Source organism: Pan paniscus, chromosome 4 (assembly GCF_029289425.2).
Source record: "Pan paniscus chromosome 4, NHGRI_mPanPan1-v2.0_pri, whole genome shotgun sequence".
Classification (NCBI taxonomy): domain Eukaryota; kingdom Metazoa; phylum Chordata; class Mammalia; order Primates; family Hominidae; genus Pan; species Pan paniscus.
In genome coordinates, this window is record NC_073253.2 from 175,515,613 (window position 1) to 175,796,641 (window position 281,029).

The following is a 281,029-nucleotide window of genomic DNA, read 5'->3' on the forward strand; positions in this document are numbered from 1 at the left end:
GAAGTAGATGAAAAACGGAGGAGCGCTAAGGAGAGGAGAAAACAGAAGTGCCAAGGCAGGAAAGGAGCGAGGAGAGCGGGAACAGAAGGAGACGAAGGATGGATGGAGAGGAAGGGATGGAGGGCGGCAGGCAGGGAGGCAGGGCCCGCAGCGCGCCGGGCCGGGCCACCGCTCTCCAGCGCGGGGGTAAGGGGGCGGGGCCTGGGCAGCTGCGTGCCGGGAGCGACCCCCGCACCGAAGGGCGGATGGTTGTGCCCGGCGACGGCGCCCAATGAGCGGCCAGGATGTTGGAGCGCCGGCGGCGGTCCGGGCGCTCGCTGGCTGAGGGACGGCGGCCGCCGCCATGATGCTTGTTTGCTTTCAATGAAAACGAGGGGGGCGCGGAGGAGGAGGCGTCGGCGTCGGTGGCGGCGGCGACGGCGGCGCGGAGGCGAAGGCAGCGGCGGGCGCAGCCAGGAGGGCGAGGCCGGGGGCCGAGAGGGCGGGAGGGCGTAGTGGCGGCCCGTCGGGGCGGCTGAGGCGGGCAGCTGAAGCAGTGGCTCTCGGAGGGGGAACAAAGAGCAGCGACTAAGGCGGCAGAGGAGCGGCGGCGGTGGCGGCGCTGCAGCAGCGGGCGGGACTGGTATGGTGGTTCCACAGGTCAGACCCCGCTGCACTCACAGGGAGGAGGAGGCGGCAGCGGCGGAGGAAGGCGGCGCACCCCGAGAGGTGAGCGAGGCAGGCCGGAGGCCCGGTCGGGGCGCCGCTCCTCTCTCCGGCCGCGCACGGACCGCCCCCCCGTCGGCCGGGCTCGGTCGCGGGCAACTTTAGTTTCGTGGGCAGCGGTCCCGCCGCTCCGCAAGCTGGCGGCTGTTGGGGGCCCCTTCGACGCGCCGCGATCACGCCCCGCCCCGGGCCGCGCCCCCGGGCCGAGTCCCTGGGAGGGGGGCGTTGATTGACGGCGGCGGCGGCGGCGCGCAGAGGGGAGAGGGTCGGCGCTGGGCTCCCGGATCCCGGCCGGTCCCGGCTGCCGTCGGAGGAGGAGGCGAGTCCGTGTCCCGGGACTCGTGGCCAAGATGGGTGGCAACTTTTGAGAAGCGACTCTGTGGGTGGCGCGCTGTGTGGAGTGTGGAACTTCGCGCTCCGTGGCCACAATTACTGTCGAGCGGGAAACCAACTGCTTACCCCCTCCCCTAAAATGTTTTTAAAATTCAGTTTAACGCAGATTTTGAGGGAGAGGACGGGGTGGATTACAGGTTGAAGAAGCACTTGGCATGCAATGAGGATGCTTATTTTACAGTATTGCGAAGGATTCGGAGATTGTACTGGTTTCTACAAGCAGTTTTCTCTGGTAACCCAAATTGCATCCCTCCTTTTTGTTTTTCAGCACTAATCGCTATTTTCTTTGGAAACTTCCTTTGATTCTTTACCTCCTTCACCTTCCCCGAAGAGCCTGCTAACCAACACCTGTAGCCTTCTGTTTTTAACTGTTGTTGCCATTGACAGCATTGTGAATGGTCATCTCGCTTGAGCTCTTTGGATTGGTTGTTACTGTGTAAACTGATGTGTTTTAGATAATCTGCTTCAATCTGAGTTCCCATACTTACCTGTTTTCCAGGTGGATTGTCTCATTGTTAGTGCTGAATCTTCTTGCCTACTTGTATCTGGGAATTTAACTTTGAAGAGGAAGAGAGTGAATATGAATAACTGAAAAATAAAATGGTGTGTAGTAGCACTTTGTATTTTTTACAATATACTAGAATTTCCTACTCTAGAACAGATTAGTAGGCTGTAGGAGTGGACGTGGGCCATTGATCAAAAGGGTTTAAAGGCTTTTTTGGGGAATTGCTGTTAAGACATTTATCACAGTCTTTATTTAATTTATTTATTGTTTTTGAGACAGGATATCACTCTGTCACCCAGGCTGGAGTGCAGTGGCACAGTTCTCGGCTCACTGCAGCCTTCGCCTCCTGGGTTCAAGCGATCCTTTTGCCTCACCCTCCTGACTAGCTGGGACTACCGGCAGACACCACCACGGCTAATTTTTTAATTTTTTGTAGAGTCTTGCTCTGTTGCCCAGGCTGGTCTCCGACTCCAGGGCTCAAGCGATCTTCCTTCCTTGGCCTCCCAAAGTGCTGCAATTACAGGCATGAGCCAACATGCCTGGCCATCACAGTGTTTAGAATGTGATGACTTTTAGAGTAAAATTTAGAAGAAAAATTGCTTAATATCTTTAGATCTGTGATCTACTCCAGGTGTTTTGCTTTAAACAAAATACGTGAACAGCTGCTAATGAGAAGACAGACCTTTCTAGGTGGAGGTGACTTGCCCATGGTACTGTAATGAGGAGGGAAAAGACCGGGTTTGTGTGCGTGTGAGAGCGCGTGAGTGTGCGACCTAATCGCTAGAGGTTTGTTCTTTTGGGAGGAGGGAGGGTATGTTAATGGTTGGAAGTTATTTCAGGTCACTTCTCAGTCGGTGAACGAGATGCTGAACGAAATGATCAAAAACGATGATGCAATTGCCAGGCATGGTGGCTCACCGTGTAATCCCAGCGCTTTGGGAGGTTGAGGAAGGAGGATGGCTTGAGCCCAGGTGTTTGAGACCAGCAAAACCCTGTCTCAGAAAAATATAAAATAACGTATATAAAGTCTGTGATAACTGTCACAACGTAGTGAGACCTTGTCTTGATCACTTTATAAAAACGGTGACAAAAGACAGATTTTCTTGTGAGACTGAAGATTTTCTCTGAAAGTCAATCATTAGGTAATTTCCATAGTGTCTTGATAGTGGTGATGCAGCCCAAGTGGCTCCTCTTGAATGCCTGTTCAATTTGTAGGTATTTTCAGGTTGCTTAAATGTTGTTGGCAAAGTAAAACTACAATTATTGGGAAATTTCAAACTTTTGAGCAGACATAAGGTTGGTTTATAGAACTTGGTCCTAACTACAAATGTGTAAAGGCATTGTAGGAATTTGCCCACTGTACATGTAGTTTAAAAGTATGCATTTTATGCCAGGCGTGGTGGCTCACGCCTGTAATCCCAACACTTTCGGAGGCCGAGATGGGTGGATCACCTGAGGTCAGGAGTTCGAGGCAAGCCTGGCCAATATGATGAAACCCTGTCTCTACTAAAAATACAAAATTAGCCAGGTGTGGTGGCGCATGCCTGTAATCCCAGCTATTCAGTAGGCTGAGGTGGGAGAATGGCTTGAACCTGGGAGGCAGAGATTGCAGTGAGCCAGGATCACGCCACTGCACTTCACCCTGGGCAACGAGTGAAACTCCGTCTCAAAAAAAAAAAAAAAAAAGTATGCATTTTGGTGAATGCTTAGACATTCCAGTACCTATATTTGCCTTCTTATATTCTTTAAATGATAAACCTTTTTCATAGTGCAACAGAAAAGGATAATATATGTAAGACATATTGGAATAAATGGTTAAGGCAGCTCACAGCTGTATTCTTTGGGCCGTTAGGGGTGAGGGATCCGTATGTTCAGCACCTTTAGAACCCATTCCCGTATGCAAGGTCCACTGGCTTGGGAAGCTCTGCTTGAAAGCATTTATTACTTTGGAAAAGTCCTAATAGGCTCAGCTAAAAATGTATGTTTTACTGGGAAAACCAAAGACTTGGCTATGTAGATATCTTTATAGCCATTACTCATGCAGTCATTTTATAACAAAAGTGTGGTTAATAAAACGCTGTGTATGTGAAATTAAGAATTACTGAGACTGGGCGCGGTGGCTCATTCCTTTAATCCCAGCACTTTGGGAGGCCGAGGCGGGCGGATCACCTGAGGTTAGGAGTTCGAGACCAGCCTGACCAAGATGGAGAAACCCTGTCTCTACTAAAAATACAAAATTAGCCAGGCGCAGTGGCACATGCCTGTAATCCCAGCTACTCGGGAGACTGAGGCAGGAGAATCGCTTGAACCTGGGAGGCAGAGCCTGCAGTGAGCCGAGAGCACGCCATTGCACTCCAGCCTGGGCAAAAAGAGTGAAACTCCATCTCAAAAAAAAAAAAAAATGCGGAGTAAACTGTAAACATATACTGTATGCATAGGTGGGGTGCATTAGAGTATAATGGAATGTACTGTATTTTGGTACTTGAATAAGTAATTGGCGAGGTGGGGGGTTATTTGATCCAAGATGAGGACTCATTTAGGCTGTCTCCACTTCAGTCTTCTCTGGCCTTCACCTCTCCTTCATCCATTTATATTTTCTTGGTAACTTCAGTTACACGTTAAGGTATGTACTGGCCATAGTGTTTTAACACTGAGAATTCAAAGACAAATAATACTCCGATTTTGCCTTCTCGTAGTGTATAGGCTTCATAGGTGCACAGAGTGCTGTGGGAGAACACAATAGAGAATGATTAAACTTGTGGAGGGTGTGGGGGCAGTTTACGGAAAATAACGCTGAATAGGAATTTGCCAAACTGGGGAGAGGGAGTCATGTCAAACAGAAGGAAGTGTGGGTGCACTGAGGTGTCAAGTGTTAGGGTAAGGCTAGTGATAAGGTGTTACTGGAACAGTGGGAATGACTCGAGATGAGCCTGCAAAGGTGTGTCTGGTCTAGATTTTGAAGGACCAGGCTTGCTAAGCTAAAAGGGAAGTGTATAGCTTTATCTGACAGCAGAAGAGAGAGCCAAAATATTGTTAGCAGAGGAGCAAGGCGATTTAGAGGTCACTTTGGCATCCCTGTGGAGAATAGAGTGGAGGCCCTACAAGTGTATATTTGAGATAGTATGGAGTTAGTGACTTTGAATCTGTTTTCTTCTTTTTTTCTGAGATGAAGGCTCGCTTGGAGTGCGGTGGCACGATCTCGGCCCACTGCAACCTCCGCCTCCTGGGTTCCAGCCATTCTCCTGCTTCAGCCTCCCGAGTAGCTGGGATTACGGGCTCCTGCCACCACGCCGACTAATTTTTTTGTATTTTTAGTAGAGGCAGGGTTTCACCATGTTGGCCAGGCTGGCTTCAAACTCCTGACCTCAAGTGATCTGCCCACCTTGGCCTCCCAAAGTGCTGGGATTACAGGCGTGAGCCACCATGCCTGGCCTGGATCTATTTTTAACTTGGATATGGTGTCTTCTGAGTCTGTGGTCCCTTAAGGGACTTTAGGGCTATGCGCAGTTGCTCTATAATACAGGGTCATTTAAAATCAAAATGTCAGTATGTTTTGGAAGAAGTTAAAAGCAGTCAAAACAATGAAAGTTATAAAATGTTACTCATGAAAGTTCAGGTGTTGAGAATACTTGTCTTCTGAGTTAGGCTTAGGCAGGCTGTAGACCTTAAGCTGGAAAATTCAACCCTATGTCCACTTGAAATCAAAGCCACCAAGCTTAAAAAGTTACCAGTATCCTGATGGTTTGCTAGGATATGGGTTGTAAACATTTTGTGAAATTTTGGGGGGAAGGCAGTTTTCTCTCTAGTAAATTATTGGAATTGGAATAGTGAGACTAGCTTAAGGTCTAAGAAGTTCTCATACAACTGTTAATTTATACAGTCAGTTCTGCTGTAAAGCAACATACAGGTTCCTAAAAATCACTGCTTTGCAGAATCGTGCAGTAGAAATGACTTACAAATGGGGTTGGGGTACAACACTCTAAAGCTTTATCAGTGACACATTTAAAAAAGGAACCTGGTAAAAATGATAGAACAGTTTTACACGTTGAATGGTTAAGAAATATATAGATACTGTAATAAATGTGGCATTTTCTTTGAAAAAGCCCTGGTTTGCTCGTGGAAAGGGATGTCAGAAAGGTTGCTGCTGGTGAGTTACTGTGAAGTGGTAGAAGAATTACCTATAATCAGATGGAAGGTTGTAACACGAGAAGCAAATAGGTGTGGCTCTTAACCCATAGTAAACTGACTTAGCTGGTGGGTGTTTGAAGTGTGTTTCATGTATTTCTACACAGTTCAGTTTGGCTGGGTGCAAGCTTTCTCCCTTCATCTAGTGTTTATGTGACAGAATAGCACATAAATAAACAGGAAATATGGATTGTGCTCAAATTGTTCTCTAATTTGTGTATCAATCACAGTGGAACAAATTCACCTTTTCTTTTCTTTTTTTTTCCCCCTTTTTCTTTCTTTTGCTTTTCCTTTTCCTTTTCTTTCTTGACAGGGTCTCACTCTGTATCACCCAGGCTGGAGTGATGATGACTTGCTGCAGCCTTGACCTCCCAGGTTCACCCGAGCCTCCTGAGTACCTGGTATCACAGGTGTGTGCCACCACAGCTGGCTGATTTTTCTTATTTTTAGTAGAGATGAGGTCTCTCTACGTTGCCCGGTTTGGTCTCACACTCCTGGGCTCAAGCAGTCCTCTTGCCTCGGCCTCCCAAAGTGCTAGGTTTATAGGTGTGAGCCACTGCACCTGGCCAAATTCACGTTTTCTTTTTCTTTTCTTTTCTTTTTTTTTTTTTTTTTTTTGAGATGGAGTCTCACTCTGTTGCCCAGGCTAGAGTGCAGTGGCGCCATCTAGGCTCACTGCAGGCTCCGCCTCCCGGGTTCACGCCATTCTCCTCTTCAGCCTCCTGAGTAGCTGGGACTACAGGCACCTGCCATCATGCCTGGCTAATTCAAATGCACGTTTTCAAAACAAGTTTTATAGTTGATTATACTTGTTTAATACTAGTTTTAAATAGTACTATAACTCAGTTTCAAAAATACTTGTTGAACAATCTATGTGTCAGGTACCATGCTACCTTTGTGGGGCTTACAGTCTTTTGTCCCAAGTAGGTTTATAGTGTTGTGGAGAAGGACAAATGAACCAATAGAGTACTCATCGGGTTATACAGTAATTAAGAAAGCACAAAGCATTTTGGGCATGCTAAGGAAGGAGAAAGTCATTCTGCTTGGAAAACCCAGGGAGTCATCTCAGAGGTCTTTAAGCTGGATTTTAAAGGATGGATAGGGATTTGTTAGGTTGAGTAGGACAGGGAGAAGGAACAGCCTATTGGGAACAACATGGGCTGTGGAGCATAAGACACAGGGATGAGAGGGACAGGAAGAGTGGTCAGAAACAGCTTGTGAATAGTTATAGGGTTTTTCTTAAAGTGTTGAGATTTCCTGTATGTGATAGAAATCCAGTGAGAGTTTAGGTGGATATGGGTGAGCAAGTGGTTCATGTAACATACTTTTTCAGGAGGCACATAATGAAAATGTAGAAGCTGGATTAAAGGAGTTAGAGTTCATTTACGTCCTGTGAGAGCTCAAGTACATCAGCATAGGGGATAGAAAAGCACAGGATACCAGAATTAGGGACAGACTAGCCATGAGCTATAAAAGTAGGAAAGAGTTGAGTATGATTCAGAACTTGTTTAGCTTAGAGCACTGTTGGTATGATTTAACTTGGGAAATAGAAGAACAGATTTGGACAAGGAAAGTAGAATAGTTTGATTTTTGATCCTGTTAAGTTTGACATACCTCCTGGATACTTAGGTGGATATGTCTAACAGATATCTGGACCAGAGAGCGGTTTGGGGTTTGATAGATTTGGTCATTGTATAGTTGGCATTGGAAGTTAGGGGATTACTCAGGAAGAGTGTGTGAACAAATGTTTTTCACCCTTTTGACAGAGGTAAGATCTCCATTTGAGACTTAGTTAAGAATTATGGACTCTGCTGAAGGGAATGAAAGTATGCATGTATGCAAGTGTGAGACTTACGGACCACAAGAGGAGAGGACTAAGGGAACCCTAAGGAACAGCTAATATTTTGTTTTGGACAGCATTGAAATGGTTGAAGAGACAAGGGCAGAACAGGAGAGAGTAATGCTACAGATGCCAAGAGAGATCATAGTGCCAAGAAAGAAGGAGTTTTCAGTAGTGATCATTGTGCCCAGGTTTAGGGTGGGATGAGATCTGGAAATGGGTTGATAGGATTTGGCAGGTGGGGGAATGAATGCAGGGAAAATTTTTATGGGACCAGGGCATATCTAAGTCAGATAGTAGATTGGGCGGAGGAGCAAATGGGAGGTTAAGATGAAGAAGGCTATAGACTACTATTTGGAAAAATTTAAACTAGAAGAGAAGGAAAGAAGGGTAATAGTTTAAAGAGGAGACAGGGTCGAGAAAAGGTAGGCACCTGTGTTAGTCACCAGCTTTGTTTCCTTAAGTCCAAAACTTTGGAAATAAATTTATAATGTATATTGCGTGTATGTTTCCAAACGTTCCCCTGATCTATTCGTTGAAATTATTGCATTTTTATTTGGTCATACAAAATTGTTTTGCCTGCGGAATTTTATGTGATTTCAAAAACAATAAAAAAAACTCTTTCTCATTAGCGATAGAGATTATCTGATGTAAAATCATAATATTACAATTTTCAGCCTTCAGTTACTAGAAGAAGAAGATTTGTCCTCATTAGCGGTAGAGATTATCTGATGTAAACTCATAATATTACAATTTTCAGCCTTCAGTTACTAGAAGAATAAGATTTGCTTTCATATGCCATATAGTAGGTTTGCACTTATGTTGTGCTCCATTGCCCAAACTTTGGTTAAATATTTGATGCGGTTTTAAGTGTAAAATAGTAGCAAAGAGGAAATCATTAGATAGACATGGTCATTTTCTTTCCAAGTTATTGCTACAAACACATAGAGACTTAATAAATTAGCCAGTGGCTCTGTGTATCCAAATACAGAGTATTACAGGTGATTAGCTAGGTGCATTGAGTGGTTGTATATAGTTTTACTAGGCAGATTTTGATTATACGGAGATAGATGTGTTAGTAATCTCTCCTAATTAAAAACCAAACAGAGATGAAGATATGACTTGACTAAGTTAAATCAAAAATTGTATTGCACTCAGCCTTTTGGGAGGCAAATATTTTTCTTCTGTAAGGTTATGTTGTTGTTAAGTAAACACTTCAGCATCGTAAAACAATATTTGATGAAGCTAACTGCCATGTTTTAGACCAGTATTTCCTTTGTTAATCTAAAATTATGACAATGATAACTATAGTTTATAGACTAAAGAATTGTCATTTGGTTTTTAGTTTTATGGAAACTATAGAAACTCAAAGATTTAGGGGTTCATAACCACTGAAGCAAAAAAATGATATTGAATGCCGGTGGTGCAGTGGGCTCTGCTGCTTTACATGTGTCTCATTTAATCCTCACACCAAAATCGTGACATAGATACCACCAATTTATAAGTGAGGAAATTTAGGCATTAAAGATGATCGTAAACCCATCATTTCAAGCCAGGACTTGATGCAGGTCTGACTCTAGTTTGTATTTTTTTTTTTTTGAGATGAAGTTTTCATTCTTGTAGCCCAGGCTGGAATGCAGTGGAGCAATCTCGGCTCACTGCAACCTCTGCCTCCTGGGTTCAAGCAATTCTCCAGCCTCAGCTTCCCGAGCAGCTGGGATTAGAGGTACGCGCCACCATGCCTGGCTAATTTTTTGCATTTTTGGTAGAGACGGGGTTTTGCCATGTTGGCCAGGCTGGTCTCGAACTCCTGACCTGAAGTGATGTGCCCGCTTCGGCACCCCAAAATGCTGGGATTACAGGTGTGAGCCACTGCCCCCGGACCCAGTTTGTATTCTTACTGACACTGTGCCCTACTTCCTTTTTTTTTTTTTTTTTTTTTTTGAGACAGAGTCTCACTCTGTCATCCAGGCTGCAGTGCAGGGGCGCCATCTTGGCTTACTGTGACCTCTGCATCCCGGGTTCAAGCGATTTCCCCTGCCTCAGCCTCCCGAGTAGCTGGGACTACAGGCGTGCGCCACCACACCCGGCTAATTTTTTGTATTTTAGTAGAGACAGGGTTTCACCATGTTGGTCAGGATGGTCTCGATCTCCTGGACCTTGTGATCTGCCTGCCTCAGCCTCCCAAAGTGCTGGGATTACAGGCGTGAGCCACTGCACCTGGCCCCTTTTTCTTGTTAACACACTCTCATGGTATTATGACTTGGAATGGTCCTTTGAGGTTAATTTGATAATATAGGAAGACCCAACTGTTGGCCCAAATTTATAACCATTTACACTAGTAGTTGATCATGTTGACATAATAGTGCTAAGTGGCAGAATCTTTGTTAATATTTGTGATTCTCTTTTTGGTTATGGATCAAAAACGTCCCAAGAGTCCACATAAGAGTACTTTTCATGCTAGTCAAAAATTCAGTTCTAAAGCATTTCATTATTTTGGAAAAGGCAGTCTGTTATACATCTGTAGTCAGAAAGCAGTGTATAGCTTTCAAATTTTCTGAAACATAATCAGTGGCCTTAGAGTAAGATTCTAGTGTTGTTAAAGGCTTCTTGATGCTTTGTAAGGTCAACATTTTATGAATAATTTTCTTTTGTAGTTTTAAGGGGAAAAGACTAGTGGATCAAAACTGATTGCTCATACATTACAACTTCCCAAGTCATTGTGTATCTGAATTGGCAGCCTAGAGTAAATATTGAATGGCTCAAAAGACCAAGATTCCCACTAGATAGTAGTACTTAGAATATTATGGTTCATTGCAAGAGCGGGGGCAGTAAATAGATTTTGGAAAGTCTGGCAAAAGGTAAGAAAAATGCAAAGATTCACGTTGGCATAAGTATTAAGGTGCTGAAGTGATAAACTAAATAGTGGTTGCTTGTCTCATGGTAAGAGAACAGATTTAGGATTGATGACTTCCCCACTGCTTACCTTTTTAATCTTGGTGAGATTTTATTACACAAATCATGGTTTTGACTTAATACCTTACATTAGTGGGCAGACTTTAAAGAGATTTGCCGAACTGAGACAGTGTCACTCTTCTCACTAAATTTTACTTTGTTTTTTAAAATAGTTTTCATTAAAATGTCATTTAACATGTGATAGGTTTATTACTGTTATAGAGTTCATAAATATTTTTAAAGTTCTCAGTTCTAATTTGATTCTTATTGATAATTGATAGCTATAACCCACATCAATGAAAGTTCTGAGGTACTAGTTAAATTTTTTTTTTTTTTTTTTTGAGACGAAGTCTTGCTCTGTCCCCAGGCTGGAGTGCAGTGGCGCGATCTTGACTCGCTGCAAGCTCTGCCTCCCAGGTTCACGCCATTCTCCTGCCTCAGCCTCCCAAGTAGCTGGGACTACAGGCATCCGCCACCACACCCAGCTAATTTTTTTTTGTATTTTTAGTAGAGACGGGGTTTCACCGTGTTAGCCATCCTGGTCTCGATCTCCTGACCTCGTGATCCGCCCACCTCTGCCTCCTAAAGTACTGGGATTACAGGCGGTACTAGTTAATTTTTTTTTTTTTTTTTGAGACGGAGTCTGGCTCTGTCACCCAGTCTGGAGTGCAGTGGTGTGATCTCGGCTCACTGCAAGCTCCGCCTCCCAGGTTCACGCCATTCTCCTGCCTCAGCCTCCCGCGTAGCTGGGACTACAGGCGCCCACCACCATGCCCGGCTAATTTTTTGTATTTTTTAGTAGAGATGGGGTTTCACTGTGTTAGCCAGGATGGTCTTGATCTCCTGACCTTGTGATCCGCCTGCCTTGGCCTCCCAAAGTGCTGGGATTACAGGCTTGAGCCACTGAGCCCAGCCAAGTACTAGTTAATTTTTAAGACTGCAAAAGGGTCCCGAGATGGTAGTGTTTTGAGATCTGCTGTCTTAGTGTATTGTGGAGGGTTTGGGACTATAAAGTATAGGTGAGGAGGTTAATTTGGGAAAGATGATGCATTTGAGACATAAATGAAGGGCTCATGATCCCAGCAACATATTATTTGGATAATGAACAGAAGATCTTGGTCTTGCAAGTGATAGAATTCTTGAGAATGAGGCTGTGGTAGAATAGAAAGACTAGCTTTGGAGTTAGATTGTCCCTGGTTCAAATCCCAGCTCTACAATTCAGTTACTAAGTGTGCAATCTTGGGCAAATTGCATAAACTGTGGGTCTCAGTTTCCTCTTCTGTAAGATAAAGGTAGAATCTACCTCATGGGTTGCTGTGAGAATTAAATCAAGGTCATACAGGTAAATTATTGCATAGTAGTTGAAAGCACAAACTCGAATCAGACTTGGGTTAAAATAACAGTTGTGTCATTTAGTATCCCTGTGACCTCAGGAACGTTACTTATTCTCAGGACCTTCTTTCTTTTTGTAAGGATTATAATAGTGTCTGCTTACAAGAGTTCTGAGGGTTAAATGAGTTAATGCATGTAAAGTGCTGGATAGACCTGGCAGGTAATGAGTGCTCACAGAATAGTTGGCTACTATATGCCTAGTGCGGTGCATGGCAGATAGGTGCCCAACACACTTTTGCCATTACACCTATCTATTTGATGTTTGCTCTTATTTTGCCATAGCGTGTCACTAAGATAGATTTTTTATAGTTTAACCTTTAAGTTTGTCCTCTTGCTTCTTACCTCAGGCTATCCCAGAACCAGTATTTTTAGTTCTCTTGGATATTAAAGTCCTTTCTGTTTTCTCTAGATTTTGCCTTTTAGGTGATAGTTTTTCTTATTCCTAGTAAGATAGGCACTGCTTTTAAGGCTTCTTTTGCACTCTTACAAAATGTTTGCTTTTATACTATCCTGGCTTCTCCCTTTAAATTCATATAAGCATTACCTGAATATTTGCCAAGCTCTGGAGTTATAAAAATATTTAAGATATGTAAATGGAAGAAGCCTGTGTTACAGAATGTGAGATAAAAAAATACTAAGGCAGGTTTAATGAATACAACAGTAGACATGTTTTCGAGGTTTAGCATAGCTCAAAGCTGGAAACAGTAAACTTCTGTGTTTGGGAGGGATATGGAGGAAGGTTGTAATGGACGTTTTAAAGTTGAATGTCTGAGTTGGCATTTGAAGGATGACTAGGGGCCTTTTGGTGTCTGGGGCGTTTCAGGCAGAAGACATAGCATTGCTAAGGCATGAAGGTTTGTGAGGGGTAAGTGGGAATTAGGGAGATTGAAGATGATACTAAGGAGGTATACAGAGATCAAGTCAAACTCAACTTACTTGTTTTGTAAATGAGCCTGGGTTTCCTGTTTCCAAGGGTATTGAGATGAAGAAGATATAGTTTTAGGGGCCCGGTGTGGTGGCTCACGCCTGTAATCCCAACACATTGGGAGGCCCAGGCGGGCAGATCACCTAAGGTCAGGAGTTCGAGACCAGCCTGGCCAACATGGTGAAACCCCGTCTCTACTAAAAATACAAAAAAATTAGCCAGGCGTGGTGGTGGGTGCCTGTAATCCCAGCTACTCTGGAGGCTGAGTTAGGAGAATCACTTGAACTCGGGAGGCAGAGGTTGCAGTGAACCGTGGTCACGCCATTGCACTCCAGCCTGAGCCACAAGAGCGAGACTCCGTTTTCAAAACAAAAAAAGATAGAGTTTTAGGAACATGATGTACTTGTATTTCTAGGACTGTCACTTTGGACGGTATATTTAGTACATTCTTGCACTGCTATAAAGAAATGCGTGAGATTAGGTAATTTATGAAGAAAAGGGGTTTAATTGGCTCTTGGTTCCACAGGCTGTGCAGGAAACGTGGCTGGGGAGGCCTCAGGAAACTTAAAACCATGGAGGAAGGTGAAGGGGAAGCAGGTAGTCTTCACGTGGCCAGAGCTGGAGGAAGTTGGGGTGGAGATGCTACACACTTTAAACAACCAGATCTTGCGATAACTCACTTTCTGAGACAGCACCGAAGGGGAAAAGCCACCCCTGTAATCCAGTCACCTCCCACTAGGCCCCACCTCCAGCACTGGGGATACAATTTGACATGACATTTGGGTGGGAACACAGACCCAGACCATATCAGACCGTATCTAGGATGGATTAGAGATGGGGAGAGTGGTGGAAGAAAGACTATGGGTGTGAGACTGTTGGAATAGCTCAGATAAGAGCTGAGGGAATTAAGGCAGAGTGGGTGAGAGATTTAGGAAGTAAAATGGGCTAGAGTTGGAGACTGGATATGAAGACTGTGACTAGGTAAGGAAGGGTCAAGGATATGCTCATATTTTTGGTTTGGAAATCTGGGTAGTAAGCATAGGAGAAAGGGCAGGATTGAAGACCAAGATGATAATTTGTTTTTTTAGTATGAGACGGAGTCTCGCTCTCTCACCCAGGCTGGAGTGCAGTGACGCAATCTTGGCTCACTGCAACTTCTGCTACCTGGGCTCAAGCGATTCACCTGCCTCAGCCTCCTGAGTGGCTGGGACTACAGGCGCACGCCACCATGCCCAGCTAATTTTTGTATTTTTATTAGAGATGGGGTTTCACCGTGTTGGCCAGGATGGTCTTGATCTCCTGACCTTGTGATCCACCTGCCTCAGCCTCCCAAAGTGCTGGGATTACAGGTGTGAGCCACCACGCCCAGCCTAGTAAAGTTTTTTATTTTATGTTTTTATTTTTTCAAGGCAAGGTCTCACGGTCACCCAGGCTAGAGCACAGGTGCCATCATGGCTCACTGCAACCTCAATCTCTAGAGCTCAAGCAATCCTTCCACCTCATTCTCCCAGGTAGCTGGGACTGCAGGTGTGTGCCAACATGCCCAGCTAATGTATCTTATTTTAATTAATTAATTAATTTTATTATTATTATTATTTTTTTTTTTTTGAGAGGGAGTCTCACTCTCGCCCAGGCTGGAGTGCAGTGTCGCGATCCTGGCTCGCTGCAACTCTCGCCTTCCGGGTTCAAGCAGTTCTCCTGCCTCAGCCTCCCAAGTAGCTGAGACTATAGGCAAGTACCACCATGCTCAGCTAATTTTTGTATTTTTAGTAGAGACGGGTTTCACCATATTGATCAGACTGGTCTCAAACTCCTGACCTCATGATCCACCTGCGTTCGCCTCCCAAAGTACTGTGATTACAGGCGTGAGCCACTGCGCCTGGCCTATTTTATTTTATTTTTATTTTTTTATTTTGAGACAAGGTCTGGTTCTGTCACCCAGACTGGAATGCAGTGGTGCGATCTTGGCTCACTGCAACCTCCGCCTCCTGGTCTCAAGCCGTCCTCCCACCTCAGGCTCCCAAGTAGCTGGAACTACAGGGGCATGCCACCACACTTGGTTAATTTTGGTATTTTTTTTTCTACAGACCAGGTTTTGCCATGTTACTGGTGTTGAACTCCTGGGCTCAAATGATCTGCCAGCCTTGGCTTCCCAAAGTGCTGAGATTATAGTTGTGAGCCACTACACCCGGCCCTGATTTTTTTTGTTTTTGCTTTTGTCTTTTTGAGTTGGAGTTTTGCTCTTGTTGCCCAGGCTAGAGTGCAATGGCGGATTCTCGTCTCATTGCAACCTCTGCCTCCGGGTTCAAGTAGTTGAGATTACAGGCATGCGCCACCACACCTGGCTAATTTTTTTTTTTTTTTATATTTAGTAGAGATGGGGTTTCTTCATGTTGGTGTAACTCCTGACCTCAGGTGATCCACTTGCCTCGGCCTCCCAAGGTGCCGGGATTACAGGCGTGAGCCACCACACCCAGCCTAATTTTTTATTTTTACCTAGAGACAGGATCTCCCTATGCTGCCCAGTCTGGAACTCCTGGGCTGAAGTGATCCTCCTACCATGGCCTAGTAAGACCTTTTTGATACCTTGGTGTTTTTTTTTTTTTTCCACTAGCTACTCTTTGTTAAATTCCTCCTATGCAATTCATATGGTTTGCTTTGGGAGATTATCACGGGGTTCTGATACCAAGATACCTGCCATAGCATCATCAGCAATTTATAGTAGTCTCAAAATGTGTAGTTATGATTTAAGTTTTGCCTGTTAGTCAAGAGTAGTTATCTTTTGCAGAAGCTTTTTGTTGTTGCTGTTTTTTGTTTGATTTCCTACAAGGAAAGACTAATGATAGACATTTGCCACTAAGGACAGCTCCTAAATGAGGTTTATCGTCTGTAAACCTTTTTTTTTTTTCTTTTTTTTTTTTTTTTAAGAGATGGTGTTTTTCTGTGTTACCCAGGCTGGAGTACAGTGGCTATTCACAGGTGCAATCATAGCACGCTATAGCCTCAAACTCCTGGGCTCAGCCTATCCTCCTACCTCAGCCTTCCAAGTAGCCAGGACTTCTATCCGTAAACTTTTAACTGGCCAATATGTGAAGGAAACCTGACTAGAAAGAGAAAGAAACAAATGTGATGACATTGGGAGGCAGCAGATTTTGGGTTTGAAGTGAGAGTAGAAGTGCCTTAACTGAATTGAGGCTGCGAGAAAGGCTTGTGACTATCGTCTAATGGGGCTAAGTGGGTTTGTTTATACTAGAGGCACAGGCACATATTTTTAATTTGTAGAATTCAAATCATACACTTGGCAAAACAGCAGGTGAATATATTAAAGAATGTGGTAGGCCTGCCATCTCAGTCATAATTGTAATTTGAAATTCCAGAGTATGTGTATTTAAAAATAGCATTTATTAAATTATTGTCTTTATATGACATTTAAATGTTCATTATCTAAAGGTTTTTAATATACCTATAAATGAATTGTCATTTAGATTGTATTCAAAGAGGGACTAATTTTTGGGTGAGTGTCTTTTGAGTAGTGGCTTGGGGCTTTTTGTTTTGTAATAATGGAAAATAGGACAGTTACTTTTTTTTTTTGCGACAGAGTCTCGCTCTCGTCACCCAGGCTGGAGTGCAGTGGTGCCATCTCAGCTTACTGCAACCTCCATCTCCCGGGTTCAAGCTATTCTCTTGCCTCAGCCTTCTGAGTAGCTGGGACTACAGGCACCTGCCACCATTCCCGGCTAATTTTTATACTTTTAGTAGAGATGGGGTTTCGCCATGTTGGCCAGGCTAGTCTGGAACTCCTGACCTCAGGTAATCTGCCTGCCTCGGCCTCCCAAAGTGTTGGGATTACAGGTGTGAGCCACCATGTCCAGACAGGAAGGTTTTTTTTGGCATATGTTTGTAATTTGGTTTCCTTTCTTTGGATAATTCATTTTCCATTTTTAAATATAATTAAATTTTTTGGGGGGCAGGCACAGTGGCTCGCGCCTGTAATCCCACCACTTTGGGAGGCCAGGGTGGGGAAATCGCTTGAATCCAGGAGTTGGAGACCAGCCTGGGCAACATGGCGAAACCTTGTCTCTACAAAATACAAAAAAAAGGCCAGGGGCGGTGGCTCACGCCTGTAATACCAGCACTTTGGGAGGCTGAGGCGGGTGGATCACGAGGTCAGGAGATCGAGACCATCCTGGCTAACACAGTGAAACCCCATCTCTACTAAAAATATAAAATATTAGCCGGGTGTGCTGGCATGCACCTGTAGTTGCAGCTACTCGGGAGGCTGAGACAGGAGAATCACTTGAACCCGGGAGGCAGAGGTTGCAGTGAGCCGAGATCACACCACTGCATTCCAGGCTGAGTGACAGAGCAAGACTCTGTCTCAAAAAAAAAGCTGGGTGTGGTGGCCTGCACCTGTAGTTCAGCTACTTGGGAGGCTGAGATGGGAGGACCGCTTGAGCCTGGGGAGGTTGAGGCTGCAGTGAGCCATGATTGTGCTACTACACTCCAGCCTGGGCAACAGAGTGAGACCCTGTATCTGAAAAAAAAAAAAAATTTTTTTTAAATAAAAAATTTTTTTGAGCGACAGGTTCTCTCTCTGTTGCCCAGGCTGGCCTTGAACTCCTGGGCTCAAGCAATCCTCCCACCTCAGCCTGCTGAGTAACTAGGATTACCGGCATATGCCACTGCTCCTGGCTCCATTTTTAACATATCACTGTTTTCCTTCTTCCCTTTCCATCAAAAGCATGGCTTGGAACTCATTTCTCTTAATCTGTTTTGAAATTTGTAGAGTTTCATTCAGCTGTCTTCTCCTGTAATGTGTGAAAATTATGAACTGCAATAAAGACAGGATCTTTGGAAAGATGAGTTGTATTGTATTTTAGTCTACTTCTGAAAGCTGTGGATTTCAGAATGGTCTTTGAAGAATACTCAGCAAAACTTCATTATTGTTTTGTCTAGTCTTGCTTTGTGTAAGGCATTCATGGTTCTGGTTGTGTGAGAAGACAGCTTGTGAGCAGACCCACTGTGGAGGCTAGGTGGGAAGGAGGTGGGTAACATTTAACTTAACCTTGAATTATAGATAGAATTTCAGTGTGAACATGGTATCACTAAATGCTTGGAGATAGGGAAGAGTGGAGCGTATCTGAAGGATGGCAGTTTGTCTGCCAGTTGCATCAAAAGATATAGAAGGAAGTATTGGGACAGAAGTCTGGAAAGGTGGAATATTTTGAATTCTCAACTGTGGAGTTTGAATTCTTCTCAGCAGTAGAGATCTTAAAGGGGAAGAGAAGGGATGATACAGAATCATCATTTTAAGTGGGTATAGGACCAGAAATCATTACAGCTAAACATTCAAATTTTATTACTATTTTTATTCTTATTTATTTATTTTTGAGACAGAGTCTTGCTCTGTTGCCAGGCTGGAGCGCAGTGGCGCAATCTCTGCTCACTGCAGCCTCCACCTCCCAGGTTCAAGCAATTCTCCTGCCTCAGCCTCCCGAGTAGCTGGGATTACAGGCATGCACCACCATGCCCGGCTAATTTTTGTATTTTTTAGTAGAGACAGGGTTTCTCCATATTGGTCAGGCTAGTCTTGAACTCCCGACCTCAGGTGATCTGCCCACCTTGGCCTCCCAAAGTACTGGGATTACAGGCATAAGCCACTGCACCCGGCCATTTATTTATTTATTTGAGATGGAGTCTTGCTCTGTCGCCCAGGCTGGAGTGCAGTGGTGCGATCTCGGCTCACTGCAAGCTCCGTCTCCTGGGTTCACGCCATTCTTCTGCCTCAGCCCCCCGAGTAGCTGGGACTACAGGTGCCCGCCACCAATGCCCGGCTAATTTTTTTGTGTTTTTAGTAGACACGGGGTTTTGCCGTGTTAGCCAGGATGGTCTCGATCTCCCGACCTCGTGATCCACCCGCCTTGGCCTCCCAAAATGCTGGGATTACAGGCTTGAGCCACCGCACCCGGCGGTTTATTTATTTTTTGAGACAGGATCTCTGTCGCTTAGACTGGAGTGCAGTGGCACAATCAAGGCTCACTGCAGCCTCCACCTCCCAGGCTCCAGCGATTTTCCGGCTTCAGCCTCCTGAGTAGCTGGGACCATAGGCGTGTGCCACCACACCTGACTGATTTTTGTTATTTTGATTTTTTATTTTTTATTATTATTTTGAGACGGAGTCTTGCTCTGTCGCCCAGCCTGGAGTCTGGCACAATCTCACTCCAACCTCCGCCTCCCAGGTTCAAGCGATTCTCCTGCCTCAGCTTCCCTACTCTTAGAGTAGCTGGGATACAGTCGTGTGCCACCACGCCCAGCTAATTTTTGTATTTTTAGTAGAGACAGGGTTTCACCATATTGGCCAGGCTGGTCTTGAACTCCTGACCTCGTGATCTACCCGCCTCCGCCTCCCAAAGTGCTGGGATTACAGGTATGAGCTACCACGCCTGGCCCTTTTATTTATTTATTTATTTATTTTTATGTATTTATTTTTGAGACGGAGTCTCGCTCTGCTGCCCAGGGTGGAGTGCAGTGGTGCGATCTCAGCTCACTGCAAGCTCCGCCTCCTGGGTTCACACCATTCTCCTGCCTCAGCCTCTCCGAGTAGCTGGGACTACAGGCGCCTGCCACCACGCCCGGCTAATTTTTTGTATTTTTGGTAGAGACGGGATTTCACCGTGTTAGCCAGATGGTCTTGATCTCCTGACCTCATGATCCGCCCTCTTCGGCCTCCCAAAGTGCTGGGATTACAGGCGTGAGCCACCGGGCCCAGCCCATTTTTATTTTTTGTAGAGATAGGGTTTTCCCTATGTTGCCCAGGCTGGTTTCGAAATCAAATGGTCCTCCTGCCTCGGCCTCCAAATGTGCTGGGATTACAGGTTTGAGCCACACCATATGGCTGAAACTTCTCGATTTTATAGTCAGAAGTCAGCTTCACCGTAATCCCAGCACTTTGGGAGGCCAAGGCGGGTGGATCATGAGGTCAGGAGTTCGAGACCAGCCTGGCCAACATGGTGAAACCCCGTCTCTACTAAAAATACAAAAATCAGCCACATGTGTTGGGGGGCGCCTGTAATCCCATCTACTTGGGAGGCTGAGGCAGGAGAATTGCTTGAAGCTGGAAGGCAGAGGTTGCGGTGAGCCGAGATAGCGCCACTGCACTCCAGCCTAGGCGAAAGAGCGAAACTCCATCTTCTTCAAGTCTGCTTCACAAAGAGCTTGTTTTACTGAATTTTGCAGTGTAATTAGGACTTGGCTTTAGGAAGAATAATCTAAGTGGTATTTAGGTTAGTTGTAATCCTAAAAGCATAAGTACCAATTAGAAGAGGCCCTTGTAATGGCTGAGGAAATGAGAATTAAAGTCCTAAATTAGAGTGGTGGTAGCAAAAATAAGAGAGTTGTAGTGTGAGTGCATGGTTGTGAGGTTTTTGTTTGCTTTCCAGTTGCTTAAGCTGTAAGATCATGCATTTCTTATTTATTCTTTATTCATAGTGCCTGGCAGAGTGCTTGTCACATTGAAGGTACTCAGTAAATATTTGTTGAATAAATGATTCTGTAAAGAAAACTTCCTTAAGAAAGCATGATTCCACTGTACTGAATTGCTTTTGGATTTTTTTTCATGAAAACCTGATTTTGGTTGTGAAGAAAAAAATAGACCAGTTCATTAGCGTAATTTGCTAGGCATTACACAAGACATTGGGAGATACAAACTGTTTAGAGGTGATATATGTTGTGGTACACGTATGGTGTGCATGCAGAGTGGGGAGTACTGAACTTGTTTCCGTGTTGAGGAGGGCTTACAGAGGCTGTAACATGTCGTCTGAGTTCCTGTGAAGAGAAAGTAGGAGTTTAGGATGAAGGTTGTCTTTGGTAAAGAGATGAGCATGTATTGAAAGACTTATATTTTAGGCTGGACGCAGTGGCTCACATCTGTAAACCCAGCACTTTGGGAGGTCGAGGCAGGAGGATCCCTTGAGGCCAGGAGTTCAAGACCAGCCTGGGCAACATAGTGATGCCTCCCATCTCTACAAAAAAAAAAAAAAGAAAGAGAAAAACAGAAAATATTAGCTGGGTGTGGTGGTGCCTGAGCCCAGGAGCCTATGATTGCACCACTGCACTCTAGCTTAGGTGACAGCGAGACCTTGTCTCAAAGTCTTAGAACTAGGTTTCCTCTAATTAGGACATCGTAGGGTAGCATGTGTCAAAGGGCTGGAGATAAGTGAGAAAATAGTTAGCTAAGTTGAGGTAGTAGAGGACTTTGAGGTTTGGACTTTAGGCAGGCAGGCAGGGCCATCTAAAGTTTTAATAGGAGAGTGGCATGAGCAGGTGCATATGGGGAAGGTAATCGATGGCAGTGTGGGGAGGATGTGTAATAGTTGAAGTTGAGAAATGAGGAGGGTCTGTATGAACTTCAGTGGAAGTAGATTGGCATGAAAGTTAGTGTCACTGCCTTTTCGTATGTGCCCTAACTTACAGTAGCTCTAAGGAGCCTGATTACTAAAAAAAAAAGGGTCTTTCTGCACGTGAGTTTATTTCTTCCTCCTTACCTCCCTTCCTTTCCTCTGTTGCTCTTCGTTTTCTCCTTTATGGTTGGGAAAAGAAGTAAAGCACAAAGAATGGAGAAGAAGAAAATGTGAAAAGCATAGTAAAAGGAGAGAGAGATGTCAAATTCAAGATTAAAAAAAAATTTTTCTTTTTGAGATCAGGGTCTCACCGCGTTACCCAGGTGGTGGAGTGCAGTGGCTTGATCTCATCTCACTGCAACTTCCACTTCCTGGTCTCAAGCCATTCTCCCACCTCAGCCTCTTAAGTAGCTGGGACTACAGGCACACACCACCACGCCTGGCTAATTTTTGTGTAGACGGGATCTTCCATGTTGCCCAGGTTGGTCTTGAACTCTTGGGCTCAAGTGATTGGCCTGCCCAGGCCTCCCAAAGAGCTGGGAAAATTCAGGATTTTTTTTTTTTTTTTTTTTTTTTTTGAGACGGAGACTTGCTCTGTCACCAGGCTGGAGTGCAGTGGTGCCACCTTAGCTCACTGAAACCTCCGCCTCCCAGGTTCAAGCGATTCTCCTGCCTCAGCCTCCCAAGTAGCTGGGACTACAGGCACGCGACACTACACCCAGCTAATTTTTGTATTTTTAATAGAGACGGGGTTTCACCATGTGTTGGCCAGGATGGTCTCGATCTCCCAACCTTGTGATCCACCTGCCTTGGCCTCCCAAAATGCTGGGATTACAGACATGAGCCACCGCGCCCAGCTCCAAAGTGCTGGGAAAATTCAGGATATTATCTTGTCAGTTAAGATTGCCTGTAACTCAGTCTCATTTCCCTTGAAGAAAATCTGGCCCGCTAAAATAAATAGTTTAACGTCTGAGAGCCTTTTAACAAAAAACCACATTTTTATACCTGGTCAGAGTAACATCACACAAATCACTAATGTAAACATGAACTAGGTGTTAAATGTCTTCTCTCATTGTACATAAAAATTTTTTTTTATTGCTGATTTGTGGATCCAACGTAGGGATCATTCATTGCATCTGATTATATTCCTTAATTCTCTTCAAATCTAGAATAGTGCTGACACCAGTTTGTTGAAGGCAACAGGCCAGTTTACTTGCAGAAAGTCCCACATTCTCATTTTATCTGATTGCTCCTTCGATGTCATTTGGCCAGTTCCTCTAGTTTTCAAATCAAGGTGTAAACATTACTGATGTGTATTTCATACTGCACCACATCAAGAGACCCCAATATCTGGTTCTTCCTCCATAGTGTTGGTAAGATTGGTGAAGGGGGTAACAATTTATTCCTCCATTAAACGTTTTCTACCTTATGATCAGAAAGTAATCTATGTAGAATCTGTGTAGTGGTGGCTTTTAGCATTTCATTAATGCCAATATTCATCTAATGCTTTTAACCCAGTATAATCCTTTTTGTTTTTTCTAAGGGTTTCACTGCTTTCGCCCAGGCTGGAGTGCAATGGCGTGATCACTGCCCACTGTAGCCCCGACTTTCCTGGCTCAGGTGATTCTCCCATCTCAGCCTCCCAAGTAGCTGGGATGTACCACCATGCCCAGCTAAGTTTTGTATTTTTAGTACAGACTGAGTTTTGCCATGTTTCCCAGGCTGATCTTGAATTCGTGGGCTCAAGCTATCTGCTCATCTCAGCCTCCTGCAGTGCTGGGATTACAGGCATGAGCCACTGTACCCGGCCGTTTTTATAATCCTTGATTAATGTCGAATGGGAATTATAAAATGATGTTGCTTTAAAAAAATTCTTTCATACTTAATTTATTAGCTATCATTGTTTTTTTTTGAGACAGTCTCTCTCTTTTGCCAGGCTGGAGTGCAGTGGCGCGATCTTGGCTCACTGCAACCTCTGCCTCCCGGGTTCAAGCGATTCCCCTGCCTCAGCCTCCTGAGTAGCTGGGACTACAGACGCCTGCCACAAAGCCCAGCTAGTTTTTGTGTTTTTAGTGGAGATGGGGTTTCACCATGTTGGCTAGGCTGGTCTCAATTTCTTGACCTCGTGATCCGCCCGCCTCGGCCTCCCAGAGTGCTGGGATTACAGGCGTGAGCTACTGCGCCTGGCCGAGTAGACCTTTTCTTAAACGAGGGCTGTTTGATTACTCTGAATCCAGTTCCTGCTGAGGTGTAACCGCTTAAATCTTTCTTTTTAGTTACCTGTCTCCATATTGTAATAGCTGCTTCAGATAGTGACTGACTTGCAGTCCATATGCTGTCTCTTCCCCCGTCTCCCCCTCTCTCCTCGTCTTGATTACTACAGTAGTTTCATCTTTTACATCATTGCCAGCTCTTTTTTTGCAGCACAGAAAGGATTATGTTATCTCTTCTGTTTTGGCTTGATTTTTTGAGGTTCTCATAGATTTGTATTGATTCAGTGTGTTTCATTTCATTGTGATTATGATTCTCACTGCTCAAAAGGTCATAGTTTGTCCTGTGAGGACCCCTTCTAGCTGGCTTCTGTATCATGTTGACATGATGACTCCATTAGACTTAGCTTTTTGGCACTGAAAGATGTCCCAGGCTCATTTTATACATTTCCTGCCCATCTTTTGATTGGCCATTTTACAAAGAACTTTGCTTTCTTGGTATTAGAGCTTGAAATTGAGAGTTTAGGAGTGCCATTATTCCGGAGATAATATTACTTCTGCAACACTTCAGTAGATAGAAATAAATTAAATCATGAGTCTATATTGATATTCTCAAGCCAGTTTTAGTATTTGTGTGTGGTGGGGGGCGGGGGGGTTGATGGGGGAAGGGAGAGACAAGGTCTCACTCTGTCACCCAGGCTGGAGTGCAGTGGTGTGATCGTAGCTCACTGTAGCCTTGACCTCCCAGGCTCAGGTAGTCCTGCCTCTACAGGCATGTGCCACCACACCTGGGTGATTTCTTTTTAGTTTTTGTAGAGATGAGGGAACTCCCTTTGTTGCCCAGGCTGGTCTCGAACTTCTGGGCTTGAGCAGGCCTCCTGCCTTGGCCTCCCAAAGTGCTGGGATTACTGGTATGAGCCTGGCCAGTGTTTCCATTTAATTTCCTTGATTTATAAATGCGCTCTTTCTCTGAAAATCTTGGTTCCTTTTAATTTAACTTAATTTAGTTGTTTAAAACATTTTTTTTGTAGGGACGAGTTCTTGCCATGTTGCCCAGGCTGGTTTCGAACTTCTGGGCTCAAGTGATCTGCCTACCTTGGCCTACGAAGTTCTGGGATTACAGGCGTGAGCCATATTGTCCAGGTTGTCTTGGGTTCCTAAGATGAAGCTAAAATGAGCTACTGAGAGACCAACTTTCCAGAGTTTATTCAGGAATAGCAGGGAATTGTAATCAGGGACACGTGTGCTGTAAGGAATCGTAGGTGCATCCAGAGAGGTTGGCGTAAGGGGAAACTTTTAAAGACAAAGAGGAAGTCCAAGTAAGTTGCTTTGAAACAAAGACTGTTGGTTACAAGGGCTTATTGCAGGAGTTGGTGTTGGTTCATTGGTAGAGACAGCTGTGTCAGGCAATTGTGCAAGCAGGTTATCTGGGACACTGCCATTTTGAGGAATTCCTTGCATAGTGAGGTCTCCATTTGGTTAGAGCTTGACATTAGTCACTCCATTTTGATACTGATAACTTTTGCATTAACGTCATTAACAATGTGATAATGAGTACTTATTTAGCAAAAGTTCGTGGGCTGTATGTTTCCTTAGTAATTGCTCATCTGGAAAAAGTCCTTTCATCTGGCCAAGTGTTAGAATATAGAATATTTTTTAGTTCAGGTAAAATTTACATAAAATGCAATGTACATGTAGACCTTAAATGTATAATTTGAGTCTTGATAAATATGTATATCCATATAAACCATACACCAATTAATATATTGAATATTTCCATCACTATAGGGGCAAAATGTTCTGATTTTTATCGCCACAAATACATATAAATGGAATCTCTTGGGTCTCTTATTTAATGTTTGAGATTCATTCATATTTGTGTGTATCAGTTAATCGATTTTTTTTTTTTATTGTTCAGTAGTATTTAGTGGTGTCAATATGTTAAAATTTGCTTATCCATTTGCTTTTTTTTTTTTTTTCCCTGAAAAGCAATCTCGCTCTATTGCCTAGCCGGAGTACAGTGGCTCAATCTCTGCTCACCACAACCTCTGCCTCCTGGATTCAAGGGAGTCTCCTGCCTTAGCCCCTTGAGTAGCTGGAATTATAGGCATGTGCCACCACATCCAGCTAATTTTTGTATTTTTGGTAGAGACAAGGTTTCACTATGTTGGCCAGGCTGGTCTTGAACTCCTGACCTCAAGTGATCTGCCTGCCAACGTGCTGGGATTATAGGTGTGAGCCACCGCATCCAGCCTATCCATGTACTATTAATGAACATTTAGATTTTCAGTTTTTGGCAATTATGAATCAAGTTGTTATGAACAACTATATTGTCAACCTGAAATAATTGAAATGATCAGAATCCAGTTTCAAAGAGTTTTTAAATAAGAGTTTTTAGATGAACATCTGGGAATGACTAACTGGGGAATATGGACTCCAGAGCACTGGGATCTGGGCTTCAGAGTTAAAAGTTAAGGGCCTGGGCCGGGCGCGGTGGCTCACATCTGTTATCCCAGCACTTTGGGAGGCCAAGGCGGGCAGATCACCAGGTTAGGAGATCAAGACCATCCTGGCCAACATGTTGAAACCCCGTCTCTACTAAAAATACAAAAATCAGCTGGCCATGGTGGCGCCTGCCTGTAATCCCAGCTACTCGGGAGGCTGAGGCAGGAGAATCACTTGAACCAGGGAGTCAGAGGTTGCAGTGAGCCAAGATCACGCCACTGTACTCCAGCCTGGCGACAGAGCGATTCTCCATCTCCAAAAGAAAAAGAAAAGGTGCCGCTTATTTATATAGGCAGGAAACAAAGACATTTAATAGGATTACAACATTTTCTCTGCAAGGTTGGGGTTTATGAGTTATAACAGTTTAGTTACAGATTGTTTTCTTTTCCATATAGCTTGTTTTTTTTTCTTTCCAAGAGTGTGTTTAACATTCCATCTTTTTATTTTTATTTTTTATTTTATTTTATTATTATTATTTTTTTGGAGATGTAGTCTCTTTCTGTTGCCCAGGCTGGAGTGCAGTGGCGCAATCTCAGCTCATTGCAACTTCTGCCTCCTGAGTTCAAGCAATTCTCCTGCCTCAGCCTCCCGAGTAACTGGGACTACGGGCACCCGCCACCACACCCAGATAATTTTTGTATTTTTGGTAGAGACAGGGTTTCATCGTGTTGCTGGTCACGAACTCCCGAGCTCAGACAGTCCGCCTGCCTTGGCCTCCCGAAGTGCTAGGATTACAGGTGTGAGACACCGCGCCTGGCACATGCCATCTTCCAACAATGTGGTAGTCATGAAGTTTTTGTGTGAAAGAGGAGGAAAGAGGGAAATTAATCTGTAATGAATATCAGCAGTTAAGAGGAAGAGGAAGGACATCTTCCCTGGCACTCACTGGTTAGTCATTTACGACATTTTACAGAACAATGTAGGTAAGAAATAAGGTAATTTATAATCAGAGAAGCAAAAGCTGCAGCTGCCTAGGTTACAGTTGCCTGTTTAAGTGACTCAAGTTTCATAATCACATTCTCTTAAGGCTCAAAATATTTAACAAGTTCCAACAGCCTAGATTTTGAATTACTTATTTTTGCAATATACATATCTTTTGGGGTGTGTATATTTTCATTTCTTTTGGGTAAATACTCAAAGGTATATGCGCTGACTTACAGACTGAGTAATTACTTTTTAAAAATAGTTTCAAGTTTTATTTTAGATCCAAGGGGTACATGTGCAGGTTTGTTACATGGGTATATTGTGTGACATTGAGGTTTGGGACATAAATGATCCCATCACACAGGTAGTCAGTACATTCTCAGCCCTTGCACTCCTTTCCCTCTCCTCCCTCTAATAGTCCCTAGTTTTATTGTTCCCATGTTTATGTCCATATGTACCCAGTGTTTAGCTCCCACTTACACAGTATTTGGTTTTCTTTTCCTACGTTAATTCACTGAGGATAATAGCCTCCAGCTATATCCATGTTGCTGCAAAGGATATGATTTCATTCTTTTCTTGTGGCCATGTAGTATTCCATGATGTATATATGCCACATTTTCTTTCTCCAGCCCACCGTTGATGGCAGCTAGGTTGATTCCATGTTTTTGCTATTGTGAATAGTGCTGCAGTGAATATACCAGTGCATGTACCTTTTTTGTAGAAAGATTTATTTTTCTTTGGGTATAGAACCAGTAATGGAATTGCTGGGCTAAACGAGTAGTTCTGGTTATTTATTTATTTATTTATTTTTATCTGTCTGTCTATGTATCTATCTGTCTATTGAGACAGAGTTTCACTCTTATCACCGAGGCTGGAGTGCAGTGGTGTGATCTCAGCTCACTGCAAACTCCATGTCCTAGGCTCAGACGATCCTCCCAAGTAGCTGGGACCACAGGTACATGCCACCATGCTGGCTAATTTTTGTATTTTTTTTTTGTAGAGATGGGGTTTTTGCCTTGTTGCCCAGGCTGGTCTTGAATTCTTGGCTCACGTGATCCGCCCTCGTAGGCCCCCCAAAATGCTGGGATTGTAAGTGTGAGCCACTGGGCCTGGCTTAGTTCTATTTTTAGTTCTTTGAGAAATCTCCAAACTGTTTTTTCACAATGGCTAAACTAATTACATTCCCACCAGCAGTGTATAAGTGTTCCCTTTTTTGGGCAGCCTCGCCAGCATCTGTTAGTTTTTATCTTTTTAGTAATAGCCATTCTGACTGGTGTGAGATAGTATCTCATTGTGGTTTTGATTTGCATTTTTCTGTTTAGTTATGTTGAGCATTTTTTCATGTTTGTTGGCTGCTTGTATGTCTTGTTTTTTGAGACAGAGTCTCACTCTTGCCCACGCTGGAGTGCAGTGGTGTTATCTCTGCTCACTATGGCCTGGACCTCCTAGGCTCAAGTGATCCTTCTACCTTAGCTCCCAAAGTAGGCTGAGGTGGGAGAGGGCATGGAAGCTCTGCACCCCTGCGCTGTTCCTCACCCTGTATACAACTTCATCTGTCTGTTCATCTGTATGCTTTACCATATCCTTATAACGAACCAGTGAATGTGTTTGCCCGCGTTCTGTGAGCCGTTCTAACAAATTAATCCAACTCCAGGAGGGAGTGTTGGGAACCCAGCTTTATAGCCGGTCATCAGAAGTGTGGGTGATGACCTTACTTGTGTCTGAAGAAGAGAGGGGCAGTATTGTGGGACTCACCCCATAATCTCAGTGGGATCTAACTCCGGGTAGATACTGTCAGGATTGAATTGAGCTATAGGACACTCAGGTGTGTGGTATCTGCTGGAGAATTGCTTGGTGTGTGGGGAAAAACCTTCACACATCTGGTCACAAGCGTTTGTGTTAAGTGTGAGCATAGAGGAAAAACGGTTTGTCTTTTACAGTTGCTTCTCAGGTACCCCTTTTCTTTTCCCCTTAGATGTTCATTTTGAAGGTTAAGTAGAGATGGCTTTTCTTTTGCTTACTGGGGTGGGGGCAGGGGGTTGTGGTATATCTGCTGGCTAGGGGCTGTTAGGATGGGTGGATTTCAGTTCTGGTTTTTATTATTTTGTAACTACCAATCCTTTTCCCAGGGGAGCACTCAAATGTTTGATTGTCCCTAATTTTCACTGAACATGTTTGATTCCTGACTGAAAAATAGACCAGGGGCTCTCCCCCTTTCTTAGGGTTCTCTTTTCAACAACTGTTTCTTTTCACCTCTCTCCTAACCAGAGGAGGTTCAAATATATTTAAGTGCTTTAAATGTAACTTTTTCTGCTTGGTCTTTGTGGGTATCTTCATTCCAGTTGGTTTTCTTAACTTTCATTTCTTTTCACTTTACTTCATATTCTGCTAAGTCTCTTATAACCCCTCACTGTGATTCCTATCCCCAGCTCCCGCTAACCCCTAGCATTTCTGCAAGTGTGAAGTAGACTGGATTCCTGAAGGTTTTTTTTCTCCCTCTAGATTCTGGCAGACATTCAAAGTTTATGGTATACGTGTAGGCCGCTCTTTAAATGTTCCTGGATAGTCTTTTCATGGTTTGTAATTCTGCTTTGCACCACTAACTTTCCCAGGATGGCCGTAGGTTTTGAATGTTTAAGCTGTCTCATAAGCAGATCTGAAAGCATATCTTTCTAATAAATACAAGGAATGTTTTGTGTTTCTTTAAGTGAAATAATTATTCTAAGATCATGAAAAAGTGCTCTGAGATCTGAAACAGGTAGAGATTTTTGTTTGATTGTGCCAGGATCAGTAGTGATGTCTGGCATTTGATTGGTAAGATGTTAACTAGTTAGGTGCTATATGCCTGCTGACTCTTGACTCTGGCCTAGCTATTTAAAAAAAAATTCTTTTGTAATTCTTGAAAGTTTTCAGGTGCTTTTTGGAATACTTTTATTATTTTAGGTAGTAATCTTCAGTGACATACGATACTTTTTAGAGAGCAAGAACTACTTGTTGATTTCACAGCCTTGGGAAAGATCCTAAACTGCATGTATTCCTATATCCTTTCCTTTACCTAATCTTTAGTGCTATACTTTGTTAGACTCCCAGAAAAATGGATTGCGTTTTTCAGTGGGCATATGTCCAATTTGCTGTGGTTCTTTTATTCTAGCCTTTTTTTTTTTACTTCCTAATTCTCAATCTCAGAGATTTGGAAAATAGAGAAGCACTGAAGAGATCTTCAGTGCCTTGGGGCTTAAAATGATGAGTACCTTAAATTTTAAGACAGCCAGCCTCACAATACGAAAAACCAAGAAAGGGAGTGGTTGGCTGCCTAGGTGGAAATCAAGACTGTTTGATAGAATGACCACAGGTACAGGGCATGGTTTTCAGATTTCTGAGTCCAGTAACACTTCCTGAAGTATGATCAGACTGAACATTGATTCACACTAAGCTTACATGAGATTGATAAATCAGACTTCTGAACTTTCATCAATAATTCAAATGATTAATAGGACTAAAATACTAATCTCAGCTGGTCAGAGCAATTTCTTACCGTTATTAAATTCTATTTGGGAAAGCTAATGAAGATCAGATAGTTACTTTGTAAGTGGAGTCTGGTCAGAACAGTGGCATTTAGGTGATCTTAAGGGATGCTGTCATCAAGCTCTGGTAGCATAGAACAGAGCATTTTATATTTTCTAGGTTATTACTGATACATGCGTGTCATTCAGAAAGAGCACTTTTCCTTACCATATTGTTCTCTAGACAGAAGGAGCACTTCTTTGTGTTTGTTCTTTTGTATTGAATATTTTTTTATCCATCTAAAAACAGCAGTTATTATATTTCTGTATTGAAGAAACTAACATATAAGACCAGTTTGTTTTATCTCACCATTTATATTCTTAAGCAGCTTTTTAGGATTACTTACTTCCTTCTGTGCTTTGATTAAACAGTCAAAACCCATTTCTATGTTTGAAAAGTAGGCCGGGTGCGGTGGCTCATGCCTCTGATCTTAACACTTTGGGAGGCTGAGGCAGGTGGATCGCATGAGCCCAGGAGTTTGAGACCAGCTTGGGCAACATGGCGAAAACCAATCTCTACAAAAAAATACAAAGATTAGCCTGGTGTGGTGGCGCATGCCTGTAGTCCCAACTACACGGGAGGCTGAGGGGAGGATGGCTTTTGAGCCTGGGAGGTGAAGGCTGCAGTGAGCAGAGATCGCATCATCGCACTCCAGCCTGGGTGACAAAGTGTGACCCTGTCTCAAAAAAAAAAAAAAAGTAGTTCTATTTCCTGTCAGTAGGGAGGCAGCATAGCATAATTAAAGTAGCTTTAACTTTTAATCAGACTCATTTAAAGCCTGACTCTGCTGTTTCCCAGCCTTGTAACAGTGGGCAAATTGCTTAAACCATTTTGAGTTTTTGTTTTCTGGTAAAATGGAGATAATTGCAATTCTGCAGGAAGAACTAGAAAAAACTAAATCTAAAGAGATAGGAGGAAAACCAAGAAAACCGATATCCTGGAAGCCAAGCAGTGTGTTTCTAGGCGGGGGTGATCATCTATATCAAATGCTGATCATAAGCAAAAAGAGGTCAGAGAAGTGACCATTGGAAATAAGAATATAAGATCACTGGGTTTCTTCTTTTAAAAAAATTTTTAAAAAAATATTTTTAGAGACAGGGTTGTGCTTTGTTACCCAGAGTGGAGTGCAGTGGCATGATCATGGCTCACTGCAGCTTTGAACTCCTGGACTCAAGTGTTCCTCCCTCCGCAGCATCTCAAAGCCGTTGGGGTTATAGGCGTGAGCCATTGTGCCTGGCTACTGGGTTTCTTCTTGATAGTTTTTGGTGAAAGATTGAAAACACTTACTAACTTGAATGGGTTTAACTGGGAGGAGGAGAAGGCAGAGAACATACACAATTCCTGAGGATTGTTTTTGCTATAGAGAGAATGAGAGAAGCAAAGTAGCTGGAGCGAGAAAGGAACTTAAGACTTTTTAATAGAGGAAAGAATAGCACATATATGTGTGCTGAAGGTAAAGATCCAGGAGGGAGGCATAATGTGATGAGAGGAAGGAAGGGATTGCCAGAGTAATGTCCTTGAATAGGCAGAATGAGGGGGTGGATCGAATTGCACAAATGGCTTACGTGCTAAGGGCAGGGATAGATGGGCATAGGTGGGAGTTCGTAGAAAGGGCCCTTCTGGCATTCTGTTTCACTGCGAAAGTCAGGTCATCAGCTGAGAGGGAGGATGGAGGAGTAGGTGTTAGAGGTTTGAAGACAGAAGTCATCTAGGAGAAGGGGATAGACTAGGAATTTACAGTATTATTTCTGGGCAGTATACAGAATCTGAGGAATGATTGCTGACTGGCTCACTTTAAACTTACATGGTCATAGGCTTTTCTCCAGCTATGTTTAGCTGCATGGGTATACAGAGTAGGTAGACAATTGGTTAAACCAGGATTATGATTTATCCAAAAGAATAAAAGCGAGACAAGAACAAGGGCTTTGAGGGAATATGCATGGGAGTGATGTTTTATTTCACCTAAATATTTTAGAATGTATCTATAATGGACAAGAATTTTTAAAAAATCACATACAACCGTAAAACTTTTTTTTTCTTTTGAGACAGGATTCACTGTTGCCCAGGCTGGAGCGCAGGGACACAGTCACATCTTACTGCAGCCTCAACCTCCTGGGTTCAAGCGATCCTCCCGCCTCAGCCTCCTGAGTTGCTGGGACTACGGGTGTATACCGCCATGCTTGGCTAATTTTTAATTTTTTTGGTAAGAGATGGGGCCCAGGGTGGTGCTGGTCTCAAACTCCTGGGCCCAAGCCTCACAAAAGTGCTGGGATTACAGGCATGAGCCACTGTGCCTGAATCACAATACTTGTTTAATATTAACTGATATTTAGTCTATCTTCAGGTTTCTCTCATTTTCAAAATCAGAAAAACCAGATTTGTTTAAGTTGGAATTAAACAAGGTCTGTACATTGCATTTGATTGCTGTGCCTCTTAAGTCATTTATTCCATATGTTTCATTTTACTCCTCTTTTTCAGACCATTGATTTGTTCAAGATATTTGGTCTTTTGTCATCTAGAACTTCTGTATTCTGCGTCTCGATGTCTGTATTCTTGTATTATTTTTACTTAAAAAAATTTTTTAATTGTGGTAAAATTCACAACATGAGAGTTACTACATAACCAACTGTAACGTTCTGTAGTATTAAATACGTTCACATGGTTGTGTCCTGTGGTGTTATTTTAAACACGTTCCTCTAGATCCCTTACTTAGTGTAAACTAGTATCAGATCTAGAGAGGCTGGATTTGATTCAGGTTCAGTTTTTAACTTTGTTGGTGAGGGGTCAAGGACATAGGTGGTTTATGTGTACTTCTCATGGTGTCTTATTGGGAAGCACATAATGTCTGGTTGTCCTAACGATGAGACTGATCATTGGGTTTAGGTCTTGTAGCCCAAGGGTTCTCAACCCTGGTACTCGTCCATGGCCTGTTAGGAACTGGGCCGCACAGCAGGAGGTGAGCGGCACAGGAGCAAGCATTACTGCCCAAGGTCCACCCCCTGTCAGATCAGCAGCAGCAATAGATTCTCATAGCAACACGAACCCTCTTGTGAGCTGCGCATGCGAGGGACCTAGGCTGTGCGCTCTTAATGATGCGATCTAACTAATGCTTGATGATCTGAGATGGTACGGTTTCATCCCGAAACCACCCCACCCTCCCCAAATCTGTGGAAAATTGTCTTCCACGAAACTGGTCCGTGGTGCCAAAAAGGTTGGGAACCACTGTTGTAGCCTGATCTATCCATTTAAAAATTTTCCACTGATTTTTTTTCACACTTAATGGTTTTATTAACTGTTGATCATTGCCTAGATCCATTATTTTCTTAGAGATTGTAAACTGATTATTTTCTAATTATGTAACTCTTTTTGGATTTATTAACTAGAATTCTGTTAAAAACAGTCACTCACCTAGTTTCTGCCAGAAATGCAGGATAAATGTTTGATTCTTTTATTATTTATTTATTTATTTGTTTGTTTATTTTTTGAGACGGAGTCTCACTCTGTTGCCCAGGCTGGAGTGCAGTGGCGTGATCTTGGCTCACTGCAAGCTCCGCCTCCCGGGTTCACGCCATTCTCCTGCCTCAGCCTTCCGAGTAACTGGGACTACAGGCGCCCGCCACCATGCCCAGCTAATTTTTTTTTTTTTTGTATTTTTAGTAGAGATGGAGTTTCACCACATTAGCCAGGATGGTCTTAATCTCCTGACCTCGTGATCCACCCGCCTCGGCCTCCCAAAGTGCTGGGATTATAGGCGTGAGCCACCATGCCTGGCCGATTCTTTTATTTTCTAATTTTCAGGTGACTGAGTTTTTTGATTTTTAGATAAAATTATGAATTCATGAAGTTCATAATGGCTCAGTTGCAGTCATTTTTCTGATGTTCAGATTGTCTCATAGTTGGTCAGTGGAAGCTTCTTCAAGCTGGCTTCTGTGTCCCCCACAGCTGCTGCACCCTTGTTAGCTTCACAGCTTGTTTGTATCTGTCTTGTCCTGTGCTTGAAATAATCAATTTCTGCAAGAAGCTCCTAGTTTCTTTCAGTGGGAAATGGTAGAGATTGTAATATGGGTGTCCACTTTTAAAAGATGTGGGTCGGGCATGCTGGCTCACTCCTGTAATCCCAGCACTTTGGGAGGCCGAGGCGGGCGGATCATGAGGTCAGGAGTTCGAGACCAGCCTGGCCAATATGGTGAAACCCCGTCTCTATTAAAAATACAAAAATGAGCCCGGCATGGTGGTGCACGCCTATAGTCCCAGCTACTTGGGAGGCTGAGGCAGAAGAATTGCTTGAAGAGGTTGGAGTGAGCCAAAATCGTGCCACTGCACTCCAGCCTGGGTGACAGAGTCAGACTTCGTCTCAAAAAAAAAAAAAAAAAAGAGGTGTTGTGGCTTTTGTTTATTTGATTTTTTAGAATACTGATTGGTTTCTTTTCTTAACAGGCATGCCCAAAGAAAAATACGAGCCCCCTGACCCTCGGAGGATGTATACAATTATGTCTTCTGAGGAAGCAGCAAATGGAAAGAAATCCCACTGGGCAGAGCTTGAAATAAGTGGTAAGACATGGAAGCATGAATTTATGGTATGGAAATTAAGATATGGTAGTAAACTGAGTTTTCTAATGCCAATACAGGAAAGAAACATTGATTTTATATTTTACAAATGTAATGTATTTATAAATGATTGTATTTTAGTAACTTATCTTAGAAGCAGGAAGTTTCAATGAAAAGAATATGATTTGAGTCAAAGTTCAAAAGCCATTCATTGAATATTTTCTCAGTATCAGTGTCCTCTTACAAAATACATAAATGTAAAATAATAACAAGGATGAAATGAAAATAACACATGTGAAATGCTAGTGCCCAGTCACGTATTTGTTCTGGTATTTGATTCTCTGATAAAGTAGGATTGAGCTTTTGCATTGTCAATGATAGATTTCTAGTGGGGTAGGAATGGCTGATCTGTATAGGTTTGGGGTAGGTTTGTTTCTCCTTATTTTCTTCATTGGCTTCTGAGTCTGAGTCACTGAGGACAGCCTTATTCAGAAACACAAAATCTTAAGAGTTTAAAGCAGATCTCAAATTTCCCTTCCCCTTTTAATGCAATCTGGACATATTCAAAGAAATATATGAGCCCTCAGATGTGAAGGATATCTTTTCCCCAGCATCTCTGCCGGTGGGCACACAGTCTCTTTTTAAATATTTCGAAGATGGTGAAGGGACATTACTTCTCAGGGCAACCAGTGCTAATGAAGTTTTGTGTTACTGTTGGCCTATTATGCTTCCCCTTACTTTCCTTTCAGTTTGTTCTGATTTTTGCCTTCTAAAATAGTACAGAACAAATTTTGTCTTCTTTCACCTGACCGCCCTTGATTTTTTAAAATTTAATGCAGCAGACATACTGAGCATATGCTGTGTGTAAAACATTTTACCTGGCGCTGGCCCACGTGCGTGGAAGATCTATAAAGTCCCGCTTTTTATGGAGCTTATGACATTAGGGAGTGAGAGGGAGTGCACAAGTATAAATAACTAATAGACAAAACATAACAAATCTAGGTATAAAAGTGCTATATAACAGGAAGCAAAAAGGAAATAAGGATAATAGCATTCCTCCTTTGTCAGCTCAAAATTTCTGGTTAACCTATTGAGTAAACTTAAATGCCTGCCTTTGCAGCCGTAGTAGAGGTCATTACACACATGGGTCTCTCCTGTTTTCCCTCTTCTGATTTCTTTTTTTTTGTTTTTAGTATTTATTGATCATTCTTGAGTGTTTCTCGGAGAGGGGGATTTGGCAGGGCCATAGGACAATAGTGGAGGGAATGTCAGCAGCTAAACATGTGAACAGGGGTCTCTGGTTTTCCTAGGCAGAGGACCCTGCGGCCTTCCGCAGTGTTTGTGTCCCTGGGTACTTGAGATTAGGGAGTGGTGATGACTCTTAACGAGCATGCTGCCTTCAAGCATCTGTTTAACAAAGCACATCTTGCACTGCCCTTAATCCATTTAACCCTGAGTGGACACAGCACATGTTTCAGAGAGCACGGGGTTGGGGGTAAGGTCATAGATCAACAGCATCCCAAGGCAGAAGAATTTTTCTTAGTACAGAACAAAATGGAGTCTCCCATGTCTCCTTCTTTCTACACAGACACAGTAACAATCTGATCTCTCTTTCTTTTCCCCACATTTCCCCCTTTTCTATTCGACAAAACCGCCATCATCATCGTGGCCCGTTCTCAATGAGCTGTTGGGTACACCTCCCAGACGGGGTGGCGGCCGGGCAGAGGGGCTCCTCACTTCCCAGACTGGGCGGCCGGGCAGAGGCGCCCCTCACCTCCCAGACGGGGCGGTGGCCAGGCGGAGGCGCCCCCCACCTCCCTCCTGGACGGGGCGGCTGGCCGGGGTGGCTGCTGGGCAGAGGGGCTCCTCACTTCCCAGACGGGGCGGCTGCCGGGCAGAGGGGCTCCTCACTTCTCAGACGGGGCGGCCGGTCAGAGACGCTCCTCACCTCCCAGATGGGGGGGCGGTCGGGCAGAGACACTCCTCAGTTCCCAGATGGGGTCGCGGCCGGGCAGAGGCGCTCCTCACATCCCAGACGGGGCGGCGGGGCAGAGGTACTCCCCGCATCTCAGACAATGGGCGGCCGGGCAGAGACGCTCCTCACTTCCTAGACGGGATGGTGGCTGGGAAGAGATGCTCCTCACTTTCCAGACTGGGCAGCCAGGCTGAGGGGCTCCTCACATCCCAGATGATGGGCGGCCAGGCAGAGACGCTCCTCACTTCCCAGACGGGGGGGCGGCCGGGCAGAGGCTGCAATCTCAGCACTTTGGGAGGCCAAGGCAGGCGGCTGGGAGGTGGAGGTTGTAGCGAGCCGAGATCACGCCACTGCACTCCAGCCTGGGCAAGATTGAGCACTGAGTGAGCGAGACTCTGTCTGCAATCCCGGCACCTCGGGAGGCCGAGGCAGGCAGATCACTTGGGGTCAGGAGCTGGAGACCAGCCCGGCCAACACGGCGAAACCCTGTCTCCACCAAAAAATGCAAGAACCAGTCAGGCGTGGCGGCGCGTGCCTGCAATCCCAGGCACTCTGCAGGCTGAGGCAGGAGAATCAGGCAGGGAGGTTGCAGTGAGCCGAGATGGCGGCAGTACTGTCCAGCCTGGGCTTTCACAACTTTGGTGGCATGAGAGGGAGACTGGGGAGAGGGAGAGGGAGAGGGACCCCTCTTCTGATTTCTAGAATGCTGGACTTTATTAAACCAAGTTCAGCTCAGTAAGTAGGTGTGGTCATGGAGAGTGAAATTTCTCTTCTTCTCACCTGTCAGATTTGGCTTTCTGTGCCAGGGGAGCCCAAAGAGAAATATGCACTCTCATTTTGTAGTTATTCTCAAAGCACGGTCAGTCACCACTCCTATTTTTCCCTTTTAATTTTTTCAGGATTGGCATTTGACTATATTTACCTCTCCTTTTTTCAGCCCTTATTAGCAGTTTTTGCATTACAATTCCTTTGCTTGTAAGGAAGTGTCCCCTATCTTACAGCATTAGGATACGCAAGAAAGCACTCAGGTCATTGAGATACATCTCTGAGGCTGAGGAGATTCTCCTCCACCCTCTCCTCCTTCCACCACATGCTGTGAACTCCTTGGTGATTTTGAGTCACTGTTCTCTGCTTACCCTGAACTTTGGGAAGAAGTTCTGTATACACATATAGGGAAAAACCCTCAACCCATGTTTTTTCTTTGCTCTCACACCACCACAATCATCAACACAAAAGAAGACTTCTGTGACCAAAGGTGTGGGTTTCTTTTCCCCACACAGCAAGCAGCAGACACCAGTTAGGTGCCCTCCAATTCAATTCCAACACTGTCTTCCTGGAGGTAGCATCAGATCCCACGGTTTGTGGACTCAGTCCCCAAGACTGCCCTCTCCCCCTTCTATCACCAGTCCCATGTTTGGGCCTCTAGAGCTTTGACCAGCTTCAAGTTGGGGTTCCCACGACCCCCTCTTTGGGTTCAGTTAATTTGCTGGAGTGGTTCACAGAACTCAGAGAAACATCTACTTACGTTTACCAGTTTATTATAAAGGATATTACAAAGGATACAGATGAAAAGATGCACAGGGCAAGGTGTAGGGGAAAAAGTGCAGTCAGTGTCCATCCCCTCCCTGGGCACACCACCCTTCAGGAGGAACCTCATGCATTCAGCTATCTGGAAGCTCTCTGAACCCTGTTCTTTCGGGTTTTTATGGAGGCTTCATTACATAGGCATGGTTGACAGCTGTAGAAATGTGATTATTAGACAAGCAAGGCATGTCTGCTCAGACTTTTCTTGGGCTGTGTAGCATTCCTTCTTCTAAGGTATGGGGCAGGACCCTCTCTGGAATGACGGTCTTCTGACCCACAGTGAGATTAGAGTCCTGCCTTGGGCAGGGGAAAGGAGGATAGGAGAAGGTCATAGATCCTGTTTCCTGAGGCCTTAAGCACTCTAACATTATAACAAAGACTATGGGAGTTAGGAACCAGGAACCATGGATGAAAACCTATATATATATATATGTATCACCGTAATACAACATAGGAAGGAAGAGGGGAGACGCCTCTAAAGTAACCTCTCTTAATTTATTGTTATTATTATTATTTAGAGATGAGGTCTTGCTCTGTTGCCCAGGCTGGAATGCAGTGGCATGATTATACATAGCTTACTGTATCCTTGAATTCCTGGGCTCATGTGATCCTCCCACCTCACCCTCCTGAGTAACTGGGACTACAGACTCATGCCACCATGCCCGGCTAACATTTAAAAAATTTTCCTTAGAGATAGGGGTCTCCCTTTGTTGCCCAGGCTGGTCTTGAGCTCCTGGCCTCAAGCAGTCCTCCCGCGTTAGCCTCCCAAAGTGCTGGTATTACAGACATAAGCCAACTTACTCAGCCCAGATTGGCTTCTTTAACTTATTTATTTCATTTTTATAGATTTAGGAGGCATAAGTACAGTTTTCTTTTTTATATTTTAACAATCTATTATTTATTTATCCCTCATAGAACCACCACTCACACCAAGGAGATTATTTGGAGTGGGTCACCACCTGGGGCCTGGACTCTGAAATCTAAGGCTTCCTCCTCCCTCACTTTATGGCTTAGGTGGTGGCATGGTTCAGGCAAAACTGGTGTCTCGTTTTGGATACTGCAGAAGCAGGACCTAAGCATACCCATAAAAGTGGCCACACCCATCAGGGTTGATTGGCAGGCTGGAAGACAATATTCTCCCAATGAAGGCACTTTTACCTCTATAGGGGGGTGGGAATTGGTTGGTTGGAAGTGGTATTGTTGGGACAGGGAAGAGTTATTTCCATGGAAAACTTATTTGCAGGTTACAGAGAGAAATGAGGGGAGTTTGCCTACACTGGGCCATCTGTGGGGCCAGTGGGGGCTGCTGTATATCTTGTATATCTTTGCTACTGAAAGGGGAAGGTTGACGTAGGCATTAAAGCCAAAGAGGCCCTTAGCAATTAGGCCCAGTACCCCTGCGATGATTTTGGAGTGGTTTCCTTTCTCAACATTGTCGATAATGGAGGTGATTAGCTAGAGGATCACTGCTAAGAGAGTTTGGAAGAAATGACTCCAGGGCCAATTGATGAATGGTATTTTGGTGTGCAGATCACACACGTAGCTGACAAAATAGCAGCAAGGATCATTTCAGCCACCAACAGGGAGGAATAGTCTGGTGTGGAGGCACTTGAAGTAGATCAGGATCACCAGGCACAATGTAATCTTAGCAAACCTGGAGGATTCCCTTTTGGGTGCACAAGAAGTTGGCCTCAGCAGCGGGGGTCCGAGAGGCCCTCGGAATCCACCATGGCATGGGCCAGAGTCCCTGGGGTCCAAGAGGCCCTCGGAATCCACCATGGCATGGGCCGGAGTCCCTGGGGTCCAAGAGGCCCTCGGAATCCACCATGGCATGGGCCCGGAGTCCCTGGCGACACAGAAGATGTGCTCATTTGTTCATGGGGTCGAGGACACTGCACACCCAGCCATCTGGCTAGGAAGGGGGCCTCTGGGGCAGAGGGAGTCACAAGTACGGTTTTCTTACCGGATATATTGTGTAGTGGTAAAGTCTGACCTTTTAGTGTACTCATTGCCCTAATAGTGAACATTGTACCCAAAAGGTAACTTTTTCACCTTTTTCGCCCTCCCGTGTTTTGGAGTCTTCAGTGTCTGTTTTTCCACTCTGTATGTGCATGTGTACCCATTGTTTAGCTCCCACTTGTAAGTGAGAACATCGGTATTTGACTGTTTCTGAGTTGTTTTGCTTAGGATAACGGCCTCCAGTTCTGTCCAGGTTGCTGCACAAGATATGCTTGCATTCTTTCTTATAACTCAGTAGTATTTCTTGGTGTATATATACACTGCATTTTCTTTATCCAGTCATCCATTGTTGGACACTTAGGTTGAGGCCATATCTTTGCTATTGTGAAAAGTGCTACAATACACGAGTGCAGGTTATCTTTTTGACATGATGATTTCTTTCCCTTTGGGGATACCCAGTAGTGGGACTGCTGGATAGAATGGTAGTTGTATTTGTAGTTCTGTGAGAAATCTCCATACTGATTTCCATACAAGTTGTACTAATTTACATTCCCACCAACAGTGTTCAAGCGTTCCTTTTTCTTCACATCCTTGCCAGCATCTGTTGTTTTTGACTTTTTAATAGTAGCCTTTCTGAGTGGTGTAAGATGGTATTTCATTGTGGTTTTAATTTGCATTTCTCTGATGATTATTGATGTTGAGCTTTTTTTTCGTATTTGTTGGCAGTTTGTCTTTTGAAAAATATTGTTTCATGTTCTTTGCCCACTTATTAGGGTTTTTTTTTTTTTTTTTTTTTTGACAGTCTTGCTCTGTTGCCCAGGCTGGAGTGCAGTGGCGCCATCTCGGCTCACTGCAAGCTCTGCCTCCCACGTTCACGCCATTCTCCTGCCTCAGCCTCCTGAGTAGCTGGTACTACAGGCACCCGCCACCACGCCCGGCTAAGTTTTTGTATTTTTTTTAGTAGAGATGGGGTTTCACCATGTTGGCCAGGATGGTCTCGATCTCCTGACCTTGTGATCCGCCTGCCTTGGCCTCCCAAAGTGCTGGGATTGCAGGTGTGAGCCACCGCGCCCGGCCTAGGGTTGTTTTTTTCATGTTGAGTTGAGTTCCTTGTAGATTCTATATAGGAACCCTTTGTCAGATGCATAGTTGCCAATATTTTCTCTCATTCTGTAGTGTTAATTATCATTATTATTATTTTTGCTGTGTAGAAACTTCTTAATGTAATTAAGTCCCATTTATCTATTTGTTTTGAGATAAGATATCATTGTTCTGTGGCCCAGGCTGGATGGAGTGGTATAATCTCAAACTCCTGAGCTCTAGTGATCCTCCTGTCTCAGCCTCCTGAGTAGCTGGGACTACAGGTGCACACAACCATGCCTGGCTTTTTTGTTTTGTTTTGTTTTGGAGACAGGATCTCACTTTTTCACCCAGGCTGTAGTGCAGTGATGCCATCTCGGCTCACTGCAACCTCGACCTCGTGGGTTCAAGCGATCCTCCTGCCTCAGCCCCTCAAGTAGCTGGGACTACAGTGCATGCCACCATGCCCAGCTAAAGGCGAATTTTTATATTTTAATTTTTTGTAGAGACAGGGGTCTTGTGTTGCCCAGCTTGGTCTCTAACTCCTGGCCTCAAGTGATCTTCCTGTCTTAATTTTACAAAACACTGGGATAACAGGCATGAGCCACTGTGCCCAGCCAGCTTCTTTAACTTAGTAATAGATGTTTATGTTTTCTCTGTGTCTTGTCATGGCTTGATAGCTCATTCTTTTTTAGCACTGAGTAATATTCCATTGTCAGGATGTACCAGTTTATTTACCCAGTTACCTACTGAAGGACATCTTGGTTGCCTCCAAGTTTTGGCAGTTTTGGTAAAGCTACTATAAACATCTGTGTGCAGTTCTTTGTGTAGACATAAGTTTTCAGCTCCTTTGGGTAAATACCAAGGAGGCATGATTGCTGGATTATATGGCAATAGTGTGTTTAGTTTTGCCAAAAAGTACCAAACTGTATTCTAAAGTGGCTGTATCATTTTGCCCTCCTACCAGCACATCCTTTTCCGGATTTGGTGGTGTTAGTGTTTTGGATTTTTTGCCATCCTGATAGGTGTGTAGCAGTATCTCGTTGTTTTAATTTGCAGTTCTCTAATGGCATATATATTGGCCATCTTTTCATATGCTTTTTTGCCATGGGTCTATCTGCTTTGGTTAGGTGTCTGTTCAAATCTTTTGCCCATTTTTAAATTGGGTTGTTTTCCTATTGTTGAGTTTTAAGAGTTTTTTTTTTAAACTTTTAAAAAATGCGGATATGTCTTTTGCAAAAATATCTCCCGGTCTGTGGGTTGTCTTACTCTTTTGACAGTGTCTTTCACAGGGCAGAAGTGCTGAATTTAAATGGGACTTTGGGATTCTGTTTAGTCTATATATCAAATTAGGAAGAACATCTTGACAGTATTGTGTCTTCATATCTGTGAACATAGAATATCTCCATTTATTTAGTTCTTTGATTTCTTCAGAATTTTGTGGTTTTCCTCATATATAATTTGTAAATATTTAGTTAGATTTATTCCTCTTTCTCTTTTTTTTTTTTTTTTGGTGTAAATGGTGTATTTTTAATTCTGAATTCCATTTTTTCATTGCCAGTATATAAGAAAGTGACTAACTTCAGATCTTTTAAGTATTCGCTTATTTGTGATTTAAATAAGTTTTAAGGCTGGGTGCAGTGTCTCACACCAGACCCAGCACTTTGAGAGGCCAGTGTGGGTAGATTATACAGTAGACCAGCCTGGGCAACATGGTGGAACATCATCTTTTTTTTTTTTTTTTTTTTTTTTTGAGACGGAGTCTCGCTCTGTTGCTCAGGCTGGAGTGCAGTGGCTGGATCTCCGCACATTGTAAGCTCCGCCTCCCAGGTTCAAGCCATTGTCCTGCCTCAGCCTCCCAAGTAGCTGGGACTACAGGTGCCCGCCACAACTGCCAGCTAATTTATTGTATTTTTTAGTAGAGACGGGGTTTCACTGTGTTAGCCAGGATGGTCTCAATCTCCTGACCTCGTGATCTGCCTGCCTGGGCCTCCCAAAGTGCTGGGATGACAGACGTGAGCCACTGTACCTGGCCGGAACATCATCTTTATTAAAAAATACAAGGATTAATGTAATTAATTCTCATTTAATCCCTTCTTAGGCCAGGCGCGGTGGCTCACGCCTGTAATCCTAGCACTTTGGGAGACTAAGGGAGGCCGATTGCCTGAGCTCAGGAGTTTGAGACCAGCCTGGGCAACCCAGTGAACCTCTGTCTCTACTAAAATACAAAAAAAATTTGCCGGGCATAGTGGTGTGCTCCTGTAGTCCTAGCTAGTCAGGAGGCCTAGGCAGGAGAATTGCTTGAACCCGGGAGGTGGAGGTTGCAGTAAGCCAAGATTACACCAGCCTGGGCGACAGAGCGAGACTCTGTCTCAAAAAAAGGTGTATATATATATATACACAAAAAAATTAGCCAGGTGTGGTAGTGTGCAACTGTGGTCCCAGCTACTCAAGAGGTGAGGTGGGAGGATTACTTTACTTTAGCCCAGGAAGTGGAGGTTACAGTGAGCTGAGATCGCACCACTGTACTCCAGCCTGGGTGATAGAGTGAGACCCTCTCTCAAAAGAAAAAAAATTGTCTGGGTACGGTAGTTTACGCCTATAATCCCAACACTTTGGGAGGCCAGGGCAGGCAGATCACGAGGTCAAGAGATGGAGACCATTCTGGCCAACATGGTGAAACCCCATCTGTACTAAAAATACAAAAATGAGCTGGGTGTGGTGGCATGTGCCAGTAGTCCCTGCTGCTCGGGAGGCTGAGGCAGGAGAATTTGTTGAACCCGGGAGGCAGTGGTTGCAGTGAGCTGAGATCATGCCACTGCACTCTAGCCTAGCGACAGAGTGAGACTCCATCTCAAAAAAAAAAAAAAAAAAGTCAGCCAAGCAGGAGGATTACTTGGACTCAGGAGTTTGAAAGCACCCTGAGCAAGATGGCAAGGCCCCAGAGTGAGACCCTATCTCTTTAAAAAAAAAAAAAAACAAAAAAAACCAAACAAACAAACAAACAAACAAAAACAAAAACTGCATTTCCTCCTCCTTAAAAGTATTTTTTTTTGTAGTTATTCATTATTAGGCTCCTTGTAGTTTAGTTTTCCTTTACTGAGCTTTTCTAAATTTTTTGTTCTTTTCTTGCTTCTATCATTTTTTAAATATCTTTCACCTCGTTTTGAAATACTAGGTAATAGTTTTTTGGGCATGTTTGGAGTATGCTTTTATAGGAACTTCTTAAAATAATTTTTATGGGATTTGACTTCAGTACTTTTTCTGTTCTTTTTTTTTTTTTTTTTTTTTGAGACGGAGTCTTGTTCTGTCACTCAGGCTGGAGTGCAGTGGTGTGATCTCGGCTTACTGCAAGCTCTGCTTCCCAGGTTCACGCCATTCTCCTACCTCAGCCTCCCGAGTAGCTGGGACTACAGGTGCCCGCCACCACACCCGGCTAATTTTTTGTATTTTTAGTAGAGACAGGGCTTCACCGTGTTAGCCAGGATGGTCTCCATCTCCTGACCTCATGATCCGCCCGCCTCGGCCTCCCAAAGTGCTGGGATTACAGGCGTGAGCCACCGCGGCCAGCCTGTTCATTTTCATTTGAATTCAGTTTTTCTAAACTTAGAAGATGTGACTCAGGGTAGTTGTACTAATGTCTGTGCTCCCTTTTCTGTAGTTTTCAGAGTGTTCACAACTGTGGGAACTTGCTTTCTGAGACTTTCTGGTTCTGTTCCTCTCTCTCATTTTTATCTTTTTCCTTCATCTTTTTTATTCCTATCCTACTAATTTTAATTCCATTTTTGGAGTTTTTTCTCAGTGTGGGGCCTTGACTGGTCAGTTCCGAGAGTCCCTGGGGCAGAGACTGTTGTACTCTTCCATTTTAGACTTACTGTGGACACTCTGTACTCACTTGTTACTCATTGGGACTATATCCCCCCTTGGTTGTAGTGATGTTCTGAAATTGGTGCTTTCCAGTGTATACCAGTGGGTTTCCCTTTTTTTAGTTCCATTAAACACATTTACATTTAATGCAGTTATTGATGTGATTAGGGTCAAATAAGTAATATTATACCATTTCACTTATAAAAGTCTTACAACAATATACAGGCAGTCTCCGACTCACGATGGTTCGCCTTTTGATAGTATGAAAGTGTCATGCATTCAGTAGAGACCGTAATTGGAGTACCCATATGACCATTCTATTTTTCACTTTCACTACAGTATTCAGTCATTACATGAGATATTCAACACTTGATTAAAAATAGGCTTAGTGTTAGATGATTCTGCCCAAATGTAGGCTAATGTAAATATTCTGAGCACATTTAAGGTAGATTAGGTTGAGTTATGATGTTTGGTAGGTTAAGTATATTAAATACATTTTCGACATTTTAAACTTACAATGTTTTTATTGGACCCTAACCCCATTGTAAGTTGAGGCGCACCTGTATTTCTGTTTCTCCTCTCCTGGCCTCTATGCTATTGTAGTCATGTATGTTATTTCTACATATGGTGTAAGTCTCAAAATACATTGTTATTTTACTTTAAACACTCAAGTAATAGGAAAATTGGTTAGTATTTTTCCGTATACTTAGCATTTCCAATGTTTTTCATTTCTTTCTAGTGCAAGTTTCTGTAATTTTCCTTCTGACAAAAAGACGTAATGGGGTCTGCCAGTGATTTTTTTGTTTTTGTTTATTTTTTGTATTTTAGGTTTTATGTCTGGAAAAGCCTTTCTATTGACCTATTTTTGAAAGAGGTTTTTGCTGAGCATAGAAATCTAGATTGACAGTTCATATGTTTCGGTACTTTATTTTCTTCTTTTTAAATTAAATTAAGAATTTTTTTTTTTTAAAGATGGAATCTCACTCTCTTGCCCAGGCTGGAGTGCAATGGCACAATCTCACCTCACTGCAACCTCCGCCTCCCTGGTTGAAGTGATTCTCCTGCCTCAGCCTCCTGAGTAGCTGGGATTACAGGTGCGCACCACCACATCTGGCTAATTTTTTTATTTTTAGTAGACATGGGGTTTCACCATGTTGGCCAGGCTGGTGTCGAACTCCTGACCTCGTGGTCCACCCGCCACGGCCTCCCGAAGTGCTGGATTACAGGCATGAACCACCACAACTGGCCAAGAATTTTTTTTTTTTTTTGTGAGACACAGTTTTGCTCTGTTGCCCAGGCTAGAGTGCAGTGGTGCAATCTTGGCTCACTGCAAGCTCCGCCTCCCGGATTCACAGCATTCTCCTGCCTCAGCCTCCCGAGTAGCTGGGACTAACAGGCACCTGCCATCACACCCGGCTAATTTTTTTGTATTTTTAGTGAAGACGGGGTTTCGCCTCGTTAGCCAGGATGGTCTCGATCTCCTGACCTCGTGATCCACCCACCTCAGCCTCTCAAAGTGCTGGGATTACAGGCGTGAGCCACCATGCCCGGCCAGAGAAATTTTTTTTTTTGGTATTTTTTTGTTTTTGAGATGGAGTCTTGCTCTGTCCCCCAGGCTGGAGTGTAGTGGCGCGATCCGGCCAGAGAAATTTTTTTAGCAGACGGGGTCTCACTCTGTTGCCCAGGCTACAGTGCCCCCTGGCTGTTTACAGGCACTATTGTGATACACTGCAGCCTCAAACTCCTGTCCTCAAGCAGTCCTTCTGCCTTCCTAGTAGCTGTGACGATTTGGAAGGCGTATGTCATGGTGAGTTCTTCCGTGTTGCTCTGTGGCCTTCCGGCGTGCATTGTTTCTGAGAAAAGGTCATTCTTATCCTTGTTTCTTTTATGTATGCCTGTTTTCTGTGGCTGCCTTAAGAGTCTCTCGCCATTACTCGTTTTAAGCAGTGTGATAATGATGTGTCTTCGTGTGGTTTTCTTTTGTTCTTTTATTTCTCTTGTGCTGCTTAGGTTTTGCTGAGGTTTTGCTGAGCTTGTCGGCTCTGGGTTTCTGGTTTGGGCTACCAATTTTTTTTTTTTTTTTTTTTTGAGACAGGGTCTCAAAGGCTGTCGCCTAGGCTGGAGTGCAGTGGTGCAATCTCGGCTCACTACAAGCTCTGCCTCCTGGGTTCACACCATTCTCCTGCATCAGCCTCCCGAGTAGCTGGGACTACAGGCCCGCGCCACCACACCCAGCTAATTTTTTTATTTTTAGTAGAGACAGGATTTCACCATGTTGACCAGGCTTGTCTCAAACTCCTGACCTCAAGTGATCCACCCACCTTGGCCTACCACAGTGCTGGGATTACAGGCGTGAGCCACTGCACCCGGCCGCTTGTTAGTTTTTTTCTATATCTGCAAATGCATAGTTATTTTGATTTCCGGGTAGGTATACTAATTACACCTAGTTCTTTTAGTGTTTGCTAATCACCCACATGATTTCAGAACACATAAATTGATTTCTCTTGTCTCTTGGCATTTAGCAATAAAGGATCCTGGGTATTTTATAATGAAATCACTTATCAAAACAGGGCTCTTAACGTAGGTCAGGATAATCCCAGCCTTCCTCAAGTCACTAAGCTGCTTAAAAGTAAATGCAAGTTTTTGGGTACTTATGAGTATGTATAATTTTGTGGGGAAGAAGTAGATAGATATGAGATTATCAAAAGGTGACTTCCTTTTATTCATTGACCTCTTCCAGAAAATTAGGATCCTTAATTTCTTGTATTGCATAGTTCAATGGTAAAGATATATCTTTCTCTAGTACATTGTTCTTTTACTTCTGTTACTAATCTTTTAAACTCTGAATTTTTTTTTGTTTTTTTTTTATTTTTATTTTTTTGAGATGGAGTCTCACTCTGCCGCCCAGGTTGGAGTGCAGTGGCGCGGTCTCTGGTCACTGCAAGCTCTGCCTCCTGGGTTCACACCATTCTCCTGCCTCAGCCTCCCTAGTAGCTGGGACTACAGGTGCCTACCACCACTCCTGGCTAAAGTTTTTGTGATTTTAATAGAGACGGGGTTTCATCGTGTTAGCCAGGATGGTCTCGATCTCCTGACCTTGTATTACACCCACCTCGGCCTCCCAAAGTGCTGTGATAACAGGCGTGAGCCAATGCGCCCGGCCTGCACTCTGATTTTTTAAACAAAAATGAAGTACCATGTTTTGAAGTTTGCTTTTTTTGCTTCATTTGTTGTGAACATAGTTCCACATCAGTGTATGTAACTATTTCATTCTAAAAGAGAATGGCTAAGGAATATTACATGAATGAAACATAATTAAGTATGCTCTATTAATGATCATTTATATTTCTAATTTTCCCCAACAATATATATCTTAGCATACTTGAACAAGTGTTTTCATAAGGTAAATCACAAATTGTGGAATTGATGGGGCAAAGACTACTCAGCTTTAAAATTTTAGTAGATATTACCAGATTGGCTTCAGAATAGTTGCATGTTTCCCAAAATGAAAGAATGTGTCTGTTTCCCCCTTCTTGTCAATATTGGATATTAGTCTTTTTTATTTTGCTATCGTAAACATGTTTTTATTACTGAGTATGAAGATTTGTTTTTAATATGACTTTTTTTTTTTTTTTTTTTTTGAGAGGGAGTCTTGCTCTGTCGCCCAGGCTGGAGTGCAGTGGCGTGATCTCAGCTCACTGCAAGCTCCGCCTCCCAGGTTCATGCCATTCTTCTGCCTCAGCCTCCCAAGTAGCTGGGACTACGGGCACCTGCCACCACGCCTGGCTAATTTTTTTGTATTTTTAGTAGAGATGGGGTTTCACTGTGTTAGCCAGGATGGTCTCGATCTCCTGACCTCGTGATCCACCCGCCTCGACCTCCCAAAGTGCTGGGATTACAGGCGTGAGCCACCACTCCTGGCCATGACTTTGTTTTTTAAGTGACCTATTCTTATCCATTGTTCATTTTCCTGTTGATTTCTTTGTTTTCTTTTCTCTCATTATAAAACTCACAGGAAATCATGAGGGCAGGCACATGCTATTATTTACCATTCTATCCCCATACCAGCATGGTGGATACTGAAAATTGACTGAATAATGGTTAGCTTCCCATATACGTTGGTGTCTTCACCATATAGAAAGAAGTTTTACATTTTAATGAATTCAAACCTGACAACTGTTTTCATATTTGAATTCTAGGGTTTGAGTTATGCTGAGAACTATTCTGTTTCATTTCTTTCCTGGTTTTTTGGTACTTAGAAATTTATTCCAGAATTGTGTGTGTGTATGGTAGGCATCCGAGTTCTCCTTGTCTTCCTGCCTCTACCTCATATATGATTTATTCTTTTGCTTGGCTTTTTTTCCTTTCCCTTATTCCCAGACTTTGTGGTTTTCTTTCTGGCTACCTTCTACCTTCTTGAAATGTCAGCTTATTTTTCTGGCAGATGGAATTATGATCACCCTGTATGGGAAAAGGAGCTATACAAATTGGCAGGCTTTGAAAATGAACCGCCATAAATCCATAGAAGTTGTATGTCTCTATTCAGGAGCTCTGTTTGCTTCTTTAGGCATACCCTTCCCCTCTCGTGAGTGAAGAGGGCAAAGACACAGAAAACGTAGTGGGGAACCAGGCGCAGTGGCTCACGCCTGTAGTTCCAGCTACTTGGGAAGCTGAAGCAGGAGGATCACGTGAGCCTAGGAGTTAAAGGCTACTGTGAGCTATGAGCAAGCACACCACTGCACTCCAGCCTGGGTGACAGAATGAGACCCTGTCTCAAAAAAACAACAAATTGTTTTATATTAAATGCCTTATTCGTATTGAATATCAGCTGTGTGTTTTCAGTTTTATGAATGGAAAATTAAGTAAATAAAATTTTGTTCTACAAATAGCTTGTGGTATGGTGTCTGTTCTGTTTATAGCAAAGTAAGGGAAATACCTTCTTAGATTAAGATAGATTTTATTATACAGTTTTACTGAAGTTTAGTTGACATTCAAAATTGGCATGTATAAAGTGAATAATGTGTATATTTTGACTGTGTATACCCGTGAAACCATCACCACAATCAAGAATGATCATATTCATCGATCCTGAAAGTTTGTGATCCTTCCTTCCCCACCTCTCCTGTTTCCCCATTCCTTCCCCTATTTCTAAGCAACCGCTGTTCTGCTTTCTATAACCATAGATTAGTATGCATTTTGTGGAATTTTTGTATAAATGATGTTATACAGTATGTACCCTTTTTTCTTTTTTTCATGAAAATGGACACCTTGCATTTTTTTTGTTGTTTTTGGTGATTTTGGTCTGCTCTTATCCTCTATACTTATTCTGTAGTTCATCCATAGTGTTTTGTTGGTTTTTAGTAGTTCATTCTTTTTTATTACTGAGTAGTAGTCCATTGTATGGCTACGCCAGCATTTGTTTATTTGTTCTCCTGTTGAACACACTTGGGTTGTTTCCAATACTTGACTGTTACAAATAAAGCTGCCGTGAACATTCCCCTTTGTGTGGGCATAACTTTTATTTCCTAAAAAATGGAATTGATCATATGGTAAGTGTATGTTTAACTTTTTAAAAAACTGAATCTGGTTTGCAAAGATGTCTTGTTTCATATTCCTACTAGATGTCTTTGATCCATGCCCTCACCAATACAAGTCTTAAATTTAGCCATTCTTCTGGGTATGTAGTGCTATCTCAGAGTGGTTTAAATTTGCATTTCCCTAATGACTCCCAATTTTGAGCATCTTTTCATGTGATTATTTGCCATCTGTTTATATCTTCTTTGGTGAAGTGTCTGTTAGATCTTTCACTCGGTTTGAAAATTATGTTTTATTTCTTTCTCTCTCTTTTTTTTTAGACAGAGTCTTGCTCGGCTAATTTTGTATTTTTAGTAGAGATGGGGGTTTCACCGTATTGGCCAGGCTGGTCTTGAACCCCTCACCTTCAGTGATCTGCCTGTCTCGGCCACCCAAAGTGCCGGGATTACAGGCTTGAGCCACTGCACCTGGCCCCTCTTTTTCTGTCTCTGTCTTTCTCTCCTTTTTTCTTTCTTTCTTCCTTCCTTTCTCACTCTCTTTCTTTTTCTTTTTTTTCTTTTGACATGGGGTCTTGCTTTGTCACCCAGGGTGGAGTACAGTGGCACAGCCTTAGCTCACTATAACCTTGAACTCCTGGGCTCAAGTGATCCTCCCACCTCAGCCTCCCAAATAGCCTGGAATTATGGGTGTGTGCCACCGTGTCTGGCTAATTTTAATTTTTGTAGAGACTGAAATCAGCCTAGGCAACATAGTGAGACCCAAACTCCTGGCCTTACATGATCCTCCCGCCTCCGCATCCCAAAGTGCTAGGATTAAAGGCGTGAGCCACCGTGCCCTGCTTTGTTTTCTTAATATTGAATTTTGAGAGTTTTATATAATAAGCCCTGAAATTAGGTAACATTAGCCCTATAGCTGTGTTCTTTTTCAACATTGTTTAGATGTTTTCTTTTTTTGTTTTTGTTTTTGTTTTTTCAGATGGAGTCTCGCTCTGTTGCCCAGGCTGGAGTGCAGTGGCGCGATCTTGGCTCACTGCAAGCTCCGCCTCCCGGGTTCGCCATTTTCCTGCCTCAGCCTCCCAAGTAGCTGGGACCACAGGCGCCCGCCACCACGCCCGGCTAATTTTTTGTATTTTTAGTAGAGACGGGGTTTCACCATGTTAGCCAGGATGGTCTCAATGTCCTGACCTCATGATCCACCCGCCTCGGCCTCCCAAAGTGCTGGGATTACAGGCGTGAGTCACCGCACCCAGCCCAACCATTTGATTTTAATGTGGTTATTCCTATGGAAAAATTTAAAATTCACCATCTTGCTATTTTTTTATTCATATCATTTATTCTTTGTTCTATTTTTTCTTCACTCTCTTGTTTTGAAATAATAAAGCTTCTTCTATTTTTTCTTCACTGTCTTGTTTTGAAATAATAGAGCTTTTTTTTGAATCATTCCATTTTACCTCCTTTGTTTGACTTTTAGCGATAACTCTTCGATTTATTAGTTAGGGTTTATGGTGTCTTATACTTATCACAGTGTGCTGTCAAGTGCTAGCACACCTCTTTACATGCAGATAATAACCCAGCAGTACGCTTTTGTTTCCTCCTCCCATCCATTATTTCTTTGTGATGTGTCACTTCTGCATATGTCATAACACCCACGTTATCTTATTTCTAATATTGCTTTAAGTCAATTACATTTTAAATAGATGTAGAGAAAATAATCTCATATATACCCACGTATTCACTATTTCTGGTGTTCGTTTCTATTAATGTAGATTTCCATCTGGTATTTTATTTCTTCTGCTTAAAGAATTTTCTCTAATTTCCTACCAGGTAGATCAACTGGCAATGAATCATTTCACCTTTTCTATACAGGTTGAGTATTGCTTAACTAGAATATCCCTTGGGATCAAAAGTGATTTGGATTTCAGATTTTCTTATTTTTTATTTTTGAATGCTTACATATATGTATGTGATGAGATATCTTGGGGTTGGAACCCAAGTCTAAAACTTGAAATTCATTTATGGTTCATACATACTTTATACAAATAGCCTGAAGGTAACTTTATTCAATGTTTTAAATTTTGTACATGAAACCAAGTTTATGTACATTGAACCATCAGAAAGCAAGGAAGTCACTATTTCATGTCATTGTTCAGAAAGTTGCAGATTTTGGAGCATTTTGGATTAGGGTTGCTCAAGCTTTGTCAGAAGTTAATTTGCCTTCATTTTTGGAAGCTATTTTTGGTAATTTGCTAGGTTGACAGGATTTTTTTTTTTTCCTTACAGTACATTAAAGTTTTTACTCCTGGCCAGGCGCCGTGCCTCATGCCTGTATTCCCAGCACTTTGGGAGGCCACAGCGGGCAAATCACCTGAGGTCAGGTGCTCGAGACCAGCCTGGCCAACATGGTGAAACCCCATCTCTACTAAAAATATGAAACTTAGCTGGGCATGGTGGTGTGCGCCTGTAATCCCAGCTACCCAGGAGGCTGAGGCAGGAGAATCGCTTGAACCTGGGAGGCAGAGGCTGCACTGAGCTGAGATCGCGCCACTGCATTCCAGCCTGGGCAACAGAGCGAGACTCCATCAAAAAGAAAAGAAAAGAAAAGAAAAGAAAATTTTGCTCCTCTGTCAGTCTCTCTTATTGTTTACAGCTGGGAGTCTGCTGCATTTTATCTTTGCTCCTCCCATGTGAGATGTTTTTCCCCTCTGGTGGCTTTTTAGATTTTCTCTTTTAAGCCATTTGATTAAGATGTACATGTAATTTTCTTTTCTTTTTATGAAATTTTCATACGTTTGGGTTCATGGAGTTGTTTGTTTGTTTGTTTGTTTTGAACTGGAGTCTCACTCTGTCGCCCAGACTGGAGTGCAGTGGCACCAGCTCACCCCACTGCAACCTCCACCTCCCGGGTTCAAGCGATTCTCCTGCCTCAGCCTCCCTAGAAGCTGAGATTACAGGTGCCCACCAGCATACCTGGCTAATTTTTGTATTTTTAGCAGAGATGGGGTTTCACCGTGTTGGCCAGGCTGGTCTTGAACTCCTGACTTCAGGTGATCTGCCCGCCTCAGCTTCCCAAAGTGCTGGGATTACAGGCATGAGCCACCGCATCCTGCCCTCATTAAGCTTTTTGTATCTGTGAGTTTAGAGTTTTCATCAGACATAGACATTTTCTGCTGTTTTTTCTCTTGTGTAATACCTTGAGATACAATTCACACACTGTACAGCTCACCCATTTAAAGTGCCAGTTTAGTGGGTTTTGTATATTCACAGAGTTGTGCCACATTTGCCACAATCAGAACATTTTCATCATCCCAAAAATGAACGCTGTACCCATTTAGCAGTCCTTCCTCTGACATTTAGGAACGAAGTCTAGCCTCAGTTCTGTGTGAACTTGGGGGTTGCTGCCTCCACCATCCTTTCAGGTGTTTTTTTCCCTCTGGCTCAGGTAGTTTCTCACATGCATGTGCCGATCAATACCCTGTTGACAACTTGAGCCAGGGAGTGGGGGGCCCCATCAGATCTCCAGACTTCTCTCTGTTCTCTTCTCTTCTGTCTGATGTTCTGCCTCTTGATTTCTAATCACCTTGGCTTCCCTGGACTTTCTGTCTCTGGAACTCAGGGAGGATCACTGTCCTCTACCTGGGATTCCCCTCCTTGGGCTGCCTCCTGTAAGTGCTGTCCAAGGAGTAAGGTGAGACAGTTATAGGGTCTACCCTGTTTGTTTCCCACCCTTCAGGAATGACTCTCCTGCATTGGTTGGTGTCTCATCTTAGAAATTTGCTGATTCATGTATATTATCTGATACGATGGTTGTCACAGGTGGCATGGTAAATTTAGTTCCTGTTACTCTTATCTTGGTTAGAAGTCTCAAGGTCGCGTTTTCTTCAGCCAATAGAAAATTAATCAGTTCTGAAAGTCTGGTATGTTTTTATTACATTTGTTTCATTCTCTCTCAGATTAGATCCTGAACCAGTAAGGAGATTATGGGGAACATTCTTAGATTGGAGAAACCATTGACAATTTATCAAGAAGTGTCAAAGTACAGATTTACTGTTGCATTGAAAGGTTTTATCTTTCTGTTCTTAGTCACTGAATCTTATGCCTACTACTATTTGATTATAAAGGTCTGACTTACTATCTGAAGCGTTTCTGGGCAAGTGTTTTTACTTGTTACCATATAATACAAAACGCTGCTTAGCCATGTGGTTCTTCATGCAGTTATCACTAGGGTACTCTGTTCTTAAAACTCAGCTAAGAGTACCTTGTGTTCCTTTTTGTTTTTAGGCAAAATTCTTGTTTTCTGGAGATACGAACAGCCTCTGAGATAGTAGAATTTGTGTTATTTTGCATAAGTCCAAACCAGTCATGACTTTCAGATATTGGATTTATCATTACTGTAAATTAATCATATTTCCCTCTCATATCTGAGATCATTTTAAAGGATAAATTTGGCCGGACACAGTGGCTCATGCCTGTAACCCCAGCACTTTTGGAGGTCGAGGCGGGCAGATCACAAGGTCAGGAGATCGAGACCATCCTTGTTAACACCGTGAAACCCCGTCTCTACTAAAAATAGAGAAAAATTAGCCGGGCAAGGTGGCGGGTGCCTATAATCCCAGCTACTCGGAGGCTGAGGCAGGAGAATGGCGTGAACCCGGGAGGCGGAGCTTGCAGTGAGCCCAGATCACGCCACTGCACTCCAGCCTGGGCAAAAGAGCGAGACTCCGTTTCAAAAAAAAAAAAAGGATAAATTATTTTTGTGCTCCTAAAAATAAAGATGCAATCTAAGTAATATTGGTACATTAACTTTTTATTTTAACCTGCTAAGTGAGGAGCTTATAACTTAATCATAGCAATGAATTGTTGTAGAATAGGTAAGATTTCCTGTTAACCCCTTCTCACAAGTTTTTGGATAATAATTTAAGTTACTCATAAAAACATCTAAATCTTACTGAAATCTACAGAACAAAATGTAGAGAAAACTATATAATCCGTTCCTGTATTTTTTTCTCTTACAGGAAAAGTAAGAAGCTTAAGCGCATCTTTGTGGTCACTAACTCACCTGACAGCTTTGCATTTGAGTGACAATTCCCTGTCCCGAATTCCTTCAGACATTGCCAAGCTTCACAATCTGGTGTATTTGGACCTGTCATCTAATAAAATTCGTAGCTTACCCGCAGAACTCGGAAACATGGTATCACTCAGGTATGCGGATTCAACTTAATACATACTAGCTATATGACCCCTAAAACAAAATATAGGCCGGGCGCAGTGGCTCATGCCTGCAATCCTAGCGTTTTGGGAGGCTGCGGGAGGATCATGAGGTCAGGAGATCGAGACCATTCTGGCCAACATGGTGAAACCCCATCTCTACTAAAAATACAAAAAATTAGCCAGGCGTGGTGGCGGGCGCCTGTAGTCCCAGCTACTCGGGAGGCTGAGGCAGGAGAACAGTGTGAACCCAGGAGGTGGAGCTTGCAGTGAGCCGAGATCACACCGCTGCACTCCAGCCTGGGCGACAGAGCGAGAGTCCATCTCAAAAAAAACAAAAACAAAAAAACATTTGTTGTGTTAGGAAACAAAGCTGTTCATTTAATGGTATTTGAATAAAAGGAAACATAACTATATCCTTTATAACTTTATAGTTTTGTTTTTGGGAAAATTGAATGTCAGCTAATAATAAATTAAGTAGATCATTGGCTGAATTTTTTAATTACTGTATTTTGTGTAATAGACTTTATTTTTGAATGAGAAAGTTTGGACAGAGAGTGGGTAGACTGCAAGGCGCTTATGTTATCCCACCTACTTCCTCATGACAAACAGGGCACCATACCATCCCTAACGCAGGGACCAGGAAACCATTGCCAGTTGGTGAAACCTTTTTGCCATCCCAGGGCTTGTATGTTTGATAGTAGTAAAGCCTGGACTTAAAGGAGCTATAATTAATTATTAAATTTGGGGGCCTGTAGCATGAAATATATAGCATTTGGATTCACATGTGTAAGTTCAGGTTGGAAACTTAACTTTGCCATTTACGAGTTGTGTGATCTTGGACAACCTTCTTGACCCAGGATAAGGGATGTTTGAGATAATGGGTAAAAAAACACTAGTACCTTGCCTGGCATATACTGTATTTTAAGAAATGGTAATTGCAGACTGCACCCGGTGGTTCATGTCTGTAATCCCAGTACTTTGAGTGGTTGAGGCGGGCTGATTGCTTGAGCCCAGGTGTTTCAGACCAGTCTGGTCAACATAGCGAGAACCTGGTCTCTACAAAAAAAAAAAAATCCCCAAATAATTAGCTGGGCTTCGTGGCATGCACCTGTAGTCCCTGCTACTCGGGAGGCTGAGGTGGAGGGATGGCTTGAGCCCAGGAGGTTGAGGTTGCAGTGAGCAGAGATCATGCCACTGCACTCCAGCCGCCCAGGAGGTTGAGGTTGCAGTGAGCAGAGATCATGCCGCTGCACTCCAGCCTGGGTGACAGAGCAAGACCCTGTCTCTACCCTCCTCCCCCCAGAAAATAAGAAAGAAAAGAAATGGTCATTGCTGTTGTTATTTTGATAGAGATGAGGGTCTCACTGTGTTGCCCAGGCACGTCTTAAACTCCTAGCCTCAAAAGATCCTCCCATCTTGGCCTCCCAGAGAATTGGGATTTCAGGCATGAGCCACTGTGGCTGGCCCATGATTATTATTATTATTTTACTTCTGTTTTATAAGGTAGATAAGATCTAACCAAGTTAAATATAAAGCTAAATTCCATGTATTATGTTAATCCCAATGGAATATTTTGTACTATTTCATGTTAACTGACTTTTTGACGTGGTTCCACTGGCTTTCCTGCTGCCTTCTGCCATTAGCCATGTAGTAAAAAGGAATAAGGACCTTTTGAAAGGTCTTTGCCTCTATTGCTCCTACTCCAGCCTTTTGACTTTTTTTTAGGTTTAATTGAGTTTATTCTATGACTGTTTTTAGTCCTCTGAAGCAAATTTACTTGAAGGACCTCCTTTTTCTTTTTCTCTTTTTTTTTTGGAGATGGAGTTTTACTCTTGTCGCCCAGACTGGAGTGCAATAGTGTGATCTCGGCTCACTGCAATCTCTGCCTCCGGGTTCAAGTGATTCTCCTGCCTCAGCCTTTCAAGTAGCTGGGATTACAAGCGTGTGCCACCATGCCCAGCTAATTTTTGTATTTGTAGTAGAGACAGGGTTTCACCATGTTGGCCAGGCTAGTCTCAAACTCCTGACCTCAAATGATCTGCCTGCCTCGGCCTCCCAAAGTGCTGGGATTACAGGCATGAGCCACCGTGCCCAGCCGAGGGACCTCCTTTTTTCTGTATATTGCATTTGGAAATAAACAGGAGCCAGATATCAGAACTTGCTCTTCTTGTTGAGTTTACAGCCACACAGACCTTCTGGCTTGCTCAGTAACCAAGATTCATTTAAATGTCAAAAACCAAAGATTATAGAAATAGATTTCTTGCACACTTAAAAACTGACAAATAGGCTGGGCACGATGGCTCAAGCCTATAATCCCAGCACACTTTGGGAGGCCGAGGCGGGTGGATCACAAAGTCTGGAGATCGAGACTATCCTGGCTAACACGGTGAAACCCCGTCTCTACTAAAAATACAAAAAAAAAATTAGGTGGGTGTGGTGGCGGGCGCCTGTAATCCCAGTTACTCAGGAGGCTGAGGCAGGAGAATGGCGTGAACCCAGGAGGCGGAGCTTGCAGTGAGCCGAGATCGCATCACTGCACTCCAGCCTGGGCAACGGAGCGAGACTCCGTCTCAAAAAAAAAAAAAAAAATTGAGAAATAAAACTGCATGCGTTACATTGCCACTGTGTCCGTATTGGGTCTCTGGTGGTTCTTTCGCCACGTGTCCCCCCGGCCCACCCTTGAAGGTTCCTTTGATATTTATATCATGATTATCTCTGCAAAACAAATCATATTAAGAATAATCATGAACAGTTAATACAGCTACTGTTATTTTTTAAATGCAACTTTAGTTGATAGCAATCATAAGCTTAATTATGCAGCTGTTACGAGCTCTTTTGAGTTGTTAACGAAATGATCATTTTAGTTCTCTTTTAAGAATTCACATGGTAGGCTGCTTTATCATTTCCACTTTCTTAAATGTGTAGCAGACCCCATGTGTACTAGACCAGTGATACTCAGTGTGGTCTGTGACCTGGTGCCAGTTTGCAAACTGTCTTGCCAGTCTGCAGTGAGATTAATACAGCAGTTGAGGAATTTTATATGTCTGTTAAATCTAATACTTTTTAAAAATTGGGTCTTATATTTTGTCCTTTTCCCCCATTATTTCATTTTCTCTAGTAATTTGTTTCTTGTATTCTCTGGCAGTTTTTTTTTTTTTTAAGCCACATGTTATTTAAGAAACGCAGTACTAGACATTGAAATATAACGTAACATTTTTTCATTCTTAGGTGCTTATGTTCCTAGAAACTATGTTGTTGATTTTAACTGTTAAAGGCTAACATATTTTTCTGACTTCCTGGAATTTTTACATCAACAGGGAGCTCCATTTAAATAACAACCTGTTACGAGTTCTACCTTTTGAGCTGGGAAAACTGTTTCAGTTGCAGACTTTAGGCCTGAAAGGTATGACTTCCATATTTGTACTTCTTATGGTTTGTGTATATGTCTTTGAATCTAAAGAAGCCAAGAATCTTTCTGCTAGGGGATTCTTTTAAAGACTCATTTTCCCCCAGACTTCCTCAGTTTCTTAGCTGTATCGCAGTGGTTTTATCTCCTCTGTTCAGCTGTAGACCATCTACTAGTCTTTGTTTTCTTTTTTTGCTCCGGACCCAGCCCTTCTTTTCTGGCCTCTGTTTTAATGAACCCTGTCTTCTGGTGATACATCCCTGAGGCTATACTTTATTTCATCATGTTATAAACAGCTGTTTTTCTTAGATTCAAATCTCAAAAAACATGGAGCCTCTCATATAGTACAGAAAACAGGAAGTTGAAAATGTTGACCATTTGAACCTGCTGATGATCAAGACTTAAGCATATTTTTAAAAACTTGATTTATGAGGACTTGTGATTATAGGGCCATAATTGATCCAGCAAGAACTATTAGGAAATAAATATTTTTTAAGCCAACAATATTGAAAGTTATATTTTGACAGTATGTCAATGCCTATAAATTTTTTATCATGTTAAGCAGTTCTTCACCAGCCTTGGGTAGGTGTGTCTAGCCTACTGTACAGTTGCTTCTTCAAAAAGTCACTAGATGAAGTCGTCAAGATTTGCACCCTTAGGCCGGGCACAGTGGCTCACACCTGTAATCACAAAACTTTGGGAGGCTGAGGTGGGTGGATATCTTGAGGCCAAGAGTTCAAGACCAGCATGAGCAACATGGCAAAACCCAATCTCTACCAAAAATACAAAAGTCAGCTTGGCATGGTGGTTCCCACCTGTAGTACCACCTACTTGGGAGGCTGAGGCATGAGACTTGCTTGAACCTGGGAAGCAGAGGTTGAAGTGAGGTGACATTGTGGCATTGCACTCCAGCCTGGGTGACAGAGCGAGACTCTGTCTTAAAAAAAAAAAAAGGAATTGCACTCTTAGTTTCTTAAAAATACAGTTATATAAAAGGTTTTTAGTCCTGTAAATATTTTATATATCATAAAAGAACAGTTTTTTTTTTAAATAAATAGAAATATATGTTTTAAAATGTACGGAAAGTCATATTCAACAGATATCAACATTGTAAATGGTTTGGAATGTTTTTTTCTGTGTGGGCTGAACTAGCTAAGGCTTCTAAATATAAAGGCCAGTGAAATGCAAGATGAAGATGCCCTTTTCTGTTATATTTCCCAGTCTAGCTGTTTCTAAATTTGAAGAACAGAAAAATACTGTGTGGCAAAGTGTCCATATACTGACTGCCAGAATTAACAGTGAATACTTTATCATTTTTGTGTATAATTTTTTTAATGCAAAAGAAATGGAACATTACAGAATGTTGAGACCCTCTTTGTTCTTCCAGTCTTCCTCATGGCGGAGGTATGTTTTTCCAGTTCAAGGTTTTCCTAATCTTACACTATATATTTTACAAACTGTAATTTGTAATTCGTACTCACTAAGGCTTTTCACAAACTTTATTTGAAGTTAGGGTCACCAGTCACAAATTTGCTTTTTTTTTTTTTTTTTTTTTTGAGAGGGAGTCTCTTGTCGCCCAGGCTGGAGTGCAGTGGCATCATGATATCGGCTCACTGCAGCCTCCTTCTCCTTGGTTGAAGCAATTCTTCTGCTTCAGCCTCCCGAGTAGCTGAGATTACAGGCACCCACCACCATGCCCAGCTAATTTTTTGTGTTTTTAGCAGAGACGAGATTTCACCTGTTGGCTAGGCTGGTCTCAAACTCCTGATCTCAAGTCATTTGCCCTCCTTGGCCACCCAAATTGCTGGGATTACAGGCGTGAGCCACTGCACCAGGCCATAAATTTTCATACTGATTTAATGTACAGGAAAGCCTCTAAGTGTAAATGCCTGCAGCAGTAGGGCAGTTCTTTATGACTCCTTTATTTTTGATGATCCCTTGCTTTTCCATTTCAGATGCTTTACTTTATCACCTCTAGATATCTGTTTCTTTCTTGGAAGTGTAGTTTCAAAGAGACATTTGCTTATCTCACATATCCTGTTGGACAGCATTACACATCTGCAATAGCAGTCTTCTTTTACTGGTTTTACTTCCTTTGGACAAATCCTTTTATTTTTTCTGAGCTTTTGCAGTTTACACTTTAATTCTAATGTGTCGGAACATTGGGTGGAATGATCCGTTTGGGGGTAGAGCTGCTGCTTTACTTCTTAAAGCAATTGTATCATCTTTGCCCTCTGAAAACTATCATTGATTTCTCCCGGCATCCGCTTGGAAGAGAGAAAATAATATCACTTAGTTTAGAGTCATGTTTGTTTGCTATTATACGTCATACATTCTTGCAGAACCAAAGTATTTCTGCCTCATGAATCAGTTCATACCATTTTCTTTGAAGTTGTTGCAGAATGGCTGGCAGGCTTCACTTTTTCCCCCCACATTTTTAAATACTCTTCAAAATTGTGCCGCAGTACTACAGTTAAAGGCAGGACTGTGACCTTAGGTGCCCATTCACTTTTTTTCCTTAAACTGTTTATTTTGAGATACTTGTAGATTCACATGCACTTACAAGAAATAATGCAGAACAATCCTATCCCCTTTACCCAACTCCCTCCAATAGCAGCATCTTTCAAAACTATAGTTTCACATTATCGTACATAGAACAGTCAAGACACAGAATATTTTGTGAAATAAGCCAGACACAGACAAATACAACATGATCTCATTTATGTGTGAAGTTTTTAAAAGTCAAACTCATAGAAGTAGAGTGTAGAATGGTTGTTCCCAGAGGCTTGGGGACGGGGGACAGAGTGGAAAGGAGAGGTGTTGGTCAGAGAGTGCGCAGTTTCATTTACACAGGAGGAATAGGTCTGGTGATCTGTTGCATAGCACAGTAACTATAGTTAATAATAATGTGTATATTTTAAACAGCTAAAAGAATGGATATTAAATGTTTTCACCACAAATAAGTATTCGAGGTGGTGGATATGTTGATTAGCCTGATTTGATCATTCCACAATGCATAATTGTGTGGAAACATCACATTGTTCTCCATAAACATATACAATTATATGTCCATTTAGAAAAGGATGTAGAACATCTCTATCACCAGAAGATCCTTTTGTTACACTCTCACAGCCACACCTACTTTGTTCCTGCCCCAGCTCACTGCTTCTAAGATTTGCTATTTTAAGAATGCTACCATCCTGGGCGCGGTGGCTCACGCCTATAATCCCAGCACTTTGGGAGGCTGAGGCAGGCAGATCACGAGGTCAGGGGATCGAGACCATCCTGGCTAACATGGTGAAACCCCGTCACTACTAAAAATACAAAAACAAAATTAGCCAGGCATGGTGGCAGGTGCCTGTAGTCCCAGCTACTCAGGAGACTGAGGTGGGAGAATAGCGTGAATCTGGGAGGTGGAGGTTGCAGTGAGCCAAGATCGTGCCACTGCACTCCAGCCTGGGCAACAGAGCCAGATTCCCGTCTCGAAAAAAAAAAAGAATGCTACTGAATGGAATCATACTGTATGCAGTCTTTTGAGATGGGCTTTTCCACTCAGGTTAATTATTTGGATATTTGTCCTGGTTGCATGTATTGATAGTTTGTTCCTTTAAATAGACGAAAGTAGTAGTCTATGATATAAATGTCTCGTGGTTAGTTTAACCATTTACCTGCTGAAGGAAATCTGGGTGGCTTCTAATTTGGGGCTGTTACAAATAAAGTTGCTGTGAACATTCAGTGTGCAGGTTATTGTGTGAATATAGTTATTCATTTCTCTAGGATAAATGTCCAGGAGTGCAGTTACTGGGTCATTTGAGGCTTGTGTATTTAATTTTTTAAGAAATTGCTAAGTGGTTTTCTGTAGTGTCAGTACTGCTTTACATTGTAACCAGCAGTGCACGGGTGATTCACTTTCTTTGCATCCTCACCAGCATTTGGTGTTGTCACTGTTTTTATGTTAGCCATACTGGTAGATGTGTAGTCATTTCATGGTTTTGATTTACATTTCCCCAATAAAGACACCCAACATCTTTGCAGGTGCTTATTTGTCATCTGTAATGTTTTTCTTCTGTGACATTTCTTCTTGTCGTTGTCCATGTTCTAATTAGATTATTTGCTTTTTTACTGGGAGTCCTTTATATATTCTAGGTACGAGTCGTTGGTGGAATATGAGGTTTACACATATTTCTCTCAGTATGTAGCTTTTTACAAGGTCATTGCACAGCAAAAGTTTTTAATTTTAATGAAGCCCAGTTTATCAGTTTTTTCTTCTGTGGATCCTGATTCTTGTTTCAAGTCTAAGAACTCTTTGAATAGCTCTAAGTCCCAAATATTTTCCTCTTAGGTTTTCTTTTAAAAGTTTTATGGTCTTATGTTACATTTAAGTCTATGATCCATTTTGACTTACGATTGAGTTAAAAGATGTGAGGATTAGCTCAAGGTTCTTTTTGTGTGTGTGTGGCCTGTCGATGTCCAGTTGCTCCAGCAGCATTATTGAAAGATGATCTTACCTCCATTGAATTGCTTTTGCATCTTTGGCAAAAATCAGTTGAGCATATCTGTGTGAATCTGTTTCTGGATTTTTTATTCTGTTTCATTGATCTATGTGTCCATCCTTCCGCCAACATCTGCAAAACCAGTTCTGAGGCCCCAGGAAGGAATCGGCTCTTTTGAGCCTCAGAACGGTACAGCTGTGCGTGGCCACAGGGAACACACTCCAGGCTACTGGGGTCTAGTGATGAGGCACTTTTGTCAGGATGTGGTCCACAGAGAGGAGAAAAGAAATGTTCTTTAGTCTCGGAGGCCAAGACAGATGCATGGGAGAAGAGGGAGATGGCAAGGACCTGGATAACTGGAGACGTGATGAATGGAGAGCCTGGTGCGGGATCCATGCCACGGGAGGAGGCCCCTGTGGAGAGTGAGACCTTGGGCGGTTAGGGCTGGCCGGACTGGGCCCCCTGCTCCTCACAGTGTGACCTAAAGCCACGGCCTGGTATCTAGTTCTTTCCAGCGTAGCCCAGGAAGGCGCACCCTCCTTCGGCAGAAACAGCTTAAAAAAAAAAAAAAAAAAAAAAAAAAAACCTGCTATTGCTTTTTAGACAAAAACAATATGGAGACTTTTATTTCATTGAGTTCTGCTCTTTAGTATTTCCTTCCTTCCTTCTTGTGTTTGCTCTTTTTTTTTTTTCCTAGCTTCTTGAGGCGATAGCTTAGATTATTGAATTGAGACTTCTCTCTTTATTGAGACTTTTGTCTTCATGCATTTAATGTAGAAATTTTCCTCCCAACCCTGCTTTAGAAGCTATGTCCAGCAACAAATTTTGATATTTGTATTTTTATTTTCACTAGCTCAGTATATTTTATTTGTTTATTTATTATTTTGGGACGAGGTCTGGCTGTGTTACCCAGGTTGGCTTCCGACTCTTGAGGCCCAAGCAATCCCCCCACCTTAGCCTCTGAAGTAGGTGGGACTACAAGCACTTTACCCCCAGCTTGGTTATCGATTTTTAATATGATTTCAGTGTGGTCAGAAAGTGAACATTCTGTGTAATTTCAATTCTTTTTAATTTGCTGAAGTTTGTTTGTTGGCCTAGGATATGGTCCATCCTGGCATATGTTTCTTGGGTACTGGAAAAGAATGTGTTTTCTGTTTTTGGGTAGAATGTTCTATAAATATCTATTAGCTCCTATATATTAACTTAATGTCTGTTAGGTCGATGGTAGTGAGGTTTTTGTCGTGTTCTGTCAGTTGTGGAGGGAGAAGTGTTAAAGTCTCCAACAATAATTGTAGACTCTGTTTTCCTTTTAGTTCTCTCAGTTTTTGCATAAAATATTTTGTGCTTCTCTTGTTTGGAAGCACACTTAGAATTGCTGTGTCTTCTTGAGGAATTGACCCTTTATTATTACATAATGTTATTTTCTATCTCTGGCAATTTTATTTCCTCTGATGTCCACTTTATCTGATATTAATATAACCACCCCTGCTTTCCTTAGATCAACTTTTGCATTATGTTATATATCTCTTACCATTCCTTTCTTGCCTCTATTATTACATCTGAAGTGAGTTTCTATGGACAGTATATAGTTGGGTCATATTTTTAAATCCATTCTACCAATCTTTTAATTGGTATATTTAGACCATTTACATTTAAAGTTAATTAGTAAGTTAGGGTGTAAGTCGTAAGTCTGCCATTTTATTTTTTTGTTTTCTGTTTCTTCATCTTTTGTCTTTTTCTCTTTGCTTCTGCCTGCCTATGGGTTACTGAAACATTTTTTAGATTCCATTTTGATTTTTCTGTAGTGGTTTTGAGTGTGTCTGTTTGTATAGATGTTTCATGGTTCCTCTGGGTATCACAACTAGATGTATAACTTACCACAGTCTAGTGGGGGTTATTTTACCAGTTCAAGGGAAATATCAAACCTTAGCTCTCTTTACATCCTTTTATTCACTGCCATTGATAACAGTTCAGAATATTTTCTTTACATAAATTTAGAATCACATTAGTTTTATGATTTTTTTTTTTTTTTTTTTGAGACAGAGTCTCGCTCTGTTGCCCATGCTAGAGTGCAGTGGCCCGATCTCGGCTCACTGCAAGTTCCGCCTCCTGGGTTCAAACGATTCTCCTACCTTGCCTCCCAAGTAGCTGGGATTACAGGCACCCACCACCATGCCCGGCTAATTTTTGAATTTTAATAGAGACGAGGTTTCACCATGTTGGTGAGGCTGGTCTCGAACTCCTGACCTCATGATCCACCCACTTCACCCTCCCAAAGTGCTGGGATTACAGGTGTGAGCCACCGTATTGGGCCAAAATTTTTTAAACTGTCAAACGTGATTTAGAAAACTTAAGGAAATCTCGTATTTGCCCATATTTTTTTGTTTACCTGTATTGTTTTCTTCTTCCAAAGTCCTCCTTTTATCATTTCCTTTGTATTTAGAGAACTTTTTCTAGTGGTTCCCTTTGGGTAGATCTGCTGGCAGCAGATTCTGTTAGTTTTTTATCCTCTGAGATTGTCTTTATTTCTCCTTCATTCCTGAAGGATGTTTTCACTGGATATAAGATTCTGGGTTTGACAGTTCTTTCAACACCTGAAAAATATTTTGCTGCTTCCTTCTGGCTTCCATGGCTTGTCATGACAAATCTGTCGTCATTCCAATTTGTTTTTCTCCTGCAGGTAAGGTGTCATTTTTCTCCGGCTGCTTTCAAGATGTTTTTTCTTTGTCTTTAGTTTTCAGAAGTTTAATTATGATGTGTCTTGCTGTGGATTCCTTTGGGTTTTTCTTGTGTAGGGGTTCACTGTGCTTCTTGAATCTGTTGGTTTATATTTATTGCCATATTGTGAGAATCTTCAGCCATTATTGCTTTGAGTACTTTTTTAGCCCTGTCCTCCGTGTCCTCAGCGTCCAAGGCTCTGATGACATGAATGTTAGATCTTTTGTTATAGTCCCACAAGCCCCAGAGACTGTTGTTGTTGTTGTTGTTGGTCTGTGTTCTTATCTATCAATCAGTCAATCAGTCAATCAAGAGAGGAGGTCTCGGGCTGGAGTGCAGTGGCACGATCTTGGCTCACTGCAGCCTTGACCTCCCAGGCTCAAGCAGCTCTCCCACCTCAGCCTCCCAAGTAGCTGGGACCACAGGCACGTGCCACCATGCCTGGCTAGTTTTGTTTGTTTGTTTGTTTGTTTGTTTGTAGAGACGAGATTTTGCCATGTTAACAAAGCTGGTCTCGAACTCCTGGCCTCAAGTGATCCTCCTGCTTCAGCCTCCAAAATGCTGGGATTATAGGCATGAGCCGCTGTGCCTAGCCTTCATTTATTTTATTTTTCAGTTCTAATATTTCCATTTGGTTTCAAATGTTTTATTTGCCTGAACTTTCTGTTTCTTTGCTCAGTCTTCCTGTTTTCTTGTGTGTTTTTTGTGTGTGTGTGTGTGTTTTTCAAGCATGTTTGTAATTTCTCATTGAAGCATTTTAGTCATGATTCCTTTGTCTTGGTTGGGTAATTCTGTTTCTGTCATCTCAGGGTTGGAAGTTGTGTTTATCTTTTTGCATTTGATATCTTCGTGTCTTGGTGTGATGAGCTATTTTCATTTGAAACTGGACTCACTCATGTTATGAGACTCTGGATCTTGTTTAAACCCTTTAGTTTGGTTTTCTTTGCCTAGCACTGCTATGACAAGGGAACCAGGCACTGTCTCCTTACTGCCAGTGGAGGTAGAAGTTCAGGTTCCACTTGGCCTTCGCTGGCACCTGGGAGTAGGGGCTCCTCGTTGCTGCTGGTGGAGGTGGTAGTTTTGGCTCTTCATGCGGCCTCCACAGGCACCGCGCTGGCGTGTCCTCTTTATTGCAGGGAGATGGTGAAAGTCTTGACTCTCCTTGGCCTCCTCTGACACCACCTCAGAGGGAGGAGGGGAGCTCCATATCGCCTCCTTTCTTTCTCTTGCAGCAGAAGTCTACCAGCCTCTCCACTTGCTCATGCTGGCATGGGTAGAGATGGGAGCACGTTTTTTTCTTCAGTGTTAAGCTTGAGTAGAGTGGTTCTTACCTAAAACTTTTGTCCTTTTAGGCAGCCCTTCCCTGGTCCTTTGGCTTTTGTTGGGATTCTTTTGGGTCTGTACCCATTGGTATTTCCATGTTACTGGCTTCTTAGCTGCATGTCTGGAATATCTGAGGCAAAAAGTGAACCCAGGGAACTCATCGTGTGCCATTCGTCGGGTCCTGCAGTCTTTGGCTGTTCTGCCTTCTCTCCTTTTTTCAGAGTTTTATGTTTGCTTTACACATAATATACAGTGCTTTTAGTTGTACCTAGTGGGAAGAATAGGGAAAAGTGTTTTTACTCCATCTACCCTAAAGTAACTTCTCATTTACTTTTGTTCTTTCTCAGGACTCAGTATAGTTTTAATTCCAGAATTTTATTGTTGTTGACTTTATTCATATATATTGTTTTCTGTTTCCAGGTAGTGAAAAGCAGATTAATTTTCAATTTAAAAGAAGTCCTGGCCGGGCGCGGTGGCTCACACCTGTAATCCCAGCACTTTGGGAGGCCGAGGCGGGTGGATCACGAGGTCAGGAGATTGAGACCATCTTGGCTAACACGGTGAAACCCCGTCTCTACTAAAAATACAAAAAATTAGCCGGGCTTGGTGATGGGCGCCTATTGTCCCAGCTACTCGGGAGGCTGAGGCAGGAGAATGGTGTGAACCTGGGAGGCGGAGCTGGCAGTGAGCCGAGACCACACCATTGCACTCCAGCCTGGGTGACAAAGCAAGACTCCATCTCAAAAAAAAAAAAAAAAAAAATTCCTAAAAGCAAGCAGATGTAGGTGACATCCACCATTGGGCTTCAAGTGCATTTATTAGAGTCATAAGTAGGTCTTTGTATTGGAGGATGCTTTTTAGTTTATAAAGCAAGATCTTACAAGCGGGGATCACGTAGGTAGAAGCGGTCACCTCTCAATATTCTTTGCACTAGAAAGTAGTAAAAAGACAGCATCGGCCGAGCGCGGTGGCTCACGCCTGTAATCCCAGCACTTTGGGAGGCCAAGGTGGGCAGATCAGGAGGTCGACATCATCCTGGCTAACACGGTGAAACCCCATCTCTACTAAAAATACAAAAAATGAGCCGGGCGTGGTGGTGGCCGCCTGTAGTCCCAGCTACCTGGGAGGCTGAGGCAGGAGAATGGCGTGAACCCGGGAGGCGGAGCTTGCAGTGAGCCGAGATGGTGCCACTGCACTCCAGCCTGGGTGACAGAGCGAGACTCTGTCTCAAAAAAAAGTAAGAAAAAGAAAACAGCATCACTGTAGGTCTGGTTAGAATGAGCTGTTTACCTGATACCGAGAAGTTTTCAGTTGACTTCATTTTCTCAAGATGTGTTTCACAAAGGGTCCTGATAAGCTTCAGGTTGTAACTGCTTATCTCACGGGATTGTGACTCAGTGAAAACATGAAAAGGCTGTGGTGGGTATAAAGAACCACACACGTGAGAGAATGGTACTCTTGTAATTGCCTTCCTGCAAATACCTACTTTGCACTTAGAGCAGCACATTTTTCTTTTTATAATTCTTAGAATCCTAGAATCTTAAAACTGAAAGATCTTAAAGATAAATGAACTTTGCCATTTTTCCCATCCATGCAACTCAGCTTCTTTGAAGGATACTCCACTGCCTCACAGCACAGGGTGTCTCAAATAGTTAACAGTGTTTGCCAACCTCTTCTATTCGGCCTTGGCCTTTCCTGTTAGATTTTTTTTTTTTTTTTTTTTTTGAGACAGAGTCTCACTCTGTTGCCCAGGCTGGAGTGCAGTGGCGTGATCTCGGCTCACTGCAAGCTCTGCCTCCCGGGTTCACGCCATTCTCCTGCCTCAGCCTCCTGAGTAGCTGGACTACAGGCGCCTGCCACCACGCCTGTCTGTTTTTTTTGTTTGTTTGTTTTTGGGGTTTTTTTTGTATTTTTAGTAGAGACGGGGTTTCACCGTGTTAGCCAGGATGGTCTCGATCTCCTAACCTTGTGATCCGCCCGCCTCGGCCTCCCAAAGTGCTGGGATTACAGGCGTGTCTTCCTTCTGCTCTTTGACCCAGTCTTTTATGAGAGAATAGGAAAAAACACTTCCTTTAGGTTTTGATCATTCTTATCTACCATATCCTTTAGTTTTTCTTCATTTGGTATGGTTAACATCTTTGACCATTTTATCTGCCTTCTTCAAACTGCAGAATTTGTCTGGTTTTCTTAAAATGGCGCTGTGGCATCCAGAATAATACACAATGCTTGTGTATGATGGATAGGAATTTTGCTCCATGAAACCCTGCGCTGCACTGTTGTTATTTGTACTTTTATTTCTCATGTACATAAGAAACCCTTCTGAGAGGATTTGAGACTCTTGTAGGTATATGTAAATCATTGTTTTTGCTCTCATTTTGGAACAAAGCAGTTATTGAATTTACAGATGGCTCATGGCCCTGGGATTTTTTCCCCCTCCTTAGTGAGTTAATTCTTAAGCCAAGTCAGCCCCATTTTGTTGCTTTGTTCAGTATGACTTTAAAAAATCTAAGTGCAAGTGTATATTTGTCATTAGGGTGTTTTGTTGTTAGCTTTGTGACATTGTAGAGTTTTGATTCTCTGATGCATTACCCTGGCTTTCATCCTTCCCTTCACTGTTTCCTCTGCCCACCCACTCTCCCAGTCACCTGCCTGCCCCGTTCGTGTTTTGCTCACTCTTGTTTGTTATAACCATCTGTATTATTGAAAGTGTTGGCAAGGCAGGGTCAGATATAGAGCACTGCTAGAGCATTTCTGATTGACATCAGCCCATTAATATTATGTTTTGAATGTGTATATAGAACATGGTATGAATCATTTTTACTCATATCAAAAACTGAAAAAACAATATTTTCTATAGTCTGACATCTTACTAGTAACTATAACATAGTTATGGATGATCTGATAATTTTGATACTTTTTAAAATTTTGAAACATTTTATTACTTAGTTTCATTTTACTTATTTCAAAAATATTTCCAGGAAATCCCCTTACCCAGGATATATTGAACCTTTATCAGGAACCAGATGGAACAAGACGGCTGCTGAACTATTTGCTTGATAATTTGTCAGGTACTGCAAAAAGAAGTAAGTGGTTATTTGTTTAAACCTTTTTATTAGGAAGACGTGTAAGAATATTGCTTAATTCTGTATTTTCTATTCAACTAGTTACAACAGAACAACCACCTCCAAGGTCTTGGATTATGTTACAAGAACCAGATAGGACAAGGCCAACTGGTTGGTAGTCTTTTATTTTTTAACTGTTATTTTTGCTCAGTCTCTATAAGCCTAACAGTATTGTCAGCATGCTTAGATTACAGGTAGCATTAAGATAGAATGTTTAAGGTTGATTTGGTTTGGGAGGTAATAAAAAAGAATTCTTGCTCACATGACCTCTATGTATACTACATTGTGCTATATAGAAAGTGTGCTATAAAGCAGTGCTTCTCAAACGGGCAGTTTATCCCCCGGAGGACATTTGGCAATGTCTGGAGACAATTTTGATGGTCATAACTGGGGAGAAGTGCTGCTGGCATCTAGTGGATGGAGGCCAGGGATGCTGCTCAGCATTCTATAGTACACGGCACAGGCTCCCACAACAGACTTCACCTGAAATGTCAGTAGTGCGACTCTTGTTGAGAAACCCTTCTATAGTGTACTGATGAAATTCACTTAAAATGAATACACCCAAATTTTTCTCTATGAGAAGTTTCCAAATCCTAGCATATTCCAAATGGATTTGACACTACCGAGTTATAAGAGCCAAACCCTTACTTAGAGGAAAGTGGAACTAATGACTGCTCATCTCCTTTTAACCTAAATTCTATGTAAATAGTTTGGGAGCTTTCATGGCGCGTGTAACAAAATTTGGTCTGTGATACCATTTTCATTTTGCATGAAATAACAATAGTTGTGCTGTAGAAGAAAATGAGGCATGCCTATTAAGGAAACTACCTATCCAGTTTCCACATCTTACATTAACAGTTGGTAGCATGGTAGAAGGAGTATAGAAATGAGGAATGTTAGGCTCAGAGACTGGAGGGCTCACGAGCTTAGACTTTTCACTTCCAGACCTTCTGTGCCTACCTCTGTAGCAGGTAGTACATTGTATTCTAACTTGTTCACTTATCTATCCTGCTTGCGTTATCCGTCTTTTATTTATCCCCCATATGTGGCGTACAGTAGCTTTTCAGTGACTATAGATTGAATGAATACGGTCAAACTTAACATTTAAGTGAAAACCATTACTGAAATTAATTATATATTTTTTTCTGCCACGTGTGTGAATAAGTAAAGTTATCTTTCCTACAGCCTTGTTTTCTGTCATGTGCTATAATGTTCTTTGTGATAAATATGCGACCCGGCAGTTATACGGCTACTGTCCATCGTGGGCGCTAAACTGGGACTACAGGAAAAAGGCCATTATTCAAGAAATCTTGAGCTGCAATGCTGATATCGTAAGTCTTCAGGTAAGTCAGACAGAAGACAGTCGACCTAGCATTGATAAAGCAAGGAGCAACTAGGAATACATTACACTGACACATTTGAAGTTTCAGCTTCAGTAGTTCTTAAAGTACTGCTTTTTTCTGTTATTAGTGAATCCTGGGAGTACTGCCTGCTTTGCTTTGCAGTGCTATGTTGCAAAATAGGCACATGTGTTAAGCTGGGATTTATGCGTTTGCCATGACCGCTAAATACTCACCTTCCTCCTCCCTCCAGCGTCCCTGCACTATTTTTGAACTGGGTGGCAAAGTTACTGAAATTCTGGCGTGGTCAAGCTATAACTTGCATTGCCGACCATGTTGCTAGAACAATTAAGGCACCATGTAAAAAGGACTGACTTGGTACACGAACATTTTGGGTTCTCAGTGCAACTCTCATAGTCACTCGTATGATCTTGAACATGTTACTTTCTGCCCAAGGGTCTGAAGTTATGATTTGTAAAGTTCGTCGACCTCTGTGGTTCTTGTTCCACCTCAGTTCTAAGACATAAGGAAATACACATGCGTAGAAGTGTGTCTTTCATTCATTGTTCCTAAACAACAATGAGTTGCCCTTGGTACCTAGTACCTGTAAAATGACAAGTCGCTGTTCCAGTTGGTTTCAGATAAATAGTGTTGAAAAGATGTTACTTTTTTTTTTTTTTTTTTTTTTTTTTTTTGGGTGGTGGGGAGACAGGCTCTTTCTCTGTCCCCCAGGCTGGAATGCAGTGGCATGATCTCAGCTCACTGCAACCTCCACCTCCTGGGTTCAAGTGATTCTCAGCCTCCGTAGTAGCTGGGATTACAGGCATGCACCACCATGCCCGGCTAATTTTTGTATTTTTAGTAGAGATGGGGTTTCGCCATGTTGGCCAGGCTTGGTCTGGAACTCCTGGGCTCTAGCGATCCGCCTGCCTCGGCCTCTCAAAGTGCTGGGATTACAGACATGAGCCACCATGCCCGGCCCGAAAAGATGTTACATTCTTTAATCTGCAGACCAGTCCTTTGAAATTATTTCAAGCTCTCAAACTATACATAGAAGTTAATATGCAGACTAATTTTTGTCTTATGAAATAACTGTGCTGTTTACAACTTTTCAGGAGGTTGAAACGGAACAGTATTACAGTTTTTTTCTGGTAGAGCTGAAAGAACGTGGCTATAATGGATTCTTCAGTCCTAAGTCTAGAGCTAGGACAATGTCAGAACAAGAAAGGAAACATGTTGATGGCTGTGCAATATTCTTCAAGACAGAAAAGTAAGTCATCTTATTTTTTAAAAAGAACGTTTTCTCAGTATTTGCAGGGTGGGGGCCAAGGGTGTGGAAACTAATTGGCAAATGAGAGAATGAGGCACTATATTATTACTCAAGCAAAGAATTCTGTTTGACCTAGGGGGTTTTTGTTTGTTTTTAATCATCAGAAATAACCTTGTTTTGGAGACATGCTTAAAGTACTGCTGTTTCTTCAGGTGTTTACTAGGGTTTAACTCCCAATTGTTAATTGAAATACCATGTAGTTAAAATTCCCTCTATGACGGTACAGGGATTCTTAAACCCATACTTTAGAAAAGAATTGTTTAAAAATTACAAGGTAGAATATTCCAACATAAAACTTAAACAGAAGATGACTACATTTTCTTCAGTTGTAAAAATATTTCAGGTTGTTATTTGTATCAATAACAGACTGAGAGCAACTTTAAATGGATGTGGGAACCTTGGTGCTGAACGTGGAGGATTTTCCATAACGTGATTTAAGTGCCATCGTATCTGTTAAGGAAGTTTGGGAAAACTGCGTTTCCCACAAAGCTAACCTCTTGGTATTCCCAACTCTGTGTGTGTGTGTGTGTTGTTTTTGTTTTAGATTTACTTTGGTTCAGAAACACACTGTTGAATTTAATCAGCTAGCCATGGCAAATTCTGAGGGGTCTGAAGCTATGCTGAACAGAGTCATGACAAAAGATAACATTGGGGTTGCAGTACTGCTAGAACTTCGGAAGGAATCGATTGAAATGCCGTGTGAGTGCCCTTCACTTCCTGTAAAATTGACCAGCTCTGACTAGACATCTTCAAAAGAATAGAAAACAGAAATTTCATTGTGTATTCATGGTCTTGTCTAACACCTGAAGAAACTCAGTGAGAAGTTGTCTTTCCTAAAATGTATCTCTTTTTCTCTACCACAAAGCTTAACATGAGAAAGCATTGCCCATTAAAGTATTAGAAGCCTTGAAAAGCATTAAAAAACCTTTTTTTTTTTTTGCTCCTAAGAATTTTTCATATAAAATAAATGTTGAAGTAAATATTAATTAAAATAACTGCTCAGGGGTAAGAACTGCATACACTTTTGTAATTTTTTGGCAGCAAGGATATTCTGTAAGCTAACTTCTTTTCCTGATCTATTTAAAATAATCATTTTATTAGCTGGGTGTGGTGGCGGGCGCCTGTAATCCCAGCTACTTGGGAGGCTGAGGGAGAGAACTGCTTGAACCTGGGAGGCAGAGGTTGCAGTGAGCCAAGATTGTCACACTGCACTCCAACCTGGGTGACAGAGTGAGACTCCTTCTCAAAAAAAAATAAATAATATAAATAAATAAATAAATAAATAAAATAATTATTTTAAAGGTCTTGAGTTTTGGATAAAGGGACCACTTCAAATTGAAAGCATATTTCAAGTGACCATTATGCTGGGAGCCGAAACTTGTGTCACTTGAGGAACAGTTGGAACTGGAGAAATTTAATGTGAAGTATAGAAAAAATGGAAATAGGACTTAACGATTGTCTTAAATCTAAGAAAGAGGGTTTAGATGTAATTTTGTGAGGCTCGATTTAGGACATCCAAACTAAGACCAAAAGTTTCAAGGAGACAGAATTTTAAAAATCAAGCTGTCCCAAATAGGGCTATTTTTGTACAAGTAGTGAATGCCCTGTGCTGGAAGCATCAGCCCAGGTTGAGATGTGTATTTCTCAGGTTTGTTGTAGGGCACATTCAGTCATCCGGTGGGAATTTTAGGTGTCTTTTCTATTCTGGGACTCTGAGAGATTATTTGCTTTCAGACGCTGTAAGAATATATGGGCTGATGGGCGGGTTTTGTCTCTTTCTTTGTTTCGTTTTTATCTAATGTAGCTGGAAAGCCACATCTTGGAACAGAAAAACAACTTATTCTTGTGGCTAATGCCCACATGCATTGGGACCCTGAATACTCTGATGTGAAGTTGGTACAAACTATGATGTTCCTCTCAGAAGTGAAGAACATTATTGATAAAGCCTCTCGCAACCTCAAATCCAGTGTTTTGGGAGAATTTGGAACTATTCCACTTGTGTTATGTGCAGATCTTAATTCTTTGCCAGACTCTGGTAAGAAAATAATGTGATTTTATGTAGAATATTTTTTGACATAAGATGATTTAGTAATGTTTTGTTTCTGATCATTCCAAATTAAGTCCAAATAAAAATTCAGTTTGTAATGGCAGCTATGAGCAGGTTTTAAACATCATGTTGGTGTGGAGGGGCCATTTTGAAGATGAAACGATATTATGGAAACTTGAGGAGAAGGATGTTAATCATCTTGAATAAACACATAAGCAATAATGTGAAATAACTCTTTAAAGAACGTATGTAGTTCCATTTTATTACTCCCAAGTCAGAGATAATTATGGTTATTAAGACAGCCTCTTTGGGATTCCAGCATGTGGTAATATAATCATAGTTTAAATTTGAGTTAAAATTATAGAATCTCAATTTTGCATGTATTTATAACTTGATTAGAAAAATACACCTCAGGTGGAAAATGAGCTCCTTTATTTGCACACATATCAGTCAAGCGATTTTGACAAAGAGCAAGGATCTTGATTTTTATTAAAATGTAGAATACAGAAAGCCCGATCTGGAACGCTCTTTCCGTGGATAGTATACAATAAACAATAGCCCTTGTAATAACAAACTGTTTCTTTCTTTTCGTGTTTCAACTCATTTATACACACAGGAATACTCTTCCTTGGACGTGAATGTATGCATGAACACACACACGCACATTTGGAAGCACGTTCTTGACATCACAATAGAGCCCTTAGGAAGAAAGAAACTGGCTGGGCGCCGTGGCTCATGCCCGTAATCCCAGCACTTTGGGGGGCCCAGGTGGGCAGATCAGTTGAGGCCAGCAGTTCGAGACCAACCTGGCCAAGATGGTGAAACCCCATCTGTACCGAAAATACAAAAATTAGCCAGGCGTGGTGGTGCACGCCTGTAATCCCAGCTACTCGGGAGGCTGAGGCACAAGAATGACTTGAACCCCAGAGGCAGAAGTTGCAGGGAGCCAAGATTGTACCACTGCACTCCAGCCTGGGTGACAGAGCGAGACTATAAATAATAATAATATGATAATAATAAAAGAGAAAGAAACAAACTGAGTTAAAATTCGATTTCAGGGAAAATCAAAGCTATCTGAAATCTGTAATTATTTCATCTCATCAAGTTATCTGGGGATTACTGCTCCTGAAGCTGTTGAGTAGTAGTCTCTGACAATTTCTCTACATGCTTTCTACTTTCTGTGTAGCTACAAAGTATCTGAGGGGTAAAGAGAAAATCTGGTCAAACATTAATATCCAAGACCCATTTCAGCATTGAGAAATACAGTATTATAATAGCAGGCAGGTCAGAAAATGTCCAGCCTTGCTAATTTGTGAATAAAATGTAAATGAAAGTATATTTTCATAGCCCATCTTATGCTTAGTAAATTGGGAAAATACTTCACCAGGGATGTGGACGTTTGCCCTGTAACTAGCTGGTGCTATTCTCTTCCATAGTTGGCAGTATTATAAAATGGCACATTCAGTCCTGATCTTGGGATTTTATACCAAGTAAATAATTGAGCGTAAGCCAGAAGTCTGCGTACTAAGATGCTGATTGTGGTGTTATCTTTAATTCTTTGTAAAAAGTGGAAACAACCTGCATTTTACAAAATAAGTAACCAGTAAATATTAATAAGTAACCAGTAAATATTATCCACCAGCCCGATTGCATTGTGTAGCCATTAAAGAACGATAATTGGGAAGACACATGTTCATAAAGCAAAGTATAAACTGTTCAATACTCTGTGATGACAACTGTGTAGAAATAGATTTGGGCAAGTCCTGGCAAATGTAAAAGGAAACATTTTGGAACATGGGGATATGTGTAGTTTAAAACTTCTTACTATTGCATGATCTTTTAAAATTGCTTTTTGTATATATTTGACAATAAAAAAATTTGTCTTCATTGTAGGTGTTGTAGAATATTTGAGCACAGGTGGAGTAGAAACAAATCACAAAGACTTTAAGGAGTTGAGGTATAATGAAAGTCTCACAAACTTCAGCTGTCATGGGAAGAATGGAACCACCAATGGAAGGATCACTCATGGTTTCAAGCTACAGAGTGCCTATGAGAGTGGCCTGATGCCTTACACGAATTACACATTTGATTTCAAGGTGTGTCTTGAGACCGATAAGTTTTTCAAACCTGTATTTTACTGGCAGGTGTTCTGATACGTCATTATGTCTTTAAAACTGTGGCTGTGTGTTCAGACTGGAATGAAGCAGTCTTGAATTCATTGACAGCAATATTCTTTGTTTTTTGTTTGAGACAAGGTCTCACTCTGTTACCCAGGCTGGAGTGCAGTGGCACGGTGATGGCTCACTGCAGCTTCAACCATGCCGGCTCAAACGATCCTCTCACCTCGGCCTCCCTAGTAGCTGGGACTACAGGCGCCTACTACCACGCCTGGCTAATTCTTGTATTTTTTGTAGAGATGGGGTCTCACTATGCCCAGGCTGATCTTGAACTCCTGGCCTCAAATGATTCTTCCACCTCAGCCTCCCAGTGTGCTGGGATTACAGGCGTGAACCACTGTGCTCAGCCAGTAATATTCTTTTATTACTCTTCTTTAGAAGTCCATGTGATCAGTGTCACATCCTTACTTTGTAGATGTTTATTCTAATAATTTTCAGGATAAGAAGTCACATGAAATAATCTGTAAAATTCCTAAGTTGACTTTTTCACCTTTTGGGGACAGTTATGTTTCTTATATTCTCATTACTAATAGCTAGATATGCAGCACCATAATTATCTAGTTTGGGTGGCATTTGGGGTTAGATGTTCCTTCTCTTACATTTTAATTTAACTGAAAGTAAACTCTTGCATGCCAAAATGTGATTTATATTAGCTATTTTTAAGTGTTTCTAAGATACATCTTTTTTCTCCCCCTAGAGACAGTCTTGCTCTGTTGCCCAGGCTGGAGTGCAGTGGCGCGATCTCGGCTCACTGCAACCTCCACCTCCCAGATTCAAGTGATTCTCATACCTCAGCCTCCCAAGTAGCTGGGATTACAGGCATGCGCCACCTCACCTGGCTAATTTTTGTATCTTTAGTAGAGACGGAGTTTCACCATGTTGGCCAGGCTGGTCTTGAATTCCTGGCCTCAAGTGATCCACCCACCTTGGCCTCCCAAAGTGCTGGGATTATAGGCATGAGCCACCGCACCTGGTCAGACTTTCACCATTTTTAACGTTAGTGATTGTTTAGGGCTGTCACTTTCTTGTGTTCAACTGTCCTTTTTCTAAAAAGAGATATGGTCTCACTCATTTTGCCCAGGCTGAAGTACAGTGACGTGATGATAACACACTGCAGCCTCAAACTCTCGGGCTCAGGCAACCCTCCTGCCTCAGCCTCCCCGCTAACTTGGACTACAGGTGTCCGCCACCATACCCAGATCATTTTTTTTGGTAATTTTTTGTAAAGACAAGGTCTTGCTATATTGCCCAGCCCAATCTTGAACCCCTGGCCTCAAGCAATCCTCCTGCCTTAGCCTCCCAAAGTGCTGGGATTATAGACGGGAGCTACCACATCTGGCTCAGCTGCCCTTTTAAACTACTTTTTGCATTTCTGCTTTCTTAAAAATTTCTTAACTCCCAGCTTTCCATTTCTAAGCTGCTGGAAAAGTAATCATTTAATTAGACTGTCAGAGTGTAAATAAGAGTTTAGATAGTATCTCAGGAGCCTTTGCACCTTAGAGCATAGAAAGTAAACCCCTGTTTATCCTCAGGTGCCCCTTCCTTTCAGGTTCTTCAGGAGACATTGAAGAGAAGGCATGGGTAGCAGCCAAAGAGTGGGAACGCTTAGCGTTTTCTTTCTCTTTCTGTTGCTGATACAGTGGCAGGAAGAAGACACTTGAATGTGCTTCAGTACATTTGGCCAAGAGCATGTAGAGGGGAGGAGCAGAGCCATCAGATGGGAACAGTTTAGTAGATGCCATGGCAGGGTGCTGCTGAGAGAAAAGGGGGTCAGGTAGAGACAGGCCTGCCCTCATGGAGCTGAGGTGTGATGAGAGAGACAAGTCTCAACCACACAAATGAGTAGATAATTACACCTTGAGATGGCCATTAGCAAGGGAAGGGAATCCGTGGTGGGAGGTAGGGTAGTAAGTAGGTAGGAGCAGGATTCAGGAAGGTCTTTGGAAAGCAGTTGAACCTGACATTCAAAGATTAAGAAGGAATTGACCTCATAACGAGTAGAAGAAAGTGTTCCAGGCAGAATGGTGGAGGGGGGCTGTGTGTGTGTGTGTGTGTGTGTGTGTGTGTGTCCGTCCGTCCGTCCGTCCTGGGGCAGGAAAGAACTTGGTACCTATAGGTCCCCTCACATCTTCACCCCTTTCTCATTCCAAAGCCTAGTGTGGCAGCAGGGAAAGTGGCACAAATTAGGCTAGGAAAGAGAAGCAGAGGCTGCATCCTGAAAGGCCTTTTAGGTCTTGTTAAAGATCCAGATAAGAAGAATGCTTCATTCTGCTAGATTTGACATTTTGCACGGGGGCCATTTGGTGTATGTAGTACAGACCTCATCCTACAAGCTTGTAAGTTTCACCTGTTCTGTTCTGTTCACCAAACATGACATAAAGGCATGTCTTGAAAGCACTGAGGATTTTAGTGTTGTCTTATATGGTGCTTATCTTTTTTTCTGTTGTTTTTCAGGGTATAATCGACTACATTTTCTATTCTAAACCTCAGCTGAACACCTTAGGCATCCTGGGCCCTCTGGACCACCACTGGCTGGTTGAGAATAACATCAGTGGCTGCCCGCACCCCCTCATCCCCTCTGACCACTTCTCACTTTTTGCACAACTGGAGCTCTTACTGCCTTTCCTGCCCCAAGTCAACGGCATCCACCTTCCTGGCAGGAGGTAGTCAAGCACCTTCAGAGGACAGCCTTGATTCACTTGTAAACTTGTGAAAATCTGAACATAGGGGAGTGAGGTATGGCCACTGAGGATTTTTGCTTGCTTAAGAATGATTTGGACTTTCAATCTGATTATTTGATAAGGATATAGTATGAAAGCCAGGTGCTAGCAACAGACAAATTCTGAGCCCAATATGCTTTATACTGCTAGACAGGGATTGGTGTGTTTGCACCTGTCTTTCATTTGTCATAAGAGATTTTCCTATTTCTTCTACCCAATAGAATATTTTCATGCCTGGAAATAGGAAAATGTGTGAACAGCGTATTCTCTTCACACAGAAATCTGTAGCACTGCTTTTTTGAGGCCAGTAGCAACATCCAGAGACCATTCTTCCATACTTTACTCCCTCCTTTTTCAGACTTGTTTGTAAAGTACAGAATCTGAATTTAGCCTTTATGATTGTATATGATCCACAGAAGACCTGATTTATGAAATTTTGTACTAAAAAGAAAATCATTTGGAAATGATTGTATTGTAAACTGAGGCTAAATTTTTTTTTAAACCTGTTTCATGTGTTATAAAGGCCAGCTTGTAAAAGAAGCTGCAACAGACTTTCTCTGCTCATGATTTGCACTCTTAGGGTTTTGTTAGCCCTTTTGTACTACTTTCTTTTTAAATTGAGAACATGGTTCTTTACATATAAATCTGCTTCAACCTTAGGATGTTTTCAGACCAGAGGCAACTTATTCATGAATTTTTATGAAAACTATCTACTAGGACAGATAAGCTGAACAGTGATGATCTGTAGACATTTATGGACTGAATGTAATGGTTGATATATGTACATTCTGATATTTTTAAATCTTTAACTTTTTAAAGTTAAAAACCTACAGCTGCTTAGGTCCAGCTTCTTAACTCTTTTTGAGACACTTCCTGTCCTATCTCCACTGTGCCTGCCTAAATTTGTTCTCACCAAGCACTGCCTGTGCATGCAGAGAAAATCTGTGCATCCTCTTTTATATTTTTAAAATACTGTTTAACATTTGTGAGAATTTTATGAAAATGCTTTTGTATGAGCTGTGGCTTTTTCCCATTGTGAAGCATTGAATATCACATTTTGGAACATGTTATAGGGTGAGTCCCTGGATCTTTGCTCACCAGATCCAAGCACTGCTTCTCGGTGTCATTGCAGTGTGCTGCTTGCCACCCAGAATACTACTATCATGTGAATTCTTTTTGTCGTCAGTGTCTTTTCCTTAGTCTTTTTGTTGTTGTTGTTGTTGTTGTTTTAATCATTCCTTTTTTAAGAAGAAGTAATTTTCCATTTATGAAGCAGTATGAATTAGATGTATTTTCAAAACAGGTCCCTAAGACAATTCTTCAGATCATTTTTAAAATGACTAAGTCATTTTAGTATGTCAAGCAAGATAAAAATTACATCATACCGTCTATTTTGCCCGTAGTGCCATTTAGAGATGAAAACCAGCTTTAACTTTGCAAAGTGAACATGTACATGGTCTGCTCTCATTTATTCATTCTTCTCTCTAAAGTCAAATGAATGCAGAGGGAGCTTGGTCAAACTGCTTTTGTTTCAACTGCAGGCAGGGGAGCAAAAGGACCGCCATGTGAGCATTAGGAAAAAAAATACTGACTCTTACTAACGATTTTTATACAGAGAATGAGTCATTTTGGAAATGATTCTTTTTTTTTTTTTTTTTTTTCTCCTTTTAGAAAATTCTCCAAAAGGTTTTGATGTTGAATCTTGGTCTTGGACCTGTTTTTTCCTTTGAGGGTTTTTTGTTTTTTGTTTTTTCTAGGATTTCATTGTGATGTTTTGGTTTTGTTTTTTGCTATTTGTTTAAGTTGTGCTGACACCAAACACATCCAGTTTATAATCAGTACATTGGAAAGCTGGTATTGATGTAGAACCAGTGCATAACTTTTTATGGGGTTTTGTTATTGGTTTTTTTTGTAAAGTGTGAATAAAAGGTATGTTTACTCATTTTTCCTGAACACTGTGTTGGTAATGTGCATCATGACAATTTCCAGTGAAGGTGAGCTGGAGCTGGTTGGACTGATGAGACTGAGGAAGCAGCTTTTCCTACGATCTGCATTATGTAATCACAGGTCCAGAGAGCTTTATGGAAGCGGGAGAGGAGGAGCACTTACTCCTGTTGTGTTTGTTAATGGAGGGTGCCATCTTCTCATAGATGCTGGAACCAGAGTGCACTTGTTAGATGCTAAAGGTTTGAGCTTTACACAAAATGTATTCATCTGTATTTGTTATTGTCTACAATATATTCGAATTTGGGGCAGCATATTAAGATGTAATGGCCTGTTATGTCTTGAAAATACTTGTTTTGCCTCTTCCAGGCATACTGCATTCTGTGGATCAGTTTGAACAGCTTCTCCACCTTATTTGGACAGTGATAAATTGAACCAAGAGTGTAGATTTACAAGTGTAACCTTCAAAAGAGGAAGAACTATTTGGGGTCTGTAGGGAATGAACAGTCACACCAAAATAGACTATGATGCTTTTGTTAAGAAAGGTTTCATGTTTTAGATATTTTCCGTGTCCTAAATAATTTTCAATAATCTATAATCCCTAAAATGCAATAAAAACTAGTATGTTTTCACAGTGTATATTTTTTTTCAAAAATTCTGTAACAAATATATTTAATATGTTGCCATAATGTCATTTCAGTATTTTTGCTGGATAAATCCATTTTAGAAATGTCTTACAAAAAGTTTAGGGCATGTTTTCTGTTTTAAAGACCAGAAGTTTGGAGGCACCCAAGTCCTTGTCGCCAATCTCCTAAAGTACAGCTTTACCATATTAGTGGTCATTATTTATGCTTTGAGAATTTAAATATTGTTCGTCAAGTTAACTTATGGCATAATTTAAGCTAAAGTTGTAGAAATGAATTGTTGAGTGCAACTTTAATAGTCCCAAAGATAGGCAGAGAACATCTCCAAAAATGTGTGTGTGTGTGTGTGTGTGTGTGTGTTTAATATGATTTAGTGACAACCAGGAAAACTTACTTGGGGTTATTAGCACTTTCAAACTTAGGGACATTATTAAATTGGATGGAATGCACTTCTAAATGTTTAAATTAAAATTTCAAAGCTCTTTCGAGATTCAGGTTCTCAATAATAATATTCAAGTTTTAGAGTTTCACTTTGTACTATTTAAATTTATGGAACTAGTTTCCATACTGACTTCTAAGGTTTTGGGGTCATATATAAGGACTAAAGCCAAGCTAGGCAAAACAATTACAGCACTGTTTTTTCAGTAAAGCTCTCAGAATATCCAGTACAAATGTTGCAGATAATTCCAAGAACTCCTTTGGCAGGTGTTCCTCACCATTCATAAACAGCATTTTAAGATGTTCACTTTGCTCTTCTTTTTGGTTACATACATTTTAATAACTGGTATGTTGAAGTAGTGTCTAAAAGTATCTAGTCTTTATTCACAGTACATTATATTGTGTGATGCACTGGACTAACTCTTGTTTACCATTCATGTAACAAAACCCAGCACGTTATCTGCACTATAAGCTCAAAGAATGTCACATCCGCCCAGGCAGCTCTTTGATGAGGGTGATGGGACCTGAATAAACCACACGGACTGGCGGTAACAAGGGCTTTTACTGTTCTGTTCAGTGGAACCTTCTTGGTCAAATTGTAATTAGCTAGTATTATATTTATATACAGGGTCTTTTTTCTTTACCGATGTATTTTCCTACTCATAGCCAACCAATAAATTCAGTATCTGTTTCAAATATTTTAGAAGTGTAATTTGTATAGCTGTAGTACTGAGGTTTGAGGAAAAATAAATGTTAATCAGCAGACCACATATTTAAAATTCCGAATCTTCTGGGACAGGGTTGTAACTCACCCTTCCAAAGGGAAGAGTTGCAGGGGGACAGGGCCATGATATGGGGAAATGGTGTAAACTATTGTATTTCTTTATTGGCTGTTATTCTGTATAACACTCATACCTTTGCCAAAGTTCAATTTTATATTTAGGCAACTGATGGTCCTTTTGCATTTAGGATTTTTGTTGTTGTTACCTTATACCTCATGATATAAGAAATGGGCTCATGTGTCTTCCGTCTTTTGGAAGGAGGTTGACATGTTTTAAATAAATGCTTTTAAATACAGTAGCAAACATTGTGTTGGGGTTATAATAATTCATTAAATGTCTTGTTGCCTGCGTTTTGTTGTATGTGTAAACTCTAAAAACGTGTGACTTCCTAAGTCTTCAGATGTCAGCTTACAATTGAGAAAACAACATGAGTTCCTTTGCTTTTAGAACGACTTCCATAGCAGACGTACATTTTTATGTACATGTGGGAAAAACCATGCAAAATCTGGACAGTTTAGATAATATTTCCTTTGATCTCCAGTTTTTAAAGTAGGCGTGTTCTCCTTAATCCTTAACACAGTGATGCACATTAGGGGGATGTATGCTGAGAAATGCATCCTTAGGTGATTTTGCCATTGTGTGAACCTCAGATTGTATTTACATAAACCTAAATGGTGTAGCCTATTACACATCTAGGCTGTGTGCTTAGCCTGTTGCTCCAAGGCCAGAAACCCGTGCAGCATGTTACTGTATTGAACACTGTAAGCAGTTGTAAGACAGTGGTAAATATTTGTGCATCTAAACGTGGAAAAGACAGAGTAGGCTGGGTGCGGTGGCTCACACCTGTAATTCCAGCACTTTGGGAGGCTGAGGCAGGTGGATCACGAGGTCAGGAGATCGAGACCATCCTGGCTAACACGGTGAAACCCCGTCTCTACTGAAAATACAAAAAATTAGCCAGGAGTGGTGGTGGGCACCTGTAGTCCCAGCTACTCGAGAGGCTGAGGCAAGAGAATCAGGTGAACCTGAGAGGCAGAGGCAGGTGGATCACGAGGTCAGGAGATCGAGACCATCCTGGCTAACACGGTGAAACCCTGTCTCTACTGAAAATACAAAAAATTAGCCGGGCGTGGTGGCAGGCACCTGTAGACCCAGCTACTCAGGAGGCTGAGGCAGGAGAATGGTGTGAAACCTGGAGGCGGAGCTTTCAGTGAGCCGAGATCGCACCATTGCACTCCAGCCTGGGCGACAGAGCGAGACTCTGTCTCAAAAAAAAAAAAAAAAAAAGTGAAAATACAGTATAAAAAGTGGTATGTCTGAGGCTGGGCACAGTGGCTCACGCCTGTAATCTCGTTTTGGGAGGCCGAGGTGGGCGGATCACTTGAGGCCAGGAGTTCAAGACCAGACTGCGCATCATGGCGAAACCCCATCTCTATAAAACATAGAAAAATTAGCTGGGCGTGGTGACACGCCTGTGGTCCCAGCTACTTAAGAGGCTGAGGTGGGAGAATTGCTTGAGCCCAGGAGGTGGAGGTTTCAGTGAGGAGATTGTGCCACTACACTCCAGCCTCAATGACAAAGTGAGACTCTCAAAAAAAAAAAAAAAAAAAAGATACCTGAATAGGCAGCTCTATTATATCTTATGGACCATCCTCATATATGTGGTCCATCTTTGACCAAAATGTCATTATGCACAGTGCATGACTATGTAGTTTTGCCTCTATGATAAGTTTTTGTTCCTCCATATAATTGTCAAAAAAGTAAGTATAAAGTTAGGTTGAGTGTAGTGGCTCATGCCTGTAATCCCAGCACTTTGGGAGGCCAAGGTGGGCGGATCAGTTGAGCCCAGAGGTTCAAGACCAGCCTGGGCAATATGGCAAAACCCCACCTCTACAAAAAATTCAAAAATTAGCCGGGCATGGTTGTGCGTGCCTATTGTTCCAGCCACTCGGGAAGCTGAGACAGGAGGATCACTTGAGCCAGGAGGCTAAGGTTGCAGTGAGCCCAGATGGCACCACTGCACTCCAGCCTGGGTGACAGAGCAAGACCCTGTCTTAAAAAAAAACAAGTTAATGAAGTATGTGCCATGTTACTTGATAAATTCTAATTAATGTTCTTTAAAAGAACAAGTACCTAGAGAAACATGAACTGAAACATATTTAGAATAAAGTTTTTAGGTTTTTAGATAACAAGATAACAATGTGATATATACCGAGAGTTCCCTTTTTAGACTATTATTTAGGTATTCAAATTGATTCTAAAATAAGCTTTTGGCTGGGCGTGGTGGCTCACGCCTGTAATCCCAGCACTTTGGGAGGCTGAGGCGGGTGGATCACGAGGTCAGGAGATCGAGACCATCCTGGCTAACACAGTGAAACCCCGTCTCTACTAAAAGTACAAAAAATTAGCCGAGCGTGGTGGTGGGTGCCTGTCGTCCCAGCTACTCAGGAGGCTGAGGCAGGAGAATGGCATGAACCCGAGAGGCAGAGGTTGCAGTGAGCCGAGATCGCGCCAGTGCACTCCAGCCCAGGCAACAGAGCAAGACTCTGTCTCCAAAAAAAAAAAATAATCTTTTACACATTATAAAGATAATTTTAACATAATGAGTGGTTCTATGTTAGAAGAAACTTGTAGAAGATAGTTTTCTACTAGAATTTTAGGATAATTTGAGAAATGTTTTTGTAAGTAAATTTCCCCTGAATAATATTTTAAATAGATTGTTACATAAATGAGTCTAACCAGCTAGTCTATAGCTAGGGGTTGGGAGGACTGCTGGATTGCAAAGTAGTTTAAAAACGAGTTTCTACAGTTTTAGCACATTTAACATTTTTAATCAAATGAACAAGGAAATGTCAGTTTTCTCATTTTCTTTGAATCACAAACTTGAGATCACTCTAATCTACCGAAAAGCTATTAAATGAGTTTGGTCTGTTACAAGAAATTTTGCTTGCTCTATCAAGTGCGACCTGAGGCAGGCTTCAAGAGCTTTAATTGCCGGATACGTTCCAGCTTACCAGCAAAGGGAATCTAAGCTGCTGGGCTTACAGAGTTACCCACTAGTAAGTTGCCTAAGCTTACTTAAAATTGAGAGATTTACAATTGTCAGACTCTGTGCTTAGTTTGGAAATAAAGATTTATAGGCATAATCCTTGACTTCCAAGTTGTTCGTTGACCTTAAATCTAGTGCCTTGGATGCTGAAGACGTAATAGGTGTGGAGGAAGAAACTTGGGCTACTGGGAAGGTTGCTGTAGCAGCACTGTGCAGGATGCATGAAAAGGGGAGATGAATACTTGGTGTCAGACTAGTTAGCTGGTTTCTGGTGTGGTCCAGTTGACAGCTAAGCTGAGGAGGGCTTGCAGAGCAGTAAGCCTAGAAAGGAAAGGGAATTTTGAAATGTTTAAGAAAGGGAAGTAATAATCTCAATTCCTGCCTTGTGTGGATGAAAAGACAGATAAATGAGTTTTGTCCAGTCATTGCTTTCATTATGTAAACCCTGATTCAAAATCTTATGTCTGCCACCAAGGCCCCCATTTTTCCTTCACCCATCTGACAAAAGTATTTAGTTGAAGAATCTTGTTTCTCAAGCTGGATTTTACTTCATTCCCCATTATCATTTATTCAGATTTTAGTCTGCAGGAGAAATCCATTGTGCCCCTACTAAACAGCCAGTAGTTCCAGAAAATGATAAAAGGTAGCATTTGATGCTAAATTAATTCTTTTAGCCTGTTTCCCTTCGGCTTTTTCTATTACTAAAAATAGTTTAAATGTAAAAAGACTGCCTTTCCGAGGTTGCTGGTAAGACCAAGCACTGGGAGGTATTTAAGTAGAGCAGCATACAAGCAGCGAAGGGAGGGATCCAAGAATTCTCAGCTCTGCGAAGCTCCCCTCATGGAAAGGACTCGCGCTGTGCGTTGTTCAGTGTGGTGGCCTCTAGCCATGTGTGGCTTTTGAGCATTTGAAATATGGCTGTTGTGACTGGTACTGAAAAATATATTTTTTTGTTAAGCAAAACAATGATTTTTATAGGATCACATTTATCTTTTAATTGTTGCATTGTGTAAGAGAACCATTGCCTTGCTTGCTTGTATTACACATAAACACATTGCCAGATGATATCAAAGAATTGACTTCATTCTAACAGTATTTTACTACTAACCAAAGTAACATTATAGTGTTTATCTAAATGTTACATGCAGTTACTGTGCCTATGTAAATCCTAATTAGTAGTTAAAAGTGAGATGTATGTTCTTATTTTTCTAGTTTAAAAAATATAGACAGGGCCAGGCGCGGTGGCTCACGCCTGTAATCCCAGCACTTTGGGAGGCCGAGGCGGGTGGATCACGAGGTCGGGAGATCGAGACCATCCTGCCCAACATGGTGAAACCCCGTCTCTACTAAAAATACAAAAATTAGCCAGGAGTGGTGGTGGGCACCTGTAGTCCCAGCTACTCGAGAGGCTGAGGCAAGAGAATCAGGTGAACCTGAGAGGCAGAGGTTGCAGTGAGCCAATACCGTGCCAATGCACTCCAGACTGGCAACAGAGGGAGACTCCATCTCAAATATATATATATATGTGTGTGTGTGTGTATATATATATATACACACACACATATATATATACCTGTATACACATATATATACACATGTACACATATATATACACAAATATATATACATACAAATTATTAAATTTAAAATCAGTGGTGGCTCAAGCCTGTAATCCCAGCACTTTGGGAGCCTGAGGCGAGTGGATCTCCTGAGGTCAGCAGTTTAAGACCAGCCTGGCCAACATGGTGAAACCCCATCTCTACTAAAAATACAGAAATCAGCCCAGAGTGCTGGCAGGCGCCTGTAATCCCAGCTACTCAGGAGGCTGAGGCAGGAGAATTGCTTGAATCCACGAGGTGGAGGTTGCAGTGAGCCGGGACCGTGCCACTGCACTCCAGCCTGGGCGACAAGAGCGAGACTCAAAAAAAAAAAAAAAAAAAAGTTTAAAAATCATGTATTTGCTAATGATTATTTGCTGAATTGTGAAGGAGTTTTAATGATTCATTGTCCTATTGATTCCAATTTAAGATTCTTTTGCAACAAAAGGAATGCTAACGTGTATGCAATAATCTAAAGCAAAAAATGTCTGTGGTGCACATTTTCTCACCAATATCACACTGAATATGAATGAACTAAAGTTGAAGCTCCAAGGAAAGGAAAAGCTTATTTGTGATGTTCACAGACAGGTACAAGAATTTATGTTGAAATCGAAACTTTATAATGCAAATCCAGAATATGGCTTTGACACATTTTCTAACATTTAAAATTTTAATTGTAATTTAACATTTTATAAATTGCAAAAACTACAAGTAAAATTTGAAGAACACTGTTGATACATAGATAAATTTAGAGTAGCTGCCAAGCGTGGTGGCTCACATCTGTAATCCCAGCACTCGGGGAGGGCAAGGCAGAAGGACTGCTCGAGGTTGGGAGTTTAAGACCAGCCTGAGCAATACAGGGAGACCCTGCCTCAGAAAAATAAAATTTAGAGTTTTTTAAATTATTCATTACCCCTTTGAATTTGATGTTCATATTCTAGAGTCAATGCAAGTATTCATGAGTACTTAGAAACAAATACATTTGCTACAAAGTTCAATAGATTCCTATAAAACAGAAATAGGTTTGTTGATATGGGTCCAGAAATGTTTTTAAATGATTTTGGGGATTTGATTCAATTATAAAACAAGTATAATTGGTGCAACTTTGGTATGTGAATCAATTTTTAAGATTCAACTATATGATATTTATAGGAGATGCACTTTAGATGTAAACGTTACAAATAGGCTGAGAGTACAAGGATGGAAGAAGATGTCATGCAAACAGGAACTATAAAAATTGGAGCTATCCTAACGTCAGACAAAATAGACTAGGAAACAAAAAATGTTCCTAGAGATGAAGGATATATCTTCTAATGATAAACAACAGCAAACAACAAAGCCCCTAACTACAGGAAGCAAAAGCTGACAGATTGGAAGGGAGAAATCGACAATTCAGCAATAATAAATGGAAATTTCAGTACCTTTCTCTCAATAGAACAACTAGGCAGAAATTGATGTTAATAGGAAACACCAACTGAACCTGATAGAGAAGTAAAACAATACCAGAATATACATTTCTCCCAGGTGTACATGGAATATTCTCTAGGGCAGATCATATGGGATGCTATAAAACAAGCCATAATAAGCTCAAAAGGATTGAAAACATACCAAATATATTATCCAATCAATGAAGTGAAACCAGGGAAGTTTGAAAATATTTTGAAATAAATGAAAAGACAATATACCAAAACATGGGAAGCAGTGAAAGCAATACTTAAATTTATAAACACATTTTAAAAGAAGATTTTGGGGCCAGGCGCGGTGGTTCACGCCTGTAATCCCAGCACTTTGGGAGGCTGAGGCAGGCGGATCACGAGGTCAGGAGATCGAGACCATCCTGGCTAACATGGAGAAACCTCGTCTCTACTAAAAATACGAAAAAAAATCAGCTTGGCGTGGTGGCGGGCGCCTGTATTCCCAGCTACTTGGGAGGCTGAGGCAGGAGTCCCAGCTACCCAGGAGGCCGAACTTGCAATGAGCTGAGATCACACCACTGCACTCCAGCCTGGGCGACAGAGCAACACTCCATCTCAAAAATTAAAAAAAAGATCTTAAATCTTTTCAACTTAAGACACTGGAAAACAGTAAACCAAACCCAAAGCAAGCAGAAAGAAGGAAGTAATTAGAACTAGAGCAGAAAATCATGAAATAGAGAATAGAAAAACAGGAGAGGGCCAGGCGTGGTAGCTCACGCCTATAATCCCAGCACTTTCGGAGGACGACGCGGGCAGATCACGAGGTCAGGAACTGGAGACCAGCCTGGGCAACATGGTGAAACCCCGTCTCTACTAAAAATAGAAAAATTAACTGGTCGTGGTGGTGCACGCCTGTAGTCCCAACTACTCAGGAAGCTGAGGCAGGAGAATTGCTTGAACCTGGGAGGCAGAGGTTGCAGTGAGCCGAGATCGCACCACTGCACTCCATCCTGGCGAGAGAGGGACACTTTGTCACCAAAAAACAAACAAAACAAAACAGTAGAGAATCAAAGACTGATTCTTTGGAAAGATCAGCAAAATTGATGAGCCTTTAAAGAGACTGAACATAAAAAGCTACTTGAATTACTAAAATCAGGAATGAAGGGGAGACATTACTACCAACCTTTATAGAATAAAAAGGATTATTATGGAATGCTATGGACAATTGTATGCCCATGAATTAGACAATGTAGATGACATGGATAGATTCCTAGAAAGACACTACCAAAACTGACTCAAGAAGAAATAGAAAATCTGAATAGATGTACAACAATAAAGGGATTGAATTAGTAATGAAAAAAACTACAAAATGAAAAGCATAGGCCCTGATGGCTTCACTGGTGAATCCTATCAAGTATTTAAGCTGATACCAATTCCTCACAAACTTCAAAAAGTAGAAGAGGGAACACTTTTTAACTCATTCTGTGAGGTCAGTATTACCCTGATATCAAAACCAGACAAAGATATCTCAAAGAAAACTACATACCAATCACTTTTAAATATAGATCCAAAAGTCCTCAAAAACATACTAGCAAAATAGGATTCAGCAATATATAAAAAAGGATTTTGCACCATGACCAAGTGGGATTTATCCAATTAATGTAATGTATTGTATCAGTAGAACAAAGGACAAAAGCGTAGGATCATTTGACAAAACTTACTCTCCAAAAACAAACAAAAACGAGAACTTCTTCAATCTGGTAAGAGGCATTTACAAAGAACCTACAGGTAATATGATACGTAATGATGACAGACTAAGGCTTTCCCCCAAGAAAGCATGGAATTCATGTTCTTGGATTGAAGGATAATATTAAGATGGCAATACTCCCTAAATTGATCTACAGATTCAATGCAGTCTCTATCAGAATCCCAGCTGACTTTTTGTTTGTTGCAGAAATTGACAATCTAATCTTTAAAGTCATATGGAAATCCAAGGGACCTCCAAAATAGCCAAACAGTCTTGAAGAGGGTCAAAGTTGGAGGACTAAAGCATCCTGATTTTAAAACTAGTTACAAAGCTACAGTAATCAAGACAGTGTGGTTCTAGCATAAGGATAGCACATTGGTCAATAGAATTGAATTTAAAGCCCAAGAAATAAACCCTTACATTTCTGGTCAATTGATTTGTGACAAACATGCCAAGATATCTCAATTGGGGAAAGTGCAGCATCTTCAATGAATAGTGCTGGGACAGCTGAACTCAGGCATATTTTGGAGATATTGTGGGCTTTGTTTCTGGCCACTGCAGTAAGCAAGTCGTTAACTTTTTGGTTTCTCAGTACATGTAAAAGTTGTTTACATGATAGTATAGTCTATTCATTATGCAATAGCATTGTGTCTTAAGGAACATGCCTTAATTTTAAAATACTTTATCGCCTAAAAATCTGAGCCTTCAGTGAGTCATAATCGTTTTACTGGTAGAGGATCTTGTCTCAGTGTTGACGGCTGCTGACTGATCAGGGTGGTGGTTGCAGAAAGTTGGGGTGGCTGTGGCAATTTCTTAAAATAAGACAATAAAGTTTGCAGCATTGACTCTTCCTTTCACAAAAGATTTCTCTGTATGTTGCATGCAATGCTGTTTGATAGAATTTTACCCACCGTAGAACTTCTTTCAAAATTGGAGTTAATCCCCTCAAAACCGGCTGCTGCTTTATCAACTAAGTTTATGTACTCTTCTAAAACTACATCCTATGTGGTCACTTCAGTGGGGTTCACAGCCTCTTCACCAGGAGGAGGTTCTGTCTCAATAAACCACTTTCTTTGCTCATCCGTAAGAAGTAACTCCTCACCTGTTCAAGTTTTATCATGGGGTTGCAGTAATTCAGTCACATCTTCAGTCAGGCTTCGCTTCTAATTCAAGTGCTCTTGTTATTTCTCCCACATCTGCAGTTGCTACCTGAAGCCTTGAACCTCTTGGTTATCCGTTAGGCTGGAATCAACTTCCTCCAAACTCCTGTTAATGCTGGGGTGTTTTTTTTGGAGGGGGGAGGTGGGACAGAGGCTTGCTTTGTCACCCAGAGGAGTCTCACTCTGTCGCCCAGGCTAGAGTGCAGTGGCGCAATCACAGCTCGCTGCAGCCTCGACTTTCCGGGCTCAAGCGACCCTCTCACCTAAGCCTCCCAAGTAGCTGGGACTACAGACGTGCGCCACCACACCCAGCGAATTTTTAAAATTTTCTGTAAAGACAAAGACTTACCTTGTTGTCCAGGGTGATCTTGAACTCCTGGACTCAAGGGATCCTCCTGCCTTGACCTCCCAAAGTGCTGGGATTAGCCACTGTGCCAGCCATGAATTAAAAAAAAAAAAGCTGGGTGCAGTGGCTCACACCTATAGTAGCAGCTACTTGGGAGGCTGAGGTGGGAGGATCGCCTGAGCCCAGGAGTTCAAGGCCGCAGTGAGCTGTGATCGCATCACTCCACTCCAGCCTGGGTGACAGAGTGAGACTCCATGTCTAAAAATATCAGGCATTTACAATTACGCTTCCAAGTGTGATCTTGAGCCTTAAGGTCTTACTCTTACGTCATCAGCATCTTCTTTTAACTTGGCCGGAAACCTGACTTCAATGACACTAACCTAATTATGCATCTGAGTTATCACAGAAGATGCACAGAACGGCCTCAGTATCGCAATACCACCAGTAAGAGAGGTTTAAAATTATTTTCACAGTTCCTCTTGTCCTTGGGGTGGAGCCACCCCAGGGCGGAGAATTCAATCACTACATTTTTACATTACTTAGAATAGTTCCTTGGTGGTTAGGCCCCCGCTTAGAAACCCAGTTAAGTTTCTTTCTTTTCCTAACTTCAATTTTTAGAGGCTGCTTTAAAGAATTTGTGTTTGGTCTTTTGTGACAATATAAAGTATTTTTAAAATAGTAACCATTTTAAAACATTTCATCCTTGGGCTGGGCACCATGGCTCATGCCTGTAGTCCCAGCACTTTGGGCATGGCATTCTTGCCTTTGAGGGGTCGACTTCAGTTGTCTTATACGTCCCTGCTGAAGCACGTGTACCTTTTCCCTGTGATATACAAACCCTGGGTCTGGGAGTTGACGGTGTGGGGATGCACCGCCTCAAGGCCATCCGAGACATAGCTTCTGTTTTTAAGTCCCCATTAAATGTTTCTTTGTGAGATACTGGACTTGTCAGACTCTTTTTGACCCCTTAGCTCCCTTGGTCTTTGGGGGCAGGTCTGCATATACCTGCTCACTGAAGAGCGGTATGTTTGGGACCAGCACCTCCAGGATTATGATGGTCTCTCTTCCAGGAATCTACAGGAGGAAGGAAGCTAGACGTTGCAGCTGGTCTTGGAACTTCAACTGGTGTTCGCAGTTTCCCTTTTTTACTAAGCACTTTGCTTTCCCCCTGTTGTGTTCCTGGAAAGATTCCAGGGGTGGAGGGTAGCAGGGCCATCTCGGGATGGGGTCCTTCGTCTAGTACCACATAGTACCACAGCCCACCCACTGTCCGTTCCACCAAGCTCCCGTAGCCTACCATGCTCCCATAATGATTTACCTGGATGTTTTAATCCAGTTAGTTAAGGAATTGTTAGCAGACAACCTGCAGAAAGCCTGGATATGTGATACTGGGGGAGGTGGGCCTGGGGTCCTGCTGAGGTCGGTGTCCCCATGACCTTGTGATTCTCACTCTTGGTTCCTGTTGTCCAGACCAAAGCCTTCCCCACCCCGTGAAGGTTCACAGCCCTTCATGACCTTGGGGGCAACGTGTTGCTGAGATTTCATGGAATCTGGATCCAGGTGGCTTCTTCCCTGTTGTGGTTTGACTGTGAACTCATCAAAATGGCTAAAAATTTTATTTTATTGTACTATTTATGTATTTTGAGACGGGGCATCTCTCTGCTGACCAGGCTGGAGTGCAGTGGTACAGTCACGGCTCACTGCAGCCTGACCTGTCTGGCTCAAGTGAACCTCAGCCTCCCGAGAAGCTGGGATTACAGGCACACGCCACCATGCCCGGATAACTTCGGTACTTTTTTTTTTTAGACGGAGTCTCGCTCTGTCACCAGCCTGGAGTGCACTGACACGATCTTGGCTCACTGCAACCTCTGCCTCCCCAGTTCAAGCGATTCTCCTGCCTCTGCCTCCCGACTAGCTGGGACTACAGGCGTGTGCCACCACGCCCAGCTAATTTTTGTATTTTTAGTAGAGACGGGGTTTCACCATGTTGGCCAGGATGGTCTGGATCTCTTGACATCGTGACCCGCCCTCCTCAGCCTTCCAAAGTGCTGGGATTACAGGCATGAGCCACCGCGCCGGCCAATTTTTGTATTTTTTGTAGAGATGGAGTTTCCTCACGTTGCCCAGGCCAGTTTCAAACTCCTGGACTCAAGTGATCCACCTGCCTTGGTTTCTCAAAGTGCTAGGGTTACAGGCGTGCGCCACCGTGCCCAATCAAAAAATTTTTTAAATCTCGTGTGGATATTCATGATGGGGGGAAGACCTGCTCAAGCCACCTGAGGCAGAGTTATTCATCCCAGCAAGGAAGTCAACTGGGAGGCTTCCCCTGAAAGGGACACCGATGTCTGGGTTCCCTGGGCACCTGCCCACCAACACTAGATCAGTTGACAAAAGGTGGTCTCTCTGCTAGAGAAGAAGGAATCAAAGTCACTAGGTTATTTGAACAAAACCAGCAGAAACTGCAGGGAAAACAAGCCCATCAGCGGATTTCCTGAAGCCCTCATTCCTCCCCCATTCCGAGGAAGACATCTACAAGTATAGAGGGAAAAAATAAAAACTTTCAAATTTTAGCAGCAAATGGCTTTGGTGCGTTTGCATTCTCGCCAGTCTTCAAGGAGTAGATAATTTTTATGCTTCATAAACAGTTACAGAGCACAACAGGAAGAAAGACCTGCCAGTTTTGTTTCCAAATCCAGTTTGCCTCTGATACTGGCCCCATCTCTGTCACCTTGCCCTGCTGGCTCTATGCCACCTGCAGACTCTCGCGGCCTCTCTCTCCCTCTCTCACGCAGCACCCCTCACAAAATCTGGGACTTGGCACTCTCGGTCCCCCACAGGGATCAGCATTTGGATGAGAAAATACCAGGCTCGAGCTGCTCTTAACCACGTTTATTGAGAGGGGCCGGGGGAAGGGGATGGACGGTCCTCCCCGCGGCGGGGTTTTCAGCCCTCGCGGGTGGGCAGCGTCTTGTCCTCAGGTGTAGATGCTCCAGTCTCGGCTCAGCCAAACATTGTCAGGGCCCCCTGGAAAGCAGAAGCCGAGCTTGAGTGCCCCCAACCCTGCCACCAAGAACTCAGGCGAGGGCGCGGCAGCGGCCGGCTCTGTGGGGAGCGGGAGCGAGGCGGTTCCGCTGGCGTCTCCGGGGGACGCGCACCCGCGCGGGGTCACCTCCGCCTTCCCCGCCCCTGCAGCTCGGATGCGCCCCACCCAGTTCCCACCGGGAGACCCGGGCTTCTCCCAGGGACAGGGCTTGGAGGGGCAGGACGGGAAACAGCCCTGACGTAGGGCCGGGACACCTCTGGTGCAATTTTGAGGCTGGCCGGGAAGGGATGCCCGCGCAGGAAGGGCACCCGGGGTGCCCACTTTACCAGCAGGGCCTTCAGGGCCTTCACGGCCCCCACGGCCTCGGGACCCAGCTCAGCCACACACTTCTGGGAGCCCTCTATGAGGTGGTTCACGGGGATGCCCAGGCTGCTCAGCAGGAGCTTCAGCGGGTTGAGGGTGCCGAGGGGGTTGTCCAGGGTCCCGGCCCCGGCCTCCGCCGCCGACTCCAGCGCAGCGACAGGCTGGGCCACATGCTTGGCCGAGCCCACCAAGAAAGCAGCAGCTGCAAGCGAACAGGGAGGGGTCACCGCCTGCGCGCCGGGGTCCCCAGAAGGCAGGTCCAGGACGCGCCCCCGCGGGAGGCGCCCAGGAACCGTCGCGCCCTGCCCGGCTCCCCGACCGCCCCCTCCCTCCCGCGCCGAGGCCTGCCAGGTGCGAGCCCCCGGGACACAGGCGGGTCTGGGGAGGCGGCCCCGCCAGGAGACGCTGCAGGGTCACCGGAGTGGCCTGAGGGTGGCGGAAGGACCGGTGAACTCTGTGCGGGGTCCAGGACAGGCCCCCAAGGGAGGGGACACTCGCGCTGCGCCTTGCAGGATGAGGAGACGGTCTCCAGACGGGGGACAGACGGCTGTCCCCAGGCCAGGGGCGGCCTCTATCCCGGCACGAGGCTGGAGACAGCCCTGAGAGGAGGGAGGCCGCGGGCTGCAGGCGCGGGGCCCCGGGACGGGCCGCGGGGTGGCGGAGCCCTCTGGGCGCTGGGCGAGGCTGGAAGGACCTGGGATCCACCATCCGCGCAGGCAGCGGCGGGGGCGCAGCGGGCGCCGAGGCCTCGGGCCCCACCGTGCGGGCCAGGAGCCCAGGGCGCTCACCGGAGCTGCAGGACAGGGCCACGCAGAGCCCCAGGAGGGCGGCGAGCTTCATGGCGCAGGGGCTCGGGGCGCGCGGGGAACCTGCGGCTGCCCGGGCAAGGCCACGGGGCTTCATATACCCGGTCCTCGCCCCTCCAGGGCCGGCCTCGCCCACGCTCCTGAGAAAGCCCTGCCCGCTCCGCTCATGGCCGTGCCCTGGCCAACTTCCTGCTGCGGCCGGCGGGCCCTGGGAAGCCCGTGCCCCCTTCCCTGCCCGGGCCTCGAGGACTTCCTCTTGGCAGGGGCTGGGGCCCAGAGCTGGGCCCTCTGAGAGCAGGCAGGCCTGGCCTTTGTCCCCGCGAAGCCCACCCCGGCCCGCACCTTCGCTTTGCGGTCTGACCCCACGGGCCCCACTGCAGGGCTGGGCCCGGGTGAGGGGGAGGTTCCCTCGCGCCAGGGCAGGGGCGGGGGCGGCGCAGTTCCTGGCTCCGTGGTCCCTGCCTCTGATCCCAGACCGTGGCAATGTCGGGCAATGGGGGTCCTCGTGGGCGCCTTCTGCGCCTGGGGAGGTGGAGGCGCCAGGGACGATCAGGCCTCACTCCCGGCCGCCTCCCCGGCCGGGCCACAGGCAGCCACGGTGCAAACAGAAGTGGGGCGTTGTTCTGTCTTCGAAACTAGCCTCGACGCCAGTGGATGGGCCTGGTTTGTTCCTGAGTTTCTCTAAATGTCCTCACTCGTCTGTCACCTGCAGAAGTATGACAGATGGAGAGCAAAGCACATTTTGAAAACTTTTGCAAATGATACATAAATTAATTTGCTTTTAGTCCTTCTTTTTTCCTCTATTTTTTGACCCCAGGCATCGGGCATTGAGTGACTCACGTTTTGGTGCATGGCTGCTCTCAGCTAGGTTGGTGCAAAGTCTCTCTTTTCTTTTGCAAAGTGTAGCTGGCACGCGTGGGAAACAGGCTCCCGGGTGGGAGGACCTGACTCTTCAGGCAGTGTCCTGGAATTCCTTCCCCATGGCTGATAGCATGTCTTAGCCCTCAGCCACCCCGAGCTACTGCGGCCTCCTCCGCACCTGCAGACATTTGTGCCTTGCTAACTGTGGTGGCCGGGCGCACGCATTCACATTGTTTCTGTTCACTTACACTTTTCCTTGACTATTTTGTTTGGGGGATTTTTGCATTATAAATCTGGAGTTTGGTTGTGTTTCGTTGGTCATCATGGAAGTAATTTTAATGGGAAATACGTTTTCTTTTTTAAAAACAGTTTGAAGTTAATTACTTTTTTGGTGGTGGTAAAGACACTGTCTTGCCATGTTGCCCAGGCTGGTCTCGAACTCCTGAGCTCAAGCAATCCTCCCACCTCAGACTCCCAAGTAGCTTGGACTAGAGGTGTGAGCCACCACACTCCGCGGATTTTGATTTTGTTTTTTGTTTGTTTGTTTTTTGAGACAGTCTCACTCTGTCGCCCACGCTGGAGTGCAGTGAGGTGATCTTGGTTCACTGCAGCCTCCACCTCCCAGGCTCAAGCAATTCTCCCACCTCAGCCTCCCAAGCAGCTGGGGCTACAGGTGTGCACCACTATGTCCAGCTAATTTTGTTTATTTTTTGTAGAGACAAAGTCTCACTGTGTTGCCCAGACTGGTCTTTTGAACTCTTAGCCTCAAGTGATACTCTTGCCTCAGCCTCCCAAAGTGCTGGGATTACAGGTGTGAGCCACCACGCCTGGCTTAATTTATTTTTATTTTTTGTAGAGATGGGGTCTCGCTACATTGACCAAGCTGGTCTCAAAATCCTGGCCTGAAGCAATCCTCCCGCCTCAGACTCCCAAGGTGCTGCGATGACAGGTGTGAGCCACCCCGCACAGCCCAGCTTCACCATCTTATGGGCACACTCCATTAGCATTAAATATATTCTAATGTTGTGCAAACATCACCACAATCCATTTCCAGAACTCTTTTCCTCTTATAAAACTGAAACTCTGAGCCTATTAAACAACTCCCCACTCCCCTCCCCCATCCCCTGGCACCACCTTTCCACTTTCTGTCTCTGAATCTGGCCACTCCCGGCACCTCATATGAGTGGAATCGGGCAGTGTTTGTCTTTTGTGTCTGGCGTATTTCACTCAGCATGATATCCTCCAGGTTCATTCATGACCTTCAGAGTTTCCTTCCTTCTCAGGGTAGGATACTGCTCCATTGCATGGCTGTGCCACGTTTTCTTCACCCATTCACTTCACCCGTGGGTGGACATGTGGGCGCTTGCATGTTTTCACTGCTGTGAGTAATGCGGTCGTGAACACGGCTGTGCAAATGCCTCTTTGGGACCCTGCTGTTGGCTGTTTTGGGTGGCTGCTCAGAGGTAGAACGGCTGGAGCCTGTGGAACTTGCCTGTGTCATTTGTGAGGATCTGCCATCTCTCCCATAGCAGCGGCACCACGCTGCCTTCCCAGCAACAATGCACAAGGATCCCAGTGTGTCCACATCCTCATGATGCTTGTTCTTCTCCTGAGCAGGATCTGGCAGCCTTGGCCCAAGCAATCCCAGTGGGCGCATCTTGGGAGCTGACTTTGGGGCCACCTTTCCCCATGCTGCCTGGGGACCAGAGAACACTGACCGCGGGAAAGACCGATGCTGCCGAGGCCAGGAGGAGGGGGAGGCCGTCATCTGTGGGTCCCCAGCAGCGCTTGGGGTCCTGGCCACTCCAGCGGCCCCTTGCACCCGCCTCCAGGGATCCTTTGTCTTCAAAATAACCTCCCTCCACCTTCCGGCTCATAGTGCCTTGGGTGGATCTGTTCCCATTTCCCACAAGCCTGCAGGGTGGTGACAGGCCCTCATTCCCATGTGCCCCAAGATTTCGGATTCCAAAAATACATCCCCTGGCTCCCCGGAGAAGTGTGTCACGGTGTCCCCGTTTCACCACTGACAGGGCCAAAGGATGTGCTCTCCTCTCCCGAGCTGCCGTGGTCAAGGCAAGCCAGGACTCACCTCAGGCTGGCCCAGCCCCTCACCCCACACTGGCTCTGGGGGCCACGCCTGGCGAAGCCTCTGCGGTAGTGGGGGATCAGGCAGGCCGAGGGTCTGGCCTGCGCCGAGACCTGCACAGCTGGGTCAGCGGCTGCCTCTGTATTCGTTTCCTGAGGCTGCTGTGACAAGTCACCACATACCTGGTGGCTGAAAACGACACATTTACTCCGCTCGCAGTTCTGGAGCCCAGAAGTGCAGTGTCACGGGGGTGAAGGCGAGGCGTCGGGGGCCGCTCCTCCTCCAGAGGCTGGGCCTTCCCAGGAGCTTATCCACTCCTGGCCTCTCCCTGCTTATGGGGGCTGCCAGGGCTCCTTGGCTGGTGACTGCATCACTCCAGTCTCTGCCTCCTGGTCACATGGCCTCCTCCTCTTCTGTGTGTGTGTGTGTGTGAGGGTGCGTGGGTCTGTGTGTGTGAGGGTGTGTGAGAGGGTGCATGGGGGTGTGTGTGTGTGATGGTGTGTGGGTGTGTGGTGGTGTGTGATGGTGTGTGTGTGAGGGTGCGTGGGGGGTGTGTGTGGGGGGTGTGTGGGTGTGTGGGGGTGTGTGGGTGTGTGGGGGTGTGTGGGCGTGTGAGGGTTCGTGTGTGTGTGTGAGGGTGCATGGGGGGGTGTGTGATGGGGTGTGTGTGATGGTGTGTGTGTGACGGGGTGTGTGGGGTGTGTGTGGGTGTGTGAATGTGTGTGGGTGTGTGGGGGTGTGTGAGGATTCGTGTGTGTGTGTGGGTGTGTGAGGGTGTGTGGGTTTGTGTGTGGGGTGTGTGTGTGGGTGTGTGAGTGTGGGTGTGTGTGTGTGGGTGTGTGTGGGCGAGTGTGTGGGGGTGTGTGGGTGTGTGAGGGTTCGTGTGTGGGTGTGTGGGGGTGTGTGTGGAGGGGTGAGAGTGAATATGCATGCAAGTGTGTGTGTAAGATGGACAGTGAATGAGAATGAGTGTGCATGTGAAGGAGTGGGTGTGAGCTCGTGGGTGTGTTTGAGTGTGAATGTGTGTACAAGTGTGTGTGTGAATAAGCGTGAGTCTGTGTGGGAGGGAGAGTGAGTGTGGGAGGGAGTGTGTGGATATGCATGTGTTTGAATTGTGTGCAAGTGTGTGTGAATGTGTGTGAGTGTGAAAACTCTGCCGCCATCTTATGAGTGTGTGTGTTGTTGCATTTTGGGCTCACCTAGATAACCCAGGACAGTCCCCTCATCTCACAATGACGCCCCCAGTCGGGCTGCCGAGACTGTGGCTGCTGAGCCTAACATTCCAAGGTTCCAGGAGCTGGGGCGTGGACGGACCTGGGGCCTGCCATGCCCTCCAAGTGCCGCCCTGCCCCTCGAAGGCCAGGCCAGGTGAGGCTTCCAGGGTGGGTGTCAGAGTCCGCCCGGCATGGGACAGGGGTGGGTGGGCAGCGCCCTCACGTCAGCCTGGGCCTTCCCTGCCACTCCTGCTTGCGGCCCTTGCTGGCGCAGGTCTGCCGAGATACTGAGAAAGCGCTTGGCACTATCTGCAGACGACATGGTCAGCTTGTTCTGGGCAGTGTTTGCAGGGCATCTTTTGGGCCAAAATAAACACGCACACCTTGCCCACTCCCACGGAATGCAGGAAGAGCTGGAAGGTAAACAAGCACTTTGCGGCTCTGGGGAAGGGGCCAGATATTGAACTTGGGGCCTATTGAAAGACCTCAGGGCCTCGGAGCAGGGTACTCAGCCCCTGGGTGCTCCTGCCGGGGAGCCTAGAGGCTCACGGTGCCTCCGCCCGGCCCACGCTTTGGCGGTGCTTCCGCAGACACCTGTGGAGGGCTGTTCAGGTGGCAGATGCCCACTCTGATGCCCCCACCATGTCCCCATTCTCTCTCTGATGTCCTCTCTCTCTGAGGCCCCCCTCTCTGATGTCCTCTCCCTCTCTCTCTCTGAGGCCCCCGCTCTCTGTGATGCCCCCTCTCTTTGATATCCCTCTTTCTCTGGTGCCCTCTCTTCCTAATGCCTTGAGTACATAAATTATTAAGCAAACTGGGTTGAACTCCGGATACCCATGCCTCTCTGATGTGGTCACCTGGGCAGGTGAGTACAGCTCCCCGCCAGAGCAGGCATCTTGGTGACTGTTCATTGCCGGAGTTTTCTGGGGCCCCTCTCTGCCCACCTCTGCTCTCCTGGGATAGCAGCTGGCTGTCAGGTGGTGTCCTGGTGGCTGGGCCCTGGTTAGGTTAGCCCTCCATGCTAGAATGATCTGGGGCTTTGGGAGGGGTCTGTGGTGCTGTTCCAATAGAAGCTGCTCTTCTTTTTATGTCTAGAGCCAAAGGCCGCAGGCGCTGGACCCCGGCCCCGAGGCCCCCTTCCTCACTCCTTCTGAGCAAACTTTCCTACCCGAAGGTGGGGACCGATGGGCAGCCCTGGTGGTGTCAGCCGGCACCCTGCATTTCCCGATGGTCCTGGGACCCTTTTTCAAGGGACTTGTGGGGGCTCCTGGCCATAGCCTGCTCTCAGCCCCCAGCCCCGGCCAGCACAACCCCCAAGTCTCCACCTGGGGAAGTCTTCCTGGCCAGGGCCACCACAGCGGCCAGCAGCAGCGACCCTCCACACTGCCCTGAGTGGGCCCCACAAGGACGGGCACCTCGGCCAGTCCCAGCAGGCACTCTGGGCTTTCTCCTGCGCCAGTAGGAAGTGGTTTGGTGGGGAGCAGCCTGGGGTGTGGCAAGGCCCGGCAGGAGAGGCCAGACCAGGGAGTGCTGCTGTGCTCTCCCAGGCACCCTGGCTCACCCCTCCCAGGCACCCCGGCTCACCCCTCCCAGGCACCCCGGCTCACCCCTCCCAGGCACCCCGGCTCACCCCTCCCAGGCACCCCGGCTCACCCCTCCCAGGCGCCCCGGCTCACCCCTCCCAGGCGCCCCGGCTCACCCGCCTCGCAGAGGTGTGGAGCCCTGCCCAGGGTCGCCCCATGAATCCCTGCCAGCACCCCCTCCTCAGCCCACATCCTCCCTCCTCATAGCTCGGCCCTGTGGGCCCTGGGGCGCTCAGCACCCCCTCCTCAGCCCCCGTCCTCCCTCCTCAGCCCCCGTCCTCCCTCCTCATGGCTCGGCCCCGTGGGCCCTGGGGCGCTCAGCACCCCCTCCTCAGCCCACGTCCTCTTTCCTCATAGCTCAGCCCCGTGGGCCCTCGGGCACTGGGCAGTGTCATGAGCATATCCAAGCACCCTCTGTGGCACCGTCCCTGGGTCAATATTGATCTGGCTCTCAGCCACTTCCTTTTGCCCCTTCCCTGTCAGCACTCCCACCCACAGGGCCCTGCTGTGCGGAGGGGAGCAGGTGCTGTCGATGTGGTTCCTGCCTTGTAGGTTCAGGGCATTGGTGAAAGTGACAGAAAAGCTGACCCACGTGGCTTTAAGCAAAGACTGAAATTCCAGGAGTGGCTTCGCCTTCAGGGAAAGGTTGATCCAGGCTCAAAGGATGTCACCAGGACCTCATACCTCATTCTTCCCTGCCATCTCTCAGCTCCTTTTTTTTTTTTGAGATGGAGTCTTGCTCTGTTGCCCAAGCTGGAGTGCAGTGGTGCGATCTCGGCTCACTGCAACCTCTGCCCCCCCCAAGTTCAAGCGATTCTCCTGCCTCAGCCTTCTGAGTAGCTGGGATTACAGGCGCCCGACACCATGCCCGCCTAATTTTTGTATTTTCAGTAGAGCCAGGGTTTCATCGTGTTAGCCAGGATGGTCTCGATCTCCTGACCTCGTGATGCGCCTGCCTCGGCCTCCCAAAGTGCTGGGATTACAGGCGCCCAACACCATGCCCGCCTAATTTTTGTATTTTCAGTAGAGCCAGGGTTTCATCGTGTTAGCCAGGATGGTCTCGATCTCCTGACCTCGTGATCCGCCTGCCTCGGCCTCCCAAAGTGCTGGGATTACAGGCGTGAGCCACCGCGCCCGGCCTCTCAGCTCCCATTTTTTAGAGTTGTCCTCCTTGGAGTGACAGGCTGGCAGCCAGCAGTGCCAAACCTCCGATACCAATTTGGGCCCAGGCACACAAGCGCTGGCGCTATCCCCAGGGCCCTCCCGTGAGGCTTCACCCCACTGCTCCAAGGACCGTGCTGGCCACAGCAGCAGCAGCAGAGGAAACATCGTGTCTCATTAGGTCCCGCTTCCCTGCTTCAGTCTGTTCAGTGAGGAAGGAGGCTGAGGAAGGGGTGCTGGCAGGGATTCAGGAGGTGACCCTGGGCAGGGCTCCACACCTCTGTGTGCCCAGCAGCACTCCCGGTCCTCCCCACCCCAATACCACTCCATTGAGGAAAGCACTTCAGTCCCCAGAGCCCCACCGTGTCCAGGGACTGAAGTGGTTTCCTGCGTGGAATGGCACTGGGGTGAGACGGGCATTATCACCCTCACGATTTAGAAGAAACACAGCTCAGAGAACGTCAGTGACTGGCCTGCAGTCCCCTGGCAGTCTGAGATGGGTCTGCACAGTGCCCAGGCCATGCTCTTCACACGCCCATTGACCTGGAAGGCACAGCGTCCTCTGCTGCCTCCACGTGCCAGGGCTGGGAGCAGCCAGGCAGGGGTGAGAGTTGGGGGGTCAGACCCAGGGGAGGCCCCAGCCCAGACTCCAGGCCAAGATCCCACCATGGCAGAGATGCACTTGCTGCCGTCCCAAAGCAAGGCCCCTTCCGAGCATTCCCTTCCGTTACTGCTGCCTCTCCGTGGAGACTGGCTGATGACTTCCAGGTACCCGGCTGTCCCTAGGGAAGGCCATGTCCTTCTCAGGGGAGCTGCCTCCTTCCAGGGCCGGGCAGTCCTGTGTGGCCCTGCTGCCCGCAAGCCAGCTGTGATGGAGCTCCTGGCAGTGCCTCAGAGCAGCCAGGGACGGGAGGGACCCTGGGAGCTGCCCAGCTGACTCCACCCCTGTGTCCCACAGAGGGGCAGCCCAGGCTGCCAAGGATGCTGCCCCCAGGCGTGTTCTGAATCCCTTAATCCTCTCTCTCTGTGGCCGTTCTGGGCTCCCCATCAAGCCCCAGTTCAGCCCCCACATCCTCTAGCCTCCCTGCCCACCATCAGGTTTATGGCACCCTTGGCCACCCGTGGCTCGGGTGGAAAGTTTAGGAGTTTCTGCTTCCCTCTTTGGATGCGCCCCTGAGGGGAAGGTGGTGTCCCCCACTGGGCCCAGGAAGGGGAAACGGTCCCCTCTCCCCGCGGTGGTGGCTGCAGCCAGTTACTCCTCCAGAGCAGAACAAGGGTGGGGGGAGTGTGGGGGCGCTTGCTGACCTCAGACACCGCCCAGTTTGCCCTCAGGAGGGATGCATTTCCCCTATGCACAGCGCTTTGAGGCTGGGCTCACATTTCTTTCTTACAGTCCTGGAAGCTGGGAAGGCCAAGATCAAGGTGCAGGCAGATTGGGGGTCTGGTGAGGGGGCTTCCTGGTTTCCTGACAGCTGACTTCTCACACGGTGGAAAGAGGGCTACGGAGCTCTCTGGCCTCCTCTTGTAAGGACACTAATCCCATTCCCAGGGGCTCCACCCTCATGACCTGCTCACCTCCCAAGGGCCCCACCTCCTAACACCATCACACTGGGAGTAGGGTTTCAACATGTACATTTCAGGAGGACACAAACCTTCAGTCCATCGGGCATATGGGGGACGGGTGGGAGCACGTGTTAGCTGGTGCATGGGTGGGTGGGTGAGTCAAGGGGGGCTCATAGGCCCCTGTTCACACCACTTGGTCGGAAGGGGGCTTTTACCTGGGTGTGGTCACCCCCAGCACCACTGGGGCCTTATGACTTTTATCACCAAAGCTCTACAAGGTGGCAGTCATTAATGAGAAACTGAGGCTCCGAGGGGAGGTGCTGGGCTCAGGCTCTCCAGCTGCAGGTGCCACATCTCATACCCCATCCTCCGCTCCCATCCCTGAGGAGCCCTCAGAGCCCAGCCTGTCCCAGGCTGTCTGCCCAGTGGCAGAGGAGACCCAGGCCTCATTTGGTGGTTGCCAAAGGCACAAAGGCAGCCCCCGCTCAGTGATGCTGTGGTCCCCTCCCTGAATCCACATGCAGAGATCAGGGGTGGAGATGGCCCCAGTGACCTGGGGACTGGCCAGCACCTTGGACACCGTGGCTGATTATCTGGGCTAAGCACACAGCTTCAAGAGTCTACCTGGAAGCTAGGCACAGTGAGCCCCGTAGTCCCAGCTACTCTGGAGGCCGAGGCGAGAGGATCATGTGAGCACGGGAGGTTGAGGCTGCAGTGAGCTATGATTGCACCACTGCACTCCAGCCTGGGTGACGAGTGAAACTTCGTCTCAAAAAAAAAAAAGTCGATTTGGGCCCACTGGGGTGGAGTGGCCTGGGAGTGGTAATGGGGTGGGGATGGGGTCAGGGGAAATGAGAGGGAGGGAGCCGGTGTTGGTGCTGGAAGCTGCTTTTGGGGTTCCCTCCTCCCAAGTATAATGAGCATCTAGGGTGGGAGCCGTGTAGGGCCCTCCCGGGGGTCCCTCTGATCTCCTAGCCTGCCAGCACCCCGGCGGCCCCTCCTGGGGGTCCCTCTGATCTCCTAGCCTGCCAGCACCCCGGCGGCCCCTCCCGGGGCTCCCTCTGATCCCGGGGGTCCCTCTGATCTCCTAGCCTGCCAGCACCCCGGCGGCCCCTCCCGGGGCTCCCTCTGATCCCGGGGGTCCCTCTGATCTCCTAGCCTGCCAGCACCCCGGTGGCCCCTCCCGGGGGTCCCTCTGATCCCGGGGGTCCCTCTGATCTCCTAGCCTGCCAGCACCCCTGCAGACCCCGCCAAGCTCCTTCAAGATCCCTCCTTCTCAGAGCAGACATGTCGGTGAAAGACGTCAGCCCTTCTCAGAATGCCCGTCCAGCCTTAAAATAAGAAACAGGCCCAACTCTGGACTCCCAGGCCCTAGGGCCCCTGTGGCCTCCTGTCCCACCTCCCACTTCCCTCCCTCGCCTGTCCTTCTGGTCTTCCTCTTTGCTCTTCTTCACTCCTCACAGCAGGGGCTGCGGTTTGTGAGTTCCAACTCCAGGGCCTAGGACCACGTGTGGCTTTGAGCAGCCACCCGGGAGCTCTGCCTGCTGTGATGCAAACGCCAGGGCCTGAGCACACCGAGAGGCACTGGGGACGTCAGCATAGAATCAACAGCATCAAAGGACATTCGGGCATGTCCTGGGCCCCAAACCTCCCCCAAGCAGGTGACGAAGGGCTCTTGGCAGAAATGAATAGAGTGAAGGGCTGGGGTGGAGGTGGGGAGGCATAGGCGGGCGGTGGCACCCAGAGAAGGGCTGGAGCCTGAGAGGAGAAGGTGAGAAGGTTCTTGGGAGGCAGAAGGGACCAAGGGGCCCTCGCGGTGTGCGCACGCTGTAGCCTGGTGTGACTCCTCCCTCCCTGCTCGCTGGCTGTTTCCATCCACACAGCCACTCCTGGAGTGAGTGGTGCTCTGGGGTGTGAAAGGGTGGCTGGGACCTGCAGGGACACTTGAGCCCAGCCCTTAAGGTCCAACCCAGGAAGTTCCAGAGGAGCCCGGAAGTGTGAGCGCAGCCCTGCTGGGAAATGGTACGGGATGGGAGCACGGAGGTGTTTCAGTTCCCAACACACAGGGGCATACTTTGGGCTTGGAGAGCCGCTCAGCCCTGGGCACGGGGGGACACCCTGTTGGTGGACACCTGGGTTGACACATATGTCAAGGTCAGTGACTAAATTCAGTCAATTATAATGGAAAGCTAAAATATCCAAACCCAGCCTGGGCAATACAGTGAGACCTCATTTCTACAAACCAACCAACCAACCAACCAAAACAAAAAAAAGCGGCCGGGCGCGGTGGCTCAGGCCTGTAATTCCAGCACTTTTGGGAGGCTGAGGCCGGGAGTTCCAGCCCAGCCTGGCCAACATGGTGAAACCCCATCTCTACTAAAAATACAAAAATTAGCTGGGCGTGGTGGCAGGTGCCTGTAATCCCAGCTACTCAGGAGGCTGAGGCAGAAGAATTGCTTGAAACTGGAAGACGGAGGTTTCAGTGAGCTGAGATCGCACCACTGAACTCCAGCCTGGGGGAAGGAGCAAAACTGTCTCAAAAAAAAAAGCTGTTCTGTATTCCCATTTAGATTTTTTACAGAAGCAAAAACAATAAAAGCAACACTCCCGTCCGCAACACACACAAAGACCGGCATCAGATTTATTATTATCTCTTGTTAAATATTTTCGATCTTTTCTCAGAACATGGTCTAGAAGGGCATAGTAGGTTTTTTCCCGGTACATGCGTGGGTGGGTAGTGAGGAGAAGGGAGCAGAGGTGCGCGCCAGGAGCCAGGCTGGTCCCCTGCAGAGAACAACCTCCAGATCCTCCCAGGGAAGCCCAACACGCCAGTCCCACGCTGGACGACGTGCAGAGGAAGGGGAAGGTCCACGGGGACGATGAAGATGACCTTATACGTGCGCTCGGCGTATCCTGGAGTAACGCGCAGTGGGGCAGGTGGGGAGGGGAGGGTCGGCCGGGCAAGCCCCTGCTCGCTGCGCGGCGCCTGTCCTGCAAGCGTCTGGTGGGTGGGTTTGGGGAGTCAGGGTGGTGGTCGGTCTCCGTGGTTCTAACGCGGGGATGTGGCTTTTTCTCCTGGTGAGATGGTTGGGCACTGTGAGCTGGGATAGGGGTCCTGAGCAGAATGCCTCCAGCCTTCAGGGGATCTCTCGGCTGCTCCTCTGGGAGGGCGGCCTTCTGACCAGCCAGGGTGCTGATGTCAGGCACAGGGCAGGAAAAGGCTGAAGGCAGGGCCCCAGAATGTCCACTGAGTGCTGGGTGGCACAGGGCAATGCCGGGTGGTCCTTTGTGCCAGCCCCGAGCCTTCCTGAGTGGATCCCACAGTGCTCATCTCTCATGAGCTGGTTCACGGCTTGGGAGGGGCCGCAGGTGGCAGATCCGGGCTCTAAAGGGAAGAACCAGACCGGCAGCTCCAGACCCAGGCTCCTCGGATTCTGGGCCAGGTGGGAGAGCAAGGGCCTTCTCCAGAGGCACTGACTGCTCTGCTGGCCTTGACCTGGGGCGGGGGTCAGAGTCATCTAGACTCAGTACAGCTGTCCCTGGGCGCCTTCCAGGCTGAATTCGGAAAGCAAATTCTTCTCAGCAGCTCTAACAGTCTGTGAAGTTCTGTTGAAAAAGACCTGCAGAATGGCTCTCAACACCCAGGCGCAGGTGTGCGGGCTGCCTCTGTGTTGCCAGCGTATAATACTGTCATACTGGTGGCCACCCCAGGGGCTAGTTAGCTGTTTGGTCAGGCCCAGAAGAGGACCCTGCAAATACCTCGTTTCTTTGAGATGGAAACACAGCCCCTCCCTTCAACTGTGCAGGGGCGGGTGAGGCCAGCCAGCCCTCGTGGGAAGAGTAGCTGTGTGCCTGAGGAGGACACGGCGTTTGGGGGACCTCTGCTCTCGTATGGCTTAACCTCCAACACTGTGTGACTCCCAGACTCACAGATTCCTCGTGGGAAAACAGGGACCAGGCCACCACCCGGTGTGATGAAAGGAGGTCACCAAAGAGACATTCCCATGGAAGTGCTGGCCCCGGGACCAGCACCTGCGGATGCTGAACTAAATGACATCTGAATCTCAGGGGGAGGGGCCGGGGCAGCTGGAGCGTGGCCCTGGCCAGTCGTGGTGATGGAATTCCGGGAGCCTTGGGCCTGGAGTCCTGCTCTTCCTAGCTGGGAAGCCTGCAGAGAGGGAAGAGGACACTCCTGTGCCACCAGAGTTCAACCAGATGAGTTCCCAGCCTGGGCCTCCAGCCCTCTGCCCGCCCTGCCGGGCCTGAACCCCCAAGTGCTGGGGGTCTTGTCCGAGGCTGCTTAGTAGCTGTTGTCTGTGAAGAAAGTCATGCGGACCGACGGGGAGCAGTGGTCCTCCTCGCTTGGCTCCGGCAGCTCCCCATACTCGCTGTTGTAAAACACCTGGCCTCCTCGGGCCCCCCGCTCAGGCCGCCGCCGCCTCCCTTGGGAGTCAGGGTGTGCCCTGGTCACAGCCACATTCTGGCCAGGTCCTTTACAGCTGCCAAGACAGGGAAGGTGGTGTTAGTAAGAGAAGAAGGCTGGGTGGCGGGTGGTGCACACTGGTAATCCCAGTACTTGGGAGGCCTAGGCAGGCGGATGGCTTCAGGCCAGGAGTTAGAGTCCAGCCCAGGCAACATGGGGAAACCCCGTCTCTACAAAAAATACAAAAATTAGCCAGGCGTGGTGGTGCACGCCTGCGGTCCCAGCTACGTGAAACAATTGCTTGAGGCCGGGCACGGTGGCTCAAGCCTGTAACCCCAGCACTTTGCTGGGAGACCGAGGCGGGCGGATCATGAGGTCAGGAGATCGAGACCATCCTGGCTAACACGGTGAAACCCCGTCTCTACTAAAAATACAAAAAATTAGCCGGGCGCGGTGGCTCACGCCTGTAATCCCAGCACTTTGGGAGGCCGAGGCGGGCGGATCATGAGGTCAGGAGATCGAGACCATCCTGGCTAACACGGTGAAACCCCGTCTCTACTAAAAATACAAAAAATTAGCCGGGCGTGGTAGCGGGCGCCTGTAGTCCCAGCTACTCGGGAGGCTGAGGCAGGAGAATGGCGTGAACCCGGGAGGCGGAGCTTGCAGTGAGCCGAGATCGCGCCACTGCACTCCAGCCTGGGCGACAGAGCGAGACTCCGTCTCAAAAAAAAAAAAAAAAAAAAAAAAAAAATTAGCCGGGCGTGGTGGTGGGCGCCTGTAGTCCCAGCTACTCGGGAGGCTGAGGCAGGAGAATGGCGTGAACCTGGGAGGCGGAGCTTGCAGTGAGCTGAGATTGCGCCACTGCACTCCAGCCTGGGCGACAGAGTGAGACTCCATCTTAAAAATAAAAAAATTGCTTGAGCCCAGGAGGTGGAGGTTTCAGTGAGCCAAGATCATGCCACTGCACTCCAGCCTGGGTGACAAAGTGAGACCCTGTCTCAAAAACAAACTAACAAACAAAAAACAAGGAGGGACTGGAGCCCTGTCAGGGTGTGATGGGAACCACCAAGGACACAGCGGAGCATGGGATGCGTTCAGACTTCAAAAAACACACACAGACTTGACTCAAACAGCAAAGCGGATCGATCTGATCCAGCACTCACTGGAGCTCTGTCCCTACCTAGCCTGGACCCGAGACTGTGAAGAATGTCCAACTTCATCCCCCAACCCAGTTCTCACTCTGTCTTGCCCATCTCAGTGAACGGCACCACCGTCCCCTCAGCCGCTCAAGCCAAGCACCCTGGGGTTCTCCTTGCTTCCTCCTTCCCCTCACTCTTCATATCCAATCCATCCAGAAGTCCTGTCCATTCTAACTCCAGGACACATCCGTGCATCTCCATTCCTGGCCCTCCTGCGGAGCCAGCTGTGTGCTTGCCGGCTCTGTGACATCCTCCCGCGGGCTGCTGTGTGCTTCCACCCTGGCCTCCTGGTGGTCCACCCTTCAGAGAGGTCCTTCAAGTTACACTATGTCATTCTCCTCCTGACACGCCCTCCAACGGCTTCCCGTCACTCCACGAAGCAAATCCAGGCCTCTCGCCTTGACCTAGGGGGTGGTTTCTGCCCCTGCCCTCCTCTCTGCCTGCCCTATCATGCACCATCCTCAAGCGCTCACTTTCTTTGCATTTTTTGAAGATGTTGACTTCTTGTTTGGTGCTTTGCATGGTGCTACTGAAAACTCTTGACTGTGAGTTTAAAATATGAGTTCTTTTACTGTTTGCATTTTCTTCCTCTGGGACTCCCAATTTTAGATATATTGGCTCTTTTCTATTCCTGTCACTTTCTGATCCTTTTGCCTCTTTTCAGTTTTGTTTTCCTCTTTTCACATCCATCCTCTGTGTCTGGCACTATCAGTCTGCTCATACATATTGTCCCTGTGGTGCCCTGGTTTTAGAAAAGATTTATCGGGTTTTTTCCCCCAAAATGGGGGCTTGCTGTGTTGCCCAGCCTGGAGTGCAGTGGCACGATCATGGCTCACTGCATCCTCGACCTTCTGGGCTCAAGCAACTCTCCCACCTCAGCCTGCTGAGTGGCTGCTACCACAGGCATGGGCCACCACACCCAGCTAATTTTTAAAATTACTATTTGTAGAGAGTGTCTCATTCTGTTGCCCAGGTTGGTCTTGAACTCCGGGCCTCAAGTGATCCTCCTGCCTCAGCCTCCCAAGGTGCTGTGATTACAGGTGAGAGCTACTGCCTGGCCGAATCTTTTATTTCGATTTCTTTCCTGAATTTAGTCTGCTGTCAGTTGTATCATCACATTGTCCGTCCATTTCTATCCTGAAATTTTGAATTTCAGATGCAACAAAACAAGCCACTGCTTGTTTCCTTATATGTTTAATTCATGTTGGAGCATTTTGCTCGTTTTCCTGTTTCTTTTGAACAATTGTCTACCGGGAAGTTTTAACTCTAATGCTCTGTCTTATTCCTATAACTTTGTATGGAGGGTGCTTTTTTGGGGTTCAGGATTATTCATGTTAGGATTTCCTACACCAGAAATAGCCACTTCTCCTGTGGATGGGACTAGGGATTTTGGTGGCATCCTACATTTCTTCACTTGAAAGTGCCACCTCAAACCCATATATTTGGCATCATCTCAAGTTCCTTTGAGTGCATTCTTCCTTCTGAAGGCTCACACACGTCCCGTATCATCCTGCCACCAGGGGCCAGCTAGTCTCTTACCCAGAAGAGCTAGGCCCTCCACTGGCTGCACGCAGCCATGCTGACTGACCACAAGCCCAGTTTCCTGATCTCCTTCCACCCACAGATGCAGGTGAAAAGCCACATCTATAGGCACGGGCTCTGGCATCCTAAGTGGGTACTGAGGGGGCTGGATGATGTAACCCAGGAGTGAGGAGGTGAACCCCCATGGGGCGAGTGCCGACCAGTGGTTAACAGGAGACAGCGAAGGACTAGGCAGATAGATTCCTCCTTCTTCTCCCCACACCCCCGCAAGGCACATTCTCTCCTTGCACCTGTTTGCACAGCATTCTGTATGCCAAGCGGATGCACCTGCCAGAGACCTGTGGCACCTTTTCTTGGCTCATTGTCGACAGAGGACAAAGAACAGTGCCCTCTGCTGCCGATACAGGGTGGTGCAGTTTCTCAAATGAACAAATCCATCATGCGTCTTCTTCTGACTTCTGGATACTATCTTGCTTCCTTAGGACCCATATCTTCTGGAACTTTCTTCTTCCTCTACCACCAAGCATCCAAGGGGCTGCACTCCCTTCTGGCTCGCCGCCCTTTCAGAAGCAAGATGGCTGCCCAGTGCCTTGGGCTTGACAAGGGAGCTCTCCTCGCAGCCCCATCTCCTCCGTCACCCCTGGGTCTGTGTTGCCACATCCCCAAGGACCTGGTCACACTCTCCTCTCGTGGGACGGCCCTATCTGACTCTCCCACCGTGGTGCAGGCTCAGCCGTGCGGGTCCTGGCGTTGAGTCCCCAACTCACGTTTCCACGGAGTCTGTCTCCTAGCTGAGCCACGGGCCTGGGCTGAGCGGCCTTCTTTGATCTCAGGGAGCTGTGCTGTTTCTCGAAGGTGTGCAGAGGTTTGAATTTACGTGGGGATCATCCTCTGTGACACCTTTTACTTAATTACCTTGTTTTTTGAATGTGGAAATGCTGTTTGGTGATGAAAAATTAGCCCAAAGCTATTTCCATAAATGTGACCACCATTAATTTTCCAAAACCAGGTACTAACAGGAGTCACCTGATGAGCTGGGCGTGGTGGCTCATGCCTGTAATCCCAGCACCCTGGGAGGCTGAGGGCAGATCACTTGAGGCCAGGAGTTCAAGACCAGCCTGGCCAACGTGGCGAAACTCCGTCTGTACTAAAAAAAAAAAAAACAACAACAAAAAAAACTTAGCTGGGCGTGGTGGCACACGCCTATAATCCCAGCTACTCAAGAGGCTGAGGCAGGATAATCACGTGAACCCGGGAGGTGGAGGTTGCGGTGAGCCGAGATTGCACCACTGCACTCTAGCCTGGGTGACGGAGTGAGACTCTGTCTCAAAAAATAAAAATAAAAATAAAAATAAAATGAATATTTTAAGCAGACACTGAAGTCTGTTTAAATCTATACCCTTAAAAGTTTCAACGTTCAAAATGGCCAAAACTGTTTTTCCCCTGGCTGTCATGTTGGGCAAATGGAGTTCACTTTCTATCTGGGATATGTGGGTATTTCTCTGTTGCCAAAATACATCCCAGCCTGTGGGCGAAGGATCACCCAGGTGCTGAGGCAAGAGACTGAAGGCACAAACTGTTTCAGTATAATAAAGAAAACAGTGGCCGGGCGCGGTGGCTCACGCCTGTAATCCCAGCACTTTGGGAGGCCGAGGGCGGGCGGATCACGAGGTCAGGAGATCGAGACCATCCTGGCTAACACGGCGAAACCCGGTCTCTACTAAAAAAAATACAAAAAAATTAGCCGGGTGTGGTGGCGAGTGCCTGTAGTCCCAGTTACTAGGAAGGCTGAGGCAGGAGAATGGCGTGAACCCGGGAGGTGGAGCTTGCAGTGAGCCGAGATCGCACCACTGCACTCCAGCCTGGGAGACAGAGCGAGACTGTCTCAAAAAAAAAAAAAATACATACATACATATATATATATATATATATATAAAATAAAGAAAATAGAATAAGAATAGTCATAATACAAATTAGAGAGATGATCATGGACATTATCAGTCATTAGTATAAACATGATTAATTAGCTTTTAATACTACTCTTTGATGTATTACTCATATTACCAAGGAATAACTGGCGGGCACAGGGTCAGGTGCTGAAGGGACATTGTGAGAAGTGACCTAGAAGGCAAGAGGTGAGCCCTCTGTCACGCCGGCATAAGGGCCGCTTGAGGGCTCCTTGGTCAAGCGGTAACGCCAGTGCCTGGGAAGGCACCTGTTACTCAGCAGACCATGAAAGGGCGTCTCCCTTTCCTTGGAGGAGTCAGGGAACACTGCTCCACCAGCTTCTTGTGGGAGGCTGGATGTTCTCCAGGCCTGGCCCGCAGTCATCCGGAGGCCTAACCCCTCCCTGTGGTGCTTCAATGATCACACTCCTTGTCCACTTTCATGCTCCTCCTGTACTCCTGGTTCCTCTTTGAAGTTTGCAGTAGATAGCAGTAGAAGAAATAGCGAAAGTCTTTAAGTCTTTGATCTTATAAGTGCAGAGAAGAAAATGCTGACGAATGCTGCCTTCTCTCTCTCTGCTTCAGCTACCTAAGAGGGAAGGGCCCCGTCCCATGATCATGTGACTTGCTTCACCTTATCCATCACTTGGACGACTCACCCTCCTGACCCTGCCCCCTTGTCTTGTATGCAATAAATATCAGCGCGCTCAGCCATTCGGGGCCACTACCCGTCTCCACGTCTTGATGGTAGTGGTCCCCCAGGCCCAGCTGTTTTCTCTTTATCTGTCTTGTGTCTTTCTTTCTTACGATCTCGTCTCCACACACGGGGAGAACACCCGCTAAGCCCCACAGGGCCGGACCCTACACCAGCCAGTTCAGATTACAGTATCTACCCGGCTTCTGGAGCCACTGGGTGAAGTTCTGGGGTTCTGGGGCTGGGGTGGCCTCCCCAACCTGGAGGAGAGTGTGTGCGCCCTGGGCATGGTAGGTTATCTGTGGTGTCAGAAAGACACAGCATCTGAGCTCTGTCAGATGACAGGGAGGTGTCGGGACCAGCGCCCACGTGGCCAGCATGTGACAGGGAGGGGCTCCCGCGGTGCTATAGGTCAGGAGGGGGGTCTCAGGCAGCTCACCTTGAACACGCGAAAAGGCCATAGGGAGCCACGACAGGTTCCGGGAAGAGGGCTGGGCGCACCCAGGCCCCAGCCTCCCTCCCCCAGGGGAGGGCAATGTCGATACCTGCAGTGCAGGAGGCTCACGAAGCCCTTACCTGAAGCCGCTTTCTTGTCTATGCCTGCTGTCTATCTGCTCAAACTCCTCCGAGGCCAGCACCATCCCACTGTCTGTCTGGTTGTCCTGTGTGGAGAGGACAAGCCAGGCTGTGGGTCCCGCCTGAGGCCCTCCTGCAGGGCAGCCGCCCCCAGCCAGGAAAGTGCAGCATGGCCCTGCAGCACGGCTGACCTAACACCTGTCCCTGGGAAGCTGAGCCAGAAACAAGGCGTCCATTCCATCCCAGGGTGAGGGTCACATGCCCCTGCCACGGAGGGAGACACTGAGGTCGGGGGGCTGTGTGTGGCCCGTGGACGCCTCATACTGGGGGACCTCCACGGTGGCCAAGCATATGCTCAGTGTGTGAAGAGCAGGAGCCGTGGGAGAAGCAGGGAGAGGCCTCACAACCTGGCAGCTCGTAGTTCAAAAAAACGATCCATGTGAGGCTGCCTCCCGGTTTGGGGGGCTTTGTTACCCTTCGACTGTGGCTTGGTGTGGTTTTTATTTTGAATTACACGGGAGGGAAACTGCGATCTTTTCAGAGTCCCCCAACATCTCCAAGTGGCCCTGGAGGCAGGAACCCAGGTCCCTGTGGTCTGGCCAAGGGCTCCCATGGGGCCCCTCTGCCCAGCGCTCACTGACCAGGCCCGGGACCCCCGAACCTGCCACCGAGGAGCAGCCGTCCTTCCACTGGGGTTTCTGCGCTGCTGAGGAGGGGAGGCCTCGTGTGGGGGTGACGAGGGCACAGGACAGAAAGCAGCTGTGAGTCGTGGCATCGCAGGGGGTCCCAAATGTGCCCAAGGCTCTCCCTGGACTTGCACTTTCAAAGGACAGTCGTTGGGTTCTGCCATTTGCCTTACGAGTTCCTGACGCTGCCTCCCCTGAGGCGGCCCCAGCCCTGAGCCCAGAGCACAGCCCCCACCCTTCACGTGAAGTACCACAGAGCCTTTGTAGGTCGTTGGGGTCATGGGGAATTCCTCAAATGTCTTCATCCTGGAGGAGCCACGGGTCTCAGCCCCTCTGGCCAGGCACCCGGGAAAGGACACCCAGTTGTAATACCTGTGGGGAGAAATCAGAAGGTGCTGAGGAACGCGCCGCAGCAACCCTCCTCGAACTTCTCTCCACCGTCCCTGTGCCCCCTCTTCTCCTGGAAAGGACCCCCAGCCTGGGGCAGGAGTATGGACGGGCCTGGGTCTGAGTGCTGGCAGGGGCTCCTCCGTGTGCCTGGCCTCAGATGTCTACCCAACAGCCCCAGCAGCACCCTGGGCTGTGTTTCCTCCCGAGTCCACTGCTGAGCTCTGTGATGGGAAGCGAGGGGGCATCCAGCCCCGTGTGGCATGGAGCTCCTCCCGGGGATGGGCTACCCTGGGCCAGCCAGGCAGCCCTGGGGCTGCAAGCCGCCCACTGCCCTGCCTGTACGTGGGTGCACTAAGGCACACGTTGAGGGGTTTGTGGAAGGAGCCTGGCAGAATCCAGCTAACTGTTGTTGTCCCCCAGGCCTAGCCCTGCTGTATGCTAGGGCAGAGGGACAGGACGCAGAGCCTGCATCTCAGCAACACTGCTGTGAATGTGGCCAGCACAGCCATCCTGAGTGTGAAATGCCAGGGATAAGAGAGCCTGGGCAGAGTTCCGGGAATTAGGTTACATTCTCCTCCTGCCCACGCCTCATAGTTGGAGCCCTTCCCTGCTCCCAGGGACTCTTGGGGACTCACCCCCAGACTAATCAGTGATTTAGATAATCAGAGATTCCTGGGAGGAATCCTGGCCCAAACACAGTCCACTCCACCTCTCCATGAGAAAAAGTACCCTGGCCGGGCGCGGTGGCTCACGCCTGTAATCCCAGCACTTTGCTGGGAGGCCGAGGCGGGTGGATCAGGAGGTCAGGAGATCGAGACCATCCTGGCTAACATGGTGAAACCCCATCTCCACTAAAAATACAAAAAATTAGGGCGTGGTGGCGGGCGCCTGTAGTCCCAGCTACTCGGGAGGCTGAGGCAGGAGAATGGCGTGAACCCGGGAGGCGGAGCTTGCGGTGAGCCAAGATCGCGCCACTGCACTCCAGCCTGGGCGACAGAGAGAGACTCCGTCTCAAAAAAAGAAAAAATAAAATAAAAAGTACCCTTGATGTTGGGGTGAGGGGACACTGGTGGGTGGACAGGACTCAAAAACAAGCACGCAGCCAGGTCACACGGCCATGGAAGGACCCTGCAGTGGATCATTTAAAGCCACTCTGTGCTCCGAGTTCGTGCACACTGGTCTCTGACGTCGCATGATCTGCTTTCCCCCGATGACGCAGAGGGATAAAATGCACCTTGTCCACATGGCTTTCTCCCACCCCATTCCTGGACCTGCAGGACAGCTGACCTGGCGGCCAGGCTGTGGCGCTGCAGGCTTGGCGGGCTGTCCTCAGCGTCAGCCTGGGCGATGTGTAGGGCCATGGTGGACTCCTGCGAGAAGCTGCCCTCTTCTGAGCTCTGAGAGCTGCGCGGGACTGTGCAGACCTCCTCTTCCTCCTGGCGGGAACAGGAGAGGCAGCCAGGCCAGAAACCACCAGCCACCGCCCTCAGCCCTCGTCCTGCCCTCAGCCCTCGTCCCCGCACTCAGCCCTCGCCCCCGCCCTCAGCCCTCGCCCCCACCCTCAGCCCTCACCCCCACCCTCAGCCCTCGCTCTGCCCTCGGGACTGCTTGGGCTCCTGACCCCTGAGACAGGGCCCTAACAGACCATGCGGGCACGTGAGTGCTCCACGGAGGAAACGAGCTCATGCCAGAAACCAGCACATCTCAGCCATCAAGACAGATAAGGGGTCAAGGTAGCAGAATGCTGGCTGTGCCAGCCTCGCTAAGTTCTCCCAACAGCCCTTCCAGGTACATTTATGGATGAGGCAGGTGGGGCAGGCTGGGGCTCAGCCGGATCATCCCTCCTCCAGTCCCTAGCTGAGCCGGCAGCTTCAGGAACTGGGGCCAGCACTCCCTACCTTCTTCTTTGGATGGAACTAGACCCACAGCACCCATCCCAGTCCCTAAGGCCTGGGCAACAGGCCACCCCCTGCTCCTTGCTCCAGGCCCCACCTTGAGCTGGGTCACGAGCTCCTCCATCCCCCACCCTGGAGGAGCACCACGTGGGGAGGGAGAGATGTCAGCACACACAGGTCAAGGGACCGTGTGTTCAGTGGAGTGGGGGACAGAACTGGCACCAGGTGAAGGAATGCATCATGACGATGCCAGGGAGATGGGGCTGCCTCGCAGGCCGGCGGGGACCAGCCTAGGATTTCCCTCGGGCAGGGACAGGCTCTGACTATCCACACAGCACCTGGAGCAGGCAGTGTAGCTGTGCAGCGGGTGTGTGCTCAACAGAAAGATGCCAGGGTGTGGGGACGAGGTGTGGGTAGGGGCCCAGGACCGCACCACCCTAGCCTAGCAGCTGAGAGGTGGGCAGAGCCTAGATGGGCTTGGAGGGGCAGCTGGGGCCAGGGACCCAGGGCAGGGGCCAAAGGCCATAGTAGAACAGGGTGGGGAAGGGGCTCACTTGCAGGCCCCTGCCCTGGAGCAGGTCCCCCAGGATCTCCACCAGCTCCGAGAATGCAGGTCTCGCCTTGGGGTCTCCGGACCAGCAGTTCAGCATGACGCGGCGTCTGCAGGATCACGTGGGCTGCTGGACTGCATGCACCCCACCCCCGCCCCAGGACCTTCAGTGCCCCAGCCTTCCTGGGCCCTCTCACCCACTCTGCCCTTGACACGTCTCCCACTCTTGTCCAGCTACCCTCATTCCTCCTTCAAATGTTAGCCCAGCGTCCCCTCCTGGTGATGCTTTCCCTGAACACTTGGCTCTGTTCCGACAGCGCCCGGCCTTCCCTCCTGGTGTCCTCCTGGTGCAGCTGTGCTACAGACTACCCGTGTGTCTTGAGGGTGGTGCCCAGGCCTGTCCTACTGGCCCTGGCTTCCCTGATGCCACCTTCTCATGGACACAACCCCCACGCCCCCGATGCTTGCTGTCCCCAAAACCTGCAGGGCCATGGGGAGGCTCACATGGCGGGAGTGGCCAGCTCCGGGGCCCTCATCCTCGTGCCGTCTCTCAGCCGCTGGCAGAACTCCTCATTGATCTGCACCCCAGGGTACGGGGAGGCCCCTGACAACAGGAAGGGGAGGTGGGTGGGGAGCAAGCCTCCTGCGGCTCAGCCCAGCCCCCCAAGTCACCCAGTCCTGTCCCTTCCCCCCCAAGTCACCCCGTCCTGTCGCTTCCCCCATCCGTGGTGGGGTGGAGATGGCTCACCCGACTGTGCTCTACCTGGGACCTGTGGGCAAGTCGCTGCCCTCCCCAGCTCTAGTTCATTTGGTTAAAAGAGGACTGTGCCGCCTGCTTGCTAGGGGTGCCAAGAGCATCCACCCACTGGCGACACAGTAGACATCATGGTTACCGGATCATCAGCGGCGGGGGAGCCGCCTGCAGGCAGTTTCAACAAAGCCTCTCTTGCCTCTCGCTGCTTCTCCTGCTGCTCCCCCCAACCCCTGCTGCTCCCCCCAACCCCTGCTGCTCCTCCCAACCCCTGCTGTTCCCCGTCCTGGACTGCTGAACTCCCTCCTTGGGCCCCTCTGGCTTACCCAAGCTCCCACGCCTCCTACACTCTTCCTGCTCCTTTAGTTTCCGCAGTAGCGTGGATCAGTTGCCACTTGGTGACATTTTAACTTTTTCAAGTTCACTGCCCTACCCTGGCCTGGAGACTTCCTCATGCTCACAGCGGGGCCTGAGTTCCCACATGGAGCTCTTGGAGTAGGCACGTCCGCTGACTGGGCTCTGAGCTCCCTCTGGGGCTGCCATGTGAAGAGGCTCAGTCGTGGCTCAGGCTTCAATGTGCACCCCACAGAGGGTGGCCCACGTTGGAGGCAAAGTCCTCTCGGAGGCTAGGACAGGCTGGGGAGAGGTGGGGGGCCCTTGGTGGCCCACAAACCACCTGCTTCAGAACGACCTGGCACACACCTCCAGGTGCCCAGTCCCTTACTCCAGCAGGGCCGGTCATGTAACCTGCCGCCAGTGACCTCGCCTCCTCTCCCCACCGGCACCCCATCCTGCACTCACCCAGAGAGAAGATCTCCCAGAGAAGCACCCCAAAGGACCACACGTCACTCTGCGTGGTGTACACCTTGTCGAAGATGCTTTCAGGGGCCATCCACTTCAGGGGCAGCCGGGCCTGGGGAGACGGAGGGAAGCGTGTCCCGCGGTGGATGGGGAGACGGAGGGAAGCGTGTCCCGCGGTGGATGGGGAGACGGAGGGAAGCGTGTCCCGCGGTGGATGGGAAGAGAGGGCTGAGGCCAGGTGCTCTGGCACCCCCTAACAGGGTCCTCTGCCTGGGTTGAAGGTATCTCCCTGCTGCTGTTCTCCTGGGTCTGTCTGGGCCCCTCTCCCTCCCAGCTCTCAGGGGAGGGGTATCGGGGGAGACTGCACACCTTCCTCCAGCCCTAGACCTCCAGCGCAGCCTCCTGATGAAACGCACCCCTGCACACTCTCACCATCTCCCCTGACAAGCACGCTCTGTCCACTCACTGTCCCCACCTTGGAAGCCAGGCCATCACTCCTGATGCCCTCCTCCTGGGCTCCTGAGGCATCTCCGCCACCGGCTGTCTCTCTCCCTCTCATGGTGTCTACCTGGGAGCCCTGAGGGCCAGGGCCCTTCTGGACTGGCCTCTACCTCCACCCCAGCACTCCCACTCCCCTCTCTTCCCAGCTTACGGCATAAGGGAGGTTTTTGTAACTGCAGACAACCTGACACTTCCCTCCAACCAGCGGCCTTGCTGGGCTGGATGGCTCATCAAGACCAGGCCCTGGGCCCATCCTGCTCCTCCCCCTCTGACACCCTTTCTCCCCCAGGCGCGGAACCCTGACCCGCCTTGGAGGCTCATCCAGGCACCTGCTGCCCTGCCTGAGCTCCATTCACAAGACACTCCTCCTCCTGAGTTCCACATACTGCGCCAAGCTGGTCCATCTCCAGGACAGACGCCACAGAATGCTTTGCACTCTCAGGCTCCATAGGGCAGGCCCTGGGAGTCAGGACCCACCTCACGGAGCAAGGCGCGGGGCAAAGACAAGCTCCAATCGGAACAAGCTCCAATCGGAGCACTGCGGCCCCGCCGGTCACCTCCCTTCTCCACTTCCTTTCGGAGCACTGGGGCCCCGCCGGTCACCTCCCTTCTCCACTTCCGAAATCCACTTCCTTTCGGAGCACTGGGCCCGCCCGTCACCTCCCTTCTCCACTTCCTTTCGGAGCACTGGGCCCGCCGGTCACCTCCCTTCTCCACTTCCGAAATCCACTTCCTTTCGGAGCACTGGGGACCCGCCGGTCACCTCCCTTCTCCACTTCCGAAATCCACTTCCTTTCGGAGCACTGGGGACCCGCCGGTCACCTCCCTTCTCCACTTCCTTGCCCCAAGATGCCTAAGGTGGGGGGTGGTCACTAGGGTCCCCTGGGGGCAGGAAGTCCACCAGCAGCTGGGCACATGGCTGGCCAACCAAGGAGCTCACCTCACCCTGTGCCAGCCCTCCCTCTCCTGGACAGGCAGTCTGTGGTCCAACCCCTTCACCTGTTCCGCCCCACGTTCCCTCTCCTCAATGGCCTGCACTCACACTGCCCTTGCGGACGTAGTCAGGGTCTTTGTAGATGTCCCGGGCAAGGCCAAAGTCACAGATCTTCACCACGTCGCTTTCCGACAGCAGAATGTTCCGAGCAGCCAGGTCTCTGTGGATGCACTGGGGTGCGGGGAGGCGGCAGGGGGGCTGTCAGTGCAGGCCCCTGGGGTAATACCCACACCCGAAACTCCAGGGTGCCCAAGCAGTGGGGACCATGGGGATGCCCTGCCTGAACTGTGCTCCTTTGGGGAAGGATTTCCATCCATCTCCAGGACTCATCATGGAGAGAGCTTGTGGAATTGTGGGGACAGCAGAGAAAGTTGTGGAGTCAAACAGACTCTGCTGCTGACCAGCCAAGAGACCTTGGGAGGTCAACTCCATGCTTTGGGCAGAGTTTCCTCCTCTGCAAAGTGGGAGAGACACTGATGGACCACAGGGCCATTGCAGGGTGAGGCCAGTACCAAGCACTTCTTGGCGACTGGTGGGGATGCACCCTTTTCCCGTCTGAAGGGCCTTTGGGGGAAGCTCACCTTTCGGGAAGCCAGGAACTCCATCCCTCTGGCCACCTGGAAGCTGTAGCAGACAAGATCTTCCATGGTCAGCGGGCTCAGCCACAGGTCCTCAGCTACACAGTGGAGCCAGGTGGGCTCAGGAGGCGCCTCCTCCGCGGCCTCCATCTACCCAGCCCCAGGGAACAGCTAACAAGCATGTCAGCCCCTCTCCTGCCCCTCAGCCTCTGGGACACCCACATCCTACTCCAGAGCACCCTCTCCTGCCCCTCAGCCTCTGGGACACCCACATCCTACTCCAGAGCACCCTCTCCTGGCCCTCAGCCTCTGGGACACCCACGTCCTACTCCCAGAGCACCCTCTCCTGCCCCTCAGCCTCTGGGACACCCACATCCTACTCCAGAGCACCCTCTCCTGCCCCTCAGCCTCTAGGACACCCACGTCCTACTCCCAGAGCACCCTCTCCTGCCCCTCAGCCTCTGGGACACCCACATCCTACTCCCAGAGCACCTCTCCTGCCCCTCAGCCTCTGGGACACCCACATCCTATTCCAGAGCACCCTCTCCTGCCCCTCAGCCTCTGGGACACCCACGTCCTACTCCCAGAGCACCCTCTCCTGCCCCTCAGCCTCTGGGACACCCACATCCTACTCCAGAGCACCCTCTCCTGCCCCTCAGCCTCTGGGACACCCACATCCTACTCCAGAGCACCCTCTCCTGGCCCTCAGCCTCTGGGACACCCACGTCCTACTCCCAGAGCACCCTCTCCTGCCCCTCAGCCTCTGGGACACCCACATCCTACTCCAGAGCACCCTCTCCTGCCCCTCAGCCTCTAGGACACCCACGTCCTATTCCAGAGCACCCTCTCCTGCCGCTCAGCCTCTGGGACATCCACATCCTACTCCAGAGCACCCTCTCCTGCCCCTCAGCCTCTGGGACACCCACATCCTATTCCAGAGCACCCTCTCCTGCCGCTCAGCCTCTGGGACATCCACATCCTACTCCAGAGCACCCTCTCCTGCCCCTCAGCCTCTGGGACACCCACGTCCTACTCCCAGAGCACCTCTCCTGCCCCTCAGCCTCTGGGACACCCACATCCTATTCCAGAGCACCCTCTCCTGCCCCTCAGCCTCTGGGACACCCACATCCTACTCCAGAGCACCCTCTCCTGCCCCTCAGCCTCTGGGACACCCACATCCTACTCCAGAGCACCCTCTCCTGGCCCTCAGCCTCTGGGACACCCACGTCCTACTCCCAGAGCACCCTCTCCTGCCCCTCAGCCTCTGGGACACCCACATCCTACTCCAGAGCACCCTCTCCTGCCCCTCAGCCTCTAGGACACCCACGTCCTACTCCCAGAGCACCCTCTCCTGCCCCTCAGCCTCTGGGACACCCACATCCTACTCCCAGAGCACCTCTCCTGCCCCTCAGCCTCTGGGACACCCACATCCTATTCCAGAGCACCCTCTCCTGCCCCTCAGCCTCTGGGACACCCACGTCCTACTCCCAGAGCACCCTCTCCTGCCCCTCAGCCTCTGGGACACCCACATCCTACTCCAGAGCACCCTCTCCTGCCCCTCAGCCTCTGGGACACCCACATCCTACTCCAGAGCACCCTCTCCTGGCCCTCAGCCTCTGGGACACCCACGTCCTACTCCCAGAGCACCCTCTCCTGCCCCTCAGCCTCTGGGACACCCACATCCTACTCCAGAGCACCCTCTCCTGCCCCTCAGCCTCTAGGACACCCACGTCCTATTCCAGAGCACCCTCTCCTGCCCCTCAGCCTCTGGGACACCCACATCCTATTCCAGAGCACCCTCTCCTGCCGCTCAGCCTCTGGGACATCCACATCCTACTCCAGAGCACCCTCTCCTGCCCCTCAGCCTCTGGGACACCCACATCCTATTCCAGAGCACCCTCTCCTGCCGCTCAGCCTCTGGGACATCCACATCCTACTCCAGAGCACCCTCTCCTGCCGCTCAGCCTCTGGGACACCCACGTCCTACTCCCAGAGCAACCTCTCCCGCCCCTCAGCCTCTGGGACACCCACGTCCTACTCCCAGAGCAGTAAATACTGTTGCTCTGTGGGGGCCGGGCACCTGCTGCTTGGCCCTCGACTGCCTGCCTTGTCTGCAGGGCAATTTCCTACTCAGCCTCTGATGACCCAGTCAATCGTAAAACATCTGTGTGAAAATTGTCCCCGAGGTGTCTTCCCTTCCTAAGGCAGAGCCCATTCCACACTCTCCCATGAAAGCCCCCGCTGAGGACCCCAGGCTGGGTTACCCTAGGGTGCCTGATCATGGGATATAACCGGGCCCGTCAGGCACTAGGAAAAGGGAAGAGGCCAGGCTCTCACCTTCCTGGTCTGGAGAAGCCCGCCTCGCTCCGCCCTCGTTCTTCGAGAACCGTGCGAAGAGGACCCTGTCGCTGCTCCCTGGCCTCCTCCGATCCAGCCTGGCGAGCTCCACCATGGCGCGGAAGCGTCCGCGCTGCTCGGGAGACTTCTCCTGCGGATGCACGAAGCTGGCTCGAGGGCGCCCGGTCGTCCGCCGCAGAGGCGCCTCCATTCCCCGGCCGCCCGCCGCGCCCCGCAGGCCGCGCACTCACTGCATAGGGGCTGAAGGTGTCCCGCTTGGCGCGCAGGAAGTTGGAGAGGTTGCCGTACTTGCAGTACTCCACGATCACCATGAGGGGGCCTGCGGCGGGACCGGGCAGCGGCCGTGCGTTCGGAACCCGGGACGCGCTGCGGGCGCGCTCCGCGTTTGCACCCGCGCCCCCCGGGGGCCCCCCGGCCCTGCAGCCCCTCCCGCCCGCGGCGCCCTGCGCCCGGGGTCTCGCCGTCCCAGCGGGCCGCCCCGCTCCGTACCCTTCGGCTTGGTGCACGCCCCGAGGAGGTTGACCACGTTGAGGTGGTTACCGATGTGAATTAGGATCTTGAGCTCCGACATCAGCGCGCGGTGCTCGCTGGCTGTGGCGCCCTCTGGAGGGGACACGGGGCTCACATCGGCCCCAATCCTGGCAGGTCCCCCTTCCCCGCCACTGGCCGCTTAGCTAAGGCACAGCCAGCGCTTTTGGGAGGGGGAGGGTTATTAAGGGTCCCCAGGACATCCTGCTGGCCCCACTGAGGCAGGGGGTTCCGGTGGTACCTTGCCTCTGACTCCCGCAGCCTCCCTGTAGAACCTTGGATGAGACTGGCTTCCAGCCTCAGTTTCCCTTCCCGAGTTGCCGTCCCACCGGCCCACCCAGAGCTGCTGCTCCTCACCAGCTAGGCTGCCCCTTCCGCCCGCTGACCCCACACCTTTCAGCATTTTCACGGCCACGGTGTCACAGCTGCTGCCCTTGTTGATGCCGAAAGCGGAGGCTTCCACCACCTTCCCGAAGGCGCCGTAGCCAAGCACTCTCCCTGTCGGGGCAGGGGGCCAGTTGCAGGTGAGCTGTACGGGGTGAGGGTGGAGACAGGTGGGCAGCGGGGGAGCCCCGTGCCGAGGTCCAGGAGGACAGGCCTGGCAGCAGGAGGAGCGTGGGGAGCCACAGCGGGAAGACAGGGAGAGGTGGACAGGAAGCCGCGCATCCTCCCGGGCAGGTGTGACAGATACACCCTGCTCAGGGTGGCAGCAGGTGACCTCAGGGAGCCTGGGAACTGGGGACCCTGGCTAAGGTTCTAGGTACCCACGCCCACAGGGACAGGTCAGGCCAGGCGGACCTTCCTGGTGCAAGTTTTGAAAATGGAGGGATTCAGGCACTCCAGCCTGCAGCAGGTGGGTCGGGCAGGAGGTGTGGGTTGGGCAGGCTGGTGCTGGCCTCACCCAGGTGCAGCCGCTCTCGGGGGAATTCCCACTGGCTGGCATCGTAGGACAGGTATTCGCATTGCTCCTCCAGAGGCACCTCCCCGGGGTCCATGATGATGGACAGGTAGCCCGTCTTGATGTCTGCGTGGGCCGGCTGCGGGGAGGGGACAGGGAGGAGTGGGGCAGCTCACTGATTTGGCCATACCACTGTGGCTTGGGCAGAACTTTGCCCAGGACAGATGGCACTTCCTGCGGGGCTCTCAGTCAAGGAGGGGACAGAAAAAAAGACAGACAACCTCTGCGGGGTTGGAGCCCAGCGTGAAGGCCAGGGAGGCTTCCCAGGAAACAAGGCTGCCAGGTGAACTAGGGCGGGCACCTTATTCTTTATCTTAAGGGCGGCCAGGGTGGGGAAGGCCTGAGAGACTCCATCAGGAGCGGGGAGGGACACTCACCCTCCTCATGTTACAGAAGATGAGGAGGAGGAGGACCCAGAAGAAGACAGCGATGACGCCGGTACCGACAAGGATCACGATCTCCATGCTGCCCTTATCCTCGGAGCCTGCGTGGGCAGAAAGGGGCCGGCATGTGTGTGTGTGTGTGTGTGGAACAGCGTGCACCTGCAGGCAGCCCCCCTTCTGGTGGGCACGACTTGCCCAAGGTGGCCACAAGAAAGCGCTAATTGGGGACGGGAAGGGAGTTGAGGGGTGCAGGCTGAGGCCAGACCTTCCACGGCCACGCTGGCGGAGGAGTTGACGCAGCCCTTGGCGTTGCACACGCTGCACAGATAGCGTCCCGCATCCTCCTCGCGCACGCGCTGGATGCTCAGCTTCTGGTTGGAGTCCGCCAAGTCGACTCCTGCAGGGGGTGGGGTGGAGGTGCGGGTCCACCTGGGTGTGGGATCGTTGGCCTCGCGGGCCTCCGGACCTGCCCTTCGCCAGGGCCACCCTCCCTACCCGACTTTTCCTCCAGCAGCCTCTCGTCTTTGTACCACACGATGCTGGGCGCGTGCGCTCCGGCCACCAAGCACTGCATCTCCAGCGAGTCGCTCACGTTCACCAGGAGGTCGGTCAAGTTCTGCGTGAGCCGAGGGGCTTCCAGGGCTGGGGGCAGGGGTCGAGAGGGAGCTAAGTGGAGCTGCACTTAGCAGGAGGACCCTCTTTGGGCTGGGAGCAGAGGTAGAAAAGGATCCGTGGAAGCTGGACTTAGGGGTTGTGCGCCGGGCAGGGGGCGGCGGATAGTCAGGAGGGGGCGTTCCTGCAGGCCAGGGCTGTGAATAGACCTCCCAGGGGCGAGCCACGCCGGGGCAAAGGCAGAGGCAGCTACTGCTAGAAGAGAGCGCGTCCCCGCCCTCCCCGCGGCCAGCCTCACCCTGCACCGACAGGTACTTCTTGTGGCAGTGCTTGTCATGGCTGCGCCGGTCTTGCACTTCGCACACATAGTGGCCCTCGTGCTCGGGCGCGACGCGGGGGATACTCAGGCTGAGCGTGGCGTGGCGCGCCCCAGGTGCCACCTCCTCCAGGCTGGCGGCCAGAGGGGTGGCGAACAGATGCACGTTCTTGCAGTCGAGCAGAAGCGGGTTCCCGTGCGCATCGTGCAGCGTGGACAGGTTGAGGCGGTACCAGCGCAGATGCTCGTACTTGTAGCTGTCGGCTTGGCAGCTCAGGAGCACGGGCTGGCCCTCTAGTAGCTCCTCGGATGGCTTGGATTCGATGGTGAAGCCGTCGGGGATGGCTGTGGAGGAAGAAGCCCTGTGGTACTGCCCTGGGAGTTTGCTCCCCCATCCACCTGCCGCCCCGGGGTCTCCTCCTGCCTCCCTCCCTCCCTCCCTCTCTCCTGGAGGGGCCCCAGGTGGACTGCTTGCCCCCCACCCCACCAAAAGCCCAGGTCATCAGGAGTTCCTTGTCACCCTCAGTGGGACTTGAGTCCTCATTCTCTCTTGAAGCTTGCCATGCCCCACCCCATGCTCAGCCTGAAATAATGTGTTCCCTGGCTTTTCCCAGTGCCGTGCACCCACTTCCTCTTGTCTCTCTGGTCACTTCTGGTCAGGTTCCTGTAGCCCCCCAGCCCCCAAGTGTTCTTTTGGGCTCCATCTCTCTGCTGGTGCGCTGATCTACATCTCTCTGCTGGTGCCCTGATCTACATTCTGGGACCCAGTGACGTCTGCTCCTGGGCTCAGCTCTCCTGAGGTCACTACCACATTTGAAAATCTGAGTAAACCACAGAGCTTCTCCCCAGAGCAAAATTCACACGAGTCACAAGGTCTCAGGGCTTGGGAAGGGGAGGGTGGGAGTGGGTATAGCTAGGAAGAGCTGCAGTGAGCCAAGGGCATCCTTGAGGGAGGAGCCCCAGGGTTGGGCACAGAGGATGCCATTCCATCCCAGTGCACCAGCACCCAGGCCCTATGCTGGTGACCCTTAAATCTATTTTTCCTGTCTACAACCGGTAGGCCTTGGCTGTCTCTCCTGGGTGTCCCAAAGACCCCAGAAACTCAATGAGCCCAAACCTGCCCCCTCCTGACCCTGTACCCAGGCCTGCCCGTCCTGGTCTGGTCACTCACTGGTCACATAGAAGTAGATGAGCCGCTCATCCTGGCCCACCTTGTTGGAGACGACACACTTGTACATGGCGGACACGTTGGCATTCTGGATCACGAGCTTGCTCACAGTCTGGGAGAGCACAGGCACAAGGATCCATTTCCTGCCCAAGTTCTCCCAACCTGGGCCCTGTCTTTCTGCAAGGAGGTCGCTGTGCCCCACCCCCAATCATGGGGGAAACTGAGGCTTTGGGCTGGAGAAGACCAAAACTCACAGGACCAGGGATAGTGAGGCAGAGGAGAGAAGGCCCCTGGGCAGCAGAGAGAGGTAGCTGCCCAGAAAAGTCAAGGGACAGTGTATGGACTGCTGGCCTAGGCTGCAGTGACGTCAGAGGGCAGACTTTGACAGGACCAGAGAGACCTCTGGCCGTGGCTGTGTTGAGGGGGCACCAGCGTCAGTGCAAGCCAGGGTGAGAATTCAGCCTGGGTCACAGCAAAGGCCAGTCACTTCTGGATGGGGTCAGGCCCAATCCAGTCGCTGCTTGCTGAGATCCTCGTGAGATGGCCTCCTCAGCCCAGCACTATCCTCAGCAGCAATCCCGAGGCCCAGGGTTATTGAGAGGGGTGGGGATGGCTCCCAGAAGGACTGAGGCCTCAGGGAGTAGGAAGCCTGAGACACAGGGGAGGAGAGAGGGCCACAGGCCCTGCCTACCATCCAAAGACCCCCACCCCCACCCCACCCCCAGCTGGGCACTTCCTGTCCAGGACTGGAACAGGAAGAGGCTCTGGAGGTGTGTAGGAAAACAGGAAGTGACTGGAGGAAGTAGGTGCCTTTGTTCAGTACCCCCTTCTCGGCGTTGCCCCCAGGCTGCGCCAGCGGCTCAGCAGCCCTCTGTGCAGACCTGGTCAGCCTCCAGCCCTGTCCCCTCCTGGTCCTGGGGCCTGTGGGCCTCAGGGGCTCATGGCCTGGCCAGGTGGCCTTGCATGTCAGCTTCCTTGTCTGGGAAGCCGCCAGAGGTCCGCCCTCCATCACAAAGCCAGAGACTGGCCCTCTGACCTTTCTGCAGGCAGGGTGGCCGAGACCTACAGACTGCAGGAAGGTCACCCGCTCTCGGCTGCTCTGCCCAGCACTCTGGAAGCCAGGTGGAAACCACATGGCAGTAGTGGCCTCTCTCTCCTCCCTTCTCCTTCTCCCTGGGCGCTCAGCGGCACGGCTGGCCTGTACCTTATTCTTTCCCTCCACAAACTCGGTCCAGGTGTCCAGGCTCTCGATGGGGTTCACGGCATCCTGCGTGGTCACCGCCCTCCAGTCACGGCACTGTGGCATGAGGTCTTGCTGCTGCCGCCGCCGGCTGCCAGGACCAGAAGAGGCAAGGGCAGGTCAGGGATACAGGCAGGAAGGGCCCACTTGGGGGGCGGGGTCAAGCCCTTGTCATATCCAGTCACCTTCTCATATGGGGTGGTGGGCGAGGCTGGCCCTTGGGCCTGGGTGAGGGAGATGGGAAGGGGACTTTGGTTTTTTTTTTTTTTTTTGAGACGGAGTTTCACTCTTGTTGCCCAGGATGGACTGCAATGGCACAATCTCGGCTCACCGAAACCTCTGCCTCCTGGGTTCAAGCGATTCTCCTGCCTCAGCCTCCCAAGTAGCTGGGATTATAGGCATATGCCACCACGCCTGGCTATTTTTTTGGTATTTTCAGTAGAGTTGGGGTTTCTCCATGTTGGTCAGCTGGTCTCGAACTCCTGACCTCAGGTGATTGGTCTGCCTTGGCCTCCCAAAGCGCTGGGATTACAGGCGTGAGCCACCGAGCCCAGCCTGTTTCTGGAGCTCTGTCTCCCACCCTTCAGGCTCAGGACCCGGCAACCCATCCTACACAGGCTGCCAACACCAGCTTCCTGTGCCCACTGTCCCTCAGGCATATGTGCACTCTGTCCCGCTTCTGTGCCCCTTCCTGCAGAGGCCACCTGGGATCTGCCCACATGGCTGCAGGCCCAGCACAGTCCCATGCTGCCCCAGGAGGCATCTCTGCCCAGCCTCTCCCTCTCTCCTGCTTTAGGAGCTGCGGCCTCCCTCTGGGCGGGGTGTGCATCCCCAGCAACCTTGGCCTCCTGCCAGGATTGGGGGGGTAGTCTCAGGGCCCCAAGGGAGGCTCATATCTGCCCCTGTGGAGGAGCCGAGCAGGGACCCCCCGAAGGGCTCCATCACTTGGCACAGAGCATAAAGGTGGCACACCCAGAAGGAAGGACATTTGGAGGTGCTGGCAGTGAGCTGCACGCCGCATGATCTAGAATACCTATGAACCTTGGACATCTGGGGCCGGCTCAGGCCACCCCTACTGAGCCTCCCCCACTGACCACACCAGAGCCACAGCCAGTGGGGCTACCCTCATCTCCCATGTAGGTTCCCAGCTCCCATCCCGCCCCAGTTTGATACTAGGAATCTCTTGCTAAAAGGCAAACCTGAGCCATGTCTCCACTTCTCAACACCCTTCACTGGCTCCCTAGTGCCTTCAAGCCCTGCCCACCTGGGCGTCCTCCTCTCACCCCCTGCTTGTCTAAATGTCCTGCTGGCATCCCGCTCAGTGGAGGGGAGCATGGCTCAGCAGGTGGGTGGGTGCTGTTGCTTACAGCTGTGCCCCTGGGAAAGCCGCCTCCCTTCTCTGACCCTATTTCCCTGTCTGTAAGGGGGTGTGAGTGCTGCACAGATGAGCTGAGGCCCATGAGCACACATGGTGTGCCGTGGGGCTCAGTGCAACCATCCCAGGGGCTCAGGCAACACCCCCCCAGGTCCCCGCCCCGCTGGAGGGTCCTGCTGGGTGCTCAGAGACACGTGCTTCCTTCTCCCTCCAGATGATGCAATTATGTGTCCAGAGGTCTTCGCTCTTGAGGGAGGTGGGCAGGGGCCAGACCCATCCTGTGTCCAGCTTGGCCAGCTGATGGAGGATGGGTGCAAGGGAGGCTCTGAGCCTCACTCAGGCGAGGTGAGGCCAGGGATTGGCTATAGCTGAAGGTAGGGTTCAAGTTCAGAGCAGGGCCCTGAGAAGGGGTACAGGGAAGGCCTGGGCAGTGAGGGGTGCTGTAAAGGAGGTTCCTCATGGCTGAGGCTGGGGGCTGTGGCTGTGCAGGGGACCTGAGGCTGGAGCTGTACTCACAGACTACGCTGGGCAAACATCTTGCAGGGTGTCCAGGGCCGCCAGTGCCACTGGATGCTGAGAGGCAGGGGCACCCCGTAGGCCGTGCAGGTGAGGGCCTGGCGGCTGTGACGCGAGTAGATGCTGGGGGAGGAAGCCTCCTTCTCGTGTATCTGGGGGGGCACTGTGGGCACACAGATGGCCGGTCAGCTGGCCTCCAATGCCAGGCCGCCCACCCGTGCGCTCTCCCGTCCCTGACCTACCATTCACCACCAGCTCCAGGCTGATGTTGCGCCTCAGGCCAGCAGCGGAGTTCCACAAGGCGAGGGTGTAGGTTCCTGTGCTGGCCTCTGTCACCTCCTTGAGCACCAGGGCATGTGGACTGTGGCGCCCGGACAGTGCCTTTCCATCCTTGTACCTGGCCAGGGAAGGGAGGTCAGGGCCCATACAGATCCCACCGCAGCCCCAAGCTCATGCTGGCACCCCCACCCCAAATACAGTTGGGAGGAGGGAGGGGCTGGCAGGAGTGCAGGGTAGGGCGGGGAACACTGGTCTGCGAGGGGATGGTCTCCAGGCCGTATCTGCCAGGTGTGACAACCGTGTCAGGCGGCCGGCTCGGGCATTGGTCACTGAGGTCTGCAGTAGCACCTCCTGCCTTGCCCCAAAGCCTCTGTGAACTCTCCACAAGTAGCGAGATGACCATGTCACTGCTGGGGCAGCCGCCTTCTCTCCCTGCCTGTGGCTGCAGACAGCCTTCTTCAGCCAGGCTTGCCCAGCCCAGCCCAGCCCAGGAGGGTCCCACACACCTGGTTCCTCCACCCAGCTGGGCACGGCCTGGAGACCCCGTCCTCTTTCTTACAGACATCTGAAGGAGTGGAGGTGCAGTCCCTGTGAGCACAGGCTAGCTCCTTGACATGTGCGTGGCCCCTGCAGACACGTGGGCTTCTTGCTGCCCACACCCCGCCCCCAGGCCTGGCTCTCGCTGCCTGCCTCGCTGGGACACTCATTTCTGTAGCCAGGAATCTGCAGGGTTCCCTGCCTCCTTCATTTGGGTGGGGGCATGCAGCCTTCCTGACTGTCCTATGCTGTGGCCTGCCCCTGCCTTGCTGTGTCTGTTGACTGCCCATCGTCCCCCTGGGCTGGGAGCCCCACGAGGGCAGTGCTGCCTCCTGCAGAGCTGCGCCCAGATCCCTACATGTCTGCTGCACACGTGAGGAAGCAGATGCCTCAGCCCCAGAGGGTGTGCTGGGGCCCCTGCAGGCACCTGTCTCTGTGGCCTGGACTCTGTATGGAGATGCTCCTCCTTTGGACAGGTGCCTGCCCCTGGTGCTGGGTGTGGCAGGCCAGAGACACACCACTGTGTCCCGGGAGAGGCACAGCCCTCGGGCAGAGACCAACAGAGAAGGGGAGGCAGGGGCCCATTCTCAACTTGGACATCACAGCAGGGGCCCGGGGGGAGTGCCTGGCCCGGGGTCACAGAGTGAGGCAGGGCAGGGCAGGGGCGGAACTGAGGTGGTGCTGTCTGCATGGCTCTGGTCCTGAGTCTGCCACTTGCTGGATCTGAGACTCCTTCATTGCCTCAATGGAGATGACATGCACCTTGTAGCTGTCGTGAGGTTTAACCCGGACAGTGACAGCAGCGTGCTGGACACACTGCAGGTGCTTCGGAAGCCAAGGACCAGCCCATCTGTGTGTTTGCTAGACTGTCCACCCAGTCAGTGCTCGCCATCGTCATGTGCTGGTGCCATAGGAAGGGTGGGCACCACAGGAAGGGTGGGTGGCTGCCATAGGAAGAGAGCCAGATGTGGCAGGAGTGAGCCAGTGGAAAGCTGTTCTGAGAGGCAGCTGCCTGAGGATTGGGTAGACCCTGGACGCAACAGAGCTGCCACCTGCCCAGAGCAGGCTCAGTAATGGTGGCCTTGGAGGGCAGGGGACAGGGCCCAGGGGTCTCCAGGAGCTGTACCTGTGAGTGAGGCTCCAGGATCTGCCAGTGCCCTCAGGACTCTGCCCCAAGGGCCTTGGCACTGACCAGGTGCCTTGGATGGACACCGAAGTCTGTGTCCTCAGTGGGAGGGTCACACTGGGCTCAGGGCCAGGACACCCTGGGCCTTCCATCCCAGGAGAGACGAGCCCCCAGCCAGTGCAAGGGGCCCTGGCGGAGGAAACCCTGGGCCTCTGCTTGCCCAGCTCCAGGAAAAGTTGCCCTGCCAGGAGGGAGGTGCCCAGGCTGAAGAGGAGGAGGCTCTTGGGCTAGCTCAGTGCAGAGACCCCTCCTGGGGAATTGGCGATCAGTTAGGAATACCCTTTCCTAGCCTCTGCTTCCTCGTCTATGCAATGGGGACTCAAAGTGTGACTGACTGTGGGTGAGCCACGTGGATGACTCAGACGGCCTGAGGATGTGTTTGTGAGGGGTGCCATGCCCCCCCAGAGCCTGCAGGGAGTAGCCAGCGGAGACAGGGCCACCCCTGAGGCCTCGGCACACGCTTGCAGATCGGGGATCTGCGGGGACTCCAGCAGCCTGTCGGCCTCCTGGAAGCTCTCTCGCTTGCTGCCGTGCAGCACAGGCCCAGCCCAGGCAATCTGTCAATTCCCTGTGGCATCTCCAAATTTCTGGACAGAAGGGTCCTGGGAGAGGCAGCCTCGCAAAAGGAGGCATAGGGAACGCTAAGCCATTGCTGCAGGGCAGGCCCTGGAGATTCTGCAGGGCAGAGAGGGGCCCAGCGGTCAGGAGGCAGTTAGGAAAAGCCCCTCACTGTGCCCACCACACCCACATGTAACAGAAGGCTGGTACTGAAACCTTTCACAGTGTGGCAGGAACAGACAGACCTTCCATCTGAAATATCGCATTATGGGCGGGTTCCTTGGGGGGTCTCCTGAGAGAGGCCTCCCCAGTGCCTGGTCTCCGTGTGCGGGTCCTGACGGGGAGGACGCTGCCCGTCTTCCCCTATGGTCTGTTTTGCCCCTGGACTTGGAAGGGTAGCGGCGGGGTCGGGGGGGAGCCAGGGCTGTTACCACTGGAACTCGGGCGGGGGGTACGCCGCCAGCTTCACGGGCAGCTTCACCAGCTCGTCTCCTGCCGTGGCCTCCAGAATGGGTCCTTTGAGCCACTCGACACTGATGAAGGGATTTTCTGCCAGACAGGAGAAGTCACTGTAAATCCAGGACTGACCCGTCGTGGACTGACCAGGGACTCCCCCCACGGCCCCTGCAGCCCCGGCAGCCAGACATCCGCAGACTGGGGCTGGCCATGCCGCCCGGTGCAGGAGCTGGGCAGCTCCTCTGCTCATGGCCCTCCCTTCCCTCTGGCTGGACTCCTGAGTGCTCAAGGGCACCGTGAGCTCTGGGCCCAGGCCCACAGGGCACAAGGACCCTTGTTTCCCAGGCCATACCATGCACAATGACCTCGGTGCTCTCCCGAAATCGCTGGATGCCGTTGTTGGCCTCGCACACATACGAGCCCAGGTCGTGCTGGCTGACGTTGTGGATGGTCAGGATGCTGGAGAGTTCTGTGTGGGTCTGCTGGGAGCGTCGCTCAGGCACCCACTTACCCCGCTCTGCCTGCCCGTACCCAGGGAAGCCCCGCGTCAGCAGGCGGGCTCCTGCACAGCTACCCCACCGAAGGCACACCTCCCAGCCCAGCCAGCGGCGGCTCCGGAAGCCCTGGACCCAGGCCCTGAGTTTTCTTTGGGTGGAACACTTGCCACTCAGACTGGGGCCCCTGGGGCAGGCCTGGGTCCACACATCCTCCATACGGAGGCCCAGTGTGTGCTGTACAGTCACAGGGACTCCTGGGGACAGGACAGCCTGGCAGCGCTGCTGACCTCACCTGCTTCCCTGGGTAGTCCCAGTCAAAGGTGACACCTGAGTTGAACTCAGCCCACACGGTGCAGTTCAGGACCAGCTTCTCCCCTACCAGCAGCTCCAGCGACTTCCTGGGCAACAGCTGGATGTCATAGAGCTCGTTGCCTGTTGACACGCACACAGTGACTCCCATGCCCTCACAGGACGACACCCACTGAGGCCAGTGAGGCAGTGACAGCCCCGTTACTGTGAACGGGGCACAGCCCTGTTACCTGTGATGTGCACCAGGAAGGGGTTGGAAAGGAAGTCCTGGTCCCCCCAGGTGGTCTCGCACTGCAGGTACAGAGCATCACGCAGCAGTGGCGTGGACACGAGCATGCCCCGCCGGTCGTCCCACACCACCTCCTGCCCATCTGGCCACAGCACCGAGCTTTGCTGGAGGGACAAGGCCACCATCATTGCCCAGCTGCCCCTTGCTCCTGGCCAGACAGGTGGCCGCCTTTTCCAGGGGTGGGATGGGAGGGTCGGATGCTGGGGTTGGGGTGGGGCCGTACCGAGCGCAGCGTGACATTGAGGCCGGGGATGGACACCAGACAGGGCACCCACATGGCGTCCTTCCTGTTGACCAAGAGCGTGTCAGGCTTGTTGATGAATGGCTGCTCAAAGTCTATGGAGAGGGAGCAAGGTGTTGGGGAAGGGACGTGGCGGCCAGGCTGGGGGAGGGCTCCACGGGGCTGGGTGGTGCTGGTCCTGAACCAGCCACCCGCTGGAGCAGGTAGGGCCCCGTTCTCTCCTCCTGCCAGCCCAGGGTCCACAGGCTGGGGGCGGTGTGGGCCCCAGCTGCCCGGGACCCTGCCCCAGCCTGGCCCGCCTCCAAGTCTCACCTCTCACGAACACGTAGGAGCTGGCGGCCGTGGTGCCCTCGATGCGTGCCTTGATGTACTTGTAGTAGCAGACGTAGCTGCCTGTGTCGTTGGCGTGCACCTCACGCAGCAGCAACACCTTGCAGTAGGGCCTGGCGTCTGTGCCCTCGCAGTCTCGTACCACCCCCGTGTCCTCGCTGTCCTTGTCTCCCGTGGCTGGCGCCTCCTGAGCTCCTGGCCAGGCCCACTCGAGGGGGTGCTGTCCCCTGGCAGAGGACAGGAGTGGTCAGGTGGGCCCCAGGGCAGCCCATGGGGACTGTCCCTGAGAAGCCTCCCTCAGGCTGAGCCTCACCAGGTTTATCTTACCCAGAGCATGGAACTGCCCAGGGTTTGGGCGCACACTACAGACCGTGCCCAGGGCAGGGCACTCCCCGACCCCCGGGCCTCTACCGGGCTCCTGTGCTTGTCCACAGGCCTTGGATCACAGCTGGGAAGGTGGGGAGGTACCATCTCTGGGGCCCCAGTGGGTGCTCCCACAGTGGCTGGGAGTGGATGCAGATGACCTGGGAGGTGGCCTGGGGTCAGTGTGAGGTATCAGGAGTGGGGTGCAGGGTGATGAGGCCCCATATGACATGCTGATGGGGTGGGCCGGGCACAGTGGCTCACGCCTGTAATCCCAGCACTTTGGGAGGCTGAGGCGGGTGGGTTACGAGGTCAGGAGATCAAGACCATCCTGCTTAACACGGTGAAACCCCGTCTCTACTACAAATACAAAAAATTAGCTGGGCGTGGTGGTGGGCACCTGTAGTCCCAGCTACTTGGGAGGCTGAGGCAGGAGAATGGTGTGAACCCGGGAGGCGGAGCTTGCAGTGAGCCGAGATCACACCACTGCACTCCCGCCTGGGCGACACAGTGAGACTCCGTCTCAAAAAAAAAAAAAAGAAATGCTGATGGGGGTGTGTGGTTGAGGCTGGGGAGGACCGAAGTCACCCACAGCCTGGGAGACCACACGGCCCCGAGGCCACTCTGCCCTGACTCTGCCCTGGGAGGGGGCTGCCATCTGGGCCCACAGCCACCACCTCCTGCCTTGGGCTTGTGCAGCCTCTCTGGCCTGCCAGTGGGAGAGGGACCCAGTACCTGCAGGAGATGGACAGGCTGTCACCGGTGTCGATGACGTGTGACTCCTCCGTGATGTTCAAGGTCGGGGGGGTCATGGAGTAGCCACTCGCCAGGCCTGGGGTGGGAGACAGGGTCAGCGTGGTGCTGGGCTGTGACTTGGCACGACGTTGATGGGGCATGGCTGAGCATTCTGCATCGCAAGCGCAGACCCCTGCAGGGCCGGAGCAGCTCAGGTTCTCAGCCAGCACCGCGTGGCCTGGCCTCACCACGTGCGCCGTGAGCAGCACCAGCTCCCAGGCCCCAAGACAGCCACGAACCTCTCCCACAGGTGCACCCTGCCTTGCCCCACAGCCCCCATCCTCAGCTACACACCGCCCCTGGACCGAACCCCGACCTCTGACCCCGGTGAGCTGAGCGGCTGGCATGAAGGAGCGGGGGAGGGGCGCTGGAGTGTGTCACCTCCACATCACGGCCCCTGCGGTGCTGCTGCCTGAGGCCCTCCCTCCTGAACTGCAGCCCTACACCCGCTGCTTCCCAGAGGGCCCCGCACATCCCAGGTCCTCCCCGCACCACGCAGGCCTTGGCCCTCCTGCCTGCTCTCTGCCAGGGGCCTCGCCCCCTCCTGCCTGCTCTCTGCCAGGGGCCTCGCCCCCTCCTGCCTGCTCTCTGCCAGGGGCCTCGCCCCCTCTTGCCTGCTCTCTGCCAGGGGCCTCGCCCCCTCTTGCCTGCTCTCTGCCAGGGGCCTTGCCCCCTCCCAGGCCACGTGGTGTCACCTCACAGGTGTCCTTTCGCTCCTCAGCTTCTCGCACCCTCACAGACCCTGCTGGCTGCCCCAGCCTCCTCCGGGCTCTCCCTGCCCAGGCCTCCCTAGACACCCCCAGGCCTTCTCACAGGGCTCTTCCTCAGACATACAAATAAACCCGCCTCATCTGGCTGAAACCCACCATCAGCCAGAGACTGTAGGCTGGCCGGGCTGGGCCTTCTCTCCTGTAGGACTCAGCCCTGCTGCCCCCACACCCTCCTCCCCGTGGGGTGGTGTGTGTGTGTGTGCGCACACGTGTGCCGCCATGTGCATCTGTAACTGTAGGCCTGGGTGTGTGAGTCTGTGTGTGCCTATGTCTGAGTGGTGTGTGTGGCTTCCTGTGTATGTGCAAGCATGCATGCATGTTTGTGTATCTCGGACATGCTGGCGTGTGTTCACACATGAGTGTGTATGTGGTGGGATCCCGGTGTGGGTGGGAGCAGGCCCCAGGGGAGGTCTGGGTCTGGAACTCTGGCAGATGCATCCTGCCGGGGCCATCCTGAGACAACAGGAAGGGAGGGCTGCATGGCCAGAGGCCCAGGGCTGCGTCCTGTCCTTCCCCCAGGTCCCTGTCCTCCTGGGGGCACAGCCCCCTCTTCTGCCCCCAGGCCCCTCCCATCCAACAGCTCCGTTGGGGTTTGAGGCAGCAGTAGTCTAGCTCCCCGAGGCCCCAGGGTCCCGCCCTGAAGCTAACGGGGGTGGGGTGGAGCCCAGGGAATCCTTGACCCCAAGCCACCCTGGGACGCAGCACCAGGACGGCACCTGCTGCACACCAAGATCTCGCTTCGGCCTCACACGGGCAACGTGGTCACCGGTCAATGATCTCTGGCCTCTCCCTTCTTCTATCCCTCTCTCCTGGCCAAACCCTTCCAGGCACCACTTCACTATGGGTCCAGAGCAGGAAGGGCCTTAAACCACACATCCAGACCCACTGTATAGACTGGGACACTGAGGCCCTCCAGCCACCCTTAGAAGGCAGCGCCTCGCCTGTCCGCTGCTGTGACGACCACCGAGTCTTTGCTTTGCCAGCCCTCCCCTGGGGCCCCAAGGTGGAAGGGGGTTGTGGGCTCTGCAGCCCCTTCCCCTTGGGGGGTGCCAAGCCTTCACATGCACTGCAGCGGGGCCTGGGCACTGGCAGCCCGTAGCTTGCACGCCTGGGGCTGCCATGAGAGGAGTCTGGGCCAGGGGCTGGGGGATCCCTGCAGTGAGGTGGCTCCCCTCAGGTGGTGAGGGGCTAAGAAGGAATCCTCTGAGCTGGGCTTTGAAGGAGGGGGATTTTTTTTCCAGGTAGTGGAAAGTAAGTCCACGCCAGGAAGACAGCTGGGCATGTATGTGGGCACCGGAGTGGGTGGTGGTCTGTCCTCAGAGCTACAGAGGAGGGATGATGAGCATGGGGCTAGACCTGTCCGGATGAATAGACTCTACCTTCCCAGTGGACCTAGCGGGAGGTCAGGAGACCAGGCTCGAGGCCAGTATCCACCTGCCCAGCCCCATGACTGCAGGAGAGAGAACACCCCGCCACCCCCACTGAGGTCTGGAGTGTTGAGCTGGTGGCCCCCTTCTCAGGAGTGCACATCCAGCAGACACCTTCCAGCTCCACCGTGCGGCAGCTGTCAGCCCAGCTTCCTCGGATGGCTCCCCTCTGTTCCCAAGATAAAGCAAGGCGGGCTGGGCCTCTGCCCTCCAGCCACTGCCTCTCTCCAGCTTCCTCTCCTAGGAGGCATGGACCTCCTCCTCCCATCCTCCCAAAGTGCCTGTTGTTTTCCTGTCTTGAACACTTGTCCTTTTTCCTGGGACATCCCTCCTTCCTTCTTTCCCTCCCGAGGGCCTCCCTCTTTAGGGTCTAGTTCAGACGCCCTCATCACTCAGGCAGCATCAGCCTCCTCCTCCTCGAGCTCCTGCTAGAACACAACCAGACTGAACTGTGGTTTTATGATCACATCTGAACAGAGGCTCAATTTTATTCATCTTCCTAAGCCCAAGACAGAGATGTGCAAAGGAGATTCAACGGGTGGATATAAGAAAGGTTGGATGGGCCGGGCGTGGTGGCTCACGCCTCTCATCCCAGCACTTTGGGAGGCTGAGGTGGGTGGGTCACAAGGTCAGGAGATCGAGACCATCCTGGCTAACACGGTGAAACCCCGTCTCTACTAAAAATACAAAAAATTAGCTGGGTGTGGTGGCGGGCGCCCAGCTAACTTGGGAGGCTGAGGCGGGAGAATGGCGTGAAGCCGGGAGGCGGAGCTTGCAGTGAGCGGAGATCGCACCACTGCACTCCAGCCTGGGCCACAGAGCGAGACTCCGTCTCAAAAAAAAAAAAAAAAAGAATGGTTGGATGGATGATGGATGGAAACGGGATGGATGAATGATGAATCACTAGATGAATAAATGGACGGATGCGTGGACAGACAGATGGGTGGGTGGGTGGGTAGGTGGGTGGGTGACAGGATGGATGCATGGATGGATGGAAGGATGGGTGGGTGGGTGGGTGGATGGATGCATGGATGGAAGTATGGGTGGATGGGTGGTTGGGTGGATGCATGGATGGATGGAAGTATGGGTGGATGGGTGGATGGGTGGGTGGGTGGGTGGATGGATGCATGGATGGAAGTATGGGTGGATGGGTGGGTGGGTGGGTGGATGGATGCATGGATGGAAGTATGGGTGGATGGGTGGGTGGATGGGTGGGTGGGTGGATGCATGGATGGATGGAAGTATGGGTGGATGGGTGGATGGGTGGGTGGATGGTTGGGTGGATGCATGGATGGATGGAAGTATGGGTGAATGGGTGGGTGGGTAGGTGGATGGATGCATGGATGGAAGTATGGGTGGATGGGTGGGTGGGTGGGTGGATGGATGCATGGATGGAAGTATGGGTGGATGGGTGGATGGGTGGGTGGGTGGATGCATGGATGGATGGAAGTATGGGTGGATGGCTGGGTGGGTGGGTGGGTGGTTGGGTGGATGCATGGATGGATGGAAGTATGGGTGGATGGGTGGATGGGTGGGTGGGTGGTTGGGTGGATGCATGGATGGATGGAAGTATGGGTGGATGGGTGGGTGGGTAGGTGGATGGATGCATGGATGGAAGTATGGGTGGATGGGTGGGTGGGTGGGTGGATGGATGCATGGATGGAAGTATGGGTGGATGGGTGGATGGGTGGGTGGGTGGATGCATGGATGGATGGAAGTATGGGTGGATGGGTGGATGGGTGGGTGGATGGTTGGGTGGATGCATGGATGGATGGAAGTATGGGTGGATGGGTGGATGGGTGGGTGGGTGGGTGGATGGATGCATGGATGGAAGTATGGGTGGATGGGTGGATGGGTGGGTGGGTGGATGCATGGATGGATGGAAGTATGGGTGGATGGGTGGATGGGTGGGTGGGTGGTTGGGTGGATGCATGGATGGATGGAAGTATGGGTGGATGGGTGGATGGGTGGGTGGGTGGTTGGGTGGATGCATGGATGGATGGAAGTATGGGTGGATGGGTGGGTGGGTGGGTGGATGGATGCATGGATGGAAGTATGGGTGGATGGGTGGATGGGTGGGTGGGTGGGTGGATGCATGGATGGATGGAAGTATGGGTGGATGGGTGGATGGGTGGGTGGATGGTTGGGTGGATGCATGGATGGATGGAAGTATGGGTGGATGGGTGGGTGGGTGGTTGGGTGGATGCATGGATGGATGGAAGTATGGGTGGATGGGTGGGTGGTTGGGTGGATGGATGCATGGATGGAAGTATGGGTGGATGGGTGGATGGGTGGGTGGGTGGATGCATGGATGGATGGAAGTATGGGTGGATGGGTGGATGGGTGGGTGGGTGGGTGGGTGGTTGGGTGGATGCATGGATGGATGGAAGTATGGGTGGGTGGGTAGGTGGATGGATGCATGGATGGAAGTATGGGTGGATGGGTGGATGGGTGGGTGGGTGGATGCATGGATGGATGGAAGTATGGGTGGATGGGTGGATGGGTGGGTGGGTGGTTGGGTGGATGCATGGATGGATGGAAGTATGGGTGGATGGGTGGATGGGTGGGTGGGTAGGTGGATGGATGCATGGATGGAAGTATGGGTGGATGGGTGGATGGGTGGGTGGATGGATGCATGGATGGAAGTATGGGTGGATGGGTGGGTGGGTGGATGCATGGATGGATGGAAGTATGGGTGGATGGGTGGATGGGTGGGTGGGTAGGTGGATCGATGCATGGATGGAAGTATGGGTGGATGGGTGGATGGGTGGGTGGGTGGGTGGATGGATGCATGGATGGAAGTATGGGTGGATGGGTGGGTGGGTGGATGGATGGAAGTATGGGTGGATGGGTGGGTGGGTGGGTGGATGGATGGATGGACGGATGGAAGTAGGGGTGGATGGGTGGGTAAACTGGTGGACAGATGGATGGGTGGGTGGAAGGATGAATGGATGGATGGGTGGAAGAGTGGGTGGACAGGTGAAAGGTAAGTGGATGGGTGAAGGGTGGATGGGGAGAGGAGTCTGTAGGAGCTTCCTCCTGGAGGCACCGTGCCACCAATGGAAGCACCTGCATCACTGCTGAGCAGGACCATCCATCGTGCTTGCCAACCCTTTTGCCCATCCACGCAAGCTTTTTCATGACATGTCTCCTTTTTCATGACATACCATAACTTATTCCAGTGACCCCTCTGCCTTTACCAACCTTCCACTGTGCCCTGTGTGATCGGCAAACTTTGCTGTAGACCTCACTGTCCACTCCGAATGTCCCTTCCTGCCTTATGTGAAGCCTGGCTTTCTGGCCATGGCACTGCCCCTGGGCGGTTACTGCCCTCCACCCCACATGCCTGAACTCCTCGCAGCCACCTGCCCTCCCTACAGCAGTCCCTCTGAGGGTCCTGCTCTTTGGCAGCGCCGCCCTCTTCCCCATTAAAGCTGTCATCAGCTGCACCCCCCCGTCACTTCCCCTCATTCTCTGCTGACCGTAGCTCCTGGCTCACCATCCCCCCCCACCCCAGCTCCTGCCCTTCTCCATGACTTCACCATCCACAGGGCTGACTCACCAGCACCCTGGCCTCTGAGATCCCCCCTGCACGGCCCTCCCGTCTTCTCCTGAATCACTCAGTTCTGTGGGCGCATCCTGGACCTGGTCATCACCAGAGACCGCGCCATCCCGGAACACCTGCCTTCTATGTCTCTCTCCCTGCTTCCCCTGTTCTTGATCCACATCCTTCAGCCTCATCAAAGCCCCCACTGCTTCCTCCCCACCCCTCGGTGCCCTCCCAGTGCTGCCCCGTCCTGGTGCGTGGGGTCCACAGCCGCCTCTCTGCATGCTCCCTCCCCTCTTGTCCTGCATCCCAACCCTGAGACAGCATGCATTCCAAATAGCACAACACTGGCAGCACAAGGCCCCCACAGGAGCTCCTCCCCCCCATTTTCCTGGGTGCACACAGTTCAGGGTGCTCCTCCCCTCTCACTCTCAGCATCGACAGGGCAAAATCATGAGATAGAAACACCCCACTGGCTGGGCACAGTGGCTCATGCCTGTAATCCCAGCACTTTGGGAGGCTGAGGCGGGCGGACCATCCTGGCCAACATGGTGAATCCCATCTCTACTAAAAATACAAAAGTTAGCCGGGCACGGTGGTGGGTGCCTGTAGTCCCAGCTACTTGGGAGGCTGAGGCAGGAGAATCACTTGAACCTGGGAGGCAGAGGTTGCAGTGAGCTGAGATCGCGCCACTACACTCCAGCCTGGGACAGAGCGAGACTCCGTCTCAGAAAAAAAAAAAAGAAAAGAAAAGAAAAAAGAAAAACACCCCATCTTCCTACATCCCAAAACCCACACTGCCAGCGAGGGCCTGAGAAATCCTCTGACATGCCTCCTGCCTGCAAACCAGGCCCTCCATCGTGCCCAGGGTCCACCCACCACAGATTTCTCTTCTGATCACCAGTCTTTTCTATGCAATCATCTCCCATCGTTTTTGTTTGTTTGTTTTGAGATGGAGTTTAGCTCGTCGCCCAGGCTGCAGTGCAATAACATGATCTCGGCTCACTGCAACATCTACCTTCCGGGTTCAAGTGATTCTCCTGCCTCAACCTCCTGGGTAGCTGGGATTACAGGCATGCACCATCACGCCCAGCTAATTTTGTATTTTTAGTAGACGGGGCTTCTCCATGTTGGTCAGGCTAGTCTCAAACTCCTGACCTCAGGTGATCCACCTGCCTCGGCCTCCCAAAGTGCTGGGATTACAGGTGCGGGCCACCATGCCTGGCCCATCTCCCATCTTAAAAACAAAACAAAATAATTACTTGGTTCCACACTCTCTTCCAGCCACTGCCCCTTTTCCTATCCCCCTTCATGGCCACAGCTGTTCACTGTCCCCTCTGCTGGTCTCCCCTCATCCACCAATGGAGTGCAGCTCCTTCACTTCACAGAGCCACTGGGTGGGGCTCTTATGACCTCCAGGCTGCAGACCTAGTGGGCACACAGGACAGGGAGCTGCGCATGCTCTCCCCTGGGCAGCATCTGTGACCTACCTCTCCCCAGCTCCCGTCTGCCCAACACACAGTGCTGGCCACCGCCATCTCTCTGGAGTCCAGACACCTCCCAGGTCTCTAGCTCCAGCCAGGACTACTGTTTGCAACTTTAGTTTGAAGCATCCAGCTGCCCACTGGAATTGGGACACCCCACAGACAACCCGCAGTCTACGTTTCCGATGCTAAACTGCAGACGTGCACCCCCTCCAGCCCCACCAAAGGCTCCTCCCTCGATAGCTCCCTCTCCCCAGATCCTCTCCCAGCCCATCCGTTGGCCAGACCACTGAAGCCTGTCAGGCTGGACGCACCTTAGGGCCCGCCCCTGCTCTCTCACTGGGGCCAGCACAGCTGCACGCACCCCAAAGTGGCTTCTGGGGCCCGCTCTTGTCGTCCTCCAGGCCTGCCTCTGGGCCCCGCTCCCTGCAGTGAGTGACACTTTAAAAAGCACAGGCCTGATCACACTTGTGCTTCAATCTCGCCGGTGCACTGGATTCCCCTGCACTCCCAAGAAAATCCAAACTCCTGGTCCCTGTCCCTCTCTCCACACCCTCGTGGTTCATCACCTTCACATTCACGTCCTCCAGCCACCGTTGCCTCCAGATTGTTCTGTGCCCCCAGGCTGACTTCTCACGCTAAGGACTCAGCTTAGACACGGCCTCCTCACCCCTACAAAATGGCTCCATCCTAGCCTCCTGGCTGCTTACGGCATCTTTCCTGTCCCAACTTGGAATTATTTATTTATGTGTTTGTTTGTTTAAGTTATATCTGTCCATGTCCTCCAATAGGCAGTAAGTTTCAATGAGGTAAGGACCAAGACAGCTCTTTTTTACCCCACCCCATGCTTCCCACAGCACCTGGCACAGAGTAAAGTCTCAGTGAACACTCGTTGAATGAAAAAAATGGAGGGATGGAAGAAGTATGGATGGATGGGTGGGTGGGTGGGTGGGTGGGTAGATGGGTGCAAGGGTAGATGGATGGATGGGTAGGTAGGTGGATAGGTGGATGGATGGATGGATGGATGGATGAATGGATGGATGGATGGATGGGTGGGTGGAGGAGTGGATGGGTGGGTGGATGGATGGGTGAGTAGAAGGATGGATGGGTGGATGGATGGGTGAGTAGAAGGATGGATGGGTGGATGGATGGGTGAGTAGAAGGATGGATGGGTGGATGGATGACAGACAGATGAATGGATGGATGGACAGGTAGATGAATGGATGGATGGATGGATGGATGGATGGATGGATGAATGGATGGATGGATGGATGGATGGGTGGGTGGAGGAGTGGATGGGTGGGTGGATGGATGGGTGAGTAGAAGGATGGATGGGTGGATGGATGGGTGAGTAGAAGGATGGATGGGTGGATGGATGGACAGACAGATGAATGGATGGATGGACAGGTAGATGAAGGGATGGGTGGATGGATGGATGGATGGGTGGGTGGATGGATGGATGGATGGATGGATGAGTGGATAAAAAGATGGATCAACAGATGGAAGGATGCGTGGATGGGTAGATGAACAGAAGGATGGGTGGATGGGCAGATGGAAGGATGAATGAATGGCTGGATGGAAGTATGAATGGATGGTGGAAGCGTGGGCACATGGGTGAAGCACGGATGGGTGGATGGTTAGATGGTTGGATGGATGGAGAGTAGATGGATGGATGGCTCAACAGACCTCTGAAACCTCAGAGACTCTTGTCAGACCCTGTTGTTCCACTGGAAAAGATGCTTCCTATTTTATAGGATGGGCTCCCTGGGCATATTCAGGCCTGCAGCCTGCCACGTCCAGAGGCTCTGTGACTGCCCAGCCCCCACCTGCAGCCCTGAAGAAGGCGCATCCTTCCTGCCTGGCTGTTGTCTGTCTCTGCTGTCCTTCCCTTCCCGCAGCAGGAAGCACTGTCATCCTGGCCTCTGCTGCGCTCCCCCTGCCTTCCTGTTCCTGGCCCGGGAACTGGCTTCTTCCTTCCCTGAGGCCCCGCAAAGCCCTGACTCCCAAGCCTGCAGCAGCGTGGTTGGGGCAGGCACCGGGTGGAGGTCAGCAAGGCCAGAATGCATACCTCCTCTTCTCTGTACTGTCAGCAGCCCCAGGACACCCTCCGGCCTCGGGCCACGGGGCCTTGGCGTCAGCCACAGGCGTGGCGGGCGTGGGAGCAGCACGGGAGGGTCCTGCACCTCCCCTGGGCAGTGCTGGCACCCCTCCATGAGGGCCAGGCAGGGTGGGGGAACGTCCCATGGGTTAGGCACTAGCAGCAAGCGAGGTGGGGGGCAGCCGGCCGGATGCGACTGCCTCATTTGATCCTCACAGCAGCCTGGGAGGGAGGGCTCAACAGCCAGGTCAGCGAGTGAGGAAACTGAGGCGCCAGGCCTCACAGCAGCAGGTGGCCACGTGGGAGCCCAGTCCGGCTGAGTCCAGGACGGTCCCTGCCCCAGGACCAGGCTCCCCTCCAAAGGTCGGGGGCAGAGGCTCAGGCCAGACCGCAGCCCGGCCTTCCTCCCAGCCCCTGGCATGAAGCCTCAGAGACCCCTGCAGGCAGGAAGGCCCACGTAGGAGGCACATGGCTGCCTGGGCCCTGCGCCCCAGTGGCCTCCACCACACCCCTCCTTGGGGCCTGGCCTCCATCTGGCTTCATGCCCTAGCTGGCTGAGGGCAAAGCCCTTTAAGCTAATGATGCCGTTTTTTTCAAAAGCTTCTTTCCTGAAAACGGAGGGAAAACCCAGCCCATCCCAGTGAGAGCTGCTGGGAGAGCCAGCCTTGCTTTCCTCCCATGATGTGGGAGTCGGCCCCTCCCTCGGCTCCACACCTGCGTGTCCTGCATCCCTTGTTCTGGACAGAACCCATGTTTTCTCATCAAATCCTCTCTCTCATCAAATCCTCTCTGGGCCCACCAGGATGGGACTGAGATGGGCTGGCTGTGCCGCACGCTGGTGGGACAGGGTCCCGGCCCTCTCTACGGGGCAGTGTGGGTGAGTGCTGGCCTTAGCTGGTTTCTGGGAGCTGCTCTCTGAATGATGGCTGAGTCCACAGGGCATGGCTGGGCCCAGGTCCTGGTGCAGAGGTGAAGGGGCCGGCATGAGAGATTGAGGGTAGAACTAGCTGCACCCTCGCAGCCCTGCCCTCGCCTTGCCATCTCTCTCAACCATCACCCTGAGCACCAGCCTCCCAGGCCCCTGCTCTCCAGCAGGCTCCAAACTGCCCGGTTGGGCTGTGTCCTCTGTCCTCCCTTGTCCTCTGTGCCCGGCAAACTGCTGCCCCCAGCTGAGCATGTCATCCCCACTCTGGCCTTGACCCACAGCACGTGGAGGGTCCGTGTCATCAAGCGGCTCCTGGGCCGGGATGTCATCAGCCCAGGGCTCTGTCCCCAGGCCCAACACAGCCGGCACAGGGATGGCACCGGGATTATCCATCAGCTTGGGGCCCCTCCACAGTGGCAGAGAGCATGGCCCTGCGGTGGCCATCCTGGGCCCGGCCCTACTTCTCCCTCTCCCTGGGGTGCTTGGGAAGACGGGGACTGTGTGGTAGGCCTGCCAGCTGGACACACACTTTCTGGGCAGCTGAGCCCAGGAGGACAAAGGCAGCCAGAAGCCAGGCTGCAGACTGGAGGGAGCTGGCGGGGAGCAACAGAGCTGCTGGCTGAGCTGGGGTTGGGCAGAGGGGGTCACCTGCACCCTCTCTCTTCACTCCTGGGGCCAGACCTCTGCAGGGACCTGGGGAGAGGCAGCAGGAGCGTCCTGTCTGGTGGCCCCTGCTAACCTGGCCAGCAGCCCCTGTGCCTCCAGAGCTTAAGGGGCTGTCGGTCCTCACTGCACATCCTGCAGGTCTGAGAGAGCTGAGCCTGCACGCCCGGCTGGGCACCCCGCACTGCCGCTCTTTGCTGTATGGTCTTGGGCAAATCACTTCCTCTCTCCAAGCCCCAGTCTTCCCACTTGTGAGATGTGGATTGGCCCTAGGATGACTGGGAACTACAGACCACAAACAACATGGTTAAGAATAAACTGTCGGCTGGGCGCAGTGGCTCACGCCTGTAATCCCAGCACTTTGGGAGGCCAAGGTGGGTGGATCACGAGGTCAAGAGATTGAGACCATCCTGGCCAACATGGTGAAACCCCATCTCTACTAAAAATACAAAAATTAGCCGGGTGTGGTGGCGGGCGCCTGCAGTCCCAGCTACTCGAGAGGCTGAGGCAGGAGAATGGCGTGAACCCAGGTGGCAGAGCTTGCAGTGGGCCGAGATCACGCCACTGCACTCCAGCTTGGGCAACAGAGTGAGACTCTGTGTGGAAAAAAAAAAAAAAGAATAAGCTGTCTCTGGCTCATGCACACGGATCCCTCTGCTCTCACCTGCCTCCTGAATGCTTGGTTTGCTACAGCTGCTGTATCACTGTGACCCTGTGTTGTCATCAGAGCATGGGGGCCTCGCTGGTGGGAGAGGATTCATGTGAGCTGAAAGGGGCGTTGTAGACTGATTAGGAGCTTGCTGGCCCAGGAGGCGGGCACACAGGCCAGAGTGCCGGTGACTTTGGGCCCTCAAGTAGATGGAGCAGATGGAGCATGGTGAAGGTGATGAGGCCGTGGAAGCAGCCCCAGGTCCCCAGCCGGCCTCGGGCCCTGTCCTGCTCGCTGGATGTACTCTCTCTCTCGATGGTGACACGCCGGGGGGCTTCAACCCCACTCTGTGCTCCCACCCTCCCTGACAGCTCTCCTGGGCTCCAGTCCTGGAGGACCCCTGCCCTCGAGCTCAGCCCACATCCCACACTGGGGAGGATGACTGGAGGCATGGAGCTCACAACTGTGCACCCGCCAGAGGAGCAAGTACCACAAAGAATGAGAATTCCCAGCGCTGGAGAGAATGTGGAGAAGGAGGCACCCACACGGTAACGATAAACAGCATCCATACACCGATGGCAAATTCTCCAAATTCTCCTTTCCCAAGACCTCCTGCTACAACAGCAGCAAGCGTGCACCGAGCACTGTCCATGTGAAGCACAGCCCTACGCATGTGTGCATTCCACATGCCTTCACACCCCTGCGGTTGCCTCCGTATTGCCACTGTACAGATAGGAAGCTGGCACACAGAGGTTAACGCATTCCAAAACACATGACCGTTCAGATATTGTCTTGGGAAGACAGGATTGGGGGAAGCTACTATACAGATGTCTGTATAATTTGCATTTCTGCATTTTACGAAATGTAATCATCTCTTCCATCAGCGCGGGAAACACTGCTCTCCCTCCCACTAGGTTGGCTGTCCAGGTGATGCTCACCCACCAGACATTCCTGACCCCGCTCATCCCCCACAGCCAATCGGTCACCAAATGCCTCCATTCTGAGCTGAAATGGGCTTTGCAGACTGAGTAGGAGCGGGCCCAGGAGGAGGGCACCGTGGGTGGGGTGGCTGAGAGTGCCAGGCCCCTGCCCCCACCTCTCCTCACCATCCTGACCGCAGCTTGGCGTGGATGCTTTCTGGCCGCAGAACCCCTCCCGGGCATTGCAGGGGTGCTGTCCCTCCACTTTCCCTCCTCCCCTCCCCGCTGCAGGCCAGCCTCAATGGCTCCCCCCCGGGTGGCAACACCAGTGTCTCCCACTGGCCCAGTCCTTGCTCGGGGTCAGATGATCTTTCTAGAACACAAGTCCCTCTCCTGCCTAAAACCATCCCCTGCCCCTTTGCTGCTTATGGGCAGAATCTGGCACCTCCTTGGCCTCCCTGCCACCCGCCCGGTGCGGCTCCAGACCTCCATGTGCCCTAGATCTGGAACAGCCCCTCCCCACCTCTGATGTCTGAGCTGCTGTGCCGCTTCCCCAGCATCTCACACCGAGGCTCCCCACCCAGGACTCCTGCACTTTACCATAGCTCTGTGGAGCGGCCGGCTCATTACCACTTTTAACAGGTTTTTTTTTTTGAGGCGGAGTCTCGCCCTGTCGCCCAGGCTGTAGTGCAGTGGCACGGTCTCGGCTCACTGCAACCTCTGCCTCCCAGTTTCAAACAGTTCTCCTGCCTCAGCCTCCCAAGTAGTTGGGATTACAGACGCCTGCCACTGCGCAGCTAATTTTTGTATTTTTAGTAGAGATGGGGTTTCACTGTGTTGGCCAGGCTCTCAAACTCTTAACCTTGTGATCCGCCCGCCTTGGCCTCCCGAAGTGCTGGGATTACAGGCGTGAGCCACCATGACCGGCCCTTAACAGTTCTTTAGTTCAAGACAAGGGCTTCTGTGTGTCTTTTCGTCGTGGCATATTCCCAGGATTGGACTTGGCCAGCAATTTACCCGTGGCTGGTTTTGAGGATCCAAGGGACCAAAAGAAGCCATAGAATGTGTGGGCAGGTGTAGGCGTGAGCGGAAAGAGGGCACAGGGTACCGGGAGGGTGGAGAGGCTGTGCAGGGAGGGGCACGCCGGGCGCGTGGTGGACCTGGGGGAAATGTCTGCAACATGCTGCTTTGTAAAGGTCTCTGGGACAGCAAAGTAAAAATGGCCATGAGGTGGTTAGAAATTGAAGAGTCCACCTGGCCAGCCCTCTAGGGCATTCCCTGGGGAATGTGGACAGTGGCCTGTGTGCCTGCCCCTTCTTTCTCGCTTGGCCCCCATGCTATTTGGAACCAGATGTCAGACACCTATTACCCCCCTGAAATGAGCCATCTATTATCTAGAGAGCCGTTTCACCCTTGTGGCCTGAATTTCCTAATCTCCAAAATAAGCATAATAAGGTCTGCGTGACGAGGTTAAAACCTGTACGTGCCCTGCGGTGAAGCAATCTGAGAAACCACTTCACACGGAGGTGCGGCCCACTGCCGGACACGCCACATCTGTGTGCATGTGCCGGTGCACGCTTGCTGCTTAAAACAAATCAATCTCCATTTGGTAGAATTTAGAGTAGCTTCGAGGACAGCGTGTCGAGTTGGGTGATGATAGGGGCTTCCCCTAAACCCACCTGAAAGTCTGAGGCACACTGTGAGCGGGAACGAAGCCATCACCTGCCCCGGAGGCCCCTTCCGCTTGGAGAAGCACCGTCTGCCTGGAGTTCCCAGTAGTCTCCCAAAGGGCATGTCCAGGGTGGGCGAGAGGCCATGGTGCTGGGGGGCTGGTGTGTGCAGTGGGTGTAGGCTGGGTGGACGCGGGGCTAGGGACGGCCTGGGACTCCAGCAGGAAGGGCCGGTACCATGAGCCCAAGAAGCTGGTGCTTATCTTGTGGGTGAGTGGGGGGGGTGCCCTGAAGGCTCAGATTTGTATTTTACAGCAGTCCCTTTGGGGCAGAATGGAGACAATTTCTGGAAGATGCTGGAAACAGGGAGTGGTGATGAGGTTGAGAAGGGCTGGACCTGCGGGGAGCGTGGGCTGCCTGAGTACCCCGTGGGGGTGGAGACCAGGAGGAGGGGGCCTGAGCAGATGCCAAGCTCCCAGCACACGGCCGCCGTGGGGCAGCCAGCTATGCCAGGCAGTTTCCCCGGCTTCCGTGGGGTCAAGGCTCTGCTTGCTGGCCGGCAGGACGAGCGGCGTTATCAGACAACCCAGCTGGCGCAGAGGTGGCCCCCCAGTGCTGCTAAATCGGGGCCACCAGCTCCTGCCGCAGGAAGAGGGAAATGCAGGCAGGATGTCCTCTCCTGTGGCCGACAAGTCCTTTCCCATGAACCCCTGCTGACCTCGCCGGCCACGTGGCAGGCCTCCCCTACTCACCACCTGGATCTACCCAGGCCTGGCCGTGGGCTAGGGTGGTGCGGGCCTCAGACGGGGCCGGGGGTGTGCCTGCTGTTACCCCGTCCAGCCCGGCCAGGGCTGGCGCCCTGCTCCTCCTCCGGGAATGAATGCCCGCATCTTCCTGCTCCCAGACCTGTCTCCTCAGTGTGACCGGAAAACCCAGATTCCAGAGGAAGCCAGTGTCTGAAAAGGATCGAAACTCAGGAATCCCTGGCTCCAGCTGGACACACTGACTGAATCTTGCTCAGAGTCTAGGGGGTGTGAGAGGCTCTCCAGACCCCTCTCCCTGCCCACCCCCAACTCCGAGGGGCATCTCAGAGGGACGTGGGGCATAGGCCTTGGTGGAGAGAAAACTGCCCTGTGGAGGAAAATACGGCAGCAGGAGGGGAGTAAGCCAGACACAGAGAAGAACCTCCCCTTGCAGCTGATTCGCTTAATTTCCCTGGTTCCCCCATTCCCCTCTGTCCCATCATACTCAAGTGCTCCCAACTTTCCTCCCTCCTTATCTGGCCAGGTGCATCAGCTGAGGTCTCCCAGGAAATCCCATTGCCTACCTCCACCCAAGGTCCTGCTCCTCTCCCAGGGTCTCCCTTTGATAAATTATCCTTGAAGCCAGAGACCTGGGACTTCCTCTGTCCCCACCATCCCCAGCTGCTACCTGCCTCCACCCCAGTTTATCCGCTGGGTTATCCACTTGCAGTTCCTGTCTCCCCTGGACACCAGCCTCCTTGCTGCTGGCACTGCCCCGTCTCCAGCCTCGTTTCCCCTACCTCCCATCCACTCCTCCCAGACTCTAACCTCACCGGACCACCCACTTGGCCACATTCACCATCTGGACTTGCCTGTCTCTGGGGCTTCATGGGGTTCTTTGCTCTGCTTGGAATTCCCTGTCCTGGAGTTCTGCAGACCCCACCAGGAAGCCCTTAGCTGGAAGTGACACCGCCTTCCTGTGCAGCTTACAGCCACCAGCTGGGCCTCACCAGGGCCCCTGAACACTTTCATCCCTGGGCAATACACGTCTGATGGCATGTCTGTGTCCCTGCAAGGCACAGGAAACCCCTGTGCGATGGGGCCAGGTCCAAGTCCTCCCTGGGCCACCCCGAACAGGCACTATGCTGGGGTCTTGCATAGAACTGCAGGCTCCTTCCCTGGGTCGGGGTGCCACTGCTGGGGGTTACAGTGAAGAATTCGCCAGACAGACCACACATCACACCTCGTACCCTGTCTGGGCCCAGCCATGTGGGCCCTATGCTCTGGGAGGGCTCAGGACTCCTTCAGCCACACTGGCTCTGTGCCATAGGCCTGGTGGACGAGGGAACAGCACCTGCATTCGAGTCCTCAGAGCCCTGAGCTGGAGCAGAAGGTCCCCAGGCCCAAGTAAAGTGGGCCTGATCCCCACATCCTGCCTGCAGTGACTTGCATCCCTGGGCCACACATCTGTCCACATCTGGGCCTTTGTGACCCAGGTCGCAGCAAGGGCAAACGTCCTGAGACCAGGCCACTCCAGATGCCCAGCAGACCCTGCTCCTGCATGTCCCTGAGCTGGTAGCCACAGTGCAGAGGTGCCAATGGCCTCTCTCTAGACTAAGCCCCAAGAGACATCTGTGACCTACCCTCTCCACCGGGGCAAGACTGTGGAACTGCAGCAGGCATCTGGGTCTTGGAGTCCAGCCCAAGCACACACAACCCACACAACCTCGGGGCTTGTCAGCTTGTGCCATGGCTATGCTTGTGCCATGACTATGCTTGTGCCATGGCTATGCTTGTGCCATGGCTATGCTTGGGGAAACTGAGGTGCAGGGAGGGGAAAGGAGGGGGCCCAGGTCACACAGAAAGGACTTTACGGCAGAGGCAGGACAAGAGTCTGGTTCTATGATCAATAGCACACTTTTAAGGGGTCAGCTTCAGGATGCTCAGGCTTCTGGCCTGCTCCCACCGGACCAGCTGCCCTGACACCCGACTGCAGCTCCCACCGGACCAGCTGCCCTGACACCCGACTGCAGCTGAGGGCTTGTGCTCCCGCCATGGCATCCCCCATCAAGCTGGGGGCTCCCGGGGTCTTCAGCCTAGCAGGGGGTACAGCAAGGTGCAGGGCTCACGGAGGGATGACCTCTGTCTTCACTGCCATCTCCCCACCAGCCAAACCCAGGTCCAGCCCAGGACACCCCTCTCCATGGGGCCCCCAACTAATGCCCTCTCTCCTCTTCATAACTGGGTCACTAAGAGTCACTACTTACTGCAGGGAATAGCTTCCTCACCCTTCACCCCACGTCCCTCTGTGCTCCACCCGGGAGCACCAGGACACTGGCCTCTCCTGGTTCTCCTTATACCTGCAGAATGTTCCCTGGATCCCTGGAAGCCCCCTTGCCCTCTGGGCCCCTCCTCCAGGGTTCCCCTCCCGGGTCTCTCTCTTCCTCTCCAGCTACTCAACCCAGCTCAGACACTGCGCCCAGGTGCCTGTCCCATGTCTCCTCCAGGATAAGCGTCTCCCATTCTACAGCCCTGCAGTCCAACCAAGGTCTACCAGCCACTCGACAAATACATCCTGAGCACCTGTGGGAGCCTGGTCCTGGGCTGGGTCCAGGAGGGCCAAGGGCAGCGCCCTGATCTGGCCTGCCCGACTCGGAGGCCCAGATAGATGTTCTCCACCCTCCTCCCCTGGTTGAGCCAGACCTGCCCCCTCTCCTGTCCTCTGCCCTTCAGCCAGTGGACATACAGGTGGTGAGCAAAGGCAGGCTTTGTCAGGCTTACTTTGGGCCTCCTGGGGACCTTGGAGAAGTGACACATGTCCTTGGTCTAAGCTTCTCCATGTGTAAAATGGGTCTGACACTCCCTGTGAGAATTACAAGCATGTAAAGCCAGTATTTAATTCCTATGGCGTGCAGAAATGTTGAGGTCCCCATCGCTGACTTCAGGGCTCCCGGCACTCCCCTTCAGACACTGGAACCCCTGACCCCGCCCTTACACCGTTTGATTTCCAGGGACACCAGCTCCGTGGGGGCTCCCAGCTCATCTTCTCAGCTTCCTCCCTGACATCTCCATCCACTCCCTCTGCCCCCCGCTCATCCCCCACAGTCCCTCTTTCCAACCCCTCCGCCTCCGCTTCAGGTCTGCGTCTCTCCCCGCCAGAGCCACATTCCCAACACAAACCGAACCCCGCCTCTCCTGTGCAGGGGACCCTCCCGTGGGGGTCTCTGCTCCTCAGCTGGCCTTCGAGGCCCCTGTCCCCTCAAATCCGGGGACCCCTGGCCTTCCGCCCCTTCTGCGGCGCTGACAGCCCGCGATTCGCCTCCTCAAGATTCGTCTCCAGTGCCAGCGTGCACCTGCACCCGTCCGCCTCGGGCGCGCGGTAGTCCCCAGCCCCTGTCCCCGCAGTCGCCGGCCACGGGAAGGGGGAAGCCCGTCTCGAGCGCCCTCTGGGGGACCGACCGCGAGCGGAGGCGCTGGGCGTCGGGAAGTGCGCACCCGAGTCTGGGGCCCGGCCGGGATGGCCGGGATCTCCGGCGCGCGTGGGTCGGGACGGCGCGGCGCGGGGAGCCCGCGGGGAAGCGAGTAAGGGCGCGAAGGATCCGGGCTCAGCGCGCAGCCCGGCAGGGCCCGGCTCCGAGGACGCCGAGCCACCGACGGAGAAGCGGATTCAGGGGCCGGGAGGGCTCGGCCCGGCCGCCCTGGCCCTGACCCGGCTGCAGTCCCCGCCCGCCCCTTCCTCATCCCGAGGTCCCGGGCCCCAAGCGCCGTGCTCCCCTCAGGCGTCCGCGCACCGGGGCCACCGTGTCCCCCGCCCGTACCCGTCGGAGCGGTCTCAGCGCCCGCCCCAGGTGCGCGGTACCCCCTCCCCGGCCAGCCCCACGCTCGGGCGGGTGGCCCGTTCGCCGCGCTCACCGTCCAGGAGTCCCAGGCAGAGCCACAGTCGCAGGCACAGCGCGGCGCCCGGCTGCATCTCCGGCCGCTGCGCGTGGGTCCGAGCTGAGCGGCCGCGGCTCGGGGCTGAAAGTGTCCGCGCGGGCGCGGGCGCCGGCTGGCCTGGGGCGGGGCGGGGCGGGGCGGGGGCCGGAGGCGGGGGCCGGAGGCGGGCCGGGGATTCAGGCCGCTCCCCGCGCCCCCCCTCCCCCCGTCCCTCCCAGCCCCGCCGCGGGGCGTCCGGTCCACCCGAGCAGTGCGCGCTCCGCACCACAGGGTCCGGGCCCCCTCCTGGGCGGCTCCGGGCGCGGGGACGCGGGGAACGCAGACGGCCTCGCTGTGCGCTCCGGAGGTAATGGAGCCTGGTGGGCAAAGGGGAGCAAAATGCGGCACGCGCTCTTTTCTGTCCTTTCTTTCCATCAGTAAAATCTAGACTAAGCAAAAAAGCAATACCTGTGAAAATAGCAGTATGTTACATCTTTGAAAATAGTGGCACCAGCCGGGGCAACATAGGGAGACCCAGTCTCAAAAATAAACAAATAAATAAATAAAATAATACGCCGAGCTTGGTTGTGCGCGCCTGTAATCCCAGCTTCTCGGGGACTGAGGCAGGAGAATCGCTTGAACCCGGGAGAAGGAGGTTGCAGTGAGCCGAGATCGCGCCACTGCACTCCAGTCTGGGAGCCAAAAAAAAAGCAAAAACAAAACCCGTTCAACAGTGTTTAACTACCTGCACAGTGTCGATGGACAGGGTCGATGGAAGCCGCACCCGTGAGCGGGACACCCGGGATGACCGACCCCCTCCCTGCAGGCCTGGCCTCCTAGCTTTAGAACTCCCCCAAATGTTTTGTTCTCAGCTCAATCAGGACCCGCCCCCACCTTTTTAATAAAGCGACACTTTGCTTTTGCTTTCTGACTTGGCAACCCTCTTACAGACTTCCGTTCTCTTTTCAGTTTGTCTCTAGAATTTTCCTGTTTAATAATGAAGCCCATGACCATGACTGTCTCAACCTCCCTCCCTGCTTTTCGTTTCATTCACATTTTCCATCCCCCCACCCCCGCCCCCCAAAGCCCTTTCATCCTCGCCAAAAAGCAAGAGTAGATTTTCAATAACCACTACCAGCTCTCTCCAATCCAGGTAAGAATTGGCTATATTATTAAGCTGGAATCACAAATCAGTGCGGATAGTGTAGATAATTTAACAAATAAGGTTGGGGAAACTAGGTAACCAAGTGATACATGAAGTTAGGTATTTATCAATCATATATTGATTTTTTTTAGCGTTGAAAGATTATGAGATGTAACACACTTATGGAAAGTACATAATATATCAGCATATTATAAACCTGAATTTTAAAGCAACAAATACCTGTGTTTCCATTCCGCAGGCCAAGGGATGTAGAATGACATCCCCACATCCCCTCACTTCCCATCACAAACCCCTCACTAACCCCCGAAGATGTCCACTACCCTGGCATTATCATTTCCCTGCTTTTCTTTATCATTTTATCATCAAAATATATGTTTTGCTTTTTTTTTCAGAATGTACTTTTTTTTTTTTCCTCAGACAAAGGCTCCCTCTTGTTGCCCAGGCTGGAGTGCAGTGGGACGATCTCACTGCACTGCAATGCAACCTCTGCCTCCTGGGGTCAAGCAATTCTCCCGCCTCAGCCTCCTGAGTAGCTGTGATTCCAGGCGCCTGGCACCATGCCCGGCTAATTTTTGTATTTTTAGTAGAGATGGGGGTTTAACCATGTTGACCAGGCTGGTCTCAAACTCCTGACCTCCTGATCTGCCCACCTCAGCCTCCCAAAGTGCTGGGATTATAGGCATGAGCCACTGTGCCCCGCCCAGAATATACTTGTTTTTTTTTTTTTGTTTGTTTGTTTTTTTAGACAGGGTCTCACTTTGTCACCCAGGCTGGAGTGCAGTGACATGATATCTGCTCACTGCAGCCTCAACACCCCCCGGGCTCAAACGATCCTCCCACCTCAGCCTCCCAAGTAGCTGGGACCACAGGTGTGCGCCACCACACCCAGTGACTTTTTTGCACAGATGGGTTTTCGCCACGTTGCCCAAGCTGGTCTTAAACTCCTGGGCTCAAGTGATCCACCTGCCTCAGCCTCCCAGAATGCTGGGATGACAGGGATGAGCCGCCGCATCCGGCCAGAATGTGCTTTTAAAATTTTAAAGTATACGTAGAGGACATAAGTGCAGATTTCTTAATTCATATATTGTGTACAGGTGAAGTCTGGGCTTTTAGTGTACGCGTCACCTGTATAGTGGACACTCTACCCAAAAGGTGATTTTTCAGCCCTTGCCCATTTCCCTCCCTCCCTGCTTTTGGAGTCTCCAGTGTCTATTACTCCTCTCTGTGTGTTTGTGTCCCTACTGTTTAGCTCACATTTTGCTTGTTGTTTTTTTTTCACTTTATCTCAGTGCATTCATACCATTTATATTCTTTTGCTCAACACCATTAGTGAGATTCGTCTATATTGCTGTGATGATCTATACTTTGCTCATTTTCGTAACTTCAAAGTTTTCCACAGTAGGATACACCACAATTTGTCCACCTACTATTAATGGAAGTTTGAGTGGTTACCAGTTTCCGACTTTTGCCACAGCACTCTTGTATGTGTTTCCTGGTGTACACATGCTGTCTTCAACTTTGGTAGCCAGTGCCAAGGATTTTTTCAAGTGATTTGTACCATTTTGCATGTTCACAGCAGTGTAAGCGGTTACCGTTGCTGCACACCTTTACCCACAGGATTGTCAGTTTTGGTTTTTAAAATGTGGCCATTCTAGTTGGTTTGCGTTGGCATCTCATTGCGGTTTCATGAGCTTTTTTTTTTTTTTTGAGACAGAGCCTTGCTCTGTTCCCAGGCTGGAGTGCAATGGCGCGATCCTGGCTCGCTGCAACTTCCGCCTCCCAGGTTCAAGCAATTCTCCTGCCTCAGCCCCTGGAGAAGCTGGGATTACAGGCATGCGCCACCACGCCCAGCTAATTTTTGTATTTTTAGTAGAGATGGGATTTCACCATGTTAGCCAGGCTGGCCTCAAACTCCTGACCTCGGGTGATCCGCCCGCCTCAGTCACCCGAAGTGCTGGGATTAACGGAGCTGAGCCACCGTGCCTGATCTATTAGCTTTTCTTTCATTACCATTGCGGTTGAGCACAGTTTTATAATTGGCCATTTAGATTTCAAGTCTTTTGCTCTTTACTACTCCCCATCTGTCTTTTTCTTATTGATTTGTAGTTCTTTATATATTCTGCATATGAGTCTTTTATCAGTCCCTTTATTATTGCTGTATAATGAAGTACTCCAAGATGTTGTGGGGCAAAGCAGCAGCTATTTCGTTTTGCTCATGCTTTTGAGAGTCAGGAATTTGACAAGGGCTTACTTAGCTGGGTTGGATGCCTGGTGGTTGGTGCTGGCTGTTGTCCAGAAGCTCAGCTGGGGCTGCCAACCAGTGCGCCCATTCAGTGTCTTTCCAGCATGACAATCCCACACTAGTTGAAGTTCTTGTGTAGCAGGTGGCTTCCCCAGAGTGACTATCCAAGAGAACTAGGTGGAAACTAGATAGTCTCGAAGAAGTCACAGCCTGCCTAGGGGACATGTTCCCCACAATTACTAGAGAGAGGCAAGGTCACATGCAGAAGAGCATGTGGGATGCAGACACTGCCAAGGCCATCTGTGGAAAAGGAACTTGAGTACATTGTGCTACACATCTCCTCTCATTCGGGGTCTGACTTTTCACTTCCTTAATGCTCTCTCTTTTTGGGAGGCAGGATTAAGACAGAAGATTTTCATTTTAACACAGCACACTTATGAATTGGTTTCCTTATGGCTGGCGTTGCTTGTGTCTCATTATTTTATTACTAGTATTTTTTGTTTGCGATGGAGCCGTGCTCTGTTGCCCAGGCGGGAGTGCAGTGGCAAGATCTCGGTTCACTGCAACCTCCGCCTCCTGGGTTCAAGCGATTCTCCTGCCTCAGCCTCCTGAGTAGCTGGGACTACATGCGTGTGCCACCATGCCTGGCTAAATTTTGTATTTTTAGTAGAGATGGGGTTTCGTCATGTTGGCCAGGCTGGTCATGAACTCTTGACCTCAGGTGATCCGCCCACCTCGGCCTCCCAAAGTGCTGGGATTACAGGCGTGAGCCACCGCGCCCGGCCTTGTGTTCTTTTAAAGAAACCTTTATCTTGATGTCATGAAGATATTTACTATTTTTTATCACTTATAAATTTTAATGTTTTATTTTCTCTTTCATATTTAGACCTGCGGGCCCTGGAATTGCCTTCTCTGTGTAGCGTAAAGTAGGTTCATGTGTCGAGTTTCTGTCTTTCACCCCGTAAAGATATCTTGCTACTGGCCGGGCACCGTGGCTCACACCTGTAATCCCAGCACTCTCGGAGGCCGAGGTGGGTAGATCACGAGGTCAGGAGATCGAGACCATCCTAGCGAACACGGTGAAACCCCGTCTCTACCAAAAAATACAAAAAAATTAGCTAGGTGTGGTGGCGGGCGTCTGTAGTCCCAGCTACTCGGGAGGGTGAGGCAGGAGGATGGCGTGAACCTGGGAGGCGGAGCTTGCAGTGAGCAGAGATTGCACCACTGCACTCCACCCTGGGTGACGGAGTGAGAGTCCGTCTCAAAAAAAAAAAAAAAAAGGTATCTTGCTATCTCATGACCATGATGAGAAGGTCATTCTTTCTACACTTTTCTCTAGTTCCCCCTCAGTCATACATTAACGATCTACACGGAATGGTTCATTTTCTCAGCTTTGTCTATTTTTGTACTGATACTGTCACCAAAACATCACAGGTTCTGTCTAGGTCCGGCCGCCCACTGTACAGAAAGCCAATGACAGAGGAAACAAGTATTGTCAAGGAGGAACGTTTTAATCAGGTGCCGTGGCTGACAAATCCATCTCCCTGACCAACTAAAACCAGGGCTTTACATAGCAAGGAAGAAATGAAACAATGTGTAACAAAACAGAAACTAAGGAGGGGCAAGGAAGCAATCATGGTGAATGAACGGTCCAGCATCATTGTCTGGATGTGGAGATCTGGCGATTCTCAGTTCTTTGATACTTTATTTTTTTATTTTTTTTAGAGGACTGAAAGTTGTTTCCTGAGGAAGGAACTCAGCTAAAACAAACTTAAGGTTCAAGCTTTAAGACCAGAAGCGTCCATTTCTACATTTATCCAAAAAACTATCTATGGGACTATTGAGTCGGTTTCAATAGTACCATATCTTCATTACCTTAGTTATATAAAAATCTACATATCTGGAAGCGTAAATCCTTCCAACCTGTTCCTCAAAAGTGACTTTGGAATTTTTCACAAGTTGAATTTTCATTTAAATTTTAGACTTATTTTTAATCAGCTTCCACACATACATGATATGCTGGGATTTTGATTAGAGTTATAATTAGCCTATGACCAATTTGGGGGAAACCAACTTTCTTTTAATCCATAAACATGGAATATCTCTTCGTTTTTATTTTTAATATATATGATGGTTAATATTGAGTGTCAACTTGATTGGATTGAAGGATGCAAAGTATTGTTCCTGGGTGTGTCTGTGAGGGTGTCGCCAAAGGAGATGAACATTTGAGTCAGTGGGCTGGGAGAGGCAGACCCACCCTCAGTCTGGGTGAGCACCATCTAATCAACTGCCAGCACGGCTAGAACAAAGCAGGCAGAAGAACGTGGAAGGACTGAAAGAATGTACTTTTTTTTTTGAGACGGAGTTTCGCTCTTGTTGCCCAGGCTGGAGTGCAGTGGCGCGATCTTGGCTCACCGTAACCTCTGCCTCCCGGGTTCAAGTGATTCTCCTGCCTCAGCCTCATGAGTAGCTGGGATCACAGGCACGCACCACCACACCCGGCTAATTTTGTATTTTTCATAAAGATGGGGTTTCTCCATGTTGGTCAGGCTGGTCTCGAACTCCCGACCTCAGGTGATTCACCCGCCTTGGCCTCCCAAATTGCTGGGATTACAGGTGTGAGCCACTGCGCCCAGCCTCGTCTGTATTTCTTAAATTAGTCTAGCTAATGGTTTGTCAGTTTCATTTATCTTGTCAAAAGAAAACTTTGTTTCATTGATCTTTTAAAAAATTGTCTCTATTTTGTTTATTTTTGCTCTGATCTTCATTATATCTTTTCTTTTTACTAATTTTGGGTCTGGTTTGCTCTTGTTTTTTTGAGGTGTACTATTAGGTTGTTTATTTGGAATTTTTCTATTTTTTTGATGTAGGAGCTTATTGTTATAAACTTCCCTCTTAGTACTGCTTTTGCGGCAACCCTTAGGTTTTGGTGTGTTTCAGTAAAATTTTAAATTACCCTCTTAATTTCTCCTTTGACTATTCAGGAACACGTTTAATTTCCACATATTTGTACAGTTTCCAAAATTCTCTTCTTACTGATTTTCTAGTTTTATTCCAGTGTGGTCAGCAAAGATACTTGATCTGATTTCAATTTGCTAGAATTTGTTGACACTTGTTTTGTGGCCTAAGATATGGTGTATCCTGGAGAATATTCTATGTGCTGATAAGAAGAATGTGTATTCGGTGAAACCCCGTCTCTACTAAAAATACAAAAAAAAAAAAAAATAGGGCGTGGTGGCGGGCGCCTGTAGTCCCAGCTACTCAGGAGGCTGAGGCAGGAGAATCGCTTGAACCCAGGAGGCAGAGCTTGCACTGAGCTGAGATCGCGCCACTGCACTCCAGTCTGGGCGACAAAGCGAGACTCTGTCTCAAAAAAAAAAAAAAAAAAAAGAATATGTATTCTGGCCAGAGGCGGTGGCTCATGTCTGTAATCCCAGCACTTTGGGAGGCTGAGGCGGGCGGATCATGAGGTCAGGAGTTCGAGACCAGCCTGGCCAACATGATGAAACCCCGTTTCTACTAAAGATACAAAAAATTAGCTGGGCGTGATGGCATGTGCCTGTAATCCCAGCTACTCAGGAGGCTGAGGCAAGAGAATTGCTTGAATCTGGGAGGCCACTGCACTCCAGCCTGGGCAACAGAGCGAGACTCCGTCTCAAAAAAAAAAAGTGTATTCTGCAGCTGTTGGATGAAACGTTCTGTAATATCAGTTATGTCCATTTGGTCTAGAGTATAGATTTAACTCCAGTGTTCTTTACTGATTTTCTCTTGGGATCGTCTGCCCACTCCTGGAAGTGGGGTTTTGAATAGGGGTCCCCTATTATCATCGGATTGCAGTCTGTTTCTCCCTTTAGATCTATTAATATTTGCTTTCTACATTTGAGTGCTCTGGTATTGGGTACACTTATATTTGTAATTGTGATATCCTTTTTCTGAATGGCCTCCTTTGTCATAATATAATGACCTTGCTTGTATATTTTTACACTTTCTGACTTCAATTCTATTTTGTCTGATATAAGTATAGCTACTCTTCTTCTCTTTTAGTTTCCATTTGCATAGAATATCTTTTTCTACCCCTTCACTTTCGGTCTACCTGTGTCCTTACAGCTGAGCTGAGGCAGCATAGAATTGAGTCTTGCCTTTTTATTTATTCAGCCCCTCTACATCTTTGAGATAATTTAATCCATTTATATTTTGGGTCGTTGTTGATAGGCTGTACTTACTCCTGCCATTTTGTTAAATTGTTTTCTAGTTGTTTTGTAGAGCTTCTGTTTTCCTCCTCTGTGGTTTGATGGCTTTCTACTCCGGTATGGTTTGGTTCTTTTCTTTTTATCTTTTGTGCATCTATTACAGGCTTTTGCTTTGTGATTACCCTGAGGCTTACATAAAACATCTTATAACAAGTTAATTTAAGATGGTAATAGCTTAATTTTGATCTCATACAGAAACTCTCCATTTTTACTCTTCCTCCTCCCAGGTTTTATGGTTTTGATGCTGCACTTAATGTCTTTTAATAAAATGGATCCTTTAGCAATTATTGTAGCTTTATTTATTTATATTATTTTATTTTTGAGATGGAGTCTCACTTTGTGGCCTAGGCTGGAATGCAGTGGTGCAATGTCGGCTCACTGCAACCTCTGCCTCCCGGGTTCAAGCGATTCTCCTGCCTCAGCTTCCTGAGTAGCTGGGATTACAGGCACACACCACCACACCTGGCTAATTTTTGTATTTTTAGTAGAGACCGGGTTTCGCCATGTTGGTCAGGCTGGTCTCAAACTCCTGACCTCGTGATCCGCCCGCCTCGGCCTTCCAGATTGCTGGGATTACATGCGTGAGCCACCGCTCCAGGCCTATTTATTTATTTATTTTTAGATGGAGTGGCAGATCTTGGCTCACCACAACCTCTGCCTCCCGGGTTCAAGTGATTCTCCTGCCTCAGCCTCCCGAGTAGCTGGAACTACAGGCGCACATGCCACCAAGCCCCGCCAATTTTTGTATTTTTAGTAGAGACAGGGTTTCACTATGTTGGCCAGGCTGGTCTTGAACTCCTGACCTGGTGATCTGCCCTCCTTGGACTCCCAAAGTGCTGGGATTACAGGCATGAGCCACTGCCCCCGGCCTTAGTTATTTTTTAATAGATTTGACATTTGACCTTTCTTTTCTTTTTCACTGACAGGATCTTGCTCTGTCCCCCAGGCTGGAGTGATTAGTGATGTCCAGGATCTTTTTCATATGCTTGTTGGCTGTATGTCTTCTTTTGAAAAGTGTCTTTTCATGTCCTTTGCCCACTTTTAAATGGGGTTGTTTGTTTTTTGCTTCTTAATTTGTTTAAGTTTCTATTTCTTATTTTAAAAATTGTGGTAAAATACTCATAAAATTTAGCATCTTAACCGTTTTTAGGTATACAACTCAGCGGCATGAAGTATGATCACATTGTTGTGCCGACGTCACCCCCATCCGTGTCTTCAGAGCTCTTTCCATCTTGCAAAATTGAGACTCTATACTCATTAAAAAAAACTCTAGGCCATGTGGAGAGGCGTGTGCTGCGCGCGCGGGACAGCGGCCCAGCCCGGGAAGCCGCGGGGCCCGCTGGGGCTGAGGCTTGAGCTGGAGGCGCCGCGCGGCTCCTTCCCTGCGCCCTGCCTGCCGCGGCCGCTCCGCAGGGGGTGGCCTCATCCGTGCGCGGGAGCCGGGCGCACAGCTCACCTGCTTGTGGTTTTTTCTATCACTGCCCGCCGCCTCCGTCCTGCACTTGATTCCTCTCGCCTTGTTGCTGGACGGTGGTGGAAGGGCAAGAAGGAACCGAGGACACCTCTGGGTGTTGTTTCTGTTTCCTTCTTGCAGCTTGGGAAGTGGAGGGCGTGGGATGGAAAAGAACCGGGACCTCCCTCCTCCTCCTCTCCACCTTCTTATACTAAGGAGGCTGCTCTGCCTGCAGTAAGCCCCTAATTTCCCTTCCTCTTTTCCCTCTATCGCAGCCCTCGCCCACCCTGCGTCCCCGCCGCCACCCCCCACCCCCCAGTCCCCACCTCTCCGCCACCCCCCACCCCCCAGTCCCCGCCGCCACCCCCCACCCCCCAGTCCCCACCGCCACCCCCCACCCCCCAGTCCCCACCGCCACCCCCCACCCCCCAGTCCCCACCTCTCCGCCTCCCCCCACGCCCCAGTCCCCACCTCTCCGCCTCCCCCCACGCCCCAGTCCCCACCGCCACCCCCCACCCCCCAGTCCCCACCTCTCCACCACCCCCCACCCCCCAGTCCCCGCCGCCACCCCCCACCCCCCAGTCCCCGCCGCCACCCCCCACCCCCCAGTCCCCGCCGCCACCCCCCACCCCCCAGTCCCCGCCGCCACCCCCCACCCTGCGTCCCCACCGCCACCCCCCACCCCCCAGTCCCCACCGCCACCCCCCACCCCCCAGTCCCCACCTCTCCGCCTCCCCCCACGCCCCAGTCCCCACCGCCACCCCCCACGCCCCAGTCCCCACCGCCACCCCCCACCCCCCAGTCCCCACCTCTCCACCACCCCCCACCCTGCGTCCCCACCGCCACCCCCCAGTCCCCACCTCTCCGCCTCCCCCCACGCCCCAGTCCCCACCGCCACCCCCCACCCCCCAGTCCCCACCTCTCCGCCTCCCCCCACGCCCCAGTCCCCACCGCCACCCCCCACCCCCCAGTCCCCACCGCCACCCCCCACCCCCCAGTCCCCACCTCTCCACCACCCCCCACCCTGCGTCCCCACCGCCACCCCCCACCCCCCAGTCCCCACCTCTCCACCACCCCCCACCCTGCGTCCCCACCGCCACCCCCCACCCCCCACCCTGCGTCCCCACCGCCACCCCCCACCCCCCAGTCCCCACCTCTCCGCCACCCCCCACCCCCCAGTCCCCACCGCCACCCCCCACCCCCAGTCCCCACCGCCACCCCCCACCCCCCAGTCCCCACCGCCACCCCCCACCCCCCAGTCCCCACCGCCACCCCCCACCCCCCAGTCCCCACCTCTCCGCCTCCCCCGCCCGCCGCCTTCCCGCCAAGCCAGGGGAGACAGTGAGCCCCGGCTTGTACAGAAAAGTAAAATGGGCTGGGCGCGGTGGCTCACCACGTGAGGCCCGGGCGAGAGGATCGCTTGAGCCCAGAAGTTCGAGACCAGCCCGGGGAACATGGCGAAACTCAGTCTCTACAAAAAAATTAGGCAAGCGTGGTGACGCACACCTGTAATCCCAGCTATTAGGGAGGCTGAGGTGGGAGGATCACCTGAACCCGGGGGGCAGAGGTTGCAGTGAGCCGAGAGATCGTGCCACTGCACTCCAGCCTGGGCGACAGAGTGAGACTCTCAACAACAAACAAACAAAACAATCAGCAGCTCTGCTACACACCAACATTAACCAGCCTGACAATCAAATCAAGAACTCAACCCCTTTTACACTAGCTGCAAAAATAAAATAAAATAAAATGCTTAAGAATATACCCAAGCAAGGAGGTGAAAGATCTCTACACAAGGAAAACTGCAAAACACTGCTGAAAGAAATCATTAGACGACACAAATGGAAGCACATCCCATGCTCGTGGATGGGTAGAATGAATATTGTGAAAATAACCATACTGCTAAAAGCAATCTACAAATTCAGTATAACTCCCATCAAAACTCCACCATCATTCCTCACATAACTAGAAAAAAACCCCTAAAATTAATATGGAGCCAAAAAAGAGCCTGCGTAGCCAAAGCGTGTTCTGTTTTTAAAGGTTTATTTTGTAGAGACAGGGTCTTGCTATGTTGCCCAGGATGGTCTTGAACTCCTGGGCTCAAGTGATCCTTCTGCATTGTCCTCCCAAAGTGCTGGGATTACAGGCATGAACCGCTGTGCCTGGTCATGTTGAACTATCCTTACAATCCAGCAATAAATCTTACGTGGTCATAATGTATAGTCTCCTTAATATGCTGCTGAATTCAGTTTGCCAGTATTTTCTTGAGTTTTTTTTTTTTTTTTTTTTGAGACAGGGTATTGCTCTGTCCCCCAGGCTGGAGTGCAGTGGTGCGATCCTGGCTCACTGCAACCTCCCCCTCCCAGGTTCAAGCGATTTTCTTGCCTCAGCCTCCAAAGTAGTTGGGACTACAGGTATGTTCACCACGCCCAGCTAATTTTTGTATTTTTAGTAGAGAGGGGTTTCACCATGCTGGCCAGGCGGGTCTTGAACTCCTGACCTCAAGTGATCCACCCCCCCGGGCCTCCCAAAGTGCTGGGATTATAGGCGTGAGCCGCTGTGCCTGGCCTGTTGAGGATTTTTGCATCACTGTTTGTAAGGGATGTTGGTTTGCAGTTTTCTTGAAGTGTCTTTGACTTTGGTATAGGTCATGCGGGCCTCGTAGAATGTGTTAGGAAGTGTTTCTTCTACAATTTCCTGGGGAAGTTGGAACAGGATTGGTATTAATTCTTCTGTAAATGTTTGGTAGTATTCACTGGCAAAGCCATCAGGCCTAGAACTTTTCTTTGTTGGGAGATTTTCGATTGCTGTTTCAATTTTCTTACTATAGGTCTGTTCAGATTTTCTATTTCTTCATGGTTTAGTCTTGGTTGATTTTGTGTTTCTAGGAATTTGTCCATTTCATCTGTGTTATCCAATTTGTGGCTGTACAATTACTTATGTTGCTTTTGTGTAATCCTTTTTATTTCTGTAAAATTGGTACTAATGGCCTCACTTTCATTTCTGATTTTAGTAATTTAATTCTTCTCCCTTTTTTCCTTAGCCCATCCAGCTAAAGTTTGTGATTTTGTTGATAATTTTGAAGAACTAATTTTTGGTTTTGTTGATTTTCTCTGTGATTTTTCTATTCTCTATTTTATTTATCTCATCTTTAATCTTCTGCTAGCTTTGATTTTAGCTTGTCCTTTTCCTACTTATTTAAATTATCACGTTAAGTTGTTGATTTGAGATTTAAAAAATCTAAATGTTTATAGCTATAAACTTTCCCTCTTAGCATTGCTTTTGCTCCATCCATAAGTTTTGGTATGTTGTGTTTTGTTTTCCTTTGTGTCTAAGTATTTCCTAACTTCCCTTGCAATTTCTTCTTTGATCCATTTATTGATCCATTTTCCTTTGTGTCTAAGTATTTCCTAACTTCCCTTGCAATTTCTTCTTTGATCCATTGGAAAGTGTGTAATTTCCAAAACTTTGTGAATTTTCCAGTTTTCCTTCTGTTATTGATTACTAACTACATCCTATTCTGGTTGGAGAAGATATTTTGTATGATATCTATCTTTTAAAATATTTTGAGACTTAATTTGTATCCTAACATATGTCATATCCTGGAAAATGTCCCATGTACCCCTGAGAAGAATGTATATTCTGCTGTGATTGGGTAGATTGCTCTGTATATGCCTGTTAGATCTACTTGGTTTGCTGTGTTTTAAAGTTTTCTATTTCCTTATTTATCTTCTGTCTGGTTGATCTATTTATTAATGTGAATAGGGTATTGAATTCTGCAAGTATTATTGTAAACTGTCCACTTCTCCCTTCAGTTCTGCCGACGTTTGCTTCTTCATATATTTTGGGACTCAGTTATTAGGTATATATATTTGTAACTGTTATATATTCCTGATGTACTTACTCTTTTTTTTTTTTTTTTTTTGAGACAGGGTCTGATTCTGTCACCCAGACTGGAGAGGAGTGGTGCACTCATGGCTCATTGCAGCCTCGACCTCCCAGGTGCAAGTGATCCTTCGTTCTCAGCACCCCCCAGTAGCTGGGACTACAGGTGTGCACCACGATATCCAGCTAATTTTTTTTTTTGTATTTTTTGTAGAGACACGGTTTCGCCATGTTGCCCGAGATGGTCTTGAACTCCTGGGCTCAAGTGATTCTCCTGCTTTGGCCTCCCAAATTGTTGAAATTGCAGGCATGAGCCACCATGCCTAGTCACATTTATTATTATTATTATTATTATTCTAATCAACATTTAATGTCCTTTGTTGTCTCTTGTAACAATTTTTGGCTCAAAGTTTATTTTGTTTGATATCACCATAGCCACACGGGCAATCTTTTGGTTACTGTTTCTGTGGAATATCCTGTTCCATCTTTTCACTTTCAAATTTGTATCTTTGGATCTAAAATGAGTGTCTTGTAGACAGCATATAATTGGATCATGTTTTTACCCTTTCAATCTCTTGATTGTAGCATTTAATCTATTTACACTTAATTACTGATAAAGAGGGACTTACTTCTGTCATTTAAAAATTTTGTTTACCAGGAGCAGTGGCTCACGCCTGTAATCCCAGCACTTTGGGAGGCTGAGGCAAGTGGATCACACGGTCAGGAGTTCAAGACCAGCCTGACCAACATAGTGAAACTCCGTCTCTACTAAAAATACAAAAAAAATTAGCTGGGCATGGTGTTGGGCGCTTGTAGTCCCAGCTACCTGGGAGGCTGAGGCAAGAGAATCTCTTGAACCTGGGAGGTGGAGGTTGCAGTGAGCCAAGTTTGTGCCACTGCACTCCAGCCTGGGTGACATAGAGAGACCCTGTCTCAAAAAAAAAAAAAAAAAAAAATTTTAGGCCGGGCACGGTAGCTCATGCCTGTAATCCCAGCACTTTGGGAGGCCGAAGAGAGTGGATCACCTGAGGTCAGAAGTTCAAGACCAGCCTGGTCAACATGGTGAAAACCCGTCTCTAGTAAATTTTTCTTTTCAGTCATTGTACATTTCAGTTCCAGAATTCTGGGGGGCTCTTTTTAGGTTTTCTATTTCCTTATTGACATTTCCATTTTGTTCTTTTTCTTTTTTTGAGACAGAGTCTTGCTCTGTCACCCGAGCTGGAGTGCAGTGGCGCAATCTCGACTCACTGAAAGCTCCGCCTACCAGGTTCACGCCATTCTCCTGCCTCAGCCTCCTGAGTAGCTGGGACTACAGGTGCCGCCACCACGGCCGGCTAATTTTTTGTATTTTTTTGGTAGAGACAGGATCTCCTGACCTCGTGATCCACCCGCCTCGGCCTCCCAAGGTGTTAGGATTACCAGTGTGAGCCACCGCGCCTGGGCCTCCAGTTAGTTCTTACATCTTCTTGACTTTCTCCACAGATTTTTTTTTTTTTTTTTTTTTTTTTTTTTTTTTGAGGCAGAGTCTCACCCTGTTCCCCAGGCTGGAGTGCAATGGCACGATCTTGGCTCACTGCAACCTCCGCCTCCTAGGTTCAAGCAATTCTCCTGCCTCAGCCTCCTGAGTAGCTGGGACTACAGGCGAGCGTGCCACCACGCCCAGCTAATTTTTGTATTTTTAGTAGAGATGCGGTTTCACTAGGTTGGTCAGGCTGGTCTCGAACTCCTGACCTCAGGTGATCCACCCGCCTCAGCCTCCCAAAGTGCTGGGATTACAGGCGTGAGCCACTGCACCCGGCCTTTCCACAGATTCTTTTTGTTCTTTGAACACGCACACACACACACACACACACACATATATTTTTGAGACAGAGTCTCACTCTGTCACCCAGGCTGGAGTGCAGTGGCCCGATCTCGGCTCACTGTAACCTCTGCCCTCTGAGTTCAAGCAATTGTCCTGCCTCAGCCTCCTGAGTAGCTGGGATTACAGGTGCCTGCCACCGTGCCCGGCTAATTTTTTGTATTTTTAGTAGAGACGGGGTTTCACCATCTTGGCCAGGCTGGTCTTGAACTCATGACCTCATGATCCACCTGCCTCAGCCTCCCAAAGTGCTGGGATTACAGGCATGAGCCACCATGCCTGGCCTCTTTGAACATATTTTAGACAGTTGGTATGAAGTCTTTGTGTAGTGGATCGTCTCCCAGCTCTTTTGCAGGGATGGTTCCTGTTGGTGTATTTTTTATTTTGAATGGCCCATACTTTACTGTTTCTTTGTATACTCTTGTGGGTTTTTTTTTTTTTTTGGTCAAAAACTGGACATTTGAATCTAATACTTTAGTGACTCTGAAAATCAGAATTTCCTCTTTCTCCAGGGTTTGCTGTTTTTTGCTTTTGTATTTGTTTGTGTTTTGCTTTTTTGTTTTTTTGGAATTGTTGTAGACTGTCTTGGAGCTAAGGACCAGCTTGAGGTGTAACCTTAAGGTCTTCTCAGGCCTTTTCTGAAACTACACCTTCCCCTGGGCATGCTTGGTAACTTTCTAATTTCCCCTGTATATGCAGTTGCTTTTGAATGTCCTACTTTTTATTGTCTTGCTCCAAGGAGGGGAAATAGAGAGAAATTAAGGGGGAAAAAGTCACCAGTCCTCTAAGTCCCCTGGAAGTCACTTTAGCCAGCAAGGGAGGGGCTTGTAACAATGGGAGAAGGTGGCTCAGGCCTGTAATCCCAGCACTTTGGGAGGCCAAGGTGGCGGATCACGAGGTCAGGAGATCGAGACCATCCTGGCTAACACGGTGAAACCCCGTCTCTACTAAAAATACAAAAAATTAGCCGGGCGTGGTGGCGGGTGCCTATAGTCCCAGCTACTTGGGAGGCTGAGACAGGAGAATGGCGTGAACCCGGGAGGCGGAGCTTGCAGTGAGCTGAGATCGCGCCACTGCACTCCAGCCTGGGCGACAGAGCAAGACTCCGTCTCAAAAGAAAAAAAAAAAAGGAGAAAGTGCAAAGTGCAATAACAAGGGTTGCTGCCTCTTTGTCTGTACTTCTGTGATCAGATGAAGCAATCAGTGATCAGAACAGATACTCAATATCTGGAGGACAGGGTCTCTTATACCTACCCTGGCTCCTGTCACCGATCTGTAAGCTGCTCCAGGAACGTGCACAGTTGCCTGCTGTGGGGATGAGAGGTGGGGAACAGGCAGCTGCAACTATGCTAAGAGCTCACTGACCAAAATTAACCACAATGTACCATCCGAGTCTTTTCCTGGAAGTTGCAGGCCTTCAATGGACTTCAGAGTTCCAAAATAGCTACAACAGACAGATTCTGTGAGTATTATTGTCTAGGTGAGGAGAGAGATTTCTCAGGCTTCCTGCTCCTCCATCTTCCCAGAATTCTCTTCTTGGTCATTTTATTTTTAACAAGGCTTGTAAGACCATTCACCACGAGAAGAAATGGCCTCGCCAACAACTGGTGCAGGTACCGCTGGATAGCCATAAGCAATGAAGTTGAAACTTTACCTCACACTATAGACAAAAATTAACTCAAAATGGATCAAAAATTAACTCAAGGCCTAAATGTAAAAATGAAAATATAAACTTCTGAGGAAAGCCAAGTAGTAAATCTTCATTTGGCAATGGAAGCTTAGCTAGGATATGCAAGAAAAGAAAAAACGGATAAGTTGGACATCAAAATTAAGACATTTTTGTGCATCAAAGGACATTATACATTTAAAAAACCATGGAACGAGAGAAAATATTTGCAAATCAAATGTTTGATAAGGAACTTTATCTAGAATCTATATAGAACAGTTACAAGTCAATAATAAAAAGACCACAAATAACCCAATTAAACATGGGCAAAGGATCTTAATAATTTCTCCAAAGAAGATGTGCAAATGGCCAAATCAGCACATGAAAAGATGCTCAGCGTCATTATCCACCAAGGAAATGCAAATGTAAGCCACGAGATACCACTTTATTCCAACTAGGATGAGCATAAGCAAAACAATGGAAAGTAAACATTGTTGGCAAAGATGTGGAGAAATCAAAGAGTTCTCATCTACTGCTGGTGGGAATGGTAAGTGGTACGGTCACTTTAAAAATATTATGGCACTTCCTCAAAATGTTAAACATCAAGTTACCATATGACCCAGCAATTTCCCTCACAGGCATACGTAGATCCAGGAGAAGTGAAATGAAAATGTAGGTCCACACAGAAATGTGTGCCCAAATGCTTATAGCAGCATTATTCAGAATAACCCAAAGAGGGAAACAATTCACATGTCCATCAACTAGTGAATGATAAATAACACGTGGTGTATTCACACGGTGGAATATTCTCACATGATAAGAAATGAGGTATAACAGAGGAATCTTGAAAACATCATGCTAATTGAAAGAAGCCAGTCAGGGCCGGGCGCGGCGGCTCACACCTGTGATCCCAGCACTTTGGGAGGCCGAGGTGGGCGAATTACCTGAGCTCAGAACTTCCAGACCAACCTGGGCGACGTGATGAAACTCTGTCTCTACGAAAATACAAAAAAAACGTAGCCAGGCGTGGTGGCGGGCGCCTGTAGTTCCAGCGACTCAGGAGGTTGAGGCAGGAGAATCGCTTGAACCCAGGAGGCAGACCTTGCAGTGAGCTGAGATCGCGCCACTGCACTCCAGCCTGGGCGACACAGCAAGACTCTGTCTCAAAAAAAAAAAAAAAGCTAGTCTCAAAAAAACTCACATATTATACTAGTTCATTTGTATGAAATGTCCAGAGTGGGAAAATATGTAGAAAGTAGATTACTGGTTGTTTATTGGTTTGGGTGGGGGAGGGATGGAAGCATGAGGGAGTGTTACCTAAAGAGTGTGGGGTTTCTTTCTAGTGACAGAAACATTCTCCTGATCACAGGGTCAGGAGTTCAATTGTGCTGATGGTTGCACCACTCTGTGAAGATACTGAAAGCCACATTAAGTATATGGTATGTGAATTATATCTCAATAAAGTTGTTACCAAAAAATTGACAGCACAGTGTACACAGGTTAAATAGTTAAGAAATACATAAACACTACAATCAATGTGGCATTTTACCCTGAACAAGACCTCAAGGCTGCTTGTTAAAGTGGTTTTGGAAGGGCTGTAGCTTATGGTTTACTGTGAGGTGGTGGAAGGGAGGTTGTATGAAACTCGGTTGGGTGGAAGTTTGTCTGGCCAAATGTGCACGGCTGTGGCTCGTCCCACACCCAGCTGGAAGTGTGCGCGTGTGCTTTCTGCACACTTCTACGTTGCTTGAGCAGCTGGACTGGGCATAATGTTCTGCATGCACTTAGTGTGTTTTGCAAATGAAATCATGCATGAACAAATGCGAAAGTCACATTATGCTCAAATTCCCTCCAATATGTCAGTGCATTGAATAAAATGCCAATATTTATTTATTTAGAGACGGAGTTTTGCTCTTTTCACCCAGGCTGGAGTGCAGTGGCGCGATCTCGGCTCACTGCAACCTTGGCCTCCCAAGTTCAAGTGATTCCCCTGCCTCAGCCTCCTGAGTAGCTGGGATTACAGGCGCTTGCCATCATGCCCAGCTAATTTTTGTTTTACATTTTTTTCTGTTATTGTTGTTGAGACGGAGTCTTGCTCTGTCACCCAGGCTGGAGTGCAATGGTGCAATCTTGGCTCACTGCAACCTCTGCCTTCCAGGTTCAAGTGATTCTCCTACCTCAGCCTCCGAAGTAGCTGGAATTACAGGTGCCCGCCACCACGCCCAGCTAATTTTCCTATTTTTGGTAGAGACAGGGTTTCGCCATGTTGGCCAGGCTGGTCTTGAACTCCTGACCTTAGGTGATCCACCTGCCCTGGCCTCCCTAAGTGCTGGGATTATAGGCATGAGCCACCGTGCCTGGCCCTAATATTTAAAACAAGTATTATAGCATAACTGGCTGTGGCTGTATGCTTATATTTAAAATGTCTCTTGGCTTAAGAAAAACAGACCGACAATCTTCGACTTTAGTCCATTTACATTTAATGTAATTACTGATATATTTGGGTTGACATCTACCATATTACTATTTGTTTTCTATTTGTTTCATCATTCTGTGGTTCATTTATTCCTTCTTTCTTACAGTTTATGGATCCATCAAGTTTTTTATTATTTTATTTTATTTTATTTTTTCTCTTCTATTAATGTGGTAGATGGCAAAGATGGCCACCATGCCTCACTTCTTATATTCATGCACTTTTACAATGTGCGTTTGTAGCTTCTCCTGTTAAGGATGGAAGTCAGGGGCCGGGCGCGGTGGCTCACGCCTGTAATCCCAGCACTTTGGGAGGCCGAGGTGGGTGGATCACAAGGTCAGGAGTTCGAGACCATCCTGCCTAACATGGTGAAACCCCATCTCTACTAAAAATACAAAAAAATTAGCTGGGCGTGGTGGCGGGTGCCTGTAATCCCAGCTACACGGGAGGCTGAGGCAGAAGAATTGCGTGAACCCAGTAGGTGGAGGTTGCAGTGAGCTGAGATCTCACCACTACACTCCAGCCTGGGTGAGAGAGAGACTCTATCTCAAAAAAAAAAAAAAAGAAAAAAGAAAAAAAAAGGAATTGAAGTCAATTTCTCCTCCCTTTGAAAAAGAAACGGCCTCTTAGCCATGTTAATTTAATTCAGCAAAAGTGACAATGTGAAGACCTTGTCCCTTTAAAATCTTACAACATTGCCACTTGGTGGTAGACAAAGAAATACTTTTGCTTTGAACTCTGAAAAAGTTAAGCTTGGAGGACTCAGACCACAGAGTTTACAAAATGAAGGCATGAAGTGGGAAAGGAAGCAGCTATGGCATAAGAGCCATTTCCCCTGGGAAAGTTGTGCCATAGGGACACAGGAAGAAGAGAACGAGACAGGACCCTAGCAGCAGGCAGATGAGGCCTGGGTCGTCTGAGGGACTCTGTGTCCCCAGTACTTGGGCCTTGGCCCAGGAAGACACTAGGCGTGTGACAGCGGGCGGAGGACAGCTCAGGCTGTGGAGGCAGTGCTTTGTGTGTTTGAAGCTTATCACGTGAGCACTGCACAGAACCCTACACCCAGCACACGGCTGGAGCACCTGCCCCATGGACAGCAGACATTTGAGGGCCAAGGGAAATGGCCACAGCGATAGGCCCAAGGAGGCCTCCCAGAGAAAGCCCTGCTCAGTGCAGGCCGGGCAGGCTGGAAAGGGGTCTCTGGGCCAGTCCCCACAGCACACACCTGGCAGAACGTCAGACAGGCCACACTGAAATGGCCAAAGACAGAGGAGACCTCAATCCTTCCTGGTGCTGGAGAGTGAACTTCGGGGAGCCTGTGCAACGTCCAGACTGGGATCACTCAGAGAGGCAGGGAGACAATGAGGGTGGGGGGAACCTTGACACTCCAGCCGTTGACCCGAGGGAGCCCGTGCTATCCTGGGAGGCGCTGCGATCTAATCTAGAAACAGCTGAACAAACTGTAGGCACAAGTTTGTTTGTTGACACTATCTGTGGAAATGAGGGATGGTGTTGACAGCAATTTCATTCATTGATGGACAAAGAACTTCTGTGCCTCTGAGTTGTAGTGTGTAAATGTCAAAACCTCCACATTGATGTGAGAGAGGAAAAAGCCCCAGGAGGGGTTTGGTCACATAATAGACTACGCAGAGCGGACTCCCAGACGGCCGTGGAGCGAATGTGGTTGGTTTTTGGGTACTGAGGTGGGGAGATGGCCAAGAGCTATCGTTGGGTGAAAAAGGCAAGTGACAGAACTAGAGGGGCAGTGTAATCCCTTCCAGTGAGAAAGAGGAGAGAAAGCAGAAAGGAAGGGAGGAAGGGAGGCAGGCAGGCTACAAGGAATGAATCTGGGGGCCTGCCAGTTAAGCCATCTGCCCTGTGGTCAGGGCAGCTGCTGGCCCGGGCTCAGGGTGCCCCTCTGAATGAAGGAAGAGGAAGACCCAGACAGCACCCCACGGCCCAACCTCATTCCATCCCCACAACTCAGGGCACGCCTGTGGCTGACTTCCTTCCTCCTGAAATCGGCCCCCCTGGGGATAGGAGCCCATCCTCAACCATCCAGGGCTCTGTGGGAAACAAGGTTTGAGTCCTTCTTCGTGGCTCTGGGGACAGAGTCAGATACCATGCGCCAAAGGTTCAAGATGGTTCCATTTTATTTGAAGCAACGTGTTTCTGAAGATCCTACACAATTCTATATGTACATTTATCAAAACTAACCTTTCACTTAGGGGGTGTGTGTGCGCACGTGTGTGTGTGTATGTGTGCGTATGTGTGTGTGTATGTGTATGTGTGTGTCTATGTGTGTGTATGTGTATGTGTGTGTATGTATGTGTGTATGTGTGTGTCTATGTATATGTGTGTATGTGTATGTGTGTATGTGTGTGTATGTGTGTGTCTATGTGTATGTGTGTATGTGTATGTATGTGTATATGTGTGTATGTATGTATATGTGTATATGTGTGTATGTGTATGTGTGTATGTGTGTGTCTGTGTATGTGTGTGTATGTATGTGTGTGTCTGTGTGTATGTGTATGTGTGTATGTGTGTCTGTGTGTGTATATGTATGTGTATGTGTGTATGTGTATGTGTGTATGTGTGTGTATGTGTGTGTATGTGTATGTGTGTGTATGTGTGTATGTATGTGTGTATGTGTGTGTGTATGTGTATGTGTGTATGTGTATATGTATGTGTATGTGTGTATGTGTGTGTATGTATGTGTGTGTATGTGTGTGTATGTGTGTGTATGTATATGTGTGTGTATGTGTGTGTATGTGTATGTGTGTGTGTCATACCTTTCCACTTGAAGACCGTCTTTCATTTTCTCCACGACCCTGTGTCTTCTACCTCACAGATTCTCAGACATTGACTTGTTAGAGTTTCTCAGCTCTGGCACCAGCGCTGCTACTTAAAGCATACCCATCTCTCACTGTGATAAGCGCCAAAAAGCAGTGTGCCCACGGAAAGCACTTGCAGAAGTGAGGTGCTGGGATTGAAGCTACTGAGGAAGCAACGGTGCCAACAATTTGCTGACTGCTTCCATGGCGCCACCGTGTGGCCATGTTGTGCCATGTGTCCACACGCCTGAGACCTGTCATCTTTAAGATCACTCCTGCAAGTAATTTAAAAACAAATTTGAAGTGAGACAGATTATCTTCAAAAATTGTGCACAAAGTGAGGCCTTATGAGCGGTTTTAGCATGCAATTTTAAATTCACATAATTTACCCATATAGAAAATAATAACACACCAGGAGAAATTAGAGCTTAGTTACAGGAAAAGCCGTGCCGACCTCGGTGTGGCTAGAGGGCCAGTCTTCTTCTTTCCCACCTGTGGTGGGATGCTTGGACCCAGAGAAGAGAACCTCTCTTCAGAGCAGGTGGCAGCTCCAGTCATGGTGGTTGTGCTGGACGGATGCTGACTGCGAGCCAGCCTCTCTGTGGAGTGCTGCGTGCATGTACTTGTTTACTTATTCATTCTGTAGTTATTTATTTTGCTCCTATATGGCAGGCACTCAGGATAGAGGGGTGAATGAGAAAGAGGTTCTTGCTCCTGTAAAATCTATTGGCTTCCCTCCAAGGAATGTACTATGTTTTTTGTTTGTTTTTAGAGACGGAGTTTTGCTCTGTCGCCCAGTCGAGTGTAGTGGCACAATCATGCCTCACTGCAACCTCAACCTCCCTGGCTCAACTTCCTCTCACTTCAATCTCCCTGGAAGCTGGGACTACAGGTGTGCACCAGCATGCCTGACTAATTTGTTTATTTTACGTTTTTGTATAGACAGGGTTCTTGCTATGATGTCCAGGTTGGTCTCAAACTCCCAGGCTCAAACAATCGTCCTGCTTAGGCCTCTCAAAGTGCTGGGATTACAGGTGTGAGCCACCGCGCCCAGCCTGTAAGAGTTCACTTGTAAGAAATGTCCAGAAAAGACAAATTTATAGAGATAGACAGTACATTTGTTGTTACCAGGGCCTGTGGGTGAGAATGGGGACTGACTGTGCAAACGGGCATTGAGTTTTCTTTTTGGGCAAATGGAAATGTTATAAAAGTCAGATTTTGGTCCTTCCACACCCACCCCAATTTGGGCCTCCCGTCTGGATTACAGGAAACTCCTCCTCCTCCTCCTTCGACTTCTTGGATACTGAAGCCTGGGCTGAAGAACCTTTTTCCTTCTTTGCCCCATGGCCGCCTGTTACCTCTCCCCAGCCAGAGGCAGCTTGCTTGGCTCCTGCTGACCCCGGCGGGGAGCCAGGTGCCTTGGGTGTCAGCTCCCGTACTGGCTGTGACGGCTCTGAACTCGGCACCTGCTGACTGGGGTAAGGCTCTGGTGATCCTGGGCCCGGGTATAGGTGCTCACGCCACCCCCACCCCCCGGGTCAGCTCCTCTGGACCCTGGGCCCACTCGGAGGCTGGTTCTCCCTGGCCCTGAGAACACCGTGGTGCCTCCTCACTTGGCTTTGACTGACATTGTGGGGATTCAGAGCTAGACTCTCGCTGTCTTTGAGGTGACTCCTGGTGTAGATCTTGCTGATGCTCGGGGGACCCTGGGCTTGGCTCTGGCTGCCTTTGTGGGGGACCCCCAAACCTTTGCACCCTGATGCAGACTGGGTGATCCTGAGCTCGTCTCTGGCTACCTTTGGGGGGACCCCAGGCCAGCGTGCTGCAACATGTGGAAGACCCAGGCTTCCTTGTTTCTTCTGGGTTGGACTCAAACTCCACAAGGGCCAATCTCGCCCATGAAACTGAGGTGAGACTCTCACGCCATGAGATCCACGGCCAAGCCACAAAGTTTCGAAACCCCTGCACACGTACACCGCACCCCCTGCCCCACCCCAGAGAACGACTTTTGATTCCTAGTTCCCAAAGGCTCTCAGGGACCAGGCCTGGTGGCTCATGCCTGTAACCCAGCACTTTGGGAACTCAAGGCTCGAGGATTACTTGAGGATAGGAGTTCGAGACCAACCTAAGCAACATAGTGAGACTCTGCCTCTGCGAAAAAAAAAAAAAAACCCAAAAAACAAAACAAAACAAACCAAGAAACCTCTCCCAGGGCCAGCACCCACTTTCCTTTCTCCTCTGGCAGTTTATGGCAGTGCCAGTATCCGTGTGACCCCGCCAGCCCTGAGTGTTTTTTTTTTTATTTTTTATTTTTTTGAGACGGAGTCACACCCTGTTGCCCAGGCTGGAGTGCAGTGGCCCAGTCTCGGCTCACTGCAAGCTCTGCCTCCCAGGTTCACGCCATTCTCCTGCCTCAGCCTCCCGAGTAGCTGGGACTACAAGTGCCCACCACCACGCCTGGCTAATTTTTTGTATTTTTAGTAGAGACGGTGTTTCACCATGTTAGCCAGGATGGTCTCGATCTCCTGACCTTGTGATCTGATCTGCCTGCCTTGGCCTCCCAAAATGCTGGGATTACAGGTGTGAGCCACCGCACCCGGCCTGGTGTTATCTATTTTTAAAACGTTTCCCTGTCTGAGAGGGAAGACATTATTCCATTGCTCCAGTTTGCCCATTAGCCCTGCACACCCCAAGCCTCCTCTGATTTGCCTGCTTGGCTGCTGAATGTCACCAGCCTTAAGGTTCTCCCGTCACTGAGGCCAGCATGCGCTGACCACCAGGAGGCACTGCTCCCCTGCCAATGTCCTCTGGTCGCACCTGCTCCAGGACACTCAGCTGCGTTTCCGAGCCAAGGCTGCAAAGTTCCACGCCGGCTTTACGATCAGTAAAGGGCATCAATACCCTGAGACAGGAACTCGGGTTTTTAAGGCGTTTTTGTCGCTTCCAGCTCGGTTTCACCTGTGGTCAGTTGGAGCCAGGGTGGGGAATCTGCAGCTTGCAGAGGGGACCACTGCGCCTCCTGCCTGAGGCGGGCTGGGGGGTCGTTGTCCTCGCAGCGTTAAGGCGAGTCTGGGACAGGACCCCGGCACCGCCTCCGGATCTGTGGCATCCTCCAGGACTCCGGCGCAGGACGCGCTCCAGGAGCCGCTCCTTCAGGGCCTCCAGTGCGCGCAGTCCGGGCGCCGGACGAGCTCCTTTATCAGAAAGCGCAGCCGCAGAGCCCGCGTGTGCGCGATGTGGCTGCGGGTGGGAGCGGGCGGCGGGCCCGGGACACCGCGGCCACTGTTCCAGCCCCGCCTGGGCCGCCTGACCGCGGCTCCGCTGCGCCGCAGCCCCGCGCCCCTCTGGCTCCTGTTCCCGGGCCCGGGGAGAAAGCGGCGGGGCGCGCCTGGGCCCGCGCGGGTGCGAACGCGAGGTCTTTCCTGGGTGCTCCCAGGTCGGAGGGTTCCCAGGGCGGGGGCCATCAGGGTGGCGAGGCAGCCGGCAGGGACCAGCCTCCGCTAGGACCGCGCTCGTGGAGCGGGGAGGCTCCTGGCTCACGTCATCTCCTGCTCCTCACAGATGCGGGAGGAAAGACGGAGGCTCCCAGGGCCCGGTTAACTCGCTCTATTGACAAAGAACCTCCTGGACCGGACTCCAGCCAGGCCCCTCTGAGCCCCGTTCTCATCAGGCCCCAGCCTTGGCCTATGGAGACTTGAGCAGACACTAGCAGTTACCAGCGCTGGAGGCCACACCCCTCAGATAACTCGGGCGCCCCTTAATTACCTGCCTGAGAAAACTGGATGCTGCCAAAGGGATGTAGTTTGTTCTGGCTGGCACCTGGGACAAGGCCTCTGTCTCCCGTCCCTCTGGGAGGATGACAGTTTCCAGACCGGGAGCAGCACTGGGGCCAACAGCACTCAACCAACCCTTTGCAATTTGTCACCTTCCTGACTCTACTGAGCGCCCCCCAACCCCTTCCTTATTGCCTCATTCTCCCTTTGAAACTCAAAGTCACCTCTACAAATCCAAGTTCAGTCCAGCTCCGGCTGGACTCTTGCCCAGTGCAACAGTTGGTACTGACGAAAATCTTCCCTTACCCCTGTAATTGGAGCCCGGTTTTGTTTCTCTTTGACAGGTGGCATAGTGAGTGGTAGAGTCAGGATCCAACCCACTTCTGCCTGAACAACGCCCCTCCCTCTTTCAGACCATCCTCCAGCTTCTACTTGACCCCCCCCTTCAACCTGTAAATCTCAGTCACCAACTAGAATCACTAGCCACCAACTGGAATCGCTAGTCACCAGCTGGAATCGCTAGTCACCAGCTGGAATCGCCAGTCACCAGCTGGAATCGCCAGTCACCAGCTGGAATCGCCAGTCACCAGCTGGAATCGCCAGTCATCAGCTGGAATCGCCAGTCACCAGCTGGAATCGCCAGTCTCCAGCTGGAATCGCCAGTCACCAGCTGGAATCGCCAGTCTCCAGCTGGAATCGCCAGTCACCACCTGGAATCGCCAGTCACCACCTGGAATCGCCAGTCACCACCTGGAATCGCCAGTCACCAGCTGGAATCGCCAGTCACCACCTGGAATCGCCAGTCACCAGCTGGAATCGCCAGTCACCAGCTGGAATCGCTAGTCACCAACTGGAATCACTAGTCACCAGCTGGAATCACTGCACCAGTTACTTAGAGCAACAACAACAACTTACTGGAAAAAGATTTATTTTTTTGTTGTATTTTGTGCTTTTTCTGCCATGTTTTGCCCAGGCTTTGTTTGCCCATCCTCTGATCCTCCATTAGGATATTAAAAACATTAATATGCCTTTTTTGAGCAGTTTTAGGTTTATAGAAAAACTGAGCTGAAAGTACAGTTTCCACATACCCCTCCCCTCACAGTTTTCTCTTTATGAACATCTTTCGTTAGTGTGGTACATATTCGAATTACTGAGCCAGTGTGAGTACATTATCATTCACCAAAGTCCATCTTTTATGTTAGGGTTGACTCCTTGGGTTGTACGTTTCATGGATTTTGACAGATGCATAATGACGTGTATCCACCATTACAGTCATACAAGATGTTTCACTACCCTAAAAATTCCTTATGCTGCCTAGTTTTGCCTTTTCCAGGATGTCACGTTTGGAGTAAAACAGTATGTGGCCTTTACAGACTGGCTTCTTTCACTTAATAATATGCATTGAAAGTTCCTTCTGTGTTTCTGTCGCTTGATAGACCATTTCTTCGTAGTGCTGAATAATATTCCATTGTCTGGATGTGTCACTATGTGTCCATTCACCTACTGAAGAACATGTTTTCTTCCAAGTTTTGATAATTATGAATAAAGCTGCTCTAAATATTCATGTACACGTTTTTGTGTAAATATGTTTTCAACTCATTTGGGTAAATACCAAGGGGTGTGATTGTGGCTCGTATGGTAAGAGTATGTTGAGCTCTGTAAGAAACTCTCAGTTGTCTTCCAAAGGGGCTGTACCATGTTCCATTCCCAGCAGCAATGAATGGGAGTTCTTTGCTGTTCCACATCCTTGTCAGCATTTGGTGTTGTCAGTGTTTTGGATTTTATCTCTTCTAATAGCTGTGTAGTATTTTTGTTTTAATTGTTTGAATTTGCAATTCTCTAATGACATATCATGTCGATCACCTTTTCATCAATATATATTTATTTTTGGTGAGGTATCTGTTCAGACCTTTTGCTTATTTTATTTCTGGTGGTGGCGGCTTTTTTTTTTTTTTTTTTGCAAACTCTGCCTCCCGGCTTCAACTGATTCTCCTGCCTCAGCCTCCCAAGTACCTGGGATTGATTACAGGCGCCTGCCACCATGCCTGGCTATTTTTTGTATTTTTAGTAGAGATCAGGTTTCACCATGCTGGCCAGGCTGGTCTCGAACTCCTGACCTCAAGTGAGCTGCCTGCCTTGGCCTCTCAAAATGCTGGGATTACAGGCATGAGCCACTGCACCCAGCCATCTTTTGCCCATTTTAAACTTGGGTTGCTCTTTATTTTTGAATTTGAAGAGTTCTTGGTATATTTTGGATACAAGTCATTTATCAGATACGTATTTTATAAATATTTTTTTCCAGGTCGTGGTTTGTCATTCTTTATTTATTTTATTTTTTATTTTTTGGAGACAGAGTTTTGTTCTTGTTGCCCAGGCTGGAATGCAATGGTGCGATCTTGGCTCAACGCAACCTCCGCCTCTCCGGTTCAAGTGATTCTCCTGCCTCAGCCTCCTGAGTAGCTGGGACTACAGGCATGAACCACCATGCCCAGCTAATTTTGTATTTTTAGTAGAGACAGGGCTTCTCCATGTTGGTCAGGTTAGTCTTGAACTCCCGACCTCAGGGGATCTGCCCACCTCGACCTCCCAAAGTGTGGGAATTACAGGCGTGAGCCACTGTGCCCGGCAGCTAAGTTTTAAATTTTTTTGTAGAGATGGGATCTCGCTGTGTTGCCCAGGCTGGTCTTGAACTCTGGCCTCAAGCGATCCTCCCATCTCGGCCTCCCAAATTGCTGGGACTATAGGCATGAGCCATCACATTAGGCCCAACCTTAATGATTCTTTTTTTTTTGAGACGGAGTCTCGCTCTGTCGCCCAGGCTGGAGTGCAGTGGCACAATCTCGGCTCACTGCAAGCTCTGCCTCCCGGGTTCACACCATTCTCCTGCCTCAGCCTCCTGAGTAGCTGGGACTACAGGCGCCCGCCATCACACCCGGCTAATTTTTTGTATTTTTAGTAGAGATGGGGTTTCACCGTGTTAGCCAGGATGGTCACCATCTCCTGACCTCGTGATCCGCCCACCTCGGCCTCCCAAAGTGCTGGGATTACAGGCGTCAGCCACCATGCCCGGCCAATAATTCTTAAATGTACAGTTTAGTTGTCTTAAGTACATTTGACATTGTTGTGCAACTGACACCACCTATCTCTAGAACAAAACTGACCCTATGCCCACTAAACAGTAACTCCCAAGCCATCCCTCCCTGCAGCCTCTTGCCCAACCATTCTTTCTGTCTCTGTGAATTTGACTACTCCAGGCACTTCATATAAGTAGAATCATATACAATGTTTGTCCTTGTGCGTCTGGCTTATTCCCCTTAGCGTAATGACTTCAGCGTTCATCCATGTTATAGCACGTATCAGAATTTCATTCCTTTTTTTTTTTTTTTTTTTTTTTTTTGAGACAGAGTCTCACTCTGTTGCCCAGGCTGGAGTGCAGTGGCGTGATCTTGGCTCACCGAAACCTCCGTCTCCCAGGTACAAGTGATTTTCGTGCCTCAGCCATCCGAGTAACTTGGATTACATGCATGTGCCACCACTCCCAGCTAACTTTTGTATTTTTAGTAGATAGGGGGTTTCGCCATGTTGGCCAGGCTGGTCTCAAACTTCTGGCCTCAAGTGATCTGCCCACCTTGGCCTTCCAAAATGCTGGGATTACAGGTGTGAGCCACCGCACCTGGCCAGAATTTCATTCCTTTTTAAAGCTGGATAATCTTCTATTGTGTATATATACTACATTTTGTTTATCCATTCATTTGCTGCTGGACATTTAGGTTGCTTCCACCTCTTGGTTACTGTGACTAATGCTAATATGAACACTGATGTATGAATATCTATTCTAGTCACTACTTGCAATTCCTTTCAGTAAGTACTCAAAAGTGGAGTTGGGCCGGGCGCGGTGGCTCACGCTTGTAATCCTAGCACTTTGGGAGGCCGAGGTGGGCGGATCACCTGAGGTCAGGAGATCGAGACCAGCCTGACCAATATGGTGAAACCCCGTCTCTATTAAAAATACAAAAATTAGCTGGACATGGTGGTGTGCGCCTGTGCTCCCAGCTACTCAGGAGGCTGAGACAGGAGAATCGCTTGAACCCAGGCAGTGGAGGTTGCAGTGAGCAGAGATTGTGCCATTGCACTCCAGCCTGGATGACAGAGCAAGCCTCTGCCTCAAAAAAAAAAAAAAAAAAAAGTGGAATTACTGGATCATGTGATAGTTTTATGTTTAACTTTTTGAAAAAATAGCAGAATGTTTTCTACAGTGGCTATGTTATTTTACATTCCCAGCAGCAATGTACAAGGGTTTCAAGTTCTCTTCATTTTTACCAAAATTGCTGTTTTTATTTTTATTTTATTTATTTATTTTTGAGAGAGAGTCTTGCTCTGTCACCCAGGTTGGAGTGCAGTGGTGCGATCTCGGCTCACTGCAAGCTCTGCCTCCCAGGTTCACGCCATTCTGCTGCCTCAGCCTCCTGAGTAGCTGGGACTACAGGCACCCGCCACCACACCCGGCTAATTTTTTGTATTTTAGTAGAAACGAGGTTTCACCGTGTTAGCCAGGAAGGTCCCAATCTCCTGACCTTGCGATCCGCCAGCCTCGGCCTCCCAAAGTGCTGGGATTACAGGCATGAGCCACCGTGCCCGGCCTCTGAGCCTGGGTCTTTATAACAGCCACCCCAGGCTCTCCAAGGGCACCTGTGGGCAGGGCCAGGGAGCTCCGACCACATGGTGACGTGCCCTCCTCCAGCTCCCAGAGAGCCTGCGGCCCTCAACAGGGTGGTGTGGCGAGGGTGGAGCCCAGGTCTAGGGAGGCCCGGGTAAGACAATGGATCGGACTCACTGAGCGCTGCCTGTTTCCTGGTGCTGGGCTCCATCCTCCCATGTACACCCTCTTTTTATCTTCACCCTTGACAGAGCAGGAGCACCGTCATCTCGGACAAACACCGCCACTTTAAGTTCCAGCTCTCTTTCTAGCCCCATGCATTTCAAGAAAATCACTTCTTTTCTAACTACACGCAACAGCCAGAAAGAGCAGGCAGTAAAACACACATAAGACAGATAAGACAGCTCGGGCACAGGGGGAGGTGGGGGGAAAGCCTCTCAGGTAACTGCCAAACTTCACCCTCATACAACGGGCCCCAGTAAACCAGTGGGCCTTAATAAGCACATTCCTTTCCCTGCAGGTGCACTAAGATAGGGAAGCTAAAAGCAGATTTGGGGGCCATGCGTGCAGCTGCAGAAAGATGTATGGGAACAGACACACAACTCTCCCTCCCAGATAAGCACAACAAAGAGACACAGGAGCAGTCCAAGCCTCTGATAAACTCTCCCACCCTGAATCCTTAAAAACTCAGTCTGTAAGGGAGTGCGGGTTCTGACCCAACTCAGACAGAAGTCCCTCCCAGGTTTGAAATAAACCTGTTGATTGTTGAGCCACCCTTCGTGTTTCTCTCCTCTTTCTTTAATTCTTACAACCCCTCCTTCTCAGACGGAGATGTTTACAGCTGGGGAAACTGAGGCTCACAGAGAGTTGATTAAGAGAAGGCAAGGAAGGGAGACAGAGCCCCCTGCAGACTTCTCACCTGAGGAACTGAGAGAAGCTAGGACCAGGGCCTGCCTTGCACCCTACTCCGCCTCCACCTCCCCTTGTGGGACCTCAAGGGGTGGCCCCATTTCCCCTGTGCTGGGCAAGGAGCTCCTTTTTGCTGCCTGATGTTTTGGATCCTGAGCCCACACCCAGGCAGGGCTGTCTCCTCTCCCTGTAGTTGCCGAAGCCAGCAGGCCCCAGCCTTCACCTCTGTCCTCTACTGGATGACCCTGTGGTCAGTTCTCTGGGTTTTTCAGAAAGGTGGCACTTTTTACCCTGCATTTGGTGGAGAATTTCTCTGGAGCTTCCTAACAGAAATGACGTTTTAGGCAGTTTGGTATAAAAAACAGTTAAGACTTTGGTACAGAATTGTGACTCCACTGGGGAAAGGGAGACTTCCTTTCCCAGTCTGCTAAGTAGCGGGTGTTTTTCCTTGACACTGATGCTACCGCTAGACCACAGTCTGCCTGGCAATGGCGTCTTCCCAGAAGCTGGAGTTACCACTAGACCAAGGAGTCCCCTGGTGGCCCTGTCTGGGCGTGACAGAAGGCTCGCACTCTTGTCTTCTGATCACTTCTCACTATGTCCCCTCAGCTCCTATCTCTGTATGGCCTGGTTTTTCCTAAGTTATGATTATAGAGCAAGGATTATTATAATATTGGAATAAAGAGCAATTGCTACAAACTAATGATTAATGATATTCATATATAATCATGTCTATGATCTAGATCTAGTATAACTCTTGTTATTTTATATATTTTATTATACTGCAACAGCTTGTGCCCTCGGTCTCTTGCCTCGGCACCTGGGTGGCTTGCTGCCCACACACCTCAAGGGAGGCTTGGAGTACAGAGGACAGGGGGCTGGAGTTGCTCGGGGGTGCGCCTGCACACACTCCTGCACACCGGCTCTTCTGCCCTTGTCCTGGCCGCACAGCAGGGGCTGGTGGTGGGACCAGCAGCTGGGGGGCAGGGAGGGGGAAACAGGTTGGCAAATAATTACAGTTTACTTTTATTATTGAGATGAAATTTACATAACATAAAATTATCCATTTTTCAGTGGGTGATTTGTGGCATTCAGCACCGTCACGGCATAGCACAGGCATCACCTCTGTGTAGTTCCAAGACATTTCCACGGCCCCAAAAGGAAACCCCATACGTATTAAACAGTTGCTCCTTGCTCCCCACTCCCCCGGCCCCTGGGTTCTGTCTCTGTGGCCTCGCCTCTTCGGGACATTTCACCTGGACCTTTGTCTGGCTTCTGTCACTCAGCATAAGGTCTTCTGGGGTCCTCCACACTGTGGCATGCAACAGGCCCCGTTCCTGAGAGGGGTGAATAGTGTTCCATCACCCGTTCATCTGGGGACAGACATGTGGGTGCCTTCCACCCTTTGGCGATTATGAAAAGTGCTGTCAGGGACATTCCCGTTACAAATATCTGAGTCTCTGCTCTCAGTTCTCTTGGGTACGTACCTAGGCCCCAGGCGTGACATTGCTGGGTAATTCTTTTGTTTTTTGAGGAACTGCCACGCTGTTTTCCACAGTGGTTGAGTCATGTTCCATTCCCAACAGCAGTGCACAGGGGTCTATCCCGTCCTCCCCGCCCCGTGTTATTCTCTGGTGCGTGTCTAACTCTGGCCATCCAGTGGGTGCACGGCGTCATCTCCCTGTGGCTCTGGCTTGCCTTTCCCTGGCGACAGTGCTACTGGGCACCTTTTCCTGGGCTTGCTGGCCAGTTGCCTCTCATTGGAATGGCATCTCTTTGAGCCCTCTGCCCGTTGTCTACATTTGGAAAACCCAACAGCCTGTCCCATTTTTAGTGTCCTGAGTTTAAGCATTTCTCTGCCGAAACAATCAAGCAGCTTCATCCAGAGGCATCTTCATCAGTGCCAGAGCCCCCCGTCCCTTTCGAGGAGGGCGTGGGATCATCTGATTTCTCCCGTGGGCACTGAGTCACCATCATCCTCGGGAACCCCGGGAACATTCCCAGAAGACCTCCTTCCCCCAAACCTCAGCTGTGCCCGAACCCCCTCCCCACCCAGGCAGAGGGCTGCATGTCGTTTTAGGGGTGTCAGGAGACTTAGGTCCCGGTCACAGTTCCACCATGAGTGAGAGATGCGAGTGCTGGGCCTCCGTTTCCCCGCACAGAATGGGGAGAGGGATGTCCGTGTTCTCCAGTGGGTGGCTCAGGCCGGGTGTTGGAGGAAGAACCTTGAGGAAGAGAGGGCTGTGCCTGTTTGTGCAGGGATGGTGGTGCCTCCGAGGCCAGGGCTGGCTCCCATCTCTGCTCCTCCTCCTGCTGCTCCTCCAGGCCACCCTTCCTGGCTGGGGGCCCAGGAGGAGAGGTGTCTGCAGAGGCCCTGACCCCACACTGGGTCCCCTGCTCCACATGTTGGGAAGAAGGAATTTCAGTCTGGAACTGAGACTGCACTGCCATGATGGTGACTGTTGTCCTCTTTGGACACCAGGGAGGTAGCTGTCCTTGGCATTTATTGAGTGCCAGCAGCAGCTGAGTCTGTGCTGTGAACACACCTTTCCACACACGCCAGCCCCATGTCCACAGCTCCAAGACCACCTGAGGGATTCACTCAGTGGAGCCCATGTGCTTATAGTGACTCTGTTTCCCAGGTGACCAGCATGACCTGGAGGAGGATATGCCAGGGCAGACATCCTCTGAGGAAGCCACAGGGGTTCACATGGTAAAGTCGTGTTTTTTTCTCTGAAATGGAAATTTTATTTCTCTTGGTGTCTCTCTGTTTCAACTGAATTAACATGTCTAAACCTTAACCGTGTACACTATAGGTGACTGACAGAATTTCTTGGTGTGCAAATGTCAGAGTTCTTTATCAACGAAAAAATGGTTTCACATGGCATCCACATTTACAAACTGTATGTCAGCAGACATTTTCCTCAAGAGAAATGCCTTCTTCTTGAGAATTATTTGGAATTGTCAAACAAAAACAACTGAAAACCTTGCACAGAAATCTTGTGCCTTTCCATGAATGTCTTCTAGATACCGGGGCCATTGTCTCAACCACTATTTACCATCTGTTTTTTTAACATCAACAAGTGAAGAAAAGACCTGTGCACGCAGGACACAGCCTGGTCTGACCCTCATAGTGTCTTATTTTTCTCTAGATGGGGACCCAGACACACTGGCAAACAGTACGTATTCTGGGATCATCTCTTTGTTTAGGTTCGAAATCTTAGTGTGGCAAAGGTGGCGCTGTTTTGCCTGCCTTTGCTCAAGAGCCACTCTGGTTTGAGCTTCCTGCCAGAAATGAGATTTGGGAAGTTCGGTTTAAAAAAGTACTGAGAGTCCAGTAAACAACCCTAACCATGCTACTGTCATCCCTGGAAGCAGGAGTGTCATGTAAGGTGCGGTGGTACGTCAGGGTTGGGAGGGACAGAGGAGAGAGTCCTTATGGAATGATTGTGGATGTCTTTGGGAGTGTGTGTGCATTTCCCCAGAAAACATACTCCCATGTTGAAAGCACAACACAAGGATCAATGTTCAAGGAAAATTCCATCAGCACTGCACAGTTTGCATAAATCAACCCATTCATCCTCCACCACAGCTGTACCCAAAGATAAGTTTACTATCCCCAGACCTCAGATGGACATGGTGCAGAGTCGAATTTACCAAGCTCTTGGTCTTTTAAATGGAAGAGGCACATGTGACCTCGGGAATGAGTGGAAGGTTAATGCCATGGGCTACTACACTGAATTTATCACAAAGCCCTGGTATAATTTCTTGCTAAGCCAAGTTACTCCAGCAGTTGCAGTGAGCCGAGATCATTCCATTGCACTCCAGCCTGAGTGACAAAACCGAGACTTCCTCTCAAAAAAGAAAAAAGAAAAGAAAGAGATCAGGCTCTTGGTGGTGGTGAATATAGAGAAGCTGCTCGGGGGGCTCCGGGGCAGTGGGGGAAGGGATGTTCTTCCTCCTTCACATGGGCCTGATGCTTCAGAGCCATGGGGAGAGTTTCTGTTCTTTCCCGTGATGCCCACATCAGCCTGGAGGGATGGGCAGGGCAGGGGCTGCCACCCAGAGTTGACAGCTCAGGGAAGTGAAATGAGGGATTTGAAGTGACCTGCCCAGAGTCACAGCACTCAGGAGTGATGGATCTGGGACAAGAATGTAGTTGGTTTTCTGGGGACAGAGGTCCCTGAACGCCCGAGACCTCCAAATCATGGACTGGACCCTGAACCAGGGGCTCTTTTCACTCCCTTTCTCGATCCTCCTGCCCCAGGTCTCTTCAGGAAGGTGGATGCCTGGAGGTGGCTAAGTCCAGAGAAGAGCTTCAATCATTCAAACAGAAGCCTCTGGCCCCTGACCTTGCTTTGTGGTGAGCACATGACCAGTGACCATCCCAAGGGACCAGGGGGGTCTGTTTGGCCCCCAGGCTGGCTCAGAACTCAGGACGTTCCAAGCCAACTGCCACTTAACGGCTGTGCCAGGAAAAAACCTTCCTTCAACTGACCAACCCTGCAGGAGCAGTTAACGGAAGTTAACTGAACACGTGGCCATCGGGGCTGGTGCGTCAGCGGTTTGATGAATTCAATCCACGACCCATCCATCTTGCTGACGGCCGACCTGAGCAGCTACCTGAGAGCGGGCAGCGCTCGCTCGATGAAGGCCGCCGAATGACCTGGAAGCCACCCTGATGGGCAGGGCCCTCGAGGTTAATGAGACACAGGTAAAGTGTGCCCCAGGCCATGAGCAGGGGCCCTGACGAGGAGGACTGTGAGCAGGAAGCGAGCTCCCTCTCCTGCTCGCAGGAGACAACCCAGATAGATCAAAAGCCAAGAGCACAAAACCATGTGACAGCTGAGACCAATGTTGGCTTTTTAGACCTTTAAGGCAAGCATTTTGGTATTACAGGGACAGAATTAGAACCTGGGGAAGCTGACGGAGCTGATGAAAATTTGAAGGAGGTGGAGGTTGTGCTGAGCCCAGATTGTGCCATTGCACTCCAGCCTGGGCAACAGAACCCAGATCGTGCCATTGCGCTCCAGCCTGGGCAACAGAAGGAGAAGAGGGAGACCCCGTCTCAAAAAAAAAAAAAAAAAGAAAGAAATAGATTTCAGAATGAAAAATTGTTACCTCTTGTATTCTCATTGAGAACAAATTGATATCTTACGAACAGCTTACTTTTTAACCTTTGGTTTGATATTAGTGTATGTTTAAGATTGTAGCTAGTTTTAATAAGACCCTATAAACAAATCTATCGGTTTTGATTGGGATTAGAAATTATGAGGTTATAAAACATTTATGTTTCATAAGCCTTTTATAACCTCATAACTTTTTCTATTTTATAACTGTTTACATTCATTCAGTTGTATTTATCTTTCAAATTTTTCTTTAAAACAATCCCCAAAACCTTTAAACTAGGCAAAATTCTGTTTCAAATCATGAAATAACTCATTATTTTTTTAGCAATCTCTGCATTTAGTCTGCTCTAATATTTGGTTTCAGGTTTGGATGTCTCTATTCAGAAGACTTTGGCCTGTAATCCCCCTCTCATGGGCTGTCTCACATCGCACTTGGTATCAAGATTCTCCCGATCTGGTGAAGGCAGTGTTGCTGTGTTCCTTCTGGATCTATTCTATGGAAAAGTGTGCATAAAATTGGCATGGGAAATGGGACATTTTTCTAAATAGAGGAAAATATTTAAGGCAAAAATCCTGATAGAAAAATCAAGAATACAAATTGAGAGCTTGGGAAATTCATCTCTCCACCATCTCCAATCTGAGGACGGGGGATGTTACACTAACCTTCACGTACAGCTGTGATGAAGGATGAAGTGTTGACTGATGCAGGGATGGAATTTTGTTTCTAGAACATTGATCCTTGTGTCGTACTTTGCACAGAGGAGCATGCTTTCTAGAGAAATGCACACACACTCCCAAAGGCATTCACCATCACTCCACACGGACTCTCTCCTCCATATCTCCCCACCCTGATGCACCCCTATTCCTATTTAAATGACATCACTGCTTCTGGGAACTGCAGTGGATGGCCACAGTTGTTGACTAAACTCTTCATTTTTTTACATCAAACTGCCCAACCTCATTTCCAGCAGGAAGCTCAAACCAGGGTAGTTCTCCAGCAAAAGTAGGGAGGAAAGTGTCACCTTTCTCAAAGCTAAGATCTTTCCTTAGCAAATGGGAGATCCCAGAGTGCATACTGTAGAGCTGAATCGCTGAGTGTGTCTGCAGAGAGAAAGGAAAACACTGTGAGCCTCAGACCATGCTGTGTCCTGTGTTCATGGGTCTTTTCTTCACTTGGTGACATTAGAAATCTGGTTGGGAGATAGTGCTCGAGGCAATGGCCCCCAAATAAAGCCTGGAAGACACTTGAGGAAATGCACAAGAGTGTTGTATGAGATTTTCAAAAATGATTTTTGGTTGCAAAGTCACCGCCATTTTCAAGAATGCATTTCTCCTGAGGACAATGCTCTCTGCCATGCAGTTTATCACTAACACTGTCATCTATGAGTGCCATCTGGAACAAGTTCCAAGTTGGCAATGAATGGGCTCTCACATACCTCTGCCCACCAAGAAATTCTGTGGCTCATCTGTAAAGTCCGTGGTAAGAATTACATATCTTAATTCAGAGAAAATAGAAAGAAACCAAAATAAATAAAATTCCCATCTCAGACAAAGAAAGAAGACTTTACCGAGTGTGCCGCCTGGATCAGGTCCCAAGAATCCAGCGAGGGAAACCACCAATTCCGGCGGTAGAAGAAGCCTAGGAAACGTAGAGTCACTGTCAGCCGTGGGAGCTGCTGAAGGACCTCTGGCAGCCTTGGGTGCTGAGGACACAGGGCTGGTGTGTGTGGAGAAGGTGGGTGAGAGCACGGGCGGAGCTGCTGCTGGGCCACCCTCCTTGGTGGTGAAGGCAGGCAAAGGACGCCATCAGGAGAGCCCTGGGAGACACAGCCTCGGGTCCCTGGCTAAGCCACCCTCATCACTGTGAAGTAGGCAGTGTTTACACAGGCAGCACACAAATGCATGACATCACCCCAGGACAGGGTCTCCTCACAGAAAGAGGCCTGGAAAATGTCCTCTATTTTAAAACAAGTTACCATGTTTAACATTCCTGAATCTATATATGCTCCTTCTGCACTTATCGTCTCTATTATTGGATTTTTTTTTTTTTTTTGAGACAGAGTCTCACTCTGTTTCCCAGGCTGGAGTGCAGTGGCGTGATCTCGGCTCACTGCCACCTCTGCCTCCTGGGATCGAGCGATTCTCCTGCTTCAGTCACCTGATATTACTGGATTTTAAAGCATTATTGTGAGAAATACACAATATGTATTATTTTAATTATTAAGTGCACACTTCGGAGCATTAGTTCTATTCACAATGCTGTACAGAAAACTAAAAACAGGCCGGGTGCGGTGGCTCGCACTGTAATCCTAGCACTTTGGGAGGCCAAGGCAAGGTGGATCACCTGAGGTCAGGAGTTTGACACAAGCCTGACCAACACTGTGAAACCCCGTCCCTACCAAAAATACAAAAATTAGGCGGGCATGGTGGCGGGCACCTGCAATCGCAGCTTCTAGGGAGGCTGAGATGGGAGAATCACTTGAACCTGGGAGGTGGAGGTTGCTGTGAGTCAAGATTGTGCCATTGCACTCCAGCCTTGGCAACAGAGCAAGACTTTGTCTTAAAAAAACAAATGAACAAAACTAAAAACCATCTTAATTCAGTTTTTTTACCTTCCACCTTAGGAAGCTAGAGAAAAAACTATAGTGTAATGTAAACCAGACATAAAAACAGAACAAAAAATTATTTACAGAAATCATTATAATAGAAATAATAAACAAAACCAAGGGCTGCTTCATAGGAAAGATAAATAGAATTGATAAACCTCCAGCCAGGCTAACCATCAAGAAAAGCTAGGAGACACAATTTACAAATAATATAAATAAAATGAAGAATCATTCCTGTTGATGCCATTAATATCAAGCAGATAATAAAAGAATACTTAGAATAAATCTATGCTCACAAATTTGACAGCTTAGATAAAAATAACAAATTCCTTCAAAGGCAGAAACTATATCATAAGTACCCAAAGGAGTCTCAGATAATCTGAGTAGGCTTATATCTATTACAGAAATTGAATCAATAAGAACTTCTTTAAAAATGCATTTTTAAAAATGATTTTACTGAATTCTACCTAATTCTTAGAAGGGAAAACATAGTCTTATTATATAAACAGCTGATGAAAATTCTAAACATTTACCCAGTTACATTTTAAAATTATGCCCATTGCAAAATCTGCATGAGAATGAGGGCAGCTGTATTCACAATCGCCTGAATGGGAAGCAGCTGAGATGCTCTTCAGGCAGTGAGTGCAGCCACCCACACTGTTACAGGAACCCAGTGGAACATGATTCACCGATGAAACTTAGTAAGCCGTTAAGCTAAAAAAGATAGGAAAAATCTTGCATGCATATTGCGAAGTGAAATCAGTTAGTCCTAAGTGACTGCATACTTTATGATTCCAATTCTATAGAATCTGGGGAAAGAAAATCTACAGAGGCAGTAAAATAAATGATCTATGGTAGTCAGGGGTCCTAAGAAAAGAAGAAAGGGGCTAAGAGGTGCAGCACCGGTCATGTTTTGAGTGCGAAACTTTTCTGTCTGGGTGATGAATGACATTATGAGTTTGTCAAAATCCGTAGGCTGAACAACACCGGGTGAGCCTTACTGCAAACTCTAGACGTTCATTAAGAAGAAGATGATATCACTATTGCTTCAGCCACTGTAACAAATGCACCACATTCATGTAAGATGTGATCACAAAAAAGGTACTAAGGGGGGAGGGTATATGGGAACTTTCTGTACTATTTCAATTTTTATGTTAATTTACAAGTTTCACATGATCTCCATTTGTTTGAAAACGCAGCAACATGATCTCAGGAAGAGTTCCATTTTAGCCAATGTCTAATAATCAGCGAAATAGCTAAACCTTGCATTGAGATGTTCTTTACTATTAAAAGTGAACCAAACTTGAAGTGGAAATACAGTCAGACTAGTGACTGACTAGTGCTAGTCAATTTGCACACATGAAATAAAGAAGATACAGTGTAGCAATGTCAGAGTGGTCTGAAGTGTGGGACACTGAAGAATCTGGAATCCTTATGCTTGCAAGGGTGAGTAACTGAATTTCCACGGTATCTCTACGCTGGCTGCTGCTCTTCAGGGGCAAATTAGGATCAGGGCGCACGTGCGCTCTAAATCTGTGCGTAGATTCCTGCTGATCCAAGGAGTTATCTGGGAAATGTAAGAAAATAAAGACAGCTGTTGACATCTTGCTGCAAAAGACCATAAAGAAATGAGGAATCGTTTATTCACAGTTCAACCCATTTCCTGTGTTCCCCGAGAACACTGTGCTGCCAGCGAGCTGTGCTTTGAAGTGGTGGCCTGCCTCTTCACATCTGTGGGTATTTCTAGTCGGGTAGGATGAGAGACTGAGAAAAGAAGTAAGACACAGAGACAAAGTAGAGAGAAATAACAGTGGGCCTAGGGGACTGGCACTTAACATACTAAGGACTTGCACTGGCACTGGTTTCTGAGTTCTTTCAGTTTTTATTGATTATTTTTATTATTTCAGCAAAAAGGAATGTAGTAGGAGGGCAGGGTGATAATAAGGAGAAGGTCGGCAAAAAACATGTGAGCAAAAGAACCTATGTCATAATTAAGTTTAAGGGAAGGTAATGTGCCTGGATGTGGACATAGGCCAGATTTATGTTCCTTTCTACTTAAACATCTTAGCGGAGTAAAGAATAACAAAGCAGCATTGCTGTAAACATGTCTTGCTTCTTACTATCGGGCGGTTTTTCTTTGATCTTAGAATTGAACAAATGTACAGTCAGGTTTTATACTGAGACATTCAGTTCTTAGGAGCAGGCAGGAGACAGTGGCCTTCTTCTATCTTAACTGCAAGAGGCTTTCTTTTTTTACTAATCTACTTTAGCACAGACTTTTTACGGGTGTTGGGCTGGGGGACGGTCAGGTCTTTCTTATCTTATGAGGCTATATTTCAGACTATCACATGGGGAGAAACTTTGGACAATACTTCGCTTTCAAGGGCAGAGGTCCTTGCGGCTTTCTACAGTGCATTGTGCCTTTGGTTTATTGAGACTAGAGAATGGCGATGACTTTTACTAAGTATACTGCTTGTAAACATTTTGTTAACAAGGCACGTCCTGCACAGCCTTAGATCCTTTAAACTTTGATTTTATACAACACATGTTTTTGTAAGCTCTAGGTTGGGTCAAAGTAGTTGGGTCAAAGTGGCTGGGGCAAAGCTACAGATTAACGTCTCAGCAAAGCAATTGTTCAAAGTACAGGTCTTTTCCAAAATGGAGTCTCTTATGTCTTCCTTTTCTACATAGACACAGTAACAGTCTGATCTCTCTTTTCCCTACACAGTTTTCCTTTCTAAATGGGAAATGGGTTAAATCAGGGGTCCCCAACCCCTGGGCCATCGATAGTGTGTGGCCTGTTTGCAACTGGGCTGCACAGCAGGGGGTGAGCTGCCGACTGGGAGCAAAGCTTCATCTGTATTTACAGCCGCTCCCCGTCACTCCCATCACCGCCTGAGTTCCACCTCCTGTCAGATTAGCCACGGCATTAGATTCTCATAGAAGCGCAAACCCTACTGTGAGCTGCACAGGCCAGGGATCTAGGCTGCATGCGCTTTATGAGAATAAATGCCTGATGATGGGTCACTGTCTCCCATCACCCCCAGATGGGACTGTCTAGTTGCAGGAAAACAAGCTCAGAGCTCCCATTGATTCTACATTATGGTGAGTTGCAGAATTACTTCATTAATTATTACAATGTAATAATAATAAAGTGCACAATAAACGTGCAAGAATCATCCTGAAAGCATCCTTCCAGCCCACCGTTGTCCTTTGAAAAATTATGTTCCATGAAACTGGTCCCTGGTGTCAAAAAGGCTGGGGACCACTGGGTTCAACGTTTGATCCATTGTCCACTGTCACGATCTGCAGAGATAATCCTCCTGAATCTGAGCTGGGCGTTAGGAAGAATTTGCACTGTGGATTGCACTTAACAACGGTGCAGACTGACTGTGTAGGCAAATCCCTGTACTGAGATGAGACAAGGTAGAAGGGCAGCAGATGGGAGTGACCAAGAGCACGGGGAACTGGTGCACAAAGGTCTGGGCTCAAGTCCTTATTTGGAAGCTTCATGAACTGAGAAGTTCTATAGACCCTTCTGTGCCTCAGTTCCCTCTTCTGAGTGTGGAAATGTTCAGAATGGCCTATGTTACATTCTAAGGCTAAAAGTAATTAAACAGAGGTAAATTCTGAAGAAAACAGGTGCTTCAGGAATCCCCTTCACCCATTCCAACCTCCAGCCACATCATCAAACCCTATCCATCTTCCTCGTGGTTTTCAGACCAGACTTTCATGGTCCCTCATTGTCACAGCTGCAGCTCTCCCTAAGAGCTGCCTTCACCCTCACCCCAGCCAGTCCCTCTCTGGAATCCTCCTCCCATACACACATACCACCTTTCTAGCATAAGCCGGATTCTGCCACTGTCTATTTGAAGTCCTGCATATGACTTCCATCTCCTACTGCAAGAGTCATCAGCTCAGCCCAACTTCCCTAAGCCCTGATGATCCAGCCGTCATCTGTCTCTGCCACCTCCTGTCCTCACTGTCACTGTGCTCTCCCTTCACCACCAATATTGTAACTGATGAGCCTATCCCCACATACAATGTCCTCCTTAAACTTTCTCTGCCTGGAAGTTCTTCTGCTTTAACCAATATGAGAAATTGGAATACCTTCTTTATGGCTCATAACACATGCCATCTACCCGGCAAAACCTTTCCAAAAGGTCAGTTCTCATTTCTCATTGCACATCCCTCCATGGCAGCAGAGGCCATATTATGTCTACCTTTGTATTTATTTACAATCTGTTTGTAAATCATGACATGCTGAATAAAATTACTGCCACATTTATATTGGTGCCATGAATCCTTAACATACCATAAACACTCAGCCCTTGCCATGTGAGAGAACAAATGGGTATATAAACTTAATATTAGTCTCCTATGTATTAGCAACACATGTGCTTACCCTGGTCTGGATCCACTGAATGTTTTCTACCCCACTGCCACACACCTGCCCAAATCCTAAGCAGCATTTAGAAACTAGCTCAAGTGTCTCACTGCAGGCAGTTTTCCTTGTTGCCTCAAAAACAAAGTATGATACTGTCCCTGAATTCCTTACTCAGTTTTCTTTCCTGTAAGGTTTCAATTCCTATCTTACGTCAATAAAGATTTAGATCCACATGATCCGTCTTCATATGTAAGCTATTTCAGCACAGTTTCCATATGTACCATGTGTTGTATCCTTCAGAAGGTCCAGTATTCCCCAGAAAACTGCAGCTCTAACAATCTCTTGAGAAAATCAACAAATATTGCAAAATATCCTGATTACAGATTTCGAGGACAGCAAAAATGTGAATGAATGCCTGTATTATGCAATTTTTGTAAGATTACAATCACCACTGTTGATGACAACAATTTTACATTCAGCTTGTATTTAGTACTTGCTTCATTTGTTTGTCAATCAATTTGGGCTGAAATCTGAAAATTATCCTTCCTGCCATTAATCCACTCTCCAAATAATTTCTATGACACAAATTCCAGGGATCATAATTTCTTAAACTGAATCCTTCCAGATCAATTTTCTAATTGCCCTCTTTACAACTTTGTTCCTCAGTGCATAGATTAGTGGGTTCAAGGTGGGGGCAACAATGGTATAAACAAGAGCAAGGACCTTTCCCTGAATCTGAGAGTAGTTACTCTTCAGCTGAAGATACATGAACATGATGGTTCCATAGAACAGCAAGACCACCATCAGGTGGGAGGCACAAGTCCCAAAGGCCTTCTGCCGACCTTCAGCAGACTGCAGCTTCAGCACAGCCCTGGCAATGCAGGCATAGGAGGTGAGGATGGTGCACACTGGAAGGGCAAGGATGATCACACGAGCAATTAACATCTTCAATTCAGTTGGGCCGGTGTCCACGCAGGACAGCTTGACAATGACCAGGACCTCACAAAGAAATGGTCCACACGGCGGTGGCCACACAGAGGCAAAATGGTGGTTAGTGAAGAGTGAAAGAGAGTTGGCTAACCCGGAAAACCAGGACAAGGCTGCGAGAAAGTGGCAGATCTGTTGGTGCATGATTGTAACATAGTGAAGGGGCCAGCGGACGGCAACATAACGGTCCACAGCCATGATAGCAAGAAGCACACACTCTGTGGAGCCAAGAGCCAAGGCTACAGAATACTGAACCATGCAGCCTACATAGCTGACCTTCTTACTCTCTCCCCAGATGTTCACCAGCATCTGAGGGACAATGCAGGTGGTGAAACACATGTCCAGAAATGAGAGCTTTCGGAGGAAGAAGTACATTGGGGTGCGGAGCCGGTAGTCCAGCAGGGAGACCAAGATGATGGCTGTGTTCCCTGTGAATGTCATGGTGTAGAACCCGGAGACAAACAGAGAAAGGATGAACTCAGCCTGGGGATATTCTGAGAAGCCAACTAAGATGAAGTCTTCCCCTGAGTTGTCATTTATTTTCATCATCTGCTTATTTTGTAGCACTTGAAATAGAATCAAGTGTACTCTATCTATTGTCAAAACAAATTTTAAAAAGGAGTTAGTCAATTTTTATGTAATATTCACTATGATTTCACAGGTTTGCAAACAAATCTACATAATAGGAATTCAAATTTCCTGGTGTAAAAAATTATTTAAATGGTTTAAATGTAAATCCAATGTTACAAAGAATGTAAAACTTAGAATAAAGTAGCTTTGTTTTATTATTATTACTGCTTAACACTTTTAGACAAATGAGCTCAAAACACTAAGAATAGTAAAGATAAAATAAAATAAATTTTATAGACCACCAGTACTATATTAAATAGATGTAGAAAGAGTGGACATCCTTGTCTTGCTCCTGATCTTACAGAAGAAGCTTTCAACTTGTCACCACTAAGCATGTTAGCTGTTAGCTTTTCATTTATGGCTTTTATTGTGTTGTGCTACATTCCTTCTATACCTAATCTATTGAGATTTTTTATCATGAATGGACATTGAATTTGGTCAAATACTTTTTCTGCCGCTAACATGATGATCGTATGGTTTTGTCCTTCACTCTGTTCATGTGGTGTGTCACATTTATGGATTTGCATTTATTTAAAAGATCAACAAAATTGACAAACCCTTAGCTAGATTAACTAAGAAGAAAAAGACTCAAGTAAAATCAGAATGAAAGAGGGAACATTACAGTCAGTATCGCAGAAGTAAAAAAGGTTTATAAGACAACCCATGAACAATTGTACTCCAATAAACAGATAATCTAGAAGAAATGAATGAACTCCTTGAAACATACAACTTACCAAGACTGGATCAGCAAAAAATAGAAAACTAGGACAGACCAATAACTAGTAAGGAGACTGAATCAGCAATTAAAATCTTCCCAACAAAGAAAAATTCAGAACCATAAGGCTTCACTGGTGATACTCTACCAAATATTAAAGATGAATTATGATCAATTATGCTCCAATTCTTCAAAAAATAAATAAATAGGAAAAAACACTCACAAACTCATTCTATGAAGCTAGCATTGTCCTAATATCAAAGCCAGACAAAGTCACTAAAATAAAAGAAAACTGTAGAATAATCCTGATGATTATTGGTGCAAAAACCCTCAAAAGAAAATTAGCTGGGTGTGGTGGCAGGCGCCTGTAGTCCAAGCTACTCAGGAGGCTGAGGCAGGAGAATGGCATGAACCCAAGAGGCAGAGCTTGCCGTGAGCCAAGATTGCACCATTGCACTCCAGCCTGGGCAACAAAGTGAGACTCCGTCTCCAAACAAACAAACAAACAAACAAACAAACAAAAACCCTCAAAAGATATTATCAATCTGAATTCACAGCACATTTAGCGGATTCTACATCATGATCAAGTTTTATTCCTGGAGTGTAAGGATGGTTTAATGCTGGAAAATATATGAAGATTAATCAATGTAATATTCCACATTAATAAAAGACAAAACTACATGATCATCACAACTGATGCAGAAAAAAGCATTTGACAAAAGATAATACCCTTTTCCTGGTAAAAACAATCAGCAAGGAATAAAAGGAAACCACCTCAACATTATAAAGCCATGTATGAAAAATGCACAACTTACACCATACTCAATGGTGAAAGACTGAAAGTTTTTCTTCTAAAATCAGGAACAAGGTGAGGATGTTGGTTCCCACCACCTCTATTCAATATACTACTGGGAGTCCCAGCTGGATTAATTAGGGAAGGAAAAGAAATACAAGATATCCAAATTGGAAATGAAGAAGTAAAGCTATCTCTGTTCACAGATGATAGGTAGAATGTCCCATAGAGTGTGCAAACACACAGTTAAAATGAATGAATAAATTCAGCAAAGTTGAAGAATAAAAGATCAGCAAACAAATCAACTGCATTTCTATAGACTAAAAACAAATAATCTAAAAGGGAAATTAAGAAAAAACTTCATTTAAAATGGCATCAAAAAGAATAAAACACTTAGAAGTGAAATTAAACCATCAAATGAAAGACTTGTACATCCAAACACTATAAAATGGTGAAAGAAATGAAAGAAGACATAAATAAAGAAAATACATCCCATGTTCATGAATTGGAAGGCTTAATATCGTTACAATGTACACACTATTCAAAACAATATATTCAGTCCTCTTTACTCCCTATCAAAATTCCAATAATTTTTTTTCAAAAACAGAAGAATTCATTCTAAAATTGATGTAGAACTTCAAGAGACCCTGAATAGCCAAAACAGTCTTGAAAAGAAACAAAGTTTGAGGTCTCTCACTTCCTGATTTCAAAATATATTGCAAAGCTACAGTAATTGAAACAGCATGGTACTGGCATAAAGATATACATACAGACCAATAGATTTGGATAGAGATTCCAGAAGTAAATCCTACTGTGCAGGAGGACAAATCTCTGCATTGCCTTGGATGACCCAGCTCTGCCTACTCCCACTTGCATTCTTGGAATAACCGTAAAATGAAACATCCTGAAATTAGAAGGACCTGTTTGGAAGACTCTAGACAGTGTCATCATTCCTTCCAGAACTGAATATTTTACAACACTTGTGCTCAGTGATCCAAGTTGCACCCAGAGGTATAAAATCCAAAGTGGACTGTTTTAGGCATCACTCAGCTGAGATACAGAGTGGGATATGTAAACAACATTTTATCTGTCCTTGAAAGATTTCCTAAGCCTTGAGGGACCAGCACACCACATATTCCAGCCTTCTGTTTATCCTTGCTTCCTATCTGTTAACAATAAAGTTGTTTTACTTAGTGTATTTTAAGAGTGTTCTGTCTCACCACACTCATACTCTGGCAGCTGGGTTTGAGTAAAACCTTCTGCCAGATTTAGAAAACTTTGCAGAAATTGGCAAGGTGTTTAGTCTTCACCTGGGATTGATACTAGTGCACACTATTCTGCTTAACATCACACACGTGGTCAGATGATTTTTGACAGGGGTGCAGAGGGAGACAGGAGACTCTCTTCTCAAATGATACTGGGAAAACTGGATGTTCATATGCAAAAGAATAAACTTGAATCCTTATGTTAAACCATATGTAAAAATTACTCAGAATTGATGAACAACATAAACCTAATACAGACAAATCAAACAGCAGCACATCAAAAAGCTTATCCGCCACGATCAAGTAGTCTTTATTCCTGGGCTGCAAGTTGGGTTCCACATATGCAAATTAATAAATGGGATTCACCACATAAACAGAACTAAAGACAAAACCTACATGACTATTTCAAAAGATGCAGAAAAGGGCCGGGTGCCTGTAATCCCAGCACTTTGGGATTTATTAAAAAGTCCAAAAATAACAGATGCTGATGAGATTGTGGAGAAAAAGGAATGCTTATCCACTATTGGTGGGAGTGTAAATTAGGTCAGCCATTGCGGAAGACAAAATGGTGATTCCTCAAAAACCTAAAGACAGAAATGCCATTCAACACAGCAATCCCATTATGGGGCATATACTCAAAGGAATATAAATTGTTCTATTATAAACACACATGCACGCATATGTTTATTGCAGCACTATTCACAATTACAAAGACATGAAATCAACCTAAATGTCCATCAATGATAGACTGGATAAAGAAAATGTGGTACATGCCAGAGAATACTATGCAATCATAAAAAAAGAATGAAATCAAATCCTTTGCAGAGATATGGATGGAGATAGGGGACATTATCCTTAGGAAACTAACACAAGAACAGAAAACCAAATGCCATATGTTCTCACTTATAAGTGCGAGCTAAATTATGAAAATGCATGGACACATAGAAGGGAACAACACATACTGGGGCCTGTCAGAGGGTGGACAGTGTAAGAAGAAAGAGGATCAAGAAAAATAACCAATAGGTACTGGGCTTAATGCCTGGGTGATGAAATAATCTGTACAACAAACCCCCAAGACACAAGTTTACTTATGTAACAAACCTGCACATGTACCCTAAACTTAAAAGAAAAAGATCCCCATACTACAAAATTCTCAGAAGGAAACATAGGGGAAAATCTTCATGGTGTTGGATTTGGCAATGATTTCTTAAATATGATATCAAAAGCACAAGCAACACCAGGAAAAATAGACAAATGGGACTATATCAGACCTAAAACTTCCATGCATAAAAGGACACAATCAATAAAGTGATTGTAACTGGTGATCTGTGAGCCTTGCCTGTGGCTGGAGTGGCCAGGACGTGAGAAGCAGCATCCTGGGGCAGCACAGGGCAGCAGTACTCTAGGCCTGGTTTTCTTTCCTTTCTCTTCCCCAAATCAGTCCGTCCTCTCGGTCCCCTCAGCCTTTCCCCCATTGTCTTGAATATTATCACTTGCCTCCCTTTTAGTCATACTAATCTTTCTAACAAGTGGTTTCTCTGCAGCCTGCTTGAACTCCTCTTCTTTCTTGACCACATGGCGAGGCTGTGAATTTTCCAAATGTTAACACTCTACTTCTCTTTTAATTATCAAGTTATTCCTTTGCTCCCATATCTGATTGTAGGTTGTTAGAGCCAGCTATGCAACTTCTTGAACACTTTGCTGCTTAGAAATTTTGCCGGGCACAGTGGCTCATGCCTGCACTTTGGGAGGCAGAGGCAGGAGGATTACCTGAGGTCAGGAGTTCAAGACCAGCCTGGTCAACATGGTGAAACAACTTCTCCACTAAAAATACAAAAAATAACTGGGCATGGTGGTGCATGCCTTTAATCCCGGCTGCTTGGGAGGCTGAGGCAGGAGAATTGCCTGGGTGGGTGGGTCGGTGGATGGATGCATGGATTTTGACTTTAAGCCAAAATTATTACAAGAGACAAAGAAGGAAAATAGCTTAAGGTTATTTTTAACTTCCCTTGTGTTTTCTTCTTTGTCCCATTGGTAGTTTAAAATTGTGTTTCATTTCCGCATATTTATGAATTTTTCCCATATTCCTTCTGTTATTGATACCTAGTTTTATTCCATCATAATCAAAACATTCTTTGTGTGATTTGAATATTTGTAAGTTTATTAAGACTTTTTGTGTCATAATAAATGGTCTATCCTGAGGAATATTCCACGGTACTCGAGAAGAATTCCTGTTCTGCAGTTGTTTGGTTGTGGTGTACATTTACGTTGTAGTTTGTAAATCTTTCTTCTTTCTTAATTCATGTTCACAGCTGTAAATTTCCCTGCAAGCACTGCTTTGCTGCATCTCATAAGTGTGGGTGTGTATGTACATCTCAAGGAACTAGAAAAGAAAGAACAAACTAAACCCAAAATTAACAGAGGAAAGGAAATAATAAAGATTAAAATGGAAATGAGTGAAATAGAGATCAGAAAAATAGAATCAACAAAACCAAAAGTTGTTTTTTTGAAGATTAACAAAATTGGCAAATTTTAGCTAGACTAAAAGCAAAAAAGAGAAGACTCAAGTTACTAAATCAGAAATTAAAGTAGTACATTACTAACAATTTTACAGAAATAAAAAAGATTATGGGAGCATACTGTGAACAATTGTTTGCCATCAAGTTGAATAACCCAAATGCAATGGACAAATTCCTAGAAAGACACAAGTTACTAAAATTGACTCAAGAAGAAATAAAAAACCTGAATAGACCCATGTAAAGTATAAACAAAAGTAAAATTCTAAGCCCCCTAACTGACTGAATGGACCCCTTCTCTCAGCCAAGGGGATTCCAAAGAAACCTGAAAAACTAGTTCAGGCCATGATGGGAAGTGGAGATCAGACATGCCTTGTCATACTCTCCTCCCTTTGGAGTTCAGGCAAAACTGACTGCATCAACATAAAAATGGAGACATCAAGACTGACACAAGACTCTTTGTAGCAACAAGACACCAAATTCCAACCTGACTCTAGTATAGCATCATATGACAGATAGCAGGCTCTGAAAGAAATAAAAATATTTTACCCCAAAATATATTTCTTTGACATATTTTGAAATATCCCTGCACAGCAGTCTCTTGTGGTGGAAATTTACATTCTGTAGATAATTCCGTTCCCTTTCCAGGTCTTTTTCTGATCCTGAAGAGATTAGTTGAGAGTTTAGCACATTTTAAGGTCTGAATAAGAAACATTTGCCATCTATTGCCTCTAATGGCAGCCACCTATGAGACTTCATCTACACAATGAGAACCGTAGTTTCCATAACCCTTTTTCTTAACCCAGACATTCCTTTCTATTGATTCTGGTTCTTTATATAAGAACTTAACTCTTATTTTTTTTTTTTTTTTTACTTTTAAGGTCAAGGGTACGTGTGCAAGTTTGTTACATAGGTAAACTTGTATCATGGGTATTTGTTGCACAGATTATTTCATCATCCAGACATTAAGCCTAGTACCCATTAGTTATTTTTCCTGATCCTCTTCCTCCTCCCACCCTACACCCTCTGATAGACCCCAGTGTGTGTTGTTTCCCCTGTGTGTCCATGTGTTCTCACCATTTAGCTCACACTTATAAGTGAGAACATGTGATATTTGGTTTTCTGTTTCTGCATTAGTTTGCTAAGGATAAGATCCTCCAGCTCCATTCATGTCCCTGCAAAAGACCTGATCTCATTCTTTTTTATGGCTACATAGTATTCCATCATGTATATGTATCACATTTTCTTTATCCAATTAACTTAAAATTTTCAACCGATTGCCAATCAAAAAATCTTTGAATCCACCTATGACCTGTGAGTCCCCACTTCGAGTTGTCCTTCCTTTCTGGGCAAAACCAATGTATACCTTATATGTATTTATTGATGTCTTATGTCTCCCTAAAATGTATAAAACCAAGCTATAACCCAACCATCTTGGGCACATGTTTCCAGGACCTCCTGAGGCTGTGTAACAGGTCATAGTCCTCACGTCTGGCTCAGAATAAACCTTTTCAAATGTCTTCCAGAAGTTGCCTTTTTTGTCAACAGAAGTAAAGAGCAGCCAAAAATCTCCCAAAAAAGAAAAGTCCTTGAACAGATGGCTTCACTGGTGAATTCTACAAGACATTTGAAGATAAATGAACACTTATCCTTTTCTAATTTTTCCCAAAAAATTGAAGAGGAAGGGATACTTTCTAACTCATTATTTGAAGCCAACATTACTTTGATACCAAAGCCAGACTAAGAAATCACACAGAAAAAAGAGACAGAGACAGACAGAGAGAAAGAGAGAGAGAAAGAATGAAAGCTGCAGACCAATATTCCTTATGAAAATAAATAAGAAAATCCTCACAAAATACTAGCAACCCAATTTCAGAAGCAGATTAAGGGGATTATATATCATGATCAAGTGTCAATTATCCCAGGAATGCAAAATTAACCTGACATATGAAAATCAATAAATGGAACACATCATGTGTATTAGTTTCCTAGGGCTGTCATAACAAATCTTCACAAGTTGAATGGCTTAAAACAACATAAATTTATTCCATCCAATGCTGAAGGCCGTAAATTTAAAATCAAGGTGTGAGTAGGGTTGGTTCCTTTTGGAAGCTTTGTGGGAGAATCTGTTTCATACCTCTCTCCTAGTTTCTGGTACCTTCCAGGAATCCTTGGCTTGTAGTTGCATCACTCCAGTCTCTGCCTCCATCTTTGTAAAGGTCTTCGTCTCTATTTTTTTCATGTCTCTCCTTTTCTTTCTCCTACAGGGGCACTTGTCATGGGATTTAGTGCCCATTCTAACCCAGGATAATTTCTTCTTGGGATTCTTACTTGAATACATCTGCAAAAAGTCTTATTCCAAATAAGGGTCTTGTATTTCTAGGTTCTGGGTAGTTATATGTTTTTATGGGGACTGCTATTCAACCCACTGGACCACATTAATAGAATTAAGTGGGGAATACCCAGATAATCATCTCAACTGATAGAGAAAAGCATTTGACAAAAATCCGATGTCCTTTCCCTATCAATACTCAACAAAGTAGGAATAGAAGGGAACTTCCCAAACATGATAAAGATCATTCATTTAAAAAAATCATAGTTATCGTACTCAATGATGAAAGGCTGAAAGCTTTCCCTTTAAGATCAGGAACAAGATAAGGATGCCCTCTTTTATGACTTCTATTCAACATCTTAATAGAAGTTCTAGCCAGAGCAACTAACCAGGAAAAAGAAATAAAGGTATCCATAATGAAAAGATAGAAGTAAAATCTTTATTCACAGATGACATGATCTTATATACAGAAAATCCTGAAGACTCCACAAAAAGACTAGTAGAGCTAAAAAGAGAATTCAGAAAAGTTGCAAGATATAAGACCAACAAGCAAAAATCAGCTTTATTTTAATACGTTAGCAATGAACAATCCAAAAATTAAATTTAAAAAAGTTTTATTTACCATAGCATCAAAAAGAATAAAATATTAGGAATAAATTTGACCAAGGAAGTGAAAAACTTGCATGTTGAAAACTACAAAACATCACAGAAAGAAATTATAGAAGACCAAATAAATGGAAAGATACCCATGGTCATGAACTGAAGAGTTAATATTATGAAGATTGCAACAGGACTCAAAGTGATCTGCAGATTCTAAGCAATCCCTATCAAAATTCCAAATTTTTGCAGAAATAGAATTCATATGGAGGTTCAAGCAACTCTGAATAATGAAAAACATGGTGAAAAAGAATAAGTAGGAAGATTTATACTTCCTGATCTCGAAACTTATCACAAAGCTACAGTAATCAAAACATGATAACAGACATATAGAACAAAATTAAGAATCCAGATGTCAACTCGTACATCTATGGTCAATTGATTTTTGACAATGATAGCCAAGGCTGTTCAGTGGGGAAAGAACAGTAGAGCCATCTCTTCAACAAATAGGGCTACGACAACTGGATAACCACATGCAAAAGAATAAAGTTGCATCCTTACCTCATTCCATATACAAAGTTAACTCAAAGTGGACAAATGTAAGAGCTAAAACTATACAAGTCTTAGAAGAAAACATGGGAGTAAATCTTCATCACTTTGGATTTGACAATAGATTACGGGATATAACACCAAAAGCACCAGCAACAAAAGAAAAATAGATAAATAGATAAATTTAAAAAACGTACATCAAATGACACTATAAAGACAGTGAAAAGACCATCCAAAGAATGGGAGAAAATATTTACCTGTCACCTGTCTGGCAAAGATCTAGTATTCAGAATCTGTGAGGAACCCTTACAGTTCAAAATAAAAGACAAACAACCCAACTTAAAAATGGGCAAAAGACTTTGTATCAGTTTCCTAGCTTCTGTAACAAATTCCTCAAGTTGGTGGTCATTTATTCTCTCACACTTCTCAAAATAAGAAGCCTCAAACGGACGTGTCAGTAAGGCCACATTCCCTCTGAAAGCTCTAGGGGAGAACCCTTCCTTGCCTCTGTCAGCTCCTGGTGAGTCCTGGTGTTGCGTGACTTCTGACAGCATAACTCTAATTTCTGCCTCCATCTTCATATGATCTTCTTCACTGTGTCTCTGTTTTATCTTTTTCTATCTCCTACAAAGAGAATGGTCCTTGTATTTAGAGCCCAACCTATATGCAGGATGACCTCATCTTAACTTAATTATATCTTCAAAGACTATTTCCAAATAAGCTAAATTTCACAGATGCTGGGGGTTAAAACTTGGACATATCTTTTTGGGGCCACTTCACAACCCTCTACAGACTTGAGCAGACATTTCTCCAAAGAAGATGTACAAATGGCCATAAAACACACAAAAATGCTTAATGTCATTAATCATTAAGGAAATGTGAATCAAAATTGCAATGCTGTATCTCTTCACACCCATTAGGTTGGGCATAATCAAAACAACATAAAATATGAAAGGATAGCAATGATGGAGATACTGGATCCCTCATCTATTGCTGGTGGGAATGAAAGATTGTGCCACTACTGTGGAAAACAGTTTGGTGATCCCTCAAAAAGTTAAACATAGAATTGCCTGTCAGAAGATGGAGCAGTTTTATTTCTAGGTATAAATCCAAAATAATTGAAAACAGGTATTCAAACAAACATTGCATGTAAATGTACATAGAAGCACTATTCACAATAGACAAAAGGTGAAATCAACCCAAATTTCCATCAACTAATTAATCAATAAACAAAATGTGATACAGCCATACAGTGGAATATTATTCAGCCATACCAAATGAGACATTGATCCATGCTAAAACATAGATGAGTCTTGAAAACATTATACTAAATGACACAAAAGGTCACGTATTGTATGATTCCACGTATGTGAAGTGAATTCAGATAGCTAAGTCTATAGTGACAAAGTTGTAGTTTGCTGGTGCCAGGCTGGGAGCAAGGGAGAATGAAGAGTTACTTTTTAATTTTGAAAAACTCCCCCATGATAGCAACTAAAACTATCAACAAAAATCCGAGGAATGAATCTAATAAAATATTTTATGAAGAAAAACATGAAACAAAATTCAAGTAATAAAGACCTAAATGCATAGAGAAATATACAGTGTCTATCTCATAGACATCAAATCTCCCCAAATTTATTATGACTAATTAATTCCGATAAAAATTAAATGAGGTTTCCCGTGAAACTTTAATAAGCCACATTAAAAAGGAAATGAATAGCAGGACAGTTTTCAAGAAAAATTAGACAAGGAGAGTTGTGCTACCAGAAATAAAGACTTACTGAGTGCCATAATAATTAAGACAGTGTAGAATTTGCAATGGGATAAAAGAGAACACCAAAAGAAACATAATGTATGCCTCCAGGAAATGTGATAAATTACAAAAGCAACATTACATGTAAGTGGGGTCTTGTTTATCTGATATACGCCTTTTAGCTCTTCCCTCTTTCCTCCTTTCTACCAGGGAGGTAGATCCGAAGGTTGGACTGCCAGCAGCTATTTTGTACCACAAGGAGATGAAGACGGGAGTGATGTGCTATTTGTGGCACTGCATAAATATGACACCTTTTCAGCCACAGACAACCTCGAGATTTATTTTGTGTGTGTGTGATGGGAAAATAAAGTTCAAAGCTCTTCGTTGTTTAAGCCACTGTGTGAAGGTTTTTACAAGTGATTAAGTATATTCCTAAGTAACATTTACTATTTATTTTCTTCTCCTACCATGGATGAGAACAAGGAATGCACAAAACAGAGGCGGGGCAGGGAGATTATACCATCTACTTAACAATCTTTTGACATAATAGTGATGAGTATAGCGTCACCTTGACTATTGAATTATAAACTAAAAGCCCTAACCACAGTCATTCTCAGAACCGAATTGAGTCAGCATTAACAGAAAGGGAGAAATGAGAAGTGTGAGGGATTTGTCAGAAGAAAAAATAAAGAGCCCTTTCATTACTTGTAACTTACATCTTAGCCTGGAGGATATTGGTGAAAATACCCTTTTCCTTCCTTTTTTAGAATTTATTTATTTATTTATTTTTGAAATGGAGTCTCGCTCCGTCTCCCAGGCTGGAGTGCAGTGGCACAATTTCGGCTCCCTGCAACCTCTGTCTCCCAGACTGTAATCATTCTCTTGCTTCAGCTTCCCGAGTAGCTGCGATTACAGGTGTGCACCACCACACCAGGCTAATTTTTCTTTCTTTTTTTTCCATAGAGATGGGTTTCACCATGTTGGTTAGGCTAGTCTCGAACTCCTGACCTCAAGTAATCCGCCCACCTCGGCCTCCCGAAGTGCTGGGATTACAGCCCTTTTCCTTCTTATGTGCAAAAATTAACATTTAAAAATTAAATCTGAGAGGAAAAGAGCTACATGTTTTATAATAAAATGTTCACTTAGAGGTGCAGATATTAAACGATGTTGCCAGAACTTTGGGATTTATCCTCTATTTATTATATTCAAGCCCAGATATATTTGAAAAGGGCCTTCCTTCCATACTTTTAAAAAAGAAAAAAAAAAGCCTTACTTTTTTTTTTATTATTATACTTTAAGTTTTAGGGTACATGTGCACAATGTGCAGGTTAGTTACATATGTATACATGTGCCATGCTGGTGCGCTGCACCCACTAACTCGTCATCTAGCATTAGGTGTATCTCCCAATGCTATCCCTCCCCCCTCCCCCCACCCCACAACAGTCCCCAGAGTGTGATATTCCCCTTCCTGTGTCCATGTGTTCTCATTGTTCAGTTCCCACCTATGAGTGAGAATATGTGGTGTTTGGTTTTTTGTCCTTGTGATAGTTTACTGAGAATGATGATTTCCAATTTCATCCATGTCCCTACAAAGGACACGAACTCATCCTTTTTTATGGCAGCATAGTATTCCATGGTGTATATGTGCCACATTTTCTAAATCCAGTCTATCATTGTTGGACATTTGGGTTGGTTCCAAGTCTTTGCTATTGTTAATAATGCCGCAATAAACATACATGTGAATGTGTCTTTATAGCAGCATGATTTATAGTCCTTTGGGTATATACCCAGTAACGGGGTGGCTGGGTCAAATGGTATTTCTAGTTCTAGATCCCTGAGGAATCGCCACACTGACTTCCACAATGGTTGAACTAGTTTACAGTCCCAACAACAGTGTAAAAGTGTTCCTATTTCTCCACATCCTCTCCAGCACCTGTTGTTTCCTGACTTTTTAATGATTGCCATTCTAACTGGTGTGAGATGATATCTCATTGTGGTTTTGATTTGCATTTCTCTGATGGCCAGTGATGATGAGCACTTTTTCATGTGTTTTTTGGCTGCATAAATGTCTTCTTTTGAGAAGTGTCTGCTCATGTCCTTCACCCACTTTTTGATGGGGTTGTTTGTTTTTTTCTTGTAAATTTCTTGGAGTTCATTGTAGATTCTGGATATTAGCCTTTTGTCAGATGAGTAGATTGTGAAAATTTTCTCCCATTTTGTGGGTTGCCTGTTCACTCTGATGGTAGTTTCTTTTGCTGTGCAGAAGCTCTTTAGTTTAATTAGATCCCATTTGTCAATTTTGGCTTTTGTTGCCATTGCTTTTGGTGTTTTAGACATGAAGTCCTTGCCCATGCCTATGTCCTGAATGGTAATGCCTAGGTTTTCTTCTAGGGTTTTTATGGTTTTAGGTCTAACGTTTAAGTCTTTAATCCACCTTGAATTGATTTTTGTATAAGGTGTAAGGAAGGGATCCAGTTTCAGCTTTCTACATATGGCTAGCCAGTTTTCCCAGCACCATTTATTAAATAGGGAATCCTTTACGCATTGCTTGTTTTTCTCAGTTTTGTCAAAGATCAGATAGTTGTAAATATATGGTGTTATTTCTGAGGGCTCTGTTCTGTTCCATTGATCTATATCTCTGTTTTGGTACCAGTACCATGCTGTTTTGGTTACTGTAGCCTTGTAGTATAGTTTGAAGTCAGATAGCGTGATGCCTCCAGCTTTGTTCTTTTGGCTTAGGATTGACTTGGCGATGCGGGCTCTTTTTTGGTTCCATATGAACTTTAAAGTAGTTTTTTCCAATTCTGTGAAGAAAGTCATTGGTAGCTTGATGGGGATGGCATTGAATTTATAAATTACCTTGGGCAGTATGGCCATTTTCACGATATTGATTCTTCCTACCCATGAGCATGGAATGTTCTTCCATTTGAATCCACCTTACAAGGGAAGTGAAGGACCTCTTCAAGGAGAACTACAAACCACTGCTCAATGAAATAAAAGAGGATACAAACAAAAAAAGCCTTACTGTTTCAAAAAGCAGGTTGCCTTCATGCTTTGATTGCACATCAGGTGATTTTTTTAGTCTAGAAACAGCTCCACCTGCTGGAACTTTGTGTTTTGCTGGAAGTTTTTGTTTTGTTTTGCTCTGAAAGTTTGAGACAGGCAGGCAGTCAGCTTTTAGCAGAGATTTCTTGCTATATACTGAGTCATAAAAGTTTTGAGTTATTGTCGTGATACCAGACACAGTGCTTTACCATAATAGTTGTTACGGGCTGAATTGTGCTCATTTCCCCAACCCCAATTTGTATTGTGGAGTCCTAACTCCCAGTAATCTCAGAATGTGACTGTTTGAAGACTGGTCCTTAAAAGAGGTAATCAAAGTAAAATGAGGTCCTAATCCAATATGACTGTTGTCCTTATGGAGGAGGTGAGGACACAGACACACACTGAGGGACAACCACGTAAGGACACAGGGAGGAGGCGATTCTGTAAGCCAAGGAGAAAGGCCTCAGGAGAACCAGCCCCGCCCACACCTTGATCTTGGAGCTCCAGCTCCAGATGGTGAGAAAACAATTACTGTTGTTTAAACTACCCAGTCTGTGGTATTTGGTTAAGGTCGTCCTACCAAATGAATACAATCGTCTTTTAGTAAATATTTGTCCACACCACCACTTTATCAAAATGTATGAGAAAATGTTTAAATTATTGGCCCGGCCATGAAACGGGAAGAAACACTTTTCCTCATGTCTCTTGTGATGATGGTAAACATTTCATGACCATCTGGCCATTGTTTTCACCTGAACGTTTTCATTTGAAATGGCATTCCACTCTCAGATTTGAGTACATTGGAAACACTGACATAAAGCAACCAAGGATAGCTGAAGTTTCATCTTCTGCCACTCAGCAAAGAAGGTACAGTTGATTACTAACAGCTAGACTTATTTCAATTTTCAGTTTCTCTGGATGCTGTGACTTTTCACCCTTAAACTCTAAAAGAACTTGTGATATATAAACTATTTTTCACATTTTATATTATTATTTTACTAAAGAGAAAGCAGGCATAGAGAGATTGAGTAACTTGCCAATAATTAAATGTTATATTAATAATTAATAATTATTAATATAATATAATTATTAATACAATTAATTATCATTATTATTAGAAAGTAGCAGATGTAGTCTTTAAGTTCAGGAGGTCTGACTCCAGAATCTAAGCCTTTAACCTATCTCTGGATGACTTTTAAGATAACAAACTGTAAAAACATCATTAATCTAAACACAGAGTAGAATGATGGTTGCCAGGGGCTGCTGGGTGGAAGAAAATAGGGGGATGCTGGTCAAGGGCTACAAACTTTTGATTAAAGACAAATAAGTTAAGGAGATCTAATGTACAGCATGGTGACCATAGTTTATTAATAATAATGCATTGTATACTCGAAATTTGCTAAGAGAGTAGATCTTAAGTGTTATCACTGAAAAGAAAATAGAAAAAGTACACACGTGAGGTGTTGGGTAGGTTAAGGCTGAACTCTTAGAGATTCCCACCTCAATTTGCCCCCTTATATGGTGGACAAAATACCTAAAAAATGTATACTACTTTATACTTTAGAATCTTCACGTAGTGAGCTCGTTTAACCCTTGAAGTGACTCAGTTTTATACAGAACCAAAAGAAAAGATAGGGGGAGGAATCGTGGGTGATATCAGTGATTCCCACATGTGTGCGTTAGAATCAGCAGGAGGGCTTGTTAAAGCACAGATGACTGTCCCCCTTCCCGCAGAGTCTCTGATTGAAGAGGTCAGGCCTGGGGTCCAAGAGTTCAAATTTCTAACAAGTTCCTGGGAGCTGGTGATGCTGCTGGTTGGGGACCCCTGAGACAATGGCCTCCTTGGGGACACTCTGAAAACCACTGTCTTATCTTGTTATTCTTCCAAGAGCACCTTCATGTTATCATTCATTGAATAGCCATTCAATTAAGGAAATATTAAGGTGTTTCCTTCATGAAATATTTAATAAGCAAATTGTTGAAGGAATTATGATAATGATCTTACAATGTTCAGTAGAAGGACATGAAGCAGTTGACGGCAAACCTTAGCTCCCGCGACCTGAATAATGCCTGGCTTGTACACCATACCGACCTCGCACGCCCAGGCTCCCTCCTTCATCCCTCACTGCCTGTTCCGAGTGAAAATTGGCGTCAGTCTAAATAAACTAAGTTGTGAATGGATACGTACAAGCATGCACATTTCTGCACATAATGTACATATGCACATATTTGCATAGGATGGGGTGTGGGAGCATGGTTATTGCTAAAGACCACAGGAAAACAGATTATATCAAATGTAGTTTAATAGGTTAAAATTAAGTATAAGGCGCAAACAACTTTTCAGTAAAGATACTTGTGTATGAAGAAGATTTTTCTCATTTACTTCTTCCTTTTTCAGATGTTAGAGATGGGTCTGATGAAAACAAAATCGAAAGATTGAAATGTCATCTAAGTCCAGTTAGATTCACACTGAACAAACAATACTTCTGGCATTTGTTTTCTGTTCACAAAGTATACCCTCAACTCTGGCCTACTATCTCACCCGAGTGTGCAAGAATCAGAAAAGGAACTTATAAATAAATGTAGATAACTACTGGAAATTCAACTCAACAAGCATAAATAGAGCATATAACATCATACCATAAAATCAGTATTTCCCCCTTCTATTACATAAATCATTCAAAAGCCGCAAGGAGAATTAAAATCAGAAGTTGAATTTCCATTTTCAGAGAAACTGAGAATTATCTAAAACTCCAAACCACAAAATGTCGAGGACTGTGAAGCAGGTGGGAATTGAGCACTGGTGTGAGATGAAGTGGAAGAGGATGCTTGGAAAGATGACTCTGGAGCTACAGAGCTCAGAAAGACACAGCAGAAGATACTTCTCAAAGCACACCCTTGGGTCAAAAACTATGTCTCTTATTTCAGCGGAGGTGACCACAGGTATAGGCTGGTGGCAAATTTGATTTTGGAAAGCTGAAGAACAGGCCAAATAAGGAATCATACGAATAGGTCATATTTCTAAAGAGTGGCTGGCCTCATATCAGATGAGGAGATAGGAACTACATTCAGTGGGCTGGAGTGCAGTAGATCATAGCTCACTGCAACCTCAAACTCCTGGATTAAAGTGATCCTCCTGCCTCAGCCTCCCGAATAGCTGGGACTACAGGTACATGTCACCATGCCCGGCCAGTGAAACTTTTTCTAATAAATCAAAGCAATTAAAATAGCTTCTGTGTCTCCTTTGGCTAGGGAAAAGTAAAAGGTAAGCAAACACACAGAAAATCCTAGTTCATCAGAAAAAAAATCCAGTGATTCTGCAAGGAGGCCCTGGATGCACCTCATGCAAACTTCATGCAAATAGTTATTAATGAAAAACACACTTCCACCAGGCACAGTGGCTCACACCTGTAATTCCAGAACTTTGGGAGGCCAAGGTGGGACGATTTCTTGAGCCCAGGAGTTAGAAGTTAGAGTGAGCTATGATTGCAACACTGCACTCCAGCCTGGGTGACTGAGTGAGACCCCATCTCCAAAAAAAGAAAAAGAAATACACGCTTCCTCCAATGATGAGCAATAAAAAGGAACCAGCAAAATACATGTACAAAAATAACATAAGAAAAATATTTCATGTTCAAATAGATCAGAGGGTGAAAAAAAGAAAATAAAAAAAAGAAACTGATCAAAAGAAGAGGAAATGTAAGTAACAGATAGACAAAGACACCAGAAAAAAAATGTTGCCAAGGAGCGGAGAAAAATTAGCACAAGTATTAATTAGGAAAATAACAGTTTTTAAAGGCATAATGAAGCAATCACCTCTAACAAGCATGAATGTAGTGAAGAGATTTAAAATTTCAGAGAACATAAGGTAAGAAAACAGGATGTGAACTGTGACCCAGCAAAGATCAGGAAACACAGGGAAAGAAAAAAAGATTAAATCGTCACAGAAATGAAGGCAAAATTGGATGGGGCGCAGGAAGAGACATGGACACAACACAGCAAGGGTCACAGAAGAGAGAATGAGAGAAATGAATAAATGAAAACAGAAATAAATGAAGTTTAAAGAAATTAGAGGGTAACAGCTATGGAAGAAAAGCAGTATAAAATTGGAGTACTCAAAGAAAAAATAAAAATATTGAAAACAGAACAAATATTTAAAAATATAATATTGGAAAGCACTCCTGTGAAAATGTGAATTGAAAATGTGATTTAAAGAGTATACCATATTCTCTGGAAGACTGATCTGTATCAGGTCAACAGTGAGACAATCCTGGTAAAGATGGTGAATTTCAAAGGTATAGAACCCATTGGACAGATGAGCAAATGGATTAAGTCACTTGAGAGAGCAAATAAATCAGGCTGGTTCAGATGCCTCTGCAGTATTCATCACTAGATGACCCTAGAGCAGAGCCTGTGAAATCCTCAACAGGGCTGCCCAGGGTGTGTTGGGACCAGGCAAATACATTTATTGCAGAGACCCTGTCCATATAAAAAAACTAATCCCTCAAAACACTGTGGTACAGACATAAAGACAGGCATATAGACCAATTGAATAGGATAATGAGTTCAGAAATTAACACTCACAAAAATCAATTGATTTTTGACAAAAGTGACAAGACCATTCAATGGAGAAAGAAAATTTTTAACAAATGGTGCTGAAAAAAATTGGATACCCACATGAAAAAGAATAGGGATGGATGCTTACCTTATACTACGTAAAAAGATTAACTAAGATGGACTGAAGACCTATAAGAGCTAAACTATTAACTTTGAAAAGAAAGCCTGGGGGAAATCTTCCTGATGTTGGATTTGGCAATGGTTTCTTGGATATGACACCCAAAACACAGGTAACAAAATAAATGGGAGATAAACTGGGCTTCATAAAAATTAAAAACTTTTGTACAATAAAGGATACAATCAGGAGACTACAAAGGCAAGGAAAAAGATTGGGAGAAAAAAATTAAAGCATACATTGGATAAGAGATTAATATCCAGAATATATAAATAATTCCTACAACTCAACAACCACAAATAAGCAATCCAATTTAAAAATGGCCAAAGGACTTGAATACACATTTCTCCATAAAGGATATACAGATAGCAAACAAGGACATGAAAAGATGCTCAACATCACTAATCATTAGGAAATGCAAAAGCAAACCACAATGAGATATCACTTCCCACTCACAGGGCTGATAAAAAATAACAAGTGTTGGTGAGAATGTGGAGAAACTGGAATGCCACGCATTGCTGCTGGGAATGTAAAATGGCTCGGTTGCCGTGGGAAACAGTGGGGCATACTGTGAGTGAGGAAGGCACTCCAAAGTATGGATACCCTGAGACATGGGGCTAGGGCAGAGGTCCTCCTTTTGCCTGGGATCCAAGGGCAAGAGTGACCTTAAGATAAAAATGTGACCTAAGAATTTCACACTCATCAAAGTCTGAACATGTTTAAAACTATAGGAATATTTTCCCCATGAGTCCAGAGATGGCCTAAAAATCTACATCCAAGAAATTAATGGTACACACTGAATTTTACTACCAGACCAAACTAAAGCCAATATGAGAAATAGGGAGACAGAAGAGAATGCTAATGTTATATGTCTTGAAAATGTTGAAATGCCATATTCAACACACTTTGAGAAAGCAAAATGAAAAAAAATTGCTTAATAGAGTAAGTATACTGATTTTTTTTTATTTTAATAGCTAGGAGCAAAGTGTCTCATTAAAACTGACAAGCCAACAGAGTCATAAGCACATTTGAGTATAAAGAATAACATTAATAAAGTTGACGCAATCAACTAAAAATAAAATTAAATAGTGAACGAGAGTGAAGAGATAAAAAGAAACATTAATTTATTAATTGCTTAAAATAGGAAATTTATAGATACTTTCTAAGGAAACAAAAGACTAAATTATTAAATAAATGTATTATTATACAAGTAAACATTAGGACATATCTCTCTTCCATCAGGGAAATACACACACAAAAAAAGAAGGTAAAGACAATAGTCAGCATAGTGAATGTTTTTTAAAAATCTACAACAAAACATAGCATAAAATAATATAGTTAGGTCCAAATATACATCATACCACTAAATGTAAATGAATTAATAAAAAACAAAATGGTATTGGCTGGGCGCAGTGGCTCATGCCTGTAATCTCAGCACTTTGGGAGGCCGAGGCGGGTGGATAACTTGAGCTCAGGAGTTCAAGACCTGCCTGGCCAACATGGTGAAACCCCATCTCTACTAATAATGCAAAAATTAGCCGGGCATTGTGGTGCATGCCTGTAATCCCAGCTATTTGGGAGGCTGAGGCACAAGAATCGCTTGAACCCAGAGAGTAGAGGTTGCAGTGAGCCAAGATCACACCACTGCACTCCAGCGTGGGTGACAGAGTGAGATTCTGTCTGAAAAAAAAAAAAAGATTTAGTAGTATATAAAAAAATATTTAACTTCCCTATTAAAATAAAAATGCTTTCAAGATTGGGTAATGAAGTAAAGTTCATCTTGGGCACTGTGACTAAGAAGGGATTGGAAAAAAAGAAGGTCATCAAAGGTATATCAGGCAAATGGGAACAAAAAAAAGCAGTATTTTTACCCGGCAGGAGATACCATGATCACGAAGGTGGTTTTCCAGGGCAAGGCTCCGGATATGCTGACCCGCATGATTTCCCCAAATGTAGGAAACTCAACTGCATAATTTTTGAAGGACTGCATTGCACTCTCTTCTGATTTAAAAAATTTAAAATTTTTAAAAATAAAAATAAAAATAAAATATTTAGGATATTAATACAATACAAGGTAGACTTCAAGCCAAAACCATTAGCTAAGACAAAGACAATTCCTAATACTAAAGTGTGGCATGATCCTAATAAAATGCCCACAGGATTTTACTGTGGAGTTGGATAAGTTCATGTTAAAGGTTAAGTGGAAAATAAACACGAAAAGTCGTGAAATCTCTTTTTAAAAAGAAGAGGAATGAGGGGGATACTACTCCTTCCAGATGGTTTACTGTATAATAGACTCTAAAACTCAATAATTTAAACATTGTGACTTGAATGCTTGAAGAGATAGATCTGTGGAATGGTAAAGAAAGTTTATAAATAGACCCATTTTCTTGTGGAATTTAGTATTTGATAATGGTGTAACACAGGCCAATAAAGTACAGACAGATTATACAAGACAGGTTGTTGGAACTCCTAGTTAGCCATCTGAAAAAAAGAATAATTTTGGACACATATTTGTCCTTTACACCAGGACAAATTCAAAATGGATCAAGGATTTAAATGTAAAAAAGAATCAAAACAATAACTAAATTAAACCATGGCTGAATTCCTTATTGGCCCTGCAGGAAGGTCTTTCTAAAACATTAACATTAAAACCAAGAAGCATAAAAAAGATTCATAAATCAACTCCTATGTATCACAAACCTGCAAAATCAAGTCAAAAGTTAAATTGAACATTGTAACAAGTATTTACAGCTCACAAATTTATCTCATAAAGAGCTGAACTTCCCAATATATTAAAAGCTTCTGTGAATGAGAATAATAAGCCAATAGATAAAATGGGGTGTGATGAGCAAGTTCCCAGAAAAAGAAATACAAACAACTCTAAAACTAGGAAGAGATCTCAACCTCAGTCATGATGAGAGAAATGCAAATTCAGTCTCTCCATAACACCATCCTTCACTTTCAGTTTTGTAAATAAAATAAATAGTAAGTAAAATAAAAAGTTTACTCATGGGAGTGTAAATTGGAACAAACTCTATTGAGGGAAATTTGTGATCTTTATCAAAATTATTAATGACAAATACTGTGAATCAGCAATTCGCTTGTAGAAATGTAGCATACAGATACTCTCACAAGTGTACAAAACGATGTATATCCAAGGCTACTCATTGCAATGTTGCTTGTGAGAGCAAAGGCAGGACACAGCTGAAATGCTCATCAACCGAAATGATTGGTTAAATTGGTTACATAAAGTATGGTACATGCATGCACGGAATAAAAACAGCCATCAAAAATGAAGAGCAGTTTGAACTGATACAGAATAATTGTCAATTATTAATTGTCTGGTAATAAATCCTGGAATTAAGCAGTAGCTTTCCAGATTAAGGGCTGGAATATACATATATATTTAGGCCGGGTGTGGTGGCTCACGCCTGTAATCCCAGCACTTTGGAAGGCCGAGGTGGGCAAATCATGAGGTCAGGAGTTCGAGACCAGTCTGGCCAACATGGTGAAATTTCGTCTCTACTAAAAATACAAAAATTAGCCGGGCATGGTGCTGGATGCCTGTAATCCCAGCTACTCGGGAGGCTGAGGCAGGAGAATCACTTGAACGCAGGAGGCAGAGGTTGCTGTGAGCTGAGATCGTGCCATTGCACTCCAGTCTGGGCAACAAGAGTGAAACTCTGTCTCAAAAATAAATAAATAAATAAATAAAAATAAAAAATATATGTATGTGTATATATATATAAACTTATATTTTATTATATATATTTATATATGTATTTATAATATATAAATATATATATATTTTAAAATATATATATTTAAGTCCACATATTAGCTGGGTGAAGTGGCTCACGCTTGTAATCCCAGCACTTTGGGAGGCTGGGGCAGGAGGATCGCTTGAGTCTAGAAGTTTGAGACCCGCCTGGGCAACATAGCAAGACCTCTTTCTTTCTGAGTAAACCATTAGACTTTCTTTATTTATATCCCTAGTTCATTCAGAGAAAAAGTTAGATGTTCTCAGTAATACATAAAATACAGTTTTTACTACGTGAGTAAAGAAAACTAGTAAACTAGGAATCAGGGTTAAAGGGTGATATGAAACCTGCAAGCATAGACAAGTCCAAAAAGGAATCCTACAAGGTGCTATACATTTGAAAACATAGGATATGAATTCCACTCTTGGATTTCAAGAGTCCAATGTGGAAGGAGACAATGTTAGCTACATAAACTACAGTGTCCATGAGTTTTAAAGATTAAAAGTGCATAAATATTGTTGGTAATGACACCAGAGAGAAATGTTCCCCTTGGTATTCCTAAAGGCATCTCAATGTCATTACAGCAAACACAGCTTGGGTTTTACAAGATTGTTTCCTTTAATGTATATTGACGCCATGCTACTAAAGCACAGTTCAGTGTGGCAAAAGCAATTCAACAAGGACCAAATGAAGCTGTCCTGGATGGCAGTCTGGGGATTAGGAAATGGACGCTCAGGAAAAGAATAAAGGAATACTCCTCAAATAATTCTCTATAAATTAGATTTTTTTCTCACTGAAGTTGTATGGAGTATCCTTGAACTCAGTTATACAAATACACCCTAGAAGTTATCTCGGGTCCTTCTACTGTCAGTTAATGTCACATATGAGGGTTTTCACAAACCCTTGCAGTGGAAAATATCTTGACATCTTCTTTGGGAAGCTTAGAAGCCCAAGAACAGCAATAGCATATGCTGAATGGGAGACCTTCCCTTCCCGAAGGGGGCGACTAGCCAAGACACTGAGGGCACGAGCCGTCTAGCTCTCCAGTGTCTCCCACATATGCTTCCCAGGATGGCAAAGTCTCATGTAATAAGTGACAGCAACAATAATGTAGACCTCAAAATTATTTTAACCACATATGACCAAATTCTCTCCTGGGCTGTGAAAATGTATCAAAAAAGTACTCGAGGAATGTTTAACCTTGAGCAACGTAATTCCCTCTTTGAAATTCCAGTGGAGATTGGTTGCAGACTGTATGCCCACAGACAAATGGCGAGCCCCACAGTAAAAGGCTGGGTCCCAACTCCCAGAAAATTCCCTGATATGTGGCAGTCATGAAATAAAGATTTGTTGAATAAATTCCTAAGTATGGTCGTTAGCCATAAACCTGTTAAATATTGGGCCTCTTCTACCAAAACGATGCTGGTATTGATGTCAAAATAGTGGCTTTGTTGGTTCTTCATTTCTGTACATCAATGCTAAGGACACTTGTCTATTCGGGTTCCTAGGGAACTTGGACTGTAAGTCAAATCAGATGACAGCTCTGACATTCTCTGCACATTACCACCTAGAAACCCGTTCTGCCCATATCTGCAATGGAGAGGCCATAGCTGCCCTTTATGGCTGTTTCAGAGTCACCACACACTCATAGCTAAGTCGTTCCCTATGTCCAGTGCCAAACCATCTTTGACTCAAGGTTTTCTTTCTCAGTAGCCAGATGGCAGAGAAAACCACTGATCTCCATATCTTTTAAATAATAATATTTGTATATCAAGATACAATAAAAGCATTCTCTAACTTTTTCTTATAATGTGCCTTCTGTTGTTGTCATTATTTTTTGTATATTCCCCTCTTTCCTCACATCCTTGTTGAAGAGAACGGCATCCCCAGTCCTTGAGTTAAATGATAAATAAGCAAAGCTTTGGGTTGGGTTGTAATAAAAGAAGTGTCAGAGCTCAGCTCTCTTATATCAGCCCCAGAAAGAATTAGAATGAAACATGTAAAGCCTTTTAAAAATCTGAAAAGAATTTGATATGGATGGAAGACTCCATAAGGGCAAAGGCAACTCTTCTCTTAATATTCTTCTGGCTCAGATATTGATTTATGATGAGGCATTTCTGGCATCAAGATGCAAGAAAAGGGTTTAGGGAGAGAGGTTTAGCAGCCTTCTTACACCTACAAAAGGATAGAGATTGAGTGAAGATGAAAGAAACGAGTGCTGAACATTACTCAGGGTCCTTTCTTGCTACTTGGTCTCCTAGTGTCACACTGGGCCTCTGAGAAGGTGCTCCCACACAGCACATGCACACGTGCACACACACTCATTCCTCTCCCCAACACACACACAAGCTCATCACCACCACCTCCATGAAGACAGGGATCTTCCCTCCTGTTGCTGATTGCCAGATGGGTGTATCTGAACCTTCCCTTCTGCAGCTAAAGAATGCCTCCTCCTTAAATTTATCTCCTAAATAAGCAATCACCCTTTGAGGAACTCACTGTGAATTTTTTTGACAAATAAAAATTGCATACATTTAGGGTGTACAACAAAATATTTTGATATATACAGTATATACATTGTGTAATGATTACCACAATTTGGGTAATTAACATCCATCACCTCAAATAGTTAACCATTTTTGTGGTCAGAATATCTTTCACCGACTCTTTTAGCAAATTTCAAGTATAGAATACATTATTATTAACTACAGTTATCATAACATACAATAGGTCTGCAGTACTTACTTTATAGCTGAAGGTTTTATGCTTTGACCAGCATCTCCCTTTTGTTCCACCCCCGCCCCTGTTAACCATGGCTCTACTCTCTATTACTAGGAGTTTGATTTTTTTTTGAAGATTCTACATATAAATGAGATCATGTGGTATCTGTCTTTTTGTGTATGGCTTATTTTACTTAGCATAGTATCCTAAGGTTCATCCATGTTATTGCAAATGACAGGATTTCCTCCCTCTTTACGTCTGAATAATATTCATGTCTCATGTTTTCTTTATCCATTCATCTCTTGGTGGGCACTTAGATTGTTTCCATATCTCAGCTATTGTGGATAGTGCTGCAATGAACATGGGAGTGCAGATATCTTCTCAAGGTAGTAATTTCCTTTAGATATTGCTTTATGTATAACCAAAAGTAGGATTGCTGGATAATACGGTGGTTCTACATTTAATTTTTTGAGAAACTTTCCTACTGTTTCCCACAATGGCTGTACCACCAACGATGTTCAAAGATTCCCTTCTCCACACCCTGCCCAACACTTAGCTATCTTTTGGCTTTTTAGTAATAGCCATCCTAAGAGGTGTGAGGTGATATCTCATTATGGTTTTGATTTGTATTCCCCTGATTAGTGATGTTGAGAATTTTTTCTATATCTCTTGGCTATTTGTATGACTTCTTTGGAAAAATGTCTAAATGTCTATTCTTTGCCCACCCCTCTCTTTTTTTTGACGGAGTCTCTCTCTGTTGCCCAGGATGGAGTGCAGTGGTGCGATCTCGGCTCACTGCAACCTCTGCCTCCTGGGTTCAAGCAATTCTCCTGCCTCAGCCTCCCAAGGAGCTGGGATTACAGCACCTGCCACCACACCCGGCTAATTTTTATATTTTTAGTAGAGACAGTGTTTCTCCATGTTGGCCAGGCAGGTCTTGAACTCCTGACCTCAAGTGGTCCACCCACCCCCGCCTCCCAAATTGCTGGGATTACAGGCATGAGCCACCGCACCGGGCCGCCTTTGCCCATTTTTAAATGGTTACTTAGTGAGTTTTTTTGTTTGCTATTGACTTCATTGTAGGAGTTTCTTAAATATTATAAATGGGATTTGTTTCTTGATTTCTTTTTTGGATAGTTTGTTGTTACTGTATAAAAATGCAACTAATTTTTTATGTTGATCTTGTGTCCTGTGACTACTGAATTCATTTACTAGTTCTGACAGCATTTTGGTGGAGTCTTTAGGATTTTTTACATATAAGATTGTGTCATCTGCAGAGACAATTTCACATCTTCTTTCCAATTTGGGTGTCTTATTTCTTTCATCTGCTTTCATTGCTCTAGCAATGAAATTTCATTCTATGTTGAATACAAGTAGTGAAAGTATGCATCTTTGTCTTGTTCCTGATCTTACCTATGGACTTCAATGACAAGTGATGCCAGTAAAACAAATGAAATATATATATATGTGTATATATATATTTATATATACACACACATATATGTATATACACACACACATATATGTATATACACACACATATATACACACATATATATGAGTATATATATATATACACACACATATATATACACACGATATATATGTATCATTTATGTATATATCTAGATATATATGTATACATATCTGGATATATACACATACATATATGTATCTAGATGTATATGTATATATATAGATATAGACATACATGTGTATCTAGATAGATACACACATGTATGTCTAATATATAGATATAGATATACTGGGTCTAGATATATATACACGTATATGTCTCTATCTATATCTGGATATGTATGTCTGTATCTACATATAGATATCTGTATCTATATCTATACATATGCGTGTGTGTGCATGTTATAAAGTCCAGGAATATTTTTTAAATCCACAGTAACCACTTTCCCTGATACTCACTGAAATGTCTCCAAGTTCTTATTCTTTCTTCTCTACAAAATCATCAATTTAATTTTTTTCTCTTGAGAACCAATCCTCCCAATCTCCTTTCTCCTATTTCTCCCTGTCTTTTCCATAAATATGTTCCAGTTTTAAGCCTTATATGCATCCTTATTTCTAGCTCGAAATTCTGTTTATGTGGTTTAGCAGGTAAAGAACAAATGGCAACAGGTTTCAAATGGCAGCCAGCTGGGCTCTAGAAGACAAAGGTGCCAAGGTGTTTATATTCTTTTCCATTCATTAAGTCACCTCTCACTTCCTCTCTCAGATGGGCAACTGAAGGACCCTGGGAACAACTCACTGGCTCTGGGAGGGCTGTGAGGACACAAGAATCTCTAAAGATCAATTAGCCACTGTTATGGATGAGAAGGTCCAAGGAGACCCAAGGGATGTAGGTCCCCATGGAGAAGGCATTTGCCTTCCACAAGACCTGACTTGCAAGAGCAATGGCTGTGTGTACCCAACTGTACCAGTGACCTCTTAAAATTGCTCAGCTATGAGACATGTTCCCTTTAATGTAATTAGGAAGCTATATCTCTGCATTCCAAATGAAAAAAGAACACATTAACCACAAAACAATTTTATTAAATTCCTGCTAGTTCAAATAGTTTCCTTTTCTTCATCAGGGTAATGTATATGCTTGAATTGTTTAGACTTAGATAGACAAGGATACGGGAGAAAAATCATTTGTTCCAGGCAGTTTCTTGCTTAGTTCCTTGAGCTAATAAACATTTCTTAATTGGTCTTTAAGTAGTGGCTAGTTGGGTAGGATTTGGAATAAAACAGGCCAGATTCAAATCCTGACCCACCATTTAGTGCCTGGGTAATTGAGGCAAATCACCCAAAATGATTATCTAACTTTCAGTCTCTAGATCAGCAGAACTAATAGGAGGAGGGAAATAGCACCTACATTCCATATTGTAGGAATTTAGTGTGTCGGTGAAGTATATTATATAGCATGGTGTTTGAACTATGCTTGACTGTAACTATAGTAAGGGTTCAACAAATGATAACTATTTTTACAGGACACATTAGCTTTGTGCAAAAAAAAAAAGCCTTCTGACCAAAGAATTTGTAACTCAGACGAGTCTAGAACCCTGGCCAGAATTAACCGAAGCAAAACTATGAAAGTACACTAAGCTCACACTTGATTCTCTCTCCAGCCACCCTTCTGTCCAAACTCAATCTTTCCCTGTTAAAAATGTCCTTTCAGAAAAAGAGAATTAGGAGGATGTTGTAGTGAGCGTTGGATTTAGGGTTTCAGAAACCTAGATCTCAGCTTCACCCCATATTTGCTATGTGAACTTGGGTGACTTAAACTCTCTGAACCTCAGTTTCTTGTGAATAAATAGGGACTATAACAAAACTCACTCTCACAATACAGCTGTAAGGACTAATAACATTGTATGCAAAAAGGTTTTTCAGATATAAACAAATATTAGTTATTGTTATTGGAATAAAAGATGATTCCCTCAACATGAAATTTACCAAGACCGTGAAAGTTGATTAATAAGGACGCCACGCTTTGATATGAAGCCAAGAATGTGGGATGCAGTGACAGTGCTGGAATATCTGGTGCCCATTGTCTTCACACTTCAGCCTCTTGAGCCTCCCACCACTGCCTTCCACAGAAATCTCTTTTTTTCATTGTCTTCACACTTCAGCCTCTTGAGCCTCCCACCACTGCCTTCCACAGAAATCTCTTTTTTTCATTGTCTTCACACTTCAGCCTCTTGAGCATCCCACCACTGCCTTCCACAGAAATCTCTTTTTTTCATTGTTGTCACTCCTCCTTATCCCTTCTTCTTTTCTATATCTATTCCTCTTGGCTCATTATTCATATGTTCATTTCTTCTCTATTATCTTCTCTCTTGCATGGAAAATATCTTATCCATGGCACCAAGCTGCATGACAGAGACTCCTGTTGTAGCTAGTAAGAGTCTATGCTCCCTTTACTCAATGCCACCTTAGTGATTTTGTCTTTTTCTTCAAGTGTGTAAATGACATCCAAACCTGAAACTCTACATGCTCCTTGAAGTACCTCTGTTTATGATCTCCTTATTTGCTCCAAATATCGGACATGAATAACCTCTGTTAGAGACCTTAGAAATGGGTTCTGAGATGTGAGCGTCTACGGCAGGGTCGCAGTTACTTAGAATTGGGGGAACTCATTCTGTCTGCCTCTGGGCACAGTGCATCTGCATGGCACCACGTTGGGAGTCATTGACCTTGGGAAGGTGTTGTCATTCCCTATTAAGTCTTCTATCACTCTCAGTCTTGCCTAGAACCCATCCCACTCTCCATAAGCGGACACAATACACCCTCTTCTCAAGCTGGTTTCTTTGGAAAGTTGTGATAAAAACCAGCACTTACTGACGGCTACACAGTGATCACAGACACTGAACAAGAAAGAGTCCCAAGAGATCCCTACTTCCAGTTTCTAAACAAGGAAGGGACTAAAACTCTGAGGACGGCCATGCGCGGTGGCTCATGCCTGTAATCCCAGCACTTTGGGAGGCCGAGGCGGGTGGATCACCTGAGGTCAGGAGTTCGAGACAAGCCTGGCCAACATGGTGAAACTCTGTCTCTACTGAAAATACAAAAATTAGTAGGGTGTGGTGGTGGGTGCCTGTAATCCCAGCTACTCAGGAGACTGAGGCAGGAGAATCACTTGAACCCAGGAATCCAAGGTTGCAGTGAGCCAAGATCATGCCACTGAACTCCAGCCTGGGCAACAAGAGTGAAACTCTGTTCCCCCCCCAACCAAAAAACAAAAACAAAAACCAATTCTGAGGATGACTGAGGGCTTTCCTACTGACCAACTGCCCTCCAAGGAACAGGGTAAGATCTGTGATTGAAGAGATATTACAGAAAATTTTACTGCTCATTTTTTCATCTCCTACCCTGAGTCCCTGCCCCTCCATAGTACTTTCCACAGAGCCCCCTTCACGTCCTTGTTTCTTAGTGTATAAATGAGAGGATTGAGAATGGGGGTAATTATAGTATAAAAAAGGGCAACAAATTTTCCCTCACACTCAGAATAATTGTGGATGGATTGGAGATATGTGTAGATGGCTGAGCCATAAAAAAGGAAAACTACTAGGAGGTGGGATCCACAAGTCCCAAAAGCCTTTCTGCGCCCAGCCGTTGACTTCACCCTCAGCACTGCATGAGCAATGTGCACATAGGAGCCTAGAATAAGTGCTGCAGGAACAGCCACGATTATGACTTGGGCCACAAACATCTTGGCCTCTGTTCCTTCTGTGTCCGCACAAGCCAACTTCAGAAATACAGGCATCTCACAGAAGAAGTGATTCAGTCGATGGCCACAGAGAAGCATGGCCATTGCAAGACCTGTCTGGATCAGAGAGTTCACGAAACCTGCACCCCAGGAGGCGATAGCCAGGGTCTGGCAGAGATGGGGGTGCATGATGGCCATGTAGTGGAGTGGACGACAGACAGCAGCATAGCGGTCAAAGGCCATCACCACCAGGAGCACACACTCTGTGGAGCCCAGGGCTAGGTAGATGAAGAGCTGAGCCACACACCCTCCACGGGTGATGGTGCGGTCCACCCCGCAAAGGTTGATCAGGAGCTGGGGCACGGTGCTGGTGGTGAAGCAGAGGTCCAGGAGGGACAGATGAGAGAGAAAGAAGTACATAGGTGTGTGCAGCCGAAGGTCTAGCCAGGAGAGAGCGATGATGATGGTGTTGCCAAAGAGAGTTAGGGAGTAGAAAATAAAAATAAAGACAAACAGGATGGGCTCCAGTTGTGGCCAATCTGAGAATCCCACCAAAATGAAGCCATCTTCAAAACTGGTGTTGAAACTTCCCATGGCCTTTTGCCTGTCTGAACAGCAGAAGGAAGTGCAATGCCTCCTATACTGAGCACAAACTACAAAATTATTTCGCAGGATTCCCTGAATACTAAATCATGCATTTTATTACCTATTTTGCTATGCAGTTTGTCGTGTCTGGTGTTCTTTCCCTTGTCTTATTCAGAGTGGAAATCACTGGCTTGGGAATCATATGGCCTTTGTTTGAATCCTAGTCCTGCTGCCTGTTTGTTCCAGGACTTCACCCAGGTCAGTCAGTCCTTTAGATCCAACATTTCCTTGCCTAAAAGTAGAGATGATGTATCACAGCAATGAGATTAAGGTCAAATGCAATAATGTGGAAGCTGCTTTTAAAAGACTCAGATGTAACAGGTAGCATTACTATTCTATGTTGCTCCCATTTGCTCCTTTGCTGGTCTAGCAGGTGGCCTCTTTCAGTAGCGTTACCCCCCATGCCTAACCAGGCTGGGAGCCCTGTTTGACCTCTGGGTGCCCACCTGCTTTTTTCGACTATGGACAGCCCATACAATCCCAGAAACCCCACGCACGACCAGCAAATGACTGAGAAGAGTGTAGATCCCTCCTTTTGGAGAAGAAAAAAAAATCAATTAGCAACAAATATGTTTGCTATGGTGTGTCATCATGCCTGAAATACCACACACACACGCACACACGCACATACACACTCCCTTCAATGGATAAATCCATTCCTCAGCTGCCCAAGAAGAGTTGTTTCCTCCTCTCTAGCCCAACCCTCTTTGTACAGTTTCTTTCTGCACTTGTCACACTCGCTGGAATTCTTTTTGTATGTCTTTGTCCCTCTCTGAGCTGTGAGCTCCTTAGTGGTAGCTAACACAATGAACGTAAAATAAATATTAGTGTCTTTCAGTGGGGCGCGGTGGTTCACGTCTGTAATCCCAGCACTTTGGGAGGTGGAGGTGGGTGGATCACCTGAGGTCAGGAGTTTGAGACCAGCCTGGCTAACATGAAGAAACACTGTCTCTATTAAAAATACAAAACAAAACAAAAAAGTAGCCAGGCTTGGTGATGGGCACCTGTAATCCCAGCTGCTCAGGAGGCTGAGGCAGGAGAATTGCTTGAACCTGGGAGTCGGAGGTTGCAGTCAGCCAAGATTGTGCCACTGCACTCAAAAAAAGAAAAAGAAAAAAAAAAGTAGTGTCTTTCTTTATGCTACACACGAAGTGCTAAATTAATATTTTCATTCAGGGCACATAGTAGATTTTGAATAAATTTCATTGAGTGAAACATGAGGTTATCCCTTCAAATCTCATCAAAATTTATTTCTTCTAAAAAACCTGAGATTACCAACATATTTTGATAAACTGTGAAAGTGAGATATGCATAAAAATTTGCTCTACGTTAAAGTTCACATTTCTTATGACAAAAAGTCTAAGTAGGATTATAAGAAAGTATGTCAGAAAGCAAAAAAGGGAAAAGGAGCCTAGAATATGCTCTATATGAACAATTTTTGCCAAATTAACTCTGTCCTCTTTTTGTTAGGTTTACTGGACTGAAGATCATCATCAATGGATCAATGCTAGATCAATGACTCAAGTAAGGCATTTGGACACCACCCTTGATGCCCTTGTGGAAAAGATGAATAAACTGTGGATTAACAATAGCAAAGAGGTAATTCATATGTAGCTTAACTGATACATCAAAGCCATTTTTTGAATGACCACCATAGCAGACCACAATGGCTTTCCCATTCATATCGGTCCCTACAGATCAACTCTACTGCTGACCAGCTGTGACATCTATTCTGGGAAATTTTGTTTCCGTGAGTCTCAGTTTACTTACCTATAAAACAGAGAAAATAATTTATTTCAAAGGATTTGGATTGGGATTAAAGGATGCGATACATTCTGTAAGCTACAAAGAATATGTTACATATACTTTTAACACTTGTCTGTCTGTATCAGTAATCTTCAAGTTCCATGCAAGTGAGTCTTTTACTTAGCGTTGTATCCTTATCTTCCAGAGCAGAACCTGGTGAATAAAATGTTCTCAGCAAATATTATTGAATGAATGAATGAACACGTTCCTAAAGCTGGCGCCATATTCAATGCACATAAATGTTCCAGAAAGATTTGTTTCCCATGCAACATGAAGACATTAATACATCGGCAATGCTTCTTGTTTTTGTTTGTTTGTTTGTTTGTTTTTTGAGACAGAGTCTCGCTCTGTTGCCCAGGCTGGAGTGCAGTGGTGTGATCTCTGCTCACTGCAAGCTCCGCCTCCCGGGTTCACGCCTTTCTCCTGCCTCGGCCTCCCGAGTAGCTGGGACTACAGGCGCCCGCCACCACACCCGGCTAATTTTTTTGTGTGTTTTTAGTAGAGACGGGGTTTCACTGTGTTAGCCAGGATGGTCTCGATCTCCTGACCTCGTGATCCGCCCGCCTCGGCCTCCGGAAGTGCGGGGATGACAGGCGTGAGCCACCGCGCCCGGCCTGCTTCTTGTTTAGCAGCACGAAGTTTCTAACCCTTCCTGATCTATATTTTTATCGATGAGTTTTACAGTGACATATAGACACATTTAGTATCTTTCCAATTGAACAAAAGCTTAGAAATACAATTAATATGACGAATGATAGGACAGTAATCCAAAAGGATTTCACTACAGTGAAACAAGAATCCTTAAAGCAATAAATAGCCACCATAGTAGATAAGATAATAAGATAGGGTGGAACTGGGAAAACTGAACTTAGCTTCAAAACGTCCGCTGGATAGAATGGAAGAGACCAAAACTGCAAACTTGACAGACATTCACTAAAGACACAGAAGACAAAGATTACGTGAGAGGACACTGATTAAAAACAAAACACCAGTCAGCAGTGCACACGGGCTGCTGAATTTCACCAAATGCAGCTCAGACTAGATACAAATCATAATATAAGACCTCACCGCTCCAGTTTGGAAAGACACCTAAAGGTCATTTCCTCACAGCCCCTTGCACCATCTGATGATCCCCTATACAGAATCTCAAACCAAGAGCTGGTGTAGTGAAGCCCCTGCCCCATTTCCTCATCCATGGTCTGGTGTCCCTTTATTTCTGCCTGCCCCTTGCTTCCATCTTTATGTGCCTTGTACTTGTAATCCCCGATCCATCATGTCAAACATTGCCTTGCTAATATCCCTAACTCATTATCTATCCATCCCATGTACCCAATTCCGGAAGCGTGCAATTTTGTAGAGTCTGTATGACTAAAATCAGATTAATAAATTCTGCTTAAAAGAATAATTCAGTTTTGCCAGTACACCTTTAACTTTTCCCTCTTTAGTGGCTGTTGCTCAAGAGAAATGATCGATGGTCAAGTCTTTCCAATTAAAAACATCTCCTCTCACCCCATTCCCTGTTTTGTTACTGCCCCATCTCTTTCCTCCCCTTCAGAGATAAGTGTATTGAAAGAATTGCCTGTGCTTGGTGTTTCCGCGACCTCCCCTCACACTCACTATTGAGCCCACTGCTATGTAGATGCTGCCCTCATCACATTTTATAGGAAAACACAGTGGACATTTTCAGGCTTTGTCTTTGTCCTAGCATTTTATGTGTTGACTGCTGCCCTTTTCTACAAAAAAACTTCTTCCCTTCCCTCCCTGATGTCTTCCTCTTTCTCTGCATCTCTTACATGCTTGGGTTCCTTTTCTGGGTTCCATCCCAGACCCTCTTCTCTTGGCATCTACAGATTCTTCCTGGAAATGCCATCCTCCCCAGAGCTTGAATCACACAGTCACTGTGTTGCTAACACCCGAGTGTGTCTCTTTACCTCTAATCTGTCTCCCGAACTTCAGACTTCTATAGTTCACCTGTATTAACCTTTTGATTTTCTATAGTTCATCTGCATGCCTTTTAATTTTCTGTATTTCTGATGCTCTGATGTTTTGAGGCTTTGCTGACCCCAGAGGGATGCCTCTCTCAGGACTGCCAATTCCTAGGGATAGTGCTATCCTGAAAGCACAGCTCTCATATGCAAACCAATCAACCAGACCCACACCCCAACCAAAAATTCACAGTATCTTTACTGGACTCTCACACCGTGGGCCACTGTCGACCTGTGCTAATCACCACAGCGCCAAGAAGCAGACAGGAAGGGACTGCCTTTGTATCCCAGAGTGTGCTGAGATTATTCAACCAGGCCATGAGAGGCCAGCGTCCCCTGCCTCACCAGTTCCTTCCTAGAGGAACCACAGCAAAGGCTCTTGTCCATGGCTTCCTTGCTTCTCTGCCTCCTATCTGTGTGCCTCACTGTATGGCCCTGCACAGTCCATCATGCCCCCTCCTTTTGGGAACTGTGAGTAAGAAACCACCTTTTAAATGCCACTCATCTCCCAATCTGCTGGCCTCACCACACCTGCCTGTTAAAAACAAAACCTGCCTGTTAAAACTCCACCTCCTTGCTGATCATCTCTTCTTGGATGAGTCCTGGGCACCAGAAACTCAGCATGTCCAATACCGAACTCATCATCCTCCCCCTAAAAATCTGCCTTGCCCCCTGTGTGCCAGGGGAAGGGCACCAACAAACTCTACAGTTTACAAAACCAGAAAACTGGTCATCAGCCTCTACATCCCACTTGATTCAAGTCACAGCTCCCAGGGCACTTTACCTGAAACAGCAGCTCTCAACCCGGGGCAATTTTACCCCTTAGGGGACATTTGACAATGTCTGTAGACATTTTTCACTGATCCAACTGGCATTCAGTGCTTTGAGGCCAGCAGTGCTGCTAAACATCCCACAATGCACGGGACACAATGCATGGGACACGATGCACGGGACACAATGCACAGGACACGATGCACGGGACAGCCCTCCCACCTTGATGACACACACAGAATTATCTGGCCCAAACATGTCGACTGGGCTAAGGTTAAGAAAGTCTTCTCTAAGAGGTATTCTCTGACTTCTCTCGCCTGAGATAAGTCCTTGCTCTATGATCCTATGGTGCATTGTACTTTCCCATATACAATTTACCACGTTCAACTTAATTTCTGATTGAATTATTTCCCTATCCCACCACCCTAGAGCTCACAGAGAGCAGAGCTGGGTCTGTCTTGTTGACAATTACAATTTCAGTGTCTAGAACAATGACTAGCACATAAAAGTGCTTGATCATTAAGTCCCTGGAGCATGCAGGCACTCACCTGCACCAGCTCTTTGACAGGTCCTTAGAAATGCATGACATCTTGCTGCGGTTTCAGTCTTATTTGGAAAGCGGGATGTGGAGGTAGTGCTGCGTCCCTGGGGTCTGGTGCCTTTTATCTGGAATCTGGTGCATCAGGAGAGAGTCCCAATGTGTACACAGTGTCTAGGTTAAACCTCTTTCTATCTCCGCTCCATCCTATTGGTTTTCTTCTGCCTAACCAAGGCCTTGGGACTTGCCTGCCTGCTTGTGAGCTCCTTCTTTGGGGGAAATGTCCTGCTTCCTAACTCCCTGGGTCCTGCTGAGAATAGGCTGATCTCCAGAACCGCAACATCCGTGCCATGCCAACCTGAAAAGCTGCGTTAAACCTCGCGCTCCCTGAGGCTAGTGACTCCTTACGTTCCTCAGGGCTCAGCGTGCCCTCCCTGCACTCACCACAGGTCTACACTCAGGGACCAGCTGCTGCAGTTCTGAGACCACCCCAATCCCTCATAGAGTTTTTCTCTATCCTCCCTCTGGGCCCAGTTGCTGGGGTCTCCTTCATGCCTGTATCTTGTAATCACAAAAACAAAAACTCTTCTTACAAACTCCCTGGGAGCTCTTTTTCTCTTTCAACAGCAGATGCAAGTTACTCCTCACGTGAAACCAATGTTGGACTTCAGACATATTCCTAGTCCTATGTCTCATAACCCAGGAGGGTTTGACCATAATGCAAGTCCTGATCAGACCAGCTTCCTAGTCCTATGTCTCATAACCCAGGAGGGTTTGACCATAATGCAAGTCCTGATCAGACCAGCTTCCTAGTCCTATGTCTCATAACCCAGGAGGGTTTGACCATAATGCAAGTCCTGATCAGACCAGCTTCCTAGTCCTATGTCTCATAACCCAGGAGAGTTTGACCATAATGCAAGTCCTGATCAGACCAGCTTCCTAGTCCTATGTCTCATGACCCAGGAGGGTTTGACCATAATGCAAGTCCTGATCAGACCAGCTTCCTAGTCCTATGTCTCATAACCCAGGAGAGTTTGACCATAATGCAAGTCCTGATCAGACCAGCTTCCTAGTCCTACGTCTCATAACCCAGGAGGGTTTGACCATAATGCAAGTCCTGATCAGACCAGCTTCCTAGTCCTATGTCTCATAACCCAGGAGGGTTTGACCATAATGCAAGTCCTGATCAGACCAGCTTCCTAGTCCTACGTCTCATAACCCAGGAGGGTTTGACCATAATGCAAGTCCTGATCAGACCAGCTTCCTAGTCCTATGTCTCATAACCCAGGAGGGTTTGACCATAATGCAAGTCCTGATCAGACCAGCTTGGATATTGGGCAGCATTCAGCCTTATGTGGAGGGTCTCAGTGCATATTGCTGAGAAGTGGGGAAGGTCTCATCAGGGGAGCACCCAGAATAAGCACAAACCCCCTTCGCACAGATGGTCTCCAAATATTGAAGGAAACGACCATGCTGTGCAAGCTTTGCTGGGTTCTATATTCCTCAAGTGAAGATGATAGCTTCAACACGTCCATATCCTTTCCTGTTTCCCAAATCTGTCATTTCAGCGAAGAAAGAAAATGACATTAGGCTGATGTAAGTGGTCCCTACTGACTCATTTTCACCTCAGCCTTCCCTAGGTGGTCACAGATGGTCCCTGCACAACCTCACATTTAAAAAATATATACATTGCCCACACTCTGCACTGGTCAGACAGAATTTTGAGTATTTGGCATGTTCTTGGCATTAGACTGGGATTAAAACTTTGACAAAAATCATAGGATCAAAGGACAATAAAACCAATAAGTCATCTGGAAACACCCTGCATGAGAAATAGGTGTTTTATATTTTATTTTAATTGACACGTAATAATTGTACATATATATGAGGTACAGAGACATATTTAGATGTATACAATACATAATGCTCAATTCAGGGTAATTGTGAATAGCATATTTATCAAATTAGGCATTTTAATTGAGTTTTTAGATCAGAAAATAGAAGTCTCAAAGGCAAGCCTGATGGCTTGTACGCAAGTTGAAAGATCTCATGTGGAGAATGTGGTGAACTTGCATTGCTCATCTACAAAGGTCAAAACTAGGACCAATAGGCGAAACTTACAAGAGAACAGATTGTGGCTCAATATTAAAAAAAAAAAAGTGAATAAAATGAAGCAGTCTAAAACTAGGCTGCCTGGAAATGTGATATTCCCATCACTCGAAAGCTTCCTGCTCATTCAGAGGGTGAAAGTTGACTTTTCAGGATGATGTGAAAATGTTCCTGCATTAACTGAAAGATTTGTTGGGTGGTTTTGAGCACTGCATCCAACCCTGATAGTTTTCTAATCTTAACATCTTTTTAAAATTTAACCCCTATTTTTATCCCTTTGGCACACATAAAGCATTCCTGCATTTCATGTGCATATTTGATACTGTTAAATTTCTGCATTACAAAGACCAATGGTTGTGCTCATGTCTCTGGGTTTTGTTTTTTTGCATTTTTTTTTGAGACGGGGGGTCTCACTCCATCATCCAGGCTGGACTGCAGTGGCACTAGTGATCCTCCCCACCAAGCCTCCTGAGTAAGCTGGGTCTACAGGCATACACCACCAGGCCTGGGTAACTTTTTGTATTTTTTGTAGAGACTGGGTCTCCCTATGTTGCCCAAACTGGTCTTGAACTCCTGGGGTCAAGCAATCCTACTGCCTCAGCCTCCCAAAGCAATGGGATTATAGGCATGAACCACTATGCCTGGTCCGTGCTCATCTCTGCATGTCTGTGTCTGTGTGTACATCTGTGTGTCTATGCATGACCTCTAAAAATAACACACTTATTGAAATCAGAAATCATGTTTAAATTATTTTCAACAGCACGTAGTACTAATATTCTTCATATTCTTCATGCCAGTCTACTAATTTAATGATATTGTCTGACTATAATAGAGCCACATTCAAGCCAGAAAATTTCATCCTCTGTCTGAGTGAAGGAGGAGGTTCTACAAACTCCTTCCGAAACACCTTCATTGGTAGAACATTCATCCTTAAATTTGAGTCTAATTTCACCCTTTTATTACACCTGCATGAGTAGCTCTCTTATTAGTTTTTGGAAGATTAAACCCACTATCAAAACTTACTAGGCACCAAAACATCCTTCCTTCCACTCATCCTCCATCACATCCTCCTCTTCTGCAGACACACCTGACCCTGTTCCTGTCACCTGAGGAATCACACAATATCTCATCATACCCCATGAGGCTTTAGGGTGATCTCTAAGACGCTTCTATAAAATACTTAATAATAACCCACATTTCACAGTATAAGACCAGAAAACTCCGGTTTGAGTTCTGTAAGCTTAATTAACAAAGACTGAATTAACAAGTAGCTTGTTTTAACTCTGATTCCCACACAGAACATTGTCTCCAAATAGGATAGATTCCCTTCTGTCATCTAGTTCTTCAAGAAGTCTTCCGGGATTTATCTTCAACAGCTCTGACCATTGCTCTATTCTTTGTCTCTTGGCACTGAGGCCTATAATTTACTTTGCATACTAGAGCCCTGGCATCATGGAATTTGAGATTTAGAAGAAACTTCAAAATGATTTTAAGCTTCACACTTTACATAAATAAACTTATTTCCCTAAGTTTATGCAGTTGGAGAGAAAAAAAAAGAAATTGTTTGACATGCCGTATTCAGTTGAGTGAATGGATGGGTGAGTAAGTGGCAGAGAAAGACTCTATCAGTGATAAAATATGTTCTTGCATGAATTTAATAGCTCTATGTACTCAAACTGGGGATGCTACACAAAGGAATCCCCCACTAATTGCCCAATGAAATATTTCTATGCATGACTTCTAAAAATAACACACTTATTGAAATCAGAAATCATGTTTAAATTATTTTCAACAGCATGTAGTACTATATTCTTCATATTCTTCATGCCAGTCTACTAATTTAATGATATTGTCTGACTATAATAGAGCCACATTCACGCCAGAAAATTTCATCCTCTGTCTGAGTGAAGGAGGAGGTTCTGGATTTTTAACTATGAAGTCAGAGTGGCCCATCCAGTCAGTACTTACCCAGGGCTCCTGTCCTGGAGAAGCGATGGTTACATAGGCTCCCTCCCTGGGCAGGGCAAAACTGCCCAAGGCCCATTGCCCACCAGGCAGGAGCCTCCTCCCCCAGGCACCTTCGCTCACTCACCCTAACCAACTCAGCCGTGGAGGAACTGGTGTCTTACCAAACCACCTCCTGACCCTTAGGCTCAGCAGCAATCCTGCCTCAGGAGCATTGCCAAGGCCTCCTTAAGAGGAGTCAGGGGAAAATTGTTTACCAAGTATGACCTTGGAGACCTCCGAGCCCCAATGTGGCAATTAAAATCAACTGACTGAAAAACCAAGACTTGCCTTGAGTCCTCAATTCTCTCTATTCCCCATACTCTGCCTAAATCAAATGAATCTATTCAGTGTCCTCAGAACCCAACTCTTCCCTTGGTGCATATGACTCTGCATCCTGGGACTCTGCACACTTCTGCTTTCACCCAAACCCTACCAGTCCTTCACCACTCAGACTAAATGACTCATCTCTCTTGGAGCTTACCATATTCACCACCTCAAATCTCTCCCTTCCCTGAGCTCCTCATATAATGCTCATATATCCCCATTATGTGTCTCATTGACTCAATTCAGTATTAATTTCCTTGAAGACAAGTTTGATGCTCTACATTGCTCTCAAACATAGTATACTTCATGTATTAACATTTATTTCTTTATACTCTGTTTTTTATTCACAATAAATTTAAAAGGAAATGCATTTATTTATCAATTCATTCAAAAATTATCTACTGAGCAATGAGTGCTGTTCTACATACCACAGGAAATAAAACAAGAAACATTTAAGATGATTTGTATCCACTTAAAGGGTCATAATATAATATAGAGGAAATAGCTGTGCCATTACTAGCTTTGTGACCTTGAAGAGCTTTCTTGATATGCTTGCACCTTAGTTTCCCTTCAGTAAGATGATATTATTATGGCTTATCCTGTGGTTCTCTTTTGTAGATTAATGACACAGTGTATATAAAGTGCTTGGCATATGGTAGACATTCACTCAATGCTAGTTAGTGTTACTGGAACACAAACATAGGTGCATATGTGTGGTTATACAAGCATAAAGAAAAGGATGGAAAGGTTCACCTCAAACTGATTATGGTAATGCTGCTTATTGGTTGAGGGGTGTTGAATATGGGAAGGAGGTGGGAAGACTGATAACTTTTTCTTCATACAACAACAGAGTTTCATTTGTTGTAATTAGCATATATTTATTTTAAGAGATTTATTGAGGTATAATTCACATATCATACAATTCACACACTTAATATGTACAACTCAATGGCTTTTAATATATTCATAGATTTGTGCGTCCATTATTTTAGAATATTTCCATTACCCCCCAAAATAATTCATGCCTGTTTGCAATCACTCCTCATTCTCACCCTCAACTCCAGGCAAGCAGAAATATATTTTTTGTCTTGATAGACTTGCCTTTCTAGACATTTCATATACGGACTCTTACAACGTGTGGTCTTTTGTGTCCAGCTGGTTTCCCTTAATAATGAAGCTTCATCAATGTAGTAGCATGGATCATTTATCATCCTTTTTTATGGCTAATATTCCATTGTGTGAATATGCCACATTTTCTCATCCATTCATCTGTTGATGATCATTTGGTTTGTTTACACCTTTTGCCTATTTCATATGAATAATGCTGTTATGAAATATTTGTGTATGAGTTTCGTGTGCACATATTGATTGCTGTAATTCCAAGGAAAATAAAATAAAATATTTTAATAAAAACAAAGAGGCTAACCATACACTTCTAAAACCTAAAAAAGATTACCATTTTCTACAGATGATGTCACTGCTCTGTAAAGCTGAAGAAGAACCAGGAAAGAGAAATAATCTGACTTGGTATACAGAGCTCACAAATTGGTTGCCACCTGTTAAGGTATTTGGGCAACATAGTGGTTGATTTTTTACTAAAATTTTGCTGATAGGTTAACATCAGTAGGATTCAAATGAAAATCTAAATTTTTATCTTTTCTGAAAGTTCAAAATATATGTCAACATTCTTTCAGATAAAATCAGTGGTGGGATGAGGGCAGGCGTGGCGGCTCATGCCTGTAATCCTAGCACTTTGGGAGGCTGAGATGCAAGGATGGCTTGAGCCCAGGAGGTCAAGACCAGCCTAGGCAACATAGGGAGACTCTGTCTCAAATAAAAAATTAGCCAGGGGTGGTGGCACATGCCTCTGGTCCCAGCTACTTGAGAGACTGAGGTGGTAGGATCACTTGAGCCTGGAAGGTTGTGGCTGCAATAAGCCATCATTGCATCACTGCACTCAAGCCTGGGTGACACAGCAAGACCTTGTCTCGAAAAAATAAGTAAATAAATAAATCAGTGGGAACTGAGCAGTAGACCCTCCCCTAGAAGGAACATGCATTTTTTTCACCAAGCCAGCCCCTATTTGCACATTACGCCCCTGTCCTGTAGGCATTGGGATGTGCGTCCCCGGGTTCTTCAGAAGAGGGCAGGGGGGAAAGGTTGGACAATCCAGGATAGGATATTTGATTTGGAAGCAACTTTTGAAGTCCTTTCCTGATTCACAGAACTTCTCTGCACCAGCACCCAAGCATGGCCACTCAGCTCCTGTTGAAAGCCTTGGGGAAAGGGAGATCACTGTCCCCTGGTCAACTTCCTCACCTTTGTACATTCTTCCTTACACTCAGCCAAATTCAGTCTCTCACAGGCTTCAATGAGTCCATGTTTATTCTTACCTTTGGAATCACAAGTGAAGTTAAATTCCATCTTCCACATAGTAGCCCTTCAAATCTCTCTCTCTCTCTCTCTCTCGTTTTTTTTTTTTTTTTTGAGATGGAGTCTTGCTCTGTTGCCCAGGCTGGAGTGCATTGGTGCAATCTTGGTTCACTGCAACCTCTGCCTCCCGGGTTCCCGCCATTCTCTTGCCTCAGCCTCAACTACTGAGATCAAGTGATCCTCCTGCATGATCCTCAGGCAGGAGCCACCATGCCCAGCCTGAGTTTCTAATTTTTAATTGTGGTAAAAATATAAGTATCATAAAATTTATTATCTTAATCATTTTTAAGCATATAGTTCCGTAGTGTTAAGTATATTCCCATTGTTTTGCAACGATCACTTTTGAATAGCAATAGACCACTCTTCCTCAACCTCCATAATAAGATTTTAACTAGAAAAACAATATTGTATTACCCTTTATACTTTTTGTAACTCTTGGATTGAAAATATACTGGTAACAAGGGCATTGATTAAATGGATCATATATTGCAATCATCAAGGCAAATTTATTTTTCTCTATCACTATCCTTCTAAAACCAATGGCAGTTGTCCTTTCCCATATCCAGGATGAAACTTGAGCAGACTTCACAACTTCTTTTCATCTCTTATAGATAACAGATAGTCTTATGGATATTTTAAGAACCACAGAAAAATTTAATTAGTTGTCCATGACCAAAAAATTAACAGAGTGGACGAGCCATAATTAAAACAAAATTCCTTTGCTCTGAGTGCAAAACCCACATACTCTACTAAAAGTAGATGGCAATGCAAGAAATGAGATAGTAGATAGCAAAGAAATGAGCTATAAGCAAAAGTGGCCAACACTGGCCTCTGCAGATGGCTCTGCACTGAGGGGAACGGTTTGAGGAGTTCATTCATTGTAATTGCTACATATAATTTCACGGCATGAGCATACCACTATTTAATCATCATTTTTAAAGAACAAAGCACTTCAAACACTGCGCCCATGAACATATTTATGCAGGGCTCTTGTGCCTCTGTGCAGAGGTTTCTCTGGATTGTTTATCAGAGTGAAGTCCTGGGTCGGGGGGATGGGGATCTGCAACCCCGAAAAATATTCCAAATTGCTGGAGTTTGTTTTGTTTCCTGTTTTTACTTTTTACAACTTTTAAATGTTTGCCAATCAGATGAATATAAAATTGTATCTCATTGTTATCTGAATTTGCGTTTCACTGATTATGAGTGAGGTTGACATCTTTTCACATGGCTTATTATCCATTGTTTTATGATGAAATGATCTGCCCATATATTTTTCCACTTTATTAGGATACTTGTCCTAAAAAAGCTGTAGGATCTGTACACTAATCTACTGTTACTTAAGTACATTGCAATGTCTTCTCATCTCTATTTTGAATTTTCCCCTTGTTTATGAGGTGTGAGTGTGTACGTGTGTTTCTGTGGTTTGACTCTTGTCAAAAAAATGAATCTCAGCAGAGTGACGTCAGCAAGATGGCTGACTAGAAGCCTTTACTGCTCATCTCCTCTACAAAGACAGCCAAAACAATGAACAACTCTATTTTGATGAAAATAACTGAAGGAGTGTGCTGGAGTACTTCAAAGGAGTAGCAGAAACTCCGTAGAGCACATAAATGCAGGCAACGTGGTAGAGAACTGAAGAAAACGCCTGGCCTCCTCACCCTATTACCCAACCAGGATCAGCTCAGAACAAGGAGGAACCTTTCCCTGCAGGGAAAAGGTGAGCAAGAGGGTTCCAGAAGACCTTGTCAACACCTTGGACACCTACAGTCCTCACCACTGGGACCCCTGCCATCTTTGAAGGCACTAAGCCCCTCTGGGAATCTCAGAAGGGAATCCTGTGCTCTCCCCAGAGAAGGAGCCACATTATGGCCCCACCAGCCACATGGCCTATGTGGCTCCCGCACTATACCATCTTGGAACTGAACCACTGCTGACATGTGTCCTTCTCCAGAGCAAGTGGCCATGGCACCCTTCCATCCCTGAGGCTAAGCCACTACTGAACCACCCCTGCCAAATGATCTGCCCATCCGTGAGCCAAACTGCTGCTACACCCTACCCTATGGGGCCAAGCAGCTGTGGGACTCCTCATATAACCACCACCCACCCCCCAGTTGCTGCTGCACCCTGCCCCTCAGGGCCTGTGCTGAAGCCATGCACTGCCCCCCAGGGAAACAGTGTCTTAGGAAAGCTGCTCCATTTATGCCTCCCAGTCACGGCCCCATCAGGGCCCAAGCTGAAATGGCACCCTGTGTCCTGAGAAAACAGTACCTTGGTCACCCACAGCAGCCATGCTCCCCTGTGCCTAAGCTTCAGCAGCACACTGCATCCCAGGGAAACAATGTCTTGGCCACTCAGAGCAGCCACATACATTCTGGGCCTGAGCTGAAGCAGCATGCCACCTCCCAGGGAATCAGTTACTTGGCTGAGCTGAGCAGCCATGTATTCAGAAGCTGAGCTGACATGGTACCCCACATTCCAGGAAAACAGAGCAGTGGCTGATCTGAGACACCCACACTACAGGCCAAACAGCTCTAGTACCCTGCTTCCCTGGAACTGGACAAGCTTCCTAGAGTCTGAGCTGCTGAGACACCTCCTCCTTAAGGAATAGAGTCACTGCCACCCAGGGCCCAAGCAACAACTGTGCTCCACCATTCCAGACTTTTGCTGCCACTTTCACCTGGCCTCAGAGTCTGAGTTACTGCTGAGTCCTACCATCCCAAAGTCCAGACTCACCTCTAACAATGCATTATCACGTGGGACCTGAGTTGCCGCTGTGCCCTACTGGCTCTAGTTCCTGAGTTGCAGCTGTACCCTGCTCCCCAGGCCCAAATCTCCAGAGCATCTCTTCTTCCCTAGAGCCAGGCCAGTGTTGTACCCTACCTCCCAAGGTCCTAATCACAACTACAACCTGACGCCCTGGCTCAAACTGCTGGGGGCTGGGGTTCTCGGAATCACAGACTCTGGCAATCTGCAATCAACCCTAACTCAGAGGGGGAGCCTACACTCAAGACTCAGGTGCCACAATAGGCTTGCAAGATCCTTGAGGCTAGGGCCCCAACTACACAGCTACTCTGAGCACCTGAACCCTGGAACCCACTGTTGCTGAAACTGCTTGTAGACCATGTTAGACCTAACACCAAGAGGAACTCTCTTGGCTAAGTCTGCCCATTGTGGGGAAAACTAGAATAGGAGGACCCCAAAAGGTCTTGCCACCAAAGACCCTAACAACCTGTGCTGCCCCCATCACTGCCACAAATTCCTACAGCCTAGGCCACTGAGGCACCCACAGTCATCACTGACATTGATTGCAGCTGAAGAAGCTGCACAAAGTCTATACCACTGCATGTACTGAGAACCAGAGCCACCACAGCCTTCACAACTGGCACACCAAAACCAGCATGCAGATGAAAGTCTTTTTGTATGAAAGCCACTCTGTAAAGTTTGTAAGAGGTGATTATTCCACTAGATTTGCAGACATAAACACAGGAACACAAGAAACATGAGAAAGGAAATATGACATCACCCAAGGAAAACAACTCTCTTGTAGCTGACCCCAAAGAAAAGGAAATTTACAATCTGACCGAAAAGAAATTCAAAATAATTATCTTAAGAAAATTCAGCAAGATACAAGAGGATACAGATAGAAAATTTCACAAAATCAGTAAAATAATTTCTTGTCTGAAAGAGAAATTTAACAAGAGAAAGATGTCATAAAAAAGAACCAAATGAAAATCTTGGAGCTAAAAAACTCAATGAGTCAAATAAAAGACAATATAGAGCTTCAACAGCAGACTAGATCAAGTAGAAGCATCTCTGATCTTGAAGATAGATCTTTTGAAATTGTTCAGTCAGAGGAAAAAAGAAATAATAAGAACAAAAAAGAGTGAAGACAGACTCAGGGACTAATGGGACATCATTAACCAAACAAATGTTTGCATTATGGGAGTTCCAGAAGGAAAAGAGGAAAAAGACAGGGGCCAAAAGTTAATTAATTAAATTATTGCTTAAAAACTTCCAAGTCTTGAAAGAGATGTAAGCATCCAGATACATAATGCTCAAAAGTCCCCAAACAGATTTAATCCAAAGAGGTCCTCACTGAGGCACACTATAATTCCACTGTCAAAAATCAAAGACAGAGAATTTTAAAAGGAATAACAGAAAAACATCAAGTCATATATGAGAGAATCTCAATTAGAGTATCAGCAGATTATTCAGCAAAAACTCTGCAGGCCAGGACAGAATGGGATGATATATTCAAAGTATTGAAAGAAAACTGCCAGCGAAGAATATTATATCAAGCAAAGCTGTCTTTTAAAAATGAAAGAGAAATAAAGTATTTCCCAAACAAGCAAAAGTTTAGGGACTTAATCACCACTAGACTTGCTCTACAGAAAATGCTTAATGGAGTTCTTCAAGTAGAAATTAAAGGACTATAATTACCAACATGAAAACATATGAAAGTATAAAATTCGCTGGTAAAGGTAAGTACATAGACAAATCCAAAATACCTCAACATGCATATGATGCTCTATAAAACATGTATATCTCTTTTTTTCTGATTGAATTGTTTATTTCTTCAATAATTTGAGCATATGTTATCTAACTGAATGAATATATATTATTACTCATGTTAAGCAGACAGACAACTCAGGCTTAAAGAAAATGCATGACTTGCCCATATTTGTTCAGCTAGTGAAGAACAGAGGTAGAATTTGAACTTAGGACTTCTTTTTTCCACATCACTATTCTAAAAGCATTTTCCATACTGTTCCCAGTATCCTGGGAAAAAGAAAGATAGGAAACTAATGTTTCTGAACCCTCTGGTAGTATTTGCCCATATTATCTCACTTGCTGTATTTTTTGTTTTTTGAGACAGAATCTCGCTCTGTTACCCAGGCTGTAGTGCTGTGGCGTGACCTTGGCTCACTGCAACCTCCACCTCCTGGGTTCAAACGATTCTCCTGACTCAGCCTCCTGAGTAGCTGGGACTACAGGCATGGACCACCACACTGGGCTAATTTTTGTATTTTTAGTACAGACGGGATTTCACCATGTTGGTCAGGCTGGTCTGAAACTCCTGACCTTGTAATCAGACTGCCTCACCCTCCCAATCACTTGCGATTTTTTTTTCTTCCCATTCTTTTTTTTTTTTTACTTTAAGTTTTAGGGCACATGTGCACAATGTGCAGGTTTGTTACATATGTATACATGGGCCATGTTGGTGTGCTGCACCCATTAACTCATCATTTAACATTAGGTATATCTCCTAATGCTATCCCTTCCCCCTCCCCCCACCCCACAACAGGCCCTAGTGTATGATATTCCCCTTCCTGTGTCCATGTGTTCTCCTTGTTCAATTCCCACCTATGAATGAGAACATGCGGTGTTTGGTTTTTTGTCCTTGCGATAGTTTGCTGAGAATGATGGTGTCCAGCTTCATCCATGTCCCTACAAAGGACATGAACTCATCATTTTTTGTGACTGCATAGTATTCCATGGTGTATATGTGCCACATTTTCTTAATCCAGTCTATCATTGTTGGACATTTGGGTTGGTTCCAAGTCTTTGCTATTGTGAATAGTGCCGCACTAAACATACGTGTTCATGTGTCTTTATAGCAGCATGTTTTATAATCCTTTGAGTATATACCCAGTAATGGGATGGCTGGGTCAAATGGTATTTCTAGTTCTAGATCCCTGAGGAATCACTACACTGACTTCCACAATGGTTGAACTAGTTTACAGTCCCACCAACAGTGTAAAAGTGTTCCTATTTCTCCACATCCTCTCCAGCATCTGTTTTTTCCTGACTTTATAATGATTGCCATTCTAACTGGTGTGAGATGGTATCTCATTGTGGTTTTGATTTGCATTTCTCTGATAGCCAGTGATGATGAGCATTTTTCATGTGTCTTTTGGCTGCATAAATGTCTTCTTTTGAGAAGTGTCTGTTCATATCTTTCGCCCACTTTTTGATAAGGTTGTTTGTTTTTTTCTTGTAAACTTCTTGGAGTTCATTGTAGATTCTGGATATTAGCCTTTTGTCAGATGAGTAGATTGCAAAACTTTTCTCCCATTCTGTAGGTTGCCTGTTCAGTCTGATGATAGTTTATTTTGCTGTGCAGAAGCTCTTTAGTTTAATTAGATCCCATTTGTCAATTTTGTCTTTTGTTGCCATTGCTTTTGGTGTTTTAGACATGAAGTCCTTGCCCATGCCTATGTCCTGAATGGTATTGCCTAGGTTTTCTTCTAGGGTTTTTATGGTTTTAGGTCTAACATTTAAGTCTTTAATCCATCTAGAATTAATTTTTGTATAAGGTGTGAGGAAGGGATCCAGTTTCAGCTTTCTACATATGGCTAGCCAGTTTTCCCAGCACCATTTATTAAATAGGGAATCCTTTCCCCATTGCTTGTTTTTGTCAGGTTTGTCAAAGATCAGATAGTTGTAGATATGTGGCATTATTTCTGAGGGCTCTGTTCTGTTCCGTTTGTCTATATCTCTGTTTTGGTACCAGTACCATGCTGTTTTGGTTACTGTAATCTTGTAGTATAGTTTGAAGTCAGGTAGCATGATGCCTCCGGCTTTGTTCTTTTGGCTTAGGATTGACTTGGCAATGCAGGCTCTTTTTTGGTTCCATATGAACTTTAAAGTAGTTTTTTCCAATTCTGTGAAGAAAGTCATTGGTAGCTTGATGGGGATGGCATTGAATCTATAAATTACCTTGGGCAGTATGGCCATTTTCATGATATTGATTCTTCCTACCCATGAGCATGGAATTTTCTTCCATTTGTTTGTATCCTCTTTTATTTCATTGAGCAGTGGTTTGTAGTTCTCCTTGAAGAGGTCCTTCAGGTCCCTTGTAAGTTGGATTCCTAGGTATTTTATTATCTTTGAAGCAATTGTGAATGGGAATTCACTCATGATTTGGCTCTCTGTCTGTTATTGGTGTATAAGAATGCTTGTGATTTTTGCACATTGGTTTTTTATCCTGAGACTTTGCTGAAGTTGCCTGTCAGCTTAAGGAGATTTTGGGCTAAGACGATGGATTTTTCTAGATATACAATCATGTCATCTGCAAAAAGGGACAATTTGGCTTCCTCTTTTCCTAATTGAATACGCTTTATTTCCTTCTCCTGCCTGATTGCCCTGGCCAGAACTTCCAACACTATGTTGAATAGGAGTGGTGAGAGATGGCATCCCTGTCTTGTGCCAGTTTTCAAAGGGAATGCTTCCAGTTTTTGCCCAGTAAGTATGATATTGGCTGTGGGTTTGTCATAGATAGCTCTTATTATTTTGAGATACATCCCATCAATAACTAATTTATTGAGAGTTTTTAGCATGAAGGTTGTTGAATTTTGTCAAAGGCCTTTTCGGCATCTATTGAGATAATCATGTGGTTTTTGTCTTTGGTTCTGTTTATATGCTGGATTACGTTTATTGATTTGTGTATGTTGAACCAGCCTTGCATCCCAGGGATGAAGCCCACTTGATCATGGTGGATAAGCTTTTTGATGTGCTGCTGGATTCAGTCTGCCAGTATTTTATTGAGGATTTTTGCATCGATGTTCATCAGGGATGTTGGTCTAAAATTCTCTTTTTTTGTTGTGTCTCTGCCAGGCTTTGGTATCAGGATGATGCTGGCCTCATAAAATGAGTTAGGGAGGATTCCCTCTTTTTCTATTGATTGGAATAGTTTCAGAAGGAATGGTATCAGCTCCTCCTTGTACCTCTTGTAGAATTCGGCTGTGAATCTATCTGGTCCTGGACTTTTTTTGTTGGTAAGCTATTAATTATTGCCTCAATTTCAGAGCCTCTTATTGGTTTATTCAGAGATTCAACTTCTCCTGGTTTAGTCTTGGGAGGGTGTATGTATCCAGGAATTTATCCATTTCTTCTAGATTTTCTAGTTTATTTGCATAGAGGTGTTTATAGTTTTCTCTGATGGTAGTTTGTATTTCTGTGGGATTGGTGGTGATATCCCCTTTATCATTTTTTATTGCATCTCTTTGATTCTTCTTTTTTTTCTTCTTTATTTGTCTTGCTAGTGGTCTATCAATTTTGTTGATCTTTTCAAAAAATCAGCTCCTGGATTCATGGATTTTTTGAAGGGTTTTTTGTGTCTCTATTTCCTTCAGTTCTGCCCTGATCTTAGTTATTTCTTGCCTTCTGCTAGCTTTTGAATGTGTTTCTCTTGCTTCTCTAGTTCTTTTAATTGTGATGTTAGGGTGTCAGTTTTAGATCTTTCCTGCTTTCTCTTGTGGGCATTTAGTGCTATAAATTTTCCTCTACACACTGCTTTGAATGTGTCCCAGAGATTCTGGTATGTTGTGTCTTTGTTCTCGTTGGCTTCAAAGAACATCTTTATTTCTGCCTTCATTTCTTTATGTACCCAGTAGTCATTCAGGAGCAGGTTGTTCAGTTTCCATGTAGTTGATCGGTTTTGAGTGAGTTTCTTAATCCTGAGTTCTAGTTTGATTGCACTATGGTCTGAGAGACAGTTTGTTATCATTTCTGTTCTTTTACATTTGCTGAGGAGTGCTTTACTTCCAACTATGTGGTCAATTTTGGAATAGATGTGGTGCTGAAAAGAATGTATATTCTGTTGATTTGGGGTGGAGAGTTCTGTAGATGTCTCTTAGATCTGCTTGGTGCAGAGCTGAGTTCAATTCCTGGATATCCTTGTTAACTTTCTGTCTTGTTGATCTGTCTAATGTTGACAGTGGGGTGTTAAAGTCTCCCATTATTATTGTGTGGGAGTCTAAGTCTCTTTGTAGGTCTCTAAGGACTTGCCTTATGAATCTGGGGGCTCCTGTATTGGGTGCATATATATTTAGGATAGTTAGCTCTTCTTGTTGAATTGATCCCTTTACCATTATGTAATGGCCTTCTTTGTCTCTTTTGATCTTTGTTGGTTTAAAGTCTGTTTTATCTGAGACTAGGATTGCAACCCCTGCCTTTTTTTGTTTTCCATTTGCTTGGTAGATCTTCCTCCATCCCTTTATTTTAAGCCTATGTGTGTCTCTGCACGTGAGATGGGTTTCCTGAATACAGCACACTGATGGGTCTTGACTCTTTATCCAATTTGCCAGTCTGTGTCTTTTAATTGGAACATTTAGCCCATTTACATTTAAGGTTAATATTGTTATGTGTGAATTTGATCCTGTCATTATGATGTTAGCTGGTTATTTTGCTCATTAGTTGATGCAGTTTCTTCCTAGCCTCTATGGTCTTTACAATTTGGCATGTTTTTGCAGTGGCTGGTACCGGTTTTTCCTTTCCATGTTTAGTGCTTCCTTCAGGAGCTCTTTTAGGGCAGGCCTGGTGGTGACAAAATCTCAGCATTTGCTTGTCTGTAAAGTATTTTATTTCTCCTTTACTTATGAAGCTTAGTTTGGCTGGATATGAAATTCTGGGTTGAAAATTCTTTTCTTTAAGAATGTTGAATATTGGCCCCCACTCTTGTCTTGCTTGTAGAATTTCTGCTGAGAGATCAGCTGTTAGTCTGATGGGCTTCCCTTTGTGGGTAACCCGACCTTTCTCTCTGGCTGCCGTTAATATTTTTTTCCTTCATTTCAACTTTGGTGAATCTGACAATTATGTGTCTTGGGATTGCTCTTCTCGAGGATATCTTTGTGGTGTTCTCTGCATTTCCTGAATTTGAATGCTAGCCTGCCTTGCTAGATTGGGGAAGTTCTCCTGGATAATATCCTGCAGAGTGTTTTCCAAGTTGGTTCCATTCTCCCTGTCACTTTCAGGTACACCAATCAGATGTAGATTTGGTCTTTTCACATAGTCCCATATTTCTTGGAGGCTTTGTTCATTTCTTTTTATTCTTTTTTCTCTAAACTTCTCTTCTCACTTCATTTCATTCATTTGATCTTCCATCACTGATACCCTTTCTTCCAGTTGATCGAATCAGCTACTGAGGCTTGTGCATTCGTCACATATTTCTCGTGCCATGGTTTTCAGCTCCATCAGGTCCTTAAAGGACTTCTCTGCATTGGTTAGTCTAGTTAGCCATTCGTCTAATCTTTTTTCAAGGTTTTTAACTTCTTTGCAATGGGTTTGAACTTCCTCCTTTAGCTCAGAGTAGTTTGATGATCTGAAGCCTTCTTCTCTCAACTCATCAAAGTCATTCTCCGTCCAGCTTTGTTCTGTTGCTGGTGAGGAGCTGCGTTCCTTTGGAGGAGGAGAGGTGCTCTGATTTTTAGAGTTTCCAGTTTTTCTGCTTTGTTTTTTCCCCATCTTTGTGGTTTTATCTACCTTTGGTCTTTGATGATGGTGAAGTACAGATGGGGTTTTGGTGTGGATGTCCTTTCTGTTTGTTAGTTTTCCTTCTAACAGACAGGACCCTCAGCTGCAGGTCTGTTGGAGTTTGCTGGAGGTCCACTCCAGACCCTGTTTGCCTGCGTATCAGCAGCGGAGGCTGCAGAACAGCGGGTATTGGTGAACAGCAAATGTTGCTGCCTGATTGTTCCTCTGGAAGTTTTGTCTCAGAGGAGTACCTGGCCGTGTGAGGTGTCAGTCTGCTCCTACTGGGGGGGTGCCTCCCAGTTAGGTTACTAGGTGGTCAGGGACCCACTTGAGGAGGCAGTCTGTCCATTCTCAGATCTCCAGCTGCGTGCTGGGAGAACCACTGCTCTCGTCAAAGCTGTCAGACAGGGACATTTAAGTCTGCAGAGGTTTCTGCTGCCTTTTTTTTGGCTGTGCCCTGCCCCCAGAGGTGGAGTCTACAGAGTCAGGCAGGCCACCTTGAGCTGTGGTGGGCTTCATCCAGTTCAAGCTTCCTGGCCGCTTTGTTTACCTACTCAAGCCTCGGCAATGGCGGGTGCCCCTCCCCCAGCCTCGCTGCTGCCTTGCAGTTTGATCTCAGACTGCTGTGCTAGCAATAAGCGAGGCTCTGTGGCTGTAGGACCCTCCAAGCCAGGTGCAGATATAATTTCCTGGTGTGCCATTTGCTAAGACCATTGGAAAAGCGCAGTATTAGGGTGGGAGTGGCCCAATTTTCCAGGTGCTGTCTGTCACCCCTTTCTTTGGAAAGGGAATTCCCTGACCCCTTGAGCTTCCTGGGTGAGGCAATGCCTCATCCTGCTTCTGCTCACATTTGGTGTGCTGCACCCACTGTCCTGCACCCACTGTCTGTCAGTCCCCAGTGAGATGAACCTGGTACCTCAGTTGGAGATGCAGAAATCACCCATCTTCTGCATCACTCATGCTGGGAGCTGTAGACTGGAGCTGTTCCTATTCGGCCATCTTGGCTCCACCCCCCTAAAACATGTATATCTCTAGTATAAAGGCTAAAAGTCAAAATGGTAAATAATAGTGATTGATATAAGTTGTTAAAAAATATATATTACAAAAAGATATAAATTGCACATCTAAAATATAAGTTAGGGGGTAATAGTCTAGAGTTTGTATGCAACTGAAGGTAAGTTATTACCAAGAAAAAATAGTCTATTGTAACTATAAGATGTTTCATGGTAACCACAAAGCAAGAAACTGTAACAGATATAGATATGATAAAGGGAAGGGAATCAAAACTTAGCAATAAAAAATAAAATAAAACACAAAGATAAACAAGAGAGAAAGAAGGATCTACAAAACCAGAAATAAAAACAACAACAACAAAATGGCAGTAGCAAATCTTTACCTATCAAGAATTACTTTTAATGTAAAGGATTAAATTCTTCAATAAAGACATAGAGTGGCTGGATGTATTTTTTTTAACTCAACTATATGCTGCCTTACCAGAGACCTACTTTAGCCTTACAGATACACATAGGCTGAAAGTAAAGGGATGGAAAAAGATATTCTATGCAATTAATAACCAAAAGAGAGCAGAGTTGACTATACTTATATCAGATAAAATGTGCTTTTCTGTTACATTCATTGATTCATGGGCCTATCCCTTTGCCAATACCACATGATTGATTACTGTTGCCTGATAGTGAGTCTTAAAATCAGTTAGTGAGTCCTCCCATTTTCTTCTTTTTCAGAATTGTTTTAACTACCCTAGTTCCTTTGCTTTTTCATACAAATTTTAGTCAGCTTATAAATGTCTATTTAAAACCCTTTCTGGAATTTTTATGAGAATTGCATCAAATTTATAGATCAATTTGGGGAGAATTGACATTTTTACTATGTTGAGTCTTCCCATCCATGAACACAGGGTGTCCCTCCACTTATTTAAATCTTCTTTGATTTCTTCCATGTACATATCTGTGGTTTCATCACACAGATCTTGGACACATTTCATTAGATTTATACCTAAACATGTCTTTTTCTGAGCTATTAGCTATTGTTAATAGAGCTGTTCCTCAAGTTTCTGTTTCCAGTCCTACCTTGTGAATATATAGAAATATGATTGTTTTTTGTGTGTTGATGTTGAATCCTGTAGCATTACTCAACTCATTTACCAGTTTTTCATAGATTCCTTTGGATTTTTACATAGAAAATCATGTTATCTGTGAATAGGGACAGTTTCATTTCTTTCTTTGCAATCTATACATCTTTTAGTTTTTTTTTGTTCTTGCATTATTGCACTGGATAGGATTTTTTTGCACGATTTTAAATAAAAGTGGTGAGAGTAGATATCCTTGCATTTTTCTTGATTTTAATGGTAAAGCATTCAGTCTTTCACCATTACATATGATGTTAGCTTTAGGGGTTTTTTGTAGATGCCTTTATCAGATTGAGAAAGTTTCATTCTATTAGTGTGCTGAGATTTTTATCATAAATAGATTTCTAATTTTGTCGTGCTTTACTTCATCAATTTATGTGATCATGTGGTTTTCCTTCTTTGGACTCTTGATATAGAGAATTACATTAAGTAATTTTTGAATGTTGAGACACCCTTGAATTCCTGGCATGAACCCACTTTAGTTGTAGTGTGTTCTTATGTTTATATATTTATGAATTTAATTTACTAATAATTTGTTGAGAATTGTCTATGCTTATGAAATATATTGGTCTGCATTTTAATTTTCTTGAGCTATCTAGTTTTGGTATCAGTGTAATACTGGCATTACGTAATAAGTTGGAAGAGTTCCTCCTCTTCTATTATTGGAAACTGATCATGAAACTTAAAGCTTTTTGTTAGGTGTATGCACATTTGAGATTTTAATCTTATTGATGAATTAACTCTCCTATGTTTATATAACATCCTTAATTATCCCAGGAAATTTTCTTTGCTCTAAAGTTCATTTTAGGAAGAGAGGAAGTCAAACTATCCCTGTTTGGAGATGACATGATCCTATATCTAGAAAAGTCTATCATCTCAGCCTAAAAGTTTCTTAAGCTGATAACAACTTCAGCAAAGTCTCAGGATACAAAATCAGTCTGCAAAAATTGCTAGCATTCCTATACACCAACAACAGTCAAGCTGGGAGCCAAATAATGAATGATCTCCCATTCACAATTGCCACAAAAAGAAGAAAATACCTAGGAATACAGCTAACTAGAGGTGAAAAATCTCTACAAGGAGAACTATAAATGACTGCTCAAAGAAATAAGAGATGACACAAACAAATGGAATAACCTTTCATGCTCATGAATAGGAACAATCAATATCGTTAAAATGGCCATACTGCCCAAGGTGATTTATAGATTCAATGCTATTCCCATTAAACTAACATTGACATTCTTCACAGAACTAAATAAAGCTATTTTAAAATTCATATGGAACCAGAAAAGGGCCCAAATAGCCAACGAAACCCTAAGCAAAAACAACAAAACTGAAGGCATCACACTACTCTACTTCAAACTATACTACAGTGTTACAGTGACTACAACAGGATGGTGCTGGTACAAGAACAGACACGTAGACCAATGGAATGGAATGGAGAACCCAGAAATAAGACCGCACACCTACAACTCTCTGATCTTCAACAAACCTTTCAAAAACAAGCAATGGGGAAAGGATTCCCTATTCAATAAATGGTGCTGGGATACTGGCTAGCCATATGCAGAAGACTGAAATTGGACCCCTTCTTTACACCATATACAAAAGTTAACTCAATATGAATTAAAGACTTAAATATAAAACCTAAAACTATAAAAACCCTGGAAGACAACCTAGGCAATACCATTCAGAACATAGGAATTGGCAAAGATTTCTTGACAAAGACACAAAAAGCAACTGCAACAAAAGCAAAAATTAACAAATGGGATCTAATTAAATTAAAGAGGTTCTGCACAGCAAAAGAAACTATCAACATAGTAAACAGACAACCTACAGAATGGGAGAAAGTCTTTGCAAGCTATGCATTTGACAAAGATCTAATATCCAGCATCTATTAATATATGGAACTTAAATAAATTTCAAGAAAAAACAACCCCTTTGAAAAGTGGGCAAAAGACTTGAACAGACACTCCTTAAAAGAAAACACATGTGGCCAACATGCATATGAAAAAAAAAAGCTCAACATCACTGATCATTAAAGAAATGCAAATCAAAACCATGATGAAATACCATCTCACACCAGTCAGAATGGCTATTATTAAAAAGTCAAAAAATAACAGATGCTGGTGTGGCTGGGTAGAAAAAGGAATGCTTTTACACTGTTGGTAGGAGTGTAAGTTAGTTCAACCATTGTGGAAGACAGTGTGGCAATTCCTCAAAGAACTGAATACAGCAATACCATTCAACCCAGCAATCCCATTACTGCGTATATATACCCAAAGGAATAGAAATTGTTGTATTATACAGACACATGCACGTGTAAATTCATTGCAGCACTATTCATAATAGCAAAGACATGGAATCAACCTAAATGTTCATCAACAATAGACTGGATAAAGAAAAGGTGGTACATGTATACCATGGAATACCATGCAGCCATAAAAAAGATGAGATCATGTCCTTTTCAGGGGCATGGATGGAGCTGGAGGCCATTATCTTTAGCAAACTAATGCAGGAACAGAAAACTGAATACTGCATGTTGTCACTTACAAGGGATGGGAACTAAATGATGAGAACACATGAACACATAGATGGGAACAACACACACTGGGGCCTATCTGAGGGTGGATGGTGGGAGGAGGGAGAAGATCAGGAAAAATAACTAATGGGTACTAGACTTAATACCTGAGTGATTAAATAATCTATACAACAAACCCCCATGACACGAGTTTACCCATGTAACAAACCTGCACATGTAACCATGAACTTAAAAGTTTTTGAAAAAGAAAAATAAATAAAGTTCATTTTGTCTGATATTATAGTAGCCACTCCACCTTTTCTTTTATTAGTGTTTACATGGTATATAATTTTTCATCTTTTTTATTTTTAATTTTATGGGTACATAGTAGGTATATATATTTATGGGGTACATGAGATGTCTTGATACAGGCGTGCAATGCGTAATAATCACATCATGGAGAATGGGATATCCATCCCTTTAAGCATTAATTTTTTGTGTTACAAACAATCCAATTACATTCTTTTAGTTATTTTTAAATGTGCAATTAAGTTATTATTGACTGTAGTCACCCTATTGTGCTATCAAATAGTAGGTCTTATTCACCCTTTCTATTTTTTATACCTATTAACCTTGCCCACTTCCCCTCAGCTGCCCATGACCCTTCCCACCCTCTGGTAATGATCCAATTACTCCCTACCTCCATGAGTCCAATTGTTTTGATTTTTTAGATCCCACAAGTAAGCAAGAACATGTAATATTTTTCTTTCTGTGCCTGGCTTATTTCACTTAACATAATCATCTCTAGTTCTATCCATGTTGTTGCAAATGACTGAATTTCATTCTTTTTTATGGCTGAATAGTACCCCATTCTGTATATGTACCACATTTTCTTTAACCATTAACCTGTTGATGGACACTTAGGTTGCTTCCACATCTTAGCTATTGTGAACAGTGCTGCAATAAACATAGGAGTGCAGATATCTCTTTGATATACTGATTTCCTTTCTTTGGGGTATATATTCGATAGTGGGATTGCTGGATCATATGGTAGCTCTATTTTTAGCTTTTTGAGGAACCTCCAAACTGTTTTCAATAGTAGTTATACTAATTTACATTCCTAACAACAGTGTGTAAGACTTCTCTTTTCTCCACATTATTGCCAGCATTTGTTATTGCCTGTCTTTTGGATATAAGCCATTTTAACTGGGGTGAGATGGTATCTTACTGTAGCTTTGATTTGCATTTCTCTGATGATCAATGATGTTGAGCACCTTTTTGTATGCCTGTTGGCTATTTGTGTCTATTTTTTTTTTTTTTTTGAAATGGAGTCTTGCTCTGTCCCCTGGGGCTAGAGTGCAGTGGTGCAATCTCGGCCCACCACAACTTCCGTCTCCCGGGTTCAAGTGATTCTCCTGCCTCAGCCTCCCAAGTAGCTGGGATTACAGGCATGTGCCACCATGCCTGGCTAATTTTTGTATTTTCTGTAGAGACGAGGTTTCGCTGTGTTGACCAGGCTGGTCTCTGACTCCTGACCTCAGGTGATCCACCCACCTCGGCCTCCCAAAGTGCTGGGATTACAGGCATGAGCCACCGCCCCCAGCCTGTGTTTCTTCTTTTGAGAAATGTCTATTCAAATCTTTTGCCCACTTTTTGACTGGATTATTCGATTTTTTCCTATAGAGTTGTTTGAGCTCCTTATATATCGTGGTTATTAATCCCTTGTCAGATGGGTAGCTTGCAAATATTTTCTCCCAGTCTGTGGGTTGTCCCTTTATTGGTGGTTTATTTTGCTGTGCAGAAGTGTTTTAACTTGATGTGGTCTCTTTTTGTCCTTTTCTGCCTTGATTGCCTGTGCTTGTGAGGTATTGCTCAAGAAATTTTTGCCCAGACTAATGTCCTGTAGAGTTTCCCCAGTGTTTTCTTGTACTAGTCTCATAGTTTGAGGTTTTAGATTTAAGTCTTTAATCCATTTTGATTTGATTTTTGTATATGGTGAGAGACAGGGATTTAACTTCATTTTTCTGCATATGGATATCCAGTTTTCCAAGCGTCATTTATTGAAGAGACCACCTTTTCTCCCACGCATGTCCTTGGCACATGTGTCAAAAATGAATTCCCTGTAGGCATGTGAATTTGTTTCTGGGTTCTCTAGTCTGTTCCATTGGTCTATGTGTCTGTTTTTATACCAGTATCATGCTGTTTTGATTACTATAGCTCTATAGTATAATTTGAAGTCACCTAATGTGATTCCTGCAGTTTTGTTCTTTTTGCTCAGAATAGCTTTAGCTTCAGCTATTCTGGGTTTTTTGTTGTTCCGTGTAAAATTTAGTATTTTTTTTCTACTTCTTTCAAAATGCCATTGGTATTTTGATAGAGATTGCATTGAATCTGTAGGTTGCTTTAGGGAATATGGACAATTTAACAATATTAATCTTCTAATCCATGAACATGAAATATTTTTCCTTTTTTGGTGTCCTTTTCAATTTCCTTCATCAGTGTTTTAAAGTTTTCACTATATACATCTTTAACTTATTTGGTTAATTCCTAGGTATTTAGTTTTATTTGTGGCTATTGCAGATGAGATTACATTTTAAAATTTTTTTCTGATTGTTCAATGTTGGTATATAGAAATGCTACTGTTTTTTGTTTCTTTATTTTGTCATTTTTTAAAATTTAACCTGACTATATATATGAAATGAGCCTATTTAAATACAGTTGGATAATGTTTTTTAAATTGGCCTAACAATATCTTTTACTTCATGTGTTTAGACTATCTACACTTAATATAATTATTCACATTTGGATTTGTAGCTACTATATTATTATTTGTTTTCATTGATCCATTTGTTTTTCTCCCTCTGTTTCCCCTCTCCTGCCTTTCTTTGGGTTATTTGAACAATTTTAATATTCCACTTAATTTATCTATTGTGATTTTAACTATATTAATTTGCATAGTTTTTTGTGGTTGTTCTAGGGATTACAGTATACATACTTAAGTTTTCACAGTCTGCTTAGAATCAATATTTTAGGCCAGGCACAGTGGTGCATGCCTGTAATCCCAGCACTTTAGGAAGCTGAGGTGGGTGGATCAATTGATATCAGGAATTTGACTGTCCTGGGCAACAAGGTGAAACCCCATCTCTACAAAAAAAAAAAAAAAAATTAGCCGGGCATGGTGGCACACACCCGTAGTCCCAGCTACTTGGGAGGCCAAAGTGGGAGGACTGCTTGAGCCTAGGAGGTTGAGGCTTCAGTGAGCCTAGATCACACCACTGCACTCCCACCAGGGCAACAGAGCAAGACCCTTCTCAAAGGAAAAAAAAAGCATCAATATTTTACCATTTCAAGTGGAATGTAGAAGCCTTACCATCATAGAGGTTCTTTTACTATTTTCTCTTTATGTCATAGTTGTCTTACATGTTACTTCTATATACAGTTAATCTCTATTATTTGCAGATTTTGTATTTGTGAATTTGCCTACTAACTAGAATTATTTATAACCCCAAAATCAATATTCACAGTGCTTTTTTGCAAGTCATTCATAGGACATGGGTAGAGTAGAAAAATATTTGAGTCATACAAAGTGCACATTCCTAGCTAATGGTAAACATGGTGATGTTTTTTCTTCCTGTTTCAGGTTTCATAAAGAAATGACCAGAGATTTGAGATGATAGGCAACAGTGATATGTAGTAGAAGAAGCTCCAGATCTGGGGCCAGTCGAATGAGATTTAAACTCCAGATTTGAAAGTCTGTCAGTGTGGCAACCTCAGGCAAGTCACTTAACACTCTTGAACCTTTTTCTTTTTTGTAAAATAAAGAAAATTAAATCTATTAAAATGTATTATTGTTAGGATTTAAGATTACAATCTATGCGATATATATATTACTAGATAAATATGTGTGTGTGTGTATGTGTATAAAATCTAGGAGCAGTGGTTCAATATTCACTAATTCAGTGTTCACAGTGACTTAATAGAACATGATAACCATGAATAATGAGAATCAACTTTACATTGAAAACCTCATCAAACAATGTTATAATTTTTGTTTTCAATTGTAAAATATATTTTAGAGAGCTCAAGAGGAGACGATGCACTATTACATTTACCAAGATATTTAGTATTTCCATAGCTCTTCCTGCATTTTTGAAGTTCCAAGTTTTCTAGCATTATTTCCCTTCTGTCTGGAGAACTTATTTTAGCAATTCTTCTACAGTAGGTCTGCTACATGTAAACACTCTAAGTTTTCCTCCAGCTGAGAATGTCTTCATTTTGCCCTTATTACTGAAGAATATTTTCACTGGATATAGTATTCTGGGTTAGCAGTTATTTTCTTTCAGTACTTTACAAATGTTGTTCCACTGTCTTCTAGTCTCTATAATTTCTGATGAGAAATTCACAGTCATTTAAATCATTGTTTCCTTATAGGTAAGGCCCCATTTTTTTTCTCTTGGTGCTTTCAAATTTTTTCTGTCTTTAGTTTTCAAAATTTTGATTATGATGTGCTCAGGGTATGAGCTTTCAGGGGTTTATCATGTTTGGAGATCACAGAGCTTCTTGAATGTGTGGGTTTATATTTTTTGCCAAACTTGGGAAATTTTCAGGCCTTATGTCCTCACGTATTTTTTCAGCATTATGCTCTTTCTCTTCTCCTTCTAGGTATCTGACAACATAAACAGTGGATCTCTTATTATTATTCTACATATCCTTCTGGCTTGATTTATTTTATTTTATTTTATATTTTTTGAGGTGGAATCTCGCTCTATTGCCCAGGCTGGAGTGCAGTGGCACTATCTCGGCTCACTGCAAGCTCTGCCTCCTGGGTTCATGCCATTCTCCCACCTCAGCCTCCTAAGTAACTGGGACTACAGGCACCCACCACCATGCCTGGCTAATTTTTTGTATTTTAGTAGAGACAGGTTTTCACCATGTTAGCCAGGATGGTTTCGATCTCCTGACCTCATGATCTGCCCTCCTTGGCCTCCCAAAGTGCTGGGATTACAGGCATGAGCCACCGTGCCCAGCCAGCTTTGTTTTTAAAATCTATTTCTTCTCTCTTGATCAGATTAGATAACTTTTATTGATCTATTTTCAAGTCACCTGATTTTTTCCTCCATCATATCCATGCTGCCATTGCGTCCATCTGTGAGGACGTTTTTTGTTAATTTGTTATATTTTTCACTTCTAAAATTTCCGTTTGGCTCATGACATCTTGTTTCTTTTTTTTTTTTTTTGGACTTCTATATTTTACATTCATTTCAAAATTGGTCATGATTGCTTATTGAATATTTTTATAGTAGCTGCTTTAAATTCTTTGTCACATAATTCAAAATCTTGGCATTGGCACCCATTGATTGTCCTTCCCCATGTGGATTGAGATGTTCCTGGTTCCTTGTGTCTGAAGTAATTTTGGATAATTTCTTGAATATTTTGAATATCATGTTATGAGATCATGGGTCTTACAGAGAATATTAATATTTTTGCCTTGGCAAGTGTGAAAGGAAAATATCTTGGGCCCCCAAAATCACGGAGCTAAAGGAAAAATTCAAGCTAGGAGCTTCTCAGGGCAAATCTCCCTCCCATTCTTTCAAAGTCATCGCTCTGCTCACTGAGATCGATGCATCTTCTAATTGCCTCCTTTGGAGAGGCTCATCAGAAACTCAAAAGACTGCAACCATTTGTCTCTCACCTACCTGTGACCTGGAAGCTCCCTCCCTGCTTCGAGTTGCCCCCGCCTTTCTAGATAGAACCAATGTACTTCTTACCTATATTGATTGATATCTCATGTCTCCCTAAATGTTTCAAACCAAGCTGTGCCCTGACCACCTTGGGCACATGTCATCAGGACTTCCTGAGGCTGTGTCATGGGCATGCATCCTCCACCTTGACAAAATAAACTTTCTAAATTAACTGAGATCTGTCTCAGATTTGGGGGGTTCGCACAAGCAATTGACCTAGTTCATTTCAAGCCACAAATTCCAGCTTACCTTCTGTGGCTTGTGGTTCCAATGTGTTTTCAAGACCTTTGTATAACTATTCTGATCTTTTTCGTATGTGTTCCATCCGCTGGTTAGTCTGGGACCTGAGCATGCTTTCTGTTTGTTGAGCAACAAAAGTCTTTTATATACTGACTAGGTTCAGATCCATGTATGTGTAGCTCAAGGTGAGCCCAGGAGTTCATAAATAGTTTATGGGATAAGTTACCATATCTTCCCTCTCTTTGTCACTCTCTCTCTCTCTCCCCCCACACCCCCCATCCCCCCAGTACTATCTAGCTTCCTGAGGCTCTTCTTTTTAAGTCCTCTAGCCAGAAATGTTGTACTTTGGCTTTCATACTATGTTAGTTCGTCCATTTTGCATCGTTATAAAGGAATACCTGAGACTGGGTAATTTATTTTTTTTTAAAAAAAGAGTTTATTTGGCTCATGGTTCTGCAGGCTGAACAGGCAGGGCACCAGCATCTGCTCACCTTCCGGTGAGGCCTCCAGAAGCTTTTACTCATAGCGGAAGGTGAAGTGGGAGCCAGCATGTCACATGATGAGAGAGGGAGCAAAAGAGAGAGGCAGGAGGTGCCAGGCTGTTTAAACAACCAGCTGTCCCGTGAACTCATTGCTGCAGGAAGGGCAGCAAGACATTCATGAAGGGTCCACCCGCATGACTCAAACACCTCCGTTAGGCCCCACCTTCAATACTGGGGAATCACATTTCAACATGATATTGGAAAAGGACATGCATCCAAACCATATCAGGTATTCTACCGTGCACTTTTGTAACTGTACCTACATCTGGGACCAAAAGGCAGGAAGACAGAAAAAAAATTAATAAAGCTTTGTGGGTATTGACTTTTGTGACTGCCATTGTGGGCTTCCATTGAACTTCTGCTTTCAACAAACACTTGCTGGGAGCCTAGTACATGAGAGAATATTGTGCATATTTATGGGGGAGAATGTGATATTTCAGTGCATATATACATTAAGTAATTATCAAATCAGGGTATTTAACATATCTATCACCTCAAACATTTATCATTTCTTTGTGAAATTCTCTGTTCTAGTCATAATAAAATATGCAATACAATACTGTTAACTACAGTCACCCTACTGTGTAATAGAAGACCAGAACTTATTCCTCCTATGTAATCATAATTGCGTAGCTGTTGACCAATCTCTTCACAATCTCCTCTCCACCCTACTTTCCCCAGCATCTAGTAACCATTATTCTACTCTAAACTTTTATGAGATCAGCTTTTTTATATTCCACAAGTCAGTGAGATCCAGCAGTATTTGTTTCTGTACCTGGCTTATGTCATTTAACATAACGTTCTTCAAGTTTATCCATGTTGTCTCAAATGGCGGGATTTCATTTTTATGGCTCAATGGTTTTCCACTGTGTATATATACCACATTTTAAAAATTCATTGATTCATTAATAGACACAGGTTGATTCCATATCTCAGCTATTGGGAATAGTGATGCAATTAACATGGGAGTGAAGGTATCTCTTTGACATATTGATTTCATTTTCTCTAGATGATTACCCAGCAGTAGGATTGCTGGACCACATGGTTGTTCTGTTTAATTTTTTGAGGAACCTTTATATTGTTATTCATAATGGCTGTACTAATTTACTTTCTCGCCCACAGTGCATAAGAATTCCCATTTCACCACACTCATGCCAATGTTTGTTATTTTTTAATCTTTTTGATAATAGCCATTCTAACACGAATGAGGTAATATCTCATTGTGATTGTGATTTGCAGTTTCTTAATGATTAGTAACGTTAAGTATAGCATTCAGCAAATCCTGTTTGCAAAAAGTAGCAGCACTTCATCTCCATACTCATCTTCTTGGAGCATTTGCTGCTGCTTTTCCCATCCTTCCTGATTTTTTTCATGGTTATTGCTATCTACCACCAAAAAACAAAAAAAAAAGACCTGGTCTGGAAGTAATGCCTGCAGAAGAGCCTAATTTTATCTTGACCACCAGCATCCGGCATGGTGAAACTAACAGTCTGTGTCCACGTTAAAAACAACGGTAGGCGTGGTGGCGACTATGTCTCCCTGACTTCTGTTTCTACAGCAGCATCCAATCCAACCATCCAAAGGCCGTCTGCTTCTTGACCAAGGTGGGGAAGAGAGGAGTTGGTGAGGCCCAGCAGCAATGGCATTCTCCATATGCAGGTGCAGCAGGGGTTTGGAGAAGTCTCCTTTCATGCTGCAGGCACACAGCAGGAGGGAGGCAGGGAGCTAGAAAGAAAGAGGGAGGCAGGGATGTCTCTTGGGGAGAATCCCAGGCAGAGTTCCCATGGTGGCACCTGCTCTGGAGGTTGCGGCCCCTCCAAAGTGGCGAAATAGCCCAGCCTTTTCAAGTTATTCCTCCTATGTCTTCTGGAAACTGTGTCCCTGATAAGAGGTCTGTTATCAGTTGAATTGTCACACTTGTTTTTCAATAATTTGGGATATTTACAACAGTTTTCTTTCTAATGTTGCCTTTTTATTGTCCCTACAATTCTCTTTTTCTGGAATTCCTGTTGGAAGCTGTCAGAACCTCTCCATCTATCTGTACATCTCTTATCTGCTCTTCTTCTTTTTTTAAGGACGAGGTCTCACTATGTTGCCCAGGCTGGTCTCTAACTCCTTGGCTCAAGGAATCCTCCCGCCTCAGCCTCCCAAAGTGCTGGGATTACAGAGGTGAGCCACCGCGCCTGGCCATCAGCTCTTCTCTTTCTTGGTGTTCCTTGATCTCTCTGTTCTGTATTCTGGGAGCCCTATGTTTAATAATTTAATAATGTTAATAATAATTTACAATGTTAAATTATTAATAATTAATTATTAATTAATAATTATTAATTACTATTATTAATTAATAATTATTAATTAATGTTAATGATAATTTAATAATGTTAATAATGTCCTGTTAATCAGCCAAATGTTTAATGCAGTCTTTGAACAATCCCATCAATAGTTTTTTTCTCATATTGCATTTTTGTTTCAAAAAGATATATTTTATTTCCAACATGTTACACTGCTTTTTTAAAGGCTAACTATTCTTGTTTAATTTCTACTTATTATCTTCTAATAATTTCTTGTTCTATTTTGGCTTTATTGAAAGGAAGTTACTATGGCTTCTGTCCTTTTTCTAAATTGTGGTAAAATAAACATGCAACTGACCATCTTAACCATTTTAAGTTACGCTTCAGCATTGTTAACTATATTCACACTGTTGGGTTCCCTCGTCTTTTAAAATCTTTTTTTTAAATAAACACATGTTAAAGACTTTATTTTACTCATTAATGAGGGAATCAGGCAGGCACTGCAACCTGAAGGACAGATGTATTTATAGGTCACAAATCTTGAAATGAATATATAAATGGAGAGAAACTGAGGTTTCCACAGGGGGCGGGAAATCAACTGGATCTCTCTCAACAGGACAGAATCTGCATATCTATTGTCTATGGGAACATTTTGCATTGCTATCGATTACTGAAAACATAAATGGTTGTAAAAGACAATGAAAGATTAGAATCTGATGCACTGGAGGGCTATCCTTTAGACAACGCCGAGTTTTCCATTGACGTACGATTCCTTTTTTTTTTTTTTTAACAACCCCTAAAGTATCTCTTTGACAGCCAGGCAAGAGGGCCTGGGCCCTATTCATAAATGAATAACCTTGATGCCAGGACTCCTGGGATTACTATTAAACATTCTTTTTTAGTTTAAATTTTTTATAGATTTAGAGGGTACAAATGCAGTTTTGTTACATGGGTATATTACATGGAGGAGTCTGGGCTTTTCATGTTGCTGTCACCCAAATAACGTACATTGTACTCATAAGGTAATTTCCTTTTTTTCTTACCCATCCACCACCCAATCATCCATCCATCATCCACCAACCACCTACCACCCATCCACCCACCCATCCATCTACCCACCCATCCCTCCACCCAACCATCCATCCATCCATCCATCCATCCACCCACCCATTTATCCATCCACCACCCATCATCCCTCCCACCCAGCCATCCATTCACCTATTCGGTAAATGTATACCCACCACCTACTCTGTGCCAGGCATTGTTCTAGGATATGGAGACACAGCAGTGACCAAGACGTACCTGGTCAACCCCTTGTGGCTTCTGAACCAGTGAGGACACTCTCCATCCCCATTATGTAATTTTTTATCCCTCAGCCCCCTTCCTCCCTCTCTCCTTTCCAAGTCTACAGTGTCTGTTATTCCATTCTGTATGTCCATATCTACACTATCTTTTAAAAAATATCTTTAATATACTTTTTCAAGTATTTTCCTCAGGTTCTAGAGTGAGCTTGTGTTCTCATTATTTAATTCTTTGTTGCTTATCTCAGCATTAGACTTTTGCCCTTTAGAATATTGTTTGGCACACTTATTTTCAGTAGGAATTTTAGTTTTTCCATTTTCTTTTTTTTCTTTTTAAGAGTCTCACTCTGTCGCCCAGGCTGGAGTGCAGTGGCGTGATCTCCGCTCACTGCAACCTCCGCCTCCCGGGTTCAAGCAATTCTCCTGCCTAAGCCTCCCAAGTAGCTGGGACTACAGGTGTGCGTTACGACACCCAGGTAATTTTTGTGTTTTTGGTAGAGACGGGGTTTCACCATGTTGGCCAGGCTGGCCTCAAACTCCTGACCTCAAGTGATCTACCCATCTTGGCCTCCCAAAGTGCTGGGATTATAGGTGTGAGCCATCGCATCCAGCCTAGTTTTTCCATTTTCTTTTTCTCTTTACTCTTCTTTTCCCTCCCCTGCCTGCCCGCATTTATTTTCAGGCTCATACCTCTTGTCTGTCAGATAATTGGTCATCTCAACCTGGCCGTCTAGGTTGGCAATCCAGGATCAGCATGTATGATGGATGTTAGAAATTAATTCTCTGAGGCTGGGTGCAATGGCTCACGCCTGTAATGCGAGCACTTTGGGAGGCTAAGGTGACCAAATCACTTGAGGCCAGGAGTTCGAGACCAGTCTGGCCAACAAGGTGAAACCCTGTCTCTACTAAAAATACAAAAATTAGCTGGGCATTGTGGCACATGCCTGTAGTCCCAGCTACCCAGGAGGCTGAGGCAGGAGAATCACTTGAACTCACGAGGTGGAGGCTGCGGTGAGCCAAGATTGTGCCACTGTATTCCAGCCTGGGCGACAGAGTGAGACTCTGTCTCAAAAAAAAAAAAAAAAAAAGAAATAAAAATTATTTGAAGTAATACTGGACATTGGGGACATCCAATCATAGCATTGTGAAAGGAAAATAAATCTCAGGACCGCAAAATCACTAAGCCAAAGGGAAAGTCAAGCTGGGAACTGCGTCAAGCAAACCTGCTTTCCATTTTCTTCCTAAATAAGATAACTACAAAGATAAGAAACTGCATACCTCCCTCACAATTTGCCCACTAGGAAATTTTCTGCAGGCCCCAGATCTTTACCCCTAAAACAGTTCTGTTGAATTTCACCCTGACAATGTAAATTGATAGCTTACCTTCACAGGTACGGGACAAAGGACAGAACTCAAAGTTATCCCTCTGTTCAGCTGAGACAAATGCGCATCTGATTGCTTCCTCTGACCTATGTTTATTTTATCTTATGTAAAAACGCAGATTCACGAAGCTAGCTCAATGCATGACTATTCCTTTACCCCCCTCACGTGTGAACAGCTGATCAAAGGCTCAGATGAATGCAACTGCTTGCCTCTTACCTACCCACACCTTTTAAAAATTTCTTCTTCTTTGTCCAATATCTGCCCTTTTCCTGTAAATATCGAAGCCCTCAAAATCATCTTGGAGAATGGCACAGACCTGCCTCCCAGGCATGTGTCCTTAACCTTGGCAAAATAAAATTCTAAATTGATTGAGACATGTCTCAGACACTTTTTCATTTACAGTATTTAGAGACATTTTCCCTTCAGAAACTAATCTTATAATGACCAGTCCATACATGGGCAAAACAAGTGCAGGACAAAATCAGATATGGTCTCACTCACTGTTTTTGTTTCTCTTCCGTTTCTGTTCCAGATATATTTACTTTATACTAAAGTTGTGTCTCTATATCTTTTATTTATACATTGTTGCTATGTGTTTGGAAGAGAAAAGATTTCCAAAGCATTATTCCACTTGTTATTTTGATCTAGAACTGGGCATATTATAAATAAATACGGCAGAGAAGAATCTAGCCCCATCTCACTGATAAAATTCCCAATATACTTCCCTCAAACTTCCTATCATCTAAGTTCTTAATTCAACTCAACACTATCCCACCGTCACCCTAATGAATTCTGCTGAGTACCACTTGCATTTCAGCATGAATTGATCCTATCACTAATGTCAATGGGATGGTCACGTCATGGTTCTCCGAACGTGTCAAAGGAGAAGAGCATCTGAGGCTGTTTCACATCCTACAGCATGAGGTTCTTGAGAAGGAGCTATCTGTGGTAAGAAGAAAATGAGGCAAGGAGAAAAGGCTGTTGGCCAAAAAGCTGAGAGTGACCCAGTTACTGGCTTTGCTGGACTCCAGCCCAATCTAGATTGATGCTTCCACTTTTTGAAATGTGCTTGAACATCTCAGTCTCTCCTCTCCTGCTCATCATGCACTTGTCAGAAAGCTAAACTTCTTACTTTCTCCTGACAGAAAGGGTCTGACAGTAAACCATGATATGTTTAGATTACCATTACTTTCATCACTTAAGTGCAGAATCACATCAGTCCCTGTCTACCCCTGAATGGAGGCAGATAAACCAGTTCATCTGAGCTCCATGTGATCACCTGCCGGACCTCCTGAAGAAGCAGTCATAATATGCCAGCAGGAGAGTCTGGCTTCCCACCCCAACTCCTCCAAAACCATTGTTCTTAAGAGATATGCCTGGTGCTGGGCACGGTGGCTCACGCCTGTAATACCAGCACTGTGGGAGGCTGACACAGGAAGATCGCTGGAGCCTAGAAGTTTGGGACCAGCCTGAGCAACATAGCAAGACCTGGTCTCTACAAGTTTTTTTAAAAAAATTAGCCAGGCACGATGGTATGCACCTGTGGTCCCAGCTACTCAGGAAACTGAGGTGGGAGAATCATTTGAGCCCCAGAGGTTTAGGCTGCAGTGAGCCGAGATTGTGCCACTGCACTCCAGCCTGGGTGACAGAGCAGGACACTGTCTAAAAAAAGAAAATGAGAGTGAGAGAGAGAGAGAGAGATGACTGGGATCTTTCTCATTGCCCCAAATTTTGTGAAGGAGAAGCAAAGTATATCCTTTTTATGAAAATGGTAGGCCGGGTGCAGTGGCTCATGCCTGTAATCTCAGCACTTAAGGAGGCCAAGGTGGGTGGATCACCTGAGGTCAGGAGTTTGAGACTAGCCTGGCTAACATAGTGAAACCCCATCTCTACTAAAAATACAAAAATTAGCCAGTCTTGGTGGCACATGCCTGTAATCCCAGCTATTCAGGAAGCTGAGGCAGGAGAATCGTTTGAACCCGGGAGGTGGAGGTTGCAGTGAGCTGAGATCGCACCACCTGCACTCTAGCCTGGGTGACAGAGCAAGACTCCATCTCAAAAAAAAAAAAAAAAAGAAAAGAAAAGAAAAAGAAAAAAATGATAGAGGCTTCCTTATACAAATATGGATACATGAATATGCTATTTGCAATGAGGCGTAAATGGATAGCTTGAAAAAAGAGCAAGAGTAAAATGAAATGCCCCGGAGACCCCAGGAGGTGGAAGGTACAACAGGACAAGGTGTGTGTGGTGTTATGACATAGAGATGCATGTACTGGCTTTCATCCATGGTTGCTGGTTCGTAACTCCCACATTCCTTGTTGCTGGCCATTTTTTCTTTTTCCTGTTTTTCAGCTGAGGGAATTTAGCCAATCCAGAGGCCTTGTTCCCCATAATTTGGAACTTTTCTTTGGATTTGATCAAGTCGGGTAGAGTTGGTCAAACCTAATGGGAAAGAGACCAAAACAACAAAAACAGAAACTAACAAATTTTTAAAAAGCAGTTAATCAAAACAAACAAATGATCACACAATTTATATTATTACTGAGCACTCTAATGGTAAGGAGGAATTAAGACCAACTGGTTGTTCATCTTAACTTTAGTGATTAAGGAGAATTTCCAAGACAAAACCCCCATTCAGCTACTTACCTAGGAATGAGACCCGGCTAAAGACTGTGCTCTACTGAGGGAGGAGACCACCCCTCATATTGCCTTATGCCCAATTTCTGCCTCCAAAGAAAGAAGAAGTAAAAACAAAAAGGCAGAAATGAAATCCACAGGCAGACAGCCCGGTGCCACACCCTGGGCCTGGTAGTTAAAGATCGAGCCCCGGCCTACTCGATTATGTTATCTGTAGATTCCAGACACTGTATGGAAAAGCGCTGTGAAAACCCTTGTCCTGTTCTGTTCCCATCTGATTACCGGTGCATGCAGCCCCCAGTCGTGTACCTGCTGGTTGCACAATCGATCACAACCCTCTCACGTGGACCCCCTTAGAGTTGTGAGCCCTTAAAAGGGACAAGAATTGCTCACTCGGGGAGCTCGGCTCTTCAGACAGGAGTCTTGCCAATGCTCCTGGCTGGATAAACCCCTTCCTTCTTTAACTCGGTGTCTGAGGAGTTTTGTCTGCGGCTGGTCCTGCTACACTACTATCCTAGAAGTAGGAAAAAACTCAAACTTGCTTTCCCTATTGGAAGTGGGCTGAAATTCCACAAAGGAGTTGCCTGCACTCCATTATCATGGAAGCAGGAAAACTCTCCCTCCTTGCTGAAAGTGAATAAACTCCAGAAAAAGAGTTTCACAGCAGAATAATCCTTAAACCTCAACCAGATTTTGGAAGATCAGGGATTCTCTGGAGACAGGAGCTCCCAGGGCTCAGCAAATTGTCCAACTGATTTGAGCAATAAAGGTAGCTCAAGCTGGCACCAAGTACCCGTAGGAGATTTGCCAAAGGTCAGGGGTAGCTCCACTCAGAATCCCTTCATGGTTACCATGTAAACCAAACAGTATCTGAGACAGAGCTCAGTCAATTTAGAAGTTTATTTTGCCAATGTTAAGGACATGCACCCAGGACCCAAGTCTGTGTCTTTCTCCAAAGATGATTTTGAGGGCTTCAATATTTAAAGGAAAAAGGGCAGGTATTGCAGAAAGAGGAAGACATTTTTCAAAGGTGTGGGTAGATAAAAGGCAAGGGGTTGCCTTCTTTTGAGCCTTTGATCAGCCGTCCACATGTAAGGGAGGCAAAGGAATAGTCAGCTAGCTGGGGTGAATCTGCACTTTCACATAAGATAAAGTAGGGCAGAGGAAGCAATCACATATACATTTGTCTCAGGTGAGCAAAGAAATGGCTGAGTTCTTTCCTTTGTCCCATCACTGTGAAGATAAACTATCAATTTACATTGTCAGGGTGGAATTCAACAGAACACTTTTAGGGTAAAGATCTTGCCCAGAAGGGCAAATTGTGAGGGAGGCATGTAGCTTTTTTATTTGTGAATGGAAGGCAGGTTTGTGTGACACAGTTCCCAGCTTGATCTGTCCCTTCGGCTTAGTGATTTTGAGGTCCCAAGTTGTATTTTCTCTTCACAATATGTGTACCTATATTGGTTTATGTATTGGTTTTCAACCCAGGGTTCCTGGCTTATAATTCCCACAGCCCTTGTTACAGTCTTTTGTTACAGTGTTGGGTGAGTCAGGCCTCAGGGGCAGGACTCTGACCTTCCACTGCCCTGAGGCAGGACTCAAGGCCCTCCCATGAGAGGGTCCCATCCTATACCCTGGGGGAAGGAATGCTAAAGTCATGAAGCTTCCATAAAAAACCAAGGGGACCGGGCCGAACACGTGGAGGCCGACAGGAGGGTGAAGAACTCGTCCACATGCCGGGAGGGTGGGGCACCCCAGCTCCACGGCAACAGAAGCTCCTGTGCTTCCAGGCCTCACCCTATGTACCTCTTCGTCTGGCTAATTATCCGTATCCTTTAAAATATCCTTCTTAGTAAACTGATTCTCTGTGAGCAACTCCCCCAGATTAATCAAACTCAAAGAGGGGGTTGTGGGAACCCCAACTTGAACCCAGTTGGTCAGAAGTTCTGGAGGCCCCAACATTCGATTGGTGGGGTGGGGCAAGGATGAGTCTTGGGGATGGAGCCCTCAACCTGTGGGATCTGGCACTATCTCCAGGTAGACAGGGTTGGAACTGATTGGAGGACACCTGGCTGACGTCCACCGCTTGGGAGTGGGGAGAGGTCCCCACACGTTTGGTCACAGAAGTCTTCTTCTGTGTAGATGATTGTTGCGGTGTGAGAGCGGACGGAAAACATGGTTTCAGGAGAGTCTTCCCTCACACTATGTGATTGGAGCAAAAGGACAAGAAAGATGAACTGAAGGACAAAGGAGAATTTAGGGAGATCAGGGGCATGGGTTCAGCTGAGGGAGGGACGTTGGAACCACAGCTGCATGCTGTCTAACTGGGGTGGAGAACTGCTAGGGCTTGGCCTGGAGCCAGGCGGGCATCAGGGCAGGCTCCAGTTCAAGGGAGCAATATGACAAGGACAGGGAAGTCACACTTGATATTTCAGGTGAGGCCTCACCCAAGATTTTGATTTTTTTTTTTTGAGAGGAGTCTCGCACTGTCTCCCAGGCTGGAGTGCAGCGGTGTGATCTCGGCTCACTGCAAGCTCCGCCTCCCGGGTTCACCCATTCTCCTGCCTCAGCCCCCTGAGTAGCTGGGACTACAGGCGCCCTTCACCACGCCCAGCTAATTTTTTGTATTTTTAGTAGAGACGGGGTTTCACCATGTTAGCCAGGATGGTCTCGATCTCCTGACCTCGTGATCCACCCACCTCGGCCTCCCAAAGTGCTGGGATGACAGGTGTGAGCCACCGCACCCGGCCAGATTTTGATTTTTAAAAACCCAGGTATGAGGCCATCAGGCTCTGTTCTGCAGTTTCAGAAACAACTGTCTTGATTCATTCATAAGGAAGCCGAGGACTCCCAGCTGTCAGTAGAGGGCAGCGCTGCCCAGTGAAGACCAAGTTCAGGTCAGAAGCTTGCTCAGCAAGCCAAGAACCAAAGATAGTTAATCTGGGCAGGGCGGTTACGTATGAATTTTATTTTCCTTTTATTTTTCAATGTTTTTAGGTAGTTACACGATAAGCACATATTACTTATATAAGAAAAAAGTTATTTAAAAAACAATATTCATTCTTTACCTATCAAGTGGTACAGAAAATTATACGGTATATATTTGCTGTGTGGCAAAATATTCCTCGTTGGATCATGTCAGTGGAAGGGGTATGGTTCTTCTTTGTATTACTCTTTCAACTTCCCTGTGAGTTTGAATATTTTCATAATAAAAACTTGAAAAACAGAATATAAAATTGAAAAAAAGTTTTGGAAGGAAAAAATATTCCCATCCTTTAATTCAAGAACATCTACGTAAATAATAGAACCAGTCTCCTAGATGACACTGCTCCCCACCCTTGGATGCTGATGAGTAAATGTTTTAAAATTCTATTCTCAAAATATTTGTTCAAACATTCCATTCTGGTCACATAAAATCTTCCACCGTTTCAAGGACAGAACACAGTATCCGAGAGTTCTGGTTTCTACTGTTGCTCAGCAAACTCCCGCAGAACTCAGCAGCTTAAAATACCCGTTTCACATTGCCCACCATTTGTGAGTCAGAAATTCAGGCAGCCCTCGGCTGGGCAGTAGTTGCTTAGGGCATCCCATGTGGTTGTGTTAGATGCTGGCCAGGGATGTCCTCACGGCCCCTGTGGGTGACGGTGGCCATGGGTGACGGTGGCCGTGGGCCACTCCCCAGAACCCTCCAGCAAGGGGCTCAGGGTAGTCAGATGTCTTCCATGAACTCCCTGGAGCTCAAGGCCCCAAGTGTGCCTGTTCTAGCAAGAACCAGGAAGAGGCTGTCTCCCTGCCATGACCTAATCTAGCAGCCACACAGCCCCATTCCGCTGCCAGCGTCCTGCAGGCCCCTCCTCAGGGAAGGCCCTCGGTGAAGAGTGAGGCCTGATCGCCGCTCACCTACTCCTGATCCTGAAAGGTTTTGCCCTTTTCCTAAATAGAAACTCTGAAAAGTAATCAAACAGTATTTCCAAAGGAGGCTTTTGGCAGGCTTGCCTCATTGCCCTTGCAGGGAAGGCTGCCTGTCTCTAGCCATCTTCCTCTTCTTACAGCTGTGCTGAGACGTTTTCGGCTGGGGCAGGGCTGCTGCACTGAGGGTGCATCCCACCTCCTGCAGGGAAGTCAGCCAGACCACATTCCAGTGAGTGGAACGTGAGGGAAGGCTGTCTGCCCACTGCTTTTGTTCCATAAAGAATGAGGCTTGCCCTCCCTTCCCCTCTCCTGCTTCCTGGTAGCTGAACCAGGGCAGCATTTGCTGTGAGCTGGGAGCCATGTGTTGAAGACGGCGGAACAACAAAAGTGAAGACAAAAAAGAAAACTGCATCACTGGCATGTGCCCTGGTCAGTCAGCACTTCCGGGGCTGTGTGTGGCCTTCAGGAATTTCAGTTTTCATGCATGACCCTGAGAAGGCCACAGGAGGACAGGTTTCTCAAACAACCCACTAGGGTTAGGGGCCCGCAGGTTTGATTCTGCCCTTCTCCAGGTCAGGGTTCCTAATGCACTCCCCCCAAAGCTCCCCATCACCCTGCCCTCTGCAAATCCTCGTCACTGTCACAAGCTTGGTCTTCCAGGCACCGTGTATGGCCGTGGTCCCTGTAGTCGCCCATACAATCACTCCCTTCTTAGTAACAGGAATCTTAATTTGATTCAGCTTCAGAAATACTTTTTCCAGCCTCTTTTGCTGACAGGGGTGCCTGTGTGATCCAGTTCTACCCAGGGAATTGTGACCCAGCGCTCTGTGAGCTTCCAAGAGAGGAGGAGGCAGCTGCCATCCACCCTTTACCTTCCTCCTTCCTCCTTCTTCCTAAAACGTGTGCTGGCTGGAGCTCCCGCAGCCAAGGAATGAGACCTGGCCTCGGGCTAAGAAGAGTGAGACTGAGACCTGAGAAGGAGCCTGGGCCCTGACGGTGGAGGAACCCCCACACCAGCCTGCACCATCGACCCCTCATTTCCGTCCGGCGCTGGGATCCAGGCTTCCTGCTCTGCAACTGAATCCATTCTGACACACTGTCTTACAGTTCTGGTATAAAGGGTCAGACTTCAAGTTAGCCAAGGGAGGCAGTGGGGGAAAGTAACAGCCTTGGCACTACCCAGCCCCCTTTCTATCAACTGCCCCCGCTCTGCCCGCTCCAGACACAGGTGGAGGGGGATTAAGTGTCGAGGGAGCCAAGGTGAACAGCAGGAAAAGGAAAGCAGTGGAGACAGAGATTTCCACCAGGCTTTACTCACAATGCAGCCATACGGATTAATCCCACAGCCACCACAGAAGGTTGTGTTACCCCCGCCTCACAGGAAGAGGCTCTGGCAGGAAGAACAGCTGCACCCGAGTCAGACACGCAGGTCACGGGCCCAGAGCAGGGCCGGCCCAGGCCCACCGCACTCTATGACATCGGCCACCAGGCTGGTCTCCAGGAAATGGGGCCCTGGTGTCTACTTCCTAAACTCCCTGTGAATTGCCAGGGGCCAGAATGTGGGTAGGTGGGAGAACAGATGGAGGCTGAACAAAACACTGACCTCTACAGAGGTCTCATCAGAAAGCCTGAAATCCCACGTTAGATATTTCAGAAAGAGGGCAAGCTTCTGTTCTATAAATTTGTATGTTATTTAAAGCTACATAGCTAGACAAATATGTACATAACACTATGGGTTTTGGTGGTAAATGTTTTATCTATGCATATGATGTATAGATGTCAGGAAGACGTCTGGGAGGATACACCACCCACGCGTAAACACACGTTAAGGGAGCGTGTGCAGTACGTTGTATCTAAAATGAACATGTAATGCGAAAAGCCAGTAGCTGGTATTTGTAAAGGGGTGCTCTGTATCTAACCCTCTAAGTGCCCCCCACCTCCCACCCTCTTGGCCTGCTCTGAGGGCTTTGTCTCCGTTTCCCTGGCCCCTCAGCCTTGGCAGGCTTCTCATGCAGGGCCCAGTGAAGGCTCAGGAGGGCCTTGGCCAGACTCCATCAGACATTTGTCTACACTGGGGGTGACTCGATCCACAAATGAGATCCCACCAGTGACCCAGGTAAGAAGATTGCAAAGGCCAAGAGGCTTGAGGAGGGAAGGCTGCCCGGAAGGCAGTCTGTC

The 281,029-nt window shown here is 46.4% G+C and overlaps 4 protein-coding genes, 1 long non-coding RNA gene and 1 pseudogene across 13 annotated transcripts; 2 read left to right on the forward strand and 4 right to left on the reverse strand.

Moving 5' to 3' along the window:
- The first annotated feature begins 322 nt into the window (after positions 1-322).
- Positions 323-85,044, forward strand: CNOT6 (CCR4-NOT transcription complex subunit 6). 5 transcript variants are annotated; one of them, XM_055112922.2, is made up of 14 exons: positions 560-708; positions 1,598-1,701; positions 32,552-32,705; positions 34,940-35,053; positions 56,062-56,248; positions 59,575-59,660; positions 71,176-71,280; positions 71,362-71,430; positions 72,505-72,662; positions 73,775-73,929; positions 74,534-74,688; positions 75,794-76,024; positions 77,930-78,132; positions 80,668-85,044. In XM_055112922.2, exons 4-14 carry the CDS (start codon positions 34,942-34,944, stop codon positions 80,878-80,880), a joined length of 1,674 nt encoding a protein of 557 aa, XP_054968897.1. In that variant the 5' UTR covers positions 560-708; positions 1,598-1,701; positions 32,552-32,705; positions 34,940-34,941; the 3' UTR covers positions 80,881-85,044. The 5 variants fall into 5 exon arrangements, with proteins under 5 accessions (XP_034817120.1, XP_034817123.1, XP_054968898.1 ...); XM_055112923.2 differs by lacking the exon at positions 1,598-1,701 and having other exon boundaries at positions 470-708; XM_034961230.3 differs by lacking the exon at positions 32,552-32,705.
- Positions 85,045-96,930: 11,886 nt separating this feature from the next.
- On the reverse strand, positions 96,931-98,990 carry SCGB3A1 (secretoglobin family 3A member 1). The gene is made up of 3 exons (XM_034959624.4): positions 98,251-98,990; positions 97,426-97,664; positions 96,931-97,080 (listed from the first exon to the last, which is right to left on the reverse strand). Exons 1-3 carry the CDS (start codon positions 98,363-98,365, stop codon positions 97,057-97,059), a joined length of 378 nt encoding a protein of 125 aa, XP_034815515.1. The 5' UTR covers positions 98,366-98,990; the 3' UTR covers positions 96,931-97,056.
- On the forward strand, positions 97,657-101,379 carry LOC117980182 (uncharacterized). Its single transcript, XR_004671346.3, has 3 exons — positions 97,657-97,813; positions 99,986-100,078; positions 100,747-101,379. It is a non-coding gene; the product is annotated as an uncharacterized LOC117980182 (long non-coding RNA).
- Positions 101,380-109,363: 7,984 nt separating this feature from the next.
- Positions 109,364-158,506, reverse strand: FLT4 (fms related receptor tyrosine kinase 4). 5 transcript variants are annotated; one of them, XM_055112924.1, is made up of 30 exons: positions 158,365-158,506; positions 139,497-139,593; positions 138,381-138,625; positions 138,051-138,163; positions 137,769-137,931; positions 137,522-137,661; positions 137,085-137,253; positions 136,708-136,825; positions 133,959-134,113; positions 133,717-133,879; positions 131,790-131,916; positions 130,589-130,697; positions 129,400-129,762; positions 128,985-129,131; positions 128,755-128,886; positions 128,484-128,590; positions 128,050-128,185; positions 127,542-127,646; positions 127,110-127,223; positions 126,851-126,939; positions 126,600-126,750; positions 124,266-124,360; positions 123,733-123,855; positions 122,190-122,301; positions 121,142-121,241; positions 120,642-120,747; positions 119,480-119,628; positions 118,054-118,174; positions 117,117-117,202; positions 109,364-111,235 (listed from the first exon to the last, which is right to left on the reverse strand). In XM_055112924.1, exons 1-30 carry the CDS (start codon positions 158,420-158,422, stop codon positions 111,037-111,039), a joined length of 4,092 nt encoding a protein of 1,363 aa, XP_054968899.1. In that variant the 5' UTR covers positions 158,423-158,506; the 3' UTR covers positions 109,364-111,036. The 5 variants fall into 5 exon arrangements, with proteins under 5 accessions (XP_054968899.1, XP_034817128.1, XP_034817130.1 ...); XM_055112925.2 differs by lacking the exon at positions 109,364-111,235 and adding an exon at positions 114,091-116,435; XM_034961237.3 differs by lacking the exon at positions 158,365-158,506 and having other exon boundaries at positions 139,497-140,340.
- A 20,988-nt stretch (positions 158,507-179,494) lies between these two features.
- Positions 179,495-183,088, reverse strand: LOC100969797 (coiled-coil domain-containing protein 86-like; annotated as a pseudogene).
- Positions 183,089-232,524: 49,436 nt separating this feature from the next.
- Positions 232,525-233,862, reverse strand: LOC100991996 (olfactory receptor 2Y1). The gene has a single exon (XM_003806732.4). It carries the CDS (start codon positions 233,860-233,862, stop codon positions 232,927-232,929), a length of 936 nt encoding a protein of 311 aa, XP_003806780.1. The 3' UTR covers positions 232,525-232,926.
- Between the last annotated feature and the right edge of the window lie 47,167 nt (positions 233,863-281,029).

Bases quoted from the DNA above. Each gene is read 5' to 3' on its own strand.
- CNOT6 (XM_034961229.4), top strand. From the start codon at position 34,942: ATGCCCAAAGAAAAATACGAGCCCCCTGACCCTCGGAGGATGTATACA. The intron at 72,663-73,774 runs GTAAGTCAGACA...ACAACTTTTCAG, and splicing joins CTGATATCGTAAGTCTTCAG to GAGGTTGAAACGGAACAGTA. The intron at 76,025-77,929 runs GTAAGAAAATAA...TCTTCATTGTAG, and splicing joins TAATTCTTTGCCAGACTCTG to GTGTTGTAGAATATTTGAGC.
- SCGB3A1 (XM_034959624.4), bottom strand. From the start codon at position 98,365: ATGAAGCCCCGTGGCCTTGCCCGGGCAGCCGCAGGTTCCCCGCGCGCC. The intron at 97,665-98,250 runs GTGAGCGCCCTG...GTTCGCTTGCAG, and splicing joins GGCCCTGTCCTGCAGCTCCG to CTGCTGCTTTCTTGGTGGGC. The intron at 97,081-97,425 runs GTAAAGTGGGCA...TCTGCTTTCCAG, and splicing joins AGGCCCTGAAGGCCCTGCTG to GGGGCCCTGACAATGTTTGG.
- FLT4 (XM_034961237.3), bottom strand. From the start codon at position 139,903: ATGCCAGCCGCTCAGCTCACCGGGGTCAGAGGTCGGGGTTCGGTCCAG. The intron at 137,662-137,768 runs GTAACAGGGCTG...GCGTGTCAACAG, and splicing joins CTTCCTGGTGCACATCACAG to GCAACGAGCTCTATGACATC. The intron at 121,242-122,189 runs GTGAGTGCAGGA...TCCTGTTGTCAG, and splicing joins CTGGGAGATCTTCTCTCTGG to GGGCCTCCCCGTACCCTGGG.
- LOC100991996 (XM_003806732.4), bottom strand. From the start codon at position 233,862: ATGGGAAGTTTCAACACCAGTTTTGAAGATGGCTTCATTTTGGTGGGA.